The sequence below is a fragment of the Argopecten irradians genome, chromosome 1, assembly GCF_041381155.1.
Source record: "Argopecten irradians isolate NY chromosome 1, Ai_NY, whole genome shotgun sequence".
In the NCBI taxonomy this organism is placed as follows: domain Eukaryota; kingdom Metazoa; phylum Mollusca; class Bivalvia; order Pectinida; family Pectinidae; genus Argopecten; species Argopecten irradians.
In genome coordinates this window covers 73,275,688-73,564,045 of record NC_091134.1, presented here as the reverse complement: position 1 = coordinate 73,564,045, position 288,358 = coordinate 73,275,688, and the positions used below count along the sequence as shown (strand labels likewise).

The following is a 288,358-nucleotide window of genomic DNA, read 5'->3' as shown; positions in this document are numbered from 1 at the left end:
TCTTACTGTATTCTTATCGACGTTTTACTTTTCCGGAATTTCGTTGTTTCGGCAATTATGCTGCGACCTGAAGTGCACGGCGATTGTGCTCGGCAGACGATCAATGCATTTGACGTTCATGGAATATGCACGGTAAGTTGTGAGTAAAATAACAGACACTATATTATATTTATATTTCATTTTTAGTTATTCAAAAATCTATGTAAAATATCGATGGCCATACTGCAGTGTAGACTAAAATGAAATGCCGAATTGATCAGCGCGGACATTCGTTTTGATATCGCATTCGCGGTGGTACACTGTAAGTACCGTGGTCGTTTTCGTTTATGAAATATGGTTCGACCGGTTCTGAAAGTCATTATTTAGGCCAAAGTTTAAATCCTGACGGATCTGCATTTTTTATACCGGTCTACAGGCATATAAGAAATTTTTCAAAGTTCGTCTGAAAACAATGAATATAAAAAACGAACAACTAGCCAGGCTATTGTAACTGTACTGTAGGTCCAATCAGTCATTGAAAACCAAAAATGGAAAACGGTCCGTGTTTCATTTTTTCTAGTAGCATATACATTTAGGCCTAAATGTATATGCTACATATTAAAGCATTATGATTCAAGATTTGGCCCGCTTTACAATGAGAACACATGATTTTTACAGTGAGTAATTTGTACATTTACATTTGTCGGGACCTACACGTATACAATGTTACGTAATCAGTAAAACACGTTTATAACGAACACTGTTACAAAGGTTCCCATGATAGGCCTATATCTGCATTATCTGTATCACGAACTTTGCTAATAACGAAATGATTCCGCTGGTCCACAGGGGTTCATTATAACTGTGTTTACTGTAACTCAACTATGTTTTACATTACGAGTGTGTATACAGTGAGTGTAACCTTATGATGTTTAGGTCTGTCTTACATTGAGTATACATGTTCATGTAAAGCCAGTTATAGGCCTGTTTTACAGTGAGTGTATTTTGAAATGAATGAAGTCTGAAAGGATTAACTGATATGGCATCTCTAGCCTTAGCCCGATATACCCTAGCACTAACACCAGAATTAAACATTATGACATCTACAACATATGTATCTGTCATAATCTCCAAGGATTTATAAGCGTCATGTGCGTCCTTGTAATGTCTAAACTATTAAGTCTGGTGTCGGGTCCAGAGTATCACGGGCTAGGTAATATAACCATCCTCGAAACTGCAGGGGTTACTATCAATGACTGTCATAGTGGCGTTATATCCAGCCCTGGACTATATCTCATAGAAAAACTAGAGGCAACATCCACTGCTTTTAATTATATTTTATGGTTCATATTCAACAGTTTTCACTAGGATGGATCTGGAGCTGGTGCTTGTGAAGTTCAGAACTTAATTATAAACCATTGACTACAGGAGACTTTGCAGAGGCGACTATATATACTGTACATGTGTTCCACGTTAGTCAACAGGACAATACGAATACTAAGCCAATATATACATCGGTCTAATTTCTACCATGAATAAGTCGAAGTCTCGATGTTTCAAAGTTTTTCTGACGATCCCTTGAACTTCGATACATCCAGGTTTGACTGTATAAAGATGTAAAATTTAGTGAATGAGGTGATAAACATATTGTACAATCATAGTGAAAATTATGAATAACATGTAATATTTATATGTGTCTTACACAAACAGAGTTCTAATTACTTGCTGGACCCACTAGACACATTCAGTACTTAAAATAAACTGATAAACTATTTCAGTTAACAATTTAGCAGTAACTGTTACATGCAGGCTGCCAGCTAAGTTTTACCCTGCATTTTCACATCCGTTTTACAGGTACAAAGAAATGCTGACCAGATATGCAGGAATTGAAAGAATCCATGGATATTGGATATGTGAATGCAGTTCAGAAAAATTTACAATTTGATTTGAGGAAGAGTAAATTTCCCGTGTACAATATAAAACAATACCGAGCCTGGTATCATCAAAATTGTGATGGCGATGACGGTGTTCTGTTGACTGTGTTCCTTTGGCTTGAATGATATAATGATAAACATGTTAGTTCAGACTCCTGACAATGATGTACATGTACATACAGAGTATACTGTAATGTTTTAATAGTGAGTGGTATAAGTGTAATTTGAATATGTAGCATCACAGAATGATTTTGGTATATGGTATTGGAGTGCATTTGATGTTATTAATAAATTTGTCACTAATTTAATGTTATCTTTCTTTTTCTTATTCTGCAGGCATCCTTCATTGTGTTAGACAGCACTAGTGTATTTATTTCCTCATGTAATCAATACATGTAAACGATCTACAGAGAAAACTGACAGGAATACCACCTGATTTACATATGAAGACTTTGACTTTATTTCACATGAAGATTTCTTCAGGTCAATTTCAGGTGAAATTCAGATCAATTTCAGGTGAAATTCAGGTCAATTACCTGAAATTGAGGTCAATTACCTGAAATTGACCTGGAAAAATCTTCATGTGAATTCATGTCAAATTCTTCACCTGAATTCATGTCAATTTCAGGTCAATTTCAGGTAAAATTGACCTGAAATTGACCTGAAAAATTCTTCATGTGAAATTCAGGTCAATTTCAGGTCAATTTCATATGAATTTCAGGTCAATTTCAGGTCAAGATTTTTGACCTGAAATGACTTTTTGCTCTTTTCAGGTAAATTTGACCTGAAAAATTTCACCTGAAATTGACCTGAATTTACCTGAAGAGATATTGCCTGTGTAGTACGCCTGTTTTTGACAGATAAAAATTAATCGACGGAGTAACACCATTAACATCTTTATACGTTAATTTTGGAAATATAAGACATTTCACAGTTGTTACTACAGCATGACAATAAAACCGATACAGTACCTGAACCGTTTAACGTTCCCAGCCTAACGCAAACGCAACGCAAAAAAATCGTCCGTTAGCTAACGCTAACGATTGCTAACGCTAACGATTAACGATTAACGCAAAACGCAAAACGATCGGCTATAATAAACCGGAAATACCATTGTTATAATCACGGACACGGCTTGACGGTAAATGAATTACGGATCTTGATGTTTTGAAATACAAACGAAAGTACAAGAAAAACTGAAGTATGTTCGGGATTAGAGTTTCTGTATATCATATATGGACACGATGAAGTCAAAGACGACAATACTCGATGCAAAGTTTCCATGAACAAAATGTACGTTTACAAAATGAATTACATGTGCAACTGTATGTATGGTGAAAGAATGGTATTATTCTAAAGTGTCATATTTACCCGATATTTTAAGAAATAATAAATTGTTACAACATCTCTTTACTGATAATCACACAATGAAGTCAAACACGACTGTACTCGATACGAAGTTTCCACTTCACACGTACGTTTACAAATTACTTGTACAACCGTATGTATTAAGAGAGAATTGTATTATTCTAAGTGTCATATTTGTCCGACATTTTAAGAAATAACAAACAAATTGTTACAACAACACTTTATTGATAATATTACCGTCACAATGTCATAACTTGAAGCGATCAGGCGTATACTGGTACATGTACTTTAAATGGAAACATTTTTACACAAACACATTTAAAATGCTGTAAATCAAATTTCCATCTATGTATTTGATTTCTATTATCGATGTTTCATAACTCAACAATGGTAATAATTAACATCTTGTACATGTACAATATATGTAAATACATGTAGTTATTAGATAAGGGAGATAACTCATATAGCTTTATTATTGATACATCCTATAGAGTTCATATCATTCATTTAGGTTATAGAACTTTCTAGAATATTATCATGTATGAACAAATATGTTTGTAAGCATGTTGATTATAAGTAGGGATCTAGAATGGTCTATTTCCAGAAAGTTCCGTGTGTTTATTTGTTTACTGTTTTTAGAGTTAGATATTTCTAGAAGTATTCTTGAATTAGGGTTTAGCTATATATACTCCAGCTGTCCAAGGCTAATCAGAACTGTAATGAGACCAGTAATTAGACATATCAAGAATTGTACAGTGCCATATAAGATTCTATTGGGAGAGCTATTGTGACTTTATCTGTGGATCATTACAACACTTTGTGTGGATTTATTCATATTGCCAGGAACTTTACAAATAATCTGTGGACATTCAATTTCCTTGTGGATTTGTGATTATTGTTAATTTGAAACCTGGAAGGATCTAGGATTAGTAACACTTTAAATCATCGTACTACTCTTGTACCACCACCAATTACTTTAGATATTCTAAACCATCTCTGTATAATATTGTATATATAATAAAATTGTGTTTTGAATTTAGCTGCTGGTTTCTCATTTCTGTTATTCGTTCATGTAACACATACATTGGGTTTAGTAACAACACACTGGTACTGTGCAGTGATAATGTAAATATTGGACAATAACATACATTGGGTTTAGTAACAACATAAAGGTACTGTGTAGTGATAATGTAAATATTGGACAATAACAAACATTGGGTTTAGTAACAACATACTGGTACTGTGCAGTGATAATGTAAATATTGGACAATAACAAACATTGGGTTTAGTAACAACATAAAGGTACTGTCAGTGATAATGTAAATATTGGACAATAACATACATTGGGTTTAGTAACAACATACTGGTACTGTGCAGTGATAATGTAAATATTGGACAATAACAAACATTGGGTTTAGTAACAACATAAAGGTACTGTCAGTGATAATGTAAATATTGGACAATAACATACATTGGGTTTAGTAACAACATAAAAGTACTGTGTAGTGATAATGTAAATATTGGACAATAACAAACATTGGGTTTAGTAACAACATAAAGGTACTGTCAGTGATAATGTAAATATTGGACAATAACATACATTGGGTTTAGTAACAACATACTGGTACTGTGCAGTGATAATGTAAATTTCATTTCATCAAATTTTATTGACATATTGGTGTTGTATTGTCAATAGAATATGATATTGATAATGTAAATATTGGACAATAACACACATTGGGTTTAGTAACAACATAAAGGTACTGTCAGTGATAATGTAAATATTGGACAATAACATACATTGGGTTTAGTAACAACATACTGGTACTGTGCAGTGATAATGTAAATATTGGACAATAACATACATTGGGTTTAGTAACAACATAAAAGTACTGTGTAGTGATAATGTAAATATTGGACAATAACATACATTGGGTTTAGTAACAACATAAAGGTACTGTCAGTGATAATGTAAATATTGGACAATAACATACATTGGGTTTAGTAACAACATAAAGGTACTGTCAGTGATAATGTAAATATTGGACAATAACATACATTGGGTTTAGTAACAACATAAAGGTACTGTCAGTGATAATGTAAATATTGGACAATAACATACATTGGGTTTAGTAACAACATAAAGGTACTGTGTAGTGATAATGTAAATATTGGACAATAACATACATTGGGTTTAGTAACAACATAAAGGTACTGTCAGTGATAATGTAAATATTGGACAATAACAAACATTGGGTTTAGTAACAACATAAAGGTACTGTCAGTGATAATGTAAATATTGGACAATAACATACATTGGGTTTAGTAACAACATAAAGGTACTGTCAGTGATAATGTAAATATTGGACAATAACAAACATTGGGTTTAGTAACAACATAAAGGTACTGTGTAGTGATAATGTAAATATTGGACAATAACATACATTGGGTTTAGTAACAACATAAAGGTACTGTCAGTGATAATGTAAATATTGGACAATAACAAACATTGGGTTTAGTAACAACATAAAGGTACTGTCAGTGATAATGTAAATATTGGACAATAACATACATTGGGTTTAGTAACAACATAAAGGTACTGTCAGTGATAATGTAAATATTGGACAATAACAAACATTGGGTTTTTAGTACAACAACATAAAGGTACTGTCAGTGATAATGTAAATATTGGACAATAACAAACATTGGGTTTAGTAACAACATAAAGGTACTGTCAGTGATAATGTAAATATTGGACAATAACAAACATTGGGTTTAGTAACAACATAAAGGTACTGTGCAGTGATAATGTAAATATTGGACAATAACATACATTGGGTTTAGTAACAACATAAAGGTACTGTCAGTGATAATGTAAATATTGGACAATAACAAACATTGGGTTTAGTAACAACATAAAGGTACTGTCAGTGATAATGTAAATATTGGACAATAACATACATTGGGTTTAGTAACAACATAAAAGTACTGTGCAGTAATGATAATTGGAAAATATTGGACAATAACTATACATTGGGTTTAGTAACAACATAAAGGTACTGTCAGTGATAATGTAAATATTGGACAATAACTTACATTGGGTTTAGTAACAACATAAAGGTACTGTGCAGTGATAATGTAAATATTGGACAATAACATACATTGGGTTTAGTAACAACATAAAGGTACTGTGCAGTGATAATGTAAATATTGGACAATAACATACATTGGGTTTAGTAACAACATAAAGGTACTGTGCAGTGATAATGTAAATATTGGACAATAACATACATTGGGTTTAGTAACAACATAAAGGTACTGTCAGTGATAATGTAAATATTGGACAATAACATACATTGGGTTTAGTAACAACATAAAAGTACTGTGCAGTGATAATGTAAATATTGGACAATAACATACATTGGGTTTAGTAACAACATAAAGGTACTGTCAGTGATAATGTAAATATTGGACAATAACATACATTGGGTTTAGTAACAACATAAAGGTACTGTCAGTGATAATGTAAATATTGGACAATAACATACATTGGGTTTAGTAACAACATAAAGGTACTGTCAGTGATAATGTAAATATTGGACAATAACAAACATTGGGTTTAGTAACAACATAAAGGTACTGTGTAGTGATAATGTAAATATTGGACAATAACTTACATTGGGTTTAGTAACAACATAAAGGTACTGTCAGTGATAATGTAAATATTGGACAATAACATACATTGGGTTTAGTAACAACATAAAGGTACTGTGCAGTGATAATGTAAATATTGGACAATAACAAACATTGGGTTTAGTAACAACATAAAGGTACTGTGCAGTGATAATGTAAATATTGGACAATAACTTACATTGGGTTTAGTAACAACATAAAGGTACTGTGTAGTGATAATGTAAATATTGGACAATAACATACATTGGGTTTAGTAACAACATAAAAGTACTGTGCAGTGATAATGTAAATATTGGACAATAACATACATTGGGTTTAGTAACAACATAAAAGTACTGTCAGTGATAATGTAAATATTGGACAATAACAAACATTGGGTTTAGTAACAACATAAAGGTACTGTGCAGTGATAATGTAAATATTGGACAATAACTTACATTGGGTTTAGTAACAACATAAAGGTACTGTCAGTGATAATGTAAATATTGGACAATAACAAACATTGGGTTTAGTAACAACATAAAGGTACTGTGTAGTGATAATGTAAATATTGGACAATAACATACATTGGGTTTAGTAACAACATAAAGGTACTGTCAGTGATAATGTAAATATTGGACAATAACAAACATTGGGTTTAGTAACAACATAAAGGTACTGTCAGTGATAATGTAAATATTGGACAATAACATACATTGGGTTTAGTAACAACAACATGTGAAAAATATATGGTAACTGTTTTAGTAGTGAATTGGGCTACTGTCATGATAAAATATTGGACAATAACAAACATTGGGTTTAGTAACAACATAAAGGTACTGTCAGTGATAATGTAAATATTGGACAATAACAAACATTGGGTTTAGTAACAACATAAAGGTACTGTGTGTGATAATGTAAATATTGGACAATAACAAACATTGGGTTTAGTAACAACATAAAGGTACTGTCAGTGATAATGTAAATATTGGACAATAACAAACATTGGGTTTAGTAACAACATAAAGGTACTGTCAGTGATAATGTAAATATTGGACAATAACAAACATTGGGTTTAGTAACAACATAAAGGTACTGTCAGTGATAATGTAAATATTGGACAATAACAACATTGGGTTTAGTAACAACATAAAGGTACTGTCAGTGATAATGTAAATATTGGACAATAACAACATTGGGTTTAGTAACAACATAAAGGTACTGTCAGTGATAATGTAAATATTGGACAATAACAAACATTGGGTTTAGTAACAACATAAAGGTACTGTCAGTGATAATGTAAATATTGGACAATAACAAACATTGGGTTTAGTAACAACATAAAGGTACTGTGTAGTGATAATGTAAATATTGGACAATAACAAACATTGGGTTTAGTAACAACATAAAGGTACTGTCAGTGATAATGTAAATATTGGACAATAACAAACATTGGGTTTAGTAAAAACATAAAGGTACTGTGTAGTGATAATGTAAATATTGGACAATAACAAACATTGGGTTTAGTAACAACATAAAGGTACTGTCAGTGATAATGTAAATATTGGACAATAACAACATTGGGTTTAGTAACAACATAAAGGTACTGTGTAGTGATAATGTAAATATTGGACAATAACAAACATTGGGTTTAGTAACAACATAAAGGTACTGTCAGTGATAATGTAAATATTGGACAATAACAAACATTGGGTTTAGTAACAACATAAAGGTACTGTGTAGTGATAATGTAAATATTGGACAATAACATACATTGGGTTTAGTAACAACATAAAGGTACTGTCAGTGATAATGTAAATATTGGACAATAACAAACATTGGGTTTAGGACTGTAGTAACAATACATACATGTTAGTAAAGGTACTGTCAGTGATAATGTAAATATTGGACAATAACATACATTGGGTTTAGTAACAACATAAAGGTACTGTCAGTGATAATGTAAATATTGGACAATAACATACATTGGGTTTAGTAACAACATAAAGGTACTGTGCAGTGATAATGTAAATATTGGACAATAACAAACATTGGGTTTAGTAACAACATAAAGGTACTGTCAGTGATAATGTAAATATTGGACAATAACATACATTGGGTTTAGTAACAACATAAAGGTACTGTCAGTGATAATGTAAATATTGGACAATAACATACATTGGGTTTAGTAACAACATAAAGGTACTGTCAGTGATAATGTGGACAATATATGGACAATAAAGTACGTAGTGTATGACAATACATTGGGTTTAGTAACAACATAAAGGTACTGTCAGTGATAATGTAAATATTGGACAATAACATACATTGGGTTTAGTAACAACATAAAGGTACTGTGCAGTGATAATGTAAATATTGGACAATAACAAACATTGGGTTTAGTAACAACATAAAGGTACTGTCAGTGATAATGTAAATATTGGACAATAACATACATTGGGTTTAGTAACAACATAAAGGTACTGTCAGTGATAATGTAAATATTGGACAATAACATACATTGGGTTTAGTAACAACATAAAGGTACTGTCAGTGATAATGTAAATATTGGACAATAACATACATTGGGTTTAGTAACAACATAAAGGTACTGTCAGTGATAATGTAAATATTGGACAATAACATACATTGGGTTTAGTAACAACATAAAAGTACTGTGCAGTGATAATGTAAATATTGGACAATAACATACATTGGGTTTAGTAACAACATAAAGGTACTGTCAGTGATAATGTAAATATTGGACAATAACATACATTGGGTTTAGTAACAACATAAAGGTACTGTCAGTGATAATGTAAATATTGGACAATAACATACATTGGGTTTAGTAACAACATAAAGGTACTGTCAGTGATAATGTAAATATTGGACAATAACATACATTGGGTTTAGTAACAACATAAAGGTACTGTCAGTGATAATGTAAATATTGGACAATAACAAACATTGGGTTTAGTAACAACATAAAGGTACTGTCAGTGATAATGTAAATATTGGACAATAACATACATTGGGTTTAGTAACAACATAAAGGTACTGTCAGTGATAATGTAAATATTGGACAATAACATACATTGGGTTTAGTAACAACATAAAGGTACTGTCAGTGATAATGTAAATATTGGACAATAACATACATTGGGTTTAGTAACAACATAAAGGTACTGTGAGTGATAATGTAAATATTGGACAATAACATACATTGGGTTTAGTAACAACATAAAGGTACTGTCAGTGATAATGTAAATATTGGACAATAACATACATTGGGTTTAGTAACAACATAAAGGTACTGTGAGTGATAATGTAAATATTGGACAATAACATACATTGGGTTTAGTAACAACATAAAGGTACTGTCAGTGATAATGTAAATATTGGACAATAACATACATTGGGTTTAGTAACAACATAAAGGTACTGTCAGTGATAATGTAAATATTGGACAATAACATACATTGGGTTTAGTAACAACATAAAGGTACTGTCAGTGATAATGTAAATATTGGACAATAACAAACATTGGGTTTAGTAACAACATAAAGGTACTGTGTAGTGATAATGTAAATATTGGACAATAACATACATTGGGTTTAGTAACAACATAAAGGTACTGTCAGTGATAATGTAAATATTGGACAATAACTTACATTGGGTTTAGTAAACAACATAAAGGTACTGTCAGTGATAATGTAAATATTGGACAATAACATACATTGGGTTTAGTAACAACATAAAGGTACTGTGTAGTGATAATGTAAATATTGGACAATAACATACATTGGGTTTAGTAACAACATAAAGGTACTGTGTAGTGATAATGTAAATATTGGACAATAACACATTGGGTTTAGTAACAACATAAAGGTACTGTCAGTGATAATGTAAATATTGGACAATAACATACATTGGGTTTAGTAACAACATAAAGGTACTGTCAGTGATAATGTAAATATTGGACAATAACATACATTGGGTTTAGTAACAACATAAAGGTACTGTCAGTGATAATGTAAATATTGGACAATAACTTACATTGGGTTTAGTAACAACATAAAGGGTGATAATGTAACAACAATAACATACATTCGGTATAGTAACAACATAAAGTTACTGTGTAGTGATAATGTAAATATTGGACAATAACATACATTGGGTTTAGTAACAACATAAAGGTACTGTCAGTGATAATGTAAATATTGGACAATAACATACATTGGGTTTAGTAACAATACATAAAGGTACTGTCAGTGATAATGTAAAATTGGACAATAACTTACATTGGTTTAGTAACAACATAAAGGTACTGTCAGTGATAAATGTAAAATATTGGACAATAACATACATTGGGTTTAGTAACAACATAAAGGTACTGTGCATGATAATGTAAATATTTGGACAATAACACAACATTGGGTATTAGTAACAACATTCAGGTACTGACATTTGAAAATGTAAATATTGGACACCAAATGGTGAAGTATAACATGGTGGGATAATGTAAATTGTTAAATAACGCAAAAAGGTGTAGGTAGTAAACATGGCAGAGGATAAATGTATTATCGAGTAAACAACCAAATGGTGTAGTATCACCTGGGAAGGGATAATGTAATTGTTATTACACCAAATGGTGTAGTATACACATGTAGTAGAATAATGTATTGTTATACACGAAAATGGTGTAGGTAATCAAACATGGTAGGCATACATGTATTGTAATACACTACATGGAGTAGTAATACACAAGGAGGGATAATAAGTATTGTTATACACCAAATGCAGAATGTAACATGGTAGAATAATGTAATTGTTTAAACCAATGGTGTATTAAAGCACCAATGGAGTATTGTAACATGTTAAGGAAAAAGTAGTATGTGTATGTACACACATGGTGTGATAATTATTGTTCATATCACACAAATAGTGTAGTATAACATGTGGTTAAAGTCTTGTTATCTACCAAATAGATGTATTTAATAACATGGTAGTAATAGTAATTGTTATAACACCAAATTGGTGTAAGTATAAACATTGTGTAAGTGAGATACTGAATTGATTATATCACCAAATAGTGTAGTATAGTCCATTGTAAGATAAATGTAGAAGTAAACTGAACCAAATGGAGAAGTAGATATTTCATCGTAGGGAGATGATGTATTGTTATATACCAAATGTTGTAGTATAACATGGTAATGTGATAATGGTATTGTTTATACAGCTCAGATGGTAGTAATGAATAACATGGATGGGGATAAATGTAATCAGTTACATAGCACTAAATGGTTGTAGTACAACATGGGAGGGATCACGTAATGTAATATCACATAAATGTGTTTAGTAATCACATTGTAGGGATAATGATAATGATATATACCAAACTATTCGGAGGAAGTACAACAAGGGATAGTAGATAATGTATTTGTATAATTGATACACTAAATGGTGTAGTAAAACATGGGAGGAGATAATGTATTATGTTTATAAACACCAAATGGTTGTATTAATAACATTGGTGGGATAAATGAATTAAGTATTATAAATACCAACATGTGTGTAAGTATAACATTGGAGGGATAATGTATTGATTATACACCAAACAGTGTTAAGTATAATATGGATGTATATAACAAATGGTGGGATAATGTATTTGTTATACACCAAATGGTGTAGTATTGTAGTACATCTGGTAGGGAATAATGTATTGTATATACACCGGTGTAAAACATGGTGTATAATATTAGTATACACATGGTTGTAGTATTAACGTGGGTAGGACATGTATTGTTATACACCAAATTGGGGAACTAAAACATGGTGTAGTATTGTTATACACAAATGGTATGGATAACATGGTAGGTAAATGTATTGTTATAAACCAAATGGTTAGTTAGTAAAACATGGTAGGTTAATGTATTGTTCTACACCAAATGGTTGTATATAACATGGTGGATATATTGTTTACACAAAATGGGTTGAAATAGTATATTAATCGGTAAGGAACATGGTATAGGATATATGTTGTTGTTGTGTTTTGTAGTATAACATAAATATTGTTTGTTTTACACCAAATGGTGTCAGTATAAACATGGTAGGTATTGTTATAATGTAATTAACATGTTAATGTATACACCAAAATGGTGTAGTTTCACAACGATGGGTGGATAATTGTATTTGTTAGATACACCAAAAGGTTTGTAGTAAAAACATGGGTAGGATAAAAATGTTATTGTGTAGTATAACATGGTGGTATGGAATGTTATTGTAATTACACACCAAATGTAGGGTAAAATAATGTATTGTTATACACCAAAATGGTGTAGTATTATCACAAAGGTGGGATAAAGTGAATTTGTTATACACCAAATGGTGTAGTATAACAAGGTAGGGGATAATTGTATTGTTATACACCAAATGGTGTAGTATAACATTGTGGGGAATAATGTATTGTTATAAACCATTGGTGTAGTATAACATGGTAGGTTAGGATAATATAATGTTATATACACCAAATGTTGTAGTACTAACATGGGATAGGATAAATGTATTTGTTATACACCAAATGGTTGTAGTATAACATGGAGGGGATAATGTAATTGTTATACACCAAATGGTGTAGTTATAACATAAGGTAGGGAAAAAGGTGTATTGTTATACACCAAATGGTGTAGTATAACCAGGTTAGGATAATGTTATTAGTTACACACCAAATGGTGTAGGTATAACATGGTATGGGATAATGTATTGTTATACACCAAATGGTGTAGTATTTAACATGGTAAAGGATAATGTATATGTTATATACACCATATGGTGTAGTATAATCATGGTGTGGATAACATGTATTGTTATACACCCACATGGTTTGTTAGTATAAAAATGCAGGGATAAAAGTATTGTTATTACACCAAATGGTGTAGTATAACATCGGTAGGGATAATGTATTGTTCTACACCAATGGTGTAGTATAACCATGGTAGGGTTTAATGTATTGTTATACCACCAAATGGTGTAGTATAACATAGGTAGGATAAAGTATTGTTAAATACACCAAATGGGTGTATAGTAATAACATGGTGGGTATAATGTATTGTTATACACCATGCTGTAGTTTAATCATGGTGTAGTATTGTATAAACATGGTTGTAGGGATAATGTATTGTTATACACAAGATGGTGTAAGTAGATAAACATGGTGGGATAATGTATTGTTATCCACACCAAATGGTGTAGTATAAAACATGGTAGGGATAATGTATTGTTATACCACTAAATAGTGTAGTATAACATGGTGGGATAATGTATTGTTATATATACACCAAATGGTGTAGTATAACATGGTAGGAGCATAAATGTATTGTTATAACACTAAATGGTGTAGTATAACATGGGAAGGGATAATGTATTGTTATACACCAAATGGTGTAGTATAACATGGTGGGATAACACTAAATTAGTTATTGTTAGATTATACATGCAAATGGTGTAGTATAACATGGTGGGATAATGTATTGTTATACACCAAATGGTGTAGTATAACATGGTAAGGCTTAATGTATTGTTATACACACCTAAATGGTAGTAGTATAACATGGTAGGATAACATGTATTGTTATACACCAAATAGTGTAGTATAACATGGTGTTGGATTAATGTTAGTTTTATATACCAAATGGTGTAGTATAACATGGTGGGATAATGTATTGTTATACACTAAATGGTGTAGTATAAACATGTAGGGATAGGGTATTGTTATACAATAAATACTATAAATGGTGTTAGTATAACATATGGTGGGATAAATGGTATTGTTGTACTATACCAAATGGTGTAGTATAACATGGTAGGGATAAAGTATTGTTATATACCAATATGGTGTTATATAACATGGTAAGGATAAAGTGTATTGTTATACTACACCAATGCATGGTTTAACATAGAAGTATAACATGGTGGGTATAATGTATTGTTATATACAAAATGGTGTAAGTATAACATGGGAGGGATAATGTATTGTTATAACACCTAAATGGTGTAGTATAACATGGTGGGATAATGTATTGTTATATACCAAATGGTGTAGTAGTTATAACATGGTAGGGATAAATGTATTGTTATACACCAAATGGTGTAGTTATAACATGGTGGGATAATGTATTGTTATATACACCAATGGTGTAGTATAACATGGTAAGGGATAAAGTATTGTTATATACCAAATGGTGTAGTTATAAACATGGTGGGATAATGTATTGTTATACAAACCAAATGGTGTCGTATAACATGTGGTATACAGTATTGATATTTACATGGTGGGGAGGGATAAATGTATTGTTATATACCAAATGGTGTAGTATTAACATGGTAAGGATAATGTATTGTTATACACAAATGGTGTGTAGTATAACATGGTGGGATATGTATTGTTATACACCAAATGGTGTAGTATAACATGGTGGGATAATGTGTATTGTTATACACCAAATGTGTATATAACATGGTGTAATAACATGGTGGGTAATGTATTGTTATACACCAAATGGTGTAGTATAACATGGAGGGATAATGGTTTATACACCAAATATAGTATAACCATGTGGGATAATGTATTGTTATATACCAAATGGTGTAGTATAAACATGGTTATAACATGGTGTAGTATAACATGGTGGGATAATGTATTGTTATATAGTGTAGTAGATAACATGGTGGGATTGTATTGTTATACTACCAAATGGTGTAGTATAACATCGTAGTATAAAAGTTTTGTTATATACCAAATGGTGTAGTATAACATGGTAGGGATAATGTATTGTTATATACACCAAATTGGTGTAGTATAACATGGTGGATAATGTATTGTTATATACCAAATGGTGTAGTATAAACATGGGAGGGATAAAGTATTTGTTATACACTAAATAGTGTAGTATAACATGGTGGGATAATGTATTGTTATATACCAAATGGTGTAGTATAAACATGGTGGGATAATGTATTGTTATACACCAAATGGTGTAGTATAACATGGTGGGATAATGTATTGTTATATACCAAATGGTGTAGTATAACATGGTGGGATAATGTATTGTTATATACCAAATGGTGTAGTATAAACATGGTGGGATAATGTATTGTTATACACCAAATGGTGTAGTATATAACATGGTGGGATAATGTATTGTTATATACCAAATGGTGTAGTATAACATGGTGGGATAATGTATTGTTATATACACAAATAAATGTGGTGTAGTATAACATGGTAGGGATAATGTATTGTTATACACCAAATGGTGTAGTATAACATGGTAGGATAATGTATTGTTATACACCAAAATGGTGTAGTATAACATGGTAGGGATAATGTATTGTTATACACCAAATGTGTAGTATAACATGGTGGGATAATGTATTGTTATACACCTAAATGGTGTAGTATAACATGGTAGGATAATGTATTGTTATATACCAAAATGGTGTAGTATAATGGTGGATAATGTATTGTTATACACCAAATGGTGTAGTATAACATGGTAGGGATAATGTATTGTTATATACACACAATGGTGTAGTATAACATGGTAGGATAAATGTATTGTTATATACCAAATGGTGTAGTATAACATGGTAGGATAATGTATTGTTATACACCAAATGGTGAAATGGTGTAGTATAACATGGTAGGGATAATGTATTGTTATATACCAAATGGTGTAGTATAACATGGTAGGGATGATGTATTGTTATACACCAAATGGTGAAATGGTGTAGTATAACATGGTAGGGATAATGTATTGTTATATACCAAATGGTGTAGTATAAAATGGTAGGGATAATGTATTGTTATACACCAAATGGTGTAGTATAACATGGTAGGGATAATGTATTGTTATACACCAAATGGTGTAGTATAACATGGTAGGATAATGTATTGTTATACACCAAATGGTGTAGTATAACATGGTAGGATAATGTATTGTTATACACTAAATGGTGTAGTATAACATGGTGGGATAATGTATTGTTATACACCAAATGGTGTAGTATAACATGGTAGGATAATGTATTGTTATACACCAAATGGTGTAGTATAACATGGTAGGGATAATGTATTGTTATACACCAAATGGTGTAGTATAACATGGTAGGGATAATGTATTGTTATACACCAAATGGTGTAGTATAACATGGTAGGATAATGTATTGTTATACACCAAATGGTGTAGTATAACATGGTAGGATAATGTATTGTTATACACCAAATGGTGTAGTATAACATGGTGGGATAATGTATTGTTATACACCAAATGGTGTAGTATAACATGGTAGGATAATGTATTGTTATACACCAAATGGTGTAGTATAACATGGTGGGATAATGTATTGTTATACACCAAATGGTGTAGTATAACATGGTAGGATAATGTATTGTTATACACCAAATGGTGTAGTATAACATGGTAGGGATAATGTATTGTTATACACCAAATGGTGTAGTATAACATGGTAGGGATAATGTATTGTTATACACCAAATGGTGTAGTATAACATGGTAGGGATAATGTATTGTTATACACCAAATGGTGTAGTATAACATGGTAGGGATAATGTATTGTTATACACCAAATGGTGTAGTATAACATGGTGGGATAATGTATTGTTATACACCAAATGGTGTAGTATAACATGGTGGGATAATGTATTGTTATACACCAAATGGTGTAGTATAACATGGTAGGGATAATGTATTGTTATACACCAAATGGTGTAGTATAACATGGTAAGGATAATGTATTGTTATACACCAAATGGTGTAGTATAACATGGTGGGATAATGTATTGTTATACACCAAATGGTGTAGTATAACATGGTAGGGATAATGTATTGTTATACACCAAATGGTGTAGTATAACATGGTGGGATAATGTATTGTTATACACCAAATGGTGTAGTATAACATGGTAGGGATAATGTATTGTTATACACCAAATGGTGTAGTATAACATGGTAGGATAATGTATTGTTATACACCCAAATGGTGTAGTATAACATGGTAGGGATAATGTATTGTTATACACCAAATGGTGTAGTATAACATGGTAGGATAATGTATTGTTTATACACCAAATGGTGTAGTATAACATGGTAGGATAATGTATTGTTATACACCAAATGGTGTAGTATAACATGGTAGGATAATGTATTGTTATACACCAAATGGTGTAGTATAACATGGTAGGGATAATGTATTGTTATACATACACCAAATGGTGTAGTATAACATGGTGGGATAATGTATTGTTATACACCAAATGGTGTAGTATAACATGGTAGGATAATGTATTGTTATACACCAAATGGTGTAGTATAACATGGTAGGATAATGTATTGTTATACACCAAATGGTGTAGTATAACATGGTAGGATAATGTATTGTTATACACCAAATGGTGTAGTATAACATGGTAAGGATAATGTATTGTTATACACCAAATGGTGTAGTATAACATGGTAGGATAATGTATTGTTATACACCAAATGGTGTAGTATAACATGGTAAGGATAATGTATTGTTATACACCAAATGGTGTAGTATAACATGGTGGGATAATGTATTGTTATACACCAAATGGTGTAGTATAACATGGTAGGATAATGTATTGTTATACACCAAATGGTGTAGTATAACATGGTAGGATAATGTATTGTTATACACCAAATGGTGTAGTATAACATGGTAATGGGTTATAATGTATTGTAGTATACACCAAATGGTGTAGTATAACATGGTAGGGATAATGTATTGTTATACACCAAATGGTGTAGTATAACATGGTAGGATAATGTATTGTTATACACCAAATGGTGTAGTAGTAATGTAACAAATGGTGTAGTATAACATGGTAGATAATGTATTGTTATACACCAAATGGTGTAGTATAACATGGTAGGATAATGTATTGTTATACACCAAATGGTGTAGTATAACATGGTGGGATAATGTATTGTTATACACCAAATGGTGTAGTATAACATGGTAGGGATAATGTATTGTTATACACCAAATGGTGTAGTATAACATGGTGGGATAATGTATTGTTATACACCAAATGGTGTAGTTATAACATGGTAGGATAATGTATTGTTATACACCAAATGGTGTAGTAGTATAACATGGTAGGGATAATGTATTGTTATACACCAAATGGTGTAGTATAACATGGTAGGATAATGTATTGTTATACACCAAATGGTGTAGTAGTATAACATGGTAGGGATAATGTATTGTTATACACCAAATGGTGTAGTATAACATGGTAGGGATAATGTATTGTTATACACCAAATGGTGTAGTATAACATGGTAGGATAATGTATTGTTATACACCAAATGGTGTAGTATAACATGGTAAGGATAATGTATTGTTATAAACCAAATGGTGTAGTATAACATGGTGGGATAATGTATTGTTATACACCAAATGGTTGTAGTATAACATGGTAGGGATAATGTATTGTTATACACCAAATGGTGTAGTATAACATGGTAAGGATAATGTATTGTTATACACCAAATGGTGTAGTATAACATGGTGGGATAATGTATTGTTATACACCAAATGGTGTAGTATAACATGGTAAGGATAATGTATTGTTATACACCAAATGGTGTAGTATAACATGGTAAGGATAATGTATTGTTATACACCAAATGGTGTAGTATAAACATGGTGGGATAATGTATTGTTATACACCAAATGGTGTTAGTATAACATGGTAGGGATAATGTATTGTTATACACCAAATGGTGTAGTATAACATGGTAGGGATAATGTATTGTTATATACCAAATGGTGTAGTATAACATGGTAGGGATAATGTATTGTTATACACCAAATGGTGTAGTATAACATGGTGGGATAATGTATTGTTATACACCAAATGGTGTAGTATAACATGGTGGGATAATGTATTGTTATACACCAAATGGTGTAGTATAACATGGTGGGATAATGTATTGTTATACACCAAATGGTGTAGTATAACATGGTAGGGATAATGTATTGTTATACACCAAATGGTGTAGTATAACATGGTGGGATAATGTATTGTTATACACCAAATGGTGTAGTATAACATGGTGGGATAATGTATTGTTATATACCAAATGGTGTAGTATAACATGGTAGGGATAATGTATTGTTATACACCAAATGGTGTAGTATAACATGGTGGGATAATGTATTGTTATATACCAAATGGTGTAGTATAACATGGTGGGATAATGTATTGTTATACACCAAATGGTGTAGTATAACATGGTGGGATAATGTATTGTTATACACCAAATGGTGTAGTATAACATGGTAGGATAATGTATTGTTATACACCAAATGGTGTAGTATAACATGGTAGGATAATGTATTGTTATACACTAAATGGTGTAGTATAACATGGTAGGATAATGTATTGTTATACACCAAATGGTGTAGTATAACATGGTAGGATAATGTATTGTTATACACCAAATGGTGTAGTATAACATGGTAAGGATAATGTATTGTTATACACCAAATAGTGAATTATAAGATTATATTTCATTTTCAAAATTTGGACTATATGATTATCAGACGTGGTGTGATTTCGACTATTTATCTTTTGAAGCATGGTTATCCATTAAAGGTACATTTTACGCAATGTTTCAGTTTACTTTGTAATCAAAAGCAGTTACAAGAAAATTACCACCTTCTCTCTACATAAAATGTTGACTAAGTTAGGTAAGATGTTACTGAGACCAATTGTGAAGTTTCGAAACAAAATATAAAAGAAAATAAAAATAATTAAAGTGGCCCACAAAAAGTTCACGGAAACTCTCGATTTACGGAAAATATCACAAAGCCCGATCACTATAAGCTATAGCCTATATACGAAATGCTTCGGTAAATGTCATGACTCGATCGTCTTCGGACGGGAAAACAGAAACAAGCATGTTAACGGTTGTAGAACATGTGTAGTCATATACACAGGGATCTTGGACGAAGTTCTACCCAACAGTATAAAATATGCATTATAGTATCATTATTTCTCTTTGAGGAAAATTTATTATATGTAGAGCCCGTTAGAGCATAAATGATGTCAATCACTTGAACAATAATTGGTGTGTAATCGTGTATATATGTCTTATTAACTAAAAAAAAAAATGTATATATAAAATAATTAATTTTGCCATTGGTCCATGCGCAATCAGTACTTCATTCCATATAGGATATATTGCCACGGAATTTTTTCAGGATGCAATTAATTATTTTTTGTAATTTTAACTTGAAGTAAAATGAGAAGCTCAAACTTTTCAACGGTGTTAATGGTGTAAAGTAAATAACTTTGGTAACTGATGAAAAGCACTAAATCGTCTGCTCCTGTTTTTGATAGTGAAAAAAGTACCATCTTTAAAACAAGAGGCCCAGAGGGCCTGTGTCGCTCACCTGGTTTGTAATGCTCTGAATACAGGTTCATTGTTTCTTTTCTGAAGGAATTCGAATATTTACCTCTAATTCCCCTATTGGGCCCCATCCCTCCTGCCCCCAGGGGGTCAGAGCCAAACATTTACAAGTTCTGTTCCCCTTCCCCCATGGATGTTTGTGGCCAAATTTGGTTACAATCCATGCAGAACTCTAGGACAAGTAGCGATTTATAGGATTTACCTCTATTTCCGCTATTGGGTCCCGCCCCTCCTGCCCCCGGGGGTCAGAGTTAAAATTTATACAAGTTCGATTCCCCTTCCCCAAAGGATGTTTGTGGCCAAATTTGGTTACAATCCATGCAGAACTCTAGGACAAGTAGCGATTTATAGGATTTTTATCTATTTCTCATATTGGGCCACGCCCCTACTGCCCCCGGGGGTCAGAGCCAAACTTTATACAAGTTCTGTTCCCCTTCCCCAATGAATGTTTGTGGCCAAATTTGGTTACAATCCATGTAGAACTCTAGGACAAGTAGCGATTTATAGGATTTACCTCGATTTCCCATATTTGGCCCCGCCCCTACTGCCCCCGGGGGGTCAGAGCCAAATGTATACAAGTTCTGTTGCCCTTCCCCCAAGGATATTTGTGGCCAAATTTGGTTACAATCCATACAGAACTCTAGGACTAGTAGCGATTTATAGGAAATGTTGACAGACGGACGGGCGGACGACTGAAGACGGATGACGGACGACGGACGCCGCGCCATGACATAAGCTCACCGGCCCATCGGGCCAGGTGACCTAAAAAACATGGTTTAAATAACATGTCCTTTTTCTCTATCGTAGATTTTATACCCTTGATATACTATAACATACTGTTGGTTAGAAATGTGTGCCATGTCCCTAAGGGCTTTTATACGAAACGCTTCGGTAATTGTCGGTTTGCAATTACGACTGATTGAAGATGGCAGGTATGTTTACAAGACCGTTCGATATCATAGAATTATCTGAATGGACTAATGTCATAATACTCGCCTTTCGTCTTTATTCTAGGTCATCGGTACACTGTTCGATCTGTGTATATGTTTGTGATTACAAAACAGAACAGAAAGGTTATGTATCCTAGAGAGTATGGTTGTCAAGTCTCTTCCATGTAACTACTGATAAATGGGACACGATGTAGGTAATGCTAGGTACATAGATTCATCAACTGCGTTTATTCATTATTCATCACAGAACCAATCCGAAATACCAATATCTTCATACAACTTGATGTAAGGCTATCATAGAAAAGTGTTATTTCAAAGAACAGACGTGGTTCGTAGCGAATCTGATGGAATCTGATCCTCAACATCTTTTTATCACATAACTTGCCCGTTCAACCATGTCATACGACCATGTCATGAATATCGTAAGACACATGTGTAATAACACTATTATGACGTCAAAGGCAGTTTTGACGTCATAGTATATATATGACGTCGCATGATTGTCTCGGTAGACTGGGACGTCACATCCGAACCGGATTTCTACTGTTTTATATAGAGACGAAATTTAAAGTTTTGCTTACAGACTGTCTATTTCTTTTTATAAAAGTTATGTGATAAACAGGATCTTACATGAGTGACTATGTGATATGAAATTTATCAAACGAGTTCAATAATTTGATATGCCACGAGCCTTTAGGTGCCTTACACAGCCGGACCTATAACACATCCTTATACATCTTTGCCTAACACAGACAATGGAGTGGATATATAAAAAACTTCAAGCGCCTGTGATAGACAGATAATTAGCTACAAGCGCCTGTGATGTATGTTACCTATGTTTCTGTATCCTCAATAACAGCCCTGGGTAATTTGTCGACTTGGAGATCATAATCCCCAAAATTCCATGAACTTTTAAACTTTTTACGACTGCCTTTAATTGGAACATTTCCGTTCGCCGTAAATAATCGCTCTGAGTGCAGCCACGCGACTTTGAAATTCTCCTCTAGGCCTCAAACAAGCCTTGACACGCGCAGTAAATGTCTTCGGCACGCGACGTGCGCTCGTGACCCTTGACGGAAACTACCGAGTGGTTTTGGTACAAACTGGGAGATCTGTTATTAATTTATTGGCCATGTGTGGAATCAAGTCTGCTTACTGTAACCGCAAACGGATGGAAAGGAGTAGTGTTAAATACGTTACTTATATTAGGTATAATGCTTGTAAATGAGTAAATTTACATATTTTAATTGCAGTTACCTATCTGTTTTCTTAAATTATTAGTTGAGCAGAGCAATTGTAATTTTTTGGGGTTATAAATATAAATCATATTTCTGATAGTTAAATATAGTCATTTGAATCCATATAGCAAGCGACAGACAAACCGCCAGCAAACGTTTTGTTGGAGGACAACATACACACATGGTATATCCCCAATATCAACTAGTTTGTAATTATGTAAATAGGAGCAATAAACATTCCATATCTTTGTTATTTCAAATAATATTAAAAGCGTCTTGTTTATTTCCTTGTCGTCATTGTCGTTTTAGTTTTCAAAGTCTTTCTAAACATTAAACCTACCTGCTTGATCTGCAATCCTTCAAAATTAAATGTCTGCTCTAATATCTGTTACTCTTCTTTTGATCCCCAGAAAACCTACCATCAAACTATTTCAACATATTTATGAGTGAAGTAAAACGAAAGATTTAAATCGATTTTGTCGTATTTGATGGTTTCTCGGACATGAAAATATGATTATATAGACATGCCGTGGAGACCTGGCCCAAGTTTATTGCCCCACCAATTAACTGCCAGGTCTGTACCACATATCAAACCATATTTATATTCCCCTCCATTCCACCATCAGGCCCGAATGGTTTGTGTGGCTCGTAAAATCTTATTTATTTTTCTGTTATCTTCTATTTCCGTATTCTCCGGCCAATGACTCTGATCAGCAGAACTCATCTCCCACTCCATCTGTCATTAGGTGGGCAGTTTGAAGATCGCTGTGGTCATTTTCCCACGCTGTTAGCGTTTCAACAGCTTTCGACCATTTATAAGTATACATTCCTATACCAGTGGGAATGGCCAGTATGTGGTGTTGGGGAAATAGGAACAATCTGTGTTGTGGTCACGTGACCAATGGTCAGACCGTCTGTCCATCTCTGATCTTTTAACCAATAATGAGGTGTTTATTAGTCTGGCCTACAAACGGAAGTCACAACAAAGCACATCCGGTTTATGTATGTTGACGCCATGGCCACATCGACAGATTTGTGAACAGTTATACATACACCCTGTCTATTTTACACAAATTATCTGACCTACGAGGCCTGGACTTATTGCCACCAAAAATCAGAAATAGAAAAACACCAGATGGTGTACATTACAGTACTACAATATGATGGATGGTTATATTATTGGTTCTTTTTTTCTTTTGATATTTATCTCATGGTGTGGCGTGAGAATGCCATTCATTTGAGAAAAAAAATCTAAACCCAACTCCAGATAAATTGTTTCTATTTATTTTGATTAATTCATTTCATTTATAAATTTCCATCTTGAGTAAACATCAATCGCCAAACATAAAACGAGATATTGCAAAGCATATAATGACACAAAATCCACCGTGAACATAGCAACAACATTTAAAAGAAAGTGGCAGAAAGAAATGTGTCATAGTGGAACAATACAAAATATAGACAAGGAAGTAGTCTGACTATGTCTTTAAATGTAGATTGGGATTTAAAGTAAAGACATTTTCATATGAAAATGTATACAATGTTCTTGATATATTGCATGGGGTCACTTTACAACTCTAGATTATTTTTTATCCTCAAACTAACTTATTCTTTTGATAAGCATTTTCAGTCAACTGAATTCAACGAACCTGGTTTACAAACTGAATAGCCATTTAATATGTTCTTGCTAAGTACCTGTATTTATTTATTATATGTTTGGTGCTGATGGCTTTCTCGTCTAAAGTAAACCCAGAGTAACTCGAACGATGCACACCAAGCTGTGCATCGCCAATCTGTCTGTCTGTAGAACTGTCTGTCTGTAGATATGTCCGTCTGTAGATCTGTCTGTCTGTCTGTCTGTCAGTCTGTAGAACTGTCTGTCTGTCTGTAGATCTGTCTGTCTGTCTGTCTGTCCGTCTGTAGAACTGTCTGTCTGTCTGTAAATCTGTCTCAGCCTGAAGTGTTGACATCTGATATCACCAGATTGTCTCTGTAACACTTACATATGTAACACATTGTATTTTAACGTGTTACTAATATACTTTCGTTCTGTGTGGGTTTTTTTCCTTCAACTACTGACATTTTCCATTTATATATTCTCATTATCAGTATAACCCTGATTGTTATTTTCTATATTAACACGTATCGTTTTTATGTCTGATTGCCTATCGAGTATCGGGGTATGTTTTGTGATATTTGACAGTCTGTCGAGGTATGCTATGTGATATTTGATAGTCTGTCGAGGTATGCTTTGTGATATTTGACAGTCTGTCGAGGTATACTTTGTGGTATTTGATAGTCTGTCGAAGTATGCTTTGTGATATTTGACAGTCTGTCGAGGTATGCTTTGTGATATTTGACAGTCTGTCGAGGTATATTGTGTGATATTTGACAATCTGTCGAGGTATGCTTTGTAATAGTTGACAGTCTGTCGAGGTATGCTTTGTGATATTTGACAGTCTATCGAAGTATGCTTTGTGATATTTGATAGTCTGTCGAGGTATGCTATGTGATATTTGATAGTCTATCGAGGTATGCTTTGTGATATTTGACAGTCTGTCGAGGTATACTTTGTGATATTTGATAGTCTGTCGAGGTATGCTTTGTGATATTTGACAGTCTGTCGAGGTATACTTTGTGGTATTTGATAGTCTGTCGAAGAATGCTTTGTGATATTTGACAGTCTGTCGAGGTATGCTTTGTGATATTTGACAGTCTGTCGAGGTATATTGTGTGATATTTGACAATCTGTCGAGGTATGCTTTGTAATAGTTGACAGTCTGTCGAGGTATGCTTTGTGATATTTGATAGTCTGTCGAGGTATGCTTTGTGATATTTGATAGTCTGTCGAGGTATGCTTTGTGATATTTGACAGTCTGTCGAGGTATGCTTTGTGATATTTGACAGTCTGTCGAGGTATGTTTTGTGATAATTTACAGTCTGTCGAGGTATAGTGTGTGATATGTGATAGTCTATCGAAGAATGCTTTGTGATATTTGACAGTCTGTCGAGGTATGTTTTGTGATAATTTACAGTCTGTCGAGGTATAGTGTGTGATATGTGATAGTCTGTCGAAGAATGCTTTGTGATATTTGACAGTCTGTCGAGGTATGCTTTGTGATATTTGATAGTCTGTCGAGGTATGCTTTGTGATATTTAATAGTCTGTCGAGGTATGCTATGTGATATTTGATAGTCTGTCGAGGTATGCTTTGTGATATTTGACAGTCTGTCGAAGTATGCTTTGTGACATTTGATAGTCTGTCGAGGTATGCTTTGTGATATTTGACAGTCTGTCGAAGTATGCTTTGTGATATTTGACAGTCTGTCGAGGTATGCTTTATGATATTTGATAGTCTGTCGAGGTATGCTTCGTGATATTTGACAGTCTGTCGAGGTATGTTTTGTGATATCTGACAGTCTGTCGAGGTATACTTTGTGTTATTATACCTCAAGTGAGAATCCTGCATTTTGATTGGTCGAGAGATATTTGGTATTTTAAACTATCACACGGCAGGTAACATTAGAACAATAGGAAACAATAGACACGTTCGTAGCAACCCCTTAGCAACGGGTGATAGTGTATTTTTGACAGTGCAAAATATTAACCGCCCGAAAATGATGCGCACTCGTTTCTTTTTTCGACGCCATCTTTGTTTTTTGAAGCGACGCTTCAAAATTTATCTAGAGCAATTTAGTAATAGTTTTGCGAAATTAGTCTATTTATCAATATATTTTTATCAAATTAAGGACGGAGCTTTCCGTTTACACCTTTTCACTTACCGTCCAGCGCTATATGTTGGTTTTAAAGAACCCGTCGGTGATTAGGTGAACGGAAGACATGCGATTTCAAGCGTCTTCGTGACGTTGCTTATGTTGTAAACAGACGACGGGACGAAACCAAAATTCATTGAGATTTACAAAAACGTTAAGATTTTAACAAACACAGGAAACAAGACATCATCAATGTTCACCAAATGCTTATTGTGATTATTCTTTTTATAATGCAATGGTAGTTAGCGCTACTGAGTAGGCCTAGAAGCTGATATGCTATACTACTGCCGCCGGTGACCGTTCGACTTTAGCTAAAATCAGTTACAATTTTTCAATAGATTGCAAATACTTGAAAACTAATTTTGTTGCTAGACTTTTGGTATAATAAAATAAATACTACCTGCATTAGAGGGTGACAGTGCCTAGTGTAACCCCTCGGAATATCACTGTCACCCGAGGCGAACAGTGATATCCTCGGGGTAACACTAGGCACTGTCACCCTCTAATGCAGGTAGTATTTATATAATATTTGAAACTCTGTCAAGGTAAGCTTTGCGGTATTTGACAGTCTGTCGTGGTATATTGTGTGTATTTGACAGTCTGTCGAGGTATGCTTTGTGATATTTGACAGTCTGTCGAGGTATGCTTTGTGATATTTGACAGTCTGTCGAGGTATGCTTTGTTATATTTGACAGTCAGTCGAGGTATGCTTTGTGATATTTGACAGTCTGTCGAGGTATGCTTTGTGATATTTGATAGTCTGTCGAGGTATGCTTTGTGATATTCGACAGTCTGTCGAGGTATGCATTGTGATATTTGACAGTCTGTCGAGGTATACTTTGCGGTATTTGATAGTCTGTCGAGGTATGCTTTGTGATATTTGACAGTCTGTCGAGGTATGCTTTGTTATATTTGACAGACAGTCTGTCGAGGTATGCTTTGTGATATTTGACAGTCTGTCGAGGTATGCTTTGTGATATTTGACAGTCTGTCGAGGTATGCTTTGTGATATTTGACAGTCTGTCGAGGTATGCTTTGTGATATTTGATAGTCTGTCGAGGTATGCTTTGTGATATTTGACAGTCTGTCGAGGTATGCTTTGTGATATTTCACAGACTGTCGAGGTATGCTTTGTGATATTTCACAGACAGTCGAGGTATGCTTTGTGATATTTGACAGTCTGTCGAGGTATGCTTTGTGATATTTAATAGTCTGTCGAGGTATGCTTTGTGATATTGACAGTCTGTCGAGGTATGCATTGTGATATTGACAGTCTGTCGAAGTATGCTTTGTGATATTTGATAGTCTGTCGAAGTATACTGTGTGATATTTGACAGTCTGTCGAAGTATGCTTTGTGATATTTGATAGTCTGTCGAGGTATGCTTTGTGATATTTGACAGTTTGTAGAGGTATGCTTTGTGATATTCGACAGTCTGTCGAGATATACTGTGTGATATTTGATAGTTTGTCGAGGTATGCTTTGTGATATTTGACAGTCTGTCGAGGTATACTGTGTGATATTTGACAGTTTGTCGAGGTATACTGTGTGATATTTGACAATCTGTCGAGGTATGCTTTGTGATATTTGATAGTCTGTCGAGGTATATTGTGTGATATTTGACAGTCTGTCGAAGTATGCTTTGTGATATTTATGATATTTAACAGTCTGTCGAGGTATACTGTGTGATATTTGATAGTTTGTCGAGGTATACTTTGTGATATTTGACAGTTTGTCGAGGTATACTGTGTGATATTTGACAGTCTGTCGAAGTATGCTTTGTGATATTTGATAGTCTGTAGAGGTATGCTGTGTGATAATTGACAGTCTGTCGAGGTATGCTTTGTGATATTTGACAGTCTGTCGAGGTATGCTTTGTGATAATTGACAGTCTGTCGAGGTATAGTGTGTGATATTTGATAGTCTGTCGAGGTATACTTTGTGATATTTGATAGTCTGTCGAAGTATGCTTTGTGATATTTGGCAGTCTGTCGAAGTATGCTTTGTGATATTTGACAATCATCAAGGTACTGTCGTAAGAACAACCTTGGGGAATATGCACAGATAAAACTATCGGAACACATCTTATTGGTTTTTTTTTTGTTAAGTTCGGAAAGTTACCAAGTTATCCTTTCGATTTCACAAGCATGGAATGTTATGGTGGTTAAGTCGCACGTCCTTTCCACGGGAAAGTTAGGTTTATGTTACACTTTGGTTTATTGATTTAGACATAGCTTATTGCGATATATTTTATACACTGGGATTGGGCACAAGTTTTCGAACTCATATAAAGTCCCTGGTTTATAATCGCCCATTTTCTAAATACTATCAAACGTTCAGTCTCATTTGGACATGCCTTAGATGTAATTTGTACAATGTTTTACGACAAACATGTAAAATCCACAAAACAAAACATGTTGTTACATTTGATTTTTTCCCCCAAAAAAATATTCAAAAAATCATGTATATTACAAAATATTTCCCTTTCGCAGTAGGGCTCTCACACCATTTCCCGTATTTGAATATTTTAATTTTTAAACACATACTTACATTACTCTTACATTATCACAGATATATTCAGCATTTTAATTCTTGTTATATACTGGACGCTTTATAGATAAGGAAATAATAGGGAACTCATGCGAACATTATTTTCCCATCTAAGTAAGCATGTGTTGTGTAAACTATAAACATGTTTTAATCTCCGATCCACCACCCACACATTCAGCTAATCAATCATTTAAACGCCTCTAATTTTAGAACATATCACAACTGTTCCCTCTCCCTATCTTCGCTATCAGTGGTGAAATAAGTAAATAAGTCCAGCCTCAATCACTAGGCACATAACACATTTATGTTTATAAAACGCACAATTAACTTCCAAATGTTCATATAAATCGTGATTTGTACACGACCTTTATTCGTCTCCAGAGTTTCCTAAATACCCTTTAGATGAAGTCCTGAGCTCATCAACACTTATCGCCGTATCATGGCATTCAACATTGAACAGGGGCGCACTGACTGTCTCTCTGAGGCGGCCATTCCAGAACAATTTTCGCACCACGTTTCAAACAGACAGTGCAGTAAGGTATTAAGATATATTGGATAATGTAATCCCGAGATATTAGCAACAAGAGGAAGTTAGCCCTTACTGTTCGGGATACATCTGATATCCCTTCGGAACATCCCAGGCTGTATGCTGGGGATTAAGGAGTAACCAAGATTTCACCGAACTCAGACGCTGTAACACAAAACGGGTGGGATGCCACGCCAGGCGAACAGATCTACTGCCAAGATTCGCAACAACTTTATATACCTTGTAATTTTCTACGTCTACAAATATTTAATTATTAGGATTACACCTACTGGGGCAGTTCAAAACAGAATTTACAAACATTACAGCTCTATTAACATATATCGTATATCGAGGTACTTTGTGTTTAGATAACAATTCTTTTGAGATTTCGAACTTTACTTTTGCATCCTTTATCAAAAATTTTACGGCTTGATACTTTTTTTTAACATGTGTGGCATAAAACGCCTTAAAACGTGACATATCTAAAATATCATTTAATTAACAGTGTAATTTCTTTGGTTTTGTTTTTATATTGCTCTAGTATCGTATATCTCTTAAAGCACCATTAAATGGTTATTTAAAAATATTTACATTTCCGTTTTTTCTTTGCTATATAACATTACCAACTTGGAAATCGTTTATTCTTGTGTAAACGCAGTCGGTTATCGCACAAGAATACATACACCGGAACACTGACTTCCGCATGTAGTGTTAATGCGCATCAGACTTGGACTATATTGATTCTGTAGTTTTAATTCTTAAAGTAAAAAGAATGAATGTAATGAATATCTTAGATTACATTTCAGAAAAGAAAATTTTTGAGAAATATTGCATCAATGAAATAAAAAAAATAGTGTTATTGTGGAACTATATATTGTGAACTTTCTGAACTTGACAACATTTCCCGCCAAATTAGGGCCAGCTGTTCCAGAATTCCATCAATTGACCGGCTGTTACATCAATCATTTAACGTTGAAAAAAAAAAAGAAGTTTCATTTTATCGGAACATTATACTTTAAAAAATGTCCAACACATGCAGTTTAAACATCAGTTAATGTAAACTTTATTTTATTCATTCATTATAAGTCATACAATACAAAAACAATCAAATAGATATAACATGAAATGGATTCAGAAACAAGTGTTCACACTTATATTAATCCGTCTCCATTTTAGACTCATCAGTTCTGTACGGTAATTAAGTGGGAGAATGAATATGAAATTTAGGTATTAGGAAATGAAGAGATGAAAGGAAGAAGAGAAGAAGAGAGCTTGCCAATGGCATTGTTCACTTTAAATAAATACAACTGTGAAACGATAACTACAGAAATGAATCATGGAATCAATCGAATCTCTTGGAGCTGATAATGAATTGTAGGACACATGTACAAATCAAAGAATTTTCGTCAATGGCTAAATCATTGTTGCCAAAAAGTAATAGTTCTGTTGTAGTAGGATGATTTAGGACAGCAAAGGAACGATTACGAAGATCGGAAAAAAGTCTACAATGTAATAAAAAAAATGTTCGTTATTTTCATCAACTTGACAGTAGGAGCAAAGCGGACTGTTTATTAGATTCCTACGGAACAAATAATACTTAAGTGAACTGCACTCCATCCTAAGTCTCGCATGATGAATCTGACCCAATCTAATGCCGATAAGATAATATGGTAGGACTTGGAATTTTTGTGCGTTTAAATGAGTTTTAGTTTTGTTATTCAGGGACTGATTTTGATTTCATCAGGAAGTGCATTCCAAAGATTTATTACAGATGGTAGAAAGGATTTCATGAAAAGACTTGTGCGACAGGAAGGTGGACGGAAGTTATTACCTAATCTAGTATTATGATAATGAATATTGTTGTTGCGCTGAGGAAGTATACCTTGAAGATACTGTGGAAGGAGACCATGAACTATTTTATGAAAGTGGATAATCTCGTGATGTTTACGTCTTTGCTCTAGGGGAAGTCAGTCTGTCTCGAGATATAGTTTTACCCTGCTAGTAAGTCTAATTCCACCAGTAACTATCCGTGCTGCTTCTAATTGGAGATCTTCTAACATATCTGATTGAGTTTTGGTAAGGTTGAAAAAAAAAGAAAAAAAAAACATTTGAACGTTCACAAGAACATAAATCAAGACAAATTTCCCGTAATTACCTAGAACTGATACACTTTGTTACTATCCTTTACTTTTATCCGAACAAATTAAAGACCTCAAGGAAACATACCTGTTCTGGGTTGTAAACTCTAGTACTAAAGATACACGCAATATATTTTCGGACTTCCTCAAACATAAGTATACTATAAATTCCATTCATTCCTTCATATCATATGTCGTAGGGTCAAATATATATGGCGCTTCTCACTCTTAGTCTGAAAAATAAATTTTAAAAAAAATCTGCATTATCCACAGAACAAGCTGCGGTATCAGCCTGGGTTGTAGTCTGGGTTGTAGCCTGAAGCCTGGGTTGTAGCATTGGTTGTCGTCTTCCATACCTGTTGGAAGGGAGTCACTTGGGAGTCAGTCGTGTGAAACAGAATCAAACTATCCTTCCATTGATTCTACGTATAATACAAATAGCGTTTCTTTGAAATGTACAATGTTATCCTCGGTAACGTGGGACTGACAGGCGATACGTGCTATTTGTTTTCGTTCTGACAAATCGATAAAGGCATGTAAAATAAATGGTAAACATGCAGCTCTGCACAACATGCATTTCCAACAAACATACTACATGAAGCATTACAATAATAACCTTTCCTGGTGTACTAATATGTGTCTCGAATACGAACCAAAATGTTTCTCCTATCATGTATGTTTTGTTATTAAGCAATACGAGTCTTTTGTGTCTACAATAAAAGGTTTTGCTCCATGTCTGTCCTAAAACGATCACTTTAGGTGTGAATAAGACAACATACAAAAAAAACAACAATATTAGAAAACGCATCTTTATAGCAGAGCATATTTCAGTAAGATAACTCTCTAACGTGTAGGCCATTCTCCAAACCTCTTGGTTGTTTACAGTATGTGAATCACAATCCACCACCAACCCTTGTCTAAAACATGTTTGTTTTATAACGGGCGAGGATTGATTAATTTGTTACGTCCAATACTTTGAGCTGGTATCACACCCTGATACACTTCCAATATCTACGTTAATTTGTATCTAGGTCATGTCCCAGGTCAAAAACGTAATCGATAAGACAGTTATTGCAATTTTCAAATATCATATGTTATGCACGTAGCTGTCCTCTGTTATCGCTTATTTTGACATGGCAATCAACCTGGAACCTTACATTGTTTAAGAAAGATATTCCAAATAAATTGAAAAGTATTTTATCTTTGTATTTGAAAAAATTCAGTTCATTTACAACATTGCTTATCGTCTAGTTTGTTCTTCTGGCTCAGGCGAGTTCGATACAAAGCTGTCAGAAATCACAAACAACTTGCCATAAATGGACGTGATTCCTATATATCAAAACTTCATATAAAAAGGCAAATTCCATCTAGGGCATCGATGACTCAACCATGATTTGTCTTGGGGAAAGAGTGAATCATCGTTGCATTATAACGAGTGGAACTGCTATCATCAACAAGTTGGTCATGTCAAGCACAATCTCGTGAATATATACAGACAGCTGATCCTTACCATTGGTGTTATATATTCTCTTAAGAGTATATTTAAAAGGCGTCCGACTCAGAAACGTCTACTGTCCGAGGTCATGTATACTTAAACTGCATGTGCATAGCACTTATGTGTCTCCTTTTGGAAGGAGAGTATGTAAATCTCCCACTTAAGCAATAGCGCTTCCATTTAAGTGATTAAAACTGCTATAATTAGTTTATAATATATAAGAAGCATATTAAAAATTATACCGTCAATAAGTAATCGCGAGTTTTAATGCCACGTGTACAGAGAAACGCCAAGTAGACGTTAGGGATACGACGCGATATAAACTCGAGGCGACAAAACAAGTCTTGTATCATTTTGTAGTGCCTTAATCAGGAAATATCATTATAACTGGGTCTTCGTACGCAACACTACCATCAATAAGCCAAGAAAACTCGAAAAAGCTAACTACATATGTATCAGTCTCGATAATTTCTTTTTCAGAATATTGTCAGTAGAATATAAAGATTGGTTCGGAGAACTTCGAATGTTTTATCAATTTCTTGATTTAATAAATAGCTTAAATTTTGTGTTAAACTGGAACACAAAATACAATAGTATAGAAATTCAAATTATTAAGCCATTATGACGATGCTTAAGATGATCAAAAAGAAGGTCAAATGACCATAACTAGGTCATATGACGTCAGATGTCCCTCGTGCCAACAGGTTGGCCTAAATGAAAGTGAAAATGGCTTAATTACGCGTCATAATTTTATCAAAATAAAACGTTTAATGGCTCTCGTTCAAATGGTTGCGTTATAGAACTAGATAACACTAAACATGCTTTGTACACAGACGTGTTAATTTAATTACGTACCGAGATGACACATGATATAATGTCGGTGATTTATGAATATTACTAATTGACACAGTGATCATCTCACACAGGCGATATCAACGTAATTGTACGACAGCCTTTTAGCTTTATCTACCTAGGACAAACACAAGTCTCTCAGTGCATGGTGTGTACCGAACAACATCATACATAGTCTACTTATGCATGACAATGCACGTGCATGTGTAGTGCAGTTTCTTTTTTTTCCAATGTGAAACTCGCGCTGTGGAATATAAATGTTCCTCGCGTAAATACCGAAAAATATTTCGCAGACAACATTATCTATAATATTCAGTAATTGTTTTATCATTTTATCTTCAGATGATATCAAGTTCGTTTGTCGTTTTGCATTTAAAAGTCTGCCGAAGATTTGTACAGAGGTATATGCGGTGTTATGGTACAAACGATGGCTACACTCGTGCATGTTGGTACCTAGCTAGACTCTAACAGATGATTGGCTCAGACATTCAACTACCACAGCACCATCAATAGTGCTGCAATCTGATTGGTCATTGGAATACAACAAGGCACTTTACGGCACGTCCAATAGATCATCGTGATGACAGATTTTGAAGGGGAGCATAGCAAAGAATTGTTCGCATTTTTTGTTTTACTTTATTATAGATTTTTATATAAATTCAAGATAAAATATCCAAAAACCATTAATGTTGGCTGCTCAATTTTCTATACACAAAGCCAATCGCTCGATATATTCCTACTCTGTATGTCCTCTTGTGATTTGGGCAACTCTTCACTTATTTCAAGTACAATCCCGCAGTATCGTACTACCAAAGACACCGAGCTAATACCATGTTCGATCAAATTTAAAGACCGCAGACCTACCATTCACAACTCATATCTTGGATGAAGACACCAAAAGACAGGATTCCAATGTTTGGATCCAGGGCAGCAATCGCCCTCACAAAGTATAGTCAACTAAATTCAATGTTATACTTAGTATACACATAAAGTATTTTTTTCGCAAAGATGACGTGTACTTTTTATTAATCAAACATTTAATTTACAATTCCTATACTAGTAAATGCTTTAATAGACGCTTATTTATTGGTTATGTAATAATATAAACTAGAGTGATATCTTCTTCACTACAGTATAATGTTCTCATTACAATCAGCCAAGACCGCGACCAATAAAGGTTCAGTAGTACTCCCAAAGGTTCAGTAGACTCCCAAAGGGAAAGAGACCATTTACCAATGTAACCTTGAAGGAAGGCTAAGGTCATAAATCGACACTCCATCTTTGTACATCAAATAGTATTTTCTAATATACTTTATGAGTGTTGATTGTATTGAAAAATAAACCATACATTTTTTAAGATCTTGACCTTATTGATGCAGTGCTCCACAGTCAGAGAGACAGATCGTACATATTGTAATGACCCATTACAGGCTTAAGTCGCAGATCTGTTTCAGAAACCAAATAAAAGCTTAGAGAACGCCGAAGAAGGTACGAATCGATACTAAATAAGAACCGAAAATCAATAACATTCGAGTCACCTCGGGCCGGATCGTTATAAGGTCCTCGGGTAGCCTTTAGATCCAGCAATCCGATTAGCTTATAAGTGGGTTATTAAAAGAGTTTATCAACAAATGATATTTTGATCAGGTTTATATCTATAAATATCACTTTTATTGCAGCATACTTAAAACGCAGCGACACAGACACATAAGTCTGTTATGTGATATGCAAGAATGGGAAAATGGCTGCACATCCTGATAACCTCAAACTTTGGCGGTGCCAGACGAGTTATAACGATTCTAACCTTGATTGTCTGCAGAACCTGACCAGACTTACATACAATAGGTTTTAAATCTACCCATAGGTGTAGCACCTCTCGCCTGGCCCAGACATCAGAAGCTCGGCACATTTCAGGCTCTCGGGCGGTATTGCACGCCGGGAAGGACAAACAATTATGTATTTCATACGCCTATCCAAGAAACTCTCCAATCTTCCCCATCCGAAGCCGTACGATCCAGTTACTAATAGCCAAGTAACCACATAATTTCATTATGGTATTTATAATAGTTCATATTTTCGGGGTCGACTCATTCCCAAGAATTTTCCTTTCGTATATTGAGATTGTGATACTGCCGAAAGTATTTCAACAAGTAATTAAGAGTCTGAATATGTATACAGCACCTGTCACACCTTTCCTCGTCATTCTCATCATCTATCTCATCCTCCTCTGTCATTTTTATAGCCTGTTATGATGGGGAATGTCTCACCCTGGCCAACCACTCACCAAACTCACACACCCCTTATAACTCGGTACACCATGACTCAGGCCCTACACACACAACACATTCTCGGTCTACTCAATGATGCATTAAAATCAACATTTATGCCCAGTATATCATTTTATAACATTAGTAGTTATACCATTAGAAACATACCCTCCGTATTTATTTATTAGTATTATTTCTTGATATTATATAATCAGAAATCATATTAATGTTGTTTTAGAACGATTTCTCGATATAATGATATCAGAAATCATGCTATTAGTGTTTTGTTCACTTTATATCTTGAGATATTGTCTGAAATCATAGATGTGTGATTTTTTTTATTAATTTATTTCTTTATTTAGAAGGATTCCTCGATATAATAATAACAGAAATCATATTAATGTTGCTTTAGAAGGATTTCTCAAAATAATAATATCAGAGATATTATTGATTTTGCTTTGGAAGGAATTCTCGATATAAAAATATCAGAAATCATATTAATTTTGTTTTAGAAGTATTTCTCGATATAATAATATCAGAAATCATATTAATATTGTTTAAAAACGATTTCTCGATATTATAATATTAGAAATCATATTAATTTTGTTTTAGAATGAGTTCTCGATATAATTATATCAGAAATCATATTAATGTTGTTTTAGAACGATTTCTCCATATAATGATATCAGAAATCATATTAATATTGTTTAAAAACGATTTCTCGATATTATAATATTAGAAATCATATTAATTTTGTTTTAGAAGGATTTCTCGATATAACAATATCAGAAATCATATTTATGTTGTTTTAGAAGGATTTCTCGATATAACAATATCAGAAATCATATTTATGTTGTTTTAGAAGGATTTCTCGATATAACAATATCAGAAATCATATTTATGTTGTTTTAGAAGGATTTCTCGATATAACAATATCAGAAATCATATTTATGTTGTTTTAGAAGGATTTCTCCATATAACGATATCAGAAATCATATTTATGTTGTTTTAGAAGGATTTCTCCATATAACAATATCAGAAATCATATTTATGTTGTTTTAGAAGGATTTCTCGATATAACAATATCAGAAATCATATTTATGTTGTTTTAGAAGGATTTCTCGATATAACAATATCAGAAATCATATTTATGTTGTTTTAGAAGGATTTCTCGATATAACAATATCAGAAATCATATTTATGTTGTTTTAGAAGGATTTCTCGATATAACAATATCAGAAATCATATTTATGTTGTTTTAGAAGGATTTCTCCATATAACGATATCAGAAATCATATTTATGTTGTTTTAGAAGGATTTCTCGATATAATGATATCAGAAATCATATTTATGTTGTTTTAGAAGGATTTCTCGATATAACAATATCAGAAATCATATTTATGTTGTTTTAGAAGGATTTCTCCATATAACGATATCAGAAATCATATTTATGTTGTTTTAGAAGGATTTCTCGATATAACAATATCAGAAATCATATTTATGTTGTTTTAGAAGGATTTCTCGATATAACAATATCAGAAATCATATTTATGTTGTTTTAGAAGGATTTCTCCATATAACAATATCAGAAATCATATTTTATGTTGTTTTAGAAGGATTTCTCGATATAACAATATCAGAAATCATATTTATGTTGTTTTAGAAGGATTTCTCCATATAACGATATCAGAAATCATATTTATGTTGTTTTAGAAGGATTTCTCGATATAACAATATCAGAAATCATATTTATGTTGTTTTAGAAGGATTTCTCTCCATATAACAATATCAGAAATCATATTTATGTTGTTTTTAGAAGGATTTCTCGATATAACAATATCAGAAATCATATTTATGTTGTTTTAGAAGGATTTCTCGATATAACAATATCAGAAATCATATTTATGTTGTTTTAGAAGGATTTCTCCATATAACAATATCAGAAATCATATTTATGTTGTTTTAGAAGGATTTCTCGATATAACAATATCAGAAATCATATTTATGTTGTTTTAGAAGGATTTCTCCATATAACAATATCAGAAATCATATTTATGTTGTTTTAGAAGGATTTCTCCATATAACAATATCAGAAATCATATTTATGTTGTTTTAGAAGGATTTCTCGATATAACAATATCAGAAATCATATTTATGTTGTTTTAGAAGGATTTCTCGATATAACAATATCAGAAATCATATTTATGTTGTTTTAGAAGGATTTCTCCATATAACATATCAGAAATCATATTTATGTTGTTTTAGAAGGATTTCTCCATATAACAATATCAGAAATCATATTTATGTTGTTTTAGAAGGATTTCTCCATATAAAATATCAGAAATCATATTTATGTTGTTTTAGAAGGATTTCTCGATATAATGAATATCAGAAAATCATATTTATGTTGTTTTAGAAGGATTTCTCGATATAACAATATCAGAAATCATATTTATGTTGTTTTAGAAGGATTTCTCGATATAATGAATATCAGAAATCATATTTATGTTGTTTTAGAAGGATTTCTCGATATAACAATATCAGAAATCATATTTATGTTGTTTTAGAAGGATTTCTCCATATAATGATATCAGAAATCATATTTATGTTGTTTTAGAAGGATTTCTCCATAAGTAACAATATCAGAAATGTTGTTTTAGAAGGCATTTGATTTTGAGAAATCGTGATATGTTTAGTTTTAGAAGGATTTCTCCATATAACATCATATCAGAAATCATATTTTTATGTTGTTTTAGACAGGTTTCGATCTCTGGCTGTATAACGTGAGTGTATATCAGGAAATGTTTCTATTGGATATGTTGTGTATACCCAGGACACCCGGCATGTTTCCATCCCTGGTGTTAACGTGAGTGTATACCCAGGACACCCGGGGTTGTTTCTATTATTGTTAGGACACGTGCTTTCTGTATCATCGACGTGAGTGGTATACCAGGACACCCGGCATGTTTCCATCCCTGGCTATAAGTTTAACGTGAGTGTATACCCAGGACACCCGGCATGTTTCTATCCCTGGCTGTATAACGTGAGTGTATACCCAGGACACCCGGCGTGTTTCTATCCCTGGCTGTATAACGTGAGTGTATACCCAGGACACCCGGCGTGTTTCTATCCCTGGCGCTGTATGACGTGAGAGTGTTTACCCAGGACACCCGGCGTGTTTCTATCCCTGGCTGGTATAACGTGAGTGTATACCCAGGACACCCGGCGTGTTTCTATCCCTGGCTGTATATAACGTGAGTGTATACCCAGGACACCCGGCGTGTTTCTATCCCTGACTGTATAACGTGAGTGTATTACCCAGGACACACCGGCGTGTTTCTATCCCTGGCGGTTTTAAATTTTAACGTGAGTGTATACCAAGGACACCCGGCGTGTTTCTATCCCTGGCTGTATAACGTGAGTGTATACCCAGGACACCCGGCGTGTTTCTATCCCTGGCGGTATAACGTGAGTGTATACCAAGGACACCCGGCGTGTTTCTATCCCTGGCTGTATAACGTGAGTGTATACCCAGGACACCCGGCGTGTTTCTATCCCTGGCGGTATAACGTGAGTGTATACCCAGGACACCCGGCGTGTTTCTATCCCTGGCTGTATAACGTGAGTGGGCTAGAAGACGTGAGTGTATACCCAGGACACTCGGCGTGTTTCCATCCCTGGCGGTATAACGTGAGTGTATACCCAGGACACCCGGCGTGTTTCTATCCCTGGCTGTATAACGTGAGTGTATACCCAGGACACTCGGCGTGTTTCCATCCCTGGCTGTATAACGTGAGTGTATACCCAGGACACCCGGCGTGTTTCTATAACGTGAGTGTATACCCAGGACACCCGGCGTGTTTCCATCCCTGGCTAGATAACGTGAGTGTATACCCAGGACACCCGGCGTGTTTCTATCCCTGGCTGTATAACGTGAGTGTATACCCAGGACACCCGGCGTGTTTCGATCCCTGGCTGTATAACGTGAGTGTATACCCAGGACACCCGGCGTGTTTCCATCCCTGGCTGTATAACGTGAGTGTATACCCAGGACACCCGGCGTGTTTCGATCCCTGGCTAGGTATAACGTGAGTGTATACCCAGGACACCCGGCGTGTTTCGATCCATGGCTGTATAACGTGAGTGTATACCCAGGACACCCGGCGTGTTTCGATCCCTGGCTGTATAACGTGAGTGTATACCCAGGACACCCGGCGTGTTTCTATCCCTGGCTGTATAACGTGAGTGTATACCCAGGACACCCGGCGTGTTTCGATCCCTGGCTGTATAACGTGAGTGTATACCCAGGACACCCGGCGTGTTTCCATCCCTGGCTGTATAACGTGAGTGTATACCCAGGACACCCGGCGTGTTTCTATCCCTGGCTGTATAACGTGAGTGTATATACCCAGGACACCCGGCGTGTTTCGATCCCTGGCTGTATAACGTGAGTGTATACCCAGGACACCCGGCGTGTTTTCGATCCCTGGCTGTATAACGTGAGTGTATACCCAGGACACCCGGCGTGTTTCCATCCCTGGCTGTAAAAACGTGAGTGTATACGGAATGGTATACCCAGGACACCCGGCGTGTTTCGATCCCTGGCTGTATAACGTGAGTGTATACCCAGGACACCCGGCGTGTTTCGATCCCTGGCTGTATAACGTGAGTGTATACCCAGGACACCCGGCGTGTTTCGATCCCTGGCTGTATAACGTGAGTGTATACCCAGGACACCCGGCGTGTTTCGATCCCTGGCTGTAAGAACGTGAGTGTATACCCAGGACACCCGGCGTGTTTCGATCCCTGGCTGTATAACGTGAGTGTATACCCAGGACACCCGGCGTGTTTCCATCCCTGGCTGTATAACGTGAGTGTATACCCAGGACACCCGGCGTGTTTCGATCCCTGGCTGTATAACGTGAGTGTATACCCAGGACACCGGCGTGTTTCGATCCTGGCTGTATAAACGTGAGTGTATACCCAGGACACCCGGCGTGTTTCCATCCCTGACTGTAAGACGTGAGTGTATACCCAGGACACCCGGCGTGTTTCGATCCCTGACTGTAAGACGTGAGTGTATACCCAGGACACCCGGCGTGTTTCGATCCCTGACTGTAAGACGTGAGTGTATACCCAGGACACCCGGCGTGTTTCGATCCCTGACTGTATAACGTGAGTGTATACCCAGGACACCCGGCGTGTTTCGATCCCTGACTGTAAGACGTGAGTGTATACCCAGGACACCCGGCGTGTTTCGATCCCTGACTATAAGACGTGAGTGTATACCCAGGACACCCGGCGTGTTTCCATCCCTGACTATAAGACGTGAGTGTATACCCAGGACACCCGGCGTGTTTCGATCCCTGACTATAAGACGTGAGTGTATGACCACAGGACACCCGGCGTGTTTCTAATCCCTGAGCTGTAAGACGTGAGTGTATACCCAGGACACCCGGCGTGTTTCGATCCCTGGACTGTAAGACGTGAGTGTATACCCAGGACACCCGGCGTGTTTCGATCCCTGGCTGTATAACGTGAGTGTATACCCAGGACACCCGGCGTGTTTCTATCCCTGGCTATAAGACGTGAGTGTATACCCAGGACACCCGGCGTGTTTCCATCCCTGACTGTATAACGTGAGTGTATACCCAGGACACCCGGCGTGTTTCCATCCCTGGCTGTATAACGTGAGTGTATACCAGGACACCCGGCGTGTTTCCATCCCTGGCTGTAGAAGACGTGAGTGTATACCCAGGACACCCGGCGTGTTTCCATCCCTGGACTGTATAACGTGAGTACTAGTGTATACCCAGGACACCCGGCGTGTTTCCATCCCTGACTGTAAGACGTGAGTGTATACCCAGGACACCCGGCGTGTTTCGATCCCTGACTGTAAGACGTGAGTGTATACCCAGGACACCCGGCGTGTTTCCATCCCTGGCTGTATAACGTGAGTGTATACCCAGGACACCCGGCGTGTTTCTATCCCTGGCTATAAACGTGAGTGTATACCCAGGGGACACCCGGCGTGTTTCGATCCCTGGCTGTATAACGTGAGTGTATACCCAGGACACCCGGCGTGTTTCGATCCCTGGCTGTATAACGTGAGTGTATACCCAGGACACCCGGCGTGTTTCTATCCCTGGCTAGAAGACGTGAGTGTATACCCAGGACACCCGGCGTGTTTCCATCCCTGGCTGTATAACGTGAGTGTATACCCAGGACACCCGGCGTGTTTCCATCCCTGGCTGTATAACGTGAGTGTATACCCAGGACACCCGGCGTGTTTCGATCCCTGGCTGTATAACGTGAGTGTATACCCAGGACACCCGGCGTGTTTCTATCCCTGACTGTATAACGTGAGTGTATACCCAGGACACCCGGCGTGTTTCGATCCCTGGCTGTAAAACGTGAGTGTATACCCAGGACACCCGGCGTGTTTCGATCCCTGACTATAAGACGTGAGTGTATACCCAGGACACCCGGCGTGTTTCGATCCCTGGCTGTATAACGTGAGTGTATACCCAGGACACCCGGCGTGTTTCTATCCCTGGCTGTAAGACGTGAGTGTATACCCAGGACACCCGGCGTGTTTCGATCCCTGACTGTATAACGTGAGTGTATACCCAGGACACCCGGCGTGTTTCCATCCCTGGCTGTAAGACGTGAGTGTATACCCAGGACACCCGGCGTGTTTCCATCCCTGGCTGTATAACGTGAGTGTATACCCAGGACACCCGGCGTGTTTCGATCCCTGACTATAAGACGTGAGTGTATACCCAGGACACCCGGCGTGTTTCGATCCCTGACTATAAGACGTGAGTGTATACCCAGGACACCCGGCGTGTTTCCATCCCTGACTGTAAGACGTGAGTGTATACCCAGGACACCCGGCGTGTTTCGATCCCTGACTATAAGACGTGAGTGTATACCCAGGACACCCGGCGTGTTTCGATCCCTGACTATAAGACGTGAGTGTATACCCAGGACACCCGGCGTGTTTCCATCCCTGACTGTAAGACGTGAGTGTATACCCAGGACACCCGGCGTGTTTCCATCCCTGGCTGTAAGACGTGAGTGTATACCCAGGACACCCGGCGTGTTTCGATCCCTGACTGTAAGACGTGAGTGTATACCCAGGACACCCGGCGTGTTTCGATCCCTGGCTGTATAACGTGAGTGTATACCCAGGACACCCGGCGTGTTTCTATCCCTGGCTATAAGACGTGAGTACTAGTGTATACCCAGGGCACCCGACGTGTTTCCATCCCTGACTGTAAGGCGTGAGTGTATACCCAGGACACCCGGCGTGTTTTCGATCCCTGGACTATAAGACGTGAGTGTATACCCAGGACACCCGGCGTGTTTCGATCCCTGACTGTAAGACGTGAGTGTATACCCAGGACACCCGGCGTGTTTCGATCCTGACTGTAAGACGTGAGTGTATACCCAGGACACCCGGCGTGTTTCCATCCCTGACTGTAAAGACGTGAGTGTATACCCAGGGACACCCGGCGTGTTTCGATCCCTGACTGTATAGACGTGAGTGTATACCCCAGGACACCCGGCGTGTTTCCATCCCTGACTGTAAGACGTGAGTGTATACCCAGGACACCCGGCGTGTTTCCATCCTGACTGTAAGAACGTGAGTGTATACCCAGGACACCGGCGTGTTTCGATCCCTGACTGTAAGACGTGAGTGTATACCAGGACACCCGGCGTGTTTCGATCCCTGACTGTAAGACGTGAGTGTATACCCAGGGCACCCGGCGTGTTTCGATCCCTGACTATAAGACGTGAGTGTATACCCAGGACACCCGGCGTGTTTCCATCCCTGACTGTAAGACGTGAGTGTATACCCAGGACACCCGGCGTGTTTTCCATCCCTGACTGTAAGACGTGAGTGTATACCCAGGACACCCGGCGTGTTTCCATCCTGACTGTAAGACGTGAGTGTATACCCAGGACACCCGGCGTGTTTTCGATCCCTGACTGTAAGACGTGAGTGTATACCCAGGACACCCGGCGTGTTTCGATCCCTGACTGTAAGACGTGAGTGTATACCCAGGACACCCGGGCGTGTTTCGATCCCTGACTGTAAGACGTGAGTGTATACCCAGGACACCCGGCGTGTTTCGATCCCTGACTGTAAGAAGACGTGAGTGTATACCCAGGACACCCGGCGTGTTTCCATCCCTGACTATAAGACGTGAGTGTATACCCAGGACACCCGGCGTGTTTCCATCCCTGACTGTAAGACGTGAGTGTATACCCAGGACACCCGGCGTGTTTCCATCCCTGACTATAAGACGTGAGTGTATACCCAGGACACCCGGCGTGTTTCCATCCCTGACTGTAAGACGTGAGTGTATACCCAGGACACCCGGCGTGTTTCCATCCCTGACTGTAAGGCGTGAGTGTATACCCAGGACACCCGGCGTGTTTCGATCCCTGACTGTAAGACGTGAGTGTATACCCAGGACACCCGGCGTGTTTCGATCCCTGACTGTAAGACGTGAGTGTATACCCAGGACACCCGGCGTGTTTCGATCCCTGACTGTAAGACGTGAGTGTATACCAGGACACCCGGCGTGTTTCGATCCCTGACTGTAAGACGTGAGTGTATACCCAGGACACCCGGCGTGTTTCGATCCCTGACTATAAGACGTGAGTGTATACCCAGGACACCCGGCGTGTTTCCATCCCTGACTGTTAAGACGTGAGTGTATACCCAGGACACCCGGCGTGTTTTTCGATCCTGACTATAAGACGTGAGTGTATACCCAGGACACCCGGCGTGTTTCGATCCCTGACTATAAGACGTGAGTGTATACCCAGGACACCCGGCGTGTTTCGATCCCTGACTGTAAGACGTGAGTGTATACCCAGGACACCCGGCGTGTTTCCATCCCTGACTATAAGACGTGAGTGTATACCCAGGGCACCCGGCGTGTTTCCATCCCTGACTGTAAGACGTGAGTGTATACCCAGGACACCCGGCGTGTTTCGATCCCTGACTATAAGACGTGAGTGTATACCCAGGACACCCGGCGTGTTTCCATCCCTGACTGTAAGACGTGAGTGTATACCCAGGACACCCGGCGTGTTTCGATCCCTGACTATAAGACGTGAGTGTATACCCAGTAAGCGTGACACCCGGACGTGTTTCGATCCCTGACTATAAGACGTGAGTGTATACCCAGGACACCCGGCGTGTTTCCATCCTGACTGTAAGAGTGAGTGTATAACCAGGACACCCGGCGTGTTTCCATCCCTGACTGTAAGACGTGAGTGTATACCCAGGACACCCGGCGTGTTTCCATCCCTGACTGTAAGACGTGAGTGTATACCCAGGACACCCGGCGTGTTTCGATCCCTGACTGTAAGACGTGAGTGTATACCCAGGACACCCGACGTGTTTCCATCCCTGGCTGTAAGACGTGAGTGTATACCCAGGACACCCGGCGTGTTTCCATCCCTGACTGTAAGACGTGAGTGTATACCCAGGACACCCGGCGTGTTTCCATCCCTGACTGTAAGGCGTGAGTGTATACCCAGGACACCCGGCGTGTTCGATCCCTGACTGTAAACGTGAGTGTATACCCAGGACACCCGGCGTGTTTCGATCCCTGACTGTAAGACGTGAGTGTATACCCAGGACACCCGGCGTGTTTCGATCCCTGACTGTAAGACGTGAGTGTATACCCAGGACACCCGGCGTGTTTCCATCCCTGACTGTAAGACGTGAGTGTATACCCAGGACACCCGGCGTGTTTCTATCCCTGGCTGTATAACGTGAGTGTATACCCAGGACACCCGGCGTGTTTCGATCCCTGGCTGTATAACGTGAGTGTATACCCAGGACACCCGGCGTGTTTCCATCCCTGGCTGTATAACGTGAGTGTATACCCAGGACACCCGGCGTGTTTCTATCCCTGACTGTATAACGTGAGTGTATACCCAGGACACCCGGCGTGTTTCCATCCCTGGCGAGTATAAGACGTGAGTGTATACCCAGGACACCCGGCGTGTTTCCATCCCTGACTGTAAGACGTGAGTGTATACCCAGGACACCCGGCGTGTTTCGATCCCTGACTGTAAGACGTGAGTGTATACCCAGGACACCCGGCGTGTTTCCATCCCTGACTGTAAGACGTGAGTGTATACCCAGGACACCCGGCGTGTTTCGATTCCTGACTGTAAGACGTGAGTGTATACCCAGGACACCCGGCGTGTTTCCATCCCTGGCTATAAGACGTGAGTGTAATGTACCCAGGACACCCGACGTGTTTCCATCCCTGGCTAGAAGACGTGAGTGTATAACCAGGACACCCGGCGTGTTTCCATCCCTGACTGTAAGACGTGAGTGTATAACCAGGACACCCGGCGTGTTTCGATCCCTGACTATAAGACGTGAGTGTATACCCAGGACACCCGGCGTGTTTCCATCCCTGACTGTAAGACGTGAGTGTATACCCAGGACACCCGGCGTGTTTCGATCCCTGACTGTAAGACGTGAGTGTATACCCAGGACACCCGGCGTGTTTCTATCCCTGACTGTAAGACGTGAGTGTATACCCAGGACACCCGGCGTGTTTCGATCCCTGACTGTATAACGTGAGTGTATACCCAGGACACCCGGCGTGTTTCCATCCCTGGCTGTAAGACGTGAGTGTATACCCAGGACACCCGGCGTGTTTCCATCCCTGACTGTAAGACGTGAGTGTATACCCAGGACACCCGGGCGTGTTTCCATCCCTGGCTGTATAACGTGAGTGTATACCCAGGACACCCGGCGTGTTTCCATCCCTGACTGTATAACGTGAGTGTATACCCAGGACACCCGGCGTGTTTCCATCCCTGGCTGTATAACGTGAGTGTATACCCAGGACCACCCGGCGTGTTTTCTTATCCCGTGAGTGTATACCAGGACACCCGGCGTGTTTCTATCCCTGACTATAAGACGTGAGTGTATACCCAGGACACCGGCGTGTTTCCCTGACGTAAGACGTAGTGTATACCACACCCGTGTTTCGATCCCTGTGTATAAGGACGTGAGTGCTAATAACCAGGACACCCGGCGTGTTTCCATCCCTGACTATAAGAGACGTGAGTGTATACCCAGGTACACCCAGCGTGTTTCCATTCCCGGACTATAGAAGACGTGAGTGAATACCCAGGACACCCGGCGGTGTTTCGATCCCTGACTGTAAGACGTGAGTGTATACCCAGACACATCGGCGTGTTTCCCCCAGAATCCCTGAGTCTGACTATAAGGCGTGAGTCCCTGGACACCCCGGTCGTGTAATCCGATTTCCCTGACTGTATAGACGTGAGTGTATACCCAGGACACCCGGCGTGTTTTTGCCATCCCTGACTATAAGACGGTGAATGTATTTACCCAGGACACCCGGCGTGTTTTCGATCCCTGGACTGTAAGGCGTTGAGTGTATACCCAGGGACATAACAACCCGACGTGTTTCGATCCCTGACTGTAAGACGTGAGTGTATACCCAGGACACCCGGCGTGTTTCGATCCCTGACTGTAAGACGTGAATGTTATACCCCAGGACACCCGACGTGTTTCGATTCCTGACTATAAGGACGTGAGTGTATACCCAGGACAACCCGCGTGTTTCCATCCCTGACTGTATAACGCGTGAGTGTATACCCAGGACAGCCCGGCGTGTTTTCGATCCCTGACTGTAAGACGTGAGTGTATAACCAGGACACCCGGCGTGTTTCCATCCCTGAACTATAAGACGTGAGTGTATACCCAGGACAAGATCCCGGCGTGTTTCCATCCCTGAACTGTAAGTACGTGAGTGTATACACAGGACACACGGCGGCGTGTTTCGATCCCTGACTGTATTTCCATCCCGTGAGTGAGTGTATACCCAGGACACCCGGCGTGTTTCCATCCCCTGTACTATAAGACGTGAGTGTATACCCAGGACACCCGTGGTTCGTGTTTCCATCCCTGACCTGTAAGACGTGAGTGTATACCCAGGACCCGGCCACCCGACGTGTTTTTCGATTCCTGAACTGTAAGACGTGAGTGTATACCCAGGACACCCGGCGTGTTTCGATTCCTGACTAATAAGACGTGGAGTGGTATAACCCAGGACACCCCGAACGTGTTTCCATCCCTGACTGTAAGACGTGAGTGTATACCCAGGACACCCCGGCGTGTTTCCATCCCTGATTGTTAAGACGTGAGTGTATACCCAGGACAACCCGGCGTGTTTCCATCCCTGATATAAGACGTGAGTGTTATACCCAGGACAACCCGGCGTGTTTCCATCCCTGATTGTAAGACGTGAGTGTATAACCCAGGACACCCGGCGTGGTTTCCATCCCTGTGCTGTAAGGCGTGAGTTGTATACCCAGATGACACACCCCGCCGGCGTGTTTTTCGATTCCCTGACTGTAAGACGTGAGATGTATAACCAGGACACCCGGCGTGTTTCGATCCCTGACTATAAGACGTGAGTGTATACCCAGGACACCCGGCGTGTTTCGATCCCTGACTGTAAGGCGACGTGAGTGTATACCCAGGAACACCCCGGCGTGTTTCCCTGATCCCTGAGTGTATAACCAGGATCACCCCGTCGTGTATTCCATCCGTGAAAGGCGTGAGTGTATACCCAGACACCCGACGTGTTTCCGATCCCTGATTGTAAGACGTTGAAGTGTATACCCAGGACACCGACGTCGTGTTTTCCATCCCTGGCGTGTATAGGACGTGAGTTGTATACCCAGGATACCAGGACACCCGGCGTGTTTCCATTCCTGACTGTAAGTACGTGAGTGTATACCCAGGCACCCGGCGTGTTTCGATCCCTGGCTGTATAAGACGTGAGTGTATACCCAGGACACCCGACGTGTTTCTCCGATCCCTGACTGTAAGACGTGAGTGTATACCCAGGACACCCGGCGTGTTTCGAATCCCTGACTGTAAAGAACGTGAGTGTAGATAACCCAGGACACCCACGCGTGTTTCCCATCCCTGCGGCTGTATAACTGTAAGACGTGAGTGTATACCCAGGACACCCGGCGTGTTTCCATCCATGACTGTAAGGACGTGAGTGTATACCCAGGACACCACCCGACGTGTTTCGATCCCTGACCTGTTAAGACGTGAGTGTATACCCAGGACACCCGGCGTGTTTCAGATTCCCTGACTGTAAAGCGTGAGTGTTGTATACACCAGGACACCACGACGTGTTTCCATCCCCTGGCTATATGGGACGTGAGTGTATACCAAGGACACCCGGGACGTGTTTCCATCCCTGATTGTAATGACGTGAGTGTATACCCAGGACACCCGGCGTGTTTCCATCCCTGACTGTAAGACCGTGAGTGTACTAGCCCAGGACACCTACGTGTTTCCATCCCTGGACTGTAAGAACGTGTGAGTATATACCAGGACACCCGGCGTGTTTCAAGATCCCTGGAACTGTGTAAGGAGTGTGAGTGTATACCGCACAGACACCCGACGTTGTTTCGATCACCTGGCTGAATGACGTGAGTGGATAGTGTAACCAGGACACCCCGGCGTGGTTACCCATCCTGACATTGTATAACGTGAAGTGTATACACAAGGACAAGCCCGCGTGTTTTCGATCCCTGACTGTAAGCACGTGAGTCATGTATACCCAGGACACCCGGAGTTTAGTGTAGACTTTCCCTGGCTTGTATAACGTTGAGGAGTGAGTACCCAGAACACCCGTCAGTGTTTCCTTCCCTGGAATGTAAGAAGGTGAGTGTATACTGATAGATCAATGTCATACAGGACACCCGGCGTGTTTCGTCCCTGACTGTAACAGTTAGGACGTGAGTGTATACCCAGGACACCCGTTAGGGTTTGTTCTGATCCCTGAATGTAATACTGAGACTGTATGGGACACCCGGCGTGTTTCCATTGACTGTTCTGATAGTGAGTGTATACAAGGACACCCGACGTGTTTCTGATCCACTGTATAGGGTTTGTTCTGATAGTCAATGTCCCTGAGACCAGGACAGTTAGGACATTCTGATTTCCATCCCTGGCTAAGACGTGAGTGTATATAGGTTTTGTTCTGATAAGTGTTTATCCAGTTGGAATATCACTGTTCTGATATCAAGGACATTCTGAGATGATGGACAGTTAGTGTTTGTTCTGATAGATCAATGTCAAGACAAGAAGACGTGAGTGTATGTACCCAGGACACCCGGCGTGTTTCCATCCCTGGACTGTGTAGACATTATACTGATCCCTGACAATGTGATACTGGACATGGACAGTTAGGGTTTGTTCTGATAGATCAATGTCATACTGAGACTGATGGACAGTTAGGGTTTGTTCTGATTGGTCAAATGTCAATGAGACTGATGGACAGTTAGGGTTTTGTTTCTGATAGATCAATGTCATTACTGAGACTGATGGACAGTTAGGGTTTGTTCTGATTGGTCAATGTCATACTGAGACTGATGGACAGTTAGGGTTTTGTTCTGATAGATCAATGTCATACTGAGAACTGATGGACAGTTAGGGTTTGTTCTGATAGATCAATGTCATACTGAGACTGTTGACAGTTAGGGTTTGTTCTGATTGGTCAATGTCATACTGAGACTGATGGACTGAGTTGGTCAATGTCATACTGAGACTGATGGGACAGTTAGGGTTTGTTCTGATTGATCAATGTCATACTGAGACTGATGGACAGTTAGGGTTTGTTCTGATAGATCAATGTCATACTGAGACTGATGGACAGTTAGGGTTTGTTCTGATAGATCAATGTCAATACATACTGAGACTGATGGACAGTTAGGGTTTGTTCTGATTGGTCAATGTCATACTGAGACTGATGGACAGTTAGGGTTTGTTCTGATAGATCAATGTCATACTGAGACTGATGGACAGTTAGGGTTTGTTCTGATTGATCAATGTCATACTGAGACTGATGGACAGTTAGGGTTTGTTCTGATAGATCAATGTCATACTGAGACTGATGGACAGTTAGGGTTTGTTCTGATTGATCAATGTCATACTGAGACTGATGGACAGTTAGGGTTTGTTCTGATAGGTCAATGTCATACTGAGACTGATGGACAGTTAGGGTTTGTTCTGATAGATCAATGTCATACTGAGACTGATGGACAGTTAGGGTTTGTTCTGATAGATCAATGTCATACTGAGACTGATGGACAGTTAGGGTTTGTTCTGATAGATCAATGTCATACTGAGACTGATGGACAGTTAGGGTTTGTTCTGATAGATCAATGTCATACTGAGACTGATGGACAGTTAGGGTTTGTTCTGATAGATCAATGTCATACTGAGACTGATGGACAGTTAGGGTTTGTTCTGATAGATCAATGTCATACTGAGACTGATGGACAGTTAGGGTTTGTTCTGATAGATCAATGTCATACTGAGACTGATGGACAGTTAGGGTTTGTTCTGATAGATCAATGTCATACTGAGACTGATGGACAGTTAGGGTTTGTTCTGATAGATCAATGTCATACTGAGACTGATGGACAGTTAGGGTTTGTTCTGATAGATCAATGTCATACTGAGACTGATGGACAGTTAGGGTTTGTTCTGATAGATCAATGTCATACTGAGACTGATGGACAGTTAGGGTTTGTTCTGATTGGATCAATGTCATACTGAGACTGATGGACAGTTAGGGTTTGTTCTGATAGATCAATGTCATACTGAGACTGATGGACAGTTAGGGTTTGTTCTGATAGATCAATGTCATACTGAGACTGATGGACAGTTAGGGTTTGTTCTGATAGATCAATGTCATACTGAGACTGATGGACAGTTAGGGTTTGTTCTGATAGATCAATGTCATACTGAGACTGATGGACAGTTAGGGTTTGTTCTGATAGATCAATGTCATACTGAGACTGATGGACAGTTAGGGTTTGTTCTGATAGATCAATGTCATACTGAGACTGATGGACAGTTAGGGTTTGTTCTGATAGATCAATGTCATACTGAGACTGATGGACAGTTAGGGTTTGTTCTGATAGATCAATGTCATACTGAGACTGATGGACAGTTAGGGTTTGTTCTGATAGATCAATGTCATACTGAGACTGATGGACAGTTAGGGTTTGTTCTGATAGATCAATGTCATACTGAGACTGATGGACAGTTAGGGTTTGTTCTGATAGATCAATGTCATACTGAGACTGATGGACAGTTAGGGTTTGTTCTGATAGATCAATGTCATACTGAGACTGATGGACAGTTAGGGTTTGTTCTGATAGATCAATGTCATACTGAGACTGATGGACAGTTAGGGTTTGTTCTGATAGATCAATGTCATACTGAGACTGATGGACAGTTAGGGTTTGTTCTGATAGATCAATGTCATACTGAGACTGATGGACAGTTAGGGTTTGTTCTGATAGATCAATGTCATACTGAGACTGATGGACAGTTAGGGTTTGTTCTGATAGATCAATGTCATACTGAGACTGATGGACAGTTAGGGTTTGTTCTGATTGGTCAATGTCATACTGAGACTGATGGACAGTTAGGGTTTGTTCTGATAGATCAATGTCATACTGAGACTGATGGACAGTTAGGGTTTGTTCTGATAGATCAATGTCATACTGAGACTGATGGACAGTTAGGGTTTGTTCTGATTGGTCAATGTCATACTGAGACTGATGGACAGTTAGGGTTTGTTCTGATAGATCAATGTCATACTGAGACTGATGGACAGTTAGGGTTTGTTCTGATAGATCAATGTCATACTGAGACTGATGGACAGTTAGGGTTTGTTCTGATAGATCAATGTCATACTGAGACTGATGGACAGTTAGGGTTTGTTCTGATAGATCAATGTCATACTGAGACTGATGGACAGTTAGGGTTTGTTCTGATAGATCAATGTCATACTGAGACTGATGGACAGTTAGGGTTTGTTCTGATAGATCAATGTCATACTGAGACTGATGGACAGTTAGGGTTTGTTCTGATAGATCAATGTCATACTGAGACTGATGGACAGTTAGGGTTTGTTCTGATAGATCAATGTCATACTGAGACTGATGGACAGTTAGGGTTTGTTCTGATAGATCAATGTCATACTGAGACTGATGGACAGTTAGGGTTTGTTCTGATAGATCAATGTCATACTGAGACTGATGGACAGTTAGGGTTTGTTCTGATAGATCAATGTCATACTGAGACTGATGGACAGTTAGGGTTTGTTCTGATTGATCAATGTCATACTGAGACTGATGGACAGTTAGGGTTTGTTCTGATAGATCAATGTCATACTGAGACTGATGGACAGTTAGGGTTTGTTCTGATAGATCAATGTCATACTGAGACTGATGGACAGTTAGGGTTTGTTCTGATAGATCAATGTCATACTGAGACTGATGGACAGTTAGGGTTTGTTCTGATAGATCAATGTCATACTGAGACTGATGGACAGTTAGGGTTTGTTCTGATAGATCAATGTCATACTGAGACTGATGGACAGTTAGGGTTTGTTCTGATAGATCAATGTCATACTGAGACTGATGGACAGTTAGGGTTTGTTCTGATAGATCAATGTCATACTGAGACTGATGGACAGTTAGGGTTTGTTCTGATAGATCAATGTCATACTGAGACTGATGGACAGTTAGGGTTTGTTCTGATAGATCAATGTCATACTGAGACTGATGGACAGTTAGGGTTTGTTCTGATAGATCAATGTCATACTGAGACTGATGGACAGTTAGGGTTTGTTCTGATAGATCAATGTCATACTGAGACTGATGGACAGTTAGGGTTTGTTCTGATAGATCAATGTCATACTGAGACTGATGGACAGTTAGGGTTTGTTCTGATAGATCAATGTCATACTGAGACTGATGGACAGTTAGGGTTTGTTCTGATAGATCAATGTCATACTGAGACTGATTAGGGTTTGTTCTGATGATCAATGTCATACTGAGACTGATGGACAGTTAGGGTTTGTTCTGATAGATCAATGTCATACTGAGACTGATGGACAGTTAGGGTTTGTTCTGATAGATCAATGTCATACTGAGACTGATGGACAGTTAGGGTTTGTTCTGATAGATCAATGTCATACTGAGACTGATGGACAGTTAGGGTTTGTTCTGATTGACCAATGTCATACTGAGACTGATGGACAGTTAGGGTTTGTTCTGATAGATCAATGTCATACTGAGACTGATGGACAGTTAGGGTTTGTTCTGATAGATCAATGTCATACTGAGACTGATGGACAGTTAGGGTTTGTTCTGATTGATCAATGTCATACTGAGACTGATGGACAGTTAGGGTTTGTTCTGATAGATCAATGTCATACTGAGACTGATGGACAGTTAGGGTTTGTTCTGATAGATCAATGTCATACTGAGACTGATGGACAGTTAGGGTTTGTTCTGATAGATCAATGTCATACTGAGACTGATGGACAGTTAGGGTTTGTTCTGATATGATCAATGTCATACTGAGACTGATGGACAGTTAGGGTTTGTTCTGATAGATCAATGTCATACTGAGACTGATGGACAGTTAGGGTTTGTTCTGATAGATAGATCAATGTCATACTGAGACTGATGGACAGTTAGGGTTTGTTCTGATAGATCAATGTCATACTGAGACTGATGGACAGTTAGGGTTTGTTCTGATAGATCAATGTCATACTGAGACTGATGGACAGTTAGGGTTTGTTCTGATAGATCAATGTCATACTGAGACTGATGGACAGTTAGGGTTTGTTCTGATTGGTCAATGTCATACTGAGACTGATGGACAGTTAGGGTTTGTTCTGATTGATCAATGTCATACTGAGACTGATGGACAGTTAGGGTTTGTTCTGATAGATCAATGTCATACTGAGACTGATGGACAGTTAGGGTTTGTTCTGATAGATCAATGTCATACTGAGACTGATGGACAGTTAGGGTTTGTTCTGATAGATCAATGTCATACTGAGACTGATGGACAGTTAGGGTTTGTTCTGATAGATCAATGTCATACTGAGACTGATGGACAGTTAGGGTTTGTTCTGATAGATCAATGTCATACTGAGACTGATGGACAGTTAGGGTTTGTTCTGATAGATCAATGTCATACTGAGACTGATGGACAGTTAGGGTTTGTTCTGATAGATCAATGTCATACTGAGACTGATGGACAGTTAGGATTTGTTCTGATAGATCAATGTCATACTGAGACTGATGGACAGTTAGGGTTTGTTCTGATAGATCAATGTCATACTGAGACTGATGGACAGTTAGGGTTTGTTCTGATAGATCAATGTCATACTGAGACTGATGGACAGTTAGGGTTTGTTCTGATAGATCAATGTCATACTGAGACTGATGGACAGTTAGGGTTTGTTCTGATAGATCAATGTCATACTGAGACTGATGGACAGTTAGGGTTTGTTCTGATTGGTCAATGTCATACTGAGACTGATGGACAGTTAGGGTTTGTTCTGATTGATCAATGTCATACTGAGACTGATGGACAGTTAGGGTTTGTTCTGATAGATCAATGTCATACTGAGACTGATGGACAGTTAGGGTTTGTTCTGATAGATCAATGTCATACTGAGACTGATGGACAGTTAGGGTTTGTTCTGATAGATCAATGTCATACTGAGACTGATGGACAGTTAGGGTTTGTTCTGATAGATCAATGTCATACTACTGATGGAATCAGAGACTGATGGACAGTTAGGGTTTGTTCTGATGATCAATGTCATACTGAGACTGATGGACAGTTAGGGTTTGTTCTGATAGATCAATGTCATACTGAGACTGATGGACAGTTAGGGTTTGTTCTGATTGATCAATGTCATACTGAGACTGATGGACAGTTAGGGTTTGTTCTGATTGGTCAATGTCATACTGAGACTGATGGACAGTTAGGGTTTGTTCTGATAGATCAATGTCATACTGAGACTGATGGACAGTTAGGGTTTGTTCTGATGATCAATGTCATACTGAGACTGATGGACAGTTAGGGTTTGTTCTGATCAATGTCATACATACTGAGACTGATGGACAGTTAGGGTTTGTTCTGATAGATCAATGTCATACTGAGACTGATGGACAGTTAGGGTTTGTTCTGATTGGTCAATGTCATACTGAGACTGATGGACAGTTAGGGTTTGTTCTGATTGATCAATGTCATACTGAGACTGATGGACAGTTAGGGTTTGTTCTGATAGATCAATGTCATACTGAGACTGATGGACAGTTAGGGTTTGTTCTGATTGGTCAATGTCATACTGAGACTGATGGACAGTTAGGGTTTGTTCTGATAGATCAATGTCATACTGAGACTGATGGACAGTTAGGGTTTGTTCTGATTGATCAATGTCATACTGAGACTGATGGACAGTTAGGGTTTGTTCTGATAGATCAATGTCATACTGAGACTGATGGACAGTTAGGGTTTGTTCTGATTGGTCAATGTCATACTGAGACTGATGGACAGTTAGGGTTTGTTCTGATAGATCAATGTCATACTGAGACTGATGGACAGTTAGGGTTTGTTCTGATAGATCAATGTCATACTGAGACTGATGGACAGTTAGGGTTTGTTCTGATAGATCAATGTCATACTGAGACTGATGGACAGTTAGGGTTTGTTCTGATAGATCAATGTCATACTGAGACTGATGGACAGTTAGGGTTTGTTCTGATTGGTCAATGTCATACTGAGACTGATGGACAGTTAGGGTTTGTTCTGATTGATCAATGTCATACTGAGACTGATGGACAGTTAGGGTTTGTTCTGATAGATCAATGTCATACTGAGACTGATGGACAGTTAGGGTTTGTTCTGATTGGTCAATGTCATACTGAGACTGATGGACAGTTAGGGTTTGTTCTGATAGATCAATGTCATACTGAGACTGATGGACAGTTAGGGTTTGTTCTGATAGATCAATGTCATACTGAGACTGATGGACAGTTAGGGTTTGTTCTGATTGATCAATGTCATACTGAGACTGATGGACAGTTAGGGTTTGTTCTGATTGGTCAATGTCATACTGAGACTGATGGACAGTTAGGGTTTGTTCTGATAGATCAATGTCATACTGAGACTGATGGACAGTTAGGGTTTGTTCTGATTGGTCAATGTCATACTGAGACTGATGGACAGTTAGGGTTTGTTCTGATAGATCAATGTCATACTGAGACTGATGGACAGTTAGGGTTTGTTCTGATTGGTCAATGTCATACTGAGACTGATGGACAGTTAGGGTTTGTTCTGATTGATCAATGTCATACTGAGACTGATGGACAGTTAGGGTTTGTTCTGATTGATCAATGTCATACTGAGACTGATGGACAGTTAGGGTTTGTTCTGATTGGTCAATGTCATACTGAGACTGATGGAAAGTTAGGGTTTGTTCTGATAGATCAATGTCATACTGAGACTGATGGACAGTTAGGGTTTGTTCTGATAGATCAATGTCATACTGAGACTGATGGACAGTTAGGGTTTGTTCTGATTGGTCAATGTCATACTGAGACTGATGGACAGTTAGGGTTTGTTCTGATAGATCAATGTCATACTGAGACTGATGGACAGTTAGGGTTTGTTCTGATTGGTCAATGTCATACTGAGACTGATGGACAGTTAGGGTTTGTTCTGATTGATCAATGTCATACTGAGACTGATGGACAGTTAGGGGTTGTTCTGATTGATCAATGTCATACTGAGACTGATGGACAGTTAGGGTTTGTTCTGATAGATCAATGTCATACTGAGACTGATGGACAGTTAGGGTTTGTTCTGATTGATCAATGTCATACTGAGACTGATGGACAGTTAGGGTTTGTTCTGATTGGTCAATGTCATACTGAGACTGATGGACAGTTAGGGTTTGTTCTGATTGGTCAATGTCATACTGAGACTGATGGACAGTTAGGGTTTGTTCTGATAGATCAATGTCATACTGAGACTGATGGACAGTTAGGGTTTGTTCTGATTGATCAATGTCATACTGAGACTGATGGACAGTTAGGGTTTGTTCTGATTGATCAATGTCATACTGAGACTGATGGACAGTTAGGGTTTGTTCTGATAGATCAATGTCATACTGAGACTGATGGACAGTTAGGGTTTGTTCTGATTGGTCAATGTCATACTGAGACTGATGGACAGTTAGGGTTTGTTCTGATTGATCAATGTCATACTGAGACTGATGGACAGTTAGGGTTTGTTCTGATTGATCAATGTCATACTGAGACTGATGGACAGTTAGGGTTTGTTCTGATAGATCAATGTCATACTGAGACTGATGGACAGTTAGGGTTTGTTCTGATAGATCAATGTCATACTGAGACTGATGGACAGTTAGGGTTTGTTCTGATTGGTCAATGTCATACTGAGACTGATGGACAGTTAGGGTTTGTTCTGATTGATCAATGTCATACTGAGACTGATGGACAGTTAGGGTTTGTTCTGATTGGTCAATGTCATACTGAGACTGATGGACAGTTAGGGTTTGTTCTGATTGGTCAATGTCATACTGAGACTGATGGACAGTTAGGGTTTGTTCTGATTGTCAATGTCATACTGAGACTGATGGACAGTTAGGGTTTGTTCTGATTGTCAATGTCATACTGAGACTGATGGACAGTTAGGGTTTGTTCTGATTGGTCAATGTCATACTGAGACTGATGGACAGTTAGGGTTTGTTCTGATTGATCAATGTCATACTGAGACTGATGGACAGTTAGGGTTTGTTCTGATTGATCAATGTCATACTGAGACTGATGGACAGTTAGGGTTTGTTCTGATTGATCAATGTCATACTGAGACTGATGGACAGTTAGGGTTTGTTCTGATTGATCAATGTCATACTGAGACTGATGGACAGTTAGGGTTTGTTCTGATTGGTCAATGTCATACTGAGACTGATGGACAGTTAGGGTTTGTTCTGATTGGTCAATGTCATACTGAGACTGATGGACAGTTAGGGTTTGTTCTGATTGATCAATGTCATACGAGACTGATGGACAGTTAGGGTTTGTTCTGATTGGTCAATGTCATACTGAGACTGATGGACAGTTAGGGTTTGTTCTGATAGGTCAATGTCATACTGAGACTGATGGACAGAGGGTTTGTTGATGTCAATGTTATAGGACTGATTTGTTCTGATTGATCAATGTCATACTGAGACTGATGGACAGTTAGGGTTTGTTCTGATAGATCAATGTCATACTGAGACTGATGGACAGTTAGGGTTTGTTCTGATTGGTCAATGTCATACTGAGACTGATGGACAGTTAGGGTTTGTTCTGATTGGTCAATGTCATACTGAGACTGATGGACAGTTAGGGTTTGTTCTGATTGGTCAATGTCATACTGAGACTGATGGACAGTTAGGGTTTGTTCTGATAGATCAATGTCATACTGAGACTGATGGACAGTTAGGGTTTGTTCTGATTGATCAATGTCATACTGAGACTGATGGACAGTTAGGGTTTGTTCTGATTGTCAATGTCATACTGAGACTGATGGACAGTTAGGGTTTGTTCTGATTTATCAATGTCATACTGAGACTGATGGACAGTTAGGGTTTGTTCTGATTGGTCAATGTCATACTGAGACTGATGGACAGTTAGGGTTTGTTCTGATTGGTCAATGTCATACTGAGACTGATGGACAGTTAGGGTTTGTTCTGATTGGTCAATGTCATACTGAGACTGATGGACAGTTAGGGTTTGTTCTGATAGATCAATGTCATACTGAGACTGATGGACAGTTAGGGTTTGTTCTGATTGATCAATGTCATACTGAGACTGATGGACAGTTAGGGTTTGTTCTGATTGGTCAATGTCATACTGAGACTGATGGACAGTTAGGGTTTGTTCTGATTGGTCAATGTCATACTGAGACTGATGGACAGTTAGGGTTTGTTCTGATTGGTCAATGTCATACTGAGACTGATGGACAGTTAGGGTTTGTTCTGATTGGTCAATGTCATACTGAGACTGATGGACAGTTAGGGTTTGTTCTGATTGATCAATGTCATACTGAGACTGATGGACAGTTAAGGTTTGTTCTGATTGGTCATTGCGTATTCGGGGACTTATCACACGTAGATAAACATATTTATATAAACATCTATATAAGGTATTTGGCATGCCAATGATTCGAATTCATTATATGAATACCTGAAAGAAAAATAATCTTTCTCATTAGCTCCTCAAATAACAACGTAATGGAATAAATTGTCTCGACTGTCCTGTATTTCAGAAATGATTTTGAAAAATTATTTGGAAATGGAAAATTCGATTTCGTAGAACTGTCTGTAAATATATCAGATCCTTTTATCCAAGTTGCATCTGCATTGCGGCATTGTTCCAAACATATGTACTCAATTTGGTGAATTTACCCTTTTGCCCTCTACACTTTCTATAGGGTAATCTTCAATCGACTTCTCTGGTTTTCATTTAATTTTCCCGGCAGTCATTTTCACTCCGTGTTTTCTCGGTCGATCAGATAAAGCCGATTTGTACTTATCAGATGCTGAGTTTTCTATAAACTATCAATCGATTTGTGTCTGCTGGATTTCTGTCTGTTCAGTTTTTGCCCGGCTAACCCTCGGATTATTCTGTGTATAAGATTGTATGCAGCTGTGTTTAACCTCGCTGTACTGATTGCCGACTTACGAGTTCGTGCTTATTTCGCAGTCTTTTTGTCCGGATAGTTTTTTTTTTTTCTCCGGACAGTTTTTGTGTAGTGCCACAGAGTAACATTGATTTTAATAAATGTTTTCCTCGGGAAAACACCACTAGTGTATTGTTTGATTGTTTTTTAAACTTAATCTTAATGGACATTGGTACTGGTGATTATTCCATACATCACAATTAATTTACACTCAAACTCCATCAAGTTTGTCATGGCCGACAAAATCTCAACCACATACAGTTAAATATCATTCTGATGTGTTTGCGAAGGTTAGTACCATTACGAGTGTATTGTTAGTGAGCTCTCTGGAGACGGTGATGCACTGATATCTACTGTGTTTTCAATGTTACTTACATTGATATCGATACGGCCTGATTCCTGCTTGTTTTATGTGCTAACGATTGATATCTGATCATGGTGTAACATTCTGATAAAGATCGCCGTGACCTGGACTAGTATAGAGCAGTCCCATCCATCATTGTCACTCTCCATCTTACAGACAATCACAGCGGTCATAAACAGTTAAGGCGTCAGGATTAGGAAGGGATTCGGAAACAGGGTTAGAAAGGGATTCGGAAGCAGGATTAGGGAGGAATTTGGAAGCAGGATTAGGGAGAAATTTGGAAGCAGGATTAGAAAGGGATTCGGAAGCAAGATTGGATAGGGATTTGGAAGCAGGATTAGAAAGGGATTCAAGCGCAGGATTAGAGAGGGATTCGGAAGCAGGATTAGAAAGGCCGGGTTAGGAAGAGGGATTAGGAAGGGATTCGGAAGCAGGATTAGAAAGGGATTCGGAAGCAGGATTAGAAAGGAATTAGGAAGCAGGATTAGAAAGGGATTCAAAATTCAAAAGCAGGATTGGGAAGGGATTCGGAAGCAGGATTAGAAAGGGATTCGGAAGTAGGATTAGGAAGGGATTCGGAAGCAGGATTAAAAAAGGATTCGGAAGCAGGATTAGGAAGAGTTTAGGAAGGAATTCGGACGCAGGATTAGGAAGGCAGGTTTTAGAAGCATTCATGGTTTTCTTTTAAGTTATGACTTAATTGAATAGGTTAGACCAAATACATACATTGTTGAGTTAGGTTATACTTTAAAGAATACATTTGTATAAGGACTAGCTTAATGGCGCAGCTCCCTGTTTTGTTGTCCGTTAATTAATAATATTTGGTTTTAATTTTTTCATATTATACCTTATCATATTTAATCACTTAAACATTCTGAAAGAGTACCAATAGCCAAACATTTGCAAGACGATGAAACAATTAGCGGGAGAAACCATATACAAATGTACAGCTACATCTATCTGGACTCCGAGAGTGTGGCTCAATATCACATTATCGGTGTAAAATAGCCGAAAGCCTGTTGTAAAATCGGCTATTAAGAGAGTTATTGAGGCTTAATTGTCGAAAGCTTAAGTTGCAACATGGAAAGTTAATTAAATATCTGATTTCTGATATCTTCATCGATTTGTCCTGTAACCATGTGTGATACCACATCCAGCTGTATAAGGACTTGTAATCAGACAAACGTCTTCAAGGCAAAACGGTGTAACACTACACATTAAAGTGAAAGTAGGACGTGATGAGAACGATCACATTAAGAAAGCCTTCAGGGAGAAACAATTAAAACACTATATTTACATTAAAATGAAAGTAGGACGAGGAGAGAATGGGGGCAAAAATGGCAAATGACGATTGTTATAATATCCGTTAGATTTCACTGTATTTTGTCAGTGGGATATTCTAGCTTCCATTCACAGATGGTTTTGCAAAGCTGTAGTTTTGTTATTGCTATGACTTCTTCTTCATAACCGCTGGTCAGAATTTCACGAAATTTAACTGGTAGCATCCTTATTGGGCACTAACTGAAAATTGTACAAATTATTGGGCTTATCTCCGGGGGCCTGAGGGGCGTGGGCAAAAGGGGCAAATTTGGCTATATTCATATAAATGACTTCTCTGAGTATAAACATTGAATAGCATTCATAAAGCTTTGGTAACATCCTTATGGGGGTGGGATTCAAAATTCTACATATGGTGGGGCTAAACCCACGGGGGCGTGAGGGGCGGGGCCAAAAGGGTCACTTCGGTTTTTTCCATATAAATGACTTCTCTGTATCTTAACATTGGATAGCACTCATATTGCATTGGTAACATCCGTATAGGGTGGGGATTCAAAATTGTACAAATGGTGGGTTGACCCTCAGGGGGCCTGAGGGGCGGGTCAAAAGGGTCAATTTGGCCATTTCCATTTGTAAATAACTTCTTCTCTAAATTAAAGCATTCGATAGGGCTTGCATTGCGATGGTAGCATCCTGATAGCATTGGAATGCAAAATTGTGCTCTTTTTGGAGCTGACCCCTCGAGGGCGTGAGGGGCGGAACCAAAAGGGGCAATTTTGCTACTTCTATATATACACGACTTTTTCTCTGAAACTGAGTATTGGATAGCACTCATATTGCATTGATAATCTCCTTATGGGGTTGCGATTCGAAATTGCACAAATTGTAGGGCTGACCCCCCGGGGGCCTGAGGGGCGGGGCCAAAACGGTCAATTTGGTTATTTCCTTATAAATGATTTCTTCTCTGAATCCTAACATTGAATAGCGCTCCTATTGCATTGTTAACATCCTGATGGGGTCGAGATTCAAAATTTTACAAATAGTGAGGCTGAAATCATGGGGGCCTGAGGGGCGGGGCCAAAACGGTCAATTTGACTATTTTCCATATAAACGACGTCTTCTCTTATTGAACGAATCATTGGATAGCAATCATATTGCATTGGTACATGTAACATCCATACGGGATGGGGATTCAAAATTGTACAAATAGTGGGGCTGACTCTCCGGGGGCCTGAGGGGTGGGGTCAAAAGGATTAATTAGGCTATTTCTATATAAACGACTTCTTCTCTGAATCTAAAAGCATTCAATATCACTCATATTGCAATGTTAGCATCCCTATGGGGTAGGAATTTATAATTGTATGAATTGTGGAGCTGATACTCCAACATCCCCACCCCCAGAGGCGTGATAAAAGTGTAATTTTGGTTTTTCTATATTATAATAAAAATTGGATAGCACTCATATTACATTGGTAACATCCTTATGGATTTGGTATTCCAAATTGAACAAATGGTGGGCTGACCCTTAGGGGGCCTGAGGGGCGGGTCAAAAGGGTCAATTTAGCCATTTCCATATACATTTGTAAATTAATTCTTCTCTGAATTAAAGCATTCGATAGGACTTGCATTGCAATGGTAGCATCCTGATGGCATGGGAATGCAAAATTGTGCTCTTTTTGGGCCTGACACTACGGGGGCCTGAGAGATCAAAAGGATCAATTAGGCTATTTCTATATAAACGATTCTTCTCTGAATCTAAAAGCATTCAGTATCACTAATATTGCAATGTTAGCATCCATATGGGACAGGAATTTAGCATTGTATGAATTGTGGAGCTGATACCTCAACACCCCCCCCCCACCCCCAGAGGCGTGATAAAAGTGTAATTTTGGTTTTTCTATATTATAATAAACGACATCTCCTCTGAAACTAAGCATATACACGCATAGGGATTGGGTTTAAAATTGTAAAAATTGTGGGGCTGTCACCCGGGAGTGTAAGGGGTGGGGGCCAAAAGTGTACAAATGGTGGGGCCAACAATTTTGCTATTTCAAATTGTAAGGTTTTTTTTATGATATTTACTAAATAAACCAGGTGATCGATACAGGCTCTCCTGGCCTCTTATTTTACTATAAATACAAAACCCAACGTACAAATATCCACAACATGAAACAATGGCTACCTTATACATCGTTAATATTTTGTATGTATGTGAACAGCCAGATTTTTTAAAATTATATTACGATCCTAACAGACAATTACCATACTACTGGATATATTTAGTATTCCACACCAAGTAGGCGGAGGATTTGGGGAAGTAGTGCTGTTCAAACGCGCTCCATTCATGTCCGCGCGCGGAGCTGTGAACCTAATTGATATGACAATAACATGTTAGCACGTGCGGAGCTATGTGTTTGAAGAAACTCGCTGATATGTCCGTGCTGATAGACTCCCGTTGAGTGGTCAGTGCAGTCTAATAACTCCCTACTAGGGACTGACCCGGCACAGATGACCATCACTTGATGACTTCTAAGGTCAATGGCAAATGTGTTAATAGGCGCTTGAACCGCTCGCGACCTGTTCTACATATTAGTACACATTTGCCGCAGTCTTTACTGTGAAACATTGACATGTCCATTTCGTTACTCTCGGCTTAAAACACTCGATGAGAAATGCGAATGGCCCTGAAATGCTATGACTGATTAAGTGTGAGGGAAAGGTACGCTGATAAAACTTCAGTGCTGGATATAAAAAAAGAGTAGGAAATTCAACAAAGTTGTATGACATTTAAATAGTTTGTTATTGGGGTCAAAGTCAAACTCTCCGCTAATGAAACTTTAGGTAACGAGGGAGCCAATCAAAACAAGGCGTTAGTTGTAGAATTTCAGAGAAGTTTTCGCTCTTTTACCACTAATTAACGCTCATGTTGGTAATTGGACGCTTTATATAAGACGTCATGGACACTGAGAACATTTTTGATTTATTCATTACGATACTGTGAGCATTTATTAATATGTTAGGAAATTGTAAACACTTGTGTAACAATAATTTCATGACTTATTTTCCATCTGTTACACCTCCTATTATCTAGATGTGGATTTGATGTATTGTACTGTTACCCGTGTTGTTACCTGTTACACTTCCTATTATCTAGATGTGGATTTGATGTATTGTACTGTTACCCATGTTGTTACCTGTTACAACTCCTATTATCTAGTGGATGTGGATTTGATGTATTGTACTGTTACCCGTGTTGTTACCTGTTACACTTCCTATTATCTAGATGTGGATTTGATGTATTGTACTGTTACCCATGTTGTTACCTGTTACAACTCCTATTATCTAGATGTGGATTTGATGTATTGTACTGTTACCCATGTTGTTACCTGTTACAACTCCTATTATCTAGATGTGGATTTGATGTATTGTACTGTTACCCATGTTGTTACCTGTTACAACTCCTATTATCTAGATGTGGATTTGATGTATTGTACTGTTACCCATGTTGTTACCTGTTACACTTCCTATTATCTAGATGTGGATTTGATGTATTGTACTGTTACCCATGTTGTTACCTGTTACAACTCTTATTATCTAGATGTGGATTTGATGTATTGTACTGTTACCCGTGTTGTTACCTGTTACAACTCCTATTATCTAGATGTGGATTTGATGTATTGTACTGTTACCCATGTTGTTACCTGTTACACTCCTATTATCTAGATGTGGATTTGATGTATTGTACTGTTACCCATGTTGTTACCTGTTACAACTCCTATTATCTAGATGTGGATTTGATGTATTGTACTGTTACCCGTGTTGTTACCTGTTACAACTCCTATTATCTAGATGTGGATTTGATGTATTGTACTGTTACCCGTGTTGTGACCTGTTACAACTCCTATTATCTAGATGTGGATTTGATGTATTGTACTGTTACCCATGTTGTTACCTGTTACACTTCCTATTATCTAGATGTGGATTTGATGTATTGTACTGTTACCCATGTTGTTACCTGTTACAACTCCTATTATCTAGATGTGGATTTGATGTATTGTACTGTAATTTCATGTGTTGTTACCTGTTACACCTCCTATTATCTAGATGTGGATTTGATGTATTGTACTGTTACCCATGTTGTTACCTGTTACAACTCCTATTATCTAGATGTGGATTTGATGTATTGTACTGTTACCCATGTTGTTACCTGTTACAACTCCTATTATCTAGATGTGGATTTGATGTATTGTACTGTTACCCATGTTGTTACCTGTTACAACTCCTCCTATTATCTAGATGTGGATTTGATGTATTGTACTGTTACCCGTGTTGTTACCTGTTACACCTCCTATTATCTAGATGTGGATTTGATGTATTGTACTGTTACCCATGTTGTTACCTGTTACAACTCTTATTATCTAGATGTGGATTTGATGTATTGTACTGTTACCCATGTTGTTACCTGTTACAACTCCTATTATCTAGATGTGGATTTGATGTATTGTACTGTTACCCGTGTTGTTACCTGTTACACTCCTATTATCTAGATGTGGATTTGATGTATTGTACTGTTACCCATGTTGTTACCTGTTACACTTCCTATTATCTAGATGTGGATTTGATGTATTGTACTGTTACCCATGTTGTTACCTGTTACAACTCCTATTATCTAGATGTGGATTTGATGTATTGTACTGTTACCATGTTGTTACCTGTTACACTCCTATTATCTAGATGTGGATTTGATGTATTGTACTGTTACCCATGTTTGTTACCTGTTACAACTCCTATTATCTAGATGTGGATTTGATGTATTGTACTGTTACCCATGTTGTTACCTGTTACAACTCTTATTATCTAGATGTGGATTTGATGTATTGTACTGTTACCCGTGTTGTTACCTGTTACACTTCCTATTATCTAGATGTGGATTTGATGTATTGTACTGTTACCCATGTTGTTACCTGTTACAACTCCTATTATCTAGATGTGGATTTGATGTATTGTACTGTTACCCATGTTGTTACCTGTTACAACTCTTATTATCTAGATGTGGATTTGATGTATTGTACTGTTACCCATGTTGTTACCTGTTACACCTCCTATTATCTAGATGTGGATTTGATGTATTGTACTGTTACCCATGTTGTTACCTGTTACAACTCTTATTATCTAGATGTGGATTTGATGTATTGTACTGTTACCCGTGTTGTTACCTGTTACAACTCCTATTATCTAGATGTGGATTTGATGTATTGTACTGTTACCCATGTTGTTACCTGTTACAACTCCTATTATCTAGATGTGGATTTGATGTATTGTACTGTTACCCATGTTGTTACCTGTTACACTTCCTATTATCTAGATGTGGATTTGATGTATTGTACTGTTACCCATGTTGTTACCTGTTACACCTCCTATTATCTAGATGTGGATTTGATGTATTGTACTGTTACCCATGTTGTTACCTGTTACAACTCTTATTATCTAGATGTGGATTTGATGTATTGTACTGTTACCCGTGTTGTTACCTGTTACACCTCCTATTATCTAGATGTGGATTTGATGTATTGTACTGTTACCCGTGTTGTTACCTGTTACACCTCCTATTATCTAGATGTGGATTTGATGTATTGTACTGTTACCCGTGTTGTTACCTGTTACACCTCCTATTATCTAGATGTGGATTTGATGTATTGTACTGTTACCCATGTTGTTACCTGTTACACCTCCTATTATCTAGATGTGGATTTGATGTATTGTACTGTTACCCATGTTGTTACCTGTTACACTCCTATTATCTAGATGTGGATTTGATGTATTGTACTGTTACCCATGTTTCCTGTTACCTGTTATGTATTGTACTGTTACCTGTTGTTACCTGTTACACTCTATTATCTAGATGTGGATTTGATGTATTGTACTGTTACCCGTGTTGTTACCTGTTACACTTCCTATTATCTAGATGTGGATTTGATGTATTGTACTGTTACCCATGTTGTTACCTGTTACAACTCCTATTATCTAGATGTGGATTTGATGTATTGTACTGTTACCCATGTTGTTACCTGTTACAACTCCTATTATCTAGATGTGGATTTGATGTATTGTACTGTTACCCTGTTGTTACCTGTTACACCTCCTATTATCTAGATGTGGATTTGATGTATTGTACTGTTACCCATGTTGTTACCTGTTACAACTCCTATTATCTAGATGTGGATTTGATGTATTGTACTGTTACCCATGTTGTTACCTGTTACACCTCTATTATCTAGATGTGGATTTATGTATGTACTGTTACCTGTTACTTTTACCCTGTTACTTTACATCTATTATCTAGATGTGGATTTGATGTATTGTACTGTTACCCATGTTGTTACCTGTTACAACTCCTATTATCTAGATGTGGATTTGATGTATTGTACTGTTACCCATGTTGTTACCTGTTACAACTCCTATTATCTAGATGTGGATTTGATGTATTGTACTGTTACCCATGTTGTTACCTGTTACAACTCCTATTATCTAGATGTGGATTTGATGTATTGTACTGTTACCCATGTTGTTACCTGTTACAACTCCTATTATCTAGATGTGGATTTGATGTATTGTACTGTTACCCATGTTGTTACCTGTTACAACTCCTATTATCTAGATGTGGATTTGATGTATTGTACTGTTACCCATGTTGTTACCTGTTACAACTCTTATTATCTAGATGTGGATTTGATGTATTGTACTGTTACCCATGTTGTTACCTGTTACAACTCTTATTATCTAGATGTGGATTTGATGTATTGTACTGTTACCCATGTTGTTACCTGTTACACCTCCTATTATCTAGATGTGGATTTGATGTATTGTACTGTTACCCATGTTGTTACCTGTTACAACTCTTATTATCTAGATGTGGATTTGATGTATTGTACTGTTACCCATGTTGTTACCTGTTACAACTCCTATTATCTAGATGTGGATTTGATGTATTGTACTGTTACCCATGTTGTTACCTGTTACAACTCCTATTATCTAGATGTGGATTTGATGTATTGTACTGTTACCCATGTTGTTACCTGTTACACTCCTATTATCTAGATGTGGATTTGATGTATTGTACTGTTACCCATGTTGTTACCTGTTACACTCCTATTATCTAGATGTGGATTTGATGTATTGTACTGTTACCCATGTTGTTACCTGTTACACTCCTATTATCTAGATGTGGATTTGATGTATTGTACTGTTACCCATGTTTGTGTTACCTGTTACAACTCCTATTATCTAGATGTGGATTTGATGTATTGTACTGTTACCCATGTTGTTACCTGTTACAACTCCTATTATCTAGATGTGGATTTGATGTATTGTACTGTTACCCATGTTGTTACCTGTTACACTTCCTATTATCTAGATGTGGATTTGATGTATTGTACTGTTACCCATGTTGTTACCTGTTACAACTCCTATTATCTAGATGTGGATTTGATGTATTGTACTGTATGTTACCCGTGTTGTTACCTGTTACACTTCCTATTATCTAGATGTGGATTTGATGTATTGTACTGTTACCCATGTTGTTACCTGTTACAACTCTTATTATCTAGATGTGGATTTGATGTATTGTACTGTTACCCGTGTTGTTACCTGTTACACTTCCTATTATCTAGATGTGGATTTGATGTATTGTACTGTTACCCATGTTGTTACCTGTTACACCTCCTATTATCTAGATGTGGATTTGATGTATTGTACTGTTACCCATGTTGTTACCTGTTACAACTCTTATTATCTAGATGTGGATTTGATGTATTGTACTGTTACCCGTGTTGTTACCTGTTACACTTCCTATTATCTAGATGTGGATTTGATGTATTGTACTGTTACCCGTGTTGTTACCTGTTACACTTCCTATTATCTAGATGTGGATTTGATGTATTGTACTGTTACCCGTGTTGTTACCTGTTACACTTCCTATTATCTAGATGTGGATTTGATGTATTGTACTGTTACCCGTGTTGTTACCTGTTACAACTCTTATTATCTAGATGTGGATTTGATGTATTGTACTGTTACCCGTGTTGTTACCTGTTACAACTCCTATTATCTAGATGTGGATTTGATGTATTGTACTGTTACCCATGTGTTGTTACCTGTTACAACTCCTATTATCTAGATGTGGATTTGATGTATTGTACTGTTACCCGTGTTGTTACCTGTTACAACTCCTATTATCTAGATGTGGATTTGATGTATTGTACTGTTACCCATGTTGTTACCTGTTACACTTCCTATTATCTAGATGTGGATTTGATGTATTGTACTGTTACCCATGTTGTTACCTGTTACAACTCTTATTATCTAGATGTGGATTTGATGTATTGTACTGTTACCCGTGTTGTTACCTGTTACACTTCCTATTATCTAGATGTGGATTTGATGTATTGTACTGTTACCCATGTTGTTACCTGTTACACCTCCTATTATCTAGATGTGGATTTGATGTATTGTACTGTTACCTGTTGTTACCTGTTACACTCCTATTATCTAGATGTGGATTTGATGTATTGTATGTTACCTGTTGTTACCTGTTACACCTATTATCTAGATGTGGATTTATGTATTGTACTGTTACCCATGTTGTTACCTGTTACACCTCCTATTATCTAGATGTGGATTTGATGTATTGTACTGTTACCCAGTGTTGTTACCTGTTACAACTCCTATTATCTAGATGTGGATTTGATGTATTGTACTGTTACCCGTGTTGTTACCTGTTACACTTCCTATTATCTAGATGTGGATTTGATGTATTGTACTGTTACCCATGTTGTTACCTGTTACACTTCCTATTATCTAGATGTGGATTTGATGTATTGTACTGTTACCCGTGTTGTTACCTGTTACAACTCCTATTATCTAGATGTGGATTTGATGTATTGTACTGTTACCCGTGTTGTGACCTGTTACAACTCCTATTATCTAGATGTGGATTTGATGTATTGTACTGTTACCCGTGTTGTTACCTGTTACAACTCTTATTATCTAGATGTGGATTTTATGTATTGTACTGTTACCCATGTTGTTACCAGGAGTGGGCTGATATAGGCATTGCCTGATGCCTAATTCTCTTTGTATTGACCATCTTGTAATAAAATATTCTGAAATGTTGGTAATTGGTGATATTACAGAACATAAATGCTGGCTGTTTTAGTCCAGTATTTCACATAAAAATAAGAAAAGATTTTAATGACCTTTCTATTCAGTATGGATTCGTAAAGAGGAAGATAAAAGCTAGTAATATATGTGTCTTGGTGCATTCTGTTTCGCCTGCATTGCAGATTTCCAGCTGTCACATTTATAGACAGGGTTTTAAGGTTGTTCAATATCCTCGGCTGTCAGGCGAACTCACCGCACGGCGTCACAGTTGCCAAGAAAAACTGCAAACGAACAGCGTAACTTCACAGACAAGATTTGCATGACAAATAGCACTAAAGGTAGATAACGTCAATAATTTATCTGCGTCTCACACAGCGAACACCATTAGAGGATATCAACACTTACTCTCAATGGACAACACAACCGCATGCTAATTAGGAAAACAGATACAAAAGTCGGTAGGATTAATGCACGAATCTGTCAAAGAGAGATATTAACAACTGCATCTTTTAAAATCACTAACATACAGAAGATAAAACAAATCGAATGTTGTGTAAACATTTGGAAAATGACTAAATTCCTTTTGTAAACCTCAGTTTTGTTAGCCAAAAAGAGCGTGAATTCCGTATTATTGAAACGAAAACTGGCTTACCATTCCCGATATTATCAGAATTAAGGTGTTACAAGTCCATCTATATCACACATGCATTAATTTTTTTTTTATCTTTCTTTGAGAACCTCCTTTGTTTTTGCCTCCCAATCAGAAATGTCGTTCTTGTTTTCCCGAAAAATCAGGGAAACCTATCCATATACATTTATATCCATTTACCTATCTGTAGAAGGAGAGATTTACCTGTTGAGAAAAGGTCCTCCCAATAGGTTTTCCGATTGACAGCATTTTGGGGTGGTCCATCAGGTCAATGATCTGGGCATGTTGTTGCTTGTAATACTTCTATCTCATTCGTTTACGCTGCGCTCTTGATGAGAACATTATGAGTATGTGAAGTTATATTGTAAATAAGGCACTTCAGCGACACCTAGGAATAGTCCACGGGGGAATAGATATCAATCTTAAAATGATCACCGAGTTACAAGGATGCAGATGGGTGTCTATCACTGTAGCATGTAGATGTGGATAAATTACTTACAGTTTTCGGAATGTGGTCATGTTGGGGAGTCCGGTACTTGTCAAGTTGGGCCGATGTCCCAGTGTAATCCCCTCCCGGCGGGACGTCATACAATGGCGGTCACCCCCCCGAGGTTTCCCAGATATCGTCACTGGCTTGATAAGATAAATGGGACATTTAATTAAATTTCAAAAGATTTATCATAATGGTATTAATGAGTGCGGGTAGATGATGACCGTGGGATATTTTAATGGAAGTTAAAGTGTCTATCTGAGAATGTAAACATGACCGCGTTTCTAAATAGAATTTTCAAAACGCGGCGAAATATCCCGAGACAATTTGCTTCGTACCAGATTTTTCAAGAACAGGGCTCGTGTATCTTTCTACTTCTCATGAACATGATATCTTTTCAATGCGAAAAGAAGAATGTCCGAAACAAGTCCTTGACAAAACCATACGTTTAATCTGTACGGCAAAATGAAGCATTTTTAAACATGCGCAATGAAATCCATATCTGCACACTTTGAAATTTCCAATGCGAACAAATTAGATAATAATGAAAATGAGCATAAAAATAAGGAATGATCTATGGAAATGTCTTATAAACTACAGGTGGACGTGAAGGAGATATGAACGCGGACACCTAGAAACTGCTTTGGGTAAGATACTGTAACATTTCACTTAATTGTTTCATTATTGAAAGACAAAAAGGCGAGTCGGCATAAGTGAGCGTAATGCTTAATTCTGAAACAACCTACATAACATGCAACATATGCCTATCTGGATTACTTTTCAGGGTAATAAATTTCTGTTCGTGTTCACTCTGGAAGCATGTAACATTGAATATTATGTGCATAATTTATGTGGCGTATCTCCTCTACACGATGCTGATAATTTTATGTGACTTTTACAATAAATTGATTGCGTTCGCCTGCAGCAGAAGAAACTTTACACGTGTGGGAGCGCTCGTGCCGCGTCTACATTTTTATTAGATGATGTGTTTTGTCGGTACATAAGCGACAGTTGGTTAACAGGTAGGAGGTTTTTTACCGATATTGTACTTACACATGAGCTTACGCGCATTCCACAAATTACCCAAACACAAACATAATTCAAATTAGTCGAGGGCATTAGTGGAATATTTTGTGCAATGTGTTTGGTATCCATATATCTACATATTCTGTTCTCATTGGTCAGTGGGTGTAACGTGTAACCTTTGGCGTTAAATGTTCTAGTTAGTCTGATTTTACGGGTTTTTCTATGTCAACAGGAAATCTTATCTGATGTATTAAGTACAAATTTTAGCAGTCATCCAGTTTTGTCGTTCTGAATATATCATATTAGTAATATACTAATAGATATTATTCCACCAACAACATATTACGAGGTCAATTCCTGACGGATAATAGTCGATCCAGTAATAACGGTACAGAAAACATTGACATCTCTGTCCAAATGCTGATGAGAACAGGCTACGACTGTAAGCGCACGTTGAAGGTCTTAGTGGGTAGAAACTAAATGCAGAATGTATAAATGAGAAGCCGAGACGGCGATGAAAAACACGTAAGCATATATTTTTATTTTGGAGTATTTACGACACACACCGGTCGAGCATCTGCCTGTCCTAGTTGGGTATGTCAAACCCCAGACGACTCCTGTCATAACATCAGGGTCAACTCAGTGTGTACGTGTAACTTGCAAATGTCAACAACATTTAGAACACTTTTATATGGTACCAATGATGTCCAATATTGTACTCCTAACAAACCAACTCCACACCCAAGCTTCTAAATTTTCATACCGAGGAGACCCCCAAATATGGCAGCCCAAACATGGCTGACGTACCCCAGTAGGAAGTGGAACTCTAGTGTTGTGAAGATTCCTGAGATCAGCCTCATCCCACCAAACCTGGCACAAGATATGTTAAAGGTTTTATAATTACATTGTCACAGTTCATAAGTGATATTACAGGACATTCTGATAATCCCATCTCAATATTCGTGAATAGGTTACATGAGAAATCTAAAACATTGACGATATTGGGTTTGCTAGTATCTAACCACGTCATACAGTGATTTCGGAACTCGTTACTTCACACTGAATGTTAAGATTACGTCGAACATAGCAGATCCCTGTCCCCACACCAAAGCATGCCGATTCTTTACGCTATAAACAATATGTATTACATGTTTTCTCCGCCGTCGCGAAACATGCCTGGGATATATACCGACATGCGCCTACAAAGTGTGTACACACGTTCACGAAATTTCTCTGGTGGTTGATGAAAAAAAAATGATGGTGATGGTGAGCGGGCTCGGTACATGTTCGAACACGTTTGGAATGTTGATACGAACCGGAAGTTGGAGCAGACACATGTGTGATTGGAAGGGGAACCCCCCACGAGGTTTTTACTTACTGCCATGGCGACTAGTTTAGTGTCCAATTACATCACAGCGGTGAAACACAAGTCTGGAGAAACTATTGTTGGATATGACGAAATCTCGGACATCATTGTTATTTTTAGGAAACGTTTCCAGTAATTTCCATTCCAGAAGGATAAACTGTCAGTGCCAAGTTAGAGCAGGATATAGCGGTAGTGTAATTGTCGCGTGTTTCTTTGGAAATTAAGGAATATACCTCAACATTCTCCATATCAATCGTAAGTATATCTTATACGTATATCTCAGTGTCAATGTAGGACACTTATTAATAACGTGATACAGAATCTTTAGACCCGATATCAGCTGATTAATGCTATGGACGTGTAATGTATTTATAGATTGTAGTGACAGTGATTAAGGGGAGGAACTCTGGATAATAAGGTCCATCGCACTTTAACTGAACAGTTCTGACATTCAGTTGCGGACAATTTCACAGATTCTGTCTGATGGTTTGCATATATAAGTTAATAATTTGGTATTCTACTTAGAGAGATATGTCATGTTAGAAACACGAAAAGGTGATGGCTAAATGTCCACAGTTCAGGAGACTGTAGTATCGCACACACGAAATCAACATTAACAACACTGTTATTTACTTCTATAGTACCACGTGTTCCGCAAGGCTTAGCGAAAAATGTTTTGTTTAGGGCACTCATTGTGGGTAATGATTATATAGAACCTGGGTACATGTACGTACATTGAAACACCTGCAATGCCGAGTAAGATATTCTCAAAACTTAAGTAGATGATCTGATAAACATTGGTTGATAATTTTTACTGGTGACAAAATTTACTAGCAGTGAGAAGCAGGGATCATATAATGTGTTACGGGTTTCAATTTGACCTAAATACTGAATGATATTAGCTAATTTTAGTTTGGCCCAGTTTTCTCCACAGATACTAGCTTGTTGCAGTGTTTAAAAGAGAGCTACTACACCGAATGTTACTGACAGCTAAATGGAGATTTTCATTTATAGACATTTCTACCGAGGGAATAAAATCGTTTTAGTATTCTAGCGTTGTGAACTATCTACAATGACGTTATTACTCTATAACTAACATAAAAACGCGTTGACGTCGCGAGTTTCGCCTATAATAGCATTTAATCTGATATTATTGATCTAAAGTAAACCTCCTCCGCACTAGTTCTGCTATCACAAGGAGACACAAAACTTACCACAGCCTCCCAAATCATACTATCACAAGGAGACACAACACATACCACAGCCTCCCAAATCATACTATCACAAGGAGACACAACACATACCACAGCCTCCCAAATCATACTATCACAAGGAGACACAACACATACCACAACCTCCCAAACAATGCACATAAGTGAAGCTGTTCTAGATGAACTGACCAAACCGAACCTGCCCGGCCGTGACCCGCCCCTCCTGGTTCACTCACTACAACACTGTAGTACAGGTGGAACAGATTGTTTCGGGTGTGAGATAATGCCCCCCCTCCCACGTGCCGAGCTTTAGGTATAACTCTAAACGACCCGTATATAATCTGACATCTCTAATAAGGATTATAATGAGGGGACGAACCAAACATCCACGGACTGTAAACTATACCGCACCTTAAAGGCCCACTATCTTTTCGGAGCAAAATTTAAAGGTATCTTAAAAACATTAATAACATAAGAAAATACATATCGATGACCTAAGATGAGGTAAAAACACCAAACATATGCAAGATTTCCTGCTTAATATATGATAACTGGAGATTCATTCCGCTGTTTTGCCGTCTGGTGCATTGATAGTCAACTATCGGGCGGTTTTAGGACGACGGCGGGAAACATAAGACGACCCGCGTTATGAAAATTAACATTTTATTTATCTTAATAAAAAAGTTCAGAAGATGATGATAAGTGTAGTATTAACAGTTAGTTAATAACTTTTGCGACTCTACAAAATTATCGATCTCGTTTTACATTCCCATTTGAAAAAATAAATGCCGCTTTGGAAAGGTAGTGTGCCTTTAAAGGGATTGGGGCTGATTTTATTTAGATCAATTTAATATGACGACTTGGCGTTCTTTTTCATAAGTTTTAATTACATTGGCTGTACATCGTGAATTGGTTGGTTTTGTTTTCGTTTTTTTCATATCACCAAGTTTTAAACTTCCAAATATACCTAAGACTTGAGTAACGTGAATTATGAAAGCTCACGTCAAATATAATGTAGAAAAAATAGAACACGCAAGGAAATGTGTGGCTATGGAGAGGAGTTTCAGGGTGTCATTTGGTTTGTAAAGGGTTCACCAGGGTTCACTAGCTTCATTATCCCGCACGCGAGCACGTGCCAGATGGAGAGGGTGGGTCGGGTTAGCCCCGCGCTCGTCCGATGAACTGTGGAAACTTCTGAAAACCAGCTATGATGAATATTAAAATTCATTCATGAAAAGCCGAGTGAGTTGATCAAGGGTATAAGGGTGTAAGGTGGAAGGTTTAAAATAAAGATGTATGATACATAAAGTGTTAAGTGTGCTAATTAATAAAAATGTACTTGGTTTTCGGGACAGAAATCTGTTAATTGTAATCACTTACATGTGTGGTAGTATCTCCATTCAGTTTAACGTAACATTATAATGTACAAAAGCTGTGATTCTCACTGAGTAATCTTTAAATAATTACAGGTGTGTATAGTCACACCTGAAAACATCCATGACTACGTGGCTATGACATAACAAGTATTACAAATCCTAAAACATTATAATTATGATGACTCGTTCATCGTCTATGTTACCTAAATACATATGCATACTTTTGATTATATTTTATTTGAACACAAGAATTTCTGAAATTCATTTTAATGCACAGACTTATTATCCAAAGCTGGTGTTCCTGACATTACAATTAATCAACTGGTATACAAGAAGGTATCTGTGAGAGGGGATTTGAGTCGTGGAATCTGTGCCGATTCCTGCCAATACACACTAGACTGTGGTGTAGACCAAAGCTATCATTGAGGAACGTCTTGTGATCAGAGTCTATCGCCTCAGCCATACCATGGCAAGCAGACGACTACACGGCTCACACCGGCGGAGGAGGAGAACGCGTGGTGCTAGGGGATGCACGCGACTGTAGCTGTTCACTGTCAGTCTGCTCGTGCGACAAGGGATACATCTTATTGTTATCTCGCGTTTCTCACTTCAATTGGAATCTATACGACGATTTGAACAGGATCGAGCCTGTGATTTTAGGGATCTAAATGAATACAATTTTCTCTGAATCGTGTTGGATAAATGTGCCGATAGTGTGTCCTATACGCAGTGTTAAGATCAAGTGATCCTTGCCATGTACAGGTAGTCAGCGATTTCTGCATTCCGTTACTTTATGAATGAAGACACCGCTCGTTCAACAGGAATTGCCTATTCGTATTAAGCATATATGGCTTCGAAACACTTTGTGAGAGTGGTATCGGGTTAATTTATTTCCGGCATTATTCGTTCTAGGAATAATTTGCTGTACAATTTTATTTATTTCAAGAAGTCACCTATTTTCAATTGATACATAGGTATATTTACTTACCGGAATTTAGCGTCTGTGATGTAATGGGTGAATGGTTATCTCGTCTGTGAAGTGACCATAAACTTGTATCACAGTCTTGCTAACCACGTGGAGGACCAGAGACCGCCCGGCAGCATACCTGTTGGAGTCTGTCGTATCTCCTGACCGCTATCGGCACGTGCTCGAATTCTACATTAATTCTGCCAATCACAATCACGACAGCGATCTGAGGAGCGGGATTTTTACAAATTGTGTTAATATTTCACCTTAGTTCTACGTGTAGTGTTGATTTGTTTATTTTTCTCGAGGTATCCTGGTGTGATGACCATTCCTCGAGAAGAGGTGGTGACATCGAGGCGCTCCAAGTTCCGGAGTCGAGACGACTGTCGTCCCCGAGCAGCTCACCATTGTCCAGAAGTATGTGTGTTGTAAAGTGCTTTTCGCTAGCTAAATTATTGTACTGTGAAAAGGCATGGGACCATCTCAACTTGATAAGATCGCTCATATTCTGGTGCTTCTGTGTGGATTAATTATATACGGTAAGTACACCATTGATTCACATTTCGTCTACGATTTCTCTGAACTGTATATGAAAAATTATTTCATTTTAATTTGTAACATTATTCGCATGATGATACACATACTTTGTTTGTCAGTGCATGTATTTGTTGTAAGTCTATGTAAATTATATGAATTCAAAATCGTGGTTTATTGGCAGACAGACAATATTTCATAAATATTGAAAATGTCGGACAATTCCACAATTTATTTCATATCGTGAGCGATTACGAAATTGTTTAGTTAAATCCAAATATAAGGAAGGTATCAATGGATGTCTTTTATGGTACCGATAGTATATTACAGCCATTTAAAAAAGAGAATCAATTTTGTTATTTACTGTTCGAAAGATAGGTCAATGTTTTATGAAAAGTATTTTGTGCTCATTTGACACGTGAGTGTCGATATCTTGTAGGTCAATACTTCATCTATCTGAGAGTTTAAGTGCTCGCACGGTGTTTAATGACAAAATGTTAGGGACACAGGCCCAGTTTTAATTATAGATTAAGTAATGCTCGGTGAAAATCAGTGGAAAATATTGGATCATTTTCATATTTATGCTGCAAAATAAAACCAATGATATACTGTTCAATCCAATGATGATAAGGCTATTTAGTGTGACGTTAGACTCGCTGACCTACTGAAGTATTACGACCCGGGATACTATCTATATCCCGATCGATATCACACTGTATGTAAAACACAAACAAAGGGGTCCCTGGAGTCTCACAGGTAATGTGTCCAACAGTAATACCGGAGAGCGTAGATCTATAGAACCATCAGTATAAAATATACTCCGCCGTCTAGGAGCACTCGATAATCAACAAAAATACATTTAGTTAGACCATTATAGTCGATATGTAAAACGATTGTGTGGACAGAAGAGTGTCGGGAAGACGGAACATTTCATTCTCTGTCGTTATTGTCTTGTTTTACAATATGCATAGAAAATATAAAAAGTTGATAAATATATTAAACTGTACATGATGTTTTGATATAGAAATAGGTTGTATAAGATTGCGATAGTGAACGGGTCGATACATAAATTGTTCTAAAAACACAAAATATCATAAATGATAATGTAATTGTTTGTGACGAATGAATTGTATGTTTCTAGGTGCTCTGATTATTTTATGTGTTTTGATAATGACTGTCTGAGACACATGTACATTGTAGTACCTATGTACCACTATCCCCTGCTAAGCTGCACTTTACATGATGAGAAGATGCATCCATAGCGGTCAGGGATCGACTAGTTACCATGACAGAATCCTGGCGCGCGACTAGCATTCCCATACCACCAGAGATTGAGGCTTTCATTGGTTTATGTCATTTGAATGTGATGCATTTGACGTTAAAACGCTAAGCCTAAGAACCCAATAGCGTCATTACCATGTAAACAAAGGCATAATGTGTCCTTCGGTGTTTAAAATTGTAATATCGGGTCCCTGCAAAAGGACACATAATTTTGAGTGACAACTTGTGTCTCTGCAAAACGTCAGTAAGGACCTGGTAATTCCATACTCAGATAGTTCGAGAGAATTGTCATGCATAAAACTACTTTTTATCGTTCGATCATTGTTAACTAATTATTGGACACCTTAACAGTATTTATATTACTTTATGTATATTTGTTAATGAATGGAAAAAAAATATGTTTCAAATATTTTAACGCAAATTTTATCACTTTCCGGATCTTTGAAGACAATACTCCCTGATCCAATTTCTTGTTTCAATTTGCCCTGCTCTGAGTATTTCCGGCGCGGCCGCCACACACACCTCCCATCAAGACAGAAGGCACTGGGTACAATATCTCATGACTGATTTAATACTAATTATACTCTTTCCAATGCTAAATTTTCACGAAACTGAAAATTGAAGATTTTCGTCATATTTCTTAACTTTTCCTTTGATATCTGTTTGGTTTATGGTATCATTAGAAGCGTAATAACTGCTACCTTAGGCGCCGCTGTGATTTAATTTCCCATTTCTTTGATTCAAAGCCAGACATTATTTCACGGGACCCACAATGCTTATTGCTGAACTGACGGGTACTGGGTGCAAAAATCGCACCGCTTTCTTTTAGCCTAATGCAATCCCGGAAGTGAACGTCTGGCTATCAATTCGGTTTTCTATAGAGATGAGACCGTTAATTATCTTACTAGTGTCCATATTCATCCAAATAAAGTGCTATTTGTAGTGTCAAGATTGTCTAGATTAGATGCAGCGGCTTTTTCTGTTGTATATAGTATGCTATTTATAATTTACTCGGTCTTTAAAGGCCCACTACCTTTCCGAAACGGCTTTTAATTTTTAAAATAGAAATGTAAAACGAGATTGATAATTTTGTAGAGTCGCAAAAGTTATCAACTTACCGGTAATGCTACACTTATCATCACCTTCTGAACAATTTAATTTAAATAAATAAAATGTTAATTTTCATAACGCGGGTCGTCTTATGTTTCCCGCCGCCGTCCTAAATGCCGCGCGGTAGTTGACTATCACTGCCCCAGAAGGCAAAACAGTGAAATGAAACTCAACTGTCATCATATATAACTCAGGAAAACTTGCATAAGCTTCATGTTATAATCTCATCTTAGGCCATCGATATATATTTTCTTATGTTATCTATGATTTTTAGAAACCTTTAAATTTTGCTCCGGAAAGGTAGTGGGCCTTTAATCTGCATATTTTGTGTTTATTTTGTTTTTCCAAAGTCTAAATTTGATAAATATGATTATGAGCAAAATAATATGGACGTGGAGGTATCGTTCACACTAGGAGTGTAGAATTATTTAGGTGTTGGGCGATGGTATGGAATCACCCTTGCGTTTTACACATCAGTGGAGGAAATCCTGGTGAGTCTGCAATATCATCGAGCAGACAGAACGAGGTAATGCACACAATATGCTGCACAATTTGTTCCTATCCTGATATCTGAAGAGATATATTCCATACCACAACACGTGTACAGCTGAACATCATATCCCATAATTAAGTTTCCGGAAGTCTCACTTACGAGATCAAACATATGGTTTTACATTCACGGCCCGCACTAGTGTTTTATCCCCTAGAGGACGTCACGGAGTTGTGAAGACGAAGCACCCCCACCCCCCGGGATACGTGGGATGGGACACCTGTGTATCAAAATGTATAAAAACTGCGTGTGAAGTATACAAGTTTCACCTTGTGTTTGCCAGTTAAACCGTCTGCATCAGTTCACTACGTTTAATATATGGCCAATTTGCAATTAGAAACTGTTGGTGGGGTAGTTTATCTTTACCCGATATAGATGCTTATCTAGCCAACACACGGATGGTGGAAAGGGCATCGCGTCAGATAGCTCGTATTGGCATTCCGGATTTTACATCGACTTACTTTCTTTGTCAATTACAATGTTCTTCTCTATGAAATTTTCTAAACTGTTTTCAACTTTCTGCAAATTCAAAATTAAGACCAAGTTGTCGGTTACTAAAAAGAATTTATACTTGCATAATTTCGAGTTATGTTGGGAACGTCAAATGTCGAGCGATACTGCCAATCGTAACTCAGGACTTAGGTCGCCGTCATGTCAGTTCGTCAGCAAGTTTTAAATAGAAATAAAACATGATTTATTGTTTATGAAATGGCAACCTGTTGCAATAGTATGTAACTTTTGCGTTTTATCTTCCGACAAAAAATGATATCTTCTCTAAGCCGGCTGCATTAACACGTTGATTCAGCTGTTCGTCTAAGCGCACGTGTCATTCTCTATCAAAATCATACATCACTGCAAGATACAAGGTCAAGATCGCCCGTCTGGTACATTGCTGAGAGGTCAATGTCATTATTGATATTTTAATATATTTAAAAAAAATCTAGGGTGCAAACTGTTAGCCTGCGACAAATGTGCTCTTAAAATAGTTTGAGGTTGAACCCCTCTAAGAAGTTCCTCACAATCGTTTGACCGATCGCCAGGTGTAATATAGCCACGCCTCTCGCTCACAAACGCACGTGTTTCTATTCAATGTCGGAGCAAACATCGTAGCGCACACAATACAAAATGCAAAGTCACGTGCGGTTTGATTGACTGCTGGCGATCTGTCATATATGAATTAAATATCTAATTCTACAAAACAATTAAATTTTGGTAATTCATAAAACTTCATTTCTTATATTCGTCAACATATTATCCAACATTATATAATCGCTATAACTACTTCGTTTTCCCGTTAAACTTTACTCTTGTGCACACGTGGATTTTCTCTTGTGCACACGTGGATTTTCGCAAATAATCTTGACCTCACCTTTTTTTACGATCTGCTTTTCCTGATAGTTTAGAGCATAAATACTTTTCTATGGCTTTGTTGTCCTGCAATTGAATGCCCACTTATTTTTGTTCACGACCTGCTTTGTGATAATTGTAGGACTTTTTACAGATGTTTTAGGTCCATGTGATAGTAGTGATGGAATACACACAGCACTGGCCTCGCCAAGTCGTATGAATCATAGAGAATGCACGTACATTACACAAACCGTATGTAATACCGTGGTTATAAACTAGGTCTATACTATGTATATCATCATAGTGTTATACAGCATAATGATAAAGCCACGATGATCGTTTTATAACGTTTTCCAATATTGATCTCCTTTTCAATTGAATATTCATCAGATGTAGACCTGTTTCTCATTTAACTCATTTTTTACGAAATTTTAATTATGTTATATACAAATTAATTATTTAAAGATTCCAATATCATACCTTGCGTATGAAGCTCAGACCTAGATTTTGTACGATTTTGAAAAATACGAAAATATACGTTCCTGTATTAATAATTCCTAAAATAATATTCGTTCCTGTATTAATAATACCTAAAATAGCATATGGCCTGTATAACAGAATATTTCGGAACAAATAGAAATGTACTTCAAGGATGGATGTGATGTGTATGTTTTGTAAGTCAATTCGGTGTCTCGGTTATAAGGAGGGGGGGGGGGGGGGGCAAGCGATCCTTTTTACCATATATGAATACTTTTAAAATAGTCTCTTAATTGTACTATTTACTTCTGATAGACCGCCATATCCTTGTCTGCTGAGCCCGTGAAATTCCATTTCGAACTCTGGGGATTGTTCGTGTTTGTACACTTTTTAAAATGCGAGAAATATTTCAAAGCAATAATTCCCAGTCAAAGGGTGCATTCGAATACACATTTACTGTGATTCTTTGTAGTTAAAGATTCGTACTCGGAATCGTCCATTTAGATACTTCATTATCTTACCAAAAATCATCTGTGGTATGCAAATATCTTCATTCGGTAAAACAACCAATCCACTAACCCAGATTTCCTTGTGTACCTGTTTAATGTTTAAAACAAACTCTAAAGACACTATATTCGTAAACGAAAGGTACGTCTTATATAACAAGCCCATTATAATATCACTTATAAATATGACTTATAAAAAATATCACTTATAAATATAACTTATTAATAGCATACTTTTAAATATCATTATAAATATCTCTTATAAATATGAGTTTAATCTGGTAGCGAAAAATTTCTTTAAATGTACTTCCATGCATATGACCTCTCTTTTTTATTTATTTTTTCACGTCTTAATTTTTTTCTTTATATGAAAAAGGTGGGTGATATAATGGCATTATGGTTTCACACAAAACAAAAAAAGTTCCAAAATGAATTTGGAATTTTGATAACTTATTTTAGATCGAATTATAAGTATTAATATAAATCTGTTTTATGTTATGGATATATAACACAAAAATCTGAGTGTACTCTTATCATAATTTACTTAGACTACACTCAGATTTTTATCTCCATAACATGAAAATTTATTCAAGTTAATCCGTAAATGATAACGAAATGCTGAGAAGAATTTTTTTTTTCTTCTCTATTTTGTCATAAAATAAGTATTTTATAAATTTACGAGAATATCATTGTCATTGTAACGTGTTAATCCTCAGTTAGTGTATATATACGATACAATATATCCATTAAATCCTTAGATACCGTTGTATAGATATAGATAATATACATATTTTTAAATATGCGATTCTATTTTATCAATTAAAATCCCTTAGTACCCTTTATACGCATGGAGATTTACAACCAAAGTTTAAGTATCACAGACATCTGCATCTGTAACTATGTAAGTCTATACATAATAATCATACCTAAAGTTCTGTATTGTTACGGTCATTCTTTAATACATGTTATTACGACATGGAAATGCGTGGAATTATAAGAGTGCCGTTAATGTTCGCATGATTTCATCTTGCAAAAATGCTGCACCGAGTTTCTCTGACTAGCGAACACCAGCTGAAAGATAAATTTAGTTACAATATAATATGATATTTTTTTTATGTTTTTGGAAACATTTGGTAAATTATTGTTGGGTATTAGTATTACAGGATACGAGTATGTATTTATGTAACAGTTGCTATATTTCTGGGCGGGATCCAATGGCGCTCATCCTCGACGCTGGCTAATATTTCTTGTTATCATGATACGCGTTTTCGACGTACATATTCGCGTGCCTTTCGCGTGTGTTTCCGGTCTTTCAGGATATTGCCCCATTACCTGTAGAATTATATCTGTCTTGTTTGGTAATGAGAGAACGCGCATGCATTTCGACCTGCCATTTTGTTTTCTATAGCACATTATTGAGTACAAATACGCTACCGGTCATGGAGTACAGTTCTAATTCCATGTTCCGTTTCCTATGCCTACCGTCCATCGGGAGATACGGAACCCCCACATCTGTGTCCTTGGGACAGATATAACTTCATCACTGACTTGTAAACTTCCTCCGTGAAACTAAACTAAATAAACGTTCCGTAATCCTTTGAATCTCGAAGTGTCTAAATCTCAATCCGCGGCCGCTTCGTGACCCCGTAAACAGAAGGTTCGGATGCGGAATTACAGGTTATGTGTGAATATATCGTAATTTTACACATTGTTTATAAATCAAGGTTATGAACTCAAAAGTTATTTTTAGAAACTGTAAATAAAGTGAAAGTAAACATAATCTGTATAGCTGTTTTATCGCGAGCTAATGGAAGTTTCCATACTACATGTCAGAAGTCACTGAACATTGTATAATATTATAGGCCAACGTACATGGAACGTCAACATAATAGGAAAATAGGTAAGATACATTAAACTGGCTGACAGAGTTTTCTCTGGTTTTCATAAGAATTTATCAAAAAATATGAAATTATCACTGCTAGTATTCTGATGTGTACTCGGTTTTCATTAATGTTGAATTATTTTCACAAAGTTATTTTATATCCAGAAATGGCATAATTCCCGCATGATAAGATGATAGGCTTACTATCCTACTTGATAAGGTTTTTTGTTGAGACACATACATAGATAGGTAAATCACTTTTGTTTGTGAGAATGTCTATATATAAATCTAATAATACTTTCCAACATAAATACTCCATGACCACCAATTCATCTGAGGTAAACTAACGATCGGGTGACGTGTATCCATGAACAAACGACGGTTTATATTGGATGAAAGGTAACACGGTATTGTTCTTCGATCATACATATTGAGATATCAAAAAAGCCTAATTGTGATATTAGAATGACCTACGCCACGAACGGTTGAATCAGTCATTCCGCCTTTGCCGGGATTTCTAAATGAATGCAAATATGCATTTCTTGTCATTTCGACTTTGACTTCTTTAATATTTCATCTTAGTTGATGTTCAACATAATTTTTAGGCATCTTTAAAGCTCAAAAACAAATGTTTTAAGGAAGCAACAAATAATAAATTGTGTTGAAATTTGTGACAGGAACTAAATGAAGCGTTTGAAATGTTAATGTTTGGTTGTCATGTAAACATGTCAATGTTTGGTTGTCATAGAAATGGAAGACACACATTTAGACATCAAGGGTTCAGTTAAACTTAGTTAGAAACATTTTTGGAGGACGATTATTTTGAAAATGTTTGTTGAATGCCAAAAACGTCAATCTATGTAAACTGTTTCCTTGTAAATATCCTGCCGTATTATCAGTACAATGTTTCCGTAAAACTGTGAAATCCTGTGCCTTTTATTATCGGATATCCGCCGACATTTTGTTGGCTGCTGTTTGGGTTGTTGTCCTGATTTACATTGACTGTGAATAGGAGAAGTCAGGTGTGTGCTATAACATCTTGCCAAGTGATATTTAGTTACGTTTCTGACAAAACAAACAATACGGTTTCATGATTATTTCATGATATATCACATTAGATAACTGCCTGTTACAAACCCGAGGTTGTAGTTATTATTTAACTAATTCGTTATTAAAGTCGCTTAAAATTTGTTGAAAAATTTCAGAAATCCATAACACTGATGTTTGTTTAAATATGATTTTTTTACACGAATATTTTAAATCATTTTTTCTAATATACCTAGAGTATTAGAATATCTTTGCTGGTGTACAATGATTGTCCGAGAATTCCCGATCACTTTCACTGAGACTGTACTTGTGTTTAGTTATTGGTTTAGTGTATGGGCGATTTGGTTTATCGGGACTTTAGTGAGGACATTCTGTAAGTACATGCATTCGCCGTTTTAATTAGGTACATTAAAATAGTGAACCATCATCTGGTAATGTTTAACAATAATGGTTGTATCAAATATTGACATCATATTTAGTATCATTACATTGTAATACTACATTTTGTCGTTACAATGTAATGTTACATTATCTAATTATACTGTAATGTATTATTAAATTGCATTGTATCATTTCAATATACTTTTAAAGATTTTCCCGGCACTTTTGGTTTGTTGTGGGCGCCGACTATTGCTAATATCATGGCGGACGGTAGATCGAATAATCATACCCTGCCTCCACTCCGTTCCCGGCAGGGTATGAATTCCACCTCATTGCCGAGAGTGTTGCAAGCCCGATGTGATATACAACGGCCACTTTGAGGCTGATAAAAAGTATATTTCCCTGATATTATCCATATGTAACTGTGTTGTTCTAACAACTATGATTAATATTAATATTCACAAACCTGCCGATTATACTGTTTCCTCAACTATTAGTGGTAAAATCCAAGGCTACACACATATAATTCTGTTCAAATACGCCTTCATGTTTGATTTGCCGGAAACCGTGACGAAATGAAACACGCAACAGGTAAAAGTCAGTAAACTAAGAATAAACTTTGTGAAACTAAAAAATATAAAAATTAATCCAAGTTAAAAATTATGTGACATTATATTTTTTCGTAGTAAAAATTTGTATGTGATTCCATATATGGTAAATTGCCATTTTTGGAGCGCGAGACTTTCTAACGAAATGCATCATGGCGGCCAAGTGAGCTGTGTCGGGTATTGAGCCATTCTAATGTGCTTACAAACATAATTTAGACATAGAATTTAATTACAAATTTACTTGACATAAGCGAATTGTAACATTTTCACCGCTGGATGTTTTGCAACGCTTCGGTCAACGGAATCATAGCTCTGACGATGACCATAAGTCAGAAAAATCTTCCGTCCGTCGTTCATATAAGTTACATAAAGAGAAAAAAATAAGTTTTGACTTAAGTCTGCACTTTTGTTTCGAGAAATTGAGGCCAGGACTCCATTAAATTTCTGGTAAAGTCGCCAGTCTCTCGGTCAATGTAAACAGGTTATAATCAAAGTGCCCCACTGTGAAAGTTTGTCCTGTGTTAAATATCAAAAACATTGAGTTAGACCAAGTCAACAGTTCAGGTGATAACATGCGAAGATTACCGATAACAGCCGAGGTTCCAGTACTCAAAACGAGGCTTTATTAGTTATCTGGTACGTCTTCCATGTTAAATGTGCGTAATCGTGGTCAACAGAACTCGTAAATTGAGTAACACACAGTATGTGTTATCTGTTATTTATTTACAAACGTGGGATAATTTGTTTACCGATAGCTTGAGACAACGGACTGTAAATATTTGAATATTTATAACGTCGCCATTAAATTGAATATGCACGTAACTTCCTGAAGCCCGTGAGTGTATCCAATAAATGCATGTCTGTATTGTTCCAGAATTACCTGCGAACACAGCGGTATACCCCAATCATTTGGCAGGTACCGTATATGTATAACAATAAGCACATAGTAAATATCCTAAGTGGCATCCACACCCAGATCTTCTCCACCTTAACATTGATCACCAACCTCAAACTACGTCAAATACATCAATCATGTCACCGAGAATTGTAATTCCGAGTTGGACCAAAAGTGCATTCACCAACGTTAAATCAAATGACGTTGGCCATATTCTACAGAGTTACATTTACCGGATTCTACGAACGTTTCCAATTAATTTAATTTGTTATAATTACGCTGAGAATCTTGATCTATCCGTGAACCTGCCAGTTTGGATCATATCATATACACATTAGTTTTTTTTGTTTTTGCTTTACTCCACTCTCTACATATGTTATCAATATAAACATGTTCGCCGTGGCAAGCCATACCTACGATGGACAGTAGACTGTTTTATTAGATTAGCCATATTCACAGCGGACTAAGACGGAAGGACAAGCCCCTTTCATCCTTGGGATAATTATCCAATAGCTTTATCAACTTACCATTACAGTTTTTCATAGTTTTTCTTCAAATGCTAACAAAATTTAATAAAACAATTATCGTTAATCTGAAACCAAAGTTCATGTAAATGCGTCAATAAACGAAATGAATGATTTTAAATTTCGCCTTTTTACAAGAAGGTCTTAATCTGGTAGCATTACAAAGCTGAAGTTTTTGTCAATCCACGCCATGAGTTTGATCTGCTGTAATTAGCCTCTCTGCTGGTTGTCCGACTAAATTAGTCTTATGATTTAAGTTGGAACAGCTTCCCTTTAGCATAGTAACTGTTATAGATGTGTTTACATGGAACCTTTGATATATATACCTAGTCAGATGGACATGGTCCAGTGTTGTTAAAACCTGCCCAGTCTTTGTAGGATCTCTGATGCTAATCTGATTTACTGTGGAGTATGCTACATATGTGTTTTACTAATTTTATCAACACTGGTAATTTATGTATTCTAACCCTCCCTACACAACAGAAGTGAATCGTTCGTACTCTACGTTGTATTACCATACTAATGTGACGTAGATGTGTGATAACAAATAAAGCCATGTTATATTCATAAATAGGGCTCCACCACAATAGTATACCGCGAAATACCGCCATAAGATATACGACAAGAACTAATACCATGTAAAAGATATTGCTGTTTCGATTCAATTTGCCATAGATTGTAATATAATGGACCACAGTTATCATTTAGTGATTGTAGTAATTACTGACCATATCACTGAACGCGTGTTCCTAACAAGGCGAAGATGGATGGTCAAGCCACGCGCCTTGCTGGGTCAATAACGGTCATCTGTTCATTATACAAACGGCCATTAAGAGAGTCTGAAGTATCGAGATCGCCAATAAAATGTAGAGAATCTTATTCCTTTTCCTTCCCTTTCTCATCCTAGACATGAAAGTCGTTACCAGTTGCAGCCATGTACTTCAATCCAACTGACCATCGGTCAGTCTCTGGCCATTCACTTTGCCCTTATGATGAGGTCATGGAGTCAATTAGTGTGAAGTTGGCTGTCATACATGCGCTTTTAAGTGCACGTGCTTTACGTGGACAGGGCGGTGATGTATTTGACCCTTCTTGGTGTGTGTAAGCCTTCCGCCGCTAAGAACGGTTTTGAATTGATGAGGGTGCTTTCTCCGTCCAGCCTCGCTAAGGACATGGAGTACCCTAGTATTGTACCCTAGTGTAGTACCCAATCAGGTAGCTATCAGTCAACACTAGATACCAAACTATCAACACACCGGGGTCATGACCAAATATCTTTAAAACAGGACAAAGGGTATGTTTACATTTGTTGTAAATGACCATTTTGACCACACGCACTGTTGTACTTGCTATAGGTTGATTGTAGGGCTGCCTAATGATGTCATTTACGTTCTCAGGAGAAGCTGGAGTCCGTATCTACAAGTCAAACTATTTATATACAGTGGGCCCTCGATAATCCGGACACCTTCGTTCCCAGCCTAAACTGTCCGGATAACTGCCGAGATTTCATAATGAAAAATTACATTCCGCTCCCAAAATGGAGTTTCGGATGCGGAATCCGAATTTCCGGACTAGTGAGTATTAATAACGTTACGGAAATCCGTTCCCTGATATTTCCATCCGGATTGTGAGTTTCCCGGACTATCGACGTCCGGATTATCACGGATCCACTGTATGTCTTTCCGAGCTTGATTTTTAGGTCACCTGAGACGAAGTCTCAAGTGACCTATTCTAATCGCCTTTTGTCCGTCGTCGTGCGTCGTCCGTCGTATGGCGATAAACAATTTACTTTTTCGACTTCTTCTCCAAAACTTCTGAACCAAATTTGTTTAAATTTTGCAGAAACCTTCCATAGACATATGGTCCCAGCCCCCCAGGGCCCTGAGGGGTGGGGCCAAAAGGGGTCAAATAGGTGAAAACTTCAAAAATCTTCTTCTGAAATTCCAGAAATGGTAGAATCAAATACTCTTCATAAATTAAAAGGTCTTGAGGTCCTTTACAAAAGTTGTGAATTATATTACCCTGGGGTCTCACGTTCCCCCGTGGGGAGGGGGTCAAGTTTACTATAGTTTATATAGGGAAAACACACTTTTTGGTCATTTGTAATAGGAAATAAGTCAAATGTTGTCAGAATTATCAGTATGAGAAGGCCATTGAATCCTGTTAACAATTTTTCCACGACTGACCCCCAGGGGCCTGAGGTGTGGGACCAAAAGGGGTCAAATAGACAAAATCTTCAAAAATCTTCTTCTGAAATTCCAGAAATGGTAGAATCAAATACTCTTCATAAATTAAAAGGTCTTGAGGTCCTTTACAAAAATTGTGAATTATATTACCCTGGGGTCTCACGTTCCCCCGTGGGGAGGGGGTCAAGTTTACTATAGTTTATATAGGGAAAACACACTTTTTGGTCATTTGTAATAGGAAATAAGTCAAATGTTGTCAGAATTATCAGTATGAGAAGGCCATTGAATCCTGTTAACAATTTTTCCACGACTGACCCCCAGGGGCCTGAGGTGTGGGACCAAAAGGGGTCAAATAGACAAAATCTTCAAAAATCTTCTTCTGAAATTCCAGAAATGGTAGAATCAAATACTCTTCATAAATTAAAAGGTCTTGAGGTCCTTTACAAAAATTGTGAATTATATGACCCTGGGGTCTCATGTTCCCCCCTAGGGAGGGGGTCAAGTTTGCTATAGTTTATATAGGGAAAACACATTTTTGAGCATTATTTGGTCATTTGTAATAGGAAATAAGTCAAATGTTGTCAGAATTATCAGTATGAGAAGGCCATTGAATCCTATTAACAATTTTTCCACCACTGACCCCCAGGGGCCTGAGGGGTGGGGCCAAAAGGGGTCAAATAGGCTAAAACTTCAAAAATCTTCTTCTGAAATTCCAGAAATGGCAGAATCAAATACTCTTCATAGATTAAAAGGTCTTGAGGTCCTTTACAAAAATTGTGAATTATATGACCATGGGGTCTCACGTTTCTCCCTGGGGAGGGGGGTCAACTTTACTATAGTTTATATAGGGAAAACACATTTTTGAGCATTATTTGGTCATGTGTAATAGGAAATGAGTCAAACTTTGTTAGAATTATTAGCCTGAGATAGTATTTTAACATCATATCCATATTGGTCCTGGCCGACCCCCAGGGGCCAGAGGGTGGGGCCAAAATTGGTCAAAATGGCTAAAATTTCAAAAGTCTCCTTCTGAATTTACAAATTTGATGGAACCAAATACTCTTCATAGATTCGAATGTCTTTTTAAGGCCCTTTACAAAAATTGTGAATTTCATGGCCCTGGCATCTCAGACATTCCCCTGATTAGGGGTCAAATCTATTTTAATTGATATTGGAAAAACACATTTATGAGCATTATTTGCTTAATTTTCAATAGGTCAGACTTGGTTAGAATTATTACCCTGTGATAGCATTTTAGCATCATATCCATATTGGTCCTGGCCAATCTCCAGGGGTAGATGGGCGGGGCCAAAAGGGGTCAAAATGACTAAAATAAGAAAAAAATCTTCTGAATTCACAGATTTGATGGAACCAGATACTCTTCATAGATTGAAAAGTCAGTTATAAAATTACCGACTGGGCCTCTTGTTGTTCGAAAAATATGACCAATTTTTGTGGGTGTAAAAACCTTACTGTGACTATGGCCTATTTTGACTGACATTGAAACTTTACGATAATTGAGAAAATTTCTTTTGATTTTATACAATTTAATCATGGAGCTATTTTTTTTGTTAAAATGACGTTTATAAGTGAAAGTAAAAACATACCATACCGCGCGGAGATTGATACAAACATGCAGGCACGTGTTGGGAAAAACAGATCAAACGTTTGTACTATCGAACTACCGTACACCATGCATATCGTGTATCATAATGTATGGACACATTAAATATCTTATCTTAACTCTTATTTCATATCGACAAGTCTCTCAGCATCAAAACACTGCTATTCCATGTATCTTACATTGGTTGATGTGGGGATACAAGGCGCCCTAAAGGTCAGAGACTCTCAGAGGAATTCCAGAATTCATATGGTAAGGTTTTCGTCTGAAAATAGAATGCACATTTGTCGTATAAGTATAAACACTTGAAATCCTAAGAACTTGATATTCTTTCTACATTTCTGTTTCCTACCAGAAGTTTTTAAATTGATCTCTCATCTCGAGTAGAGAATCACTATAGTTATATAACCGAGTTTAAATCCAACACAGTAATTAAAGTTGATGTACTTGATTGTTGATGTACTTGATTGTTGATGTACTTGATTGTTGATGTAGAGCCCCGAGTTACAGTGATAATAGACCTGTTAAAATGTACCTTGGTATTAGGTGGACTGTTTCTATAGAACTTGAATCAATGGGTTCCATGTCTAAATGTCGTGCAGTTAGGTGGGTTTGGGGTTCCGCCCTAGTACATATACAGTATCCCTGCTTGTGATAGAAATTCTGAGGAAACTTAAATGGTTATACCTGATATATATTTCCCGAGCTACCTCTAATCACAGATACTCTGTGCTTCTACACTGTTCGGTCCCTTCCCAATATCAATCCAACAAGCCTTGCTAACAACAGGTGAAGGCAGGAACGATTTGATGGGGCAATTATATTTTGTCCCTCCCCACACGCTCCTTAAAATCGTTTTTGTAAAGTGCCCGAATCCACTAGAGCTATTACGGGAAAGGTGGACTGAGTTTTAAGTAATTACTAAATGCCCTGCCCAGCCCGTGAGTTCTGAGGAACCCCACACTAAACCATGCTGTTTCGATTAAGGGACATGTGTTTAGACATGAAACGCTACTTGAGAAGCTCGTATACTGGGGCTTGAATCAAGCTCCTCCCATTACGGGGACATAGGTTTTCTTGTTTCCGTGTTGAATGCCTGGAAATGAAGTGATTTAAATTTTATACATCAGTAACCAACGTAACGGTAGGTAGGTTACATAGGGAGTAAAAACTTATAATATCCGTAATCACTTTTGGCATTTGATAATCGCCGATTATTTGACTTTAAGTCTGTGGAATGTTTATCAATGTTATTATTATTGCTGTAGGTAGTGTCTTGACAAAAGCAGAATACAAAAAATTAATGTATGCAGTCTTTATCAACTTTACACACACAAGTGTTGTTCTCTTGCTTATGTCTTTCGAAAACCTTTGGGAATTGAATTACCATACATCCTGGAAAATCATTTTGAAATAATGTTTTTTAAAGTGCCGTAATAATTGGATGAGTTTCAGACACTGTACGTCCGATTTACTTATCAATGAATATCCCTGCCGATAGGACCGTTCTTGTAAATCCCAGTAGGTCCCGCTGATTTTCAGCACTCGAATTTAATCCGTCGTGTCTGAACTCGGTGAAAAGCGAGCAATCTTCACTTCAAATTATTAGCCACCGACGGCAAACACTGAGCGTGAAACACGAGGATGGAACGCAAGGTGTCCGCACAAATCCTGTGTAAATTGGGTTTCGCAAGAAAGAAACCTTAAAACGCTCAATATATTATATAAACTGTTAATGTTTAAGTAGATTTTCATAGGAACATAAGTTTACTTAAGATGCGGTGGAGCTTTGCAAGAAAAAATCTTAGCATGTTGTATTTATCAATTTAATTGTTTATATTTTAGTACATCTTTGATAAAATTGCATTAACTTGAAATACAATGGAATTCTGTATAAAATACATTTTGCAATATTTCATCCTTAAATGTTTTGGAATATTTTATTTAAAATAATATTATTTTGAAATGCGATTAGGGTCTGTAAGAAAGCAACATTAAATGCCAGATTTCTTTACGAAATTATTTCTGTATATGCTATGTTGGTTAATAACAGGTTCATCGGATGCTGTTAGAAATAAATTGTAAAATGTTCAATATATTACCTTACTTGTATTTGTGATAACGATAATTTTACTTTGAGGTCATATATAGGGTCCATTTTTTCATGGTATCCATGTGATAATTGTTTTGTTTTAGATAATTTAGATTATCAAAATATCAAGTGATTGGCCATCGTTTCACCAATTATAATAAGTAATTTCATTCTGTTTCTCAAATCATTTTCATTTCAGAATAAGGGGCAGTAAACCTGATGATTCTTTGATGTATGCTTTCAATTCATCAGGAAATAGTATTGATCGGATTGCTTTTACTAAAATCGATCCACGGTAATACGATTGCATAAAGTACTATTCTTAAATTTATTTCTATATTTTGTTTATTTTAACATTTTTTTTAAAATTTAGTTTTATTTTGCAAATGTTTTGGATACACTGGTATTTTTGCTTTATGAAAAAGTTGCAAAATACATGTTAATCGAATTATTAAGTATCGAAAATACATACAGTTAACGTAATTTCTAGAAGGTAATACCCGCGACCAACAAAAGTTTGAAACACTTCATTAAAGCCAAAAGTCACTATGAAAGTATTTCCATAGTCGTGATTCTGTGTGGCTTTAATTTAGTGTTTGTATTTTTTTATTTGCGTTGTTTACTTAAATGATAAAAAAAGATTTCTGACCATTTCGAAAATAAAGACAAGAACCAATTGTCGAAAAACAAAGCAAATAATCGAAAAAGGGCACATATTTACAATATACTTGAAGTTGAAGGGTACGAGAAAAATAATCTTAAAGTTTTAATGATTTCATTATCTGTGGTCGATTAAGTCTTAAGAAATTTGTAATGTTTTCAAAATACATGCAAGGCGAATTAAGCTTTAAAATTAGCATGACTCTATTGACCCCAGGTCAAAGGCTTTTGAATTTTTGTGGGCGCATCATTTCACGAACCCTGACAAATATGTGAATGTCAGTAGGATATAGACGCTATCTTGACCATGCTTTGCCAAAATCGTACTGTTGGGATGGTTTTATGGTATAGTTGTTTACTGAGATTATAAACCGATAGAGTGATATAGTAAGGCTATTCGACAGTGATAGGAAACCGTGACATATGAGTCAGCACACGAAAGGCTTCAACAGCGTGAGTTTTATACAAAACTGTTTATGCTGTTAGTAAAACTTCTACCAAAATTTATGCAAGTACTTCAAAGGACTTGATTGCGTTGTACAAGGCGGCCCCTCGTTATCCAGAAGGCTGGTTTCGCTGAGCTGGCAGTATGCTGTATTTAGTCTACGATGTTCTAGGTTGATGAGTTTACGTTTTAATACCGCTAAGCTTGTGGACCATGTATTACAGCCGCTCCGTGATACACCATCCTACAGGTTGTTGGGGGAAGTGACTGTCTGGTCTATCTCGTACAAACACTCAGGCTGCATTACTTGTCTGCATAATCTATGAACAGAGGCTGCGAAGAGAGGCTACCGCTATCAATGCTATGTTCAACGTCTGCGAAGTTTTTCAACAAACCGAAAGTAAAATGTGTATAAGTTTACACAAGGCATACCTCAGCTCCTCCTTTGTATAGTCGTTTAGGCGATCTATGCCCCGAACTTGTTTTAAGTTTCAGATGTTTTATGCGTTCTTTTAAATTTCACTGCTGTTAAAATGAAATTAAACTAGCTTTGTCCAGTTTCAATGCCTCTGGCATTATACCGTGCTTTCCTACTTCTGAAGTTGCTCAAATGTCAAGGATAACGTCGTTTTGACCGCATTTTGCAGAAAAATGTAGTTTTTGTAACTTGTTGCTAAGATTGCCTGTTTTGTTCAAATTTTTATGAAGATAACGAGAAATTTATGATTGCAGGCTTTTTACAAATGAAGTCTTGTTGCTTTTAACAAATTATTAAACTTTTGAAAGTGTAACATAATTTATGACACACCCTGTACTTTAAATACTTTGATGTATTATTTTCGATTAATTTTCGTTTTTGCATATAAAAAATCATCAGATCATTCTATAAAATACGTTAGGAGATTATTTTTTACGTTCGTGAGAATATTATATCCCTCGTAACTGAAAACAAATTATAAAGAAAATATGAAAATTGTGCAACTTCCGTAGTCTTACCACCTGCCCCTTAAGCCCATGGGTTTCCTTGTGTTTTTAGCCCACCATCATCAGATGGTGTGCTATTCAAATCGCCCTGCGTCCGTGCTCCGTCGTCCGTGGTCCGTCCGTAAACAATTCTTGTTATCACTATTTCTTAAAAACTGCTGCAGGGATTTTGTTCAAACTTCACATGGAGGGTCCCCTTGGTCCATATTTGTGCCATACAGATTTTGAGGCTGATTGGAAAAACAAGATGGCCGCCAGGCAGCCATCTTTGATTTTGGCAGTTGAAGTTTGTTATCGATATTTCTTGAGAACTACTGAACGGATTTTGTTTAAACTTCACATGGAGGGTAACCTTGGTCCCTATTTGTGCCATACAGATTTTGAGGCTGATCGGAAAAACAAGATGGCCGCCAGGCAGCCATCTTTGATTTTGGCAGTTGAAGTTTGTTATCGATATTTCTTGAGAACTACAGAAGGAATTTTGTTCAAACTTCACATGGAGGTTACCCTTGGTCCCTATTTGTGCCATACAGATTTTGAGGCTGATAGGAAAAACAAGATGGCCGACAGGCGCCCATCTTGGATTTTGATAGTTAAGGTTTGATATCCCTATTTCTCAAAAAGTGCTGAAGGGATCTTTCTCAAATTTAATATGTAGGTTCCCTTAGGGCCCTTGTTTTGCATATTGAATTTTTGGACCAATCGGTGAACAAGATGGCCGCCAGGCCGACATCTTGGATTTTGATGGTTAAAGTTTGTCATGGCTATTTCTCAGATAGTACTGAAGGGATCTGTCTCAAATTTCATATGTAGGTTCCCCTAGGGACCTAGTTGTGCATATTGCATTTTGGGACCGATCGGTCAACAAAATTGCTGCCAGGCAGCCATCTTGGATTTTTATATTTAAAGTTTGTTATCGCTATTTCTCAGAAAGTATTGAATGAATCTTTCTCAAATTTCACATGTAGGTTCCCCTAGGGCCCTAGTTGTGCATATTGTGATTTGGGACCGATTGATCAACAAGATGGCCACCAAGGAGTCATTTTGGATTTTGATAGTTGAAGTTTGTTACCGCTATTTCTCAAAAGGTACTGATGCGATCTGTCTCAAATTGTATATGTAGTATGTTTGAAAAAGTTTAAAAAGTAGAGAAAAGATCCATCTTTCCTTTGTCAGATATAGATCATTCTTTGGTGGGCGCCAAGATCCCTCTGGGATCTCTTGTTGTAGATACCAGGTCATTGTTAGGCCCCGCCCACACCATAAGACGATCTATACCACTATGACAAACGGGGCCCCAAACCTGAGAACATCAGACCGGCTCTCCTACTGAAAAGTACATTAAAACCTTAACAACATTCCTCTAAAAAATGTGCAAATGTATTATATGTATATATATAATGTCTGGGCGATGGTTATCCCACCACATTACATAACCTGGGGCACAGGAATAGATACATGGCCTACATTCTGGCACTATTTTTATCGTAAATTGTTATATAATGGCGGACGGTTGTTTCTTATATACAATTAACATTCCCAGGCGGCTTCGTACTGCCATATTTTATCTTTCAACGCCCCACAGCACACGAACACACACTCGTTATAAATGCATTTTGAAAATTGACAAACGATTAGTTTTAATACTTATCCAAAGACAGTTTTATGTTTGAATCAGAAATGAAAAGTTAGCCGTCATTCACGTTAAAGTTACGTGCACTTAGGCGATAAGTACAAATTAACATCTGTAAATCGGCGACACTTGACACAGTCAATCTTGTGCAGTAAAGAAGTAACCTTTTTAAATTGTTTTACTGAATCATTCCCCGAGCTCAGTTGAATAAGTTTCCGTTTTTATACTTGGGATTCATTATAAAATAAACAGCTCGCGAAGGCTTGAAATATTCTGCCAAACATTTAGATTCCAAGCATATATTTGTCACGTTTTTGCTAATTAAACATTGTGGCTTTGCTTGTCATGAATGCGGTCTTGCAAGTTTGTCAAACATTTTTTATCAGATTTACAGAGTGTGAAATGCTCTTCATCGTTAATACTGTAAGATATTCCACCTTTAATTCCAGCGTCTGGGAGTACGGCCAGGCTCTGAGAGGAAGCAGCACGCCACCATTCAGAAGAGACTATATAATTGGTTAAATTTCCTTCCGACACGTAAAGCTCGTGCAGCATTTCCTTATTCATTAATATGTATTCGGTGTCAATTTATGCGGCTCCTTGTTGTTCAGAGGTTCATCAAGCCGTTTTTATTACATTGTTAAAATTGCTCGATTCTATTTTCCCATAAAGCCTATCTGCCATCATTACGATATCTAGAAGTCTTTGATAATGTTCTGAATGAACTCTTTACATCACTTCCTTCATCTGAAATCTCTTGTGAGGCGTAATAACTGTTTAAGGTGGATCTACAGAAGCTACTGGCAATTTTAGGTCGTTATTACCAGTGAAAAGGCCCTATGGAATAGCAGCCTAACCGATTATAAGGCTGTGAGATACTAGATGGCGGAGGTCACATGTACGTGGTCTTCTACTGCTACAATGCTAACACGGAACCATTGTATCCGGAATGTGTTGTGTTTCAAAATTAAATCAAAATTTATTTCCTATACATTACGTCGGTTCTTGATGAAGTGATTGATCTATTTTGATCAGTTAGCGACAGTGGATATTCGACTTAATGTATCACATTTTTACAAACAATTACAACCATTACTGTTTTTCTGTATAGAGGTTATAAAAAGCCAACACTCGGGTGACGGTATCGGGCGTCTTGTTTTATTTCTGCTGCTTTGTAGTACAGTTAGTGTTACAGGTTATAAAGAGCCAACAGTTCCTCTTGTTTTATTTCTGTTGCTTTGTAGTACAGTTAGTGTTACAGGTTATAAAGAGCCAACACTCGGGTGACGGTATCGGGCCTCTTGTTTTATTTCTGTTGGTTTGTAGTACAGTTAGTGTTACAGGTTATAAAGAGCCAACACTCGGGTGACGGTATCGGGCCTCTTGTTTTATTTCTGTTGGTTTGTAGTACAGTTAGTGTTACAGGTTATAAAGAGCCAACACTCGGGTGACGGTATCGGGCCTCTTGTTTTATTTCTGTTGGTTTGTAGTACAGTTAGTGTTACAGGTTATAAAGAGCCAACACTCGGGTGACGGTATCGGGCCTCTTGTTTTATTTCTGTTGGTTTGTAGTGCAGTTAGTGTTACAGGTTATAAAGAGCCAACACTCGGGTGACGTATCGGGCTCTGTTTTATGTTGGTTTGTACGTGTTACAGTATAAGGCACATCGGGCCGGGCCTTGTTTTATTTCTGTTGGTTTGTAGTACAGTTAGTGTTACAGGTTATAAAGAGCCAACACTCGGGTGACGGTATCGGGCCTCTTGTTTTATTTCTGTTGGTTTGTAGTACAGTTAGTGTTACAGGTTATAAAGAGCCAACACTCGGGTGACGGTATCGGGCCTCTTGTTTTATTTCTGTTGGTTTGTAGTACAGTTAGTGTTACAGGTTATAAAGAGCCAACACTCGGGTGACGGTATCGGGCCTCTTGTTTTATTTCTGTTGGTTTGTAGTACAGTTAGTGTTACAGGTTATAAAGAGCCAACACTCGGGTGACGGTATCGGGCCTCTTGTTTTATTTCTGTTGGTTTGTAGTACAGTTAGTGTTACAGGTTATAAAGAGCCAACACTCGGGTGACGGTATCGGGCCTCTTGTTTTATTTCTGTTGGTTTGTAGTACAGTTAGTGTTACAGGTTATAAAGAGCCAACACTCGGGTGACAGTATCGGGCCTCTTGTTTTATTTCTGTTGGTTTGTAGTACAGTTAGTGTTACAGGTTATAAAGAGCCAACACTCGGGTGACAGTATCGGGCCTCTTGTTTTATTTCTGTTGGTTTGTAGTACAGTTAGTGTTACAGGTTATAAAGAGCCAACACTCGGGTGACGGTATCGGGCCTCTTGTTTTATTTCTGTTGGTTTGTAGTACAGTTAGTGTTACAGGTTATAAAGAGCCAACACTCGGGTGACGGTATCGGGCCTCTTGTTTTATTTCTGTTGGTTTGTAGTACAGTTAGTGTTACAGGTTATAAAGAGCCAACACTCGGGTGACGGTATCGGGCCTCTTGTTTTATTTCTGTTGGTTTGTAGTACAGTTAGTGTTACAGGTTATAAAGAGCCAACACTCGGGTGACGGTATCGGGCCTCTTGTTTTATTTCTGTTGGTTTGTAGTACAGTTAGTGTTACAGGTTATAAAGAGCCAACACTCGGGTGACGGTATCGGGCCTCTTGTTTTATTTCTGTTGGTTTGTAGTACAGTTAGTGTTACAGGTTATAAAGAGCCAACACTCGGGTGACGGTATCGGGCCTCTTGTTTTATTTCTGTTGGTTTGTAGTACAGTTAGTGTTACAGGTTATAAAGAGCCAACACTCGGGTGACGGTATCGGGCCTCTTGTTTTATTTCTGTTGGTTTGTAGTACAGTTAGTGTTACAGGTTATAAAGAGCCAACACTCGGGTGACGGTATCGGGCCTCTTGTTTTATTTCTGTTGGTTGTTTGTAGTACAGTTAGTGTTACAGGTTATAAAGAGCCAACACTCGGGTGACGGTATCGGGCTCTTGTTTTATTTCTGTTGGTTTGTAGTACAGTTAGTGTTACAGGTTATAAAGAGCCAACACTCGGGTGACGGTATCGGGCCTCTTGTTTTATTTCTGTTGGTTTGTAGTACAGTTAGTGTTACAGGTTATAAAGAGCCAACACTCGGGTGACGGTATCGGGCCTCTTGTTTTATTTCTGTTGGTTTGTAGTACAGTTAGTGTTACAGGTTATAAAGAGCCAACACTCGGGTGACGGTATCGGGCCTCTTGTTTTATTTCTGTTGGTTTGTAGTACAGTTAGTGTTACAGGTTATAAAGAGCCAACACTCGGGTGACGGTATCGGGCCTCTTGTTTTATTTCTGTTGGTTTGTAGTACAGTTAGTGTTACAGGTTATAAAGAGCCAACACTCGGGTGACGGTATCGGGCCTCTGTTGTTTGTTTCTGTTGGTTTGTAGTGACAGTTAGTGTTACAGGTTATAAAGAGCCAACACTCGGGTGACGGTATCGGGCCTCTTGTTTTATTTCTGTTGGTTTGTAGTACAGTTAGTGTTACAGGTTATAAAGAGCCAACACTCGGGTGACGGTATCGGGCCTCTTGTTTTATTTCTGTTGGTTTGTAGTACAGTTAGTGTTACAGGTTATAAAGAGCCAACACTCGGGTGACGGTATCGGGCCTCTTGTTTTATTTCTGTTGGTTTGTAGTACAGTTAGTGTTACAGGTTATAAAGAGCCAACACTCGGGTGACGGTATCGGGCCTCTTGTTTTATTTCTGTTGGTTTGTAGTACAGTTAGTGTTACAGGTTATAAAGAGCCAACACTCGGGTGACGGTATCGGGCCTCTTGTTTTATTTCTGTTGGTTTGTAGTACAGTTAGTGTTACAGGTTATAAAGAGCCAACACTCGGGTGACGGTATCGGGCCTCTTGTTTTATTTCTGTTGGTTTGTAGTACAGTTAGTGTTACAGGTTATAAAGAGCCAACACTCGGGTGACGGTATCGGGCCTCTTGTTTTATTTCTGTTGGTTTGTAGTACAGTTAGTGTTACAGGTTATAAAGAGCCAACACTCGGGTGACGTACGGTATTCGGGCTCTTGTTTTATTCTGTTGGTTTGTAGTACAGTTAGTGTTACAGGTTATAAAGAGCCAACACTCGGGTGACGGTATCGGTGGCGCCTCTTGTTTTATTTCTGTTGGTTTGTAGTACAGTTAGTGTTACAGGTTATAAAGAGCCAACACTCGGGTGACGGTATCGGGCCTCTTGTTTTATTTCTGTTGGTTTGTAGTACAGTTAGTGTTACAGGTTATAAAGAGCCAACACTCGGGTGACGGTATCGGGCGTCTTGTTTTATTTCTGTTGGTTTGTAGTACAGTTAGTGTTACAGGTTATAAAGAGCCAACACTCGGGTGACGGTATCGGGCCTCTTGTTTTATTTCTGTTGGTTTGTAGTACAGTTAGTGTTACAGGTTATAAAGAGCCAACACTCGGGTGACGGTATCGGGCCTCTTGTTTTATTTCTGTTGGTTTGTAGTACAGTTAGTGTTACAGGTTATAAAGAGCCAACACTCGGGTGACGGTATCGGGCCTCTTGTTTTATTTCTGTTGGTTTGTAGTACAGTTAGTGTTACAGGTTATAAAGAGCCAACACTCGGGTGACGGTATCGGGCCTCTTGTTTTATTTCTGTTGGTTTGTAGTACAGTTAGTGTTACAGGTTATAAAGAGCCAACACTAGGGTGACGGTATCGGGCGTCTTGTTTTATTTCTGTTGGTTTGTAGTACAGTTAGTGTTACAGGTTATAAAGAGCCAACACTCGGGTGACGGTATCGGGCCTCTTGTTTTATTTCTGTTGGTTTGTAGTACAGTTAGTGTTACAGGTTATAAAGAGCCAACACTCGGGTGACGGTATCGGGCCTCTTGTTTTATTTCTGTTGGTTTGTAGTACAGTTAGTGTTACAGGTTATAAAGAGCCAACACTCGGGTGACGGTATCGGGCGTCTTGTTTTATTTCTGTTGGTTTGTAGTACAGTTAGTGTTACAGGTTATAAAGAGCCAACACTCGGGTGACGGTATCGGGCCTCTTGTTTTATTTCTGTTGGTTTGTAGTACAGTTAGTGTTACAGGTTATAAAGAGCCAACACTCGGGTGACGGTATCGGGCCTCTTGTTTTATTTCTGTTGGTTTGTAGTACAGTTAGTGTTACAGGTTATAAAGAGCCAACACTCGGGTGACGGTATCGGGCCTCTTGTTTTATTTCTGTTGGTTTGTAGTACAGTTAGTGTTACAGGTTATAAAGAGCCAACACTCGGGTGACGGTATCGGGCCTCTTGTTTTATTTCTGTTGGTTTGTAGTACAGTTAGTGTTACAGGTTATAAAGAGCCAACACTCGGGTGACGGTATCGGGCCTCTTGTTTTATTTCTGTTGGTTTGTAGTACAGTTAGTGTTACAGGTTATAAAGAGCCAACACTCGGGTGACGGTATCGGGCCTCTTGTTTTATTTCTGTTGGTTTGTAGTACAGTTAGTGTTACAGGTTATAAAGAGCCAACACTCGGGTGACGGTATCGGGCCTCTTGTTTTATTTCTGTTGGTTTGTAGTACAGTTTGTGTTACAGGTTATAAAGAGCCAACACTCGGGTGACGGTATCGGGCCTCTTGTTTTATTTCTGTTGGTTTGTAGTACAGTTAGTGTTACAGGTTATAAAGAGCCAACACTCGGGTGACGTATCGGGCCTATTTCTGTTGTTTGTAGTCAGTTAGTGTTACAGGTTTAAAGACCAACACTCGGTTGTTTTATTTCTGTTGGTTTGTAGTGCAGTTAGTGTTACAGGTTATAAAGAGCCAACACTCGGGTGACGGTATCGGGCCTCTTGTTTTATTTCTGTTGGTTTGTAGTACAGTTAGTGTTACAGGTTATAAAGAGCCAACACTCGGGTGACGGTATCGGGCCTTTGTTTTATTTCTGTTGGTTTGTAGTACAGTTAGTGTTACAGGTTATAAAGAGCCAACACTCGGGTGACGGTATCGGGCCTCTTGTTTTATTTCTGTTGGTTTGTAGTACAGTTAGTGTTACAGGTTATAAAGAGCCAACACTCGGGTGACGGTATCGGGCCTCTTGTTTTATTTCTGTTGGTTTGTAGTACAGTTAGTGTTACAGGTTATAAAGAGCCAACACTCGGGTGACGGTATCGGGCCTCTTGTTTTATTTCTGTTGGTTTGTAGTACAGTTAGTGTTACAGGTTATAAAGAGCCAACACTCGGGTGACGGTATCGGGCCTCTTGCTTTATTTCTGTTGGTTTGTAGTACAAGTAGTCCTCTCTTGATTATTGTTATATTTATTTACACTTGAACACAGTGTGCACATCCATACCAATAAGATGTAACCTTAAAGCCAGCTCGATCGTGCCACGGTAGTGTCTGGAGAAGAAGATACTGGCGGGTCATGGTGCCTCGCTATCGATCGATTGTCTACACATGTCGGTGCTGGGTTTGTTGTTATTTATAAGGCTTTTTACCTAATGGTATCAAACGCTCCAACGAAACCATGCATAATTAATTACACTAACCATCAAACCTGCATATGAAAGGCTTAAAAACGAACATGGTCATGTCATTTGTTACATGGGTACCGTGGCGTGTTAGAATGTCATTATATTTGTTTAAATTGAAAAGTAATAGGATTGATAGACGCAGCTTCACTAACGGTGATAAATAATGAATTCGTTTGAAATAAATTTCAATAAAGGGGTCCGACATGCAAGTTACAGTCATGAGCCGCAGTCGCAGATTTTAATAAAAGGACCAATATGAATGGGGGATGTTGGTTGTGGGACCTTGCTCACGTTAGACTTTAAAGTGCGTATGATGATGGGGAGATAAATTACCCCTTACAGACAGAGAAACAGGGTCTGTCTCTCAGCTAGCATATTATTTCTCAGTTATACACACCAAATGATGCCAAATCCACTCAATATTGACAGCTACAGGCCACTGCAATAACGGCAAACACGTCACTCGACCCGCAGGCAACCACATTTCAAAAGGCCAAGGTCAATGGAACGGACTATGATTTGGTAGATCCCTGTCTGTGGTGACGAACTATGGTTTTGGTAGATCCCTGTCTGTGGTGACGGACTATGGTTTTGGTAGATCCCTGTCTGTGGAGAAGGACTATGGTTTGGTAGATCCCTGTCTGTGGTGACGAACTATGGTTTTGGTAGATCCCTGTCTGTGGTGACGGACTATGGTTTTGGTAGATCACTGTCTGTGGTGACGGACTATGGTTTTGGTAGATCCCGTCTGTGGGAAGGACTATGTTTGGTAGATCCCTGTCTGTGGGAGACTATGGTTTTGGTAGATCCCTGTCTGTGGTGACGAACTATGGTTTTGGTAGATCCCTGTCTGTGGTGACGGACTATGGTTTTGGTAGATCACTGTCTGTGGTGAAGGACTATGGTTTTGGTAGATCCCTGTCTGTGGTGAAGGACTATGGTTTTGGTAGATCCCTGTCTGTGGTGACGGACTATGGTTTTGGTAGATCCCTGTCTGTGGTGACGGACTATGGTTTTGGTAGATCCCTGTCTGTGGTGAAGGACTATGGTTTTGGTAGATCCCTGTCTGTGGTGAAGGACTATGGTTTTGGTAGATCCCTGTCTGTGGTGACGGACTATGGTTTTGGTAGATCCCTGTCTGTGGTGACGGACTATGGTTTTGGTAGATCCCTGTCTGTGGTGAAGGACTATGGTTTTGGTAGATCCCTGTCTGTGGTGACGAACTATGGTTTTGGTAGATCCCTGTCTGTGGTGACGGACTATGGTTTTGGTAGATCCCTGTCTGTGGTGACGGACTATGGTTTTGGTAGATCCCTGTCTGTGGTGACGGACTATGGTTTTGGTAGATCCCTGTCTGTGGTGACGGACTATGGTTTTGGTAGATCCCTGTCTGTGGTGACGGACTATGGTTTTGGTAGATCCCTGTCTGTGGTGACGGACTATGGTTTTGGTAGATCCCTGTCTGTGGTGACGGACTATGGTTTTGGTAGATCCCTGTCTGTGGTGAAGGACTATGGTTTTGGTAGATCCCTGTCTGTGGTGACGGACTATGGTTTTGGTAGATCCCTGTCTGTGGTGACGGACTATGGTTTTGTAGATCCCTGTCTGTGGTGACGGACTATGGTTTTGGTAGATCCCTGTCTGTGGTGACGGACTATGGTTTTGGTAGATCCCTGTCTGTGGTGAAGGACTATGGTTTTGGTAGATCCCTGTCTGTGGTGACGGACTATGGTTTTGGTAGATCCCTGTCTGTGGTGACGGACTATGTTTTTGGTAGATCCCTGTCTGTGGTGACGGACTATGGTTTTGGTAGATCCCTGTCTGTGGTGACGGACTATGGTTTTGGTAGATCCCTGTCTGTGGTGACGGACTATGGTTTTGGTAGATCACTGTCTGTGGTGACGGACTATGGTTTTGGTAGATCCCTGTCTGTGGTGACGGACTAAGGTTTGGTAGATCCCTGTCTGTGGTGACAGGACTATGGTTTGGTAGATCACTGTCTGTGGTGACGGACTATGGTTTTGGTAGATCCCTGTCTGTGGTGACGGACTATGGTTTTGGTAGATCCCTGTCTGTGGTGACGGACTATGGTTTTGGTAGATCCCTGTCTGTGGTGACGGACTATGGTTTTGGTAGATCCCTGTCTGTGGTGACGGACTATGGTTTTGGTAGATCCCTGTCTGTGGTGACGGACTACTATGGTTTTGGTAGATCCCTGTCTGTGGTGACGGACTATGGTTTTGGTAGATCCCTGTCTGTGGTGACGGACTATGGTTTGGTAGATCCCTGTCTGTGGTGAAGGACTATGGTTTTGGTAGATCCCTGTCTGTGGTGACGGACTATGGTTTTGGTAGATCCCTGTCTGTGGTGAAGGACTATGGTTTTGGTAGATCCCTGTCTGTGGTGACGGACTATGGTTTTGGTAGATCCCTGTCTGTGGTGAAGGACTATGGTTTTGGTAGATCCCTGTCTGTGGAGAAGGACTATGGTTTTGGTAGATCCCTGTCTGTGGTGACGGACTATGGTTTTGGTAGATCCCTGTCTGTGGTGACGGACTATGGTTTTGGTAGATCCCTGTCTGTGGTGACGGACTATGGTTTTGGTAGATCCCTGTCTGTGGTGAAGGACTATGGTTTTGGTAGATCCCTGTCTGTGGTGAAGGACTATGGTTTTGGTAGATCCCTGTCTGTGGTGAAGGACTATGGTTTTGGTAGATCCCTGTCTGTGGTGAAGGACTATGGTTTTGGTAGGTATCCTGTCTGTGGTGACGGACTATGGTTTTGGTAGATCCCTGTCTGTGGTGACGGACTATGGTTTTGGTAGATCCCTGTCTGTGGTGACGGACTATGGTTTTGGTAGATCCCTGTCTGTGGTGAAGGACTATGGTTTTGGTAGATCCCTGTCTGTGGTGAAGGACTATGGTTTTGGTAGATCCCTGTCTGTGGTGAAGGACTATGGTTTTGGTAGATCCCTGTCTGTGGTGAAGGACTATGGTTTTGGTAGATCCCTGTCTGTGGTGACGGACTATGGTTTTGGTAGATCCCTGTCTGTGGTGAAGGACTATGGTTTTGGTAGATCCCTGTCTGTGGTGAAGGACTATGGTTTTGGTAGATCCCTGTCTGTGGTGAAGGACTATGGTTTTGGTAGATCCCTGTCTGTGGTGACGGACTATGGTTTGGTAGATCCCTGTCTGTGGTGACGAACTATGGTTTTGGTAGATCCCTGTCTGTGGTGACGGACTATGGTTTTGGTAGATCACTGTCTGTGGTGACGGACTATGGTTTTGGTAGATCCCTGTCTGTGGTGAAGGACTATGGTTTTGGTAGATCCCTGTCTGTGGTGACGGACTATGGTTTTGGTAGATCCCTGTCTGTGGTGACGGACTATGGTTTTGGTAGATCCCTGTCTGTGGTGACGGACTATGGTTTGGTAGATCCCTGTCTGTGGTGACGAACTATGGTTTTGGTAGATCCCTGTCTGTGGTGACGGACTATGGTTTTGGTAGATCCCTGTCTGTGGTGACGGACTATGATTTGGTAGATCCCTGTCTGTGGTGAAGGACTATGGTTTTGGTAGATCCCTGTCTGTGGTGACGGACTATGGTTTGGTAGATCCCTGTCTGTGGTGACGGACTATGGTTTTGGTAGATCCCTGTCCGTGGTGACGGACTATGGTTTTGGTAGATCCCTGTCTGTGGTGACGGACTATGGTTTTGGTAGATCCCTGTCTGTGGAGAAGGACTATGGTTTTGGTAGATCCCTGTCTGTGGTGAAGGACTATGGTTTTGGTAGATCCCTGTCTGTGGTGAAGGACTATGGTTTTGGTAGATCCCTGTCTGTGGAGAAGGACTATGGTTTTGGTAGATCCCTGTCTGTGGTGAAGGACTATGGTTTTGGTAGATCCCTGTCTGTGGTGACGACTATGGTTTTGGTAGATCCCTGTCTGTGGAGAAGGACTATGGTTTTGGTAGATCCCTGTCTGTGGAGAAGGACTATGGTTTTGGTAGATCCCTGTCTGTGGAGAAGGACTATGGTTTTGGTAGATCCCTGTCTGTGGTGACGGACTATGGTTTTGGTAGATCCCTGTCTGTGGTGAAGGACTATGGTTTTGGTAGATCCCTGTCTGTGGTGACGGACTATGGTTTTGGTAGATCCCTGTCTGTGGTGACGGACTATGATTTGGTAGATCCCTGTCTGTGGTGAAGGAGTATGGTTTTGGTAGATCCCTGTCTGTGGTGAAGGACTATGGTTTTGGTAGATCCCTGTCTGTGGTGACGGACTATGGTTTTGGTAGATCCCTGTCTGTGGTGACGGACTATGGTTTTGGTAGATCCCTGTCTGTGGTGACGGACTATGGTTTTGGTAGATCCCTGTCTGTGGTGACGGACTATGGTTTTGGTAGATCCCTGTCTGTGGTGAGACTATGGTTTTGGTAGATCCCTGTCTGTGGTGACGGACTATGGTTTTGGTAGATCCCTGTCTGTGGTGACGGACTATGGTTTTGGTAGATCCCTGTCTGTGGTGACGGACTATGGTTTTGGTAGATCCCTGTCTGTGGTGACGGACTATGGTTTTGGTAGATCACTGTCTGTGGTGACGGACTATGGTTTTGGTAGATCCCTGTCTGTGGTGACGGACTATGGTTTTGGTAGATCACTGTCTATGGTGACGAACTATGGTTTGGTAGATCCCTGTCCGTGGTGACGAACTATGGTTTTGGTAGATCCCTGTCCGTGGTGACAGACTATGGTTTTGGTAGATCCCTGTCTGTGGTGACGAACTATGGTTTTGGTAGATCCCTGTCCGTGGTGACAGACTATGGTTTTGGTAGATCCCTGTCTGTGGTGACGAACTATGGTTTTGGTAGATCCCTGTCTGTGGTGACAGACTATGGTTTTGGTAGATCCCTGTCTGTGGTGAAGGACTATGGTTTTTAGGTAGATCCCTGTCTGTGGTGACGGACTATGGTTTTGGTAGATCCCTGTCTGTGGTGAAGGACTATGGTTTTGGTAGATCCCTGTCTGTGGTGACGGACTATGGTTTTGGTAGATCCCTGTCTGTGGTGAAGGACTATGGTTTTGGTAGATCCCTGTCTGTGGTGACGGACTATGGTTTGGTAGATCCCTGTCTGTGGTGACGGACTATGGTTTTGGTAGATCCCTGTCTGTGGTGACGGACTATGGTTTGGTAGATCCCTGTCTGTGGTGACGGACTATGGTTTTGGTAGATCCCTGTCTGTGGTGACAGACTATGGTTTGGTAGATCCCTGTCTGTGGTGACAGACTATGGTTTGGTAGATCCCTGTCTGTGGTGACAGACTATGGTTTGGTAGATCCCTGTCTGTGGTGACAGACTATGGTTTGGTAGATCCCTGTCTATGGTGACGGACTATGGTTTTGGTAGATCCCTGTCTGTGGTGACAGACTATGGTTTGGTAGATCCCTGTCTATGGTGACGGACTATGGTTTTGGTAGATCCCTGTCTGCGGTGACGTACTATGGTTTTGGTAGATCCCTGTCTGTGGTGACGGACTATGGTTTTGGTAGATCCCTGTCTGTGGTGACGGACTATGGTTTGGTAGATCCCTGTCTGTGGTGACGGACTATGGTTTTGGTAGATCCCTGTCTGTGGTGACGGACTATGGTTTTGGTAGATCCCTGTCTGTGGTGACGGACTATGGTTTGGTAGATCCCTGTCTGTGGTGATGGACTATGGTTTTGGTAGATCCCTGTCTGTGGTGACGGACTATGGTTTGGTAGATCCCTGTCTGTGGTGACGGACTATGGTTTTGGTAGATCCCTGTCTGTGGTGACGGACTATGGTTTTGGTAGATCCCTGTCTGTGGTGACGAACTATGGTTTTGGTAGATCCCTGTCTGTGGTGACGGACTATGGTTTTGGTAGATCCCTGTCTGTGGTGACGGACTATGTTTTGGTAGATCCTTGTCTGTGGTGAAGGACTATGGTTTTGGTAGATCACTGTCTGTGGTGACGGACTATAGTTTTGGTAGATCCCTGTCTGTGGTGAAGGACTATGGTTTTGGTAGATCCCTGTCTGTGGTGACGGACTATGGTTTGGTAGATCCCTGTCTGTGGTGACGGACTATGGTTTTGGTAGATCCCTGTCTGTGGTGACGGACTATGGTTTTGGTAGATCCCTGTCTGTGGTGACGGACTATGGTTTTGGTAGATCCCTGTCTGTGGTGACGGACTATGGTTTTGGTAGATCCCTGTCTGTGGTGAAGGACTATGGTTTTGGTAGATCCCTGTCTGTGGTGACGGACTATGGTTTTGGTAGATCCCTGTCTGTGGTGACGGACTATGGTTTTGGTAGATCCCTGTCTGTGGTGACGGACTATGGTTTTGGTAGATCCCTGTCTGTGGTGACGGACTATGGTTTTGGTAGATCCCTGTCTGTGGTGACGGACTATGGTTTTGGTAGATCCCTGTCTGTGGTGACGGACTATGGTTTTGGTAGATCCCTGTCTGTGGTGACGGACTATGGTTTTGGTAGATCCCTGTCTTGGTGACGGACTATGTTTGGTAGATCCCTGTCTGTGGTGACGATGTTTGGCAGATCCCTGTCTATGGTGAATGACTATGGTTTTGGTAGATCCCTGTCTGTGGTGACGGACTATGGCATGGTTCATACAGAAGATGAAAAGTGCTGGAATTTGGGGTCAGTGCTGGAAAAGTGCTTGAATTTTGGGTCAGTGCTGGAAAAGTGCTTGAATTTTTCTTTAAGTCCTTGAAAAGTGCTGGAATTGAAACTTCATGCTCCCAGAACACTGACAAAAGCTCTGTTATCAATCAATTTATCATAATTTCAGTAATCAGACATTACTTGGGATGACTTTGTTGTTTGATAAGAATGTGTAATTGAATCTAATTACTCTGACAAAATTGTACTAACAAATTGCTTGCAAAATTGTAGGCATGTTTTCTGAAAATTCTGATTTCGAGTCCAATGTAGAAGAAAAAAGTAGTGCTTGAAAATCTAGAAAAGGTGCTGGAAAAGTGCTTGAAAAGTGCTGGAATTTTGGTTTGAAAATCTGTACGAACCATGTATGGTTTTGGTAGATCACTGTCTGTGGTTTTAGTAGACCCCTGTCTGTGGTGAAGGACTATGGTTTTGGTAGATCCCTGTCTGTGGTGACGGACTATGGTTTTGTTTCTGTGTTTTACCTGGCAGGATCGACAGCATAACTTAACACCGGCCAGATCTCGGAACTCTATCCCGGTTCATCATTTATTTTGATTAATCGCTTCAAGAAGAACCTAATTGCCTTAACTCTTTCCATCATAACATTCGATTCCAGTCTGACGTCACAGTATCTCACGTGTATAACAATAAGTTTGTTGGCCTCGACAACCTGATATTCAACCGAGGCTTTTGATTAAACACAAGACTATAATGTATGTAATTAATTTATACAATGCAGAAAACTACTTCCTTCTGCATGGGTACACATTTCATTTCAATGCTGTATTTAACGCTGAAATTGATTAAACAAATATATCATAATTACGTCATATTATTTTTCGGTGTCATGAACAAAATGAACAAAATTCTACCGTGTATATGCTACATGTATATGCAACGTGAATATCGCGAAAGTTATGCGGTACCAGCAATAGTCGTGTTCAATTTGAATATTTGACAACATGTCGTGTATGTCGACCATGATTTTACTTTAAAAACTCTAACTGGCTAGCATTTTGTTTATCTTTCAACTACACGTGGATATTTAAAAATAAAACCGGAAGCGAAGTTGATTGGCTGCCGTTTGCTCTACTAAATGTGTATACGGCGGCCATTACAAATGTGTGAAATAGAAGGGTCTCGGAAGTATTTCATTGTATGCAGTTGTTTAATTTCATAAATGGGATGTAACATGGGGGCAAAGGAGTACATAAGATCCCAATATAAAGGTATGTGTACGTTTTCCCGGCATTGCATGGACGATATATTAGAAATATGCCGCTGACGTAGCGTAGGCCAAATCTGGCCTACGATTTCACATTTTTAAGAGGTACCGCGAGCTGACTATATATTAGGAAAAAAAAAAATAAAAAAGCCTAATAATATAGGCAGGTTTAGCGGACTACACCTCTACTTGCCATGCAAGTGTCTTCCCATTACAACAAGCTTGAACACAAGCCTTGACTAATGACGGGAAGCTATACAGGAAGGCTGCAAGCCTCGTTGTTTCTGATGAACCGCTGCAGAGGTTGCAGTTTATCAAACAATTAAAAAGGTTGTTGGCATGCACGTTTGTGTGAGAAAGAAAAACGACTTACAAGTATTACACTATGAGAGAACGCCCAGACATAGTTTAGATTCACATTAATTTGAAGACATCATGGTCTGGAAAATTAACTGTTAACGTAGCTCTACCGCAGTAACGCTTTCCCCGATTGGTTTTTCCTGACATGCATTTTATATTCAATTTGAAGCAACTATTTCCAGTTGGTGGTTTTTTACCTGTCGAATGTTGGATCTACAGATTCTTTTTTGTCAATTATTTAATCTCACTAAAAGATATCATTTTAATTTGGAAGATATCAAGTTTTTTTCATTTTCTAAGAATATATATATTTATATTTTTTGCTGTTGTGTTCAATTTTCCATCTTTATTTTACATAAAATGTCCGACCAAATGAGTTGATCTACACAAGCCTTGACGTATGTGTAAATGCGACCAGAAAACGACTCAATCCAAATGAGATGTGGTCACCAGATAGTGCGGACAGCGTTAACACAAATCATTCAGCAACTTATCCTAAAACGGTTATATATGTACCATCATTACATCCCGACCAAGTCCCGATTTAGTAAGCTTCGTGGACTTGTATAAAGTTTGATCAAGAGTAGACTAGTAGAGGTGTGTCAAGTCTGTGTGCATAGAGTCCATTGGCAGCAATTTCAGGTTTCGATCTACTATACCTGAGCTGTAAGTTGTTAAAGGGTTGAATATTTGTTATCATGTTTTTTATCATTTGCGATGAAACTGCGAATATTGGAAGTGTCGCCATATTGACGTACGTACGGCGGTAACACAGCGGTGGTAGTTTATGGGTGAACAACGAATAGATCGTTACATGATTTATGAAGTTCACCTCACTTGTCCCATGCTTCAGCTATTCTCTCTCGTAAATGTACTATTCACCAAATCTTTGACGATCATGATATTGCAGCAGCAGGAGTTTTCTGATAAAAAGTTTGCGCATTAACTACCGGTTGGGTGTGACTCGGTGCAGACCTATTTTCTCCCCGCCCTCCATAAAGAACATGGCTGCATACTTCCCGGGATTTACGGATACATTCGTTCTACACTATGTACATTAACAGGTGGTTTTACTCTCTGCTTTAAACAGAGGGAAAAAACTGCCCGTATAACTTCGTGGAGGGGCAGCCATTACCCGTCAACTCTCATGCCTAATTGGAAAGGTAAAGAGATACCTTTGATGGTGCACTTGTAAATTTCCAATGTCCAATAAATTCACTGTTTTTCTGTATCGTTTGTATCTATTTTAAACATTTTCAACAAATGATGCATACTAAACACATCAATAAAACGTAAAAAGAGAGACAAGCGATGGGCTGGTTAAAACAGTTGAGACTTACAGTAACAGACTCCCAGGATTCCCAGCGGAAGTAGAGGGTAAACTGACACCTAGCGGTACGAGGTATCTCGTGAAAATATTCCGAATTTGCTGATAATCACCAACTCGCCTCTTGATATTTCGTCCCATCTCACTTACTGCAGATAAATAAAATGTCAGAATGGAATTGTTCTAGAAATGTCATTATGCCTCATGCTGGAGATTTTTTACGATATGACAGAATCTTTATAATTTGTTTACCAGTTGACAATATGCATCAGTGTATGTAATCTCTTCCACTCCCTCTTGTTCCTTCGGACACGTGATGTATTATTATCAAATGATTATGTTTATATAACACTAATGAATACTAATTATGTTTAAAGTAATTAGCGCCAACAATCATACGGAACAACATTGAACACAACTATGATAATTTTATTTGTCCGTGCAATATTTATATTTTTGAAGCAAGGTGTTTTATCATAACTTTTAGCAGATTTGCCATAAACCTGTCAGAATGAAAGAATATTTTTTACTCTATAAAAATCAAAGGTATAAAAGATTTAGGAAGGCGATAGATGCTTTTTACCGCGACAGTATGTGAGTTAAACGGAAGATGTCAAAACAAAGGCAGACTGTTCAAGTATAGGCTTTCCAGAAGGTGTTGATGAGGGTGTGTTCACTATTCTGTGATCTCTGCAAGTTGAGATCAAGACTACATTTTCAAACATTGATGTGCTTTCTGAAAACTGCTCAGACAATTTTTGGTGAAAACTGTTGTCTGTACTGAATATAGCAAGTACAACGGGCACTATGGGTACAGGTGAGAGACTAGGATATTACATAGTGGGGTTTTTTGCTACCAGAAGAAACGGCAGTCACGTCATGTGTTCCGTACAATGTGATGCAGTGTATACAACTTAAAGCCTATGGATAAATAGCTCTAGACGTCTCATTTCCTTAAATCTGGATGACTTGTATTAGACTTAACATGCAGACATTACGGTTAAACATGCAGACATTACGGTTAAACATCCAGACATTACCGTTAAACATCAAGACATTACGGTTAAACATCCAGGCATTACCGTTAAACATCAAGACATTACGGTTTAACATCCAGACATTACCGTTAAACATACAGACATTACCGTTAAACATCCAGACATTACCGTTAAACATCCAGACATTACCGTTAAACATTACCGTTAAACATCCAGACATTACCGTTAAACATCTAGACATTACGGTTAAATATCCAGGCATTACCGTTAAACATCAAGACATTACGGTTAAACATCGAAACATTACCGTTAAACATACAGACATTACCGTTAAACATCCAGACATTACGGTTAAACATCCAGATATTACGGTTAAACATCCAGACATTACGGTTAAACATCCAGACATTACCGTTAAACATACAGACATTACGGTAAAACATCCAGGCATTACCGTTAAACATCCAGACATTACGGTTAAACATCCAGACATTACCGTTAAACATACAGACATTACCGTTAAACATACAGACATTACCGTTAAACATCCAGACATTACGGTTAAACATCCAGACATTACCGTTAAACATACAGACATTACCGTTAAACATGCACACATTACCGTTAAACATGCACACATTACCGTTAAACATCCAGACATTACGGTTAAACATCCAGACATTACCGTTAAACATACAGACATTACCGTTAAACATGCACACATTACCGTTAAACATCCAGACATTACCGTTAAACATCCAGACATTACCGTTAAACATCCAGACATTACCGTTAAACATCCAGACATTACCGTTAAACATCAAGACATTACGGTTAAACATCCAGACATTACCGTTTAACATCCAGACATTACGGTTAAACATCGAAACATTACCGTTAAACATGCACACATTACCGTTAAACACCCAGACATTACCGTTAAACATCCAGACATTACCGTTAAACATCCAGACATTACCGTTAAACATACAGAAATTACCGTTAAACATACAGACTTTAACGTTAAACATCCAGACATTACCGTTAAACATACAGACTTTAACGTTAAACATCCAGACATTACCGTTAAACACCCAGACATTACCGTTAAACATCCAGACATTACCGTTAAACATACAGACATTACCGTTAAACATACAGACTTTAACGTTAAACATCCAGACATTACCGTTAAACATCCAGACATTACGGTTTAACATCCAGACATTACCGTTAAACATCCAGACATTACCGTTAAACATACATACATTACCGTTAAACATACAGACTTTAAAGTTAAACATCCAGACATTACCGTTAAACATCCAAACATTACCGTTAAACATCCAGACATTACGGTTAAACATCCAGACATTACCGTTAAACATCCAGACATTAGCTTTAAACATCCAGACATTACCGTTAAACATCCAGACATTAGCTTTAAACATACAGATATTACCGTTAAACATCCAGACATTATCGTTAAACATCACCAGACATTACCGTTAAACATCCAGACATTAGCTTTAAACATGCAGACATTACCGTTAAACATCCAGACATACGGTTAAACATCCAGACATTACGGTTAAACATCCAGACATTACCGTTAAACATCCAGGCATTACCGTTAAACATCAAGACATTATCGTTAAACATCCAGACATTACGGTTAAACATCCAGACATTATCGTTAAACATCCAGACATTACCGTTAAACATACAGACATTAGCTTTAAACATGCAGACATTACCGTTAAACATCCAGACATTACGGTTAAACATCCAGACATTACGGTTAAACATCCAGACATTACCGTTAAACATCCAGGCATTACCGTTAAACATCAAGACATTATCGTTAAACATCCAGACATTACGGTTAAACATACAGACATTACCGTTAAACATGCGCACATTACCGTTAAACATGCACACATTACCGTTAAACATCCAGACATTACGGTTAAACATCCAGACATTACCGTTAAACATACAGACATTACCGTTAAACATCCAGACATTACCGTTAAACATGCAAACATTACGGTTAAACATACAGAAATAACGGTTAAACATCCAGACATTACCGTTAAACATAGAGACATTACCGTTAAACATGCACACATTACCGTTAAACATCCAGACATTACCGTTAAACATACAGACATTACCGTTAAACATGCACACATTACCGTTAAACATGCACACATTACCGTTAAACACCCAGACATTACCGTTAAACATCCAGACATTACCGTTAAACATGCACACATTACCGTTAAACATGCACACATTACCGTTTAACATCCAGACATTACGGTTAAACATCCAGACATTACCGTTAAACATACAGACATTACCGTTAAACATCCAGACATTACCGTTAAACATGCACACATTACCGTTAAACATGCACACATTACCGTTAAACATACAGACATTACGGTTAAACATCCAGACATTACCGTTAAACATCCAGACATTACCGTTAAACATCCAGACATTACCGTTAAACATCCAGACCTTGCGGTTAAACATAAAGACAGTACTGTTAAACATGCAAACATTACGGTTTAACATACAGAAATTACGGTTAAACATCCAGATGTTACGGTTAAACATCCAGAGGTTACGGTTAAACACCCAGACATTAGCTTTAAACATACAGACATTATCGTTAAACATTCAGACATTACTGTTTAACATCCAGACATTACGGTTAAACATCCAGACATTACCGTTAAACATACAGACATTACGGTTAAACATCCAGAGATTACCGTTAAACATCAAGACATTACGGTTAAACGTCCAGGCATTACCGTTAAACATCAAGAAATTACGGTTAAACATCCAGGCATTACCGTTAAACATCAAGACATTACGGTTAAACATCCAGACATTTTCGTTAAACATACAGACATTAGCTTTAAACATAAAGACATTATCGTTAAACATGCAGACATTACCGTTAAACATGCACACATTACCGTTAAACATCCAGACATTACCGTTAAACATGCACACATTACCGTTAAACATGCACACATTACCGTTAAACATGCACACATTACCGTTAAACATGCACACATTACCGTTAAACATCCAGACATTACCGTTAAACATCCAGACATTACCGTTAAACATACAGACATTACCGTTAAACATACAGACTTTAACGTTAAACATCCAGACATTACCGTTAAACATACATACATTACCGTTAAACATGCACACATTACCGTTTAACATCCAGACATTACCGTTAAACATCCAGACATTACCGTTAAACATCCAGACATTACCGTTAAACATACAGACATTACCGTTAAACATACAGACATTACCGTTAAACATCCAGACATTACCGTTAAACATGCACACATTACCGTTAAACATCCAGACATTACCGTTAAACATGCACACATTACCGTTAAACATGCACACATTACCGTTAAACACCCAGACATTATCGTTAAACATGCACACATTACCGTTTAACATACAGACATTACCGTTAAACATGCACACATTACCGTTAAACATGCACACGTTATCGTTAAACATGCACACATTATCGTTAAACATGCACACATTACCGTTAAACACCCAGACATTATCGTTAAACATGCACACATTACCGTTAAACATGCACACATTACAGTTAAACACCCAGACATCATCGTTAAACATGCACACATTACCGTTAAACATCCAGACATTACCGTTAAACACCCAGACATTATCGTTAAACATGCACACATTACCGTTAAACACCCAGACATTACCGTTAAACTTGCACACATTACAGTTAAACATGCACACATTACCGTTAAACATGCACACATTACCGTTAAACATGCACACATTACCATTAAACATGCACACATTACAGTTAAACATGCACACATTACCGTTAAACATGCACACATTACCGTTAAACATGCACACATTACCATTAAACATGCACACATTACATTTAAACATGCACACATTACAGTTAAACATGCACACATTACCGTTAAACATGCACACATTACCGTTAAACACCCAGATATTATCGTTAAACATCCAGACATTACCGTTAAACATGCACACATTACCGTTAAACATGCACACATTATCGTTAAACATGCACACATTATCGTTAAACATCCAGGCATTACCGTTAAACATGCACACATTACCGTTAAACATGCACACATTACCGTTAAACATCCAGACATTACCGTTATACACCCAGACATTATCGTTAAACATGCACACATTACCGTTAAACATCCAGACATTACCGTTAAACATGCACACATTACCGTTAAACATGCACACATTACCGTTAAACATACAGACATTACGGTTAAACATCCAGACATTACCGTTAAACATCCAGACATTACCGTTAAACATACAGACATTACCGTTAAACATACAGACATTACCGTTAAACATTCAGACATTACCGTTAAACATGCACACATTACCGTTAAACACCCAGACATTACCGTTAAACATCCAGACATTACCGTTAAACATGCACACATTACCGTTAAACATGCACACATTACCGTTAAACACCCAGACATTATCGTTAAACATGCACACATTACCGTTAAACATACAGACATTACCGTTAAACATGCACACATTACCGTTAAACATGCACACATTATCGTTAAACATCCAGACATTACCGTTAAACATGCACACATTACCGTTAAACATACAGACATTACCGTTAAACATGCACACATTACCGTTAAACATGCACACATTATCGTTAAACATCCAGACATTACCGTTAAACATGCACACATTACCGTTAAACATGCACACATTACCGTTAAACACCCAGACATTATCGTTAAACATGCACACATTACCGTTAAACATACAGACATTACCGTTAAACATGCACACATTACCGTTAAACATGAACACATCATCGTTAAACATGCACACATCATCGTTAAACATGCACACATCATCGTTAAACATGCACACATTACCGTTAAACATACAGACATTACCGTTAAACATGCACACATTACCGTTAAACATGCACACATTACCGTTAAACATGCACACATTACCGTTAAACACCCAGACATTATCGTTAAACATGCACACATTATCGTTAAACATGCACACATTATCGTTAAACACCCAGACATTATCGTTAAACATGCACACATTATCGTTAAACATGCACACATTATCGTTAAACATGCACACATTATCGTTAAACATGCACACATCATCGTTAAACATGCACACGTTATCGTTAAACATGCACACATTATCGTTAAACATGCACACATTATCGTTAAACACATTACCGTTAACATACATATGTACTACAGTAAACTATTGAGGATCAAATTGCCAATCAGACGAGTACCAAACCTCAATCGTTCACATTGAGCTTTGTCCGAATAACCTAAACACCTTAATGTAGGGTTGACAATATATCGGTTCAGGTATGATATTGAACATTAATAACCCACCTCTGCCCACCCCACCTGGTTATCTCGGTCTGGGACGTTTGAGTCTGGTATTTGTGCTACCACACAAAGCCGTCAACATTTACCATAATTGTCATATGTTCAGCAGACGACGTGAATACTTACGTCACAGTGTTTGTGGACTGGAATGTAAATATCTCTGGCCATGCACGAGGTTGCTGGCAGGTTGCCCCCTCCGCCATGACGATGTAACGATTCCAAGCACGTGCTCGTAGGGGGTCTATAATGTTAAGCGGGTCATGTAATGCACGGGAGAATAAACGAACTCAAAAACTGATGTGACAAAGACTAAGTGCACCGTTACACAGTGACGTCACTTCCGCTAACATAAGTCGTTCTGTAAGATTGATTTACCTTTGTTTTGGAATGCGGAAGGACCCCTACAGAATACATATAAACGAACATACGTGTATTTTGCGTGCACAAAAGTCGATAGGGTACAATGTAAATATGAGTTAGAGATCGGAGACAGGGAGGTATAATGTACAAAACAGATGTGATAGTGCTTGATTCGACATGCCGCCGCTCAATAAGTCTCACCTTTGTGCCGAGCGGCGGGACCTTGACCCCATATCTATGACGATAGTATATAGCCAGAGTTACGTATAGCTCCGGGATTGTCATCTTTGCGTACGTATTTATTGTTGAAATTCTGCAGTATGACAGACGTACAGGAGAGTTCCATTTATTGTTTATGTTTGCAGCATGACAGACGAACAGGAATGTTCCATTTATTGTTTGTTTGCAGCATGTAAGACGTACAGGTTCCTTTTATTGTTTATGTTTGCAGCATGACAGACGTACAGGAGATTTCCATTTATTGTTTATGCTTGCAGCATGACAGACGTACAGGGAATTTCCTTTTATTGTTTATGTTTGCAGCTTGACAGACGTACAGGTTCCATATATTGTTTATGTTTGCAGCGTGACAGACGTACAGGAGATTTTCATTGATTGTTTATGATTGCACCATGACAGACGTACAGGAGATTTCAATTTATTGTTTATGTTTGCAGCATGACAGACTTACAGGAGATTTCAATTTATTGTTTATGTTTGCAGCATGACAGACGTACAGGAGATTTCCATTTATTGTTTATGTTTGTAGCATGACAGACGTACAGGAGATTTCCATTTATTGTTTATGTTTGTAGCATGACAGACGTACAGGAGATTTCAATTTATTGTTTATAGTTGCAGCATGACAGACGTACAGGAGAGTTCCATTCATTGTTTTTGTTTGCAGCATGACAGACGTACAGGAGATTTCCATTTATTGTTTATGTTTGCAGTGTGACAGACGTACAGGAGATTTCAATTTATTGTTTATGTTTGCAGCATGACAGACGTACAGGAGATTTCCATTTATTGTTTATTTTTGTAGCATGACAGACGTACAGGTTCCATTTATTGTTTATGTTTGCAGCATGACACCAAGTACAGTAGTTAAACATGGGTCCGGTAACAGAGATGGATACACCAAGTACAGTAGTTAAACATGGGTCCGGTGATAGAGATGGGTACAGTTAAACATGGGTCCGGTGATAGAGATGGGTACAGTTAAACATGGGTCCGGTGATAGTGATGGGTACAGTTAAACATGGGTCCGGTGATAGAGATGGGTACAGTTAAACATGGGTCCGGTGATAGAGATGGGTACAGTTAAACATGGGTCCGGTGATAGTGATGGGTACAATTAAACATGGGTCCGGTGATAGAGATGGGTACAGTTAAACATGGGTCCGGTGATAGTGATGGGTACAGTTAAACATGGGTCCGGTAACAGTGATGGATACACCAAGTACAGTAGTTAAACATGGGTCCGGTGATAGAGATGGGTACAGTTAAACATGGGTCCGGTGATAGTGATGGGTACAGTTAAACATGGGTCCGGTGATAGTGATGGATACACCAAGTACAGTAGTTAAACATGGGTCCGGTGATAGAGATGGGTACAGTTAAACATGGGTCCGGTGATAGAGATGGGTACAGTTAAACATGGGTCCGGTGATAGTGATGGGTACAGTTAAACATGGGTCCGGTGATAGAGATGGGTACAGTTAAACATGGGTCCGGTGATAGAGATGGGTACAGTTAAACATGGGTCCGGTGATAGAGATGGGTACAGTTAAACATGGGTCCGGTGATAGAGATGGGTACAGTAAAACATGGGTCCGGTGATAGAGATGGGTACAGTTAAACATGGGTCCAGTGATAGAGATGGGTACAGTTAAACATGGGTCCGGTAACAGAGATGGATACAGTTAAACATGGGTCCGGTGATAGAGATGGGTACAGTTAAACATGGGTCCGGTGATATGGATGGGTACAGTTAAACATGGGTCCGGTGATAGTGATGGGTACAATTAAACATGGGTCCGGTAACATAGATGGATACACCAAGTACAGTAGTTAAACATGGGTCCGGTGATAGAGATGGGTGCAGTTAAACATGGGTCCGGTGATAGTGATGGGTACAGTTAAACATGGGTCTGGTGATAGAGATGGGTACAGTTAAACATGGGTCCGGTGATAGAGATGGGTACAGTTAAACATGGGTCCGATGAGTGATGAGTACAGTTAAACATGGGTCCGGTGATAGAGATGGGTACAGTTAAACATGGGTCCGGTGATAGTGATGGGTACAGTTAAACATGGGTCCGGTGATAGAGATGGGTACAGTTAAACATGGGTCCAGTGATAGAGATGGGTACAGTTAAACATGGGTCCGGTAACAGAGATGGATACACCAAGTACAGTAGTTAAACATGGGTCCGGTGATAGAGATGGGTGCAGTTAAACATGGGTCCGGTGATAGTGATGGGTACAGTTAAACATGGGTCCGGTGAAAGTGATGGGTACAGTTAAACATGGGTCCGGTAACAGAGATGGATACACCAAGTACAGTAGTTAAACATGGGTCCGGTGATAGAGATGGGTGCAGTTAAACATGGGTCCGGTGATAGTGATGGGTACAGTTAAACATGGGTCCGGTGATAGTGATGGGTACAGTTAAACATGGGTCCGGTGATAGTGATGGGTACAGTTAAACATGGGTCCGGTGATAGAGATGGGTACAGTTAAACATGGGTTCGGTGATAGTGATGGGTACAGTTAAACATGGGTCCGGTGATAGTGATGGGTACAGTTAAACATGGGTCCGGTGATAGAGATGGGTACAGTTAAACATGGGTCCGGTGATAGAGATGGGTACAGTTAAACATGGGTCCGGTGATAGAGATGGGTACAGTTAAACATGGGTCCGGTGATAGAGATGGGTACAGTTAAACATGGGTCCGGTGATAGTGATGGGTACAGTTAAACATGGGTCCGGTGATAGTGATGGGTACAGTTAAATATGGGTCCGGTGATAGAGATGGGTACAGTTAAACATGGGTCCGGTGATAGTGATGGGTACAGTTAAACATGGGTCCGGTGATAGAGATGGGTACAGTTAAACATGGGTCCGGTGATAGTGATGGGTACAGTTAAACATGGGTCCGGTGATAGTGATGGGTACAGTTAAACATGGGTCCGGTGATAGTGATGGGTACAGTTAAACATGGGTCCGGTGATAGAGATGGGTACAGTTAAACATGGGTCCGGTGATAGAGATGGGTACAGTTAAACATGGGTCCGGTGATAGAGATGGGTACAGTTAAACATGGGTCCGGCAACAGAGATGGATACACCAAGTACAGTAGTTAAACATGGGTCCGGTGATAGAGATGGGTACAGTTAAACATGGGTCTGGTGATAGAGATGGGTACAGTTAAACATGGGTCCGGTGACAGAGATGGGTACAGTTAAACATGGGTCCGGTAACAGAGATGGATACACCAAGTACAGTAGTTAAACATGGGTCCGGTGATAGTGATGGGTACAGTTAAACATGGGTCCGGTGATAGTGATGGGTACAGTTAAACATGGGTCCGGTGATAGAGATGGGTACGGTTAAACATGGGTCCGGTGATAGTGATGGGTACAGTTAAACATGGGTCCGGTGATAGAGATGGGTACAGTTAAACATGGGTCCGGTGATAGTGATGGGTACAGTTAAACATGGGTCCGGTGATAGAGATGGGCACAGTTAAACATGGGTCCGGTGATAGTGATGGGTACAGTTAAACATGGGTCCGGTGATAGAGATGGGTACGGTTAAACATGGGTCCGGTGATAGTGATGGGTACAGTTAAACATGGGTCCGGTGATAGAGATGGGTATAGTTAAACATGGGTCCGGTGATAGAGATCGGTACAGTTAAACATGGGTCCGGTGATAGTGATGGGTACAGTTAAACATGGGTCCGGTGATAGTGATGGGAACAGTTAAACATGGGTCCGGTGATAGTGATTGGTACAGTTAAACATGGGTTCGGTGATAGTGATGGGTACAGTTAAACATGGGTCCGGTAACAGAGATGGATACACCAAGTACAGTAGTTAAACATGGGTCCGGTGATAGAGATCGGTACAGTTAAACATGGGTCCGGTGATAGTGATGGGTACAGTTAAACATGGGTCCGGTGATAGTGATTGGTACAGTTAAACATGGGTCCGGTGATAGTGATGGGTACAGTTAAACATGGGTCCGGTGATAGAGATGGGTACAGTTAAACATGGGTCCGGTGATAGTGATGGGTACAGTTAAACATGGGTCCGGTGATAGAGATGGGTACAGTTAAACATGGGTCCGGTGATAGAGATGGGTACAGTTAAACATGGGTCCGGTGATAGAGATGGGTACAGTTAAACATGGGTCCGGTAACAGAGATGGATACACCAAGTACAGTAGTTAAACATGGGTCCGGTGATAGAGATGGGTACAGTTAAACATGGGTCCGGTGATAGAGATGGGTACAGTTAAACATGGGTCCGGTGATAGAGATGGGTTCACCAGAACATCTTAGTGCCTGGTGATTGATACTAGCTATTGTTTAATGTGAAGTAGGCACTTTTTATATCTGTACAATGTGAGTCTTGTGGGTTATAACGGTCCGTTAGACACAGTGGGGCTACATTGACGGAATTGTTTAGATGGTAAGTAACATTGGCGTATTGTCGCTAAAACAAGTAACGTTATACTTGTCGATCTGAGTGGTATGTTAAGGTAAACAGTTGTACTTAGAGGTCATTTTATGTCGTTTATGTATTCAAATTAACAGATAGTCTAACTCTAGTGGTTAGTTACACAACACATATCCTTCTTATTTGCCTTTTGAGAAGTACCTTGGTTGCAGGATAAACTTCAGGTCATCTAAACTCGCGACAGTTGAATTCCTTTAAGACTGAATTCCTTTGTTTTTGATGGTGATTCCATGCCGGTGTGGACTTGGCTGTCTGATTGACCGTCTGGCCCTCTGTCTATCACCTCTCTCTAATGCTCCGCAATGTTTATATTTCGTGCATAAAGTATGAAAAAATCTTAAACAGTATTTTGTCTTTCGACAAGTGTCGTGTAATCAATGTTAAATAAATATTTAACGTATCGTCGCAATGGCTTATAAGAAAAATCGGAACCCTTGACCGCCGCTTACTACGATGGAATTTATAAAATGGTCTACCAGAATGAGACGCCTAGGAGTGTATTATATATTTCTGACACGAATTCTATATCTTTGGCAGCCAAGCATTTATATATTAACTATACATATATTTATGTAAGATACGGCGCGTTCGATGTGCGAGATATGATGCGGTCATGGAGTACATAAAAGATGGTGTTGAAAGTTCTAGTAAGGACAACACATACATTATGTATTCAAAAGGAATCCGCTTTTGTTAAACGATCTATCTTACATTTCTGTGTTTAGAGTTTAAAATCAACATGAAAGTCTATATGAAAAGTGCAATGCTATAAACAATGTGTTTATAGATGAAATCAAATCTAGACACAGGTGCCGAAGACATTAATGGTTTTCATTTTTACACTCGTTAGCTGTAGGATAGTGAATGTGCTATCGTTTTGCGTGGATTCTGGTGTTTGTTGGTTATTAAAGACTTGTGTTGTCGACATGAACTAATACTCATTCCGATGCATTGTGTGTTCTAACTACTCATTGTACTTTTCCGGGTTTAAAAACTTCCGGTTTTGATAACGCCTTTAATGTTTATTTACAAACATCCCGGTCACTGACACGCATGTATCTGTCGACATACTGTCATGTAACAGTGAAATCTGTAATCATAGTCAAAACAACGCTTTGTATTAAAAACAAAGTTTTTCCGGATACGACCAGAGTTTTAAAAACTTCAGTTGCAATCAACAAATTTAGTCAAGCCCTAAAACATTTTCAACAGAATGATAATGTTGAATAGAAATAAATAATAAAATTAGTTTACTACTTTTTCAATCTAACCTTTTTCAATCTAAAGTGTAACCTGTTGGAGATCCAATCCCCACCATTGTGTGGGAATAGGGAGGCGTAGTGTGTAACCTGCTGGAGATCCAATCCCTCACCATTGTGTGTGAATAGGGAGGCGTAGTGTGTAACCTGTTGGAGATCCAATCCCCCACCATTGTGTATGAATAGGGAGGCGTAGTGTGTAACCTGTTGGAGATCCAATCCCCCACCATTGTGTGTGAATAGGGAGGCGTAGTGTGTAACCTGTTGGAGATCCAATCCCCACCATTGTGTATGAATAGGGAAGCGTAGTGTGTAACCTGTTGGAGATCCAATCCCCACCATTGTGTGTGAATAGGGAGGCGTAGTGTGTAACCTGTTGGAGATCCAATCCCAACGATTGTGTATGAATAGGGCGGCGTAGTGTGTAACCTGTTGGAGATCCAATCCCCACCATTGTGTATGAATAGGGAGGCGTAGTGTGTAACCTGTTGGAGATCCAATCCCCACCATTGTGTGTGAATAGGGAGGCGTAGTGTGTAACCTGTTGGAGATCCAATCCCCACCATTGTGTGTGAATAGGGAGGCGTAGTGTGTAACCTGTTGGAGATCCAATCCCCACCATTGTGTATGAATAGGGAGGCGTAGTGTGTAGCCTGTTGGAGATCCAATCCCCACCATTGTGTGTGAATAGGGAGGCGTAGTGTGTAACCTGATGGAGATCCAATCCTCCACAATTGTGTGTGAATACGGAGGCGTAGTGTGTAACCTGTTGGAGATCTAATCCCCCACAACTGTGTGTGAATAGGGAGGCGTAGTGTGTAACCTGTTGGAGATCTAATCCTCCACAATTGTGTGTGAATACGGAGGCGTAGTGTGTAACCTGTTGGAGATCTAATCCCCCACAACTGTGTGTGAATAGGAACGCGTAGTGTGTAACCTGTTGGAGATCTAATCCTCCACAATTGCGTATGAATACAGAGATGTAGTGTGTAACCTGTTGGAGATCTAATCCTCCACAATTGTGTGTGAATACGGAGGCGTAGTGTCTAACCTGTTGGAGATCCAATCCCCCACAACTGTGTGTGAATACGGAGGCGTAGTGTGTAACCTGTTGAAGATCCAATCCCCCACCATTGTGTATGAATAGGGAGGCGTAGTGTGTAACCTGATGGAGATCCAATCCCCCACCATTATGTATGAATACGGAGGCGTAGTGTCTAACCTGTTGAAGATCCAATCCCCACCATTGTGTATGAATACGGAGGCGTAGTGTGTAACCTGTTGGAGATCCAATCGCCCCCACGAAGTGATGACTTGCGTTCCGAGCATATCTATCATTATGTTGGATGTCTGTTAGCTTCATTCCGCGACCTGTTTGCACGTGAGGTCTCGGCCCGCCAGGAGATTATCAGATTAACGCTTAGTAAGACATTAGATAATGTAGATCCGTGGGAGACGTGTGAATGTGGTAGTGGTAATGATGGGAAATACTCGGACATGTGAGAATGAGGAAGTACAGGTAGGAGGCAGTTAGTAATATTATATTTAAAGGAATTAAAATGAGGGAAATTAAATAAACAGAAGTATTGCCATTCGATTCTTTGTTTCACAGCACTGTTTGATCTCTGTATCTTTACTGATTCGCATTAATTGCTAGCCAGTATTTCCTTCCGTTACTTTCCTAATTACACATCGCTGTTCCCCGTATCTGGAGTGGTTTGTAGTTCAAGCAGAATTCCTAATGTCTAAATTAAAACTTCTGTTTGTTACAAAAATCTATTTGCACACCGCACAATGTTATCGAACTCTCGAGCTTGACTCGATGATTGGTGTGTGGTTCTAATTATCTCAGCGTTAAATGTTCACAAAACAGATGCTAGTCACGTGGTATAGGTCAAGGTATTGTAAATGTTTTAATTTATTTTTAAGAAGCAAAAATAACAACGTCTCATCTCATCATTCTTCTGAACTAACGTAATAGTCTTTTCGTAACTGTATTGGAAATTTAATTAGGAATACCAGTATTGCCACAGGCCGAAAGCCTTATGTATAGTTTTGACCTTAAGGACAGCACTTTCGTGACCTTTGTGAAGCAAGTATGAAAAAACTCGAATTATTGAGAATACTTCGGGCGTTGTTTTTCCTGTTCGGATGCTAACCATATGGAAATGTGCCTGCGTTTGATTAAATATGGCTGCCATTGTTAGCCGCTAGTCGAACGTTAGGGTCAATTAAATGTTACTGAAGATGAACTAAAGATTGGATTGAATTCATATGTTGTTGTTGCAGGCCTCTTAATGACTTTGTCTACCTATGGTAATTAGGACTGGCGAAAACCAAGCCTGTCTTACATCAAGATACCGTACAAGTCCTACTTCACACTGCAATGTCATTCCTATATTGGACACGACTGATGTCCAATGCAATGTCATTCCTATATTGGACACGACTGATCTCCTACACAATGCAATGTCATTCCTATATTGGACACGACTGATCTCCTCCACAATGCAATGTCATTCCTATATTGGACACGACTGATCTCCTACACAATGCAATGTCATTCCTATATTGGACACGACTGATCTCCTACACACTGCAATGTCATTCCTATATTGGACACGACTGATCTCCTACACAATGCAATGTCATTCCTATATTGGACACGACTGATCTCCTACACAATGCAATGTCATTCCTATATTGGACACGACTGATCTCCTACACAATGCAATGTCATTCCTATATTGGACACGACTGATCTCCTCCACAATGCAATGTCATTCCTATATTGGACACGACTGATCTCCTACACAATGCAATGTCATTCCTATATTGGACACGACTGATCTCCTACACAATGCAATGTCATTCCTATATTGGACACGACTGATCTCCTACACAATGCAATGTCATTCCTATATTGGACACGACTGATCTCCTCCACAATGCAATGTCATTCCTATATTGGACACGACTGATCTCCTACACAATGCAATGTCATTCCTATATTGGACACGACTGATCTCCTACACAATGCAATGTCATTCCTATATTGGACACGACTGATCTCCTACACAATGCAATGTCATTCCTATATTGGACACGACTGATCTCCTCCACAATGCAATGTCATTCCTATATTGGACACGACTGATCTCCTACACAATGCAATGTCATTCCTATATTGGACACGACTGATCTCCTACACAATGCAATGTCATTCCTATATTGGACACGACTGATCTCCTACACAATGCAATGTCATTCCTATATTGGACACGACTGATCTCCTCACAATGCAATGTCATTCCTATATTGGACACGACTGATCTCCTCACAATGCAATGTCATTCCTATATTGGACACGACTGATCTCCTCCACAATGTCATCCTCATTCCTATTGACACACGACTGATCTCCTACACAATGCAATGTCATTCCTATATTGGACACGACTGATCTCCTACACAATGCAATGTCATTCCTATATTGGACACGACTGATCTCCTACACAATGCAATGTCATTCCTATATTGGACACGACTGATCTCCTACACAATGCAATGTCATTCCTATATTGGACACGACTGATCTCCTCCACAATGCAATGTCATTCCTATATTGGACACGACTGATCTCCTACACAATGCAATGTCATTCCTATATTGGACACGACTGATCTCCTCCACAATGCAATGTCATTCCTATATTGGACACGACTGATCTCCTACACAATGCAATGTCATTCCTATATTGGACACGACTGATCTCCTCCACAATGCAATGTCATTCCTATATTGGACACGACTGATCTCCTACACAATGCAATGTCATTCCTATATTGGACACGACTGATCTCCTCCACAATGCAATGTCATTCCTATATTGGACACGACTGATCTCCTACACAATGCAATGTCATTCCTATATTGGACACGACTGATCTCCTCCACAATGCAATGTCATTCCTATATTGGACACGACTGATCTCCTACACAATGCAATGTCATTCCTATATTGGACACGACTGATCTCCTCACAATGCAATGTCATTCCTATATTGGACACGACTGATCTCCTACACATGCAATGTCATTCCTATATTGGACACGACTGATCTCCTACACAATGCAATGTCATTCCTATATTGGACACGACTGATCTCCTACACAATGCAATGTCATTCCTATATTGGACACGACTGATCTCCTACACAATGCAATGTCATTCCTATATTGGACACGACTGATCTCCTACACAATGCAATGTCATTCCTATATTGGACACGACTGATCTCCTCCACAATGCAATGTCATTCCCTATATTGGACACGACTGATCTCCTACACAATGCAATGTCATTCCTATATTGGACACGACTGATCTCCTACACAATGCAATGTCATTCCTATATTGGACACGACTGATCTCCTCCACAATGCAATGTCATTCCTATATTGGACACGACTGATCTCCTCCACAATGCAATGTCATTCCTATATTGGACACGACTGATCTCCTACACAATGCAATGTCATTCCTATATTGGACACGACTGATCTCCTCCACAATGCAATGTCATTCCTATATTGGACACGACTGATCTCCTCCACAATGCAATGTCATTCCTATATTGGACACGACTGATCTCCTCCACAAATGCAATGTCATTCCTATATTGGACACGACTGATCTCCTACACAATGCAATGTCATTCCTATATTGGACACGACTGATCTCCTCCACAATGCAATGTCATTCCTATATTGGACACGACTGATCTCCTACACAATGCAATGTCATTCCTATATTGGACACGACTGATCTCCTCCACACAATGCAATGTCATTCCTATATTGGACACGACTGATCTCCTACACAATGCAATGTCATTCCTATATTGGACACGACTGATCTCCTCCACAATGCAATGTCATTCCTATATTATACACGACTGATCTCCTCCACAATGCAATGTCATTCCTATATTGGACACGACTGATCTCCTACACAATGCAATGTCATTCCTATATTGGACACGACTGATCTCCTCCACAATGCAATGTCATTCCTATATTGGACACGACTGATCTCCTCCACAATGCAATGTCATTCCTATATTGGACACGACTGATCTCCTCCACAATGCAATGTCATTCCTATATTGGACACGACTGATCTCCTACACAATGCAATGTCATTCCTATATTGGACACGACTGATCTCCTCCACAATGCAATGTCATTCCTATATTGGACACGACTGATCTCCTCCACAATGCAATGTCATTCCTATATATGGACACGACTGATCTCCTCCACAATGCAATGTCATTCCTATATTGGACACGACTGATCTCCTCCACAATGCAATGTCATTCCTATATTGGACACGACTGATCTCCTCCACAATGCAATGTCATTCCTATATTGGACACGACTGATCTCCTACACAATGCAATGTCATTCCTATATTGGACACGACTGATCTCCTACACAATGCAATGTCATTCCTATATTGGACACGACTGATCTCCTCCACAATGCAATGTCATTCCTATATTGGACACGACTGATCTCCTACACAATGCAATGTCATTCCTATATTGGACACGACTGATCTCCTCCACAATGCAATGTCATTCCTATATTGGACACGACTGATCTCCTACACAATGCAATGTCATTCCTATATTGGACACGACTGATCTCCTCCACAATGCAATGTCATTCCTATATTGGACACGACTGATCTCCTCCACAATGCAATGTCATTCCTATATTGGACACGACTGATCTCCTCCACAATGCAATGTCATTCCTATATTGGACACGACTGATCTCCTCCACAATGCAATGTCATTCCTATATTGGACACGACTGATCTCCTACACAATGCAATGTCATTCCTATATTGGACACGACTGATCTCCTCCACAATGCAATGTCATTCCTATATTGGACACGACTGATCTCCTACACAATGCAATGTCATTCCTATATTGGACACGACTGATCTCCTCCACAATGCTGTATCATATGTCCGTGATCCCTATGCACTATGGACACGACTGATCTCCTCACATGCAATGTCATTCCTATATTGGACACGACTGATCTCCTCACAATGCAATGTCATTCCTATATTGGACACGACTGATCTCCTCCACAATGCAATGTCATTCCTATATTGGACACGACTGATCTCCTCACAATGCAATGTCATTCCTATATTGGACACGACTGATCTCCTCCACAATGCAATGTCATTCCTATATTGGACACGACTGATCTCCTCCACAATGCAATGTCATTCCTATATTGGACACGACTGATCTCCTACACAATGCAATGTCATTCCTATATTGGACACGACTGATCTCCTCCACAATGCAATGTCATTCCTATATTGGACACGACTGATCTCCTCCACAATGCAATGTCATTCCTATATTGGACACGACTGATCTCCTACACAATGCAATGTCATTCCTATATTGGACACGACTGATCTCCTCCACAATGCAATGTCATTCCTATATTGGACACGACTGATCTCCTCCACAATGCAATGTCATTCCTATATTGGACACGACTGATCTCCTCCACAATGCAATGTCATTCCTATATTGGACACGACTGATCTCCTCCACAATGCAATGTCATTCCTATATTGGACACGACTGATCTCCTACACAATGCAATGTCATTCCTATATTGGACACGACTGATCTCCTACACAATGCAATGTCATTCCTATATTGGACACGACTGATCTCCTCCACAATGCAATGTCATTCCTATATTGGACACGACTGATCTCCTACACAATGCAATGTCATTCCTATATTGGACACGAATGACGACTGATCTCCTCCACAATGCAATGTCATTCCTATATTGGACACGACTGATCTCCTCCACAATGCAATGTCATTCCTATATTGGACACGACTGATCTCCTCCACAATGCAATGTCATTCCTATATTGGACACGACTGATCTCCTCCACAATGCAATGTCATTCCTATATTGGACACGACTGATCTCCTACACAATGCAATGTCATTCCTATATTGGACACGACTGATCTCCTCCACAATGCAATGTCATTCCTATATTGGACACGACTGATCTCCTCCACAATGCAATGTCATTCCTATATTGGACACGACTGATCTCCTCCACAATGCAATGTCATTCCTATATTGGACACGACTGATCTCCTACACAATGCAATGTCATTCCTATATTGGACACGACTGATCTCCTCCACAATGCAATGTCATTCCTATATTGGACACGACTGATCTCCTCCACAATGCAATGTCATTCCTATATTGGACACGACTGATCTCCTCCACAATGCAATGTCATTCCTATATTGGACACGACTGATCTCCTCCACAATGCAATGTCATTCCTATATTGGACACGACTGATCTCCTCCACAATGCAATGTCATTCCTATATTGGACACGACTGATCTCCTCCACAATGCAATGTCATTCCTATATTGGACACGACTGATCTCCTCCACAATGCAATGTCATTCCTATATTGGACACGACTGATCTCCTCCACAATGCAATGTCATTCCTATATTGGACACGACTGATCTCTTCACAATGCAATGTCATTCCTATATTGGACACGACTGATCTCCTCCACAATGCAATGTCATTCCTATATTGGACACGACTGATCTCCTCCACAATGCAATGTCATTCCTATATTGGACACGACTGATCTCCTCCACAATGCAATGTCATTCCTATATTGGACACGACTGATCTCCTCCACAATGCAATGTCATTCCTATATTGGACACGACTGATCTCCTCCACAATGCAATGTCATTCCTATATTGGACACGACTGATCTCCTACACAATGCAATGTCATTCCTATATTGGACACGACTGATCTCCTCCACAATGCAATGTCATTCCTATATTGGACACGACTGATCTCCTCCACAATGCAATGTCATTCCTATATTGGACACGACTGATCTCCTCACAATGCAATGTCATTCCTATATTGGACACGACTGATCTCCTCCACAATGCAATGTCATTCCTATATTGGACACGACTGATCTCCTCCACAATGCAATGTCATTCCTATATTGGACACGACTGATCTCCTCCACAAATGCAATGTCATTCCCTATATTGGACACGACTGATCTCCTACACAATGCAATGTCATTCCCTATATTGGACACGACTGATCTCCTCCACAATGCAATGTCATTCCTATATTGGACACGACTGATCTCCTCCACAATGCAATGTCATTCCTATATTGGACACGACTGATCTCCTCCACAATGCAATGTCATTCCTATATTGGACACGACTGATCTCCTCCACAATGCAATGTCATTCCTATATTGGACACGACTGATCTCCTCCACAATGCAATGTCATTCCTATATTGGACACGACTGATCTCCTCCACAATGCAATGTCATTCCTATATTGGACACGACTGATCTCCTCACACAATGCAATGTCATTCCTATATTGGACACGACTGATCTCCTCCACAATGCAATGTCATTCCTATATTGGACACGACTGATCTCCTACACAATGCAATGTCATTCCTATATTGGACACGACTGATCTCCTCCACAATGCAATGTCATTCCTATATTGGACACGACTGATCTCCACAATACAATGTCATCCCTATATTGGACACGACTGATCTCCTCCACAATGCAATGTCATTCCTATATTGGACACGACTGATCTCCTCCACAATGCAATGTCATTCCTATATTGGACACGACTGATCTCCTCCACAATGCAATGTCATTCCTATATTGGACACGACTGATCTCCTACACAATGCAATGTCATTCCTATATTGGACACGACTGATCTCCTACACAATGCAATGTCATTCCTATATTGGACACGACTGATCTCCTCACAATGCAATGTCATTCCTATATTGGACACGACTGATCTCCTCCACAATGCAATGTCATTCCTATATTGGACACGACTGATCTCCTCCACAATGCAATGTCATTCCTATATTGGACACGACTGATCTCCTCACAATGCAATGTCATTCCTATATGGACACGACTGATCTCCTACACAATGTGTCATTCCTATATTGGACACGACTGATCTCCTCCACAATGCAATGTCATTCCTATATTGGACACGACTGATCTCCTCCACAATGCAATGTCATTCCTATATTGGACACGACTGATCTCCTCCACAATGCAATGTCATTCCTATATTGGACACGACTGATCTCCTCCACAATGCAATGTCATTCCTATATTGGACACGACTGATCTCCTCCACAATGCAATGTCATTCCTATATTGGACACGACTGATCTCCTCCACAATGCAATGTCATTCCTATATTGGACACGACTGATCTCCTCCACAATGCAATGTCATTCCTATATTGGACACGACTGATCTCCTCCACAATGCAATGTCATTCCTATATTGGACACGACTGATCTCCTCCACAATGCAATGTCATTCCTATATTGGACACGACTGATCTCCTCCACAATGCAATGTCATTCCTATATTGGACACGACTGATCTCCTCCACAATGCAATGTCATTCCTATATTGGACACGACTGATCTCCTCCACAATGCAATGTCATTCCTATATTGGACACGACTGATCTCCTCCACAATGCAATGTCATTCCTATATTGGACACACTGATCTCCTCCACAATGCAATGTCATTCCTATATTGGACACGACTGATCTCCTCCACAATGCAATGTCATTCCTATATTGGACACGACTGATCTCCTCCACAATGCAATGTCATTCCTATATTGGACACGACTGATCTCCTCCACAATGCAATGTCATTCCTATATTGGACACGACTGATCTCCTCCACAATGCAATGTCATTCCTATATTGGACACGACTGATCTCCTCCACAATGCAATGTCATTCCTATATTGGACACGACTGATCTCCTCCACAATGCAATGTCATTCCTATATTGGACACGACTGATCTCCTCCACAATGCAATGTCATTCCTATATTGGACACGACTGATCTCCTCCACAATGCAATGTCATTCCTATATTGGACACGACTGATCTCCTCCACAATGCAATGTCATTCCTATATTGGACACGACTGATCTCCTCCACAATGCAATGTCATTCCTATATTGGACACGACTGTCTCCTCAAATGCAATGTCATTCCTATATTGGACACGACTGATCTCCTCCACAATGCAATGTCATTCCTATATTGGACACGACTGATCTCCTCCACAATGCAATGTCATTCCTATATTGGACACGACTGATCTCCTCCACAATGCAATGTCATTCCTATATTGGACACGACTGATCTCCTCCACAATGCAATGTCATTCCTATATTGGACACGACTGATCTCCTCCACAATGCAATGTCATTCCTATATTGGACACGACTGATCTCCTCCACAATGCAATGTCATTCCTATATTGGACACGACTGATCTCCTCCACAATGCAATGTCATTCCTATATTGGACACGACTGATCTCCTCCACAATGCAATGTCATTCCTATATTGGACACGACTGATCTCCTCCACAATGCAATGTCATTCCTATATTGGACACGACTGATCTCCTCCACAATGCAATGTCATTCCTATATTGGACACGACTGATCTCCTCCACAATGCAATGTCATTCCTATATTGGACACGACTGATCTCCTCCACAATGCAATGTCATTCCTATATTGGACACGACTGATCTCCTCCACAATGCAATGTCATTCCTATATTGGACACGACTGATCTCCTCCACAATGCAATGTCATTCCTATATTGGACACGACTGATCTCCTCCACAATGCAATGTCATTCCTATATTGGACACGACTGATCTCCTACACAATGCAATGTCATTCCTATATTGGACACGACTGATCTCCTACACAATGCAATGTCATTCCTATATTGGACACGACTGATCTCCTCCACAATGCAATGTCATTCCTATATTGGACACGACTGATCTCCTCCACAATGCAATGTCATTCCTATATTGGACACGACTGATCTCCTCCACAATGCAATGTCATTCCTATATTGGACACGACTGATCTCCTCCACAATGCAATGTCATTCCTATATTGGACACGACTGATCTCCTACACAATGCAATGTCATTCCTATATTGGACACGACTGATCTCCTACCACAATGCAATGTCATTCCTATATTGGACACGACTGATCTCCACAATGCAATGTCATTCCTATATTGGACACGACTGATCTCCTCCACAATGCAATGTCATTCCTATATTGGACACGACTGATCTTCCTCCACAATGCAATGTCATTCCTATATTGGACACGACTGATCTCCTCCACAATGCAATGTCATTCCTATATTGGACACGACTGATCTCCTCCACAATGCAATGTCATTCCTATATTGGACACGACTGATCTCCTCCACAATGCAATGTCATTCCTATATTGGACACGACTGATCTCCTCCACAATGCAATGTCATTCCTATATTGGACACGACTGATCTCCTCCACAATGCAATGTCATTCCTATATTGGACACGACTGATCTCCTACACAATGCAATGTCATTCCTATATTGGACACGACTGATCTCCTCCACAATGCAATGTCATTCCTATATTGGACACGACTGATCTCCTCCACAATGCAATGTCATTCCTATATTGGACACGACTGATCTCCTCCACAATGCAATGTCATTCCTATATTGGACACGACTGATCTCCTACACAATGCAATGTCATTCCTATATTGGACACGACTGATCTCCTCCACAATGCAATGTCATTCCTATATTGGACACGACTGATCTCCTACACAATGCAATGTCATTCCTATATTGGACACGACTGATCTCCTCCACAATGCAATGTCATTCTATATTGGACACGACTGATCTCCTCCACAATGCAATGTCATTCCTATATTGGACACGACTGATCTCCTCACAATGCAATGTCATTCCTATATTGGACACGACTGATCTCCTCCACAATGCAATGTCATTCCTATATTGGACACGACTGATCTCCTCCACAATGCAATGTCATTCCTATATTGGACACGACTGATCTCCTCCACAATGCAATGTCATTCCTATATTGGACACGACTGATCTCCTCCACAATGCAATGTCATTCCTATATTGGACACGACTGATCTCCTCCACAATGCAATGTCATTCCTATATTGGACACGACTGATCTCCTCCACAATGCAATGTCATTCCTATATTGGACACGACTGATCTCCTACACAATGCAATGTCATTCCTATATTGGACACGACTGATCTCCTACACAATGCAATGTCATTCCTATATTGGACACGACTGATCTCCTCCACAATGCAATGTCATTCCTATATTGGACACGACTGATCTCCTCCACAATGCAATGTCATTCCTATATTGGACACGACTGATCTCCTACACAATGCAATGTCATTCCTATATTGGACACGACTGATCTCCTCCACAATGCAATGTCATTCCTATATTGGACACGACTGATCTCCTCCACAATGCAATGTCATTCCTATATTGGACACGACTGATCTCCTCCACAATGCAATGTCATTCCTATATTGGACACGACTGATCTCCTACACAATGCAATGTCATTCCTATATTGGACACGACTGATCTCCTCCACAATGCAATGTCATTCCTATATTGGACACGACTGATCTCCTCCACAATGCAATGTCATTCCTATATTGGACACGACTGATCTCCTCCACAATGCAATGTCATTCCTATATTGGACACGACTGATCTCCTACACAATGCAATGTCATTCCTATATTGGACACGACTGATCTCCTCCACAATGCAATGTCATTCCTATATTGGACACGACTGATCTCCTACACAATGCAATGTCATTCCTATATTGGACACGACTGATCTCCTCCACAATGCAATGTCATTCCTATATTGGACACGACTGATCTCCTACACAATGCAATGTCATTCCTATATTGGACACGACTGATCTCCTACACAATGCAATGTCATTCCTATATTGGACACGACTGATCTCCTACACAATGCAATGTCATTCCTATATTGGACACGACTGATCTCCTCCACACAATGCAATGTCATTCCTATATTGGACACGACTGATCTCCTACACAATGCAATGTCATTCCTATATTGGACACGACTGATCTCCTACACAATGCAATGTCATTCCTATATTGGACACGACTGATCTCCTCCACAATGCAATGTCATTCCTATATTGGACACGACTGATCTCCTACACAATGCAATGTCATTCCTATATTGGACACGACTGATCTCCTCCACAATGCAATGTCATTCCTATATTGGACACGACTGATCTCCTCCACAATGCAATGTCATTCCTATATTGGACACGACTGATCTCCTCACAATGCAATGTCATTCCTATATTGGACACGACTGATCTCCTCCAAATGCAATGTCATTCCTATATTGGACACGACTGATCTCCTCACAATGCAATGTCATTCCTATATTGGACACGACTGATCTCCTCCACAATGCAATGTCATTCCTATATTGGACACGACTGATCTCCTCCACAATGCAATGTCATTCCTATATTGGACACGACTGATCTCCTCCACAATGCAATGTCATTCCTATATTGGACACGACTGATCTCCTCTATATGACACATGTCAATGCATGTCATTCCTATATTGGACACGACTGATCTCCTCCACAATGCAATGTCATTCCTATATTGGACACGACTGATCTCCTCCACAATGCAATGTCATTCCTATATTGGACACGACTGATCTCCCTCCACAATGCAATGTCATTCCTATATTGGACACGACTGATCTCCTCCACAATGCAATGTCATTCCTATATTGGACACGACTGATCTCCTACACAATGCAATGTCATTCCTATATTGGACACGACTGATCTCCTACACAATGCAATGTCATTCCTATATTGGACACGATGATCTCCTCATGCAAGTCATTCCTATATTGGACACGACTGATCTCCTCACAATGCAATGTCATTCCTATATTGGACACGACTGATCTCCTCACAATGCAATGTCATTCCTATATTGGACACGACTGATCTCCTCCACAATGGACACGATGATCATTGTCATTCCTATATTGGACACGACTGATCTCCTCCACAATGCAATGTCATTCCTATATTGGACACGACTGATCTCCTCCACAATGCAATGTCATTCCTATATTGGACACGACTGATCTCCTCCACAATGCAATGTCATTCCTATATTGGACACGACTGATCTCCTCCACAATGCAATGTCATTCCTATATTGGACACGACTCTGATCTCCTACACAATGCAATGTCATTCCTATATTGGACACGACTGATCTCCTCAAATGCAATGTCATTCCTATATTGGACACGACTGATCTCCTCAAATGCAATGTCATTCCTATATTGGACACGACTGATCTCCTACACAATGCAATGTCATTCCTATATTGGACACGACTGATCTCCTCCACAATGCAATGTCATTCCTATATTGGACACGACTGATCTCCTACACAATGCAATGTCATTCCTATATTGGACACGACTGATCTCCTACACAATGCAATGTCATTCCTATATTGGACACGACTGATCTCCTCCACAATGCAATGTCATTCCTATATTGGACACGACTGATCTCCTACACAATGCAATGTCATTCCTATATTGGACACGACTGATCTCCTACACAATGCAATGTCATTCCTATATTGGACACGACTGATCTCCATAATGCAATGTCATTCCTATATTGGACACGACTGATCTCCTCCACAATGCAATGTCATTCCTATATTGGACACGACTGATCTCCAACGTCGTGTCAGCTTCTATTAATTGATTAGCCCCGGTCTTGGACTTGTGAAAGTTTCAAACACAAGAATAATCTTGGAAGGAATTTTGCCTCCGGTTTGTGGGACACGGCGGTGTAGGTTCTGAATGAGGTCGATGTAGGGTATATGTGGTATCATTGTACCTGTCGGCACCAGATAACGAAAAGTCAATATATCACATCTTACGGAATCTAGTGTATTTCTTCCACGTTCGTGCCTTTATTTGGCCTATGTTCTCACAGGACTAGGCCACAAGGTCGACAGGCTATCCGACCCGTCTAAATGTAGTTGATTACTATAGACACTTGTTCGGGCGGTTGGAACAGTACGTTTGATTTTGTCGAATTTCGAAATGTTCTCTGTAAAAAGGTAATTGTTTCAATTATCAAACATTTAAATGAGTTTTGACAGCGTTTTTAATATTTTAAGTGAGCTACTTTTTATCTTTAAGGGCACGTGCTATTAAGACTTGATATATATGAAAATAAGGATCGTTTTGATATATCTATTGATGGAAAAGCAATGTATAGACCCTGACTATATTTAGAGCGAATGGGAGTTTTCTATAGCAAATGTGCTGTGTTTACTCTATATTTAAATTAATGGTAGCTGTTCTAATTCTTTACTGATGTTTCCATCGCGGGACCCAACACGTGTATCACTGTAAGTATAACGATCGCTTCTTGCCTATCGCGTGTCGTGTGACGCGCGAGGCGTTACATGGATAGTACGATGTTACAGTCGTCTGAGATAACATCAGACGATGACCAAGAACCATCTCTTTTAACTCCGACCGTAATTAATATCAAAACCTCTTGCTATCTAGTTGAGTTTTCTAGGTATGCACCATGTGCCCAGAGTAGTTCCTGGTTAAACACCAATTCCTTTCATATAAAACGTTTATGGGCCCTTCATTATGAATAAGAGGGGCATTATTGGCCTATCGGGCAGCTGCTTGATTTGATAGTTTCTTTATATAAAACACTAAGGTATATTCTCAATGGGCCCACTTAGTACGAGTGACTATGGACGATGATAGACAAGTACCTGACATAGATTCTAAATAGAAAAAAAATCGTTTTTCACAGAAGCCTTTCTCCAACTTTCTCTCCCATTGAAATCAAATATCCTTCAAGTTTCAATAGATATGTGTGGGGTTCCCTTTCTAAACACGTGGAATGTCTTTTGGTGATTTGAAGAATTGTTTGTTTGTATTAGATATATTTATCAACAACACATATATCTCAGACTTCCAGGAACGACTGGCTAGGATATCCAGACGAGTTTGCTTTCTCTGAATGAATTAAAGAATGGAGGAGTAAGAGGTTAGTGTGTGTGTGATAGTCTGTTGGTGGTTATTTATGATAGAGATCAATGGAGAGCTCCCCTTTATAGTGTCCCTTAGTAGTAGAATGCATGAATGGATCACACTCTTGCTGATGCAATATGTACCCATTCATTTAGGTTCGGCCTCGCGTAGATGTGTAATAAGAATGAAACAATTCTATACATAAAATACGGGCTGGATGTTTATATTGAGTATTGAATGCAAAAATTATCTATAAATCTGTATAAAACTATGTTGTTTTTTTTTTTTTACTATCCCAATACCTTAAAACAAATCAAAATGTAAAAAAATTGAGCGGAAATTTCCATAGCAACAATACACGGGAAATGATTAGTAAATTTCAATGAAAAGTTATCTTGAAATCTGTACCTCGATGAAGTATAAATCTGACCGATTTTCACCTTTATGCTTAAAAGAGGCTGAGATGCTGACTTAGAGTAGTGAAGATAGGCTCCTACCGCTGACATAAGTAAACTGATCATGTCGATAAGATTACAACCCTTTTATAGACAGGTCGAACGATATAGATCGTGTTAGAAAGGTATTACCGTGGAAGACATTTGTAGCAACGCTTTAGACAAAATCTGCACTTCTTGCCTTTGAAGATTTTTATACAGTAACTTGTACGCTACACGTGAACCTGTTGGCTGTCCTGCTCTACCTTACACCGAAGTCGTGGTCGGTGTTGAGTTCAGCTTCTAAACATTTAGCGTATGTATTCGTTGATTTTGTCGGAAACAATGCTTAATTTATTGATCCTGAATCCCGAAACTTGGTGTATTATTTTTTGGAACATTCATTTTTTTATTTTGTGTATTATTAATAATGTCTTATTGCATATTTAATTGAAGAGGCCTATAACGTAATTTCTATTTCATCATTTAAAATGACATAAGCAGACCTAACGACCACAGAGAGCTGTTTTCAGGAGACTTAGTTGAATCTGCCTTAGTGTATAGAATTGATGGTTTGGTTAAGTGACTGGACGTGATGCCAAGCATTTGTGATACCTACCTTCACTAGAAACACGTCTTTTTATATATAATCATGGGCTCCTGACCGCACTTTATTTATCGAACAAAACTTGTAACATTATTTTATGTCAAGTTTATTACATATTTCATGTATAAAACAATACATTTTCCTTTCCCTTCACAGAAGAACTATCATACTAATTTACAATATTATAATTTCCCTCAAACATTCATCACTCTTTCTTAATTATCGTCTTTTAACATACCTTCTCCGACTCACATTTATATAAAAACTCTTGGTTTGTAGCTATAATGATATTATTTATACAAATAGTTTAAATACAATATATAAATATATGTATTGTGTATATTTAAAAAGAAATAAAACTCAGTGAGCTTCCTATTATTATATGTATTATGTATATGTACATGTATCATTTCAAGTATCACATTTACTTATGTTTGTTTTGTTGGAATTGTAGAAGTAATTTGGTAAATTTTCTCGTGAGATAGATTCTGATTATATCACCTATGCAATATAGCCAAAACAAATGGTGGTCGTCTAGACTGTCTACCCGATCCAACGATTTTATTTTGCACCCAGACACTTGATAATAACAAAAAAGTATAGGCATGCCATGATGGACAAGTACATGTATATAACATTATTATATAGCAATAACTCTCAACATTTGTACATTACACATGTCTGAAACACAAAGTACTGTATACTTATTTCATTCATGGATCAAAATAAGCAAAAAACTAGATGATACATGTAGAATATTTTGATTCTTTAGTATTCGCATCATTATTACGATAATAGTAGAGGGTTAACTTTTTTAAAGATGCTCCATCGCTGACGAATGGTATTTATTCTCTATCAAAAAAGGAGCAGACGAAGTAGTATTTTTCTTCAATTACAAAAGTTACGTACTTTACACTATTACTTCCATTGAAAAGTTTGAGTTTCTTATTTTACATTAAGTTAAAAACATTAAAATTAATTAATTACATCCCGAAAAAAATCGACAGCATTATGTCCTATGAGTACTTATTGTTGCAAGCACCAAAAGCAAAACAAATTATTTTACATTAATTTTTTGTGTTAACTAAACACTCTGTCGGCGATGGAGCATCTTTAAGAAAAAGGGAGAGTCCATTTAGGACACTCTTATTACAAACGGATAGCAAACCTTTCATCTTCATAAAATATTGTCATTTGGGTTAATTCGAAAGCAGTTTGGAATATACTTTCTTTGCAAATTTTGGACAACAGCATTATTACAAACAAACAAAAATAGAAACTCATTTCCAACATGTTCGAAGCACATATTACATAGTCTATCTATCTTCGCCATATGTCTATTTCAATAGGAAACTTAACGGTACAGGTACGTATTTCGGTTATTTGCAATCTGTTATTTTCCGACAATATTATAAAATACTTCTCAAATTTAAATTCAGTTTTAAAAATCAAATAGAATTGTCCTCTCGATGAGTTCTGATATCAGAAAACTTTTTCTTTGAGCCTTTGCTTCAAATAGTGTTTCAAAAAAATCTTAGGCATGATAATTTTACTATCAAATATATATGAAAAACAAGTTTCATCAAATATACTCTTAATTTTGCTAATCTACTTGAAGGAATGAGTTCCATTATCTTGTAGACAAAGAACTAATTTCATTAAAATACTACTTAATTTATCGTCTACCCGATTGAATGTTACATCTAGTCTAAAATGTCTATACATTGTGTCAGGAAGCTCGGGCATTGCCACAGCATGTTTAGAAATTGTCCGAAATAACATGCGTGCATGTCGCCAAATAGTCTGAGACTGCGACATAAAAGTGATTAAGTTGATATCTGAACAATAAAATCGAATGTTAGAATGTGTTGTTATAATTCTAACAGCAGTCTTGCATCTCCTTCATTACTTGCCGTAAATTGCCTGTTTTGTTGTCCACTTTTCCTATTGAATTGGTGTCAGTTTCCGGCGATTTATGCACGCGCATTCTTTGTTAGATATAAACGATGCCAATATTGTATTTATCTGCTTCACGCTCCGCCCGTAGTCATAATTGACCGCTATTGGCGATTTTGTGATCATAAACATTTGTAGCTGACCACTGCCGATTGCAGTTGACATGTAGATGTCTTTTTCATCTCGATAGAAATCGATTCGTGATTCGGCAAAATTCATTGTCAATATCATTATATGTGATGGCAGTTGATGGCGCAGAACATCATTTACGGATGTACGGATTTACGCTTTATTTGTCAGTTACGAATGGATTTGTGGGTTGGTAATTCTCAATTCATGTCTCTAAATTTGCCGTCACCTTGCATGAAAACAATAGGTATGGTGTGTTTATAGAAACACTTGTAGGATACCCGTGCGTTATCTTTAGACTCACATACCAGTTCATTATACATTGTTCTCTTTGGGCATCAATTTAGCATTGCTGTTTGGACATCATTTATTTGGTAACAAATGCGTTGATTTTACCGAATCCATTCAGTGTTAGTACAATTGTCAAGTGTTCTCATGAAATCAAACTGTAAGAAACAATATTAATAAAACTTTATTTTCAAACCCAAGTAAAGTAAAGATATACGTTTGTGAAATATACATACACAAGTTTATTTCCTAGCAGTAACAATGTAGATATATTTCAAATTGCCATGCATAAATTAAACCAAACAGTTAGCGATACTTATTCCAAGGGAATATCTGGCAAAACAAATATTGAGTAAATATCGCATGCAAGCCCACTCTCTGCATATTGAAGCTGGCCGTTATAACGCCGTTCCAAGAGGCGGTAGACTTTGTTCTGTTTGTGACAAAAATGATGTAGAAGATGAAATGCATTTTGTATTACTATGTCCTGCTTATTCTGAGTTACCTAAAAAGTTTATAAAAACTTATTACCACAAACACCCAAGTGTATATAAATTAATTATGTTATTTTCATCTAAAAATGTAAAGAGCTTAAATTTGTTGGGGAAATATTTGATCCAGGCAACAGAAAAAAGGAAAATTCTCATTAATCTGCAGTAGTATATCATACTCATGTATTAGTCAATTTGTTTAATTTATCATGAAGTATATCGGAATTATCCTCCGCCATCTTGAAACATAACAATGATTATTGTATTATGTATTTATGTATTGGTTAAACCTATATGCTGTATTGCATTTGGAAAATTAAAAAACTTGGAAACTTGAAAAACTGGCTAACAGTCGTGTATTGGTGAAGTGCCGCTAGTAATTAGCATTGTTTGTTCCTACACTGGTCATGGTGATCTCGTCTGCTCCGGGCTAATCAGCCGGCCGCAACGGCCAAAAAGTAACCCTATTCATACCGGTCACTGTGTTCCACTTACAATCACAGGTCAGTTAGTGCAGAAGGCAGACGTCCAGCACGCGCCAAACCGGAAGTAACCTCAAAATACACAATAACCTCATTATTTTTGTTTTGTCTTCTTCGACCTGATAATGATATTTGCAGATTTGCCCTCGCCCACCGCTCTTCAGTGGTAAACTAGTTAGGGTCATTGTTACTGGCGGTGCACTCCTAGCAATGATAGAGGAGGAACTGATGAAGCCGCTTTGTTCTCTGTCTAGTTTACAGTCTGTTATTGTTACTTTTTATGTACATAGAGAACGTTATTGTTTTTGAATTGATTGTTATGTTGCGCATGAATTGTCAAACAAAATATTGTTGTCGCTTTTAATAATGTGCCGTCTTATTTTCTATGAGTGTTGTTGTATTTGTTTTTTATTTCCTTGATTATATATATAGCTGTAGTATTTCAAGCTGATTCTTACTTTCGTCTCCTTTGATGTTTTTCAGGTGTAACTTTAGACCTCCAAACAAGGCATGTACTGGATCTTTTACAATTCCTTAACACGACCGGAGGGTACAAGGTCGTGGCGGGCCAGGGTGACAACACATCAGCTATTCTACTGGAAGGTAAAATCTAGGGTCTTGTGTCAACCTCCACAATACAGTTATTTCTACACTGAACTGTACATTGTGGGAGTTATTTCTACACTGTACTGTACATTGTTGGAGTTATTTCTACACTGTACTGTACATTGTTGGAGCTATCTCTACACTATACTGTACATTGTTGGAGCTATCTCTACACTGTACTGTACATTGTTGGAGTTATTTCTACACTGTACTGTACATTGTTGGAGTTATCTCTACACTATACTGTACATTGTTGGAGTTATTTCTACACTATACTGTACATTGTTGGAGTTATTTCTACACTGGACTGTACATTGTTGGAGTTATTTCTACACTGTACTGTACATTGTTGGAGTTATTTCTACACTATACTGTACATTGTTGGAATTCTACACTGTTGACATTGTTGATTTCTACACTGTACTGTACATTGTTGGAGTTATTTCTACACTGTACTGTACATTGTTGGAGTTATTTACAATGACTACACTGTTGGACTACACTGTACTGTACATTGTTGGAGTTATTTCTACACTGGACATGTACTGTACATGTATGTTGGTATTTCTACACTGTTACATTGTTGGAGTTATTTCTACACTGGACTGTACATGGTTGGAGTTATTTCTACACTATACTGTACATTGTTGGAATTATTTCTACACTGTACTGTACATTGTTGGAGCTATCTCTACACTGTACTGTACATTGTTGGAGTTATCTCTACACTATACTGTACATTGTTGGAGTTATTTCTACACTGGACTGTACATTGTTGGAGCTATCTCTACACTGGACTGTACATGGTTGGAGTTATTTCTCTACACATGGATTTACATGTTGGTGAGTTATTTCTACACTGTACTGTACATATGTTGGAGTTATTGGATTTCACACTGTATTACATTGTTGGAGTTATTTCTACACTGTACTGTACATTGTTGGAGTTATTTCTACACTGGACTGTACATGGTTGGAGTTATTTCTACACTGGACTGTACATTGTTGGAGTTATTTCTACACTGTACTGTACATTGTTGGAGTTATCTCTACACTGTACTGTACATTGTTGGAGTTATTTCTACACTGGACTGTACATTGTTGGAGTTATTTCTACACTGGACTGTACATGGTTGGAGTTATTTCTACACTGTACTGTACATTGTTGGAGTTATTTCTACACTGGACTGTACATTGTTGGAGTTATTTCTACACTGGACTGTACATGGTTGGAGTTATTTCTACACTGGACTGTACATGGTTGGAGTTATTTCTACACTATTACTGTTTACATTGTTGGATTATTCTACACTGACTGTACATTGTTGGAATTATTTCTACACTGTACTGTACATTGTTGGAGCTATCTCTACACTGTACTGTACATTGTTGGAGCTATTTCTACACTGGACTGTACATGGTTGGAGTTATTTCTACACTGTACTGTACATTGTTGGAGTTATCTCTACACTATACTGTACATTGTTGGAGTTATCTCTACAATATACTGTACATTGTTGGAGTTATTTCTACACTGTACTGTACATTGTTGGAGTTATCTCTACACTGTACTGTACATTGTTGGAGTTATCTCTACACTGTACTGTACATTGTTGGAGTTATCTCTACAATGTACTGTACATTGTTATTCTGCCGAGATCAGTTATTCTATTGTGGGATAGAAATCTGCCTTCTAAGTCTTTTTAAGGCACCGATATTCCGAACGCTATTCTGTTAAACGTAAAGTAGTTTAATCAGTTTTACCCTTTTTTCTGTAGGACATCATATTGTTTCATTACGTCGAACACGTTTTGCCAAGGTATGCATTTCTTTGCCAATTGATAACAAGTAAATGTCCTGCTGGTATTCTAGCAATGAAATTATTGAGAAATGATACAGCAACACATTAAATATTTCCCCACCCAAAACAATCCGAAATCTATTTAACCAATGATAAGGCTTCCTGTGATGTTAGGTACACACTAAGTGCATACAATAACCGTTATATTACAAACCGGAATGACCTCTAGGGTAAGGAAATAACTTTTTATAGTTTATAATGATGTGTTAGGAAATTTATTTTTTTATTCGCGCCGTGCATGCAGTTTGATAGCCGATGTTGACCTCCCATAAAACTGAAGATAAGGAAACTGTATTATACAAAATTTTAAAACGGAATCATTTCAAGTCAAGGACGTTTTTTGTCCATTTTCAATGGTATAATTCGCTATCTAGAGTTATCTCCTCCTCACTTCCTGTACGATAAGTGAATTCACTCGTGTATAAATTATACGGTTATCTTACAGCCTTATGATATCTTATTATACATGTATCACAAAGGCCCTATCCTCCTACACAGACCACCTCAACAGTTATCTGCCCCTGTGTCCTGCCTCGTCCTTTTATTATGTATAGGCGATAGCTCAATTTTCCTATGGTCAAAAAGATGAATTTATTTGTGTAAGCAATAGTTTACCTATGACCTCGACGAAATACCGTGAAATAACGGTGGTACTTTTAATGTAATGAGTCCTTTAAGCGTTTGGTCTGTTTGCCATCTCGCTGCTTCAGACGAGATTATTACTGCGACTGCTGTGCTGACGAGTGCTTCCCTACCCGTGTCTGTTAGGCGAATCCATCCGCCAAACTCACTCCCGCCGATAAGCATCCTTATCTGCCCTTTTCATGACCCTAAAATACCCCACTTTTCAGTTTCCCGTGGACTTTCCTTTATCTTGAAACTATATTCAATTCATCATTCAGCAAAAGAAAAGAATGGATAAAGACCTTTATCTCTGAAACAACCAGAACAAAATGCTTGGTGGGAATGTACTAGTTTTGTTGTAGGGTACACTAGAACTAGATTTAGGTCTGTCAATACCAACTAGATATCGCTCTGATACCCAATACAATCCACGGTATTATTTTTCACCGAAAATTCAGGGATGTAGGGACGTAGATTTTACCACCACACACGTTTTGCATTAAATAATATATTTTCCAATTTGTTGAGTCAGGCATCAGTATTCACTTGCTAAAGACATGGTGATGTCATGGAGGACTTGGTGTCTCTAAGTTTTCCCTGCATCAAGGTAGTTACATTAACCAAGATGATGAAATTCATTTGAGGACCAATGCCAACCATTCTTACATGTTATCACTGTAAGGGTAGCGATAGTCAACATGAACTGATTAGGTCTTCATTGCGTCGACATACCTGTGATACTTCGACGATTTATCGGTATGTAATATAAGCTCCTGAACGCTATGTTACCGGATATCAAACAATTCAGTGACGCTGTAATCATCATTAAATGTCGGCGCTGGCTTAATTAGTTCTAGTCCTTTTAGGAAAGTAGCATTGAACATATCATTGTTGGTTATCGTGGTGTTAATGGTGACTTCAATTCATTCATGAAATAAAATATAGATAAATTAAAGCTAATTTGAATTGAACGATATTAAAAACATGTATATGCCTTCATCAATTTAGCACGTCTAAGAACTATTGAATGTCAGTTTGATACCCGATGCCATCACTATTTGTCGTAACTCAATCTTTGATGCTGCCAACCTAATACACGTTTGGATTATTTGTAACGAGATATCAACGTAAAGTTAAATGGAAATTTTATATCTACTTCTGCAGCGAAACAGGCTTACATCTCGTTAGCCAGACATATAAAATATTTATGTTCTGGAGTTGGAAAAAGAGAATATCATAAAAGTACCCATAATTCATATTGTCGTATGGACTTCAGCCGGGATTTCATAGTACATATGGTAATTTTATAAAAGTTGAAGTGTGCCAGAAAATGATGTGATTTTTATGTCCTATTAATCTCGTGTCAGGGTACAATTGCTCTATCCTAGGTTATGCTCATTATGTCTATAAAGAAATAGGATTTCTGGCCCCAGCCAAGTCATACTGGGAACAGTCGTAATATTGGCACAATATGGATTTCAAACCAAGAAGGAAATTTCATCCGAACCAGTCCCGGAATAGATACGTGTACAGCTTAGCTTCATGTTTCAGTCGAATCCCACGTTGCTATGGCAGCATGGTAGATGTCTATGTACCCAGGAAATCATTCTCAGGAACCCATTTTTGATATGGAATTCCTTCGTGTTTTAAGGCTTTATAATTGCAGTCAAACTTGACCACTTTAACGATAAAAGGTCGCTTATTGATTTGTTCTTAAATTAAGTAATCTATTATACTTTTCACAGTGGTTTCCACATATGCATTCCTATTATCATTCAAAAATAAAATACAAGTAATGTGAAAGGAGGTGGGAGGTGAAAAATTGAAGCTAAATATTTTAAGGATTATACGTCATTTGATTTTTGGTACTATACGTCAATTAAAACTGGGCACTGTGTCAATAAATACTGGGTACTACGTCACTAAATACTGGGTAGTACGTCAATAAAAAATGGGTATTGTGTCACTAAATACTTAGCAATACGTAAATAAATACTGGGTACTACGTCAGTAAATACTGCGTACTGTGTACTACGTCAATAAATACTGGGTAGTACGTCAATAAAAATGGGTACTGTGTCACTAAATACTTAGCAATACGTCAATAAATACTGGGTACTACGTCAGTAAATACTGCGTACTGTGTCACTAAATACTGGGCAATACGTCAATAAATACGTTAATAAATACTGGGTAATATGTCAATAAATACTGGGTAGTACGTCAATAAAAATGGGTACTGTGTCACTAAATACTGGGCAATACGTCAATAAATACTGGGTACTACGTGAGTAAATACTGCGTACTGTGTCACTAAATACTGTGAACTACGTCAATAAATACTTGGTACTACGTCAATTGGTATTACGTCAATAAATACTGGGTACTACGTCAATACATACTAGGTACCACTGCAGTTGGTAGTCGTTAGATAATACATAGAATAAATTTAATTGATATTTGGGCAACCCATAATATATTCCCCAAGATAAGTTATTTATCACACACATAATTGACAAAACATGAAAAGGGTTAAAAAATAGTATTCTTGATTCCAGCAGGGCTTCACGCAAATCTTCCATTAGCTACCAATATACTGTGTATCGATATGGTACAAACGATGGATAGAACTCCAGGCTTCACGGGGATAACTGTCAAAGTTACATTTTGTATATCTCGTTGATAATTAAAAGCCTGTATGACACTTCAATTCAAAGACAAGCCTCGGGATATTACCGTCAAATTGTTTATCAACTGAAAGAAACGTTCTACTCCATGCAATCACTGTGAATACATTACATAACAAACTGTGGTGTAATGCTAGTGACGATAATTAAAAACAGAGTTTATTTTAATCGGTAATTTTATTTTGTTGTGGTTTCAATAATGCTAGTAGTGCTGAATTAAACGATCCTGAGGTAATATGCGTCTAATTATGTTTTCTTTGTTTGCAACCCGAAACATAAGACGTTCAACAAACTTTTCAATTTTATATGAATGACGTTCCTATTCTATTTTAAGTAGCACCTGATTTGATTGAGTCATGATAATTATCTTTACTTCCGTTTTATCAATTTCCGGTTTCGATGACATTTATATCACCTTCGAAAACTTTTCAGTTTGAATAGAGAAACATTATCTTTAGTTTGATTTCTAAAGCTATCTTTTTTATCGTATATTCGTACCCCCTACATGGGGTTTGCTTATTTCCGTAGCGTATGTCGGTACGGTCTGTTCCCATGTATTATCTACTGTTGATGTAGTAGATGTCCGTATTATCACGCACTACATGGTCTATACGCCGATAAACTAATTATACCGAGTAGGAAATTATTTATCTTTTATTCAACTTATCATATTCGTACGATTAACAATGTTTAGACGCCCAGGTAAAATTGGGGAAAATGAGTACATTTGAGATAGATATTTAAATAGATAATCTGTGTGCAATTGTGATGATCGTAAACTGTGTAATGTAGGTTAATTAGTTAGATACAAATTCAGATTTGTAATAGATGTAGTAAAGTAACGTACCTATTTATTATTACCCCCTTTATCTCTTTAAGCAGTCACTTGTTTCTTTTCCCTGCTTGGTCTGGACGACCTACAATTACTATAAAAAGAGTGAATCTCTGTTATTCTGATGCTAGAATTATTTGCAGCTGTCTCGATAATTTCAATCGATGTAATTCTTTACCCGAGAACTCCTTTGTGTTTTGTATTTGTGTGTTAGTGAATATGTTTATGCTACAGCATTTCTTATTTCATATAAAATTGTTTAAAGTAACTTATTTATTTTTTATTAATTTATTTCAAACCAGCTTAAAGTAAATTAACAATGTGATGGATACTATATTATACTTGATAAATTGATATGCAGCAATTAACTTCATAACTGACAATAATAACAGAGAATGAAAATATAATTCATAACCCTCCTGAAAGTATGGTACTATCTGTTGGTTTTTTTTTTGTTTCTGGTCGATGATGACCTACCTATGGGTGTTGTTAGTACAGTCACTACATTATACCGATGTACTCTAAAACAGCGTGAATCCTAGCTTGTCCTGGAATAAAGAGCACTGCTGAGTCCGAGTTGCTTCGCTGCATTGTGACAATATGTTGTCTTTTAATATGCATAGAATAGATTGGGAAGGAGATTGTTAAGTGATTAATTCATGAAAGTAACATTTCATATTCCAATATGTCAGAAACAACTTTGTTACTTCATTATGAATATGCCGATAACGAGTTTTGATACCAGGTATTAAAGATCAATTTTGGTGTTTGAGTGAGGACATGGCCACCTAACCATGACCGTTGTACAGGTGAACCTGCTACAGGTTAACAAACATTATTGAATTTTAACATAACATTGTATACCTATTAAGTTCATATTTAATTGATATCTAATTATTGTGAATAGCCTTAACGTGCTATTCAATCATATACTTATACATAGCTCTTTCATCAAACCATTAAATCTACCACGTATTTCCAGAAAGTCTTAACGTATTACGTTACACTACAAACGATTTGGCTAAACGCTCCAGCTATATGGGGAATATAATCCGTGTAATAATGAGATAGTTTGTGTCTCATTGTGTCATATTCAGCTAACTTTGTTTCTGAAGCTTTCGTCGTCTCTCCTGTATTGTGACATTTTCTGTGTCATTCCTGCTGTGAACCCAGCAATGTATGCAGACATACAGGAAGGGATTCCAGTAGTAAATCTGTTTTGTGTACATGTAGAAAGCATACTCACACACCATTGTCATGATTCACATCTTATGAATGCACATGGGAATCAGACAAGAATGTGTCTCAAAATCTCGTGATCTACTCAGATATGTCTCTTATTGATCGACGCCATTTTTGCCTCGTTCTGACTTGACCTCGATCTCGTACTCAGAGTACTATTTGGTAATGGAGAAAACTACCATATAGCCCTGGGAGGTTATTTCTTGTAATGTATTTTTGGAATGACATATTATATGTATATATTCATGCCAGTGTATAGATGCGCACCTGTGTCTTTACATTGCTATCACCTCGATTCCAACAAGTTACGGTATAATTACCTGTGATAAAGCCTTATCAGATTTGGGCGGGAGTACCATTAGGGCAGGCCCTGTTAACAGACCTTTCACAGCCATGACAATCTTATCACAGAAACGGAATAACCAACTTCCATCCGATTTTTTTTCTTGTGATCCCATTCAAATGTACGTTGATGGACTGGTGCTATTTTAATTTAGAATGAAACAGTACACGTCACATCAACCCATCTTATATGTCGTTAAAACAACATCCATTATCATTAGAGAATGTCATTGTATTCGAGATCCAGCTAACGAGTGTACTTCCACAGTAATCCTCATCTAAATCTGTTAGATTCACCTGTGATGATTCCGTTTACTTATAGCGATCCGTAGCTGTCAATCGTCGTGTTGAGGTACAGATACCAATTAACATGACCTATTAGTGTGATTAGTTCCGCACTTTGATAATTATGTATACCGCAATTATTTCAAATAAATGACTCTGATATTAGGTCAAGATCACCAATATGTTTACTTATAATGTTATTTTTCGTCTATAGCTAATATTTTAATTAAACTTAACTTTCCTGAGATAATTGTTGATATACAGTCGTTTGACAGATTCAATCTGGAATGCAAAGATGTCTAAAACAATATTAGCAATGTCGCCACTCTCGCCAATTACCAGAAGTTGGTCTAGATCTCGTGATATTACATGATATTACATGTGGGTGCAGACGGGCGAAATTGATGCTACTCAACCTGTACTTTAAATACATATCAATTTATGAATGTCTGAAGGAGGAACTATTTTAGGGAGAACATCCTTTTTATACCCACATAACGACATGTAAGAATACATATGGACCTGTATTTACACTCGTGTAACATGGCGAAGAAGATTTGGACATAAGATAAGGCACACTGCGATTTTTTTTATCGCTATAAAGTCAGCAGGAACACCGAACACTTTCATTTCGGGGTGTCGTAATTAATAAAATTAGAATTATGTTTAATAACTCTCTTTTTCTGTAATATTTGAGCTACGGTTAAGTTAAGTGGTCCTGGGGAGGTGTACTATACCTAGCTATGGTGTAATGTTCTCCAACAGACTCATGCTGGGTTAGCAACTGATAAGCGAAAAACAGAATTTCATTCATGGCTGTGAATATGATATAACTTGGCCCAGACATAGACAACCCAAAAATAACTCTACTGCAGCAATTACCAGACTGTTAATTTTATTTCATACTGAAGAATCTTTTTGATTTCAAACTCATTTTGTGTGGCTCTATGTTTAATCATTTCTAAGAATATGCATTTTTGCGTCTTCGGTGCCTTTGCTGTGAAATTGAAGCATTCCAATCGAAGTTACCACTGCACAAGTACACTTTTGTTTCAATACGTTGGATTTTGAATACAGGTTAAAACCAGTTTCCTTTGACTCACTGAAGTATCATCCCGAGAATCCGGTTAGTACCTCCCTCATAAGGTTGATAAACCAGACACGATGAGCAAGTGTCTGTGTGTGACTGGAGCAGGCCTCTAGCTACCATAATCCCAGTTTAACGTTCGGCCTATCATCTTGGAGGAGCGATACTGCACACAACATTTCCGGGTTATAATGAAAAGTCCCCCATTTTCTGATAATATTCTAAAAAAAGAGAAATCAGCCGGTGTTGGGGCTCTGATGATATTGTGTAATGGCCCCACAGACGGGTTTGTACAACCTGTGTAAGTGGTAACTAATGTTTAGACATTACAATGGCTACCCACATAACTACATGTAAGACCTGTATTTACACTCGCGTAACATGGCGAAGAAGATTTGGACATAAGATAAGGCACACTGCGATTGTTTTTATCGCTATAAAGTCAGCAGGAACACCGAACACTTTCATTTCGGGGTGTCGTAATTAATAAAATTAGAATTATGTTTGATAACTCTCTTTTTCTGTAATATTTGAGCTACGGTTAAGTTACGATGGTTAGGCATTTTACTAATCGGCGATTCTAAATTAGTTTCTCTTTTTTGAAAACGCCGGTGTCTGAAAATAGATGAAACCACTTGAAATTATTGTTTAATAATGTGTATAAAATGGAACCGGAAATATAACTATATTGAACTAGTTAATTTTAGAATTAAATCTAATTGTACCCATCGTTTACTTAGTATAAATATATGTTATAACGAAGTGAGATAGCTGATGGTAAGCCTGAAATCGATGTGTTGTGCATTTATTTTTATTTATGCGCAACTATGTAATTTCGCCCTGACTATAAATGTGAGATATATGTGTAAAATCATGTAATTGTATTAATTGATCCACCGTTTATGGTGATCATCACTTGTTTAGCAGCATATAATCTGATGGATGTTGTCACATATCGTCACATACACCACTTCTGAGTGTTAAGATATCATCATATTAGTGTAGTAATTGACACTATAGTACACGGAACTAAGACATGAATAACGATAACACACTAATTATTGTCCATTGATATCCCGGCCTGATTATACTACTGATCAGGTAAATAAGTCCCTGTGATCTAGAAGCCGAAACAATGTAACGAACGTACACATCGTTCTGTTACCTTTGTTTATTTTGTTTACAATTCCAATTAATAGGATTTTATGTAGAAGATGCATTGATCTATTTTAATTTGGATGGGTCCATATATTCTTTTCTGTACAGTTATAGGGATCTTTTTTATAATTATATGCATACATAATTGGGGATGCTAAACAAGTGATTTCTATGTTTGTGGAGGTGTTTATGATACTAATGGGCAACTTTTCTGTTTTCTATGTTTGTGGAGGTGTTTATGATACTAATAGGTGACTTTTCTGTTTTCTATGTTTGTGGAGGTGTTTATGATACTAATGGGTGACTTTTCTGTTTTCTATGTTTGTGGAGGTGTTTATGATACTAATGGGTGACTTTTCTGTTTTCTATGTTTGTGGAGGTGTTTATGATACTAATGGGCAACTTTTCTGTTTTCTATGTTTGTGGAGGTGTTTATGATACTAATGGGTGACTTTTCTGTTTTCTATGTTTGTGGAGGTGTTTATGATACTAATAGGTGACTTTTCTGTTTTCTATGTTTGTGGAGGTGTTTATGATACTAATGGATGACTTTTCTGTTTTCTATGTTTGTGGAGGTGTTTATGATACTAATGGGTGACTTTTCTGTTTTCTATGTTTGTGGAGGTGTTTATGATACTAATGGGTGACTTTTCTGTTTTCATGGGTTCTTTTATTTGTGAGGTGTGTTTATGATACTAATGGGTGACTTTTCTGTTTTCTATGTTTGTGGAGGTGTTTATGATACTAATGGGTGACTTTTCTGTTTTCTATGTTTGTGGAGGTGTTTATGATACTAATGGGTGACTTTTCTGTTTTCTATGTTTGTGGAGGTGTTTATGATACTAATGGGTGACTTTTCTGTTTTCTATGTTTGTGGAGGTGTTTATGATACTAATGGGTGACTTTTCTGTTTTCTATGTTTGTGGAGGTGTTTATGATACTAATGGGTGACTTTTCTGTTTTCTATGTTTGTGGAGGTGTTTATGATACTAATGGGTGACTTTTCTGTTTTCTATGTTTGTGGAGGTGTTTATGATACTAATGGGTGACTTTTCTGTTTTCTATGTTTGTGGAGGTGTTTATGATACTAATGGGTGACTTTTCTGTTTTCTATGTTTGTGGAGGTGTTTATGATACTAATGGGTGACTTTTCTGTTTTCTATGTTTGTGGAGGTGTTTATGATACTAATGGGCAACTTTTCTGTTTTCTTTGTTTGTGGAGGTGTTTATGATACTAATGGGTGACTTTTCTGTTTTCTATGTTTGTGGAGGTGTTTATGATACTAATGGGTGACTTTTCTGTTTTCTATGTTTGTGGAGGTGTTTATGATACTAATAGGTGACTTTTCTGTTTTCTATGTTTGTGGAGGTGTTTATGATACTAATGGGTGACTTTTCTGTTTTCTATGTTTGTGGAGGTGTTTATGATACTAATGGGTGACTTTTCTGTTTTCTATGTTTGTGGAGGTGTTTATGATACTAATAGGTGACTTTTCTGTTTTCTATGTTTGTGGAGGTGTTTATGATACTAATGGGTGACTTTTCTGTTTTCTATGTTTGTGGAGGTGTTTATGATACTAATGGGCAACTTTTCTGTTTTCTATGTTTGTGGAGGTGTTTATGATACTAATAATTTTCTGTTTTCTATGTTTGTGAGGTGTTTATGATACTAATGGTGACTTTTCTGTTTTCTATGTTTGTGGAGGTGTTTATGATACTAATGGTGACTTTTCTGTTTTCTATGTTTGTGGAGGTGTTTATGATACTAATGGGTGACTTTTCTGTTTTCTATGTTTGTGGAGGTGTTTATGATACTAATGGGTGACTTTTCTGTTTTTTCTATGTTTGTGGAGGTGTTTATGATACTAATAGGTGACTTTTCTGTTTTCTATGTTTGTGGAGGGTGTTTATGATACTAATAGGTGACTTTTCTGTTTTCTATGTTTGTGGAGGTGTTTATGATACTAATGGTGACTTTTCTGTTTTCTATGTTTGTGGAGGTGTTTATGATACTAATGGGTGACTTTTCTGTTTTCTATGTTTGTGGAGGTGTTTATGATACTAATGGGTGACTTTTCTGTTTTCTATGTTTGTGGAGGTGTTTATGATACTAATGGGTGACTTTTCTGTTTTCTATGTTTGTGGAGGTGTTTATGATACTAATGGGTGACTTTTCTGTTTTCTATGTTTGTGGAGGTGTTTATGATACTAATGGGTGACTTTTCTGTTTTCTATGTTTGTGGAGGTGTTTATGATACTAATGGGTGACTTTTCTGTTTTCTATGTTTGTGGAGGTGTTTATGATACTAATGGGTGACTTTTCTGTTTTCTATGTTTGTGGAGGTGTTTATGATACTAATGGGCAACTTTTCTGTTTTCTTTGTTTGTGGAGGTGTTTATGATACTAATGGGTGACTTTTCTGTTTTCTATGTTTGTGGAGGTGTTTATGATACTAATAGGTGACTTTTCTGTTTTCTATGTTTGTGGAGGTGTTTATACTGATGGACTTTGTTTCTTTTAGTGTTATGATACTAATGGGTGACTTTTCTGTTTTCTATGTTTGTGGAGGTGTTTATGATACTAATGGTGACTTTTCTGTTTTCTATGTTTGTGGAGGTGTTTATGATACTAATGGGTGACTTTTCTGTTTTCTTTGTTTGTGGAGGTGTTTATGATACTAATGGGTGACTTTTCTGTTTTCTATGTTTGTGGAGGTGTTTATGATACTAATGGGTGACTTTTCTGTTTTCTATGTTTGTGGAGGTGTTTATGATACTAATGGGTGACTTTTCTGTTTTCTATGTTTGTGGAGAGGTGTTTATGATGATACTAATGGGTGACTTTTCTGTTTTCTATGTTTGTGGAGGTGTTTATGATACTAATGGGTGACTTTTCTGTTTTCTATGTTTGTGGAGGTGTTTATGATACTAATGGGTGACTTTTCTGTTTTCTATGTTTGTGGAGGTGTTTATGATACTAATGGGTGACTTTTCTGTTTTCTATGTTTGTGGAGGTGTTTATGATACTAATGGGTGACTTTTCTGTTTTCTATGTTTGTGGAGGTGTTTATGATACTAATGGGTGACTTTTCTGTTTTCTATGTTTGTGGAGGTGTTTATGATACTAATGGGTGACTTTTCTGTTTTCTTTGTTTGTGGAGGTGTTTATGATACTAATGGGTGACTTTTCTGTTTTCTATGTTTGTGGAGGTGTTTATGATACTAATGGGTGACTTTTCTGTTTTCTATGTTTGTGGAGGTGTTTATGATACTAATGGTGACTTTTCTGTTTTCTATGTTTGTGGAGGTGTTTATGATACTAATGGGTGACTTTTCTGTTTTCTATGTTTGTGGAGGTGTTTATGATACTAATGGGTGACTTTTCTGTTTTCTATGTTTGTGGAGGTGTTTATGATACTAATGGGTGACTTTTCTGTTTTCTATGTTTGTGGAGGTGTTTATGATACTAATGGGTGACTTTTCTGTTTTCTATGTTTGTGGAGGTGTTTATGATACTAATGGGTGACTTTTCTGTTTTCTATGTTTGTGGAGGTGTTTATGATACTAATGGGTGACTTTTCTGTTTTCTATGTTTGTGGAGGTGTTTATGATACTAATGGGTGACTTTTCTGTTTTCTATGTTTGTGGAGGTGTTTATGATACTAATGGGTGACTTTTCTGTTTTCTATGTTTGTGGAGGTGTTTATGATACTAATGGGTGACTTTTCTGTTTTCTATGTTTGTGGAGGTGTTTATGATACTAATGGGTGACTTTTCTGTTTTCTATGTTTGTGGAGGTGTTTATGATTACTAAATGGGTGACTTTTCTGTTTTCTATGTTTGTGGAGGTGTTTATGATACTAATGGGTGACTTTTCTGTTTTCTATGTTTGTGGAGGTGTTTATGATACTAATGGGTGACTTTTCTGTTTTCTTTGTTTGTGGAGGTGTTTATGATACTAATGGGTGACTTTTCTGTTTTCTATGTTTGTGGAGGTGTTTATGATACTAATGGGTGACTTTTCTGTTTTCTATGTTTGTGGAGGTGTTTATGATACTAATGGGTGACTTTTCTGTTTTCTATGTTTGTGGTGGAGGTGTTTATGATACTAATGGGTGACTTTTCTGTTTTCTATGTTTGTGGAGGTGTTTATGATACTAATGGGTGACTTTTCTGTTTTCTATGTTTGTGGAGGTGTTTATGATACTAATGGGTGACTTTTCTGTTTTCTATGTTTGTGGAGGTGTTTATGATACTAATGGGTGACTTTTCTGTTTTCTATGTTTGTGGAGGTGTTTATGATACTAATGGGTGACTTTTCTGTTTTCTATGTTTGTGGAGGTGTTTATGATACTAATGGGTGATTTTTCTGTTTTCTATGTTTGTGGAGGTGTTTATGATACTAATGGTGACTTTTCTGTTTTCTATGTTTGTGGAGGTGTTTATGATACTAATGGGTGACTTTTCTGTTTTCTATGTTTGTGGAGGTGTTTATGATACTAATAGGTGACTTTTCTGTTTTCTATGTTTGTGGAGGTGTTTATGATACTAATGGGTGACTTTTCTGTTTTCTATGTTTGTGGAGGTGTTTATGATACTAATGGGTGACTTTTCTGTTTTCTATGTTTGTGGAGGTGTTTATGATACTAATGGGTGACTTTTCTCTGTTTTCTATGTTTGTGGAGGTGTTTATGATACTAATGGGTGACTTTTCTGTTTTCTATGTTTGTGGAGGTGTTTATGATACTAATGGGTGACTTTTCTGTTTTCTATGTTTGTGGAGGTGTTTATGATACTAATGGGTGACTTTTCTGTTTTCTATGTTTGTGGAGGTGTTTATGATACTAATGGGGTGACTTTTCTGTTTTCTATGTTTGTGGAGGTGTTTATGATACTAATGGGTGACTTTTCTGTTTTCTATGTTTGTGGAGGTGTTTATGATACTAATAGGTGACTTTTCTGTTTTCTATGTTTGTGGAGGTGTTTATGATACTAATGGGTGACTTTTCTGTTTTCTATGTTTGTGGAGGTGTTTATGATACTAATGGGTGACTTTTCTGTTTTCTATGTTTGTGGAGGTGTTTATGATACTAATAGGTGACTTTTCTGTTTTCTATGTTTGTGGAGGTGTTTATGATACTAATGGCAACTTTTCTGTTTTCTATGTTTGTGGAGGTGTTTATGATACTAATGGATGACTTTTCTGTTTTCTATGTTTGTGGAGGTGATTATGATGCTAATGGGTGATTTTTCTGTTTTCTATGTTTGTGGAGGTGTTTATGATACTAATAGGTGACTTTTCTGTTTTCTATGTTTGTGGAGGTGTTTATGATGCTAATGGGTGATTTTTCTGTTTTCCAGATCCAAGTCGGGACTTAGCTCTACCGAATACTGTGTTGAGGGAGGCGTTTCATATTTTACGTGAGAATAGTGAAGTAACTTTTTTAGCAACTGTGAAACAGGAAGTAGGAGATGCTGGCAGTATAATAGCATTTTCTTCTGATATTGTAAGGTAAGTTTTAGCAATATAATAACATTTTCTTCTGATATTGTAAGGTAAGTTTTAGCGGTATAATAACATTTTCTTTTGATATTGTAAGGTAAGTTTTAGCGGCATAATAGTATTTTCTTCTGATATTGTAAGGTACATTTTCTTCTGATATTGTAAGGTAAGTTTTAGCGGTATAATAGTATTTTCTTTTGATATTGTAAGGTAAGTTTTAGCGGCATAATAGTATTTTCTTTTAATGTTGTAAGGTACGTTTTAGCGACATAATGACATTTTCTTGTGATATTGTAAGGTAGGTTTTAGCGATATAATAACATTTTCTTCTGATATTGTAAGGTAAGTTTTAGCGGTATATTAACATTTTCTTCTGATATTGTAAGGTAAGTTTTAGCGGTATAATAGTATTTTCTTCTGATATTGTAGAATAAGTTTTAGCGGTACCGTATAATGACATTTTCTTCTGATATTTTAAGGTAAGTTTTAGCGATATAATAACATTTTCTTTTGATATTGTAAGGTAAAAACTTGCGAATATCCGAGGTCTATGTAAAGTTTTCATTCCAGGTATATTTCGCCACCTTCAAATTCAAAAGTTAATACTTTCTGCGCTATGCACTGTCCAATTATTTTTCCACCCATTGATAGATATTGTTCGTTCGAAAAAGACTATTTGTTCTTCAATAGGATCTCTTACAGAATGCAATTAATTCAACAATCATTTGGAGTTGGATACATGGATATAAGTAACACAAATTGCATGTTCGCCCAGAGGCTAGTACCCAAAAATGAATGTAGGTGGTTTGACATACAAGTCCTGACAAGGTCAGCGCGCTCGGGTCAAATAGCCGGTCGCAGGATCACGGGCGTTAGTGTGTTAAATATAGACGGTGACAAATCTGGGTTATATATAAATAGGCAGGCTTGTGGGCAATATGATGTGGATTATATATAGGGAAGGAAATCAATTAGTGGATGTTGCTGCTTTGGTAATTGGACTGTTTATATATCACGTGTACTCCGTGGATAATGTAAAGTAGTACTCAATATTATCAAAGTAATCATGGAGATCAGTACGTACCTATACGTAGGATACGTTTTACATGGTCGCAATGTCGAATTTAGCTGTAATAAAAATGTAACCATTATAAAGTAAGCTGCCATGTTGATGACATAAGTTAACTCCGTAATGACTGACTCTCCCGTCACCCATGTCACAAAAGATTGCCTCCGTTAATTTTAGTAGTAATTATCATTATTAGTCTTCCTATTCCACGATAAAATATGAGACACTGAGCAAGTAAAGACACGCCAAATGGTATATCCACTATTATCAGTAAATGTTAATTCATCCTGCTATAACCTGCATTGTTACAATCTGTAACACAGACCTAGTAATGCTAGTACCACATTGACCGCTGTTTCGTCGGTGTTTGCACTTTTGCCTGAGCGGTCACTCGGAAAACAGCCAAATCGTTTTCCTGGTAGACTGCAGACCAAAATGTTTTCCGTGTTTCCAAGGTCTCTCCCTCGCGTTATTTATATGAAGGTCACGGCCAACCTGGTTTCAATGTTGATATATATACACAATTTCCTCCTGGCCTAATTACTGACATGCTTGGTCCGATCATACCAGACATATTACCGTATTATAGTGAACACAGTGAATGACCATGACCATACAAAAATGTACAATGGGGATAGCACTATCAGACTGAGCAGTTCTCTCTCAACTGGCTTCATATAGGATAATCACAACTAACAGCGAGCCAACGACAACAGACACTGGGGTTTTAATGACTACGGAAATATGGAGGTCAAGAAATCACAATAGATCAGTATATTCTCACATCACAAATGTGGAGTTCAAATCGCGAATCGGTGTTGTACACATGGATATAGAACATAAATAAAAATGGCTGAACCTTTCAATAAAGACACAAATCGTTACTTACAGTATTACATAGCAATGCTATTTAAGCTTTACTTGTGTGTCATTCATTAAATCTAAAGTTATATAATCTCACATACTCCAACATATCCACGTAGTTCAATATTCTGTATACTTGTCCCTATCAAGTAGATACAGTGATATGCACCTTCTGCCAAAAAAATTGCTCCTGTCTTTTTTATAGATTTTTTTTGTGTACTATATATGTGAGAGGATACAGCAACGAGGCCCGTTAGAGCCAGGTGCTGTTCCCTCTCACACATATAGTACAGTTTGAGGCTTATCTCTAACTTAAAACACAGTTCTTTTGTGTTAATAAAACCCTACTATACAAAGCATTCATCACTTATAAACCAGGTGGATAGAATATGCTGAAAATAACAACAATTGCCCTTTGCAATAATAATTATTAACCTTGTAAACACGGTAATGTGAGTAAATATTCACCAAGCTTAATGAAACTTTGTATGTAGACCTATTAGATTATGCTCCTATCTCGTGAACAAAAGTTGGCTAGTAAATTCAATAACTAATTTGTATCAAATTCAGGTGAGCGTTAAGGTCCATGGGCCTCTTGTTTAAATATTCATTCACAGGTACTATATGGTACTCACACTGAAACATTTACTAAACATGGAGGACCATAAATATGTAGCTCTGTATGCAGATTTTAACACAGTAGTGATGATTTGTAGATATAAATTTGAAATGACTTGGGCAAAAATATTTCCCCATGCAGCACAGGCCATAGAGAGAGCTAATCAAACTTTAGAGAAAAACATATACATAATACTACCGGTACATATACACAAAAAATGAAATCATGGGGCAAAAGAGTGGTTTTTTTTTAAAGTATTCATTTGGAAAATATTATGTTCATAAAAGGTGTTGGGCTGTAAATTTGTTTGTATGAATATGAAGTGATTTGGATATACGAAATATGGAAAATGGAAATATGTCTAATGGTATTCAATCTTAATCTTCTCTCTTCTTAATTTGTTAAAGTGAATTCTTTTCTGGATTATAGATATAGTGGCTATGAAAGAAATGATGAAATTGATTTGGATTGAAGTGATGAAAACTGTATATATCTGTATTATGAAAATAAGTTTACAAATACATCACGACAACGTTGACACGTACCAGAGTTAATCTTTAATCCATCTCTCCGTGGATTTAATGAATGAGGATGTATTTCTGACTACATGCTAAGCCATATTCACAGTATCTACATTTGCCTTCAACTGTGGGATAGTCACCTTTTCCCTTGGAATCTATTCCACAGCAAAAGGTAACTATTCCACAGTAGTAGGTGATAATAGTAGACTTTGCTCCGACTATACCCCAAGCTATAACAATAGATGACATCCTGGCCATGTTATAAACCTTTATGTAGCATTGATACAGGCCGTTGTTATAACATAGTTATCTGCCTTTATTTTATAAATTCATTTCATATTTTTCTACTATACTATAACCTTGATGTCAATATATTTAATCTTAAAACAAAAAAACAATGTTAATATATTTAACGTAAAATTGCAATATAAGGTTGATTGGGTTATTGATGCTGTTATTTTTAAAGTAATGAAATAACTTATCATAATTTCAAACGACAAAGAGACAAATGTTATTAGATTTGACTATTTGAAGAGCTTGAGACATCGTTTTCCTATGCTCGGTTAGAAATTAAACAAGAACGTGAATCCCCATCAATCAATCAATCAACTTGTGGCATCTGTCACTGTTTGAAAACATCATGAATTGTCTCCCTTACCATGAAACTACATTTTTAATTAAAATATTTCACCACTACAGATTTGGTTTTCAAAGAATTGTTTGATCTCAGTGACATTTCTTTCAAATTTTATTTCGAAAAACGAAAAAGGATCAAACAACAGACATTGCCTATATTAGTTTTCTCCTAGTAACAATGATTATATACATATGATTCAACAAAATTCTAATTTTAAACATATTCATGAACATATACTGTAGCAATTGTATTGATGAATAATGTTGGGATAAGGACAGTATTTAAGATTTCATCTCCAATATACTTATGGGCGAAATTTATTGTTTTTTCAAAATATATATAATCATGATTTAGAGATTAGAATATAATATAAATGAATGGATCCATCCACACATAGGATACAGACCTAAAAGTCCATAATGGCTTATTTGCCAGTGGTCATCCACCTATGTATTTTTGGATCCAGTCAGGGATAATATATTCAAGTTTTAGTAATAAAATAACTGTACTATCATTGAAGATGGAATATATCATTAATACACGTATCAATGGATTTGAATGAGATGAAGTTAATTTAGATTCAAGAAATTTTGAATAGATACATAATCTTGATATTGTCCTTACTTATTTCATAAACAAACCTTACTTATTACATAAACAAACAGTTATGTATTCTTTCATATGTGATAATTTGAATATATCATTATAATATGTTAAACAATATAAATTAGGTGCCATAAATTACATGCCAATCAGAAAAGAGGGGGAGGGGGGAGAAGGGGGAGTAGAGTAGGTGACCATATTTAAAATAAAGTGTGCTATGTATTAATGCTATTTTTAGTAAGGAAAAATATAAAAAGCAGATCGCAGATCAATATTGGGATGATATCAAGATCTATACAGGTAAAAATCGATTGGTAGCTCTAATGAACTCAATGACACTATCAAATATGTTTAAATTGGTTAATTTATTACAAGTTTCACAGCCAGACAAAAGCATATTTAAGTTATAATGATTATGATTTTGATTTAGACCGAGTAATTTCTCTCTTAGTATTCTTCGGGGTTCATCATATTTACTACAAGATAAGAAGAAGTGTTCTACTGTTTCGTGGCCATTACCACACGTACATGCTGGGGATTCAGTAAGATGATCTCTGTGTAAGTCAAAGTTAAGATTGCTCATATTGTTTCTTAACTGACAAAGGAGTATATTGTTTTTCCTGGTGCCAGCATTAAAATAATTAACATAGTGTTAATATAATTAACACAATTAACATTACGTCACAAAGTGACATTTCTTTATCAATATTACAAAACTTACAGCGACAATAGACATCATCTAACAACTTCACGGCAACTGTAAGGCAACACATGTTCCCGTTACAGGGGTTAAATGGGTAGATTACAAAAGTATATTTATAGTTATCTATATGTTTAAGAGTATCAGGAATGGACGTCAAACTGTTTCTCACGAGATCGGCTACTGTTCTTTTCATAATATCACTCCATCATGAGATGTGGATCAATCCTACACCGGCGTCAAAAGCAGGCTATAATTGGTCAGCTACACAGGCAATAGGATGCAAGTATTTCAAATAGGAATGGAAACTCATTAGCTTGTGAAAGCCATCTCAGATATTTCTAGAATCCATTTACAACCCACTTAAGATTATTAAAACATTGCAGTGCCAAAATATTATCCCGATTGAAATTAAACATATACAACTTAATACATAAAATTGTAGTAACTTCGACATCAAACCGCTAAGCAAGGTAATATCTGTTTGGATCAACTACCCTTACTTCTCTTTTATATAGTAACGCAGGGTTGGATATTGTGGGATGAATAGTCTAGCTAGGGCGGGTTAGGGAATCTTATCTGTTCTAGTTGATAGACAGTATGTATATGTACAGAAGATATGGGAGCAAACGGAAAATAAACACAGACCAAGACATGGATATATGACAGTGCTGGAGTTGTAAAGACAACTCTGGGGGTCTTTTCTGGTAAACTTACCCAAACTATGTTACAGGGGTTATGACTGAAGTTTGATTGACGGGTGAAAAAAAGATATTTTTCTACTCCGAATTTCGAGCACATCAGAATATAGATACATGTATCGATACAAGTATTATTGGTCTGATAGGAGGTTAGATACCAAACTTACTTTGTGGGGCGTCCTTCCGGAAATTCTTCAGCCTAATGCACACCGTCTCATAAGGAAAACTTCGTATATACCGTCCCTAATTTGCGTTTGAGAAAATGGCGTAAACACCGTCCCTAAACACTTCCTGAATCATGTTTAAATTTCGATTAAGAATACCACATGAACTTATTTAGATGCATTAATTTTTAAGATACAGATTTCATATAGCAAATATGGAGATATACCGCGTAACCGGATATTTTTGCAAGTCAAAGCTTTCCCGACTTTTATTTTTAAAAATGATAAAATTACCGCGTATACGGTTGAGCAATCTCTACATCAGAGAGAAATGGCTAGCAGAGATGATTCCGAGTTAGAAAATAACTTATTTCAAAACCTGATGACAGAATCCAAAATCTCTGGAAGACTAACAACAATATTTTTTTAAGAATTTAACTAAAATCAATAATTAAACCGAAGCATGAGACTGGAGTAATAATTGCAGTTATCTGCACGTAAACAATTTTTTGTTTGTTTTAATGCTGGTGCTGTTACGTAACATCTCTACAACAAACGAGAAATCATTCTGTTCACATCACTGCAGGAGAGTTTTATAGGCTTGTTTTACCCACAGCATTGATAAACACGACATCAATTTGGTCCTCAGATAATTAATCTGGGGAATTGTTACTGACAGAATTCACCATGTTTGCAGAGAGATCCGAGGCCCGATGAATTCAGAATATCTAATCGACTATTATAGTTAAATTCACAGTTTTACAAGGTTACAAAAAAAAAAGAAAATCTCTATGAAGAATATAGCGTTATACTCATTTTATCATTTTATACGATCTCAGCCGTAGAAATAAAACTTTTCTCAAAAACAACATGGAAGTAATAAGAATTTGTAATTTTGTAAACATGGACATTAAATATTAATGAACAAAATAATTTGTAAAATTATTATTTTTTATCAATAGGTTTCACCTGTGGAATTCTATTTCTAGTCAGATGGTTTGAGACCTTTATACGATTCGTGGCCTTTTTTGAAGATGTATTTAAAGATAGAAAGACTTACTCAACAGTGGCATAGTTTGCGTTGATGAAAACGAGAACTCGATAAAGATACACTTCCGAAAAGGTTTTAATCATACCCGATGAAAACAGTGTAGAACATTGGAATGTTTGGTTTTTTCTGTTATCGGTGAACAGGCATCTGGATCTAAAAGTTAGACCTAGCAATTCGAAACAGTTTAGGTGGGGTCTATGTATAATTACCCGCCTAGTATTTTATGGAATATGTGGTGAGTTTTATGGTAACGATATTGAATGCAATCAGTTTGATAATGGTCTAGTCACAGGTACAAAAACAGTTACAGTTTGTAATGATTGGGTAATAAATATGGTACTAGGGGGAAACTCCTTCGTCAGCGCTGTATATTTATCTATCAGGCTATGGTGGAAACAAATTAGTTCGGGTATCACCGTTTCTAATTGCGAAACGAAGTGTTATACAGTTCACATTGCATAAACACAAGCATGACTTTCTTACTTGTGCCTTTGAAATATGATTAAATTTCACCTAGCGAAATAGAAATGAAAGTTCTAACTATAATATATCTTTTGACAACTATTCCCTGCTCATGTTGTTGTACATGTTTTTGCTTATATTTGTTCTGTCGGTTTCAGATTTTTGGAGATTGAGAGCAGTGGCCGGAGGGATGAAATCCGGTTCCATTATACACATGACCAACAAACACTTGTCGAAACATTCCCGTACCGACTTGCCGACAACACATGGCATAAACTGGCCGTGTCCTTGTCGGGGACTCATGTCAAATTATTTGTGGACTGTAATAGGATTTATGAGAGAGTGATAAAAACTGTGGATAGACGTTCTACTGCAGGGACGCTTAAGCTGTATGTCGGCCAACGAAACGGTCAGCACGCTCTGTTTAGGGTAAGTAAGTTCGGACAAAGCTGACATCCTGTCAAACAATAGCCTCGCAAAGAATGGGATCAGAGAAGGAAGCCAATAGGTAGCTTTGGTCACACAATGGTGCTAGGCGTGTAATAATACCCAAATGTTATCATTCTTAATCGGGAAGAAAGGTAAGTTGTGGTTTTGTCCAGAGAGGAGACAGAACCAAACTCACGGATATGTTGGCAAGTATTTTGATAAACTAGTTACCTTATAAGGTATTGTATCTGAGAGGGAGTAACTGATGTGTACGCGATGGTGTCACGTTAGATATCCCCTCTCGTGAGATTATATCTTTGTGAACGGAGACGATTCGTAACTCTTTCCAGTAGTCTCGATTATCTTGGTTTTTATAATGCATCATTTGTATCGATGTTTCGGTGATGTTTTCGGGATGTTACAAAAACATCTCTTATGCTACTCTAATGTCAATTTGTATATACAACAGTAAGGAACACAAAATAGGTCAATCAATATTTTCGTATATCGAACCAAATAAAATAACTATTGCATTTGAGGAATAGGATATTAGACTCTCCATATTACCTCCGGCATGTCTATTTCAGACAGCACCTTGGAGGGTTAGAAGGTCATAGGGGTACGCCATGTAATACTAATGACGACTTTTTATACATCTAAATAAATCCCACCATAATTCCAAAATTCTATAATTCGGTTCGTTTGTGCTAACCACCATTAGATAGATTAATATAATTGGACACCCGTTCTGGTTGTTTGTAGTGCTAACACCAGTCTATCGTACCGTTTGCCTTCGTTAAGACGTCTATGAGGTCTAGACACGACATTGTGATACAAAGAGCGAGGGTGAGGCGTTATTTTATAAAAGACAAGATAATGATTATCACAACGGATTCACAAAGCAAAGTTGTCTGGTGTACGTATTAAAATAAAAACATCACAAACGTAAATCTCACGTAAAATAGATTATATTTATTCAATCGCGGATAAAGTAATGTTGAGTTGTTAATGAAGTGTTAAATCTCTATCTACGGTATATCCCGCCATTAGACCCATTCATCAAAGTAATACGTAAGTCTGTACTGGTGGTGTAGCTATCTTCCTTTCCTCTATCCGACCTAACACACCTGGGTAATATTTCATAAAGTTTTACGTGATCCGGTGATAAATGACGAAATTGAAAAAAGTTCAATATTTAATTTTTCGTTGCCTATAATTTTACAAGCAGTTGCCTCCTCACGATTAAGAACAGTACCCCGACACATTGTGTAGGCCCTACCGATGATAAGGTAGCGTCACATTGTGTAGGCCCTGCCGATGATAAGGTAGCGTCACATTGTGTATCCTTAGTGTCGGTGGTAAGGTAGCGTCACATTGTATAGCCTTAGTGTCGGTGATAAGGTAGCGTCACATTGTATAGCCTTAGTGTCGGTGATAAGGTATCGTCACATTGTGTAGCCTTAGTGTCGGTGATAACGTAGCGTCACATTGTGTAGCCTTAGTGTCGGTGATAAGGTAGCGTCACATTGTATAGCCTTAGTGTCGGTGATAACGTAGCGTCACATTGTGTAGCCTTAGTGTCGGTGATAACGTAGCGTCACATTGTGTAGCCTTAGTGTCGGTGATAACGTAGCGTCACATTGTGTAGCCTTCGTGTCGGTGATAACATAGCGTCACATTGTGTAGCCTTAGTGTCGGTGATAAGGTAGAGTCACATTATGTAGCCTTAGTGTCGGTGATAAGGTAGAATCACATTGTGTAGCCTTAGTGTCGGTGATAAGGTAGCGTCACATTGTATAGCCTTAGTGTCGGTGATAACGTAGCGTCACATTGTGTAGGCTTAGTGTCGGTGATAATGTAGCGTCATATTGTGTAGCCTTAGTGTCGGTGATAAGGTAGCGTCACACTGTGTAGCCTTAGTGTCGGTGATAAGGTAGCGTCACCTTGTGTAGCCTTAGTGTCGGTGATAAGGTAGCGTCACACTGTGTAGCCTTAGTGTCGGTGATAAGGTAGCGTCACACTGTGTAGCCTTAGTGTCGGTGATAAGGTAGCGTCACATTGTATAGCCTTAGTGTCGGTGATAACGTAGCGTCACATTGTGTAGCCTTAGTGTCGGTGATAAGGTAGCGTCACATTGTGTAGCCTTAGTGTCGGTGATAAGGTAGAGTCACATTATGTAGCCTTAGTGTCGGTGATAAGGTAGAATCACATTGTGTAGCCTTAGTGTCGGTGATAAGGTAGCGTCACATTGTATAGCCTTAGTGTCGGTGATAACGTAGCGTCACATTGTGTAGGCTTAGTGTCGGTGATAACGTAGCGTCACATTGTGTAGCCTTAGTGTCGGTGATAAGGAAGCGTCACACTGTGTAGCCTTAGTGTCGGTGATAACGTAGCGTCACATTGTGTAGGCTTTGTGTCGGTGATAAAGTAGCGTAACATTGTGTAGCCTTAGTGTCGGTGATAACGTAGCGTCACATTGTGTAGCCTTAGTGTCGGTGATAAGGAAGCGTCACATTGTATAGCCTTAGTGTCGGTGATAAGGTAGAGTCACATTGTGTGCCTTAGTGTCGGTGATAAGGTAGCGCCACATTGTGTAGTCTTAGTGTCGGTGATAAGGTAGCGTCACACTTGTGTAGCCTTAGTGTCGGTGATAAGGTAGCGTCACACTGTGTAGCCTTAGTGTCGGTGATAAGTAGCGTCACACTGTGTAGCCTTAGTGTCGGTGATAAGGTAGCGTCACACTGTGTAGCCTTAGTGTCGGTGATAAGGTAGCGTCACACTGTGTAGCCTTAGTGTCGGTGATAAGGTAGCGTCACATTGTGTAGCTTAGTGTCGTGATAAGGTAGCGTCACATTGTGTAGCCTTAGTGTCGGTGATAAGGTAGCGCCACATTGTGTAGTCTTAGTGTCAGTGATAAGGTAGCGTCACTGGTACCTTAGTGTCGGTGATAAGGTAGCGCACTTGTGTAGTGTGTCGGTGATAAGGTAGCGTCACATTGTGTAGCCTTAGTGTCGGTGATAAGGTAGCGTCACACTTGTGTAGCCTTAGTGTCGGTGATAAGGTAGCGTCACATTGTGTAGCCTTAGTGTCGGTGATAAGGTAGCGTCACATTGTGTAGCCTTAGTGTCGGTGATAAGGTAGAGTCACATTGTGTAGCCTTAGTGTCGGTGATAAGGTAGCGTCACATTGTGTAGCCTTAGTGTCGGTGATAAGGTAGCGCCACATTGTGTAGCCTTAGTGTCGGTGATAAGGTAGCGCCACATTGTGTAGCCTTAGTGTCGGTGATAAGGTAGCGCCACATTGTGTATCTTAGTGTCGGTGATAAGGTAGCGCACATTGTGTAGCCTTAGTGTCGGTGATAAGGTAGCGTCACATTAGTGTGTATGCCTTAGTGTCGGTGATAAGGTAGCGCACATTGTGTAGCTTAGTGTCGGTGATATAGCGTCACATGTTACTCGGATAAGTACGCACATTGTGTAGCCTTAGTGTCGGTGATAAGGTAGCGTCACACTTAGTGTGTAGTAGCGTACTTAGCCTTAGTGTCGGTGATAAGGTAGCGTCACATTGGTAGTCGTAAACACATTGTGTAGCCTTAGTGTCGGTGATAAGGTAGCGTCACATTGTGTAGCCTTAGTGTCGGTGATAAGGTAGCGTCACATTGTGTAGCCTTAGTGTCGGTGATAAGGTAGCGTCACATTGTGTAGCCTTAGTGTCGGTGATAAGGTAGCGTCACACTGTGTAGCCTTAGTGTCGGTGATAAGGTAGCGTCACATTGTGTAGCCTTAGTGTCGGTGATAAGGTAGCGTCACATTGTGTAGCCTTAGTGTCGGTGATAAGGTAGCGTCACATTGTGTAGCCTTAGTGTCGGTGATAAGGTAGCGTCACATTGTGTAGCCTTAGTGTCGGTGATAAGGTAGCGTCACATTGTGTAGCCTTAGTGTCGGTGATAAGGTAGCGTCACACTGTGTAGCCTTAGTGTCGGTGATAAGGTAGCGTCACATGGTGTAGCCTTACTGCGGTGATAAGGTAGCGTCACATTGTGTAGCCTTAGTGTCGGTGATAAGGTAGCGTCACATTGTGTAGCCTTAGTGTCGGTGATAAGGTAGCGTCACATTGTGTAGCCTTAGTGTCGGTGATAAGGTAGCGCCACATTGTGTAGCCTTAGTGTCGGTGATAAGGTAGCGTCACATGTGTAGCCTTAGTGTCGGTGATAAGTAGCGTCACATTGTGTAGCCTTAGTGTCGGTGATAAGGTAGCGTCACATTGTGTAGCCTTAGTGTCGGTGATAAGGTAGCGTCACATTGTGTAGCCTTAGTGTCGGTGATAGGTAGCGCACATGTGTAGCCTTAGTAGTCGTTATAGTGTGTGATAGAGTCACATTGTGTAGCCTTAGGTCGGTGATAAGTAGTCACATGTGTAGCCTTGTGTCGTGATAAGGTAGGCACATTGTGTAGCCTTAGTGTCGGTGATAAGGTAGCGCTTAGTGTCGGTGATAAGGTAGCGTCACATTGTGTACCTTAGTGTCGGTGATAAGGTAGCGTCACATTGTGTAGCCTTAGTGTCGGTGATAAGGTAGCGTCACATTGTGTAGCCTTAGTGTCGGTGATAAGGTAGCGTCACATTGTGTAGCCTTAGTGTCGGTGATAAGGTAGCGTCACATTGTGTAGCCTTAGTGTCGGTGATAAGGTGAGCGTACGCACATTGTGTAGCCTTAGTGTCGGTGATAAGGTAGCGTCACATGTGTAGCCTTAGTGTCGGTGATAAGGTAGCGTCACATTGTGTAGCCTAGTGTCGGTGATAAGGTAGCGTCACATTGTGTAGCCTTAGTGTCGGTGATAAGGTAGCGTCACATTGTGTAGCCTTAGTGTCGGTGATAAGGTAGCGTCACATTGTGTAGCCTTAGTGTCGGTGATAAGGTAGCGTCACATTGTGTAGCCTTAGTGTCGGTGATAAGGTAGCGTCACATTGTGTAGCCTTAGTGTCGGTGATAAGGTAGCGTCACATTGTGTAGCCTTAGTGTCGGTGATAAGGTAGCGCCACATTGTGTAGCCTTAGTGTCGGTGATAAGGTAGCGTCACACTGTGTAGCCTTAGTGTCGGTGATAAGGTAGCGCCACCTTGTGTAGCCTTAGTGTCGGTGATAAGGTAGCGTCACACTGTGTAGCCTTAGTGTCGGTGATAAGGTAGCGCCACCTTGTGTAGCCTTAGTGTCGGTGATAAGGTAGCGCCACATTGTGTAGCCTTAGTGTCGGTGATAAGGTAGCGCCACATTGTGTAGTCTTAGTGTCGGTGATAAGGTAGCGTCACATTGTGTAGCCTTAGTGTCGGTGATAAGGTAGCGTCACATTGTGTAGCCTTAGTGTAGCCTTAGTGTCGGTGATAAGGTAGCGTCACACTGTGTAGCCTTAGTGTCGGTGATAAGGTAGCGCCACCTTGTGTAGCCTTAGTGTCGGTGATAAGGTAGCGTCACACTGTGTAGCCTTAGTGTCGGTGATAAGGTAGCGCCACCTTGTGTAGCCTTAGTGTCGGTGATAAGGTAGCGTCACACTGTGTAGCCTTAGTGTCGGTGATAAGGTAGCGTCACATTGTATAGCCTTAGTATCGGTGATAAGGTAGCGTCACACTGTGTAGCCATAGTGCAGGTTATAAGGTAGCGTCACCTTGTGTATCCTTAGTGTCGGTGATAAGGAAGCGTCACATTTTGTAGGCTCTACCGATGATAAGGTAGCGTCAGATTACGTAGCCTTAGTGCCGGTGTTAACGTAGCGTCAGATTGTGTAGCGTTAGTGCCGGTGATAAGGTAGACAAAACGGGTGTTTATTTATGACACCTGTTAAAATGAGAAAATAAAACATACATAGAAATCCCTTGGATTCCTGAGTATACTCTAGTCCTTTCATCCGAGCATTGCGGACATGCTTGGCACACCATAAAGCCGAGGTCGGATTGCGGCTGGGCATAGTTCGCACTCATAGACAGCCGAGTGACATGCCATGTCGTGGAGGCTCTACCAGAAACGTTCACTTGAATCGTAGATACATTCGATGTTGACGCCATTTTCTTTGCCGGCCCGAGAATAATGGTGATGGGAAGTGACATTGTGTGGCGCTGTGAAGGAGCGCCCAGGGAGGGTCACACACATAGATATAGGCTCGGGGAGGGTCACACACATAGATCACGCTCGGCGAGGGTCGCACACATAGATACAGGCTCGGGGAGGGTCACATACATGCTCAGGGAGGGTCACACACATAGATACATGTACATGCTCTGGGAGGGTCACACACATAGACGCAGACGCTGTCATTGGTTACAGCGAGATCACAACACATTATAGGGCACTTCAGTATACACGAGCATGTTGTGATACATTTCCATTCAATAAATTGTCAATAGAATGATCACGACTGCTTTATAATTGTTCAACAAGAATTGTGAATAGCAGCAGCAGAAAGGTACATAAAGTGATGCCTTCTAAAGATTAGTTTGTTCTAGGTCTTGCCGTTATGTTCCGGGGAGGTACAAGCTTTCTACCGGATTTAGCTATTGAAACACATATTAATTGGTCACTTACCAAATAGTACTCGTTGACGTGATTGAAATACGCCTAGTGTAAAAACATACTGTGCAGTCCTCCTATTATAGAAATGTTTGTCAAAGATGTATGTTCTTTTACAAAAACAAAATATCCAATTGCTTCCATAACATATCACAATGATCGATAGAGAATATATTATAAAGTAATAGAATGATACCCCGCTAAGGTCCGTCCGACATACATCTTACTCCCGTCGTCTCTTCACTCACAAAACATATCCAATGAATAATTGACTCGCTACGAAATATTTGGTATGAAGAATGGATTTGTTCTAGGGACGGACAGACCATGACAGGCAGACATCTTTATGCCTTGTCCGCGTGATATCAATCATATCCCATAATACAAAACAAGAAGAGAAGCTCGGATTCTAATATATAAAACAGTCTACGGATTTCATCTCCGGTCTTGTCTGTCTTTGAAAGATGTTTCAATGCCTAATGGCAATTCGACTTTTGTTTAAGGATATAACTTGTGATAGCTGGGTTTCTTCTTTTCTACCCATGTCCACGTACTTAAGAATACTTAGTGATTCAATGAATATATACGTATGCAAATGAATGGTGTTGGTAGGCTAAACCAGCTTTACATATCCAATGTTTAAGGCCTTTCTACGTCATGTGCTATTAAAATCGTTGTTAGGCAAAATGTTGTGTATATAGAAAGCATAGGTTTAAGACCAGCTACATGATATTCTACAATGAAGACCACACTAGTTAAATACTACTATTGCCTTTTTGAGGAAAGCGTTAACAATACTGTGCTTTCCTATAATTATATATTTCAATTTGGAGGTATTCAAAATAACTAATGATATTAATGAACCAATTGATTACAACCAGTTTCATCCATTTATTTATATGATTGCTCATTAAATTTCACTCCAACCATTCAGTATATAATTATGTATCTTATATCAAAATAACGCATTGATATCTGCATATCACCAACACCCATGTTAACGCTTGTCTTAAATGGTAAAGGAATACGTATTTAAATCACTCAATTACAAATCAATATCTTAATTTCTGTGAGAAAACTGTATAAACCATTAAAGTTTGCTTTCCTTCACTCCTCGTTCCACCTAGAGATGTAATTGAAGCCATTCTCCGCATACAGAGCGAGGGTCGGGTGAATTGTGTATAAAGACCTCACAGCAATTCTGGTTCAGGCGCCGTATTCCATCCAATTCGACATTGCAACCTTGAATTTCAATAATGGTAAAATAAGCATTTATAACGGCAGACAACTCCTGTGGGGTGTTATTACTGAGAAACATGATATTTTTTCTTTTAACATGATCAAACCTATATTAGATATCTATCTAGGCTTTAAATAAATTAATAAAAAAAATAATTAAATGTTATAATGATAATATGACTTGTTCTCCATACGTAATGTACCACACTTTGTGTTCCAGACAAAACATGCGCGTGGGTGTTAGACGGCACATGAGGACTAATTACCCACGCGCCAATCAAACGTTCATCCTATCACTGTTATAATGATATGAGTTCATCTGTGATTAGACCTAACCTTTATATCATACAAATGGTATTTCTGTTGATAATGTGTTGTTCTTAAGCGCCCTATTACATCTGAAAGTGAAAGTGAAAACATTAAAGTTAAAGTTTTGATCACTAATTCTCTGGCTTATTTTAATCTTTTGCTAAGTGCTGTTGGCGCAGTATAAAGGGAGAGAGGCGACCGTTATATAATGTGACCGGCTGGGGTGTGCTTGTTCCGTGTGATCGGTGGCAGGCTTCGTGGAGAGATTGTCGTAAAAAGGGCAGATGTATTACAAGGAGACAGTATGATTATATTCTCAGACACACACACCACAACACACCTATGGTAGGCCGTCCGTAAATAACATTGACTATTAATAGGAAGTCAAATCAATCCAAACAAGTGTTAATGACTCAAACAATGCTTCTCCCAGAAATCACCTGCTCTTTGATGTGTCTATTGTCCTGTTGTTGGTGCGCCATCAGCTGTGGACTGGTCACTGAATACTGTCAATAGCGTACACCCTTAATTTAAACGTTCAGTTCTTTGTAAAAAAATCAGTTACCATACCAAATCATTACTTGAAAAGATTTGGTTGAAGTACTTTTGACATGAAGTGCATGGTCAGATAATCTATATCCCATGTCGGGGGATTGTAGCTACAAGCCAGGAAAACGGTTTGAAATCCACAATACATGAAAGTCTGACCAGATAGGTTTAATCATCGATGACCAGGTAGCTCAACTAGTTTGGCAGCGCTTCTGGTGCGCTCGACCATGGTACGTTTGACAGCGCTTCTGGTGCGCTCGACTATGGTATGTTTGGAAGCGCTTTTGGTGCGCTCGACCATGCTATGTCCAAACGTTGTTGTGGGGTAGTTCGTAGGGACAATGTTTACAAAAATGGTCGAGGGATGAATTTCACACCGGCGACCAGGTAGCTCAATCGGAATTAAAGTTGTCGAGTACATTGTTCTGGTCCGAATACAAGAGCACTATCTTTGACAGAACAAGTGGATACTGACCGATACACCTGAATCATTAGTACTACATTCATTATCTAATAATCAGATATACGTATGGGTGATTCATCTTGATGTTCGTAGATTACAAACAGCAGAAACTATCACTTTCATAAAGACTACTGTGTTAATGTGTTTAGCTTACTACATACACTTCAACTTAAAGGGATTTGAACAAAATGAAAACCTAATGCGCGAAGACATAATTGAAAAGTAGACGTATGATTGATCAGATTTCTGTTTTGTCTCGGGAGTGGGACTGAATTGAATGTTTTAGATTATTGATGATGAAGTTCCATTCAGGGATATGTAGCTGACCTTTATGTCACTGAATACACACTGACTAGCTTGTGGATTGTCGAGAGGTCTGTCGGTACCAATAATGGTTTGCTCATCTCTATTGTAGCCACCTCAGCCGTTGGGGGGCCGTAGATTGATGGGAGTACATCAACGCTTCCACACTATTTATTGATGGCTGTAGACATCAAACGCCGGTCGGAAACCCGACTCTAACTTTGTTTATTTCCATCATTTTACCTCGTGGAGGTATCCTGTCTATTGGATACAGGAATGACACCTGGCTGTTGGCTGAATAAACATCTTTTCTGTTCAAAAGTGTTGAAATCATTTACTGGAGATATTTGTACATTTACATTAATTAAACTGGCCGCCATTTTGACAATAATTATATTGTCGCCTACTAATATATCATTACATTGGGTGGCCGTTAGCTTCACGACAAACATGTGCATGTGTTTTACACTCAGTGATGGGTAAACTACCCATGCTTGCTGTTCTTTGCCAACCACTGTTTGTGGAGAGAGCGGTTTGATAAAGAAACATGTTCCTGTGCACTGATTCGTTTGAAAGACACCTGTAATCTGTTTTGTAACGCGCGTGTAAACTCAGTATCAGCAGAGGAATCATTCAGAGCGAACAGCGTCATATCGTCGCGTGCTCTCACGTGCATGCATGCTCCACTGGAGGTGGATGTAGAACTGGAGTTAATCCCTGAACCGTAGATAATGTTAGGTCTAATTCTAAAATTATGTCATACGTATTCAACACCAGCACTTAGCCCTGCTGCATGGCTATAAAACAAGTGGCATTCCAATTTTCCCATCCACTTGTGTTTATTAGAGTTGAAGCACATGATGTGTTGTAAACAGGGCGGCACATCCCTGTCGATCTGTATCTCTTCTGTCTTCCTTTATAAATGTAAAGTTTTAAGCCATTTTAATGCCAATCAGTGGTGTGCTTATCTACTTCCGTTACCAAATATGTGTACTTCATAACCTTTATTGTCGGCCATCTTAGTTCACCTTTTGTGTTATTACGTCTACAAGTATTGTAGCTTAGGGGATACAAATAGATTTGGTTTCATCATAAAAGTATTGATTTTCCGCGTCTTGGTGAATTCTAGCAGATGACGATACAAGTCTGAATATTGCCTATCGGAACCATTTTAATCTTATCTCAAACAGGTGTCTGTCAGAATAAGAATTCTTCTGGTCAATCATTTCTGTCGAAAGAAGGAATTAAGAAATCGGATAATTCGCTTTTCTTGTTTTGACATTCTTGGCAAACCTAGTTTGCCACTTTTAAAACAGATTAAATAACATTATGTACTGTGTTCGTGCCCTTTATGATATATGTACTCAATGGTGCGCCAGGCTGTCAATCATCCCACTAACGCTGAGGTCAGAGCGAGTCTCAATCACCAAAATATGTTTGTATTTGATTTCAGACACAGTTAGTCATATTAACCACATGATTAAAGCACCTTTTGTCTTATCATTATCGCCATCATCATTTTTCACTGGTTTTGTGTCTGATACAGATCTTCACTAGCTGTAATCCTTGTACCGCCGTCTACTCTCTAGGTACGGGTAACTTTAACCTTTAATGAATCTGGCAAGCATTCTATTATCTCCCTTTTACGAGAAACAGCTTTGATTACAATGATGTTATAGCTTTGATGCTATTCACGATATGATATTTAGCATTTAACGTCCATGTATAGGAGCTAAACATATCCAGGAACAATACATTGGTGCCTTGTATGTGTTCCTTTCTTCTTTTTGTGTAAAATAAAGGAATATTTAATAACGACCAATCATGCTCCTAATAATTGATGCAATGCTCTGTATTGTATTATCCTGTATGAGTTTGCCAGTAATAGCTATAGCTATGTTACAATATGCTGAGATTGTGTTTGTAAGGACGTAAAACATCCAAGTGTAAACAGACATGTTTGTATTATCTGAACTGTCTGATTCCACCAGTAATGTGTTGTCGTTTGACTTATCTTGTCTTTTCTCACCATTTTTGCAGGGGGCTTTGCAGGATGTAAAAATAGTAACACAGGCACACGGTTATCTGTTACAATGTCCACAACAAGATACCGGTATGTATTGTTTTCTCTGTTTAAATACCTCAGATAAGCCCATACCATCCAAACACCTTGTTCTAAGCTCCATGCTTTAATGCCAACGTCAATAGACTATTCGTATTTTGTTCAGTATTCCGTTCAATTATCCATGGCCAGGGGTTATCACAGTATCTTTTGTCAATATCAAACTCCCAAATTCACTAGTTCGTTTTCAATCAATGCAAACGCTATAACTGCTTGATAAATTGTATAGACTATGGCCAGATCCGCCATTAAGAGTTTAGATCAGACTTCATAAACATTGGCATTGAATTACTGAAATGCTGAAAAGTAACTGGAAAATTAGCTTTGTGTCAAATTGCTTTCTCTATTTAAAAATTACTTTCCTGTTGAAACCTCTCAATAGTACTATATATGGAGGGTCCTTAGTTCAAATGCGGTTTTAGGAGGGATTAGCTCGGAAACAAATGTAAATATTGTGTTGAGTTCAATAGAAGAAAACGGAGGTCTTCTAAATCTGATCAGCATCAAATTGTCAAGAAATTTCTTATTTCCATTGCTTATTCTTATGATCTCAAACTTTTCTTCATTGCACCCACTCATTATTATGGAGGAAATAAAGAAAATGATATATGAATGACCTTTGATACAAAGGTCAATGACAAAATGGACCTGTCCTCATGATGGGTTTCTGATGTTGATAATTATATTTCTAAATCAATCTCAAAATGAATCGACACTTTTGTTCAAAGTTGATAAGACTCTACTTCAAATTCAAACATTAACGTAGGTAGTTCGTTTGTTCTGTGAGTTTATTGGGAAAAAAACCGCCAGGAATGCGCAGAAGGAGATTTGGGTCAGTTTACTGAATTAGCCTTACATAAACCTGGCACGTTGTGTAAACGCCATTTTATATCATAAAGCCAAATACATGGTGAATGTTTAACCAACCAAGCCTGGCGAGTGTTTGTGGATTACTTTTGGACGTGTAAAACACTCTAGCAAGTTAAGATCAATTTACAATCAATCTACACGTAATTGATTTCGCAAGTGTTGTAAAATTCACGTACTTTCCAGAAGCGAAATTGATTACTTTGCAATAAAAAAGGACAACAAATTTCATAACACGCACCCCCGGGAGAATGATGATAATAAGATTTGTGAATGTTTTAAATTGATTTGTTTTACCTTGTCCTACCTGTGCCGTGAATGTTTTAAATTGATTATCTTTTAGCTTGTCCTACCTGTGCCGTGAATGTTTTAAATTGATTATCTTTTAGCTTGTCCTACCTGTGCCGTGAATGTTTTAAATTGATTATCTTTTAGCTTGTCCTACCTGTGCCGTGAATGTTTTAAATTGATTATCTTTTAGCTTGTCCTACCTGTGCGCAGTACCAAGCTCTAGAACAACAAGTGAAGAATATGTATTCCATGTACCAGAATCTATCACTCAAGGCAAGTACAGCTGGACTAGCTTTTCTCTCAACCTGACTAAAAACTAAAGTTTATTATTTTCTCAACTCCTAACTGGGGACAGTGCCAGCGACTGAAGTGTGGCCATAATTTGCTTAGTTACACGGCTTTATATTATCTTTTCGTGAGCAGTACATGTTTTATTGCCCACCTCAGAGTTTCCTTTTTAGTGATAGGTTGTAAGAGAGTCTAGGTCATCTTCTTTCCCCAGAGGTCAATCGAGTATATAGGTGGTTAGGGCGCGAGAAATCTGGTGAAGCGAAAGAAAAAAAAAACCATTAAAACGTTAAAAATTATAACTCCATTCGTTGTCGGCATTGTATTTTAATGGTGTTGTAGTATGGATACCGTAATTTGCCTATAATAACAAGGAGACCTTCTTGAGCCGTTATGTTCTGCTCTCTACCAACCTTTAACACTGCTGTGTCCTAAACCTCCATCTATTCGTCTCCACTTATCTGTGTTAGCAACGTATTTTATCCAGTATTGGACATACTATAGTTTTAATGTTTTATGTAAGTATACATATACTATATGTGTACCTTTACTGTACGAATATATGCTACCTTACCTTATATTGATATATATCATATTATTTTAGCTTCTGCGGGCAGAAGAGAAAATCTTTGGTTTGGAACAGTGCGAGTGTCTGAAGAGTTGTTCCCAGAACGGAACTTTACGTAAGGAAGGAGAGGTGTGGCAGATGGACCAATGTACAGTGTGTAGGTGTGCGGTAAGTAGACCACGCCCACTTAACCTATGTAAGTGTGCGGTAAGTAAACAACGCCCGCTTTATCTGTGTAGGTGTACGGTTAGTAAACCACGCCCACTTTATCTGTGTAGGTGTGCTGTAAGTAAACCACGCCCACTCTATCTGTGTAGGTGTGCGGTAAGTAAACCACGCCCACTTTATCTGTGTAGGTGTGCGGTAAGTAAATCACGCCCACTTTACCTGTGAAGGTATGCATTAGGTAAGTGAACCACGCCCACTTTATCTGTGTAGGTGTACGGTTAGTAAACCACGCCCACTTTATCTGTGTAGGTGTGCGGTAAGTAAACCACGCCCACTTTACCTGTGAAGGTATGCATTAGGTAAGTGAACCACGCCCACTTTATCTGTGTAGGTGTACGGTTAGTAAACCACGCCCACTTTATCTGTGTAGGTGTGCGGTAAGTAAACCACGCCCACTCTATCTGTGTAGGTGTGCGGTAAGTAAACCACGCCCACTCTATCTGTGTAGGTGTGCGGTAAGTAAACCACGCCCACTTTATCTGTGTAGGTGTACGGTTAGTAAACCACGCCCACTTTATCTGTGTAGGTGTGCGGTAAGTAAATCACGCCCACTTTACCTGTGAAGGTATGCATTAGGTAAGTAAACCACACCCACTCTATCTATGTAGGTATGCAGTTAGTAAACTACGCCCACTTTATCTGTGTTTATGAGGAAGCCACGCCCACTTCATCTGTGTTTATGAGTAAACCACGCCCACTTATATATGTTGGTGTGTGGTAAGTAAACCACGCCCACTTTATTTGTGTAGGTGAGTAAGCCACGTCCACTTTTTTCCGTGTGTTTGTTCGGTAAGTAAACCACGCCCACTTTTTCCATGTATGTGTGCGGTAAGTAAGCCACGCCAACTTTGTCTGTTTAAGCATGCGGTAAGTAAACATATCAGTAGTTTATAAAGTAAAAGACGGATTCTTTTAAACGAACGGTAAGTCACGCCCACCTTTCGATTTGTCGGCCATTCATATGTGCTGTACACGTGAATGCAACTTAATTCAGTAAGAAAGCCTGGCCCACAAAATAAAAGCAAACCTATCATAAATCATGATTTAATGTAAAGTTTGATGGAGGCGATACTTTACTAAGACATCTTTTAATCTTATAATTCTGTCCAGTAGACCGATGTTTTATGTTTTTAAATGAAAGGTTATTATTAATCAAAGGTGGATTTGGAATAAAAATCATGCTTTAACTTAGGAATAATAACGGCTCTCGGCGAGCCTTTGTTTTTACCTCATTTTGTGACGAGCGTTTAAAAAAATGATTATGCTATTATAGAATATTTAGTACAAAAATAAGAATTCTTTATTGCGTTTTACAGAATGGCACTGTTGAATGTCAGAAGGTTGACTGCCCGCCTGTACAGTGTGAGAACCCTGTGTATAGAGATGGAGAGTGCTGTCCGATTTGTCTCAGTAAGTGATAACCAGCTTCATTACTTTTACCTACATATATCTCAGGGGAAAGATGAAATCTCGTTCTCGGCAGAAATTGAAAGAAAGCAAATTTGCATTTTCTCCTCAAACACCAGACTGTTTATTAGAAGCATAAACAGGTTTTTATTGAAACTTCGAAATGGCTTGGAAATGAATATTCTGCTTGAACATCAGACAATTTTTTTAACTAATTTGCATTTTGGCCGTTCTTGGCAAAGCATATTGTATAATTGTCGGGGAAATCGATAGAGCTCTTCTTGACGTAACGTTAAACATAACTTGAGGGAGATAGAAAATAGCCAGCATGTTTCCCTTTTACAATGCGGCAAAAGAGTTGGCACCAATGTTCCATGTGTTGCATTGAACGCTGATATACTTGCCAAGTCTCATAATACAAATGACATTGAGAGTTCAGATGCAATTTAGTTTGCCAAAAGTTTAAACTTCAATTTGATTGAAAAAATACCAATTTAACAAATTAATGCCTCGTTCGATTTACCTTACGGAGAAAAAAATAGCGATTAAATGAAAAAATAAACATTTCAGTACCTATCTCTTCTCATCTAGAAATGCTTTATTAATAAGTTACAACATTTATATATATCTTTGAAATCTGTTTTCAAATTTTTTTTACGTTTACTCATTTTGTTCGAAGTCACAACACACTCATTTGATTTGTGTTTTGTCATAAATCGCTGTACATTGATGTTATGTGGAAAGCTTCAGAGTACTCTCAGAGTATTACACCAAAATAATCGTTTCAATTGCTATAGCAGTGTTAAATGTTGAGATGTTAATAAACAACACATGCAATCTTCCTTACTGCGTGTGTATCAATGAAGACCAATCTGGAAACAAAAGTAACAAATATGTCCTTTTTTACATTTGTGGATCTAAAAACAGCCACACTAGAGGTACAAGTGCTTTAGATAAGATGATGCTCATTGCCCGACTCTGCTGCCGACCACGCCAGCTGTCGGACCATCCATCTCTCAGCTGATGTATTACAATGTCGATTGTTGTCCTTATATCAAATTGTAACTGGAAAAATCATATTGCCAATAAAGCCGAAGTTAGTAATTTGTAACAGGTTGTTTGTTCATTAAACGCGGTACCATATGTCGGGTTCCTTTAGTGAAAGAATGAGTAAAGCTTGGTTTAAACAATATACAACACTTTGAGCAAGCAAATCCACACATTTACCATATTCAAATTTTATGTGACTGTAAGACGTGTAGATTTTGTATGAAGTATAAGGATTAATTTGAATAGATTAGTTTTTATGTTATGGATTCAATTCAAATTAAATATGGCCGTTCTTCGTTTAGTTTCTCTATGAATTATAAGGATAAACTTGAATATATTAATTAATTATTTAATGGAGCTACACATGTATATCACATCCACTAGAGTTTACATTTATCGGCGGTGGCTTTAGAATACAATTTGATTTTTGAAAGAAAGATTGAAGTTTGAAGATTTATTGAGAGTACTAAGTTCTTAGAACATGTTTTATTTCCTTTACAGCCAACTGTTTCTACAGCGGCAAATATTATGACCACGGCCAATCGATCACTCCGCGCATGTGTGTGACCTGTACCTGCGATGTAAGTTCAACCCAAACTCAAATACAAGTATTTAAGATTATCAGTCAATTTTGTTGCCCATGTAACTTCTGTATCAAAGATTACTCAAAATTACGCATACAGAACTACTGCAGTGTCTTCAGTCCTTATTGGGCAACTGTTAACATGTTGACAAACGTGGTGATTCTAAACTTACGAACTATGTGACAGCGCTTTACTAACATTTCTTTGATGTTAATGACAGTAGTCATTCGCTAATGAACACACGGACTGTCTCCATGCTTGTAAATAACTTTAATTATTTCATGTGTTTCCTCGGCTATAACTACTTAGGCCTTGTAAATAGATTTGTTAGCTAGAAGTACGACTGCCCCCCGATAAAGCAGACAATAAACCGGAGTGTGTGCCCAAACATCACTAAGGAATGGCCAGGAATGTTCATTGACGGTCCCACCAATAACCAGCAACTTCAGGGAATTATCTCTTCCTTACACCCGCACACTTTTTTCAGTATAATTAACAAGATTTATAGATATTGGCCACCAAATGATATCGTACATCATTGTAAATGCGCTTCTACAGGAACTAATTCTACATAAGCCAATTAAGTTTTTAGACTTATATCCAGATTAACCTGCTGACATCAGCTTTTGTTACTGAAGGCGCCAAAAGTGCAGAAGAAAATTTAAAGATAATGAATGAAATATGCAGGTGATAAATACCTATGATCTAAAAACTGATTATTTTAATTATTTTCAATGTTGTAAAATGATGTGGATACGGTAGCCAAAATAACAAGAATTGAACTAAAGAACTCACAGATATATTAAATAATTTGTACAATTATTTTGGGTTTATCCAGTCTAAGGATTGAACTAAAAAATCTCCCAGATATGTATGCGAAGAAGTAGTCATGGAAACGTTGGATACGTGTATCTCTTCAGGAACGCTAGGTGGTAGTGGTAGCACATCTAAAATGCATGGCAAAATTCGAAGTTCCTCAAAATGATGATTCAACAAAACTTTAGCACATCCTTTTGACATTGAACAGCGGTAAACCTTGGCCTGGCCCATTTGTGTAATGTATGTACAGTAAATTGTCTAAGGATCTCGTTTCGAACTGTAAGGATGTATACAATTCTGCTAAATTGATTAAGCACAAACAGACAAATGGAAGAGAGGAACACAATTGCGTCTCTACATCATCGTTCCATCATAACTCTGGGAATGTTGGTGGATGTGTGTGTGAAGTACCCAGACAACTTCTCCACCGTGTACCACTGATACAGCCGGATTGGTCTCCGACTTTAAACATTATATAACCAAGTCATTATGCTTAAAGGATATAATCATTAGTTTAACAGGAAAGAAAAATGCCAATTGTCCATTAAAGATATTTGAAAAACTGTCGAGAATGTTCTAAGTGTTGGTATGTACGATTAATGCGGTAGGGCCTTGTATTGTTGGCTACGTCTTAAGAAGGGGAAATATAGCAATATTTTAATGACGTCATTGTCTCATTAACATATTTGTTGATCATCCATTGCAGTACAATCGTAATGATGTCCAAGTGTTATGGCGGACAAGACTTCTGTAGATAAACACCAGTTAGAACTAAGGTTCACAAATAACACTAAAAACCACCGAAAACTAAATGAATAGGGTGGTCTATAGAAATCTTCCCATAGTCAGTTTAAGGCTTAGGAGATCAATAATCTGTCTATTAACGATGCTAACGTTACCGTGTTTCAAACAAATGCTATCACAGTTTAGGAAATCAATTGTTCCACTATATTGTTGTTTTAAATATTGTACTATAATATCCACTCTACAGGACGGACGGATGGCATGTACCAAAGTGGACCCCAAAGAAAGCTGTGAGGCTTTGGATTGCCCCGTGGAAAAACAATTGCATATCAAGGATGAGTGCTGCCCAGTATGTGAAGGTAAATAATGGCATTAAAATTTTAGACAAAGTGAATTAATAAATTTTAAGTCCGATTTCAACAGCATCACATCTTATTAAGATAACTAAGGGTCAAATACCCGCTAATCACCAATAGGATTTTCTTATTGATATCCACATACTTTGATGAGTTCCCAGTTTTATTTAACGGTTGACATTGATTTTTAATCCGACAGGTACTGATTTTTGCTCCAAGGGACACGACTGTCACGAAAATGCAGTGTGTGTGAACATGGCAACCCGTTATGGGTGTCAGTGTAAAATAGGTTTCACAGGAGATGGAACGCATTGTGAAGGTAAAATGGTATTTTTTGTTTCTATACTGATTGAGTTGTAATGTAAATTAATGTAAGTAATTATATCGCTAAATGTTTTAATTATTGTTCTTTTGTTTTTTTATTCTTCTATATTTTATTAAAATTTTATATACTTATTAATTGCTTTGCAAATCGAAAGCACAACTCTAAATCCAGAACAGTGAAATTTTACTCCAATTTCTCCAGAGCTAGCTTCAGATTCAGATTATTGAGAGTGGACGTAAACATTTACAATATACCAACGGAATTTCACGTCATTGTTTTGAGAATATGATATGTGTGTTTTACAGATATTGATGAATGCCAGGTAAAGGGTGGGAAGACTGGCCACCATTGTAATGGGAACACTGAGTGTGTGAACACAATAGGCTCCTACACGTGTAGATGTCCGTCAGGCGAGACGCCGGAGGATCCGTACAAGTGTGAAGGTACACATACGTCATCCTCACCAGCTGTTACGTCACACATCTCCCTACTGGCCGTGGCGCTCGCGCTACATCTGTGCCTTATATATTTTCATCTACATATTTCCTAACGATAGCTCTATCACCGTCGTCTTTGTGAACAATGCCCTGCTCTCGTTATGTTTACATCTCGATAATTTCTTAAATTATATTTGGTTATTACTCAGTGAAATATTATTTGGTTATGTGGAATTTGAGTACGACCAGCCGATCTGGTATCCATCTTGCTTTGACGGGTTAGACTTAATCTATTCTCACAATTCATGTTGGGGGACTTTGTTTTATTGTTTGAATAATATCATCTAGTGCACAAGTAAACATCGCGACGCAAATAAGTCATCTCCATATTGTCAAACATATACGTTTTCATAATAATATTGAAAAACAACCCACGGAAATATCGTCGGTATGATGTGACATTAACTTGGTAATGAAGGTACAGTGGCATTGTTCGGTTCATTAATCTGTCTAGTGATGAGGGGACAGTGGCATTGTTCGGTTCATTAATCTGTCTAGTGATGAGTTGACAGTGGCATTGTTCGGTTCATTAATCTGTCTAGTGATGAGGTGACAGTGGCATTGTTCGGTTCATTAATCTGTCTAGTGATGAGGGGACAGTGGCATTGTTCGGTTCATTAATCTGTCTAGTGATGAGGTGACAGTGGCATTGTTTCGGTTCATTAATCTGTCATCTAGTGAGTGAGGTGAGTGGCATGATGTCGTTCATTAATCTGTCAGTGATGAGGGACAGTGGCATTGTTCGGTTCATTAATCTGTCTAGTGATGAGGTGACAGTGGCATTGTTCGGTTCATTAATCTGTCTAGTGATGAGGGGACAGTGGCATTGTTCGGTTCATTAATCTGTCTAGTGATGAGGGGACAGTGGCATTGTTCGGTTCATTAATCTGTCTAGTGATGATGGGGACAGTGGCATTGTTCGGTTCATTATAATCTGTCTAGTGATGAGGTGGACAGTGTTCGCATTGTTTGTTCGGTTCATTAATCTGTCTAGTGATGAGGGGACAGTGGCATTGTTCGGTTCATTAATCTGTCTGACATTAACTTGGTGATGAGGTGACAGTGGCATTGTTCGGTTCATTAATCTGTCTAGTGATGAGGGGACAGTGGCATTGTTCGGTTCATTAATCTGTCTAGTGATGAGGTGACAGTGGCATTGTTCGGTTCATTAATCTGTCTAGTGATGAGGGGACAGTGGCATTGTTCGGTTCATTAATCTGTCTAGTGATGAGGTGACAGTGGCATTGTTCGGTTCATTAACTTTCCATTATAGTAGTTCGCTTATAGCGAATTATACAAATATAATATTCCAATTGAAAATAGAAATATATATTGATTCATTTTGATAATGTGAATTATTCATGTATATGTCATCGATGTGGTATGGAAGTTTTTGGTGATGAGAAAACGATTGATAAACGGCAGTGTGAGTGATGCGAGTAAAGCGGAAATAAGAAGTGAACGATTAGAAAACCAAACACACGGACTGACAGATAAACAAAAGGTGTACATTTTATTTGTATATATCAATCTATTTGTTGTTGTTAAACTGTTTTTTGTGAACGAATGTTTAATATAAAATGATTTAAGTGATCTTTTTCATAAACCACGAAAATCATAAATGTCATGATGACATAGTGTAAATGGTGTTTTAAATGATCGTGATAATTGTGATTTTGGTGATAAATGTGATAATTTAATTATTGTGTAAGAGGAAATGAAAGCATTGCTCGGATGAGTCGGGAAAGGACATGTATATTTATTTGTATAGGTATGATGGCGAGACCGATAAAGCGGTATAGTCATGAAAATTATCAAATGAGAAAATACTTTTTCTACCTCTGGAAAATCGGCTGTAGGTTTTTATTACAAAAATTGATTAATAAATCCCATTTCCTACAATCTGAATTGGTGATGGTTTTCTGTTTACGATTATAGGATATCTATACTAAACAGTGCAGGCAGTTATCAATTAAATAACATCTCCCTGTTCCTATTCAATCAATTTGCTGTTCATTCTTTTTTTTATTTAAAGCTGATAAAATTCCATATCAAATGCACTTGCCTGCTCTGTTTACGTATAGGTTAAATGAATCCATTTGTTTTTAGAAAATCAAATATTATACATGAAGGGCGTGCTCGTATTGATATATTTAATTCACTACGGTAGTGTTACGATAAAAATTGAATTTTTCCCTCGAGACTGCGTATAGAATAAGATGAGGAGACATGTTCAGGTTTGCCATCTGGAGAGACAACACATGTGAATATCACCTTTATATCTGCATTTGAGAGAAACCTTTGCGGAACCCTTCATTTGGCTAAATGAAAATGTTTCCAGAAATGCTTCGTTATGTAAATATATTGTAGGAAATTGGATTATTTTTCAATTTACAGTTGATTTTCCAGAGATGATTGGAAAATATATGATACATTGCAATAACTCAAAACATGCACAATTGTTTTAAACAAAAGGTGATAAAAACGTCTCCATTTCCGGCTTGGCATGTCGAACATTCATCTTGTGGACTCTGTAATCAATAAAGAGTATTTCGGGAGACTTCAAACAGCATCCAGACTCGTGGATGTCAGGAGGGGCGCTAATTTATTATACGTTATAGTTACTATGGTAATCCCGTAACAAATTCCATGTTCTTACAGCAACAAAAACATTTATTTATAAAGACAACGCAGGGAAATGTTTGTTTGAACCTACCCGTGCGCACGTCATGTGAGCGATGTTTTTGTGGTTAACACGTCAGTAGCAGGATAACCACAGCTATACCAAAATAGAACATTCGAGATCTCCGCTTTCGAATTAAGCTTATTGTGCAAGAATGAAATCATTTTCATAAACACGTTAACGGTAAATAAGTTATTAAATTCTATATATCATAATTATATAAAAGGAATTAACAATGGTCAAATGTGGTCAGATTGCCGACGAACCGATGGGCCGTAGGAGGGCACACATTGATATTGAAACGTCATACTCATGGGGCATGGGTCTCCCCGGAATAAAGGTGACTTAAATAAATGTTTAAAATAAAGAGACATGATTATGAGAATGCATATTAAAATCCATAGAAAATAGCTGACCAAAATCATAGGGAAAGTGTAGCATCTGTTGCCGAATGATTCTATAAATCCGATCGCCGTTTTGGTTCGTTTGCCTATTGTGTTTGCCGTATGATAAGCATAAAGCATGCGCCAATAGGTTGTTGTTATCAAATAAACCTTGGACCCACATACTATTTTATTTGCACCATTTAGCATTTTAACATCCCGTCTGTGTGGTTATAGGTCAGCTGTAACACTACATAAGTAAAGGTACTCCTGTCATTACACTGACCTTAACAAACCTAAACAAACCATGAGTAACTAATGGACCATTGACGTTGTAACAAAGAATACTGCTCCTCGCCTTTTTATCGCTCACCAGGCGGCCATGGTCTGGGAATCAATCACAAAAAGCGGAGTTATTACATCGATAAATAAATCCTGGTCTGCATCGTTGGCTTCCGCAAGTGACGCCACATGAAAGACATTCCATAAGTTATATAACGATGCCGACTTGGTGCCACTCTCAGATAACCGGTATAGGATTTTGATAGTATTTCTGGATACGAGATCGGAGTCGGTATAATTAAAGAATTAAATGTTAGCCTAACAGGAACCGATAGAACATGCCTTGCTGGGTAACATTTAATGAAGTTCACCTGTGCTAGAGTAAAATAAAATTCACATTAAACTCATTTGGCTAGGTTACGTATGAGCTATGGTTAGTCTCTCAAAGAATCTCTTGGCACATTTTATATCGGAGAGTAATTGAGTATCGGCCATGTGAATGTAGGGAAATCATTCCGTGTGTGCTCTCGCTGTGTAAGTGTAGCAGGTCAGAACCTTTGTCAGTGTCGACAAACAGATCCTTCATCTAACGGACACTGTGTTGGTTGGGAAGGTAAACAGATCTTTCATCTAACGGACATGGCGTTGGTAGGAAAGACAAAGATGTCCTTCATCTAACGGACACGGCGTTGGTAGGGAAGGTAAACAGGTCCTTCATCTAACGGACACGACGTTGGTAGGGAAGAAAAACAGACCCTTCATGTAACGGACACGGCGTTGTTAGGGAAGGCAAACAGATCTTTCATCTAACGGACACGGCGTTGGTAGGGAAGACAAACAGATCCTTCATCTAACAGACACTGCGTTGGTAGGGAAGACCAACAGATCCTTCATCTAACAGACACGGCGTTGGTAGGGAAGACAAACAGGTCCTTCATCTAACAGACACGGCGTTGGTAGGGAAGACAAACAGGTCCTTCATCTAACAGACACGGCGTTGGAAGGGAAGTTAAACAGATCCTTCATCTTACGGACACGGCGTTGGTAGGGAAGAAAAAGAGAACCTTCATCTAACGGACACGGCGTTGTGAAGGAAGACAAACAGATCCTTCATCTAATAGACACGGCGTTGGTAGGGAAGACAAACAGATCCTTCATCTAACAGACACGGCGTTGGTAGGGAAGTTAAACAGGTCCTTCATCTAATAGACACGGCGTTAGTAGGGAAGACAAACAGATCCTTCATCTAACGGACACGGCGTTGGTAGGGAAGGTAAACATGTCCTTCATCTAACGGACACGGAGTTGTGAGCGGACAAGCAGATCTTTTATCTAACGGACATGGCGTTGTGGAGGAAGTTAAACCGATCCTTAATCTAACAGACACTGCGTTGGTAGGGAAGACCAGCAGATCCTTCATGTAACTGACACGGCGTTGGTAGGGAAGACAAACATATCCTTCATCTAACAGACACGGCGTTGGTAGGGAAGTTAAACAGATCCTTCATCTAACGGACACGGCGTTGGTAGGGAAGACAAACAGATCCTTCATCTAACGGACATGGCGTTGGTAGGGAAGACAAACAGATCCTTCATGCAACGGACACGGCGTTGGTAGGGAAGACAAACAGGTCCATAACCTAACGGACACGGCGTTGGTAGGGAAGACAAACAGGTCCATCACATAACGGACACGGCGTTGTGAGTTAAGAAACATGATAAGCTGAGGCTGAAATTGATGTTTGAATGTCATTAACGTATTCCTTCCATTGGAAATGACTGTTGTGTTAGGGAACGTAAACAGATCCTTCATCTAACGGACACGGCGTTGGTAGGGAAGAAAAGAAAAAGAGAACCTTCATCTAACGGACACGGCGTTGTGATGGAAGGTAAACAGATCCTTCATCTAACAGACACGGCGTTGGTAGGGAAGACAAATAGATCCTTCATCTAACGGACACGGCGTTGGTAGGGAAGGTAAACAGATCCTTCATCTAACGGACACGGCGTTGGTAGGGAAGACAAACGGGTCCTTCATCTAACGGACACGGAATAGTGAGAGACGACAAACAGATCCTTCATCTAACGGACACGGCGTTGTGAGGGAAGGTAAACAGATCCTTCATCTAACGGACACGGCGTTGTGGGGGGAGTTAAACCGATCCTTCAACTAACACACACTGCGTTGGTAGGGAAGACCAGCAGATCCTTCATGTAACGGACATTGCGTTGGTAGGGAAGACAAACATATCCTTCATGTAACGGACACGGCGTTGGTAGGGAAGACAAACAGATCCTTTATCTTACGGACACGGCGTTGGTAGGGAAGACAAACAGATCCTTCATGTAACGGACACGGCGTTGGTAGGGAAGACAAACAGGTCCATCACATAACGGACACGGCGTTGTGAGTTAAGAAACATGATAAGCTGAGGCTGAAATCGATGTTTGAATATCATTAACGTATTCCTTCCATTGGAAATGACTGTTGCGTTATTTGGTGTTAGTCAATGGCCACAGAAGGACTAGTTGGGGAACACGATATACCATCGTTAAGTATTTTCTTGTTCAACTTAAATAAACGGATTTTAACAGACTCATTCACAAAAATCAGAGAATATATATTTTATTAATTAGTTAATTAAGGTTTTCGCAAACTTTCGTAGATATTTCGTCATTTATTAAGTTGTAGCCCAAATGTAATTACAAAATCATAATGATAAATATGGAGCCCATTTGTTAAATAGATATTTAAACCACTCGTGCAATGCGCATGACATTAATTTTTGATTAAAATGATGATTACCTGAATTGATCAGAATCAAACACAGACAGCCAATATCAATCCTTTTACTTTATGGAGAATGTTATATCTAAGTAAAACAGCACTAAGTAAAACGTTTTTATCAAATTAAATTTTCGGAAGTATGCAAAACGACTTGTTCCTGGGGAGGGCCTTATCACCAAGTGATTTCTGAACGTGAAACCCTTATCTTGCGAACCTGTAATTCCAATACCAAGGAAACATTTATTGGTGCGATGTACTACACCATAGCATGTTATCACTCGGTAATAATTACAAGTATATATGGCGTACTCTCTGACGTTACGTGCCTCTTAATAGAGAAGACAACTTGTTACAAAAGCCCGAAGACGTCTTCAACGTGGATCGACAAATAGCCTGTCTTAGTAGGCCATTACATTTTAGTGGAGTTTAAAATAAAATACGCTTTCAACATTGAAGGACTGACTTCTATACGACTTCGACACTTATTGCCAGGTAGCCTTCTGCTCGTTACTTCCAATCTTTAACCATTGGCATCGTTTACTCAGGAAGGTGATGGGAGGCCCTGACGGCATCGTCCACTAGAGAACATCTATTTTTAGTATTGCTTGTTTTCCGCGTCCATGACATTACTCCCCGGGATGGTAATCGACCTCTCCTCTTCCCTGATACTACACAATGTCACGACATCTCAGATATTTTCTCAAAAGTTATAAGTGATAAAGACTAGTAGGAATAGTCTGACCATTCTCACGTACAACCTTGAAATTATATTGCTTGCTAATTTCATTTGATATTTGAACATGTACATGTAAATTGATAATTTAGCTCCCCAAAAGCATATGTCGGCCCATAAGAGAACCGAAATCTAGGGATAATATATTCCTGGTTTTGAATCCATTATCTTCGGGTTTTGTCGGAATGCCAAATCGTATCACGTGACTGACGTCCACACGACCTGCACGTGGTAATGAGCGCACATGAGTTTGTTTACGTTTTCCTTCTGGCTAATATGAGCAAATCTTGCTGGTATATGTCCACAGAGCGAGTATTTGAAACATCTAATTCACACATTGACGTAATTCAATATTGTGTGTATCAAATATTGTAATGTGCGAACATTATTTTCTTTGTAGAGGTCGACCACATGTTTTGTTTACGAAAAATTGTTGACATTTTCTCTTGATTTCACAACTCTCGTGTTACTTTGACATTGTCGGGACGATGTTCGGAAGAGTTCGGAATGATTCGGCATCTTTCGAGCCTATTTTTTTACGTGTACACGTTAAATAGATATTTTACTTTTATAATTAAAAATACTTCCGGTGCTGAAACTTTATAAAAAGTAGTAAAATTAGAAAGTTTAAACCTCGGACAAACGGAGAAAAATGTGTATAACACTTAAACTGTTTTCACTATGACAAAAAGAGCGAAAGTGATAGACAATACAACAATAAATCTTTCTTCTGAGTTTATTTGGGCACTTCCATTCCATCAGGTGTAATGTACAATGTTATTCAAATTGACAAAATAGAGATAATGTGCTTGGTAGATGTATCCAGAGACAGTCCATTAATCATTATAGGTCTTATAAGTCCAACTGGCGCTGTTGCTTTAGATAATAAACTATTAACAAATGTTGTTATATTCTGGCCATGAACAACATTATCATTGTGGAGGTGAAATATAAGAGAATTAGATAAATTATTAGTTCGGACAGTTTAATAATGTTATAAATATATTTCAGGGAAATAAAAACAAAGTGATGAACTATATTCCTTTTAATCAAAGCACTATTTTATATAGAGGTCATGTCTGAATTAAAACATTTCTGATCATACAGTGGAATGCTAGGTTTTAAAGCATCCATAGCCTAACGTCTTAACGGTTTATAAACGGGTAGTACTGTTGTGATTCCTCTTGCAGTGAAACAAAAGTTAAGTACATATGTGATTTAGAAAGTACATTGGTAAATATCTGTCTTATCATTTCAGTATGCTATACATATCTCCTGGAAGAGAATATGACAGCTGTATCGTATTAGGCCCGTAATGAAGAACAAATATCAGAATTAAACAGATCTCTAGCATTTAATAACTTTTAATGATTAACTTTTTTCCGGTTTGTGTGCGATTAATTGTATGCTATTTTGTAGAATAGTGAACACTTAGAGTAGTGAAGATAGGGGGAGTTGATTCAAAACATACGTTAACTGTACACAAACAATAGGACTAGCATAATAACCTCATATACCATAGACAATAGGACTAGCATAATAACCTCGAATACTATAGACTATAGAACTCCAATACCATAGACAATAGGCTAGCATAATAACCTCAAATACCATAGACTATAGAACTCCAATACCATAGACAATAGGCTAGCATAATAACCTCCAATACCATAGACAATAGGACTAGCATAATAACCTCAAATACCATAGACAAGAGGACTAGCATAATAACCTCCAATACCATAGACAATAGGACTAGCATAATAACCTCAAATACCATAGACAATAGGACTAGCATAATAACCTCCAATACCATAGACAATAGGACTAGCATAATAACCTCAAATACCATAGACAATAGGACAAGCATAATAACCTCAAATACCATAGACTATAGAACTCCAATACCATAGACTATAGAACTCCAATACCATAGACAATAGGACTAGCATAATAACCTCAAATACCATAGACAATAGGACTAGCATAATAACCTCAAATACCATAGACAAAGAACTCCATAGTAGACTAAAATACCCAATACCATAGACAATAGGACTAGCATAATAACCTCAAATACCATAACAATAAACACCATAGACTAGAACTCCAATACCATAGACAATAGGACAAGCATAATAACCTCAAATACCATAGACTATAGAACTCCAATACCATAGACAATAGGACTAGCATAATAACCTCAAATACCATAGACAATAGGACAAGCATAATAACCTCAAATACCATAGACAATAGGACTAGCATAATAACCTCAAATACCATAGACTATAGAACTCCAATACCATAGACAATAGGACTAGCATAATAACCTCAAATACCATAGACAATAGGACTAGCATAATAACCTCCAATACCATAGACAATAGGACTAGCATAATAACCTCAAATACCATAGACAATAGGACTAGCATAAAAACCTCCAAGACAATAGACTAGCATAATAACCTCAAATACCATAGACTATAGAACTCCAATACCATAGACAATAGGACTAGCATAATAACCTCAAATACCATAGACAATAGGACTAGCATAATAACCTCAAATACCATAGACAATAGGACTAGCATAATAACCTCAAATACCATAGACAATAGAACTCCAATACCATAGACAATAGGACTAGCATAATAACCTCAAATACCATAGACAATAGAACTCCAATACCATAGACAATAGGCTAGCATAATAACCTCAAATACCATAGACAATAGGACTAGCATAATAACCTCAAATACCATAGACAATAGGACTAGTATAATAACCTCCAATACCATAGACAATAGGACTAGCATAATAACCTCAAATACCATAGACTATAGAACTCCAATACCATAGACAATAGGACTAGCATAATAACCTCAAATACCATAGACTATAGAACTCCAATACCATAGACAATAGGACTAGCATAATAACCTCAAATACCATAGACAATAGGACTAGCATAATAACCTCAAATACCATAGACAATAGGACTAGCATAATAACCTCAAATACCATAGACTATAGAACTCCAATACATAACCATAGACCATAGACAATAGGACAGCATAATAACCTCAAATACCATAGACAATAGAACTCCAATACCATAGACAATAGGACTAGCATAATTACCTCAAATACCATAGACAATAGGACTAGTATAATAACCTCAAATACCATAGACAATAGGACTAGCATAATAACTCAAATACCATAGACTATAGAACTCCAATACCATAGACAATAGAACTCCAATACCATAGACAATAGGACTAGCATAATAACCTCAAATACCATAGACTATAGAACTCCAATACCATAGACAATAGAAGCATAATAACCAAATACATAGACATAGAACTCCAATACCATAGACAATAGACATAAATAACCTCAAATACCATAGACAATAGACTAGAACATAATAACCTCAAATACCATAGACAATAGGACAAGCATAATAACCTCAAACACCATAGACTATAGAACTCCAATACCATAGACTATAGAACTCCAATACCATAGACAATAGGACTAGCATAATAACCTCAAATACCATAGACAATAGACAAGATATAGAACTCAAATACCATAGACAATAGGACTAGCATAATAACCTCCAATACCATAGACAATAGGCTAGCATAATAACCTCCAATACCATAGACAATAGAACTCCAATACCATAGACAATAGGACTAGCATAATAACCTCAAATACCATAGACAATAGGACTAGCATAATAACCTCCAATACCATAGACAATAGGACTAGCATAATAACCTCAAATACCATAGACAATAGAACTCCAATACCATAGACAATAGGACTAGCATAATAACCTCAAATACCATAGACTATAGAACTCCAATACCATAGACAATAGGACTCCAGTAGACTATAGAACTCCAATACCATAGACAATAGGACTAGCATAATAACCTCAAATACCATAGACTATAGAACTCCAATACCATAGACAATAGGACTAGCATAATAACCTCAAATACCATAGACAATAGGACTAGCATAATAACCTCAAATACCATAGACAATAGGACTAGCATAATAACCTCAAATACCATAGACAATAGAACTCCAATACCATAGACTATAGAACTCAAATACCATATACAATAGACTAATAGATTAACCTCAAATACCATAGACAATAGAACTCCAATACCATAGACAATAGGACAAGCATAATAACCTCAAATACCATAGACAATAGAACTCTCCAATACCAATAGACAATACCATAGCATAATAACCTCAAATACCATAGACAATAGGACTAGCATAATAACCTCAAATACCATAGACAATAGAACTAATACCAATAATACCATAGACAATAGGACTAGCATAATAACCTCAAATACCATAGACAATAGGACAGCATAATAACCTCCAATACCATAGACTAGATAAACCTCCAATACCATAGACAATAGGACTAGCATAATAACCTCAAATACCATAGACAATAGAACTCCAATACCATAGACAATAGGACTAGCATAATAACCTCAAATACCATAGACAATAGAACTCCAATACCATACCAATAGACTATAGAACCTCAAATACCATAGACAATAGGACAAGCATAATAACCTCCAATACCATAGACAATAGGACAATAGACCATAATAACCTCAAAATACCATAGACAATAGAACTCCAATACCATAGACAATAGGACTAGCATAATAACCTCAAATACCATAGACAATAGGACTAGCATAATAACCTCAAATACCATAGACAATAGACTAGCATAATAACCTCAAATACCATAGACAATAGGACTAGCATAATAACCTCCAATACCATAGACAATAGGACAATAGAGCATAATAACCTCAAATACCATAGACAATAGAACAATACCATAGACAATAGGACTAGCATAATAACCTCAAATACCATAGACAATAGGACTAGCATAATAACCTCAAATACCATAGACTAATAGAACTCCAATACCATAGACAATAGGACTAGCATAATAACCTCAAATACCATAGACAATAGAACTCCAATACCATAGACAATAGGACTAGCATAATAACCTCAATACCATAGACAATAGGACTAGCATAATAACCTCAATACCATAGACAATAGGCCTACAGACAATACATAGACATAAACTCCAATACCATAGACAATAGGACAGAAATAACCTCCAATACCATAGACAATAGGACTAGCATAATAACCTCAAATACCATAGACAATAGAACTCCAATACCATAGACATAGACTAGCATAATAACCTCAATACCATAGACAATAGAACTCCAATACCATAGACAATAGGACTAGCATAATAACCTCCAATACCATAGACAATAGGACTAGCATAATAACCTCAAATACCATAGACAATAGGAAAGCATAATAACCTCAAATACCATAGACAATAGAACTCAATACCATAGCATAATAACCTCAAATACCATAGACATAGAACTCCAATACCATAGACATAGAACTCCATAATAACCTCATATACAATAGACATAGACAATACATAACCTCCAATACCATAGACAATAGGACTAGCATAATAACCTCAAATACCATAGACAATAGAACTCCAATACCATAGACAATAGGACTAGCATAATAACCTCAAATACCATAGACAATAGAACTCCAATACCATAGACTATAGAACTCCAATACCATAGACAATAGGACTAGCATAATAACCTCAAATACCATAGACAATAGAACTCCAATACCATAACTATACTCAAATACCATAGACATAGGACACTAATAACCTCAAATACCATAGACAATAGGACTAGCATAATAACCTCAAATACCATAGACAATAGAACTCCAATACCATAGACAATAGGACAAGCATAATAACCTCCAATACCATAGACAATAGAACTCCAATACCATAGACAATAGGACTAGTATAATAGAACTCCAATACCATAGACAATAGGACAAGCATAATAACCTCAAATACCATAGACAATAGGACTAGCATAATAACCTCCAATACCATAGACAATAGAACTCCAATACCATAGACAATAGGACTAGCATAATAACCTCAAATACCATAGACAATAGAACTCCAATACCATAGACAATAGGACTAGCATAATAACCTCAAATACCATAGACAATAGAACTCCAATACCATAGACAATAGGACAAGCATAATAACCTCAAATACCATAGACAATAGGACTAGCATAATAACCTCAAATACCATAGACAATAGAACTCCAATACCATAGACAATAGGACAAGCATAATAACCTCAAATACCATAGACAATAGAACTCCAATACCATAGACAATAGAACTCCAATACCATAGACAATAGGACAAGCATAATAACCTCAAATACCATAGACATAGACTAGCATAATAACCTCAATACCATAGACAATAGAACTCCAATACCATAGACAATAGGACAAGCATAATAACCTCAAATACCATAGACAATAGGACTAGATAATAACCTCCAATACCATAGACAATAGGACTAGCATAATAACCTCAAATACCATAGACAATAGACAATACCATAGACCTCCAATACCATAATACCTCCAATACCATAGACAATAGGACTAGCATAATAACCTCAAATACCATAGACAATAGAACTCCAATACCATAGACAATAGGACTAGCATAATAACCTCAAATACCATAGACAATAGAACTCCAATACCATAGACAATAGAACTCCAATACCATAGACAATAGGACTAGCATAATAACCTCAAATACCATAGACAATAGAACTCCAATACCATAGACAATAGACTCCAAGCATAATAACCTCAAATACCATAGACAATAGGACTAGCATAATAACCTCCAATACCATAGACAATATAGCAATAACCTCAAATACCATAGACAATAGGACTAGCATAATAACCTCCAATACCATAGACAATAGGACTAGACATATAGAAACCTCCAATACCATAGACAATAGGACTAGCATAATAACTCCAATACCATAGACAATAGGACTAGCATAATAACCTCCAATACCATAGACAATAGAACTCCAATACCATAGACAATAGGACTAGCATAATAACCTCAATACCATAGACAATAGAACTCCAATACCATAGACTATATAACTCAATACCATAGACAATAGGACTAGCATAATAACCTCAATACCATACCAATAGACAATAGATACTCCAATACCATAGACAATAGGACTAGCATAATAACCTCAAATACCATAGACAATAGAACTCCAATACCATAGACAATAGGAACAAGCATAATAACCTCAAATACCATAGACAATAACTCCATATATAACCTCATAGGCTACATAAAGACTCCAATACATAGACTAATAACCTCAAATACCATAGACAATAGGACTAGCATAATAACCTCAAATACCATAGACAATAGACTAGCATAATAACTCCAATACCATAGACAATAGGACTAGATAATACCTCAAATACCATAGGAATACCATAGACAATAGGACAAGCATAATACCTCAAATACCATAGACTATAGAACTCCAATACCATAGACAATAGGACTAAGCATAATAACCTCAAATACCATAGACAATAGGAAGCATAATACCTCCAAATACCATAGACAATAGGACCTAGCATAATAACTCAAATACCATAGACAATAGGACTAGCATAATAACCTCAAATACCATAGACAATAGAACTCCAATACCATAGGACAATACCTCATACCATAGGACAATAGCATAAATAACCTCCAAAATACACATAGACTATAGAACTCCAATACCATAGACAATAGGACTAGCATAATAACCTCCAATACCATAGACTCCAATACCAAGCTATAATAACCTCAAATACCAGACAATAGGACAAGCATAATAACTATAGAACTCCAATACCATAGAACAATAGACTAGGACATAATAACCTCCAAATACCATAGACAATAGGACTAGCTATTAACCTCCAATACATAAGACAATAGAACTCCAATACCATAGACAATAGGACTAGCATAATAACCTCCAATACCATAGACAATAGAACTCAAATACCATAGATATAATAACCTCAATACCATAGACAATAGGCTACATAATAAAACCTCCAATACCATAGACAATAGGACAAGCATAATAACCTCAAATACCTAGACTATAGAACTCCAATACCATAGACAATAGGACTAGCATAATAACCTCAAATACCATAGACAATAGGACTAGCATAATAACCTCAAATACCATAGACAATAGAACTCCAATACCATAGACAATAGGACAAGCATAATAACCTCAAATACCATAGACAATAGGACTAGCATAATAACCTCCAATACCATAGACAAATAGGAACTAACCAAATACCATAGACAATAGACGGACAAGCGATAATAACCTCAAATACCATAGAAACAATAGGACTAGCATTTAGCTCCATAATACCAATAGAACTTCAATACCATAGACAATATGGACAAAGCATAAATAACCTCAAATACCATAGACTATAGGACAACTCCAATACCATTAGACAAAATAGGACTAGCATAAATAACCTCAAATACCATAGACAATTGCTAGAAATGCTTCCAATACCATAGAACAATAGGACTAGCATAATAAACCTCCAATACCATAGACAATAGGCCTAGCATCTTTACCCTCAATTACCATAGACTATAGAACTCCAAATACCATAGACAATAGGACTAGCATAATAACCTCCAATACCATAGACAATAGGACTAGCATAATAACCTCCAATACCATAGACTATAGAACTCCAATACCATAGACAATAGGACTAGCATAATAACCTCAAATACCATAGACTATAGAACTCCAATACCATAGACAATAGGACTAGCATAATAACCTCAAATACCATAGACAATAGGACTAGCATAATAACCTCAAATACCATAGACAATAGAACTCCAATACCATAGACAATAGGACTAGCATAATAACCTCAAATACCATAGACTATAGAACTCCAATACCATAGACAATAGGACTAGCATAATAACCTCAAATACCATAGACTATAGAACTCCAATACCATAGACAATAGGACTAGCATAATAACCTCAAATACCATAGACAATAGAACTCCAATACCATAGACAATAGGCAATAGAACCTCAAATACCATAGACAATAGAACATAATAACCCTCAAATACCATAGACAATAGGACAAGCATAATTACCTCAAATACCATAGACAAGAGGACTAGATAATAAGCCTCCAATACATAGACAATAGGACAAGCATAATAACCTCAAAAATACATTAGGACCTAGATAATAGAACTCAAATACCATAGACAATAGTGACTCAAGGACCATAGACTATCGAAAATACCATAGACAATAGGTACGTAGCATAATCTAACCTCAAATACCATAGACAATAGAACTAGCTTACATAATCCAAATGTACCATAGACAATAGGCACTCCATATTATCCTAATAACAATCAAATACCCATAGACAATATAACGTCCAATACCATAGACAATAGGACAAGTCTCCAGAACTCAAATTACCAGATTAGAAACACATGATCAATATAGCAATTAGGGACTTGCATAATAACCTCAAATACCATAGACAATAGGACTAGCATAATAACCTCAAAAGAGTACCATAGACAATAGAACTCCCAATACCATAACTATAGACACTCCAATACATAGACTAATAACATAGACGAATTACCTCGAATACCATAGACTATAATAACTCCAATACCATAGACAATATGGACAACTAGCATAATAACCTCAAATACCATAGACGCTAATAGTACCTATAAGAATACTCCAGTGTGCCGATATAGAAATACAACAGATACTTACAATACCAGAGTGAGAGAGCAAGTAGTGACAAGCAGTAACTCTCAACCTACTCATAGACAATACCATTGACCAAATAGAGACCATAATTTTACGCTTGTGTAGGACGCGACAATAGGACTAGCATAATAACCTCCAATTACCTAATAGTCAATTAAGAACTAACTCCAATAACATCAATAGTAACCTCCAACAATAAACGCATGGACATAGTATTAGCATCAATATCCATCAAATACCATAGACAATAGAACTCCATATACCTATAGACTGATACGAACTGACGAATAGAGAATAGATCGCGCAATACCATGGGACTAGCATCAGAACCTTCAATACCATAGACAATAGAAGACCAATAGGACTAAGAATATACTGAATATCAAATACCATAGACTATAAACATCCAATACCAAAGACTATAGAACTCCAATAGCCATAGACAATCGGACTTCTAGCATAATAACCACAAATACCATAGACAATAGAAAACTCCAATACCATAGACATAGAACTCACACCACTACCAAATACCTATAAGGAACTGAGCATAATAACCACAAAACCACTAGACACATAGGACAAGCCCTACATAACCTCAAATACCAATATCAAACCTCACAGTGATACAACAACATCGATACACTACACTTCATACCAATCCACGATAGTCAAACCTCACATGATACAACAACATCGTACGACTTAATTAGAATTCAATACAATCCCAATAGTCTAACATCATACAATCTCGATAATACAAGACATAATTTCACATGATACAACAACATTCGTACATACTTTCATACAATCACATGATACAACAACATCGTACTCATTACAATCCCGATAGTCAAACCTCACATGATACAACAACATCACATACAATCCCGATAGTCAACACCCGATCAAACATGATACAAACAACATCGTACTTACTTCAACATTCCCGTATAGTCAAACCGCACATGATACAACAACATCGTACTTACTTCATTATAATCCCGATAGTCAAACCTCACATGATACAACAACATCGTACTACTTCATTACATCCCGTCAAACCTCACATGATACAACAACATCGTACTTACTTCATTACAATCCCGATAGTCAAACCTCACATGATACAACAACATTGGGCGTACTTACTTCATACAATCCCGATAGTCAAACCTCACATGATACAACAACATCGTACTTACTTCATTACAATCCCGATAGTCAAACCTCACATGATACAACAACATCGTACTTACTTCATACAATCCCGATAGTCAAACCTCACATGATACAACAACATCGTACTTACTTCATACAATCCCGATAGTCAAACCTCACATGATACAACAACATCGTACTTACTTCATTACAATCCCGATAGTCAAACCTCACATGATACAACAACATCGTACTTACTTCATTACAATCCCGATAGTCAAACCTCACATGATACAACAACATCGTACTTACTTCATACAATCCCGATAGTCAAACCTCACATGATACAACAACATCGTACTTACTTCATATTAATCCCGATAGTCAAACCTCACATGATACAACAACATCGTACTTACTTCATATTAATCCCGATAGTCAAACCTCACATGATACAACAACATCGTACTTACTTCATACAATCCCGATAGTCAAACCTCACATGATACAACAACATCGTACTTACTTCATACAATCCCGATAGTCAAACCTCACATGATACAACAACATCGTACTTACTTCATACAATCCCGATAGTCAAACCTCACATGATACAACAACATCGTACTTACTTCATACAATCCCGATAGTCAAACCTCACATGATACAACAACATCGTACTAACTTCATTACAATCCCGATAGTCAAACCTCACATGATACAACAACATCGTACTTACTTCATACAATCCCGATAGTCAAACCTCACATGATACAACAACATCGTACTTACTTCATACAATCCCGATAGTCAAACCTCACATGATACAACAACATCGTACTTACTTCATTACAATCCGATAGTCAAACCTCACATGATACAACAACATCGTACTTACTTCATACAATCCCGATAGTCAAACCTCACATGATACAACAACATCGTACTTACTTCATACAATCCCAGATAGTCAAACCTCACATGATACAACAACATCGTACTAACTTCATACAATCCCGATAGTCAAACCTCACATGATACAACAACATCGTACTTACTTCATACAATCCCGATAGTCAAACCTCACATGATACAACAACATCGTACTAACTTCATACAATCCCGATAGTCAAACCTCACATGATACAACAACATCGTACTAACTTCATACAATCCCGATAGTCAAACCTCACATGATACAACAACATCGTACTTACTTCATACAATCCCGATAGTCAAACCTCACATGATACAACAACATCGTACTTACTTCATACAATCCCGATAGTCAAACCTCACATGATACAACAACATCGTACTTACTTCATACAATCCCGATAGTCAAACCTCACATGATACAACAACATCGTACTTACTTCATTACAATCCCGATAGTCAAACCACACATGATACAACAACATCGTACTAACTTCATACAATCCCGATAGTCAAACCTCACATGATACAACAACATCGTACTAACTTCATACAATCCCGATAGTCAAACCTCACATGATACAACAACATCGTACTTACTTCATACAATCCCGATAGTCAAACCTCACATGATACAACAACATCGTACTAACTTCATACAATCCCGATAGTCAAACCTCACATGATACAACAACATCGTACTAACTTCATACAATCCCGATAGTCAAACCTCACATGATACAACAACATCGTACTAACTTCATACAATCCCGATAGTCAAACCTCACATGATACAACAACATCGTACTAACTTCATACAATCCCGATAGTCAAACCTCACATGATACAACAACATCGTACTAACTTCATACAATCCCGATAGTCAAACCTCACATGATACAACAACATCGTACTTACTTCATACAATCCCGATAGTCAAACCTCACATGATACAACAACATCGTACTAACTTCATAACTTCAAACCTCACATGATACAACAACATCCCGATAGTCCCAAAAACCTCACATGATACAACAACATCGTACTAACTTCAACAATCCCGATACGTCAACATGATACAACAACAATCGTACACTTCATACATCGATAGTCAACACACTCACATGATACAACAACATCGTTCTAAATTCACTACATCTCCGATAGTCAAACCTCACATGATACAACAACATCGTACTAACTTCCTACAATCCCGATAGTCAAACCTCACATGATACAACAACATCGTACTTACTTCAACTTCTCGATAGTCAAACCTCCAATCCCGATCAATCCCGATAGTCAAACCTCACATGATACAACAACATCGTACTAACTTCATACTTCATTTATTATAAAAATTACAATCCCGATAGTCAAACCTCACATGAGCACTTCATTTTATTTCCCGATTATACATCAATACGTACTTACTTCATACAATCCCGATAGTATTAAATTAATTGGTTCATACACTTATTAAATGGTTTATTTAAACATGGTTTAACCTTCATGGTACAACTCTCTTCTCAAATCTTAACATCAGTATCCCGGACACTTTCTACATCTTACTCAGTATCCCTCACACTTTTACTACTCAGTATCCCGACACTTTTACTACTCAGTATCCCCTACACTTTTACTACTCAAGTACCCCCTACAACTTTTACTACTCAGTATTCCCGACATTTTACTACTCAGTATCCCGACACCCATTTACTACTCAGTATCCTGACATTTTTTACTATTCAGTATCCCGACACCTTTACTACTCAGTATCCCGACACTTTTACTACTCAGTATCCCTACACTTTTACTACTCAGTACCCCTACACCTTTACTACTCAGTATCCCGACACCTTTACTACTCAGTATCCTGACATTTTTACTATTCAGTATCCCGACACCTTTACTACTCAGTATCCCGACACCTTTACTACTCAGTATCCCGACATTTTTACTACTCAGTATCCCGACATTTTTACTACTCAGTATCCCGACACCTTTACTACTCAGTATCCCGACACCTTTACTACTCAGTATCCTGACATTTTTACTACTCAGTATCCCGACACCTTTACTACTCAGTATCCCGACACCTTTACTACTCAGTATCCCTACACCTTTACTACTCAGTATCCCTACACCTTTACTATTCACCCTACACATTTTATCTACTCAGTATCCCGACACCTCTTTACTACTCAGTATCCCGACACCTTTACTACTCAGTATCCCTACACATTTACTACTCAGTATCCCGACATTTTTACTACTCAGTATCCCTACACCTTTACTACTCAGTATCCCTACACCTTTACTACTCAGTATCCCGACACCTTTACTACTCAGTATCCCGACATTTTTACTACTCAGTATCCCGACACCTTTACTACTCAGTATCCCGACACCTTTACTACTCAGTATCCCTACACTTTTACTACTCAGTACCCCTACACCTTTACTACTCAGTATCCCGACATTTTTACTACTCAGTACCCCTACACCTTTACTACTCAGTATCCCGACACTTTTACTACTCAGTACCCCGACATTTTTACATTTCTACTACTACTACTACTACTCAGTATCCCTACATTTTTACTACTCAGTATCCCGACACCTTTACTACTCAGTATCCCGACACCTTTACTACTCAGTATCCCGACATTTTTACTATTCAGTATCCCGACACCTTTACTACTCAGTATCCCGACATTTTTACTACTCAGTATCCTTTTTTACTACTCAGTATCCCGACACCTTTACTACTCAGTATCCCGACACTTTTACTACTCAGTATCCCGACACCTTTACTACTCAGTATCCCGACACCTTTACTACTCCAGTAGTCCTGACATTTTACAACTCAGTATCCGACACCTTTACTTCCCAGTATCCCTACACTTTTACTACTGCAAATTATCCTCTACACCTTTTACTCACACAATATCCCGACACCTTTACTACTCAGTATCCCTTCACCTTTACTACCGCAGTAATCCCTACACCTTTACTACTCAGTATCCCGACACCTTTACTACTCAGTATCCCTACACCTTTACTACTCAGTATCCCGACACCTTTACTACTCAGTATCCCGACACCTTTACTACTCAGTATCCCTACACCTTTACTACTCAGTATCCCGACACCTTTACTACTCAGTATCCCGACACCTTTACTACTCAGTATCCCGACATTTTTACTACTCAGTATCCCGACACCTTTACTACTCAGTATCCCGACACCTTTACTACTCAGTATCCCGACACCTTTACTACTCAGTATCCGACACCTTTTACTACTCTGTTACTTACACTACTCAGTACCCGACACCTTTACTACTCAGTAATCCTGACACCTTACTACTCAGTATCCCGACACCTTTACTACTACTCAGTATCCCGACACCTTTTACTACTCAGTATCCCGACATTTTTACTACTCAGTATCCCGACACCATTACTACTCAGTATCCCTACACTTTACTACTCAGTATCCCTACACCTTTACCCTCCCGACATTTTACTACTCAGTATCCCTACACCTTTACTACTCAGTATCCCGACACCTTTTACTACTCAGTATCCCTACACACTTTACTACTCAGTATCCCGACACACTTTACTACTCAGTATCCCCGACACTTTACTACTCAGTATCCCGACACTTTAACTACTCAGTATCCCGACACTTTTACTACTCTATTCCGACATTTTTTACTATTCAGTAACACATTTACTACTCAGTATCCCGACACCTTTACTACTCAGTATCCCTACATTTTTACTACTCAGTATCCCGACACCTTTACTACTCAGTATCCCCCGACTACGCATTTACTACTACTCAGTATCCCGACATTTTTACTACTCAGTATCCCTACACCTTTACTACTCAGTATCCCTACACCTTTTACTACTCAGTATCCCCTACACCTTTACTACTCAGTATTCCCGACACCTTTACTACTCAGTATCCCGACAACCTTTACTACTCAGTATCCCTACACCTTACTCACTTTACTCAGTATCCCGACACCTTTACTACTCAGTATCCCGACACCTTTACTACTCAGTATCCCGACACCTTTACTACTCAGTATCCCGACATTTTTACTACAGTATCCCGACACCATTTACTACTCAGTATCCCGACACACCTTTACTACTCAGTATCCCGGACACCTTTACTACTCAGTATCCCTACACCTTTTTACTACTCAGTATCCCTACACCTTTACTACTCAGTACCCCTACACCTTTACTACTCAGTATCCCGACATTTTTACTACTCAGTATCCCTACACCTTTACTACTCAGTATCCCTACACCTTTACTACTCAGTATCCCGACATTTTTACTACTCAGTATCCCTACACCTTTACTACTCAGTATCCCGACACCTTTACTACTCAGTATCCCGACATTTTTACTATTCAGTATCCCTACACCTTTACTACTCAGTATCCCGACACCTTTACTACTCAGTATCCCGACATTTTTACTACTCAGTATCCCTACACCTTTACTACTCAGTATCCCTACACCTTTACTACTCAGTACCCCTACACCTTTACTACTCAGTATCCCGACATTTTTACTACTCAGTATCCCGACACCTTTACTACTCAGTATCCCGACACCTTTACTACTCAGTATCCCTACACCTTTACTACTCAGTATCCCGACACCTTTACTACTCAGTATCCCGACACCTTTTACTACTCAGTATCCCGACACCTTGACTTACTAGTATCCCTACTACCTTTACTACTCAGTATCCCTACACTTTTACTACTCAGTATCCTGACATTTTTACTACTCAGTATCCCGACACCTTTACTACTCAGTATCCCGACATTTTTACTACTCAGTACCCCTACACCTTTACTACTCAGTACCCCTACACCTTTACTACTCAGTATCCCGACATTTTTACTACTCAGTATCCCGACACCTTTACTACTCAGTATCCCGACACTTTTATTTTTACTACTCAGTATCCCGACACCTTTACTACTCAGTATCCCGACACCTTTACTACTCAGTATCCCTACACTTTTACTACTACTCAGTATCCCCGACACCCTTTACTACTCAGTATCCCTACACTTTTTACTACTCAGTATCCCTACACCTTTACTACTCAGTATCCCGACACCTTTACTACTCAGTATCCCGACACCTTTACTACTCAGTATCCCTACACCTTTACTACTCAGTATCCCGACATTTTACTACTCAGTATCCCGACACCTTTACTACTCAGTATCCCTACACCTTTACTACTCAGTATCCCGACACTTTTACTACTCAGTATCCCGACACTTTTACTACTCAGTATCCCGACACCTTTACTACTCAGTATCCCGACACCTTTACTACTCAGTATCCCGACACCTTTACTACTCAGTATCCTGACATTTTTACTACTCAGTATCCCGACATTTTACTACTCAGTATCCCTACACCTTTACTACTCAGTATCCCGACATTTTTACTACTCAGTATCCCGACACCTTTACTACTCAGTATCCCTACACCTTTACTACTCAGTACCCCTACACCTTTACTACTCAGTATCCCGACATTTTTACTACTCAGTACCCCTACACCTTTACTACTCAGTATCCCGACACCTTTTACTACTCAGTATCCCGACACCTTTACTACTCAGTACCCCGACACCTTTTACTACTCAGTATCCCGACACCTTTACTACTCAGTATCCCGACATTTTTACTATTCAGTATCCTGACATTTTTACTACTCAGTATCCCGACACCTTTACTACTCAGTATCCCGACATTTTTACTACTCAGTACCCCTACACCTTTACTACTCAGTATCCCGACACCTTTACTACTCAGTATCCTGACATTTTTACTACTCAGTATCCCGACATATTTACTACTCAGTATCCCGACACCTTTACTACTCAGTATCCCGACACCTTTACTACTCAGTATCCCCTACACCTTTTACTATTCAGTATCCCTACACCTTTACTACTCAGTATCCCGACACCTTTACTACTCAGTATCCCGACATTTTTACTACTCAGTATCCCGACATTTTTACTACTCAGTATCCCGACATTTTTACTACTCAGTATCCCGACACCTTTACTACTCAGTATCCCTACACCTTTACTACTCAGTATCCCTACACCTTTACTACTCAGTATCCTGACATTTTTACTATTCAGTATCCCTACACCTTTTCTACTCAGTACCCCTACACCTTTACTACTCAGTATCCTGACATTTTTACTACTCAGTATCCCGACACCTTTACTACTCAGTATCCCGACACCTTTACTACTCAGTATCCCTACACCTTTACTACTCAGTATCCCTACACCTTTACTACTCAGTATCCCGACATTTTTACTACTCAGTATCCCGACACCTTTACTACTCAGTATCCCTACACCTTTACTTTATCTTTTTACTACTCAGTATCCCGACACCTTTACTACTCAGTATCCCGACACCTTTACTACTCAGTATCCCTACACCTTTACTACTCAGTATCCCGACACCTTTACTACTCAGTATCCCGACACCTTTACTACTCAGTATCCCTACACTTTTACTACTCAGTATCCCGACACCTTTACTACTCAGTATCCCTACATTTTTACTACTCAGTATCCCGACACCTTTACTACTCAGTATCCCGACACCTTTACTACTCAGTACCCCTACACCTTTACTACTCAGTATCCCGACATTTTTACTACTCAGTATCCCGACACTTTTACTACTCAGTATCCCGACACTTTTACTACTCAGTATCCCGACACTTTACTACTCAGTATCCTGACATTTTTACTACTCAGTATCCCGACATTTTACTACTCAGTATCCTGACACCTTTACTACTCAGTATCCCGACACCTTTACTACTCAGTATCCCGACACTTTTACTACTCAGTATCCCGACACCTTTACTACTCAGTATCCCGACACCTTTACTACTCAGTATCCCGACATTTTTACTACTCAGTATCCCGACACTTTTACTACTCAGTATCCCGACACCTTTACTACTCAGTATCCCGACACCTTTACTACTCAGTATCCCTACACCTTTACTACTCAGTATCCCGACACCTTTACTACTCAGTATCCCGACACCTTTACTACTCAGTATCCCGACACTTTTACTACTCAGTATCCCGACACCTTTTTACTACTCACTATCCCGACATTTTACTACTCAGTATCCTGACACCTTTACTACTCAGTATCCTGACATTTTTACTACTCAGTATCCCGACACCTTTACTACTCAGCATCCCGACATTTTTACTACCCAGTACCCCTACACCTTTACTACTCAGTATCCCGACACCTTTACTACTCAGTACCCCTACACCAACTTTACTACTCAGTATCCCGACACCTTTACTACTCAGTATCCCGACACCTTTACTACTCAGTATCCCCTACACCTTTACTACTCAGTATCCCGACACCTTTACTACTCAGTATCCCTACACCTTTACTACTCAGTATCCCTACACCTTTACTACTCAGTATCCCGACATTTTTACTACTCAGTATCCCTACACCTTTACTACTCAGTATCCCGACACCTTTACTACTCAGTATCCTGACACCTTTACTACTCAGTATCCCGACACCTTTACTACTCAGTATCCCGACACCTTTACTACTCAGTATCCCTACACCTTTACTACTCAGTATCCCTACACCTTTACTACTCAGTATCCCGACACCTTTACTACTCAGTATCCCGACACCTTTACTACTCAGTATCCCGACACCTTTACTACTCAGTATCCCGACACCTTTACTACTCAGTATCCCTACACCTTTACTACTCAGTATCCCGACACCTTTACTACTCAGTATCCCGACACCTTTACTACTCAGTATCCCGACACCTTTACTACTCAGTATCCCTACACCTTTACTACTCAGTATCCCGACACCTTTACTACTCAGTATCCCGACACCTTTACTACTCAGTATCCCTACACCTTTACTACTCAGTATCCCGACATTTTTACTACTCAGTACCCCTACACCTTTACTACTCAGTATCCCGACATTTTTACTACTCAGTATCCCGACACCTTTACTACTCAGTATCCCGACACCTTTACTACTCAGTATCCCGACACCTTTACTACTCAGTATCCCGACACTTTTACTACTCAGTATCCCGACATTTTTACTACTCAGTATCCCGACACCTTTACTACTCAGTATCCCTACACCTTTACTACTCAGTATCCCGACACTTTTACTACTCAGTATCCCGACTTTTACTACTCAGTACCCCTACACCTTTACTACTCAGTATCCCGACATTTTTACTACTCAGTATCCCGACACTTTTACTACTCAGTATCCCGACACTTTTACTACTCAGTATCCCGACACCTTTACTACTCAGTATCCCTACATTTTTACTACTCAGTATCCCGACACATTTACTACTCAGTATCCCGACACCTTTACTACTCAGTACCCCGACACCTTTACTACTCAGTATCCTGACATTTTTACTATTCAGTATCCCTACACCTTTTCTACTCAGTACCCCTACATTTTACTACTCAGTACCCGGCACCTTTTACTACTCAGTATCCCGACATTTTTACTACTCAGTATCCCGACTACACCTTTACTACTCAGTATCCCGACACCTTTACTACTCAGTATCCTGACATTTTTACTACTCAGTATCCCGACACCTTTACTACTCAGTATCCCGACACTTTTACTACTCAGTATCCCTACACCTTTACTACTCAGTATCCCGACACCTTTACTACTCAGTACCCCTACACCTTTACTACTCAGTATCCCGACACCTTTTACCTTTACTACTCAGTATCCCTACACCTTTACTACTCAGTATCCCGACACCTTTACTACTCAGTATCCTGACATTTTTACTACTCAGTATCCCGACACCTTTACTACTCAGTATCCCGACACCTTTACTACTCAGTATCCCTACACCTTTACTACTCAGTATCCCTACATTTTTACTACTCAGTATCCCGACACCTTTACTACTCAGTATCCCTACATTTTTACTACTCAGTATCCCGACACCTTTACTACTCAGTATCCCTACACCTTTACTACTCAGTATCCCTACACCTTTACTACTCAGTATCCCTACACCTTTACTACTCAGTATCCCTACACCTTTACTACTCAGTATCCTGACATTTTTACTACTCAGTATCCCGACATTTTTACTACTCAGTATCCCTACACCTTTACTACTCAGTATCCCGACATTTTTACTACTCAGTATCCCGACATTTTTACTACTCAGTATCCCGACACCTTTACTACTCAGTATCCCGACACTTTTACTACTCAGTATCCCTACACCTTTACTACTCAGTATCCCGACATTTTTACTACTCAGTATCCCGACATTTTTACTACTCAGTATCCCGACACCTTTACTACTCAGTAATCCCGACACCTTTACTACTCAGTATCCCGACACTTTTACTACCCAGTATCCCGACACTTTTTACTACTCAGTATCCCTACACTTTTACTACTCAGTATCCACGACAACCTTTACTACTCAGTATCCCGACACCTTTACTACTCAGTATCCCGACACCTTTACTACTCAGTATCCCGACACCTTTTACTACTCAGTATCCCGACACCTTTACTACTCAGTATCCCGACATTTTTTACTACTCAGTATCCTGACACCTTTACTACTCAGTATCCCGACACCTTTACTACTCAGTTATCCCTACACCTTTTCCTACTCAGTATCCCGACACCTTTACTACTCAGTATCCCGACACCTTTACTACTCAGTATCCCGACACCTTTACTACTCAGTATCCCGACATTTTTACTACTCAGTATCCCACACATTTACTACTCAGTATCCCTGACATTTTTACTACTCAGTATCCCGACACTTTACTACTCAGCTATCCCCGACATTTTTACTACTCAGTATCCCTACACCTTTACTACTCAGTATCCCCGACACCTTTACTACCCAGTATCCCTACACTTTTACTGCTCAGTATCCCTACACCTTTACTACTCAGTATCCCGACATTTTTTACTACTCAGTACCCCTACACCTTAACTACTCAGTATCCCGACACTTTTTACTACTCAGTAATCCCGACACCTTTACTACTCAGTATCCCCGACACTTTTACTACTCAGTATCCCTACACTTTTACTACTCAGTAATCCCGACACCCGTTACTACTCAGTATCCCGACACCACCTTTACTATTCAGTATCCCGACATTTTTTACTACTCAGTATCCCGACACCTTTTTACTACTCAGTATCCCGACCTACCTTTACTACTCAGTTATCCCTACACCTTTACTACTCAGTATCCCGACACCTTTACTACTCAGTATCCCTACACCTTTACTACTCAGTATCCCGACACCTTTACTACTCAGTATACATCCCTTACACCTTTTTACTACTACAGTATCCCGACACATTTACTACTCAGTATCCCTACACACTTTTACTACTCAGTATCCCGACACTTTACTACTCAGTATCCCTACACATTTTACTACTCAGTATCCCCGACACTTTTACTACTCAGTATCCCGACACAATTTTTCTTTACTACTACACTTTTACTACTAGTAATCCCGACACCTTTACTACTCAGTATCCCTACACCTTTACTACTCAGTATCCCTACACCTTTACTACTCAGTATCCCTACACCTTTACTACTCAGTATCCTGACATTTTTACTACTCAGTATCCCGACACCTTTACTACTCAGTATCCCGACACCTTTACTACTCAGTATCCCTACACCTTTACTACTCAGTATCCCGACACCTTTACTACTCAGTATCCCGACACTTTTACTACTCAGTATCCCGACATTTTACTACTCAGTATCCCTACACCTTTACTACTCAGTATCCCGACACCTTTTACTACTCAGTATCCCCACTTTACTTTTTACTACTACAGTATCCCTACACCTGTTACTACTCAGTATCCCAGACACCATTACTACTCAGTATCCCGACACAAATACTCAGTTTTTACTACTCAGTATCCCGACAATTTTTACTACTCAGTATCCCTACACTTTTACTACTCAGTACCCCTACACCTTTACTACTCAGTATCCCGACATTTTTACTACTCAGTATCCCTACACCTTTACTACTCAGTATCCCGACACTTTTACTACTCAGTATCCCGACATTTTTACTACTCAGTATCCCTACACCTTTACTACTCAGTATCCTGACATTTTTACTATTCAGTATCCCTACACCTTTACTACCTTACTACTCAGTATCCGGACACCCTTTACTTACTACTCAGTATCCCTGACATTTTTACTATTCAGTATCCGCTACACCTTTACTACTCAGTATCCCTACACTTTTACAACTACTCAGTATCCCGACACCTTTACTACTCAGCTATCCCTACACCTTTTACTATTCAGTATTCTGACACTTTTACTACTCAGTATCCTGACACCTTTTACTACTCAGTATCACGACATTTTTACTACTCAGTATCCCGACACCTTTACTACTCAGTATCCGCTACACTTTACTACTCAGTATCCTGACATTTTACTATTCAGTATCCCGACACCTTTACTACTCAGTATCCCCGACACTTTTACTATTCAGTATCCCGACACCTTTTACTACTCAGTATCCCCGACATTTTTACTACCCAGTATTCCGGCATTTTTACTACTCAGTATCCCGACACTTTTACTACCAGTATCCCGACACATTTACTACTCAGTATCCCGACACTTTTATACTACTCAGTATCCCGACACCTTTACTACTCAGTATCCCGACACCTTTACTACTCAGTATCCCGACACTTTTACTACTCAGTAATCCCGACACCTTTTACTTTCTCAGTATCCCGACACTTTTACTACTCAGTATCCCGACACTTTTAACTACTCAGTATCCCCAGACACCTTTACTACTCAGTATCCCGACATTTTTACTATTCAGTATCCCGACACCTTTACTACTCAGTATCCCGACACCTTTTACTACTCAGTATCCCGACACCTTTACTACTCAGTATCCCGACACTTTACTACTCAGTATCCCGACACTTTACTACTCAGTATCCTGACATTTTTACTACTCACTATCCCAACATTTTACTACTCAGTATCCTGACATTTTTACTACTCAGTATCCCGACACCTTTACTACTCAGTATCCCGACACTTTTACTACTCAGTATCCCGACACCTTTACTACTCAGTATCCCGACACCTTTACTACTCAGTAACCCCGACACCTTTTACTAACTCAGTATCCCGACACCTTTACTACTTCAGTATCCCGACACCTTTTACTACTCAGTATATCCGAACACCTTTACTACTCAGTATCCCGACACTTTTACTATTCCAGTATCCCCGACACCTTTACTACTCAGTATCCCGACATTTTTACTACTCAGTATCCCTACACCTTTACTACTCAGTATCCCGACACCTTTACTACTCAGTATCCCTACACCTTTACTACTCAGTATCCCTACACCTTTACTACTCAGTATCCCGACATTTTTACTACTCAGTATCCCGACACCTTTACTACTCAGTATCCCCTACATTTTTACTACTCAGTATCCCGACACCTTTACTACTCAGACTATCCCGACACCTTTTACTACTCAGTACCCTACACCTTTACTACTCAGTATCCCGACACCTTTACTACTCAGTATCCTACACCTTTACTACTCAGTATCCCCTACACTTTTACTACTCAGTATCCCTACACACTTTTTATCAGTATCCCGACACCCATTCACTTTTACTACTCAGTATCCCTACAACCTTTACTACTCAGTATCCCGACACCTTTACTACTCAGTATCCCGACACCTTTACTACTCAGTATCCCTACACCTTTACTACTCAGTATCCCTACACCTTTACTACTCAGTATCCCTACACCTTTACTACTCAGTATCCCTACACCTTTACTACTCAGTATCCCTACATTTTTACTACTCAGTATCCCTACACCTTTACTACTCAGTATCCCGACACCTTTACTACTCAGTACCCCTACACCTTTACTACTCAGTATCCCGGCATTTTTACTACTCAGTACCCCTACACATTTACTACTCAGTATCCCGACACTTTTACTACTCAGTACCCCGACACCTTTACTACTCAGTATCCCTACACCTTTACTACTCAGTATCCCTACACCTTTACTACTCAGTATCCCGACATTTTTACTACTCAGTATCCCGACACTTTTACTACTCAGTATCCCTACACCTTTTACTACTCAGTATCCCTACACCTTTTACTACTCAGTATCCCGACTATCCCGACATTTTTACTACTCAGTATCCCTACATTTTAACTACTCAGTATCCCGACACCTTTAGCTACTATCCTCAGTATCCCGACACCTTTACTACTCAGTATTCCTGACACTTTTTACTACTCAGTATCCCTAACATTTTTACTACTCAGTATCCCGACACCTTTACTACTCAGTATCCCGACACCTTTACTACTCAGTATCCCGACACCTTTACTACTCAGTATCCCGACACTTTTACTACTCAGTATCCCGACATTTTTACTACTCAGTATCCCGACACCTTTACTACTCAGTATCCCGACATTTTTACTACTCAGACCCTATCCCGATCACACTTTTACTACTCAGTATCCCCTACATTTTTACTACTCAGTATCCCGACACCTTTACTACTCAGTATCCCTACACCTTTACTACTCAGTATCCCTACACTTTTACTATTCAGTATCCCTACACATTTTTACTCATACTCAGTATCCCCTGACACCTTTTTACTACTCAAGTATCCCCCGACACCTTTACTACTCAGTATCCCGACACACTTTTACTACTCAGTATCCCGACACCTTTACTACTCAGTATCCCGACACCTTTACTACTCAGTATCCCTACACCTTTACTACTCAGTATCCCTACACCTTTACTACTCAGTATCCCGACACCTTTACTACTCAGTATCCCGACACCTTTACTACTCAGTATCCCGACATTTTTACTACTCAGTATCCCTACACCTTTTACTACTCAGTATCCCGACACCCAGTTTACTACTCAGTATCCCGACAATTTACTACTCAGTATCCCTACACCTTTACTACTCAGTATCCCGACACACCTTTACTACTCAGTATCCCATTTTTACATTTTTACTACTCAGTATCACCTTTACACCAGTTTACTAACTCAGTATCCTCGCACACATTTTTACTACTCAGTATCCCCGACACCTTTACTACTCAGTATCCCTACACCTTTACTACTCAGTATCCCCCGACATTTTTTACTACTCAGTATCCCGACATTTTTTACTACTCAGTACCCCCTACACCTTTACTACTCAGTATCCCGACATTTTTTTACTACGCAGTACCCCTAGACCTTTTTACTACTCAGTATCCCGACACTTTTACTACTCAGTATCCCGACACCTTTTACTACTCAGTATCCCCACACCTTTACTACTCAGTATCCCCTACACCTTTTACTACTCAGTATCACCTACACCTTTACTACTCAGTATCCTGACATTTTTACTACTCCAGTATCCCGACACACCTTTACTACTCAGTATCCCGACACCTTTAACTACTCAGTATCCCTGACATTTTTTTACTACTCAGTATCCCTGACACCTTTTTACTACTCAGTATCCCGACACTTTTACTACTCAGTTATCCCTACACCTTTACTACATACTGTATCCCGACATTTTTACTACTCAGTATCCCGACATTTTTACTACTCAGTATCCCGACACCTTTACTACTCAGTATCCCGACACCTTTTACTACTCAGTATCCCTACTACCTTTACTACTCATTATCCCAGACATTTTGTACTACTCAGTACCTCCTACACCTTTACTACTCAGTATCCCGACATTTTTACTACTCAGTATCCCCTTGACACTTTTACTATTCAGTATCCCGACATTTTTACTACTCAGTATCCTGACCATTTTTACTATTCAGTATCCGACACCTTTTTACTATTTATTCCTGACATTTTTACTACTCCAGTATCACCTTTACTACTCAGTATCCCTGACACATTTTTACTACTCAGTATCCCTCTACACCTTTACTTACTCAGTATCCCTACACCTTTACTACTCAGTATCCCGACATTTTTACTACTCAGTATCCCTGACACCTTTACTACTCAGTATCCCGACACTTTTACTACTCAAGTACCCCGACACCTTTTACTACTCAGTCATCCCGACACCTTTACTACCTCAGTAACCCCTACACCTTTACTACTCAGTATCCCTGACACCTTTTACTACTCAGTAACCACGACACTTTTACTACTCAGTATCCCGACACTTTACTACTCAGTATACCGACACCTTACTACTCAGTATCCCGACATTTTTTAGTACTCAGTATCCGACATTTACTTTTTACTATGCTGCAGTATCCCGACACCTTTACTACTCAGTATCCCGACAACTTTACTACCTCAGTATCCTGACATTTTTACACTCAGTATCCCGACATTTACTACTCAGTATCCTGACACTCCATTGTATCCCCAGCATTTTTACTGTATCCCTACACACTTTACTACTCAGTAAACAGAGTTACGTTGAACTCCATTGTTTACCCCTGTAAACAGAGTTAACTTACATTGATTTACCTGTATTTGAAACTCCAATTGTTTTACTGTACACTTGCATTGTTTACTAACTACTTCATTGTTTACCTGTAAACAGAGTTACGTTTGAACTCCATTGGTTTACCTGTAAACCAGAGTTTACTGACATTGTTTCACATGGAAACCAGAGTACTACAATGTTTACTCTGTAAACCAGTGTTACTACATTGGTTACTTGTAAATACAGAGTTTACGTTGAACTCCATTGTTTGTACCTGTAATAGAGTAACTACATTGTTTACCTGCTAAAAGAGTTACTACATAGTTTAAAACCCGAAGTTTACTTCATTGTGTTACCTGTAAACAGAGTTACATTGTGTACCCTGTTAAACAGAGTTACGTTTGAACCTCCATTGTTTACATGTTAAACTGAGTTAAGTTTTACTACCATTGTTTTACCTGAAAACAGAGTTACGTTGAACTCCTTGTTTACCTGTAAAACAAGAGTACGTTGAACTCCATTGTTTACCTTAAACAGCGGTTACATCAGTGTTTACCTGTCAACAGAGTTACGTTTTGACTCACATTGTTTTTACCTTTAAACAGAGTTACGTTGAACGCCATTGTTTTACCCTGTAAAACAGAAGTTACGTTGAACATGGCTTTGTTTAACCCCTAGTAATAATGAGTTACGTTTACCTGCTAAACAGAAGTTACTACATTGTTTACCTGATTAAAACATGAGTTACTTTACCTGTATAGTTTACCCTAATATGTGAGGGACTACATTGTTTACCTGTATACACTTACCTACCAGATGTTTACTGTATACAGTGTTCATTGTTACCTGTACAGTTTACCTGTAAACATGTTTAAACAGAAGTTACGTATACACTTTACACCTGTAGATACTTACTAGTTTACCTGTTTAAACCTGTAAACTTACATGGTTTACCTGTTGTTTACCTGTATACACGTTACCTTACATAGTTTAGCTGTATAACTGAGTTTATACAATACATGTTTACCTGTAAACTGAGTATACAAAGGTACATAGTTTTACCTGTACTACCTATGTGTTATACAAAGGTACATATTTTACCTGTGTATACAAAGGTACATAGTTTATGTGTATACCTGTGTTACAAAGGTACATAGTTTACCTGTATAACTGTTATGTATACAAAGGTACATTGTTTACCTGTATACAAAGCTTAACCTGTATAACCTATGACACAAGGTACATAGTTTTACCCTGTAAACAACTGTATACACCTACACATAAGTTTACCTGTATAACTGTGTAGTGTTTACCTGTATACTGTTTGTATACAAAGACATGTTTACCTGTACTGTGTACACAGTGTTACACTTGTTTACAAAGGTACATAGTTTACCTGTATACTGTGTATACAAAGTAGGTACATAGTTTACCTGTATACACTGTGTATACAAAGGTACATAGTTTTACCTGTATAACTGTGTATACAAAGGTACATAGTACATTGTTTACCTGTACAACTGTAACACAAGATATACATGTTAACTGTACAAACTGTGTATACAAAGTACCTGTATACTGTACTACCTACTAATACATGTACATACATTTTTACCTGTATACTGTGTATACAAAGGTACATATATGTTTACCTGTATACACTACAGAGTTACGTTTACCTGTATAACTGTTTACATGTTTACCTGTATAAAGTTACAAAGGTACATAGTTTACCTGTATAACTGTATACCCTAAAGTTATAGTTTACTGTTACATTGTTTATACCTGTAACATAGTTTACCTACTGTATAACTGTGTATACAAAGGTACATAGTTTATTGTATAACTGTGTATACAAAGGTACATAGTTTACCTGTATAACTGTATATACACTGTGTATACCTGTATACATGTGTTACAAAGTACTGTATAACATGTGTACAAAGGTAGTAGTTTACCTGTATAACTGTACCTACAAAGATGTTTACATGTATTGTTACATGTTTACCTAAAGGTGACTACCTGTGTTTACATGTGTATAAAAGGTACATAGTAGTTTACCTTATGTAAACTGTGTTTACCTGGTACATAGTTTACATAGGGCACTGTTTACTGTACATAGTTTACTAGTTACATGTATGTTATATGTTAACTGTGTAAACAAAGGTTTACTACTGTGTTTACCTGTATAACTGTAAACAAAGTACATAGTAGTTACTTAAACTGTGTATACAAAGGTACATTGTTTACCTGTATAACTGTGTATACAAAGGTACATAGTTTACCTGTTTACTGTATAGCTGTGTTACCTGTACATGTTTACCTGTACATAACAGTTTTATCCCTGTATACTGTATACAAAGGTTTTTACCTGTTAACTACTAAGTATGTACACAAAGTACATGTTTACCTGTATAACTTGTGTATACAAAGTACATAGTACACCTGTAAGGTATACAAAGGTATGTTACCTGTTTACTGTATACAAAGGTACATTTTTACCTGTATTGAGTGTATACAAAGTTTACATAGTTTACCTGTATAACTGTGTATACAAAGGTACATAGTTTACCTGTATAACTGTGTTACTGTACATACTGTTAGTGTAAGGTACAACCTGTTTACCTGTATAACATGTTGGATTACAAAGGTATACAAAGGTTTACATAGTTTATGTATAACTGTGTATACAAAGGTACAATAGTTTACCTTTATTACTGTTAACTGTATATACAAAGGTACATAGTTTTTACCTGTATAACTGTGTTTACAAAGTAAACATAGTTACCTATAACTGTGTTTACATAGGTACAGTTTTACCTGTTATAGTATAACTGTGTATACAAAGGTACTGTTACCTTTACCTGTATACAAAGGTACATAGTTACTGTATAACTGTATATACAAAGGTACATAGTTTACCTGTATAACTGTACCTACAAAGGTACATAGTTTATACCTGTAAACAGTGTTTTTACCTGTATATACTTACCTACAAAGTTACCTGTATACATAGTGGTTAAAGGTGTTTAACCTGTATAACTGTGTATAACTGTATACAAAGTACATAGTTTACCTGTATACATGTAACTGTATTACACAAGTACTGTACCTGTATAACTGTATAACTGTGTATACCTACAGTTAGTTACATGTTTACACTGTATAACTGTATAGTATACCTAGTGTTGTACATACAAAGGTACATAGTTTACCTGTATAACTGTACCTGTATACAAAGTACATAGTTTACCTGTATAACTGTGTATACAAAGTTACACAGTGTTACCTGTATAACTGTGTATACAAAGGTACATAGTTTACCTGTATAGTTTACTGTGTAACAAAGGTACAACATATTTACCTGTATAACTGTTTAACATGTATACAAGGTACATGTGTTTACTGTGTATACAAAGTACATAGTTACTGTAAAGTTATAACTGTTTACCTAAGTATATGTTTAACTGTATAGTATACAAAGTACATAGTTTACCTGTATAACTGTATACAAAAGTACATAGTTACCTGTATATACTGTGTTACACATGTGTACCTGTAGTTTACTGTGTATACACATAGTTACATATTTACCTGTATGTACCTGTAATGTTTATATAAAGTGTATACATCTGTAGTACATTGTATTACCTGTGTATATAAGTTGTGTTTACACTGTTATACTTAGTATACTAAGTGTATACCTGTATATAGTATACAAAGGTATGTTTAACTGTTTACCTGTGTATACAAAGGTATGTACATTGTTTACCTGTATAACTGTTACACAAAGGTACATAGTTTACCTGTACCTAACTGTGTATAACAAAGGTACATAGTTTATTTGTATAACTGTGTTACAAAGGTACATAGTTTACCTGTATAACTGTGTATACAAAGACATAGTTTACTGTTTTACCTGTGTATACAAAGGTACATAGTTTACCTGTATAAACAGTGTATACAAAGGTACATACATAGTTTACCTGTGTATAACTGTGTATACAAAGTACACAGTGTTATCAGTTACACTGTTTAACTGTGTATACAAAGGTACATAGTTTTTGTATAACTGTGTACAAACTGTGTTTATACCTGTACTGTGTATACAAAGTTTTTACCTGTATAACTGTGTATACAAAGTACAGTACATAGTTTACCTGTATAACTGTATATACAAAGGTACATAGTTTAACTGTGTATACTGTACATATACTATATAACTGTACAAAGGTACATAGTTTACCTGTATACTGTATAGTACACTGTGTTACCTGTAACTGTGTATACAAAGTACATAGTTAATACTGTGTATTACCTGTATATACAAAGTTACATAGTTTTACCTGTATAACTGTGTACCTATAAAGGTACATAGTTTACCTGTATAACTGTGTATACAAAGGTACATAGTTTATATGTATAACTGTGTATACAAAGGTACATAATTTATCTGTATAACTGTGTATACAAAGGTACATAGTTTACCTGTACAACTGTGTATACAAAGGTACATAGTTTACCTGTACCTAACTGTATACATGTTTACCTGTACATAGTTTACCTGTATACTGTGTATACAACAAAGGTACATGTTTACCTGTTACCTGTGTATATACACTGTGTTACAAAGGTACATGTATACAAAGGTACATAGTTACCTGTATAACTGTGTATACTAACTGGTACATAGTTTACCTGTATACAAAATACCTGTATACTACAAAGGTACAATGGTTTACCTGTATAACTGTTTACCTGTACACTTTACCTAAGTTTAGTTACAACTGTTTACCTGTATTGTGTACAAAGTGTTTACCTATAACTGTGTATACAAAGTACATAGTTTACCTGTATAACTGTGTATACAGGTACATTTTACCTGTATAACTGTGTATACCTATACATGTTTACCTGTTACTGTTAACAGTGTTACACTTATAGTTTACCTGTACTAACTGTATACAAAGTACATAGTTACCTGTAAACTGTATACAAAGGTACCTTTATATTGTATTACCTGTGTATACAAAGGTACATGTTTACCTGTATAACTGTTGTACAAAGGTACAGTTTAACTGTACATGTTATACACCTGTTACTGTGTTACAAAGTACATAGTTTACCTGTATAATGTTTATGTATACATAGTTTAGTTTTACCTGTATAACTGTACATAGTATACTGTGTGTATACAAAGGTACATTGTTTACCTGTATAACTGTGTATACAATGGTACATAGTTTACCTGTATAACTGTGTATACAAAGGTACATAGTTTACCTGTATAACTGTGTATACAAAGGTACATAGTTTACCTGTAACTGTGTATACAAAGGTACATAGTTTACCTGTATACTGTGTATACACATAGTTTACCTATACTGTATACAAAGGTACATATATGTATAACTGTATACAAAGTACAGTGTTTACCTGTATACTGTGTACCTACAAAGTTACATAGTTATTACACATAGTTTATAACTGTATATGTGTACAAAGGTACATGGTTATGTTTTAACTGTGTATAAAGGTACATAGTGTTTACCTGTATAACTGTGTGTACAAAGTATAGTACATCTGTATGTTACCTGTATACAAAGGAAAGGTTATAGTTTTACCTGTTTACCTGTATACAAAGGTACTTTTACTGTATAACTGTGTATAAAGTACATAGTTTACCTACATAACAAAGTACATAGTTTACTATGTAGTATAACTGTGTATAAAAGGTACAGTTTACCTGTATAATGTTATACAAAGGTATGTATTTATCTGTGTACCAAAGTTAGTTACTATCTGTATACACTAAGTACATTATTTACCTGTATAAACTGTACGTGTATACTACAAAGTACATAGTTTACCTGTATATTGTGTTAGTACACTGTGTATAGTACATAGTTTACATGTTTAGGTAACTGTATACAAAGGTACATGTTTACCTGTATAACTGTGTATACAAAGGTACACATAGTTTACCTGTGTTATACCTGTACTGTGTTACCTGTACAACTGTGTTACATAACAGTTTACACTGTGTATACTGTGTATACAAAGGTACATAGTTGTTACCTGTATACCTGTGTTACAAAGTAATAGTTTACCTGTACATTGTATACAAAGGTACATGTTTACCTGTATGTATACAAAGTACACATTACAATGTACAAAGGTACAAGTTATACATAGTTTACCTATAACTGTATACAAAGGTACATAGTTTACCTGTATATGTGTATACAAAGTACATAGTATACAAGTGTTACTGTGTACAACACAGGTACATAGTACCTGTAACATAGTTACAAAGTACATTTTTTACCTGTATAACTGTATACAAAGGTGCATAGTGTTACCTGTACATACGTTGTCGGTGTCTGACAGGTACATAGGTTTACCTGGTACAAATGTGTATACAAAGGTTTACATTGTTGATCTGTGTACAACTGTGGGTAAACAATGAGTTACATTAGTTTAATCTGGTACAACTGTGGTATAACAAGCGGTAGATAGTTACCTGGTATAAACTGTGTAGTACAAACTAGTACATAGATTATCTTGTATAACTTGTGTATACAAAGGTACAAGTGTACCGGTATATAATGTGTACCAAAGGGTACATAGTTTATCTCGTATAACGGTTGTATACAAAGGTACATAGTTTATCACAGTAAACTGTATTCAAAGTGGCCATCTGTATAACTGTATATTGTGTATACAAAGGTACGTTAAGGTTTACTGTATAAACTGGGTTATACATAATGGTACATAGTTTAACTGGTTTAATTTTGTATATAAAGGTTACAGAGTTTATCTGTATAACTGTGTATACACTGGTACATAGTTTATCTGTATAACTGTTTACAGAAGTAATAGTTTACCTGTATAACTGTGAATACAAAGGTACATGGTTTAACTGTATAACTGTGTATTTTTTTAAACAAATAAAGGTTACATGGTTTTACCAACTGTATAACTGTGCTATACATAGGTACATTAGTTTAACATGTATAAAATCTGTGTATACAAGTACATAGGCCTTTTAACTGTATAACTGTGTATACAAAAGGTACTTAGTCTTACCTGAATACCGGTGGTGTATTCCAAAGGTACTGAGTTAACCTGTATAACTGTGTATACAAAGGTTACATTGGCTAACTGTATAAATGTGTATACAAGGTACCATAGTTTACGCTGTATAACTGTTGCCATACAAAGGTACAATAGTTTAAACCTGTATAACTGTGTATACAAAGGTACATAGTTTACCTGTGTATAACTGTGTATACAAAGGTACATAGTTGATCCTGTATAACTGTGTATACAAAGGTACATAGTTTACCGTGTATAACTGTGTATACAAAGGTACATAGTTATCTTGTATAACTGTGTATACAAAGGTACATAATTTTTTTTGTATAACTGTGTATACAAAGGGGCCATAGTAGTTTAACTGTATAACTGTGTATACAAGGAAACATAGTTTACCTGTATAACTGTGTATACAAAGGTAACATAGTTTAACCGCTGTATAAATGTGTATGAGCAAAAGGTACATAGTTTATCTGTATACACTGTGTATACAAAGGTACATAGTTGACTGTTTAACTGTGTATACAAAGGTACATGGTCTAACCATGTAAAAACTGTGGGTATACAACCGGTACAATAGTTTATCTGTATAACTGTGTATACAATGGTACTTAGTTACCTGTATAACTGTGTATACAAAGCGTACACATAGTTTTACCTGTATAACTGTGTATACAAAAAAGGTACATAGTTTACCTGTATACTGTGTATATTAACGGTACTAGTTTAACTGTATAACTGTGTATACATAAGGTACATAGTTTATCTGTATAACTGATGTATTCAAGGTTACATCTGTTTACATGTGTATAACTTGTAGACCACCAGTACATAGTTTACCTGTATAAACTCTGTGTATACAAAGGTACTAGTGGTACTTTCTGTATAAACTGTGTATACAAAGGGTTACATAGTTACCTGTGATAACTGTAGTATATCAAAGTACATAGTTTAATCTGTATAACATGTTATACAAAGTACTCTTAGTTTGCCTACATAATGTGGTATATCAATGGTACGATAGTAAACGTGTATATGACTGTCGTATAACAAAGGTAAAAGTTTACCTGTAGTAACCTGTGTATACAAAGGTACAATTAGTTTAACTGTATAAACTGTGTATACAAAGGGTAACATAGTTTTACCTGTATAAAACTGTGTATTATTAAATGGTACATATTTTAACTGTCATAACTGTAGTATACAAAGGTACAACTAATTTACCTGTTATAATCTGTGTATACAAAGGTACTATAGTTTAACTGTATATTACTGTGTATACAAAAGGTACCATAATTTATCTGTATAACTGTGTTATACTCAAAGGTACATAATTGTAAATGGGTATAACTGTGTTGTACAAAAGTGCATAGTTTACATGTATATACAATGGTACATTAGCTTGATCTGTACAGGACTGTGTACAGAATGAGGTAGACATAAGTTTTACAAAGCTGTATACTGTTGGTAGTTACAATGTGAATACAAAGGTACATAGTTTACCTGTGATAAAACTGTGTATACAAAGGTACATAGTTGCAACTGCTAAAAACTGTGTATACAAAGGTACATAGTTTACCTGTACAACTGTGCTATACAAAGTTAATAGTTTACCTGTATAACAGGTGTATTACAAAGGGTACTTAGTTTTACCTGTATTACTGTGTATACATAAGTTACTGAGTTTACTGTACAAACTGATGGTATATAAATGGTACATAGTTTGAAGTGTAACTGTGTATACAAATGGTAGAGATAGTTTACCCTTGTTTAAACTATTGATACCCAAAGGTACAAAGTTAATCTTGTATAATTGTGTATACAAGGTACTATTGAACCTTATAACTGTGTATACATAGGTATATAATTTACGTACTTGTATAAATGATGTATACAAATGTGTCCATAGTTTATCTGTGGTAACATGTATGTTTCCTGTGCATAGGTGACATTGGTAACTTTATCTAGTAGTACATTGTTTACCTGTATAACATATGTATACAAAAGCGTACATAGTTTACCTGTATTTTGTTTAAAAAGGTACCATTGCTCTACTATATAACTGTTATACTTAGGTACGTAGTTGATCAGTGTATATACATACAAGGTAATAGTGTTAAACTGTACTAACTGTGTATACAAAACAGTATAATTAGTTTTACCTGTATAATGTGTATTACAAAGGTACATAGTTTAACTGTATATGTGTACTGTGTTGTTTTACCTGTTTAAAACTGGGTACATAGGTACTTAGTGTGTGTATAATGTGTATACAAAAGGTAATAGTTTTTACTTTTATATACTGTGTATACAAAAGGTACTTAGTTTACCTGTATAACTGTGTATACAATAGGTACATGTAGTTTACCTGTATAACTGTGTATACAATGGTTCATAGTTTATCCTGTATAACTGTGTATACAAAGGACAAATAGTTACATCCTGTTATAACCGGTATAAACTACCTGTTTACAAAGGTACATATGTGTTTACAAAAGTTAGTTATACTTGTACATGTGTATACAAAGGGTATTATTTATCTGAAAAAACTTGTATACAAAGGTAATTGTGTATAACAGTGTTAGGGTAATCATAGTTTAGTTTACCGGTTTTAAAGGTACATAGTGTACCTGTATTCACTGTGTAGGTACAAAGTACAGAGCTTTTACTTGTATTACTGTGTATACAACAGCGTACATAGTTTACCTGGGATAAACTGTGTAGATCAAAGGTACTTAGTTTACCTGTATTAACTGTGGTATACAATAGGTACATATTGTTATATCCTGTACCAACTGTTATGTAAACAATAGGTACCATAGTTTTATCATGGTATTACTGTAGTACATACAAAGGTTAGATAGTTCTACCTGTATAAAATCTGTTATTACAAAGTACATAGTTTTAACCTGTATAACTGTGTATACCAAAGGTACATAGTTTACTCTGTTTAAATGTGTATACAAAGGTACATAGTGTATCTGTGTATAACTGTTGTATACACTATAGGTACAATAGTTTATCAGTATAAACTGTGTATATACAAAGTGGGATACATAGGTTTACCTGTATTACTGTGTATACAAAGGTACATTAGTTTACCATGTATAAACTCTGTCTATACAAAGGTTACATATGTTTACCTGTATAACTGTGTATACAAAGGTACATAGTTTATTGTATAACTGTGTATACAAAGGTACATAGTTTATCTGTATAACTGTGTATACAAAGGTACATAGTTTACCTGTACAACTGTGTATACAAAGGTACATAGTTTACCTGTACAACTGTGTATACAAAGGTACATAGTTTACCTGTACAACTGTGTATACAAAGGTACATAGTTTACCTGTATAACTGTGTATACAAAGGTACATAGTTTACCTGTATAACTGTGTTTACAAAAAAGGTACATTAGTTTACACTGTATAACTGTGTATACCAAAGTAATAGTTTATCTGTATAACTGTGTATACAAAGGTACATAGTTTATCTGTATAACTGTGTATACAAAGGTACATGGTTTACCTGTATAACTGTGTATACAAAGGTACATAGTTTACCTGTATAACTGTGTATACAAAGGTACATAGTTTACCTGTATAACTGTGTATACAAAGGTACATAGTTTACCTGTTTAACTGTGTATACAAAGGTAAATAGTTTATTGGTATAAACGTGTATTCAAAGGTTACCTAGTTTATCTGTAATTACTATGTATATTCAAAGGTACATAGTTTATCTGTTATAAACATGTGTTATACAAAGGTACATAGTTAACCTGTATAACTGTGTATAACAAAAGTACATAGTTTTACCTGTATAACTGGTGCATACTAAAGGTACTATTAATTTATCTGTATTACTGTGTATACAAAGGTACATAGTTTTAACTGCTATAACTGTGAATAAGGGTTACTAAGGTTTATAACTGTTTAAACTGTATAGTATTGTATACAAAGGTACATAATATTAATTGTATAAACTGTGGATTACAAAGGTACTAAAAAACCTTATTTAAACTGTATAACATGGTTTACCTGTATACTGTGTAACAAAAGGTACATTGTTTAACTGTATAACTGTGTATAGAAAGGTACATAGTTTACCTGTATAACTGTGTATACAAAGGTACATAGTTTCATGTATAACTACAAAGGTACCATAGTTTACCTGTATAACTGTGCATTAACACAAAGGTAAAATAAATTTTTCTGATATAACTGTGTATACAAAGGTACATAGGTTATACCCTGTATAAACTGTGGTATACAAAGCGGTACATAGTTTAACCTGTACAACTGTGTATACAAAAGGTACATAGTTTATCTGTATATACTGTGTATACAAAGGTACCCATTAGTTTACTGTATCTAAATGTGTATACAAAAGTAACATAGTTTACCTGTACTATCTGTGTGTAGAAAAGGTACATAGTTTACCTGTCTATAACATGTGTATGTACAACGCATAAGGTACAAGTAGTTTACCTGTTTTAACTGTGTATATAAAGGTACTTAGTTTACCTGTATAAAATCTGTGGTTTACAAAGGTACATAGTTAAAACCTGTATAAACTGTGTATACAAGGTACATATTTTACTCTGTATAACTGTGTATTTCAAAGGTACTTGGTTTTACCTGTATAAACTGTGTATATTAACAAAGTACATAGTTTAATTTACTCGGTATACATTAACTATGTATAGTATATAGAATTTTGTACACAAAGGTAGTTTACCTGTATTAACTGTGTATACAAGAGGTACATAAGTTTTTAGTCTGCAATAACTGTAACAAAGTGTTTACAACCGTGTATCAGATAAGTTTATTCTGTATAACTGTGTATACAAAGGTAAATAGTTTATCTGTATAACTGTGGTACCATACAAAGTACTATCAGTTTACCTGTATAACTGTGTATACCAAAGGTACTCATGTTTAATTGTTATAAACTGTGTTATTATCAATGGTATAATGGTTTAACTGTATAACTGTGTATTCACAAAGGTACTTAGTTTATCCTGTCTAACTGTGTATACAAAGGTACATAGGTTTACTGTATAAAATGTGTTATACAAAGGTACAATAAGTTTACCTGTATAAACTGTGTATACAAAAGTAACATAGTTTACCTGTATAATCTGTGATATACAAAGGTACATTAGTTTACCTGTATATAAACTGTGTTATACAAAGGTAATAGTTAGACCTGTTATTAACGGTGTAATACAAAGGGTACATAGGTTTATACTGTTTAACTGTGTATACAAGGTAGATAGTTGTACTGAATAACTGTGTATACAAGAGGTACATAGTTATTAACGTGTATAACTGTGTATACAATAGGTTACATAGTTTAACTGTATTAACTGTGTATTACAAAGGTACTTAGTTTATCTGTAGAAACTGTCTGTATACCAAAGGTTCATGAGCTATAACCGTGTATTAAATGTGTTTACAAAGGTAAATAAATATCTGTATAACTGTGTATACAAAGGTACATAGGTTTACCGCTTATAAACTGTGTATACAAAGGTAAATAGTCTTCACCTGTATAAACTGTGTATACAAAGGTTGACATAGTTTACCGGTTAATAATTGTGTATTATACAAAGGTACATAGTTTACCTGTACAACTGTGTATACATAAGAGTACATAGTTTATATGTTTAAACGTGTTATACAAAGTACATAGTTTACCTGTTATAACTGTGTTATACAAAGGGTACATAGTTTACCTGTATAACAACCTGTTGGCTTATCAAAGGTACATAGTTTAACTGTATAACTGTGTATACAAAGGTACATAGGTTTACCTGTTTAACTGTGTATACATAGGTTACATGGTTACCTGTAGATACTGTGTTTATAATCAATGGTACATCTAGTGTACTGTGTATAATGTGTATACAAAGGTTCATTGGTTTACCTGTATAAATGTGGATACTAATGGTACATAGTTATACCTACATAACTGTGTATACAATGGGTAACAATAGTTTAGCTGCTATAACTGTGTATACAAAGGTACATCGTTTATCTGTATAAACTGTGTATACAAAGAGTTCATATGGTTTACCTGTTAGAATGTGTATACAAAGGTACATAGTTTTATCTGTATAAACTGTGTATACAAAGGGTTAATAGTTTACTAGGTTAACTTATAGCGTATTTAGTTTCGCCTGCCATAAGCGGTGTATACAAAGGTTGGTCGTTTACATGTAGAATGTGTATACAAAGGTACATAGTTTAACCTGTACAAGCTGTGTATATACAAAGGTACATAGTTTACCTGTATAACTGTGTATACTAATGGTACATTTGTATTACCGTGTATAACTGTGTATACAAAGGTACATGGTTTACCTGTATAACTGTGTATACAAAGGTAATAGTTTACCTGTTATAACTGTGTATCATGAAAGGTATCATGGTTTAACTGGTATAACTGTGTATACAAAAGGTAACATAGTTTACTTGTATATCTTGTGTATACAAAGGTACATAGTTTACCGATGTATAACCTGTGTATACAAAGGTTACATAGTTGTACCTGTATATTATGATTGTGTATACAAAGGTACATGGTTTACCTGTATAACTGTGTATACAAAGGGTAACATAGTTTAACTGTTTAAACTGTGTATACAATGGTACATTAGTTTACCTGTTATAACGGTGTTTACAAATGGTTACATAGTTTACCTGTTATAACGTGTATTATACAAAGGTTACATAGTTTACCTGTATTAACTGTGTAATATTGTACAAGGTACATAGTTTAATGTATAACTGTGTATACAAAGGTACAAAGGTACATGGGTTAACCTGTTATAACTGTGTATACAAAGGTACATAGTTTAAAACTGTTAGTACTAACTGTGTTACCTAAAGGTACAATAGTTTTATACTGTATAACTGTGTATACAAAGGTACATAGTTAACCTGTATAACTGTGTATACAGAAAAGTACTTTGGTTTAATCTGTATTAACTGTGTATACAAAGGTAGCATAGTTTACTGTATAACTGTGTATACAAAAGGATACATGGGTTACCGTGTAATAACTGTGTATACAAAGGTACATAATTTACCGTCTACCTGTGTATACAAAGGTATATAATTTATCCTTTATAAAACTGTGTATAACAAAGGTACTAGTTGTTTACCTGTATAACTGTATACAAAAAGTACATAGTTTACCTGTATAACTGTGTATACAAAGGTACATGTTTACCTGTATAAATGTTTAAAAGGGTACCATAGTTTATCTGTATAATCTGTGTATACAAAGGTACATAGTTTATTCTGTATAACTGTATATACAAAGTGCATAGTTTAACCTGTGTTGTATAACTGTCGTATATACAAAGTGACATAGTTACCTTCATGTATAACTCTGTATACAAACGGTACATAGTTATACCTGTATAATTTTGGTACTTCAAAGGTTACTATAGTTTATCTGTATAAACTGTGTATATCAAAGGTACATAGTTTATACTGTATAGATGTGTTACAATGAGTACATAGTTTATCTGTATATTACTGTGTATACAAAAGGTAATGGTTTACATGTTTATAACTGTGTATACAAAGGTTACATAGTTTATACCTGTATAACTGTGTATACAAGAGGTACATAGTTTACCTGTATAACTGTGTATACAAAGGTACATAGTTTACCTGTATTAATCTGTGTATACAAAGGGTACATAGGTTTAACTGTATCAACTGTGTATACAAAGGGTACATAGTTGACTGTATAACTGTGTATTCAAAGGTACATAGTTTACATGTATAACTGTGTATTACAAAGGTACATAGTTTACCTGTATAACTGTGTATACAAGGTAATAGTTTACATAGTTTACAATGTACTAGTTTCCTGTATAACTGTGTATTACAAAGGTACACTTAGTTTTCCTGTATTCATAATGTGTATACAAAAGGTACATTGTTTAACTGTAATAACTGTGTATACAAAGGGTAACCCATGGTTTACCTGTATAAAACTGTGTATATACAAAGGTACATAGTTTACCTGTATTAACTGTGTATACAAAGGTACATAGTTTACCTGTATAACTGTGTATACAAAGGCTACATAGTTTACCTGTGTAAATGTAGTATATAAAGCTACATAGTTTACTGTATAACTGTGTATACAAGCGAGTACATAGTTTATCTGTATAACTGTATATACAGAAGGTACATGTTTACTGTATTAACTGTGTATACAAAGGTACATAGTTTTACCTGTATAACTGTGTATACACAAGGTACATAGTTTTTCCTGTTGTAACTGTGTGATAACAAGGTACTCATAGTTTTATCTGTTTATAACTGTGTATACAATCAGGTACTTTGTTTACCTGTTATAATAGTGTGTATACAAACAGGTAACATTAGTTTAACTGTATAACTGTGTATATACAAATGTACATTTGAGTTTACCTGTATAAAGCTGTGTATACAAAGGTACATAGTTTATCTGTGATATAACTGTGTATACAAAGTACATAGTTTACATGTATAAATCTCGTGTATACAAATGTACATAGTTTTTACCTGTATAACCTCTGGTATACAAAGGTACCATAGTTAACCTGTTTAATAATTTTAGTATACAAAGGTAACGCAATGTTTTATCTGTATAACTGTGTATACAAAAGGTACATAGTTTATCTGTTATACACTGTTATACATGTAGAATTAAATAGGGTTTACCTGTATAACTGTGTATTACTAAAGGTACATAGTTTTACCTGTATAAATGTGTATTACAAAGGTACATATGTTTTTAACTGCATTATCTGTGTAATACAAATGTACATAGTTTACTGTTGTATTACTGTGTATAAGGTACATAGTTTAAAACTGTATAACTGTGTATACAAATAGGTACATGGTTTACATGTATAAACTGTGTATACAAATGGTACATAGTTTAAATCTTGTTATAACTGTGTATACAAAGGTACATAGTTTACCTGATTCTAAACTGTGTACTACAGAAGGTACATAGTTTACCTGTATAAATGTAATGTATACAAAGTACATTGATACTGTCATAACTGTGTTAGTACGAAAGGGTACATAGTTTACTGATATATAAATGTGTATACATAGGTACATTGTTTAGCCTGTTATAAATCTGTATATCGATACAAAGGGTACATAGTTTAAACGTTATAACTGTGTATACAAAGGTTACATAGTTTAACTGCTGTATAACTGTGTATACAAAGGTTTAGTAATTAATTTGTGAGAACTGTGTATACAAATGGTGCATAGTGTATTCTGTACAAATGTGCATACAATAGCGGTAAAAATGTTAATCTAGTTACAACTGTGTTATTCATAATGAATGACATAATGGATTAACGGTTACTTACATGTGTATTTACAAGGGTTACATAAGTAAACCTGTTTACCTGTGTTTTGACAAAAGGTTATATTGTTTTTATTTTATAATGTGAACTCAAAAGGTGCTATAGTTTACCCCTGTACAAATGTGTAAAACAACGGTTACATAGTTTTATCTTGTACAAACTGTGTATAACATAGGTAAATAATGTTTACCGTGTACAATCTGTGTTTTACTAAAGGGTACATGTAGTTTACCCTGTACACAATTGTGCATACAACTAAGGGTAATAGTTTTACCTGTAAAACTGTGTATACAATGGTACATAGTTAACCTGTATAACTGTTTTGTAAACAAAGGTACATTGTTTATCTGTAGTAACTGTGTATACAAAAGGTACATAGTTTACCATGTATAAAAACTGTGTATATCAAAGTACACTTAGTTCTACCTGTATAACTCTGTTATACCATGGTACATAGTTAACCTGTAGCTAACTGTGTATATCAAATGGTTCATTGTTTACCTGTGTTATAATGTGTATACAAATAGGTACATAGTTTATCATGTTATAATGTGTTATACATATGTATAATTAGTTTATCTGGTGTATAAATCTTGTTGTGTATAGCCAAAGGTATCTTAGTTTACCTGTTTATAAAACTCTGTAATACAAAGGGTACTTAGTTTAACTGTAATACTTTGTTGTATACAATAGGTACGTAGTTTTATCTGTTTAAAAAAAAACGCTGGGTTTTGGATAGTACAAAGGGTACCATAGCTTTATCTGTTTTAATGTGTATACAATGGTAAACTTGGTTTACCTGTATTGAACTTGTGTATACCTAAAAGGTTACAAAGTTTAACTGTTATTTATAACTGTGTATACTCAAAGCTTACAATGGTTTAACTGTATAAAACTGTGTCGATACAAAAGGTAGCTTAGTTTACTTGTTTTTAACTGTGTATATAAAGGTACATTAGTTTAAACTGTATAAACTGTGTATAAGACAAATGTTACATGGTTTTACCTGTATAAAACTGTGTATAAAAGGGTAAAACCCCAATAGTTCTAACCTGTTATTAACTGTGTAATACAAAGGTACGTAGTTACCTGTATATACTGTGTATACAAGAGGTACATAGATTTATCAAGTTTAACATGTCGTATACAAAAGTAACATAGTTTAACCTGTATAAGACTGTGTATAAAAAGGTAAATAGTTTACCATGATTAACTGTGGTATACAAAGGTAACGTTAACCTGTATAACTGTGTATACAAAGGTACAATAGTAGTTAAACTGTATATCTGTGTATACAAAGGTACATAGTTTATCTGTAAAATCTGTGTATACATCATACAAAGGTACTATAGTTATAGCTACAAAGTATAATACTGTGTATACAAAGGTACATAGTTTATGCTCTGATATACACTGTGTATACAAAGGTACATAGGTTTACCTGTATAACTGTGTATACAAAGGTACATAGTTTACCTGTATAACTGTGTATACAAAGGTACATAGTTTACCTGTATAACTGTGTATACAAAGGTACATAGTTTACCTGTATAACTGTGTATACAAAGGTACATAGTTTACCTGTATAACTGTGTATACAAAGGTACATAGTTTACCTGTATAACTGTGTATACAAAGGTACATAGTTTACCTGTACAACTGTGTATACAAAGGTACATAGTTTACCTGTATAACTGTATACAAAGTACATAGTTTACCTGTATAACTGTGTATACAAAGGTACATAGTTTACCTGTATAACTGTGTATACAAAGGTACATAGTTTACCTGTATAAATGTTTACAAAGGTACATACAAAAGTACATAGTTTACCTGTACAACTGTGTATACAAAGGTACATAGTTTACCTGTACAACTGTGTATACAAAGGTACATAGTTTACCTGTATAACTGTGTATACAAAGGTACATAGTTTACCTGTATAACTGTGTATACAAAGGTACATAGTTTACCTGTATAACTGTGTATACAAAGGTACATAGTTTACCTGTATAACTGTGTATACAAAGGTACATAGTTTACCTGTATAACTGTGTATACAAAGGTACATAGTTTACCTGTATAACTGTGTATACAAAGGTACATAGTTTACCTGTATAACTGTGTATACAAAGGTACATAGTTTACCTGTATAACTGTGTATACAAAGGTACATAGTTTATCTGTATAACTGTGTATACAAAGGTACATAGTTTATCTGTATAACTGTGTATACAAAGGTACATAGTTTACCTGTATAACTGTGTATACAAAGGTACATAGTTTACCTGTATAACTGTGTATACAAAGGTACATATAGTCCTGTATAACTGTTTACATAATACTACCTGTGTATAACTGTGTATACAAAGTACATAAACGTTTACCTGTATAACTGTGTATACAAAGTAATAGTTACATAGTTATAACTGTTAATACAAAGGTACATAACTGTAGTTTACCAAAGGTACAGTTAAACCTGTATAACTGTGTATACAAAGGTACATTTTATACCTGTATAACTGTATACAAATACATGTTTTACCTGTAAACTGTGTATACAAAGGTACATAGTTTACCTGTATAACTGTGTATACAAAGGTACATAGTTTACCTGTATAACTGTGTATACAAAGGTACATAGTTTATCTGTATAACTGTGTATACAAAGGTACATAGTTAACCTGTATAACTGTGTATACAAAGGTACATAGTTTACCTGTATAACTGTGTATACAAAGGTACATTTTACCTGTGTATAACTGTGTATACAAAGGTACATAGTTTTACCTGTATACAACTGTGTATACAAAGGTACAATGTGTATAAAAGTAATTACCTGTATAACTGTGTATACAAAGGTACATAGTTTACCTGTATAAACTGTATACAAAGGTACATAGTTTACCTGTTACTGTGTATACAAAGGTACAAAGTTTACCTGTAAACTGTTCCATAGTTTACCTGTATAACTGTGTATACAAAGGTACATAGTTTACATATCATCAGTTAATATATCCAATACGTTTCCTCTCCTCAGTCCTAATATCATCAGTTAATATATCCAATACGTTTCCTCTCCTCAGTCCTAATATCATCAGTTAATATATCCAATACGTTTCCTCTCCTCAGTCCTAATATCAATAATATCAGTTAATATATCCAATACGTTTCCTCTCCTCAGTCCTAATATCATCAGTTAATATATCCAATACGTTTCCTCTCCTCAGTCCTAATATCAATAATATCAGTTAATATATCCAATACGTTTCCTCTCCTCAGTCCTAATATCATCAGTTAATATATCCAATACGTTTCCTCTCCTCAGTCCTAATATCATCAGTTAATATATCCAATACGTTTCCTCTCCTCAGTCCTAATATCATCAGTTAATATATCCAATACGTTTCCTCTCCTCAGTCCTAATATCATATCAGTTAATATATCCAATACGTTTCCTCTCCTCAGTCCTAATATCATCAGTTAATATATCCAATACGTTTCCTCTCCTCAGTCCTAATATCAATAATATCAGTTAATATATCCAATACGTTTCCTCTCCTCAGTCCTAATATCATCAGTTAATATATCCAATACGTTTCCTCTCCTCAGTCCTAATATCATCAGTTAATATATCCAATACGTTTCCTCTCCTCAGTCCTAATATCATCAGTTAATATATCCAATACGTTTCCTCTCCTCAGTCCTAATATCAATAATATCAGTTAATATATCCAATACGTTTCCTCTCCTCAGTCCTAATATCATCAGTTAATATATCCAATACGTTTCCTCTCCTCAGTCCTAATATCAATAATATATCATTAATTTATCCAATCCGTTTCCTCTCCTCATGTCCTAATATCATCATTAACATATCCAAAACGTTCCTCTCCTCAGTCCGTAATTCATCAGTTAATATATCCAATACGTTCCTCTCCTCAGTCCTAATATCCACATTAATATCATCCAATAACGTTCCTCTCCTTAGTCCTCTAATAAGGTCAATAAATATCAGTTAAATATATCCAATCACGCTTTCCTCTCCTCACTCCTAATCATCATCAGTTAATATATCAATACCATGTCCTCTCCTCAGCTCCTAATATCAATATATCAGTTAATAATCCAATACGTTTCCTCTCCTCAGTCCTAATATCAGTTAATATATCGGCTTAATATACGGGTATTATACTCTCCATCAGTCCTAATATCATAAGTTAATATATCCAATGCGTTTCCTCTCCTCAGTCCTAATATCAATATTAATCAGTTAATATATCCAATACGTTTCCTCTCCTCAGTCATAATATCATCAGTTAATATATCCAATACGTTTCCCTCTCCTCAGTCCCTCTAATATCAATAATTATCAGTTAATATATCCAATAAGTTTCCTCTCCTCAGTCCATAATATCAATAATATCACGTAAATATATCCAATAGTTTCCTCTCCTCAGTCCTAATATCATCAGTTAATATATCCAATACGTTTCCTCTCCTCAGTCCTAATATCATAAATATCAGTTAATATAGCCAATACCAAAACGTTAATCCTTCTCCTCTCCTCAGTCCTAATATCATAATCATCATCATTAATATATATCCAATACGTTTCCTCTCCTCAGTCCTAATATCATCAGTTAATATATCCAATACGTTGTCCGCTCTCTTCCTCAGGTTCCTAATATCATCAGTTAAATATCCAATATGTTTCCTCTCCTCCGTCCTTAATATCATCAGTTAATATATTCCAATACGTTTCCTCTCCTCAGTCCTAAAATATCAAATAATATCAGTTAATATATCCAATACGTTATCCTCTCCTCAGTCCCTAATTATCCAATCAGTTAAATATATCCAATACGTTTTCCTCTCCTCAATCCTAATATCAATGATATCAGTTAATATATCCAATACGTTTCCCTCTCCTCAGTCCTAATATCATCAGTTAATATATCCAATACGTTTCCTCTCCTCAGTCCTAATATCAATATTATCAGTAATATATCCAATACGTTGTCCTCTCCTCAGTACCTAATATCAATAATATCACAGTTAATATAATCCAATACGTTACCTCTTCCTCAGTCCTAATATCATCAGTTAATATATCCAATACGTTTCCTCTCCTCAGTCCTAATATCATCAGTTAATATATCCAATACGTTTCCTCTCCTCAGTCCATAATATCATCAGTTAATATATCCAATACGTTTCCTCTCCTCAGTCCTAAATATCATCAGTTAATATATCCAATACGTTTCCTCTCCTCAGTCCTCAGTATCAATAATATCATCAGTTTAATATATCCAATACGTTTCCTCTCCTCCCAGTCCTAATATCATCAGTTAATATATCCAATACGTTTCCTCTCCTCAGTCCTAATATCAATAATATCAGTTTAATATATCCAATACGTTTCCTCTCCTCTCCTCAGTCCTAATATCATCAGTTAATATATCCAATACGTTTCCTCTCCTCAGTCCTCCTCAGTTAATGCTATCCAATACGTTTCCTCTCACTCAGTTCATATATTATCAGTTAATATATCCAATACGTTTCCTCACTCCTCAGTCCTAATATCATCATCAGTTATAATATATCCAATACGTTTTCCTCTCCCTCAGTCCTAATATCATCAGTTATATATATCCAATACGTTTCCTCTCCTCAGTCCTAAAAAATCATCAGTTAATATATCCAATACGTTTCCTCTCCTCAATCCTAATATCAATAATATCAGTTAATATATCCAATACGTTTCCTCTCCTCAGTCCTAATATCATCAGTTAATATATCCAATACGTTTCCTCTCCTCAGTCCTAATATCAATAATATCAGTTAATATATCCAATACGTTTCCTCTCCTCAGTCCTAATATCATCAGTTAATATATCCAATACGTTTCCTCTCCTCAGTCCTAATATCATCAGTAATATCAGTTAATATATCCAATACGTTTCCTCTCCTCAGTCCTAATATCAATAATATCAGTTAATATATCCAATACGCCTTCCTCTCCTCAGTCCTAATATCATCAGTTAAAATATATCCAATACGTTTCCTCACTCCTCAGTCACTAATATCAATAGTTTATCATATATCCAATACGTTTTCCTCTCCTCAGTCCTAATATCAATCAATATCAGTTTTATATATCCAATACCTTTTCCTCTCCTCAGTCCTAATATCAATAATATCAGTTAATATATCCAATACGTTTCCTCTCCTCAGTCCTAATATCAATAATATCAGTTAATATATCCAATACGCTTCCTCTCCTCAGTCCTAATATCATCAGTTAATATATCCAATACGTTTCCTCTCCTCAGTCCTAATATCAATAATATCAGTTAATATATCCAATACGTTTCCTCTCCTCAGTCCTAATATCATCAGTTAATATATCCAATACGTTTCCTCTCCTCAGTCCTAATATCATCAGTTAATATATCCAATACGTTTCCTCTCCTCAGTCCTAATATCATCAGTTAATATATCCAATACGTTTCCTCTCCTCAATCCTAATATCAATAATATCAGTTAATATATCCAATACGTTTCCTCTCCTCAGTCCTAATATCATCAGTTAATATATCCAATACGTTTCCTCTCCTCAGTCCTAATATCAATAATATCAGTTAATATATCCAATACGTTTCCTCTCCTCAGTCCTAATATCATCAGTTAATATATCCAATACGTTTCCTCTCCTCAGTCCTAATATCAATAATATCAGTTAATATATCCAATACGTTTCCTCTCCTCAGTCCTAATATCAAGTCAATAATCAGTTAATATATCCAATACGTTTTCCTCTCCTCAGTCCTAATATCATCAGTTAATATATCCAATACGTTTCCTCTCCTCAGTCCTAATATCATCAGTTAATATATCCAATACGTTTCCTCTCCTCAGTCCTAATATCAATAATATCAGTTAATATATCCAATACGTTTCCTCTCCTCAGTCCTAATATCAATAATATCAGTTAATATATCCAATACGTTTCCTCTCCTCAGTCCTAATATCATCCAGTTAATCCAATACGTTTCCCTCTCCTCATATCCTAATATCATCAGTTAATATATCCAATACGCTTCCTCTCCTCAGTCCTAATATCATCAGTTAATATATCCAATACGTTTCCTCTCCTCAGTCCTAATATCAATAATAGTTAATATATCCAATACGTTTCCTCTCCTCAGTCCTAATATCATCAGTTAATATATCCAATACGTTTCCTCTCCTCAGTCCTAATATCATCAGTTAATATATCCAATACGTTTCCTCTCCTCAGTCCTAATATCAATAATATCAGTTAATATATCCAATACGTTTCCTCTCCTCAGTCCTAATATCATCAGTTAATATATCCAATACGTTTCCTCTCCTCAGTCCTAATATCAATAATATCAGTTAATATATCCAATACGTTTCCATCTCCTCAGTCCTAATATCATCAGTTAATATATCCAATACGTTTCCTCTCCTCAGTCCTAATATCAATAATAACAGTAGTTAATATATCCAATACGTTTTCCTCTCCTCAGTCCTAATATCATCAGTTAATATATCCAATACGTTTCCTCTCCTCAGTCCTAATATCATCAGTTAATATATCCAATACGTTTCCTCTCCTCAGTCCTAATACTCATCAGTTAATATATATCCAATACGTTTCCTCTCCTCAGTCCTAATATCAAAAAATCAGTTAATATATCCCAATACGTTTCCTCTCCTTAGTCTAATGTCAATAATATCAGTTAATATATCCAATACGTTTCCTCTCCTCAGTCCCTAATATCATCATTAATATATCAATACGTTTCCTCTCCTCAAGTCCTAATATCAATAATATCTTAATATCTCCAATACGTTTCCTCTCCTCAGTCCTAATGTCATCATCAGTTAATATATCCAATACGTTTCCTCTCCTCAGTCCTAATATCAATAATATCAGTTAATATATCCAATACGTTTCCTCTCCTCAGTCCTAATATCATCAGTTAATATATCCAATACGTTTCCTCTCCTCAATCCTAATATCAATAATATCAGTTAATATATCCAATACGTTTCCTCTCCTCAGTCCTAATATCATCAGTTAATATATCCAATACGTTTCCTCTCCTCAGTCCTAATATCAATAATATCAGTTAATATATCCAATACGTTTCCTCTCCTCAGTCCCTAATATCATAATATCAGTTAATATATCCAATACGTTTCCTCTCCTCAGGTCCTAATCCTAATATCATCAGCAGTTAATATATCCAATACGTTTCCTCTCCTCAGTCCTAATATCATTAATATCATTAATATATCCAATACGTTTCCTCTCCTCAGTCCTAATATCATCAGTTAATATATCCAATACGTTTCCTCTCCTCAGGTCCTAATATCATCATCAGTTAATATATCCAATACGTTTCCTCTCCTCAGTCCTAATATCATCAGTTAATATATCCAATACGTTTCCTCTCCTCAGTCCTAATATCATCAGTTAATATATCCAATACGTTTCCTCTCCTCAGTCCTAATATCAATAATATCAGTTAATATATCCAATACGTTTCCTCTCCTCAGTCCTAATATCAATAATATCAGTTAATATATCCAATACGTTTCCTCTCCTCAGTCCTAATATCATCAGTTAATATCATCAGTTAATATATCCAATACGTTTCCTCTCCTCAGTCCTAATATCAATAATATCAGTTAATATATCCAATACGTTTCCTCTCCTCAGTCCTAATATCAATAATATCAGTTAATATATCCAATACGTTTCCTCTCCTCAGTCCTAATATCATCAGTTAATATATCCAATACGTTTCCTCTCCTCAGTCCTAATATCAATAATATCAGTTAATATATCCAATACGTTTCCTCTCCTCAGTCCTAATATCAATAATATCAGTTAATATATCCAATACGTTTCCTCTCCTCAGTCCTAATATCAATAATATCAGTTAATATATCCAATACGTTTCCTCTCCTCAGTCCTAATATCAATAATATCAGTTAATATATCCAATACGCTTCCTCTCCTCAGTCCTAATATCATCAGTTAATATATCCCAATACGTTCCATCTCCTCAGTCCTAATAATCATCATATCAGTTAATATATCCAATACGTTTCCTCTCCTCAGTCCTAATATCATCAGTTAACTATATCCAATACGTTTCCTCTCCTCAGTCCCTAATATCATAATATCAGTTAATATATCCAATACGTTTCCTCTCCTCAGTCCTAATATCATCAGTTAATATATCCAATACGTTTCCTCTCCTCAGTCCTAATATCAATAATATCAGTTAATATATCCAATACGTTTCCTCTCCTCAGTCCTAATATCATCAGTTAATATATCCAATACGTTTCCTCTCCTCAGTCCTAATATCAATAATATCAGTTAATATATCCAATACGTTTCCTCTCCTCAGTCCTAATATCAATAATATCAGTTAATATATCCAATACGTTTCCTCTCCTCAGTCCTAATATCAATAATATCAGTTAATATATCCAATACGTTTCCTCTCCTCAGTCCTAATATCATCAGTTAATATATCCAATACGTTTCCTCTCCTCAGTCCTAATATCAATAATATCAGTTAATATATCCAATACGTTTCCTCTCCTCAGTCCTAATATCATCAGTTAATATATCCAATACGTTTCCTCTCCTCAGTCCTAATATCATCAGTTAATATATCCAATACGTTTCCTCTCCTCAGTCCTAATATCAATAATATCAGTTAATATATCCAATACGTTTCCTCTCCTCAGTCCTAGTATCATCAGTTAACATATCCAATACGTTTCCTCTCCTCAGTCCTAATATCATCAGTTAATATATCCAATACGTTTCCTCTCCTCAGTCCTAATATCAATGATATCAGTTAATATATCCAATACGTTTCCTCTCCTCAGTCCTAATATCATCAGTTAATATATCCAATACGTTTCCTCTCCTCAGTCCTAATATCATCAGTTAATATATCCAATACGTTTCCTCTCCTCAGTCCTATAATATCATCAGTTAATATATCCAATACGTTTCCTCTCCTCAGTCCTAATATCAATCAGTTTTAATATATCCAATACGTTTCCTCGTCCTCAGTCCTAATATCATCAGTTAATATATCCAATACGTTTCCTCTCACTCAGTCCTATTATAATAATTATCAGTTAATATATCCAATACGTTTCCTCTCCTCAGTCCTAATATCATCAGTTAATATATCCAATACGTTTCCTCTCCTCAGTCCTAATATCAATAATATCAGTTAATATATCCAATACGTTTCCTCTCCTCAGTCCTAATATCAATCAGTTAATTATCTCCAATACGTTTCCTCTCCTTAGTCCTAATGTCCAATAATCATCAGTTAATATATCCAATACGTGTTCCTCTCCTCAGTCCCTAATATCTCAGTTAATATATCCTAATACGTTTCCTCCTCAATCCTAATATATCAATAATATCAGTTAATATATCCAATACGTTTCCTCTCCTCAGTCCTAATATCATCAGTTAATATATCCAATACGTTTCCTCTCCTCAGTCCTAATATCAATAATATCAGTTAATATATCCAATACGCTTCCTCTCCTCAGTCCTAATATCATCAGTTAATATATTCCAATACGTTTCCTCTCCTCAGTCCTAATCCAATAATACTCAATCGTAATAATAATCCAATACGTTTCCTCTCCTCAGTCCTAATCTCAATAATATCAGTTAATATATCCAATACGCTTCCTCTCCTCAGTCCTAATATCATCAGTTAATATATCCAATACGTTTCCTCTCCTCAGTCCTAATATCATCAGTTAATATATCCAATACGTTTCCTCTCCTCAATCCTAATATCAATAATATCAGTTAATATCTCCAATACGTTTCCTCTCCTTAGTCCTAATATCAATAATATCAGTTAATATATCCAATACGTTTCCTCTCCTCAGTCCTAATATCAATAATATCAAGTTAATATATCCAATACGTTTTCCTCTCCTCATTCCTAATATCATCAGTTAATATATCCAATAACGTTTCCTCTCCTCAGTCCTAATATCATCAGTTAATATATCCAATACGTTTCCTCTCCTCAGTCCTTAATATCAATAAATCAGTTAATATATCCAATACACGTTTTCCTCTCCTCAGAGACCTAAGTATCATCAGTTAAATATATCCAATACTTTCCTCTCCTCAGTCTAAATATCAATAATATCAGGTATAATATCTCCAATAACGTTTCCTCTCCTTAGTCCCTAATGTCATATAATATCAGTTAATATATCCAAAACGTTTTCCTCTCCTCAGTCCTAGTATCAATCAGTTAATAGTAACCAACTAAGTTTTCGCTCTCCTCAGTACACAGTTGCTTGACATCACCCAATTTCTCCAAGAAGTTATCCTACCCTTATTCCTAATGTCATTACGTTAAGTTAATAATCCAATACAATCCCTCCTCCTCTTACCCTAATATCAACTAATATCAGTTAATATATCCAACACCGTTTCCTCTCCTCGATCCTAGTATCAAGCACTTACTATATCCAATAACCTTTCACTTCTCGTCCATCCAAATATCAATAATATCAGTTAAATGATATTCCAATACGTTTCCCAGTCAATCTCCCAGTTCCTAAAATTATCAATAATATCAGTATAAAATAGACTAAGTACGTTTCTTCCGCGTTCCTCAGGTACCTAATATCATAATATCAGTATAATATCTCCAATTAGTTTTCCTCCCTTGAGTTCCTAATGTCATTAATATCAGTTAATAAATCCAATTAATACGTTTGCCTCTGCCTTAGGTCCTAATATCATCATATCAGTTAATATATCCAATACTTTCCTCTCTTACCTCAGTTCCTAATATCATCAGTTTAATATATTCCAATTACGTTTTATTCCTCCTCCGTCCTTATCCTCAGTCATCATGGTCCTAATTATCAATTATATCAGTTAATATATCCCACTACGTTTCCTCTCCTTCAGTCATAATGTCAATAATATCAGTTAATAATATTCCAATAACGCTTCCGTCCTCCTCAGTCCTAAATCAATAGATAACTTTAATATATCCAATACGCTTCCTTCTCATCAGTCCCTAATATCATCAGTTTTAATATATCCAATACGTTTCTCCTCTTCCTCAGTCCTAATATCATCAGGTTAATATATCCAATACGTTTCCTCTCCTCAGTCCTAATATCATCAGTTAATATATCCAATACGTTTCCTCTCCTCAGTCCTAATATCATCAGTTAATATATCCAATACGTTTCCTCTCCTCAGTCCTAATATCATCAGTTAATATATCCAATACGTTTCCTCTCCTCAGTCCTAATATCATCAGTTAATATATCCAATACGTTTCCTCTCCTCAGTCCTAATATCAATAATCATCAGTTAATATATCCAATACGTTTCCTCTCCTCAGTCCTAATATCATCAGTTAATATATCCAATACGTTTCCTCTCCTCAGTCCTAATATCATCAGTTAATATATCCAATACGTTTCCTCTCCTCAGTCCTAATATCATCAGTTAATATATACGTCCAATACGTTTACGTTTCCTCTCCTCAATCCTAATATCAATAATATCAGTTAATATATCCAATACGTTTCCTCTCCTCAGTCCTAATATCAATAATATCAGTTAATATATCCAATACGTTTCCTCTCCTCAGTCCTAATATCATCAGTTAATATATCCAATACGTTTCCTCTCCTCAGTCCTAATATCAATAATATCAGTTAATATATCCAATACGTTTCCTCTCCTCAGTCCTAATATCATCAGTTAATATATCCAATACGTTTCCTCTCCTCAGTCCTAATATCATCAGTTAATATATCCAATACGTTTCCTCTCCTCAGTCCTAATATCATCAGTTAATATATCCAATACGTTTCCTCTCCTCAATCCTAAATATCAAGTTAATAGCAGTTAATCAGTATCCATACGATTCACTCTCCTTAGTACTAATATCATCAGTTAAGTATATCCAATACGTTTCCTCTCCTCAGGTCCTAATATCAATAACATCAGTTTAATATATCAATACGTTTCTCCTCAGTCCTAATATCAGTCCTAATCCTAATATATCAATATCAGTTAATAATATCCAATACGTTTCCTCTCCTCAGTCTAATATCACATAATATCAGTATCAATATATCCAATACGTTAATCCTCTCCTAAGTCTCATAATATACATGTGTGGGGGTTGATCATGGGGGGGGGGGGTTTGGGGTGGGGGAGGTTTGGGGGCGGGGGGGTTAATATCGATCCAATCACTGTTTCTGGGGGTCGTGTCCGCCAGACTGAACGTCATCTGTGGGGGGGGTGTGTTGAGTGGGTAGTAAAGGGGGGGTAGTGGTGTAATGATTGGTATGCGTATTCCATATTAAACGGAGTAGGTTGGGGTCGAAGAAGATCGGGGGGGAGGTCATTAAGTGGGGGGGTTCCTGTGGGGGGGGGGAGTATGAGGGGGGGTAGGTAAGGTGTCCTGTTGGGGGTGGTGGCTAAGTGGGTGGAGTTGTCCAGTGGGGTTGGGGGATTGGTGTGGGTCGCTGGTCAGTTGGGTGGGGGGGTGGGTTTATTTGGTTATTAAGTGTGATGATCAGGGTGAAAAGGGTGAGTCAGTAGGTATCGCGTTTGTGAGTGGGGCGGGGGTTCAAATAGGGGGTTTGGTTGGGGGGGTTGTGGGACAGGTGGGGTGTGTTGGGGTAAATGCCGCTCTCCTGGGTGGTTGCTTAGCGAGGGGGTGGTGGGGTCCCCGGGGTGGCCATCAGGATGAAGCAGGGGTGGGGTGTTAGGGGTCCAGCGGAGATGGAGTGGGGTTGGTTGTGGGGGTGGGTTGTGGGTGGTGTTGGAGTAAGGGGGCTGAGGGTTGTGGGGGGTGAGTTTGAGTCTAGGGAGAGGGAAGGGGGGTTGTGACGTCGGGGGGGGTGGGGTGTAGTGGGTGGGTGAGTTGGGGGAGGGAGTGTTGGTGGTCCGCTTTGAGTGCCTTGGAGGGGTCCGGGGTTTGGGGTTTGTATCTTTGGTTTGGTGGGGAGGGGAAGAACGAGGCGTCAGTTTTTTGAGTCACTGGGTGAGGTTGCCAGTGGGTTCCTTGGGATGTATGATGGAGGGGGGGGGGGCCTCTGTCCGTCCGCGGTGTTGGATTGGGTGTGGACATTATTGGTTGGGGGGGTGGGGGGTGAGTCAGTCGGTTTGGGAGGTTGGTGGGTGTGGGTGGGTGTGGTGTGGGTTGGTATTGGTTTTTGTGTGTGTGATTACCATGGGAGGACGGATGATTCCATCCAACCTGGGGAGATGTGGGGCTGTGCGTTTGTGATTGTGTTGATTGGGGTGGTGCTTGAGGGAATCATGTGTTTTATTTGGCTGTGGTGAGGGGCTTTTCCCGTTTGCCGATTCAGGTCGGGGGGGGGGTTGTACATCTTGGTCTTTTTGGACCTAATGCGGGGTGAGTGTGCGGCGTCACCTGATGTGGGGGGTGCTGATGGGGAGATAGTTGGTTATGGAGTGTTAGTTGGGGGGGGATGATTGTGTGGAGGGGTTGGGTGTGGTTGCGTGTAAGTGGTGTAGAGGGAGTTTCGTAGTGGGGGGGGGGTTAGTTTGAGGTTTGGGTGAGTATTGAGTGGGGTGGTGGGGTGGGGTGGGGGGGCTGTGGTAGTGGATGTGGGGATGGTGTGGGTGGGTGGGGGGGGAGTTGAGGTGGTGTGCTTGGTTTTGTAGTGTGTTGTGTGGTTAGGTTTGGTTACTTTAGTGAGTCCTTGGGGTCCACAGGGTTTTGTGAGGGGGGTTTGGGGTGCTAGAAAAATTGCTCTCATTGGGAGGTGGTGTGGGATGTGGGTAGAGTGGGGTTTGGGGGTAAGGGGGGGTAAGGATGTGAGTAGCGGGGGGGTTAGGGTGAGGTTGGGTAGGGCTGGGAGGGGGGGGGTGAATTATGGTGTTGGTGTAGGTGTTTGAGTGGGGTGTGGGGGTGGGGGTGTGGGGTTGGGGGTGGGGTCAGGGGTGGTGATGTTGAGAGGGGATGGGAGTGGGGGCCAGAAGGGTAAGGGATTACTAATTGTGGGGGGTGGAGGAGGGTTAGGAGTCAGGGTTACTATAGTGGGGGGGGGGGGTGGGGGGGGTAGTGAATGGTAGGGAGGTGGTGTGTGTGGTGGGGGGGATTGGGTTGTAGGGGGGTAGTTTAGGGGGGGGGGGTGGGAGGGGGAGTTAATTGTTGGGTAGGGTGGGGGGGCGGGAATTTGGTATGGACATGGGTGGGTGTGATAGGGGGTTGGTGGGGGGGTGGATAAAGGGTGGTATTCATTGCTTGGGTAGGATTGGGGGGTATTGTGTTAAAAGGGAGGGGGAGGGGGGAGGTCAGTTGGGTGGTTGATGGTTGGGGGGGGGAGTTGGTCTTGGTTTTGCGCAGGAGGGGGGGTGGGAGAGGGGATACGGATGTAGTTGTTGTTGGTGGGGGTTAGTGTAGGAGAGGATTTTGGGTGGGGGAGGTGTGGGATTTTGTGAGATGTGTGAGATATGTACAGTTTGGATGGGAAGGGGTGTGTTGATAGGGGGAGGAGGGGGTTGGCACGTGAGGGGTGATGGGGTGGTTGGTGTAGGGGGGGGTGGGTGTTGGGGGGGGTAGTTAGGAGGAGTGTAGGTCAGTGTAGTTGAGGTGGTAATGTGGGGGGTGTGACTGTGTGGATGGTGGGTGGGGAGGAGGGAGGGCGGGTGGGTGGGTGTGGGAGGTTTTGTTGGGGGGGGTGGGGTGGGTGTCTATTAGGTCGGTTGGTGTGGGTTGGGATAGGTGGGGGGGGAGGGGAATGGGTGGGAGGGGGAAGGGGATTAAAGGTGGGAGTACGGGGGAGTCGGGTTTAGGTGGGGGGGTGGGGGGTGTGCAGGGCGTGTGGATGGTTGTTGAGGGTGGGGGGAATGGGGTCAGTGAGGTGGTGGGGATTGGTGGCTGGTGGGTGGGGGGTGGGGTGGTATATGGGGGGGGGGTTTGAATGGGATTGGGTGGTTGGTTGGAGTTGGATATAAAAGTTTGGAGTGGGCGAGGGATTGAGAGGGATGAGGAGGGGATTGGGCAGTTGGATGATGGAGTCATGGAGGGTGGATATGGATTGGTATCTAAGGGGGTTGGATGGAGGGGGGTAGGGAGTGTTGGAATCTGGAGGGAGGGTTTGTGGTGTGGGATTTGTGTTTTGGGGTGTTTGTGGGGGTGGGTAGGAATAGGAAAGGTTTTTGAAGGTGAGTGAAGGGGGTGGTGGGGAGAGGAGTTTGTGGGGGTTGTGGTGAAGTGGGGTGGGAGGATGAGTGTTGTTCGTTGGTGGGTGTTGGGGTTAGATGGTATAGGGGGTAGTTTGTTCTTGTTTTGAGTGGTTGTGTTGGAGGTTGGGGTTGATGGGTGAGATGTGGGTGGTGCCATTGGGGCGTTATAGGGTGGGGGGGGGGTTGTTTTTTGTACCTTTGTCTAGTTCAGAAGTTTCTCCTGTAGCGTAGAGGATGCTTGCCATGCATATGGTTCATGTGCCCTTGTCCCAGCCACAGGTCGGTGGAATGAGGAGTCCTTACATTTATAAAGAGAATCGCGTATGGAACCCCTCTATGGAGTGTTTGTGGCATTGTTAAGCATGGCGTCGACAATAACACAGACACAAACTCGACCCGGGACTGGGGTGAGTTAACGTATTTTTGAATATTGGTCATGTGTTATCTGAAAACTGATTACATTAGTTAACATCGAGGGTGGGATCATTTCTTGTTTGCACCGTAGTGTCAAGGAGGTACTATACCAAACGGTATTACGGAGTATATTTACATATGTGTATTTTTTAGGGGTCAAGTTACAGTGGCTGGATTTCTGTATGGGGGGGGTTGAGAGGATAGGATGGATTGGAGGGTCTTGGATAGGTATGGAATATAGGTGGAGTGATGACATCCGGTGGTGAGTACTTTTAAACTGTGGAGTCATATTGTGTTTATATTTTATTGGTGGTGTCTGTGTTTTGGATTGTGAGGGGGTGTCTCGGTAAAGTAGATTGAATTTATGATGGAGAGAATTCACCTGATAATTCCATCACCAGTGACATGGTGATATTTGGACAATTCACCTGATAACCAGTGACATGGTGATATTTGGACAATTCACCTGATTACCAGTGACCATGGTGTGATAATAGTGACAATTCATATACACTAGTTGGGTGATATTTGGACAATTCACCTGGATTACCAGTGACATGGTGATATTTGGTCAATTCACCTGATCACTAGTGACATGGTGATATTTGGACAATTCACCTGATCACCAGTGACAATGGAGATATTTGGACAATTCACCTGATAACCAGTGACATGGGGAGATATTTGGACAATTCACCTGATAACCAGTGACATGGAGATATTTGGGACAATTCATCCCTGATAACCAGTGACATGGTGATATTTGGACAATTCACCTGATCAACCAGTGACATGGTAGATACCTTTGGAACAAATTCACCTTAACACCAGTGACATGATAATTGGACAATTCACCTTTATCACCAGTGACATGGAGATATTTGGGACAATTCACCTGATCGACCATTGACATGGAGATATTTGTACAATTCACCTGATAACCAGTGACATGGATCAGATATTTGGACAATTCACCTGATGACCAGTGACATGGTAGATATTTGGACAATTCACCTGAAAACCAGTGACATGGTGATATTTGGACAATTCACCTGATCACTAGTGGACATTGGATGATTATTTTGACAATTCACCTGATCACCAGTGACATGGAGATATTTGGACAATTCACTGATAACCAGTGACATTGGTGATATTTGGACAATTCACCTGATCACCAGTGACATGGTGATATTTGGACAATTCACCTTATCACCAGTGACATGGAGATATTTGGACAATTCACCTGAATCACTAGTGACATTGGTGATATTTGGACAATTCACCTGATAACCAGTGACATGGAGATATTTGGACAATTCACCTGATAACCAGTGACATGGTGATATTTGGACAATTCACCTGATTACCAGTGACATGGTGATATTTGGACAATTCACCTGATAACCAGTGACATGGAGATATTTGGACAATTCACCTGATCACCAGTGACATGGTGATATTTGGACAATTCACCTGATCACCAGTGACATGGAGATATTTGGACAATTCACCTGATAACCAGTGACATGGTGATATTTGGACAATTCACCTGATTACCAGTGACATGGTGATATTTGGTCAATTCACCTGATCACTAGTGACATGGTGATATTTGGACAATTCACCTGATCACCAGTGACATGGTGATATTTGGACAATTCACCTGATCACCAGTGACATGGAGAATATTTGGACAATTCACCTGATTTGGATCACCAGTGACATGGTGATATTTGGACAATTCACCTGATAACCAGTGACATGGAGATATTTGGACAATTCACCTGATCACCAGTGACATGGAGATATTTGGACAATTCACCTGATCACCAGTGACATGGAGATATTTGGACAATTCACCTGATAACCAGTGACATGGAGATATTTGGACAATTCACCTGAACCAGTGACATGGAGATATTTTGGACAATTCACCTGATCACTAGTGACATGGAGATATTTGGACAATTCACCTGATAACCAGTGACATGGAGATATTTGGACAATTCACCTGATAACCAGTGACATGGAGATATTTGGACAATTCACCTGATTACCAGTGACATGGAGATATTTGGACAATTCACCTGATCACTAGTGACATGGAGATATTTGGACAATTCACCTGATCACCAGTGACATGGTGATATTTGGACAATTCACCTGATAACCAGTGACATGGAGATATTTGGACAATTCACCTGATAACCAGTGACATGGAGATATTTGGACAATTCACCTGATCACCAGTGACATGGTGATATTTGGACAATTCACCTGATCACCAGTGACATGGAGATATTTGGACAATTCACCTGATAACCAGTGACATGGTGATATTTGGACAATTCACCTGATCACCAGTGACATGGAGATATTTGGACAATTCACCTGACCTATCCAGTGACATGGAGATATTTGGACAATTCACCTGATCACCAGTGACATGGAGATATTTGGACAATTCACCTGATCACCAGTGACATGGAGATATTTGGACAATTCACCTGATCACCAGTGACATGGAGATATTTGGACAATTCACCTGATAACCAGTGACATGGTGATATTTGGACAATTCACCTGATTACCAGTGACATGGAGATATTTGGACAATTCACCTGATCACCAGTGACATGGTGATATTTGGACAATTCACCTGATCACCAGTGACATGGTGATATTTGGACAATTCACCTGATCACCAGTGACATGGAGATATTTGGACAATTCACCTGATAACCAGTGACATGGTGATATTTGGACAATTCACCTGATCACCAGTGACATGGAGATATTTGGACAATTCACCTGATAACCAGTGACATGGAGATATTTGGACAATTCACCTGATCACTAGTGACATGGTGATATTTGGACAATTCACCTGATCACCAGTGACATGGAGATATTTGGACAATTCACCTGATCACCAGTGACATGGAGATATTTGGACAATTCACCTGATCACCAGTGACATGGAGATATTTGGACAATTCACCTAATGTACCAGTGACATGGAGATATTTGGACAATTCACCTGATAACCGGTGACATGGAGATATTTGGACATATTTGGACAATTCACCTGATAACCAGTGACATGGAGATATTTGGACAATTCACCTGATAACCAGTGACATGGAGATATTTGGACAATTCACCTGATCACCAGTGACATGGAGATATTTGGACAATTCACCTGATCACCAGTGACATGGAGATATTTGGACAATTCACCTTATTAACCAGTGACATGGTGATATTTGGACAATTCACCTGATAACCAGTGACATGGAGATATTTGGACAATTCACCTGATCAACCAGTGAGTGACATGGATATTTGGACAATTCACCTGATAACCAGTGACATGGTTGATATTTGGACAATTCACCTGATCACCAGTGACATGGAGATATTTGGACAATTCACCTGATTACCAGTGACATGGTGATATTTGGACAATTCACCTGATCACCAGTGACATGGAGATATTTGGACAATTCACCTGATCACCAGTGACATGGAGATATTTGGACAATTCACCTGATGAAAAGTGACATGGAGATATTTGGACAATTCACCTGATAACCAGTGACATGGAGATATTTGGACAATTCACCTGATCACCAGTGACATGGTGATATTTGGACAATTCACCTGATCACCAGTGACATGGAGATATTTGGACAATTCACCTGATAACCAGTGACATGGAGATATTTGGACAATTCACCTGATAACCAGTGACATGGTGATATTTGGACAATTCACCTGATCACCAGTGACATGGAGATATTTGGACAATTCACCTGATCACCAGTGACATGGAGATATTTGGACAATTCACCTGATCACCAGTGACATGGAGATATTTGGACAATTCACCTGATCACCAGTGACATGGAGATATTTGGACAATTCACCTGATCACCAGTGACATGGAATGATATTTGGACAATTCACCTGATCACCAGTGACATGGAGATATTTGGACAATTCACCTGATCACCAGTGACATGGAGATATTTGGACAATTCACCTGATCACCAGTGACATGGAGATATTTGGACAATTCACCTGATCACCAGTGACATGGAGATATTTGGACAATTCACCTGATCACCAGTGACATGGAGATATTTGGACAATTCACCTGATCACCAGTGACATGGAGATATTTGGACAATTCACCTGATCACCAGTGACATGGAGATATTTGGACAATTCACCTGATCACCAGTGACATGGTGATATTTGGACAATTCACCTGATCACCAGTGACATGGAGATATTTGGACAATTCACCTGATCACCAGTGACATGGAGATATTTGGACAATTCACCTGATGAACCAGTGACATGGAGATATTTGGACAATTCACCTGATAACCAGTGACATGGAGATATTTGGACAATTCACCTGATCACCAGTGACATGGAGATATTTGGACAATTCACCTGATAACCAGTGACATGGAGATATTTGGACAATTCACCTGATCAAAAGTGACATGGAGATATTTGGACAATTCACCTGATCACCAGTGACATGGAGATATTTGGACAATTCACCTGATCACCAGTGACATGGTGATATTTGGACAATTCACCTGATCACCAGTGACATGGAGATATTTGGACAATTCACCTGATAACCAGTGACATGGAGATATTTGGACAATTCACCTGATCACCAGTGACATGGAGATATTTGGACAATTCACCTGATCACCAGTGACATGGAGATATTTGGACAATTCACCTGATGACCAGTGACATGGTGATATTTGGACAATTCACCTGATCACCAGTGACATGGAGATATTTGGACAATTCACCTGATAACCAGTGACATGGAGATATTTGGACAATTCACCTGATAACCAGTGACATGGAGATATTTGGACAATTCACCTGATCAAAAGTGACATGGAGATATTTGGACAATTCACCTGATAACCAGTGACATGGAGATATTTGGACAATTCACCTGATCACCAGTGACATGGAGATATTTGGACAATTCACCTGATCACCAGTGACATGGAGATATTTGGACAATTCACCTGATCACCAGTGACATGGAGATATTTGGACAATTCACCTGATCACCAGTGACATGGAGATATTTGGACAATTCACCTGATCACCAGTGACATGGAGATATTTGGACAATTCACCTGATCACCAGTGACATGGAGATATTTGGACAATTCACCTGATCACCAGTGACATGGAGATATTTGGACAATTCACCTGATCACCAGTGACATGGAGATATTTGGACAATTCACCTGATCACCAGTGACATGGTGATATTTGGACAATTCACCTTTATCACCAGTGACATGGAGATATTTGGACAATTCACTTATTACCAGTGACATGGAGATATTTGGACAATTCACCTGATCACCAGTGACATGGAGATATTTGGACAATTCACCTGATCACCAGTGACATGGAGATATTTGGACAATTCACCTGATAACCAGTGACATGGAGATATTTGGACAATTCACCTGATCACCAGTGACATGGTGATATTTGGACAATTCACCTGATAACCAGTGACATGGAGATATTTGGACAATTCACCTGATCACCAGTGACATGGTGATATTTGGACAATTCACCTGATAACCAGTGACATGGAGATATTTGGACAATTCACCTGATCACCAGTGACATGGAGATATTTGGACAATTCACCTGATCACCAGTGACATGGAAATATTTGGACAATTCACCTGATCACCAGTGACATGGAGATATTTGGACAATTCACCTGATCACCAGTGACATGGAGATATTTGGACAATTCACCTGATAACCAGTGACATGGAGATATTTGGACAATTCACCTGATCAAAAGTGACATGGAGATATTTGGACAATTCACCTGATAACCAGTGACATGGAGATATTTGGACAATTCACCTGATCACCAGTGACATGGAGATATTTGGACAATTCACCTGATCACCAGTGACATGGAGATATTTGGACAATTCACCTGATAACCAGTGACATGGAGAAATATTTGGACAATTCACCTGATCACCAGTGACATGGAGATATTTGGACAATTCACCTGATCACCAGTGACATGGAGATATTTGGACAATTCACCTGATAACCAGTGACATGGTGATATTTGGACAATTCACCTGATCACCAGTGACATGGAGATATTTGGACAATTCACCTGATAACCAGTGACATGGAGATATTTGGACAATTCACCTGATAACCAGTGACATGGTGATATTTGGACAATTCACCTGATCACCAGTGACATGGAGATATTTGGACAATTCACCTGATAACCAGTGACATGGAGATATTTGGACAATTCACCTGATCACCAGTGACATGGAGATATTTGGACAATTCACCTGATCACCAGTGACATGGAGATATTTGGACAATTCACCTGATCACCAGTGACATGGAGATATTTGGACAATTCACCTGATAACCAGTGACATGGAGATATTTGGACAATTCACCTGATCACCAGTGACATGGAGATATTTGGACAATTCACCTGATAACCAGTGACATGGAGATATATGGACAATTCACCTGATGACCAGTGACATGGAGATATTTGGACAATTCACCTGATGACCAGTGACATGGAGATATTTGGACAATTCACCTGATCACCAGTGACATGGAGATATTTGGACAATTCACCTGATCACCAGTGACATGGAGATATTTGGACAATTCACCTTATCACCAGTGACATGGAGATATTTGGACAATTCACCTGATCACCAGTGACATGGAGATATTTGGACAATTCACCCACCGATCACCAGTGACATGGAGATATTTGGACAATTCACCTGATAACCAGTGACATGGAGATATTTGGACAATTCACCTGATGACCAGTGACATGGTTATATTTGGACAATTGACCTGATCACCAGTGACATGGAGATATTTGGACAATTCACCTGATAACCAGTGACATGGAGATATTTGGACAATTCACCTGATCACCAGTGACATGGAGATATTTGGACAATTCACCTGATCACCAGTGACATGGAGATATTTGGACAATTCACTGATCACCAGTGACATGGAGATATTTGGACAATTCACCTGATCACCAGTGACATGGTGATATTTGGACAATTCACCTGATCACCAGTGACATGGAGATATACAATTCACCTGATCAACCAGTGACATGGTGATATTTGGACAATTCACCTGATCACCAGTGACATGGAGATATTTGGACAATTCACCTGATCACCAGTGACATGGAGATATTTGGACAATTCACCTGATCACCAGTGACATGGTGATATTTGGACAATTCACCTGATAACCAGTGACATGGAGATATTTGGACAATTCACCTGATAACCAGTGACATGGAGATATTTGGACAATTCACCTGATCACCAGTGACATGGAGATATTTGGACAATTCACCGATTTCCAGTGACATGGTGATATTTGGACAATTCACCTGATCACCAGTGACATGGAGATATTTGGACAATTCACCTGATTACCAGTGACATGGAGATATTTGGACAATTCACCTGATCACCAGTGACATGGAGATATTTGGACAATTCACCTGATCACCAGTGACATGGTGATATTTGGACAATTTCACCTGATCACCAGTGACATGGAGATATTTGGACAATTCACCTGATCACCAGTGACATGGTGATATTTGGACAATTCACCTGATAACCAGTGACATGGTGATATTTGGACAATTCACCTGATCACCAGTGACATGGAGATATTTGGACAATTCACCTGATAACCAGTGACATGGAGATATTTGGACAATTCACCTGATCACCAGTGACATGGTGATATTTGGACAATTCACCTGATAACCAGTGACATGGTGATATTTGGACAATTCACCTGATTAACCAGTGACATGGTGATTATTTGGACAATTTACCTGATCACTAGTGACATGGAGATATTTGGACAATTCACCTGATAACCAGTGACATGGATATATTTGGACAATTCACCTGATAACCAGTGACATGGTGATATTTGGACAATTCACCTGATAACCAGTGACATGGAGATATTTGGACAATTCACCTGATCACCAGTGACATGGAGATATTTGGACAATTCACCTGATAACCAGTGACATGGAGATATTTGGACAATTCACCTGATCACCAGTGACATGGAGATATTTGGACAATTCACCTGATAACCAGTGACATGGAGATATTTGGACAATTCACCTGATCACCAGTGACATGGTGATATTTGGACAATTCACCTGATCACCAGTGACATGGTGATATTTGGACAATTCACCTGATTACCAGTGACATGGAGATATTTGGACAATTCACCTGATGACCAGTGACATGGTGATATTTGGACAATTCACCTGATAAACGGTGACATGGAGATATTTGGACAATTCACCTGATAACCAGTGACATGGAGATATTTGGACAATTCACCTGATCACCAGTGACATGGTGATATTTGGACAATTCACCTGATCACCAGTGACATGGAGATATTTGGACAATTCACCTGATCACCAGTGACATGGTGATATTTGGACAATTCACCTGATAACCAGTGACATGGTGATATTTGGACAATTCACCTGATCACCAGTGACATGGAGATATTTGGACAATTCACCTGATAAACCAGTGACATGGAGATATTTGGACAATTCACCTGATAACCAGTGACATGGAGATATTTGGACAATTCACCTGATCACCAGTGACATGGAGATATTTGGACAATTCACCTGATAACCAGTGACATGGTGATATTTGGACAATTCACCTGATCACCAGTGACATGGAGATATTTGGACAATTCACCTGATAACCAGTGACATGGAGATATTTGGACAATTCACCTGATAACCAGTGACATGGTGATATTTGGACAATTCACCTGATCACCAGTGACATGGTGATATTTGAGATATTTGGACAATTCACCTGATAACCAGTGACATGGAGATATTTGGACAATTCACCTGATCACCAGTGACATGGTGATATTTGGACAATTCACCTGATAACCAGTGACATGGAGATATTTGGACAATTCACCTGATCACCAGTGACATGGAGATATTTGGACAATTCACCTGATAACCAGTGACATGGAGATATTTGGACAATTCACCTGATCACCAGTGACATGGAGATATTTGGACAATTCACCTGATAACCAGTGACATGGTGATATTTGGACAATTCACCTGATAACCAGTGACATGGAGATATTTGGACAATTCACCTGATCACCAGTGACATGGTGATATTTGGACAATTCACCTGATCACCAGTGACATGGTGATATTTGGACAATTCACCTGATTACCAGTGACATGGTGATATTTGGACAATTCACCTGATCACCAGTGACATGGAGATATTTGGACAATTCACCTGATAACCAGTGACATGGAGATATTTGGACAATTCACCTGATAACCAGTGACATGGTGATATTTGGACAATTCACCTGATAACCAGTGACATGGTGATATTTGGACAATTCACCTGATCACCAGTGACATGGAGATATTTGGACAATTCACCTGATCACCAGTGACATGGAGATATTTGGGACAATTCACCTGATCACCAGTGACATGGAGATATTTGGACAATTCACCTGATAACCAGTGACATGGTGATATATTTGGACAATTCACCTGATCACCAGTGACATGGAGATATTTGGACAATTCACCTGATCACCAGTGACATGGAGATATTTGGACAATTCACCTGATCACCAGTGACATGGTGATATTTGGACAATTCACCTGATCACCAGTGACATGGTGATATTTGGACAATTCACCTGATAACCAGTGACATGGAGATATTTGGACAATTCACCTGATCACCAGTGACATGGTGATATTTGGACAATTCACCTGATCACCAGTGACATGGAGATATTTGGACAATTCACCTGATCACCAGTGACATGGAGATATTTGGACAATTCACCTGATAACCAGTGACATGGTGATATTTGGACAATTCACCTGATCACCAGTGACATGGAGATATTTGGACAATTCACCTGATCACCAGTGACATGGAGATATTTGGACAATTCACCTGATAACCAGTGACATGGAGATATTTGGACAATTCATTCACCAGTGACATGGAGATATTTGGACAATTCACCTGATCACCAGTGACATGGAGATATTTGGACAATTCACCTGATAACCAGTGACATGGAGATATTTGGACAATTCACCTGATAACCAGTGACATGGAGATATTTGGACAATTCACCTGATCACCAGTGACATGGAGATATTTGGACAATTCACCTGATCACCAGTGACATGGAGATATTTGGACAATTCACCTGATCACCAGTGACATGGAGATATTTGGACAATTCCACACTGATATATTTGGACAATCACAGTGACATGGAGATATTTGGGACAATTCACCTGATAACCAGTGACATGGAGATATTTGGACAATTCACCTGATAACCAGTGACATGGAGATATTTGGACAATTCACCTGATCACCAGTGACATGGAGATATTTGGACAATTCACCTGATAACCAGTGACATGGAGATATTTGGACAATTCACCTGATCACCAGTGACATGGTGATATTTGGACAATTCACCTGATCACCAGTGACATGGAGATATTTGGACAATTCACCTGATAACCAGTGACATGGTGATATTTGGACAATTCACCTGATAACCAGTGACATGGTGATATTTGGACAATTCACCTGATAACCAGTGACATGGTGATATTTGGACAATTCACCTGATCACTAGTGACATGGTGATATTTGGACAATTCACCTGATAACCAGTGACATGGTGATATTTGGACAATTCACCTGATAACCAGTGACATGGTGATATTTGGACAATTCACCTGATCACCAGTGACATGGAGATATTTGGACAATTCACCTGATAACCAGTGACATGGAGATATTTGGACAATTCACCTGATAACCAGTGACATGGAGATATTTGGACAATTCACCTGATAACCAGTGACATGGAGATATTTGGACAATTCACCTGATCACCAGTGACATGGTGATATTTGGACAATTCACCTGATAACCAGTGACATGGTGATATTTGGACAATTCACCTGATCACCAGTGACATGGTGATATTTGGACAATTCACCTGATAACCAGTGACATGGTGATATTTGGACAATTCACCTGATCACCAGTGACATGGAGATATTTGGACAATTCACCTGATCACCAGTGACATGGAGATATTTGGACAATTCACCTGATCACCAGTGACATGGAGATATTTGGACAATTCACCTGATAACCAGTGACATGGAGATATTTGGACAATTCACCTGATAACCAGTGACATGGAGATATTTGGACAATTCACCTGATACCAGTGACATGGTGATATTTGGACAATTCACCTGATCACCAGTGACATGGTGAGATATTTGGACAATTCACCTGATCACCAGTGACATGGAGATATTTGGACAATTCACCTGATCACCAGTGACATGGAGATATTTGGACAATTCACCTGATGACCAGTGACATGGAGATATTTGGACAATTCACCTGATCAAAAGTGACATGGAGATATTTTGGACAATTCACCTGATAACCAGTGACATGGATATTTGGACAATTCACCTGATAACCAGTGACATGGTGATATTTGGACAATTCACCTGATAACCAGTGACATGGTGATATTTGGACAATTCACCTGATCACTAGTGACATGGTGATATTTGGACAATTCACCTGATTACCAGTGACATGGTGATATTTGGACAATTCACCTGATCACCAGTGACATGGAGATATTTGGACAATTCACCTGATCACCAGTGACATGGTGATATTTGGACAATTCACCTGATAACCAGTGACATGGTGATATTTGGACAATTCACCTGATCACCAGTGACATGGAGATATTTGGACAATTCACCTGATCACCAGTGACATGGAGATATTTGGACAATTCACCTGATCACCAGTGACATGGAGATATTTGGACAATTCACCTGATCACCAGTGACATGGAGATATTTGGACAATTCACCTGATAACCAGTGACATGGAGATATTTGGACAATTCACCTGATAACCAGTGACATGGTGATATTTGGACAATTCACCTGATCACCAGTGACATGGAGATATTTGGACAATTCACCTGATAACCAGTGACATGGTGATATTTGGACAATTCACCTGATCACCAGTGACATGGTGATATTTGGACAATTCACCTGATCACCAGTGACATGGTGATATTTGGACAATTCACCTGATCACCAGTGACATGGAGATATTTGGACAATTCACCTGATAACCAGTGACATGGAGATATTTGGACAATTCACCTGATAACCAGTGACATGGTGATATTTGGACAATTTGACAATTCACCTGATCACCAGTGACATGGTGATATTTGGACAATTCACCTGATAACCAGTGACATGGAGATATTTGGACAATTCACCTGATAACCAGTGACATGGTGATATTTGGACAATTCACCTGATCACCAGTGACATGGTGATATTTGGACAATTCACCTGATAACCAGTGACATGGTGATATTTGGACAATTCACCTGATAACCAGTGACATGGTGATATTTGGACAATTCACCTGATAACCAGTGACATGGTGATATTTGGACAATTCACCTGATAACCAGTGACATGGAGATATTTGGACAATTCACCTGATAACCAGTGACATGGTGATATTTGGACAATTCACCTGATAACCAGTGACATGGTGATATTTGGGACAATTCACCTGATAACAGTGACATGGAGATATTTGGACAATTCACCTGATAACCAGTGACATGGTGATATTTGGACAATTCACCTGATCACCAGTGACATGGAGATATTTGGACAATTCACCTGATAACCAGTGACATGGAGATATTTGGACAATTCACCTGATAACCAGTGACATGGTGATATTTGGACAATTCACCTGATAACCAGTGACATGGAGATATTTGGACAATTCACCTGATAACCAGTGACATGGTGATATTTGGACAATTCACCTGATCACCAGTGACATGGAGATATTTGGACAATTCACCTGATTACTGATCCACCTGAGCATGACATGGTGATATTTGGACAATTCACCTGATAACCAGTGACATGGTGATATTTGGACAATTCACCTGATCACCAGTGACATGGAGATATTTGGACAATTCACCTGATCACCAGTGACATGGAGATATTTGGACAATTCACCTGATAACCAGTGACATGGTGATATTTGGACAATTCACCTGATCACCAGTGACATGGTGATATTTGGACAATTCACCTGATAACCAGTGACATGGTGATATTTGGACAATTCACCTGATCACCAGTGACATGGAGATATTTGGACAATTCACCTGATAACCAGTGACATGGAGATTATTTGGACAATTCACCTGATCACCAGTGACATGGAGATATTTGGACAATTCACCTGATCACCAGTGACATGGAGATATTTGGACATTTGGACAATTCACCTGATTACCAGTGACATGGTGATATTTGGACAATTCACCTGATCACCAGTGACATGGTGATATTTGGACAATTCACCTGATAACCAGTGACATGGTGATATTTGGACAATTCACCTGATAACCAGTGACATGGTGATATTTGGACAATTCACCTGATAACCAGTGACATGGAGATATTTGGACAATTCACCTGATCACCAGTGACATGGTGATATTTGGACAATTCACCTGATCACTAGTGACATGGAGATATTTGGACAATTCACCTGATAACCAGTGACATGGAGATATTTGGACAATTCACCTGATAACCAGTGACATGGAGATATTTGGACAATTCACCTGATTACCAGTGACATGGAGATATTTGGACAATTCACCTGATCACCAGTGACATGGAGATATTTGGACAATTCACCTGATAACCAGTGACATGGAGATATTTGGACAATTCACCTGATAACCAGTGACATGGTGATATTTGGACAATTCACCTGATCACCAGTGACATGGTGATATTTGGACAATTCACCTGATAACCAGTGACATGGTGATATTTGGACAATTCACCTGATAACCAGTGACATGGTGATATATGACATGGTGATATTTGGACAATTCACCTGATCACCAGTGACATGGAGATATTTGGACAATTCACCTGATAACCAGTGACATGGAGATATTTGGACAATTCACCTGATAACCAGTGACATGGAGATATTTGGACAATTCACCTGATTACCAGTGACATGGAGATATTTGGACAATTCACCTGATCACCAGTGACATGGTGATATTTGGACAATTCACCTGATAACCAGTGACATGGTGATATTTGGACAATTCACCTGATAACCAGTGACATGGAGATATTTGGACAATTCACCTGATCACCAGTGACATGGTGATATTTGGACAATTCACCTGATAACCAGTGACATGGAGATATTTGGACAATTCACCTGATCACCAGTGACATGGAGATATTTGGACAATTCACCTGATCACCAGTGACATGGTGATATTTGGACAATTCACCTGATAACCAGTGACATGGTGATATTTGGACAATTCACCTGATCACCAGTGACATGGTGATATTTGGACAATTCACCGATTTCCAGTGACATGGTGATATTTGGACAATTCACCTGATCACCAGTGACATGGTGATATTTGGACAATTCACCTGATAACCAGTGACATGGTGATATTTGGACAATTCACCTGATCACCAGTGACATGGTGATATTTGGACAATTCACCTGATCACTAGTGACATGGTGATATTTGGACAATTCACCTGATAACCAGTGACATGGTGATATTTGGACAATTCACCTGATCACCAGTGACATGGTGATATTTGGACAATTCACCTGATAACCAGTGACATGGTGATATTTGGACAATTCACCTGATAACCAGTGACATGGTGATATTTGGACAATTCACCTGATAACCAGTGACATGGTGATATTTGGACAATTCACCTGATCACCAGTGACATGGTGATATTTGGACAATTCACCTGATTACCAGTGACATGGTGATATTTGGACAATTCACCTGATAACCAGTGACATGGTGATATTTGGACAATTCACCTGATAACCAGTGACATGGTGATATTTGGACAATTCACCTGATCACCAGTGACATGGTGATATTTGGACAATTCACCTGATCACCAGTGACATGGTGATATTTGGACAATTCACCTGATAACCAGTGACATGGTGATATTTGGACAATTCACCTGATAACCAGTGACATGGTGATATTTGGACAATTCACCTGATAACCAGTGACATGGTGATATTTGGACAATTCACCTGATCACCAGTGACATGGAGATATTTGGACAATTCACCTGATAACCAGTGACATGGAGATATTTGGACAATTCACTGATCACCAGTGACATGGTGATATTTGGACAATTCACCATCTCATTGACACACAGTGACATGGTGATATTTGGTCAATTCACCGATCACCAGTGACATGGAGATTTTTGGACAATTCACCTAATGACCAGTGACATGGTGATATTTGGACAATTCACCTGATAACCAGTGACATGGAGATATTTGGACAATTCACCGATCACCAGTGACATGGAGATATTTGACAATTCACCTGATAACCAGTGACATGGAGATATTTGGACAATTCACCTGATAACCAGTGACATGGAGATATTTGGACAATTCACCTGATAACCAGTGACATGGAGATATTTGGACAATTCACCTGATAACCAGTGACATGGAGATATTTGGACAATTCACCTGATCACCAGTGACATGGAGATATTTGGACAATTCACCTGATCACCAGTGACATGGTGATATTTGGACAATTCACCTGATAACCAGTGACATGGAGATATTTGGACAATTCACCTGATAACCAGTGACATGGAGATATTTGGACAATTCACCTGATCACCAGTGACATGGAGATATTTGGACAATTCACCTGATAACCAGTGACATGGAGATATTTGGACAATTCACCTGATCACCAGTGACATGGTGATATTTGGACAATTCACCTGATCACCAGTGACATGGAGATATTTGGACAATTCACCTGATAACCAGTGACATGGAGATATTTGGACAATTCACCTGATCACCAGTGACATGGTGATATTTGGACAATTCACCTGATCACCAGTGACATGGAGATATTTGGACAATTCACCTGATAACCAGTGACATGGTGATATTTGGACAATTCACCTGATCACCAGTGACATGGTGATATTTGGACAATTCACCTGATCACCAGTGACATGGAGATATTTGGACAATTCACCTGATCAACCAGTGACATGGAGATATTTGGACAATTCACCTGATCACCAGTGACATGGTGATATTTGGACAATTCACCTGATCACCAGTGACATGGTGATATTTGGACAATTCACCTGATCACCAGTGACATGGAGATATTTGGACAATTCACCTGATAACCAGTGACATGGAGATATTTGGACAATTCACCTGATCACCAGTGACATGGAGATATTTGGACAATTCACCTGATCAACCAGTGACATGGAGATATTTGGACAATTCACCTGATTACCAGTGACATGGAGATATTTGGACAATTCACCTGATCACCAGTGACATGGAGATATTTGGACAATTCACCTGATCAACCAGTGACATGGATATTTGGACAATTCACCTGATACCAGTGACATGGAGATATTTGGACAATTCACCTGATCACCAGTGACATGGAGATATTTGGACAATTCACCTGATAACCAGTGACATGGAGATATTTGGACAATTCACCTGATAACCAGTGACATGGTGATATTTGGACAATTCACCTGATCACCAGTGACATGGAGATATTTGGACAATTCACCTGATTACCAGTGACATGGTGATATTTGGACAATTCACCTGATAACCAGTGACATGGAGATATTTGGACAATTCACCTGATCACCAGTGACATGGAGATATTTGGACAATTCACCTGATAACCAGTGACATGGAGATATTTGGACAATTCACCTGATCACCAGTGACATGGAGATATTTGGACAATTCACCTGATCACCAGTGACATGGAGATATTTGGACAATTCACCTGATAACCAGTGACATGGAGATATTTGGACAATTCACCTGATCACCAGTGACATGGAGATATTTGGACAATTCACCTGATAACCAGTGACATGGAGATATTTGGACAATTCACCTGATCACCAGTGACATGGAGATATTTGGACAATTCACCTGATACCAGTGACATGGAGATATTTGGACAATTCACCTGATCACCAGTGACATGGAGATATTTGGACAATTCACCCACCTGATCACCAGTGACATGGAGATATTTGGACAATTCACCTGATCACCAGTGACATGGAGATATTTGGACAATTCACCTGATCACCAGTGACATGGAAATATTTGGACAATTCACCTGATCACCAGTGACATGGAGATATTTGGACAATTCACCTGATCACCAGTGACATGGAGATATTTGGACAATTCACCTGATAACCAGTGACATGGAGATATTTGGACAATTCACCTGATCACCAGTGACATGGAGATATTTGGACAATTCACCTGATAACCAGTGACATGGAGATATTTGGACAATTCACCTGATAACCAGTGACATGGAGATATTTGGACAATTCACCTGATAACCAGTGACATGGAGATATTTGGACAATTCACCTGATAACCAGTGACATGGAGATATTTGGACAATTCACCTGATCACCAGTGACATGGAGATATTTTGGACAATTCACCTGATCACCAGTGACATGGAGATATTTGGACAATTCACCTGATAACCAGTGACATGGTGATATTTGGACAATTCACCTGATCACCAGTGACATGGAGATATTTGGACAATTCACCTGATCACCAGTGACATGGTGATATTTGGACAATTCACCTGATAACCAGTGACATGGAGATATTTGGACAATTCACCTGATAACCAGTGACATGGAGATATTTGGACAATTCACCTGATAACCAGTGACATGGAGATATTTGGACAATTCACCTGATAACCAGTGACATGGAGATATTTGGACAATTCACCTGATCACCAGTGACATGGAGATATTTGGACAATTCACCTGATAACCAGTGACATGGAGATATTTGGACAATTCACCTGATCACCAGTGACATGGAGATATTTGGACAATTCACCTGATAACCAGTGACATGGAGATATTTGGACAATTCACCTGATCACCAGTGACATGGTGATATTTGGACAATTCACCTGATCACAGTGACATGGTGATATTTGGACAATTCACCTGATCACCAGTGACATGGTGATATTTGGACAATTCACCTGATCACCAGTGACATGGTGATATTTGGACAATTCACCTGATAACCAGTGACATGGAGATATTTGGACAATTCACCTGATCACCAGTGACATGGTGATATTTGGACAATTCACCTGATCACCAGTGACATGGAGATATTTGGACAATTCACCTGATAACCAGTGACATGGTGATATTTGGACAATTCACCTGATCACCAGTGACATGGAGATATTTGGACAATTCACCTGATCACCAGTGACATGGAGATATTTGGACAATTCACCTGATGACCAGTGACATGGAGATATTTGGACAATTCACCTGATCACCAGTGACATGGAGATATTTGGACAATTCACCTGATAACCAGTGACATGGTGATATTTGGACAATTCACCTGATCACCAGTGACATGGTGATATTTGGACAATTCACCTGATCACTAGTGACATGGAGATATTTGGACAATTCACCTGATCACCAGTGACATGGTGATATTTGGACAATTCACCTGATAACCAGTGACATGGTGATATTTGGACAATTCACCTGATTCACCTGATAACCAGTGACATGGTGATATTTGGACAATTCACCTGATAACCAGTGACATGGTGATATTTGGACAATTCACCTGATAACCAGTGACATGGTGATATTTGGACAATTCACCTGATAACCAGTGACATGGTGATATTTGGACAATTCACCTGATCACTAGTGACATGGAGATATTTGGACAATTCACCTGATTACCAGTGACATGGAGATATTTGGACAATTCACCTGATAACCAGTGACATGGTGATATTTGGACAATTCACCTGATAACCAGTGACATGGTGATATTTGGACAATTCACCTGATTACCAGTGACATGGAGATATTTGGACAATTCACCTGATAACCAATGACATGGTGATATTTGGACAATTCACCTGATCCCCAGTGACATGGAGATATTTGGACAATTCACCTGATAACCAGTGACATGGTGATATTTGGACAATTCACCTGATGACCAGTGACATGGAGATATTTGGACAATTCACCTGATAACCAGTGACATGGTGATATTTGGACAATTCACCTGATCACCAGTGACATGGAGATATTTGGACAATTCACCGAAATCTGTGGTTATCCTGTACGAGATTTTATGAAACTTGTCTCAAAAAACTTCTAGATCATCAAGTTCTATTTACTCTTGTTTCACTCTTACGGAAATTTTTCTTAATAGAAAGTGTGATATTTAAGTGTGACATTATATTAACATCTAGAGACATAGAGAATGCGACAAATTTTGAAGACACGGGGCTTGCATGGTTTTAGAATTATGATATGGCAAAATCGGTTTATTTTATTGGACTGTAAGTCGATGGCTATAATAATCATGTCAAGTCTTTGTACAATGTCTCTACGCGAGGTCGTTAAAATATAATTGGGCGATCTATTTTTGTTCATCATTTAAAATTCGATCTCAACATGGATATTGTCGCATGCAAATATCTGTTTCTGGTGAAAAACATGTTTAAACAACAGCCATCATTTATTTTTGGTTTCCAGAAGCTCAACAACATTTAAATTACAATTATTAAACTTATTCAAGAAAATGAAAGCTCACACGTCTAATATTTACAAAAAACGCACCAATTTCAGCTGTTAATTGTGGGAACGTTACTAGCTATTGATTTAACTGTCAACATACGTGATAATTAAAGAAAAACAAATAAACCGAATAATTGAAGCTGAACTTAAGTGCAATGGCACTTCCGCTTTACATGGTTATCAATGTTTAAGTCTAGATCTGTCATACGTCAGATAGAGGTGTACACATCAATAACTACAGCCTGTAAAAAACTACAAAGTGAAAAAATATATGTCACACATTAAAAACATTAATTGGATAAAATAGAAGCCTTATAACAATGATCGACCTATAGATTTTTTCCCAAAGAGGCATTAACAGGATTTCTATTTAGTATGCATTGTTAGGTTCTGGAGTTTTGATTATTTCTATATATAGATATCAATATCTGTTTATCAAAATCAAAATTTATGACCACATACACCCATCCATATCCTATTGTGTGTTTTCTACAGCGTGGCATTCAATGGGCTATCCAATAAACACGTATACCTAATGTGTTTTCTCTGACGCATCTCTGGGATCGTTTTACCAACAATTTATCGGAGGTATTGCCTATACCATGTAGAATCACACAGTATCGCTCACTCTTCACTCATTGGTATTTAGCTGTTAACCAATCGTTAAAACTCATTATATATTGATGTTGAATGCATTATGACGGTCATAGTCGTCAATATAAAGGACTTTTTAACTCTTACATATAAAAACTTGACGGGACAAGAATTATTTTGTTAAAACATTTTTAAAACTAGCAGTCGACAGTGGTTTTTGATAATGCATATCATTATGGTTGGATCCATTCAGGTTATCTTTGTTCTAATGCAAATGACAATTTTAGTTTCTGAAGGAAAATCGTCTCATTTCACCCGACGTTTACCAACCGACCCAAACAACACCACCAGAAACGTCACTCTAGTGACACCAAACGTCCCATCGATGCCGGACTGTGCTATCCTCTGTCACAGGGCAGACTGTGAATCATTTGAGTTTGATTCTGACGAGTCCTCCTGCAGATTTCTGACATTTACTAGTGAGCCCGCGGACATGTACTTCATCAACACGAATATTGAATCTTGTCATACTCTCCCAGCTGGACAACCGTCTGGTGTCTACAACATTAGACTTACACAACATATAGACAAACGAGTATTCTGTGACATGGACACTGACGATGGAGGATGGACAGTCCTACAGAACAGATTTGACGGCAGTCAGAATTTTAATTTAGCCTGGGAGGATTATAAGAATGGGTTCGGGACACCGTCAGGGGAACACTGGATCGGTAACGACGTCATACACTTGTTGACGTCATCACAGTCTCATATGCTCCGCATAGAGATAAGTCAGATTAGTGGCGAGCATGAAGTGTTGGAATACAGTACATTTAATGTTTCATCTGAAGAAGACAATTACCGGTTAGAGATTTCTGGATATAGCGGTAACTTGTATGATGCCTTCCGCAACCACAACGGTCACCAGTTCTCTACACCAGACAGGGACAATGACGTACGCGGACCTGTCCACTGCGCAGGTAACTTTAGAGGTGGGTGGTGGTTTTCTGCGTGTTTTGAAGCATACTTCAATGGAGTGTATGGTGCTGGGTATATAACCACTTCAATCCTCTGGAGATATTACCCCTCGAGCGACAGAATTGGCCTAAAGACGTCACGAATGATGATCCGCCCACAGTAAGCTTTGCCTATTTGTTATCTAGGAATATTTACATTTCCGTTTTCTCTTTGCTATATGACCTTACAAACTGCGAAATTGTTTACACTTTAAAACAAATTCAATCCTCTGGAAATATTACCCCTCGAGCGACAGAATTGGCCTAAAGACGTCACGAATGATGATCCGCCCACAGTAAGCTTTGCCTATTTGTTATCTAGGAATATTTACATTTCCGTTTTCTCTTTGCTATATGACCTTACAAACTGCGAAATTGTTTACACTTTAAAACAAATTCAATCCTCTGGAAATATTACCCCTCGAGCGACAGAATTGGCCTAAAGACGTCACGAATGATGATCCGCCCACAGAAAGCTTTGCCTATTTGTTATCTAGGAATATTTATATTTCCGTTTTCTCTTTGCTATATGCACTTTAAAACAAATTCAATCCTCTGGAAAAATTACCCCTCGGGCGACAGAATTGGCCTAAAGACGTAACGAATGATGATCCGGCCACAGTAAGCTTTGCCTATTTGTTATCTAGGATTATTTACATTTCGGACTGAAGAAGGCCCTATAGTGGCTGAATATATATTCCATAGAAATGATTTTGATTTTACTTTGAATTTATATTCCATAGAAATGATTTTGATTTTACTTTGAATTTATTTATTTTGGCCTTTTATTTCGGATTATTAATATACTAGCTTTTTACCGTTTTTCCTCATTATGATTTACATTTCCGTTTTCTCTTTGCTATATATGACCTTACCAACTGCGAAATTGTTTACACTTTAAAACAAATTCAATCCTCTGGAAATATTACCCCTCGGGCGACAGAATTGGCCTAAAGACGTCACGAATGATGATTCGGCCACTGTAAGCTTTGCCTATTTGTTATCTAGGAATATTTACATTTCCGATTTCTCTTTGCTATATGACCTTACCAACTGCGAAATCGTTTACACTTGCGTAAACGCAGTGGATGCTACGCAAGAAAACACACTCCGGAACACTGACTTCCGCAAGTAGTGTAAATGCACATAAGGTTAGGCCTATTGTATCTGTATTAACTTATCTTCAATATAACGCATGTATGAATATAATGTAAATATTAAATTATATATCAGAAAATAAAATATTTTAACATATATTGTTGAAATGGGATGAACAAAATGAGTTACTGTGGAACTATATTTTGTGAACTGTCTGAATTTGACAACATTTCCCGCCAAATTGAAGCCAGCTGTCCGTATCGTATTACATTGAAAAAACTGAGATTTATTTTATTTGAACACTTTATCTAAATGAAATGGTGTGTCGAAATGTAAATATAAGGAATAATTTTTTATTTTATGTTGTTTACTGGTGTGCAAACTGCATTTTTGTACAGATATTTCAACATGACGCTATAGATATATGTGTGCGAACATTGACATCATGAGATGTATATAGTCTGTATATAATTATAGTAAATTCAAGTATTTTTCTACCACAATAGGCGGTGTTATTCAACTCTCATGGTATCAGATAATGCAGCTGTTGATTAACAATATGTTTATACCACACGTGTTATAAACTTTGTACGCATTCTGATTGGCTAATACGGCGAATTTGACCGAACCGTCATCATTTATCAACGTCATCAATAATCAAGTGACGTCATGCTATGTTGGGATCATGTTTGACGTCAAAACTGCTGTTGGAAAGCGTACATTTAACATAAGCAATATGAATGCCAACTGGACAGAGGCAAATATCGGCTAAAAGCGGATATTAATTGTGGTGGAAACAGGTCACACGACTCATGGTTGTGCGGAAATGAAATTTATTCCACACTCGTAAGTTATTTTTCAAAAGTTACAAAGGACTCGTTAAAGCTGGTGTCTTTTATAACTTTTAAAATATAACTCACTCGTGTGGAAGAAATTCCATATCCAACAATCACTCGGTGTGTAACCTCTGTATAACAGTTTGCAAGGCTGAGACGCCATTATAATCTCATAAGGCCACTAGTCGTGGTCACCAGTCGTGGGCACCAGTCGTGGTCACCAGTCGTGGTCAGCAGTCGTGGCCACCAGTCGTGGTCACCAGTTGTGGTCAGCTCGATCAACATATCCCACTATATAAATTACTAGCCCTTCACCACTGGATCGCAAGCTCGAAACTCATGTTGGCAGGTTCTATATGTGCTTGCGGGTACTCTCACTACTTTGTTCAATTCACCTTCTAAACCTGGCAAGTTTTTATATGGACGAAAAAACAGGAGGAAAAACATTTTCTCTTTTTAATGCGATATTACAAGGTAATAAATAAATAAAAAAATTAAATTAAATTAAATTAAATTAAAAAAAAAAAAAAAAACATCAAGCCCTCGGATTCAACTTTGTCATTTGACTAATTCTGAAATTCACAATTTATTTGACATTCCCATTCGCGGATGTCATATACATTATGAATGGGTTATACTTTACCATTAGTATATGAATGTAAATTAATTCCAGTTTTAACCACTTGCGATAAGAACTGTTGATGTTGTCATATTTGTACTATCTCTATAATAGTAACACTTACATCAAAATGGATACATCTCCCAATAAAACAGCCAGCGGCATCAGAAGTGGGGGTACCCTAACAGTGGCGATGTTGTAGCGGTGCCCAATGCATTAGGGATATAATCTAATAAAATCTGTAATTTAACAGATCTCTGATAAAGAATGTTTACGAATTGTTGACTGTATATCAATGGGGGTGTAGGAAACATCCTAACTCGGTATATGTAAATTCATCCTAACTCGGTATATGTAAAAACATCCTAACTCGGTATATGTAAAAGAATCCTAATTCAGTATATTTAAAAACATCCTAACTCGGTATATGTAAAAACATCCTAACTCGGTATATGTAAAAGAATCCTAATTCAGTATATTTAAAAACATCCTAACTCGGTATATTTAAAACATCCAAACCCAGTATATGTAAAAACATCCTAATTTAGTATATATAAATACATCCTAACTCAGTATATGTAAAAACATCCTAACTCGGTATATGTAAATTCATCATAATTCGGTATATGTAAAAACATCCTAACTCGGTAAATATAAAAACATCCTAACTCGGTATATGTAAATTCATCCTAATTCGGTAAATATAAAAACATCCTAACTCAGTATATGTAAATTCATCATAATTCGGTATATGGAAAAACATCCTAACTCGGTATATGGAAAAACATCCTAACTCGGTATATGTAAATTCATCCTAATTCGGAATATGTAAAAACATCCTAACTCGGTATACATGTACGTAAATACATCTTAACTCAGTGTATATGTGACCTAACTCGGTATATGTAAAAACATCTTAACTCTGTATATGTAAATTCATTCTAATTCGGTATATATAAATATATCCTAACTCAGTATATGTAAAAACATCCTAACTCGGTATATGTAAATACATCCTAACTAAGTTTATGTAAAAGCATCCTAATTCGGTATAAATAAATACATCCTAACTCAGTATATGTAAAAACATCCTAACTCAGTATATGTTAAAAAAAGTCTTACTCGGTATATGTAAAAGCATCCTAATTCGGTATATATAAATACATCCCGACTCAGTATATGTAAAAAAAAGTCTTACTCGGTATATGTAAAAGCATCCTAATTCGGTATATATAAATACATCATAACTCAGTATATGTAAAAACATCCTAACTCGGCATATGTAAATACTTAGAGTTTATCAACTATGTAAACATTTGAAACTTTTTCATGTAATAGTATTGTTTATGTGTGACTTTTCGATGACTTGCGCGATATCACCTTCATCTGATTTTTACACATGGTACAAATTGTACAAGTCATAGAAATTGGTTATCATCACATTTTCTCCCTTCTGTTTTAGTCAGGAGATTACTGTCCTTAACTCGGCATGTGTATAGAAATAGTTTTACAAATTAAGACAAATTGTTGTTACTGCATGTGTAAATATGTTTTCATGAAGACGAATATGTAGTTATGTACAGTAGATAAGTTTTCAGGAAAGGATTGATCTTTAGTTTATATTGTTTCATGACGTATTTTCGGCCAGGAACAGTTATTCAAAAGAATGATATACCCTTCTTTTCTGCTATACCATTGCACTAAATGTGGTTTGTGGATATACATGTAAGAAGAATGAAGTACGAAGTTAATTAATGGTAAGATATTCTTGATTCTACACTGGTAATACATGTAGGTAGTTTTGTGAAAAAGTGTCCTTTACTCAGTTAGTAACAGTATCTGGTTTCTATAGGATACTGTTATTTTACAGCGAAGACCGATTGCTACACTCATTACGCAGGCATTATATATTCAGGTTTTATAACTGAAAAAACCTTGACCTGATATTGACCTGTGTACGAATTGTTGCCATGTCGCCCTCGAACGGTTCGGTAATGATAGTAACAATAAATATGGACTAACATTAAAGTTTATAACATGTGAATTTTTCCTTAATTAATATGTAGGCAGCGGACCAAAATTACAATGGTATAAAAATGTATCAAAATAAAGGTAAATATACGCGGGTGTAATTAATTATCAAAACGAGAAAAATTGTATTTATGTTAAAGTAATGATTTCTAAATAAATAACAATTAGTATCCGTGAGTTTATAATGTACATACCGTGGTTTAATGATTGAGAGTATCGAAATGATATTAATGTGTGAATAAAATTAATCAATATAGCAATATTCTGATAAAATAAATTTGTGATTATCAAACCACATGTTGTATATCATATAACTCAAAACGCATTATGATATTGTGCTATACATCGCACTCTCCTCAACTCATAACTTGAACATTTCAGGTTGATTCACTTTTGCCATTTTATCAAACTATAAGACCAACAGATGTATTTGTTTTAAT

The 288,358-nt window shown here is 38.0% G+C and overlaps 2 protein-coding genes across 3 annotated transcripts; both read left to right on the top strand.

Annotated features, from left to right (window-relative positions):
* The first annotated feature begins 76,097 nt into the window (after positions 1–76,097).
* Positions 76,098–194,767, top strand: LOC138307653 (protein kinase C-binding protein NELL1-like). 2 transcript variants are annotated; one of them, XR_011206028.1, is made up of 14 exons: positions 76,098–76,531; positions 80,139–80,369; positions 150,724–150,843; positions 166,326–166,476; positions 174,017–174,287; positions 185,749–185,821; positions 187,179–187,261; positions 187,881–188,012; positions 189,389–189,482; positions 191,031–191,110; positions 192,924–193,035; positions 193,232–193,351; positions 193,663–194,491; positions 194,625–194,767. XR_011206028.1 is itself a non-coding variant. In XM_069248472.1 (13 exons), exons 2-13 carry the CDS (start codon positions 80,303–80,305, stop codon positions 193,905–193,907), a joined length of 1,548 nt encoding a protein of 515 aa, XP_069104573.1. In that variant the 5' UTR covers positions 76,098–76,531; positions 80,139–80,302; the 3' UTR covers positions 193,908–194,520. The 2 variants fall into 2 exon arrangements, 1 of the variants encoding a protein (XP_069104573.1); XM_069248472.1 differs by lacking the exon at positions 194,625–194,767 and having other exon boundaries at positions 193,663–194,520.
* An 87,720-nt stretch (positions 194,768–282,487) lies between these two features.
* Positions 282,488–284,062, top strand: LOC138311139 (ryncolin-1-like). Its single transcript, XM_069252603.1, has one exon. The coding sequence runs from the start codon at positions 282,542–282,544 to the stop codon at positions 283,457–283,459; it is 918 nt and encodes a 305-aa protein (XP_069108704.1). The 5' UTR covers positions 282,488–282,541; the 3' UTR covers positions 283,460–284,062.
* The last annotated feature ends 4,296 nt before the right edge of the window (positions 284,063–288,358 follow it).

Bases quoted from the DNA above. Each gene is read 5' to 3' on its own strand.
- LOC138307653 (XM_069248472.1), top strand. From the start codon at position 80,303: ATGGGACCATCTCAACTTGATAAGATCGCTCATATTCTGGTGCTTCTG. The intron at 174,288-185,748 runs GTAAGTAAGTTC...CCATTTTTGCAG, and splicing joins GTCAGCACGCTCTGTTTAGG to GGGGCTTTGCAGGATGTAAA. The intron at 189,483-191,030 runs GTAAGTGATAAC...TTTCCTTTACAG, and splicing joins GTGCTGTCCGATTTGTCTCA to CCAACTGTTTCTACAGCGGC.
- LOC138311139 (XM_069252603.1), top strand. From the start codon at position 282,542: ATGCATATCATTATGGTTGGATCCATTCAGGTTATCTTTGTTCTAATG.